At 34.2% G+C, this 287262-nt stretch overlaps 24 protein-coding genes and 1 long non-coding RNA gene across 57 annotated transcripts in view; 10 read left to right on the forward strand and 15 right to left on the reverse strand.

The window, feature by feature from the left end:
* Positions 1 to 5476: 5476 nt before the first annotated feature.
* On the reverse strand, positions 5477 to 8808 carry LOC147764291 (uncharacterized). Its single transcript, XM_087001570.1, has 2 exons — positions 7428 to 8808; positions 5477 to 6913 (listed from the first exon to the last, which is right to left on the reverse strand). The coding sequence occupies exons 1-2, from the start codon at positions 7927 to 7929 to the stop codon at positions 6906 to 6908; spliced, it is 510 nt and encodes a 169-aa protein (XP_086857696.1). The 5' UTR covers positions 7930 to 8808; the 3' UTR covers positions 5477 to 6905.
* A 9530-nt stretch (positions 8809 to 18338) lies between these two features.
* Positions 18339 to 21292, reverse strand: LOC106157070 (matrilin-1-like). Its single transcript, XM_013532572.2, has 4 exons — positions 20770 to 21292; positions 20445 to 20478; positions 19517 to 20146; positions 18339 to 19210 (listed from the first exon to the last, which is right to left on the reverse strand). The coding sequence occupies exons 1-4, from the start codon at positions 20800 to 20802 to the stop codon at positions 18627 to 18629; spliced, it is 1281 nt and encodes a 426-aa protein (XP_013388026.2). The 5' UTR covers positions 20803 to 21292; the 3' UTR covers positions 18339 to 18626.
* A 1371-nt stretch (positions 21293 to 22663) lies between these two features.
* LOC106179099 (myoferlin) lies at positions 22664 to 70695 on the reverse strand. 19 transcript variants are annotated; one of them, XM_087002850.1, is made up of 58 exons: positions 70510 to 70695; positions 67773 to 67828; positions 66646 to 66737; positions 65830 to 65932; positions 61869 to 61944; positions 61091 to 61287; positions 59649 to 59843; positions 59455 to 59505; positions 59019 to 59165; positions 58726 to 58769; positions 58414 to 58496; positions 58107 to 58210; positions 57859 to 57927; positions 56827 to 56870; positions 55342 to 55418; positions 54310 to 54333; positions 52996 to 53096; positions 51990 to 52004; positions 50520 to 50633; positions 49874 to 49973; positions 49430 to 49632; positions 49017 to 49123; positions 48360 to 48555; positions 47869 to 48021; positions 47464 to 47607; positions 47238 to 47327; positions 46826 to 46905; positions 46182 to 46299; positions 45696 to 45798; positions 45294 to 45424; positions 44743 to 44907; positions 44252 to 44321; positions 41195 to 41272; positions 40751 to 40932; positions 40241 to 40390; positions 39793 to 39837; positions 37958 to 38059; positions 37584 to 37745; positions 36929 to 37127; positions 36243 to 36359; positions 35115 to 35192; positions 33804 to 33871; positions 32357 to 32416; positions 31404 to 31514; positions 31073 to 31201; positions 30403 to 30558; positions 29702 to 29793; positions 29210 to 29380; positions 28733 to 28878; positions 28184 to 28323; positions 27699 to 27787; positions 27300 to 27443; positions 26845 to 26935; positions 26450 to 26549; positions 25921 to 26090; positions 25403 to 25512; positions 24507 to 24654; positions 22664 to 24213 (listed from the first exon to the last, which is right to left on the reverse strand). In XM_087002850.1, exons 1-58 carry the CDS (start codon positions 70598 to 70600, stop codon positions 24175 to 24177), a joined length of 6420 nt encoding a protein of 2139 aa, XP_086858976.1. In that variant the 5' UTR covers positions 70601 to 70695; the 3' UTR covers positions 22664 to 24174. The 19 variants fall into 19 exon arrangements, with proteins under 19 accessions (XP_086858976.1, XP_086858971.1, XP_086858972.1 ...); XM_087002845.1 differs by lacking the exon at positions 32357 to 32416 and adding an exon at positions 33193 to 33285; XM_087002846.1 differs by lacking the exons at positions 32357 to 32416; positions 54310 to 54333 and adding exons at positions 33193 to 33285; positions 55158 to 55175.
* A 398-nt stretch (positions 70696 to 71093) lies between these two features.
* On the forward strand, positions 71094 to 73656 carry LOC106157295 (transmembrane emp24 domain-containing protein eca). Its single transcript, XM_013532908.3, has 5 exons — positions 71094 to 71510; positions 71900 to 72015; positions 72205 to 72309; positions 72609 to 72755; positions 73049 to 73656. The coding sequence occupies exons 1-5, from the start codon at positions 71372 to 71374 to the stop codon at positions 73196 to 73198; spliced, it is 657 nt and encodes a 218-aa protein (XP_013388362.1). The 5' UTR covers positions 71094 to 71371; the 3' UTR covers positions 73199 to 73656.
* LOC106179091 (uncharacterized) lies at positions 73353 to 83817 on the reverse strand. The gene is made up of 22 exons (XM_013562601.3): positions 83567 to 83817; positions 82903 to 83078; positions 82479 to 82563; positions 81887 to 82039; positions 81603 to 81692; positions 81310 to 81384; positions 80927 to 81010; positions 80412 to 80628; positions 79964 to 80112; positions 79578 to 79676; positions 79195 to 79336; positions 78552 to 78619; positions 78145 to 78254; positions 77815 to 77904; positions 77463 to 77565; positions 77112 to 77258; positions 76792 to 76854; positions 76247 to 76422; positions 75696 to 75764; positions 75315 to 75465; positions 74844 to 74934; positions 73353 to 74445 (listed from the first exon to the last, which is right to left on the reverse strand). Exons 1-22 carry the CDS (start codon positions 83726 to 83728, stop codon positions 74342 to 74344), a joined length of 2604 nt encoding a protein of 867 aa, XP_013418055.2. The 5' UTR covers positions 83729 to 83817; the 3' UTR covers positions 73353 to 74341.
* A 278-nt stretch (positions 83818 to 84095) lies between these two features.
* Positions 84096 to 100975, forward strand: LOC106157035 (uncharacterized). 2 transcript variants are annotated; one of them, XM_087002865.1, is made up of 30 exons: positions 84096 to 84305; positions 84617 to 85405; positions 86083 to 86341; positions 86726 to 86911; positions 87278 to 87543; positions 87851 to 87994; positions 88150 to 88360; positions 88800 to 88936; positions 89616 to 89684; positions 90004 to 90147; positions 90417 to 90487; positions 90737 to 90814; positions 91171 to 91414; positions 91683 to 91763; positions 92088 to 92198; positions 92479 to 92613; positions 92908 to 93077; positions 93681 to 93840; positions 94066 to 94138; positions 94350 to 94654; positions 94860 to 94957; positions 95296 to 95497; positions 95653 to 95796; positions 96245 to 96346; positions 96724 to 96903; positions 97421 to 97590; positions 97921 to 98008; positions 98261 to 98421; positions 98795 to 98838; positions 99561 to 100975. In XM_087002865.1, exons 2-29 carry the CDS (start codon positions 84635 to 84637, stop codon positions 98796 to 98798), a joined length of 4764 nt encoding a protein of 1587 aa, XP_086858991.1. In that variant the 5' UTR covers positions 84096 to 84305; positions 84617 to 84634; the 3' UTR covers positions 98799 to 98838; positions 99561 to 100975. The 2 variants fall into 2 exon arrangements, with proteins under 2 accessions (XP_086858991.1, XP_086858990.1); XM_087002864.1 differs by lacking the exon at positions 98795 to 98838 and adding an exon at positions 98999 to 99091 and having other exon boundaries at positions 84097 to 84305.
* Positions 100976 to 114065, reverse strand: LOC106179093 (recQ-like DNA helicase BLM). Of its 2 annotated transcripts, none has more exons than XM_087002867.1 (26): positions 113917 to 114065; positions 113441 to 113562; positions 112855 to 113182; positions 112353 to 112522; positions 111879 to 112023; positions 111456 to 111545; positions 111113 to 111195; positions 110873 to 110915; positions 110563 to 110684; positions 109661 to 110205; positions 109207 to 109401; positions 108814 to 108932; positions 108357 to 108470; positions 107850 to 107948; positions 107309 to 107457; positions 106845 to 106982; positions 106383 to 106509; positions 105768 to 105963; positions 105022 to 105206; positions 104576 to 104702; positions 103732 to 103949; positions 103111 to 103231; positions 102613 to 102801; positions 102279 to 102334; positions 102017 to 102108; positions 100976 to 101560 (listed from the first exon to the last, which is right to left on the reverse strand). In XM_087002867.1, the coding sequence occupies exons 2-26, from the start codon at positions 113539 to 113541 to the stop codon at positions 101404 to 101406; spliced, it is 3909 nt and encodes a 1302-aa protein (XP_086858993.1). In that variant the 5' UTR covers positions 113542 to 113562; positions 113917 to 114065; the 3' UTR covers positions 100976 to 101403. The 2 variants fall into 2 exon arrangements, with proteins under 2 accessions (XP_086858993.1, XP_086858992.1); XM_087002866.1 differs by having other exon boundaries at positions 111113 to 111201.
* A 260-nt stretch (positions 114066 to 114325) lies between these two features.
* On the forward strand, positions 114326 to 117666 carry LOC106157285 (large ribosomal subunit protein eL36). Its single transcript, XM_013532897.2, has 4 exons — positions 114326 to 114415; positions 114889 to 114985; positions 115393 to 115527; positions 117491 to 117666. Exons 2-4 carry the CDS (start codon positions 114893 to 114895, stop codon positions 117572 to 117574), a joined length of 312 nt encoding a protein of 103 aa, XP_013388351.1. The 5' UTR covers positions 114326 to 114415; positions 114889 to 114892; the 3' UTR covers positions 117575 to 117666.
* LOC106157262 (6-pyruvoyl tetrahydrobiopterin synthase) lies at positions 117504 to 123142 on the reverse strand. Of its 2 annotated transcripts, none has more exons than XM_087011257.1 (7): positions 122609 to 123142; positions 122013 to 122169; positions 121486 to 121577; positions 121185 to 121207; positions 120393 to 120449; positions 119942 to 120012; positions 117504 to 119756 (listed from the first exon to the last, which is right to left on the reverse strand). In XM_087011257.1, the coding sequence occupies exons 2-7, from the start codon at positions 122123 to 122125 to the stop codon at positions 119624 to 119626; spliced, it is 489 nt and encodes a 162-aa protein (XP_086867383.1). In that variant the 5' UTR covers positions 122126 to 122169; positions 122609 to 123142; the 3' UTR covers positions 117504 to 119623. The 2 variants fall into 2 exon arrangements, with proteins under 2 accessions (XP_086867383.1, XP_013388313.1); XM_013532859.3 differs by having other exon boundaries at positions 121498 to 121577; positions 122609 to 123061.
* Positions 123143 to 123158: 16 nt separating this feature from the next.
* Positions 123159 to 132702, forward strand: LOC106152832 (protein misato homolog 1). Its single transcript, XM_013526570.2, has 15 exons — positions 123159 to 123275; positions 127172 to 127261; positions 127736 to 127781; positions 128021 to 128090; positions 128367 to 128442; positions 128665 to 128734; positions 128951 to 129107; positions 129399 to 129516; positions 129738 to 129872; positions 130200 to 130352; positions 130589 to 130720; positions 131085 to 131266; positions 131512 to 131610; positions 131746 to 131861; positions 132184 to 132702. The coding sequence occupies exons 1-15, from the start codon at positions 123195 to 123197 to the stop codon at positions 132393 to 132395; spliced, it is 1737 nt and encodes a 578-aa protein (XP_013382024.2). The 5' UTR covers positions 123159 to 123194; the 3' UTR covers positions 132396 to 132702.
* A 147-nt stretch (positions 132703 to 132849) lies between these two features.
* Positions 132850 to 137528, reverse strand: LOC106152833 (soluble lamin-associated protein of 75 kDa). Its single transcript, XM_087011250.1, has 7 exons — positions 137503 to 137528; positions 137207 to 137361; positions 136371 to 136482; positions 135124 to 135206; positions 134484 to 134655; positions 134015 to 134194; positions 132850 to 133635 (listed from the first exon to the last, which is right to left on the reverse strand). Exons 2-7 carry the CDS (start codon positions 137354 to 137356, stop codon positions 133469 to 133471), a joined length of 864 nt encoding a protein of 287 aa, XP_086867376.1. The 5' UTR covers positions 137357 to 137361; positions 137503 to 137528; the 3' UTR covers positions 132850 to 133468.
* Positions 137529 to 137794: 266 nt separating this feature from the next.
* Positions 137795 to 156246, forward strand: LOC106152807 (GON-4-like protein). The gene is made up of 28 exons (XM_013526546.2): positions 137795 to 137962; positions 138414 to 139254; positions 139508 to 139593; positions 139804 to 139922; positions 140336 to 140464; positions 140655 to 140768; positions 140982 to 141185; positions 141422 to 141535; positions 141710 to 141793; positions 142112 to 142277; positions 142698 to 142820; positions 143123 to 143252; positions 143553 to 143697; positions 143962 to 144048; positions 144338 to 144497; positions 144715 to 144865; positions 145220 to 145370; positions 145729 to 145845; positions 146206 to 148523; positions 148865 to 148979; positions 149357 to 149494; positions 152237 to 152389; positions 152737 to 152918; positions 153298 to 153505; positions 153763 to 154425; positions 154737 to 155134; positions 155439 to 155541; positions 155770 to 156246. Exons 2-28 carry the CDS (start codon positions 138422 to 138424, stop codon positions 155866 to 155868), a joined length of 7290 nt encoding a protein of 2429 aa, XP_013382000.2. The 5' UTR covers positions 137795 to 137962; positions 138414 to 138421; the 3' UTR covers positions 155869 to 156246.
* On the reverse strand, positions 149923 to 151065 carry LOC147764292 (putative G protein-coupled receptor B0563.6). The gene has a single exon (XM_087000555.1). The coding sequence runs from the start codon at positions 151000 to 151002 to the stop codon at positions 149953 to 149955; it is 1050 nt and encodes a 349-aa protein (XP_086856681.1). The 5' UTR covers positions 151003 to 151065; the 3' UTR covers positions 149923 to 149952.
* Positions 156247 to 156809: 563 nt separating the features above from the next.
* On the reverse strand, positions 156810 to 160196 carry LOC106152838 (RING finger protein 145). The gene is made up of 2 exons (XM_013526575.2): positions 159934 to 160196; positions 156810 to 159340 (listed from the first exon to the last, which is right to left on the reverse strand). Exons 1-2 carry the CDS (start codon positions 160115 to 160117, stop codon positions 157611 to 157613), a joined length of 1914 nt encoding a protein of 637 aa, XP_013382029.2. The 5' UTR covers positions 160118 to 160196; the 3' UTR covers positions 156810 to 157610.
* A 295-nt stretch (positions 160197 to 160491) lies between these two features.
* On the forward strand, positions 160492 to 163168 carry LOC106152801 (protein TRC8 homolog). Its single transcript, XM_013526542.2, has 2 exons — positions 160492 to 160776; positions 161072 to 163168. The coding sequence occupies exons 1-2, from the start codon at positions 160620 to 160622 to the stop codon at positions 162757 to 162759; spliced, it is 1845 nt and encodes a 614-aa protein (XP_013381996.2). The 5' UTR covers positions 160492 to 160619; the 3' UTR covers positions 162760 to 163168.
* A 1009-nt stretch (positions 163169 to 164177) lies between these two features.
* LOC106160891 (ubiquitin carboxyl-terminal hydrolase 14-like) lies at positions 164178 to 171666 on the forward strand. Its single transcript, XM_086999137.1, has 18 exons — positions 164178 to 164368; positions 165103 to 165248; positions 165356 to 165388; positions 165609 to 165710; positions 165943 to 166046; positions 166358 to 166419; positions 166677 to 166807; positions 167073 to 167147; positions 167519 to 167589; positions 167748 to 167830; positions 168619 to 168650; positions 168856 to 168921; positions 169093 to 169185; positions 169602 to 169727; positions 170054 to 170135; positions 170364 to 170474; positions 170805 to 170879; positions 171099 to 171666. Exons 1-18 carry the CDS (start codon positions 164353 to 164355, stop codon positions 171215 to 171217), a joined length of 1527 nt encoding a protein of 508 aa, XP_086855263.1. The 5' UTR covers positions 164178 to 164352; the 3' UTR covers positions 171218 to 171666.
* Positions 171667 to 175540: 3874 nt separating this feature from the next.
* Positions 175541 to 186848, reverse strand: LOC106152799 (nucleolar protein 10). Its single transcript, XM_013526534.2, has 19 exons — positions 186678 to 186848; positions 185399 to 185444; positions 184263 to 184361; positions 183767 to 183882; positions 183188 to 183324; positions 182751 to 182816; positions 182418 to 182478; positions 181917 to 182002; positions 181545 to 181623; positions 180142 to 180291; positions 179760 to 179879; positions 179324 to 179402; positions 178979 to 179106; positions 178653 to 178751; positions 178426 to 178512; positions 177998 to 178183; positions 177336 to 177553; positions 176839 to 176941; positions 175541 to 176690 (listed from the first exon to the last, which is right to left on the reverse strand). Exons 1-19 carry the CDS (start codon positions 186741 to 186743, stop codon positions 176553 to 176555), a joined length of 2064 nt encoding a protein of 687 aa, XP_013381988.2. The 5' UTR covers positions 186744 to 186848; the 3' UTR covers positions 175541 to 176552.
* A 417-nt stretch (positions 186849 to 187265) lies between these two features.
* On the reverse strand, positions 187266 to 196199 carry LOC106152803 (uncharacterized). 7 transcript variants are annotated; one of them, XR_015331945.1, is made up of 7 exons: positions 195920 to 196199; positions 195582 to 195769; positions 194554 to 194626; positions 191295 to 193801; positions 190658 to 190730; positions 189555 to 189617; positions 187266 to 189187 (listed from the first exon to the last, which is right to left on the reverse strand). It is a non-coding gene; the product is annotated as an uncharacterized LOC106152803 (long non-coding RNA). The 7 variants fall into 7 exon arrangements; XR_015331944.1 differs by having other exon boundaries at positions 189555 to 190730; positions 193729 to 193801; XR_015331942.1 differs by having other exon boundaries at positions 189555 to 190730.
* A 3597-nt stretch (positions 196200 to 199796) lies between these two features.
* Positions 199797 to 220209, forward strand: LOC106152839 (uncharacterized). The gene is made up of 20 exons (XM_087002026.1): positions 199797 to 199946; positions 203640 to 203703; positions 203879 to 204959; positions 205210 to 205866; positions 206144 to 206800; positions 207072 to 207728; positions 207994 to 208650; positions 208913 to 209569; positions 209838 to 210494; positions 210766 to 211422; positions 211676 to 212332; positions 212601 to 213257; positions 213521 to 214177; positions 214441 to 215097; positions 215379 to 215597; positions 215841 to 216059; positions 216300 to 216986; positions 217217 to 217298; positions 217735 to 217838; positions 218003 to 220209. The coding sequence occupies exons 2-20, from the start codon at positions 203684 to 203686 to the stop codon at positions 218201 to 218203; spliced, it is 9840 nt and encodes a 3279-aa protein (XP_086858152.1). The 5' UTR covers positions 199797 to 199946; positions 203640 to 203683; the 3' UTR covers positions 218204 to 220209.
* An 890-nt stretch (positions 220210 to 221099) lies between these two features.
* Positions 221100 to 224645, reverse strand: LOC106160900 (U1 small nuclear ribonucleoprotein C-like). Of its 2 annotated transcripts, none has more exons than XM_013537671.2 (6): positions 224527 to 224645; positions 224087 to 224129; positions 223576 to 223684; positions 223331 to 223348; positions 222234 to 222380; positions 221100 to 221641 (listed from the first exon to the last, which is right to left on the reverse strand). In XM_013537671.2, the coding sequence occupies exons 1-6, from the start codon at positions 224532 to 224534 to the stop codon at positions 221547 to 221549; spliced, it is 420 nt and encodes a 139-aa protein (XP_013393125.1). In that variant the 5' UTR covers positions 224535 to 224645; the 3' UTR covers positions 221100 to 221546. The 2 variants fall into 2 exon arrangements, with proteins under 2 accessions (XP_013393125.1, XP_013393124.1); XM_013537670.2 differs by having other exon boundaries at positions 223238 to 223348.
* Positions 224646 to 224713: 68 nt separating this feature from the next.
* Positions 224714 to 259562, forward strand: LOC106152809 (nuclear pore complex protein Nup160). Of its 3 annotated transcripts, none has more exons than XM_013526548.2 (36): positions 224714 to 224862; positions 225750 to 225861; positions 226485 to 226692; positions 227307 to 227505; positions 228533 to 228611; positions 228947 to 229061; positions 229383 to 229461; positions 229678 to 229760; positions 229964 to 230038; positions 230360 to 230457; positions 230843 to 231005; positions 231277 to 231372; positions 243994 to 244098; positions 244412 to 244477; positions 245203 to 245311; positions 245744 to 245909; positions 246152 to 246294; positions 246778 to 246938; positions 247695 to 247828; positions 248361 to 248434; positions 248717 to 248873; positions 249311 to 249466; positions 250126 to 250258; positions 250494 to 250589; positions 250877 to 250971; positions 251210 to 251306; positions 251526 to 251631; positions 251991 to 252157; positions 252453 to 252513; positions 252806 to 252916; positions 253431 to 253557; positions 253867 to 253980; positions 257567 to 257708; positions 258036 to 258161; positions 258789 to 258893; positions 259116 to 259562. In XM_013526548.2, exons 1-36 carry the CDS (start codon positions 224778 to 224780, stop codon positions 259233 to 259235), a joined length of 4263 nt encoding a protein of 1420 aa, XP_013382002.2. In that variant the 5' UTR covers positions 224714 to 224777; the 3' UTR covers positions 259236 to 259562. The 3 variants fall into 3 exon arrangements, with proteins under 3 accessions (XP_013382002.2, XP_086858164.1, XP_086858176.1); XM_087002038.1 differs by having other exon boundaries at positions 230846 to 231005; XM_087002050.1 differs by lacking the exons at positions 224714 to 224862; positions 225750 to 225861 and adding an exon at positions 226048 to 226133.
* Positions 233844 to 235789, reverse strand: LOC106160893 (UDP-glucuronosyltransferase 2C1-like). Its single transcript, XM_013537664.3, has one exon. It carries the CDS (start codon positions 235699 to 235701, stop codon positions 234091 to 234093), a length of 1611 nt encoding a protein of 536 aa, XP_013393118.2. The 5' UTR covers positions 235702 to 235789; the 3' UTR covers positions 233844 to 234090.
* LOC106152836 (UDP-glucuronosyltransferase 2B14-like) lies at positions 237098 to 239179 on the reverse strand. 2 transcript variants are annotated; one of them, XM_013526574.2, is made up of 2 exons: positions 239085 to 239179; positions 237098 to 238910 (listed from the first exon to the last, which is right to left on the reverse strand). In XM_013526574.2, the coding sequence occupies exon 2, from the start codon at positions 238839 to 238841 to the stop codon at positions 237204 to 237206; it is 1638 nt and encodes a 545-aa protein (XP_013382028.2). In that variant the 5' UTR covers positions 238842 to 238910; positions 239085 to 239179; the 3' UTR covers positions 237098 to 237203. The 2 variants fall into 2 exon arrangements, with proteins under 2 accessions (XP_013382028.2, XP_086858200.1); XM_087002074.1 differs by having other exon boundaries at positions 239109 to 239166.
* Positions 259563 to 259706: 144 nt separating the features above from the next.
* Positions 259707 to 263950, reverse strand: LOC106152810 (uncharacterized). The gene is made up of 7 exons (XM_013526550.2): positions 263305 to 263950; positions 262370 to 262951; positions 261886 to 262097; positions 261331 to 261647; positions 260887 to 261149; positions 260150 to 260291; positions 259707 to 259911 (listed from the first exon to the last, which is right to left on the reverse strand). The coding sequence occupies exons 1-7, from the start codon at positions 263850 to 263852 to the stop codon at positions 259882 to 259884; spliced, it is 2094 nt and encodes a 697-aa protein (XP_013382004.2). The 5' UTR covers positions 263853 to 263950; the 3' UTR covers positions 259707 to 259881.
* Positions 263951 to 264910: 960 nt separating this feature from the next.
* LOC106152811 (uncharacterized) overlaps positions 264911 to 287262 on the forward strand; it is a 32879-nt gene continuing 10527 nt past the window's right edge. Inside the window, exons 1-18 of one of the 2 annotated variants that reach the window (XM_013526551.2) lie at positions 264911 to 265632; positions 268770 to 268871; positions 275626 to 275724; positions 278187 to 278300; positions 279371 to 279475; positions 280435 to 280533; positions 280876 to 280977; positions 281356 to 281556; positions 281953 to 282051; positions 282485 to 282586; positions 282904 to 283104; positions 283453 to 283581; positions 283900 to 284028; positions 284480 to 284596; positions 285200 to 285298; positions 285675 to 285875; positions 286165 to 286263; positions 286496 to 286597. In XM_013526551.2, the coding sequence (XP_013382005.2) occupies positions 265393 to 265632; positions 268770 to 268871; positions 275626 to 275724; positions 278187 to 278300; positions 279371 to 279475; positions 280435 to 280533; positions 280876 to 280977; positions 281356 to 281556; positions 281953 to 282051; positions 282485 to 282586; positions 282904 to 283104; positions 283453 to 283581; positions 283900 to 284028; positions 284480 to 284596; positions 285200 to 285298; positions 285675 to 285875; positions 286165 to 286263; positions 286496 to 286597 (2340 nt within the window). In that variant the 5' untranslated portion in view covers positions 264911 to 265392. Of the gene's footprint in view, positions 265633 to 268090; positions 268335 to 268769; positions 268872 to 275625; positions 275725 to 278186; positions 278301 to 279370; positions 279476 to 280434; positions 280534 to 280875; positions 280978 to 281355; positions 281557 to 281952; positions 282052 to 282484; positions 282587 to 282903; positions 283105 to 283452; positions 283582 to 283899; positions 284029 to 284479; positions 284597 to 285199; positions 285299 to 285674; positions 285876 to 286164; positions 286264 to 286495; positions 286598 to 287262 lie in introns of those variants that run through there. The other variant, XM_087000208.1, reaches the window with a different exon arrangement.

Here is a 287262-nt window from a genome sequence, read left to right on the forward strand (position 1 = left end):
CTTAATACACCCGGGACAAAATTAGGCCTAATCTTTTTCGAAAGTTCGTAAACTTTTAGGCCAAAATTGTACGTCAATATTAGGAGTCACCTAATAAAGTGATGCGCTGTTCCTTATTTCTAATAAGAACGATATACGCAGTACCTACTGTTTTAGATTCCTAATTACTCCATTTTATTATGTGCTGAAGAAAATATAAATCTGAGACCAACTTTCTGTCTGATGTTTTTTTTTTTAAATGAAACCAGGTTCATGAGCTATACGCACAAACCGCGCACGCACACAAACATGACCTTGATGTGCATATATACTAGGCCTTCTTCTAAAGAGAAATTATTTATGAAATTCACCTTTGGTTTAAAACGGCTGGATAAACAGCGTACCTTTACATATGTTACAAGCCAGCATATTTGTAATAAATGTTGTAGTACATGTATGTGCAGCCATGCTTTCCGACAAATCAAACTGTTATTTGTGTAATAAAGGCAAAGCATAACAACCAAGTTGAAATTTTAATCAGATAATCGACCAGGTACAACGTGTCATTTGACCTTTCTTTTAAGGTCAAATAAATGGGATGAATTTTTCACGATGTGCAGTGTGTTATATTTGTAGGAACATAATGATTCATAAATCTCTTATCAGAAACCTTGGTTACGCTTCATTAACCTTGCACGGGGCCACTAGGCGATGCACGTTGTGAATTTTAAACCACTGCTAATCTCTTAGACGAGATGATTAATTAAGCATTTATGATTGAGAGTAAGTCCATTTGCTAAGGTAACGGACACGTATTTGGAAAACAAATGTTTTTGTTAGTTTTATGCGCGGATGCACATCCTTCATGCGGGCTACTCGTCCCTGAGCATGAAAATGACAAGCTTGCGTTTATTCGCGAGTCATCGATTCTCATTAACATGCTCTTATTAAAAGGCGAAACGAAAGTTTACTTCGTTTTTATATACATCAGGCTGTTCAACTTTATTAGTCATCACGATCATCATGTAAAAGCCGCAGCGGGTCTTGATTATGGTTTATTATAATGTTATGTTTCCTTCAGAGGGAAACCGCTAACAATGTGTATCCACACCGAGTTGGAGACTGTAACTTTGACATATAGTTGTTGCCTTTTTTGTCAACTACTTATTATAAATCTATGTGAGTAGATAACTTCAATTTAAAAAAAATGAAAGATAACATGTGCAGAAAATGTGTTTCTTTTATATATTACACTGATCATTTAATTGCACATTTTAAAACATCTAAATACATGTTCTGTCGCACTTCTAGGCACTGCCGTAAAGGGAATTGATTTTAATTAACCATATATAAAACTGCGACAATTGTCTAAAGGGAATGAATATACACCATACATCTTTGCATACTTGTGTGTATAATGATTATATGTAGTGCATGTACAACATCGGCGTGCTTGCACATTGTCAAACCCCCTCAACTCCGTCATTTCAATGTCCTTGTATATGGTAAATATTGACTGAATTATTCTGTCAAAACGGATAATCTTATTGTTTTAAATAAGAAAGTCGGTTAAATCTTAGCTTTAGGTGAGATATATGCAGTAGGTATGCTATTACACATGATCCAAAAGGCAACCGTGGATTAGGCCACAAAATAGGCTGTTTCAATGTTCATAATGCAGGCCCGTAGCTAGCAATTTCAAAAGGGGGGTTCTTTTTCTGAAATTGTGGACCTTTTCCCATAAAAACTTCATGAACCTAGATCAAATTTTGCCCAGAGTGGACCTTTTCCCAGCAAAAGGGGTGGTTCTTTCGAACCACCCGAACCCCCCCTGGCTACGGGCCTGATAATGTATTTTTCATGATTTATTCTCATAATAAGTAGAATATAGCGACATTATGTCGTTTTTCCATAAAATATGAACGATTTTATATTAGGTGATTTGTGGCAGACGGAAATGAGATTATGTTCTATTTTATAATTTTCTTAAGTTACATGTAAGTATAATCTCTCTCTGCCTCTCCCTCTTTCTCTCTCTCTCTCTCTCTTACGCCTATATCCCTTTATTCCCAAATGACAAATCAAACTAAAACCTCTCTCGATTGAAATTAGAACAAGTTATGATTAGAACCGGAATGGCGTTTTTCAACGTATAATTGATAATCTAACTAACAAGGGAAATAGGGATCAATCATTTTCTGGAGCAACCGTCGGCTCTCGCGTTGATTATAAAAGTGATTGTCACAATTTACAAGAACCGTTGGTTACCCAGGAGAAGGACCACTTTTAACTGGTGAAAAAAAAAAACTAATTAAATCTCCTCTTATATTTATTCATCTGAAGTTATGGAAGCCTACTTCCAAAGACACTTTCGATGTACGGTACGATCTCTTGAGATTTCCTTTTGGTCTGCACTTCACGGTGTTATTCGGCAAGGGAGCTTTATAAACGCCTTTAATTATCTTTAGCCACTGAGGTTGCACTTCTTCTCCTTTGGGCATAGTGAAGTGCTCCTTCCACTCTCTTGACTTTCCCTTACCAGTTTTTTTTTTTTTTTTTTTTTTTTTTTTTTTTTTTTTTTTTTTTTTTGCGCCAAGTTGAACATGGTTTTTGTTTTACCGCAAATGGACAATCTTCGCTCGCGTCTGGAATATATTGGACCGTAAGCCGTCTTTCCCCAACGCCCTCTTCAGGTTTCTCGTGAGCGCACTAATTATGGGTGGAATTTTGTTTGAAAGTCCACTCCTACTTTGTATCACTCACCAGATAGTGTTTGGGTCCCATGCGTGGTGGCTCCAGGACACTTAAGATTGCATCTGACGGTTGTAGTTCAATTACTACAGAAACTTGACTAGGCTATCATTAAAGGCCGCACGAGAAGACCTATTTCATTATCTAACATAATAAGTCAGATCTACTTCATACAACTGTAGACGATACGACTCCACTTCTTGTATTAAAATCATTGTAGATATACAAGGGAGAAGCATGAAGCAATAAACTTCAGATAGCTGTATATTTCCATTGTGCGGCTACAATGTTATGTATTATTTGTCACATTTCTGGGAATATTTTTGTGCTTGATCAAGTCGATTGGCTTTTCATGAAAAGGGGATATAAATGTAAGAGGACCCTCCCATTTGAAAATGATTGTCATTGTTAAGAGTAACGCTGCCATGTTTCTTTATCATGGCGAATTCAGAGCCGTTTCCATCAGCTTCATTGCGCTTATCATTGCGTTAATACTTTCATTGCGACAGTTGTGAATTAACTTGAAATTATTGAAAAATAACTTCCTACTCCACTCAGCTAAACCCCGCACAGCTTTTGTTTCCGTTGTTATATATAGTTAAATAAATAAATAAATAAATAAATAGATAAATAAAATAGATAAACCCCAAACAACACGATTATGCTTATTTAACATCCAATTGCTACTTTCTCAAAAGATACAGAAGCTCAAATTAAAGTTGAAATAAACTCAAATTCAGTTAAAAAAACAATCATATACTGATCCAGAAATAAAGGAAACAGGACGTCATCGTCCTTTTCATATCTTTTCGGGCAATAGGAATACTTGTGTATTTCTCTCTCTGAATTTATTCAGCTCGACCTACTGAGTTGACTGGGTGCCACTGCAATGGACTGCAATGCATCCCGGGGCGCTGAAGTCGGTTTCTAGTTTCCCGTTTCATTTTTCAAAAACAAACCTGGCAACTAGAAATTAGTTTTGTTTTTTAAATGAAATATGAAATATATCAGTACAGTCCAAACATTTTTTTCTCTTCAGTTTGGTTTAAATACTAGTACGTCGATTGTGATGGTTCATCTATTCATTTTCCATCTATTCAATTCTATTCTAATAATTGGTTTACTCATTTTATCGTTACATTATTACATTATGGTAGACCGGTGTAGTATGTAAAGGTCAATTTACATGGTTTTTAGATCCATGACTATTACTTTATTTGTATAAATACCAGTTAAAATTGCATTATTATGGCCATTTCTGTGGTGATGACGATTAAGCACGCACAAGCGTGTGCATACACACACACACACACACACACACACACACACTAAAACAATCCGTTAAGCTACCGATTGCAGCAGAGAAGATAATTTCTGTTCTCCCTCCAGATGGCGGTATAGAACGGTTTAGTTTGCCAAACCTGGCAAAAACTGCTCAGATTGCAGCATGCAGTATACCAGTGACCTACATAACGACAGTTACCAGTAGTTAGGAGTTTCACTTGTAAGTAAGGCCTGATTGCCATATAACTTGATCAAAGAGAAGCAGATGAAATGGAATATTCTATTTAAACTATTAGCAAATTCAATGCTGTATCTACATGTATACCACTGCAAAGGACATTAACGCAAACTGGCCTCGATCTGTAAATTAGTCTCTAACCTGAAAATTAATTACATGCGCCTTACTTATTAAATTCCGCTTTTTAAAAATGCAAATTATGCTCAATTGTATATGAATCTGCCTGAATTTGGACTGGTGACCTTGTTATATTATATGATAAATTTCCCATATTAAAATGTTTTTTTGTTTTTGTTTTTTTTTTTGTATCTACTTACAAGTGAAACTCCAAACTGCTGGTAACCGTTTTATTACCTGTATGAATTTGTGCTGCTTTTTACAATTAATGCATTATGCCATATTGGGATTAGTGGACTTAGAATATGCCTGGATTAGGACTGGGCCTGTGCCATATATTTAGGGTGTTCTCTATAAGCCTAAAAGTGTCAGTTATTTAAGCATTTTATTTATTTATATTACAGATTTGAACCTAACTTACAGTTATACCTACGTAAACAAACTAGCCACTGAATAAAGCTTATGAGTACAGATATCCTCCTTTATATCACTTGGCGTCACTTGTCACATGGAGAATCGGATTTTTAATACGTGACCTCGATGCTCTGTCCGAAAATAACCGCATTCATTGACATACTTACCTGTACACTCTATCTTTTAACTTGCACATTTTAAGGCAGTCATAGGAACGTTTATGAACTCTCTCTTCGTTCAGTAGTTTAGATGACCGTGTGGTAAAGTGAAATAGGCTCAAGTCAGAAGACCCTGTTCGCAAGTCGGCCAGGCAATTTTTTTTCTTTTATTTTCTGTTTTGCCATGACTATTTTTCTTACCCCCCTTTTTACTACAAATATAGTCCCCAAACAACCTGATCATGCTTATTTAACATCCAATTCTACTTTCTCAAAATATACAGAAGCTCAAATGAAACTTAAAATAAATGACTAAGACCTTCGTCCTGTATTGATATGGCCGATTGGTAAGGTGTGCAGATATCAAGTCAATGGACTCTGGTTCACAAGTCTCCTAGAGCACCTTTTTTTTCTTTTTCTTTCCTGTTTTGTTATGATTATCTTTTTTACCCCCCTCCCCCCCCCCCCGCCTATTTTACGACAAAAAGATAAAATCCACGAAATAATCCGATAACACTTGATTTACATCCAATTACTACTTTCAAAAATATACAGAACTTAAAATGAAGGTTGACATAAATTCAAATTTAGTTTAGAAACAACTGTTACGAAGTTACTTGCTTCGTAACTATTGATGAAAGGAGTCAGTTCTCGGAATATAGTTTATTTTATTTCTGAAGTGCAGCTTGCAAGATTTTTAAGTGCTAATTTCAACCCTGCGGTCACTGCTCTCACGAGTTGCTGATCCTCTGTTTTAGCACTTTTTGGAATTTAACTCACTTTTCAATAAATTTCACATATATTTTACTATAATAAATAGCATGCCGTGTGCAAGTAGATAAGTACCGTGTGCATTTTACCATATATGGTCAGAATTACTTTACTGATTGAACAGTGCTGATTGCATGGATAAATACGTGAAATCATCATACCTAAATGCTGGATTACATGAGATTGGTTATACAGATCATTTACGACATGCAGCTAATATATTTACCTTATTATGTATAATGCGATGCAGCAGGCAGGTCATCGTTTTTGCTTAGGTATCAATGTCCAAATTTCCATAACTAATTTTCACGCCTCAAAAATGAAACATGACTTCGCAAGTTAAAAGCAAAGACGGTCATCCGGTGCACGACACAGTACATAGGGTCAGATAGTACACGGTATATCGAAGAGGGGTTTTCTAATTCAAAATTTTCATTTTAAACGTTATGTTAACCCGTGACATATGACCTTTTAGCGACGAAAGATTTGCCTCCTGGCAAAGTTAATCAGCATAATAAGACTTCCTGAACTAGAGTCCTCAATACAGTAGCAGTAGCGTTAAGAATAATAAAGGTTACGATAAAAACGAGAATATAAGCATAAAATATGTGTTTAATTTCTATAGTATATAGTATCAAGTAAGATTTAAAAAATGATGCACTAAAAATTAAGTGAAAAAATATGTATGTACAATTCGATCATAGTTAAAGAAAACAACCAATGAATTAAGCCTGCTTCATTAATATTTTACCGTGGCTAACACTGTAATAAACTCTGAGTACAATTTTGCGCAGGAACGTAAAGAAAAGTTGTAATATAAAATAGATCTATATAATTGTGGTCTATGAATATGCAAGAGTTCAAATACTATAGCTTGTCCATTGCAGTAAAGAGTCAAGTTCTGAATGTACATAGTACATAATTACACTGAGTACATTAAAATATGCATGAACACGTCCAGTGTGGCATAGTTCATTCTGGAAGTAGGACTACTAATAGTCGCTTACATCATGGATATTGCCGGATAAAAGTAAGTGTTTAGTCTATTAGGATGGAGTTGGAGCTGGATCCCGAGGGATGTAGTCTGTTGGGTGTGCGACGTAGTCGGCTGGTGGTGCAGGTGGTCAGCGCATCCTGGATGTGTATGCATAGGCACGTGCGAACTCTAACTGACCGGAAAGTTGATTGAAACATCAGGGTTCTGTAATGTTAAGAAACGGGAATGGAAATCAAGATTGGTATTGTGATTGTCTAGGAAATCTATACCAAGGATGACTGGTCGAGGGAGGGTACGTAATACATGAAATAGATGTTTATAAATATGCGATCCCATTGATTTGAAAATTGACTTCTATTGTGCCCAAAACTTTAAGCGGTACATCACGAACTCCAATGACATTTTGAATGGCGATGGGTGGGCTAAGTTGGGATTCAGAATAACCTAAGGAACGCAAGGTTGGTCTAGATATAGGTCCTACATGATATTGAAGCACCAGTGTCAATGAGGGTATCAAATTTCTTGTTCTGAACTACAATAAAAATAGAATTTTGGATGAGTGGTTTTGAAAGTACCCCTACGGACTGATTGTGTTTTCGTGGGTGTAACCGTCATTGCCATCTGCTTGAACGGCAAACACGGGCAATGTGACCTATTTTACCACAATTGCGACATGCAGCCTGACGAAAAGGACAAAATTGACGAAAGTGTACATTACCACAGCCATTGGACTGTTGTCCTCCTCTGCTGTTCATCTGTTGCTGTCCAAACGTGGGTCTCTGTGGTGGGGGTCGGGCTGCTAAACTTGCATGATTGAGGTTCCTGTCGTCTGTTTTATGCACAGTTGGTGATTGACACAAATGGCCTTGCCACTGGAATCTGCCTGACGGTTGATTGCCTTGGGGGTGATGAAATCGAAGCTGGCGTTCAGTGACTGGTAGGACAGGAGCTTGGGCAGGGACAGGGTTTTCAGATAGTGTTGTCATCTTGGTAATTGTGGATTTTATTTCATCTAATTGGGTGCTCAGGGCGTTCAGTGTCACCGTGGCTGATGAGGGCTGAACTGCTGTCTCAGCTTGGCAGGCATGCTGGACGAGGTGCTCAAATGTCTGTGGAGCATGTTGAGCTACAAACGTCCTGATTTCAGGTAAAAGCCAATGTAGGACTGCCTGAATGGTTTGCTCAGTAGGGAGCTGGACTTTCGTGGCCTCGCGTCTCATTTTAGCAATGTAGTCTTGACCTGGCTGGTCTGGTTTTTGAGTCTTATGAAATAATTTCGAGACCGTAACCCATCTGGCGTTCTCCGTAGGTTTAACCGCTCCTTTTAAGAAGTTTTAAAAAAACTTGTTTTAAGGAGTCAATGGTACCTTTTTGTTGATCTGACAGCGTGTCAAACCAATCCAGGGCCGCATTTTTCAGCAACAGAGGAAAGGAAGCAAGTTTCTGTGCCTCATTCATGTTGCGATAGGTGGTGTGATTTTCAAAATGCGACAGCCACCTGTCTGGGTCTTCTTGAGAGGTTCCATTGAACTTATCTGGCAAAAGGTGTAGTTCTGTTGGCATGGCGACGGCAGGGGCAGCGGTAGGGGTTGTTGAGCGGGTGGAGGTGTCTTCTGAGTCACTTTCAGAAGCAGTTCATAGAATATGATGTGCAGACAAATCTTCGGAACTCACGCTGTGATTGGATTGTTGATCGTCGTCTAGTGAAGGGGACGGTGGAGAGGATGGCGTTCCTGGTGGTGAAATGTGCTGCTCGGTACCTGTCTGAGTCGATGTAGGAGCAGGAGGATCTGACTGCGTAGACTGTGATGAGGAAACAGGCTGTTGTTCACCTTTTTTTCTGTCGGGTATTTGATACAGGTGCCGTCCAGTAGTCCTGCGGTCTTCTTACCGACATCTGTTGTTATCTTTGGCAGCGAGAGGTCTGGGTGTCTTATCAGGTCCTGCACCAATTTGTTACGAAGTTATTTACTTCGTAACTATTGATGAAAGGAGTCAGTTCTCGGAATATATTTTATTTCTGAACTGCAGCTTACAAGATTTCTAAGTGCTAATTTCAACCCTGAGGTCACTGCTCTCACGAGTTGCTGATCCCCTGATTTAGCACTTGAGCGTTTTGGAATTTAACTAACTTTTCAATAAATTTCACATTTATTTATACTATAATAAATAGCGTACCGTGTGCAAGTAGATAAGTACCGTGTGCATTTTACCATATATGGTCAGAATTACTTTACTTATTAACCAGTGCTGATTGCATGGACAATAATGTTATCATCATAACTAAATGCTGAATTACATGAGATTGGTTATACAGATCATTTACGACATGCAGCTAATATCTTTACCTTATTATGTATAATGTGATGCAGGAGGCAGGTCGTCGTTTTTGCTTAGGTATCAATGTCCAAATTTCCATAACTAATTGTCACGCCTCAAAAATGAAACATGACTTCGCAAGTTAAATGCAAAGACGGTCATGCGGTGCACGACACAGTGCATAGGGTCAGATAGTACTCGATATATCAAAGAGGGTTTTTTTATTTTAAAATTTTCATTTCAAACGTTTGTTACCCCGTGACACAGAAGTACCTTTACAACCCTGAATTAAAGGAAATATCACCCCCAACAGGACTATCGTCCTTTTCGTCTCATTTCGGGTAACGGGTATAGGCCTACTTGTGCTTTTTCTTCTCTGAATTTGTTCTGGACTGGGTACCACTGCAATGCACTGCACTGCAAGTCGAAGTTAGTGTCTTTTCAAAAACGAACCTGGCACCCTGAAACTAGTGTCGTTTTTTTAAAAACGATTCTGACGCTTAGAAACCAAAATCGTTTTTGCGGTGGGAGACAAGACTGGACGGAGGAAGAGGAGTCAGGTGATTAGCGTCTACTGCAACCCAGTCTGCTTGCGTTATAATTGTACCTATGGTAATAAAAGATATATTATATATAATGATATATATATAATAGAATAAATGAATAAACTAAAATAAAAAAGCATATTCGGAGTTTTGTTTCTGAAGTTTTCATAATGAAATATATATATATATCCGTATGGTGCATGTATGTTTTTTTTCTCTTCGGTTCGGTTAAAATACTAGTACTTGGTCGATTTTAATAGTTTATCTATTCACTTTCCATATATTCAATTCTATTCTTATAATGGGTTTTTTAATATATCATTATATTTTACATTATGGTAGACTGGTGCAGTATGTTAAGTCGTTTTACGTGTTTTTTTTATTCATATGATTAACAAATCGGAAAAGACAGTTGACTGTGAGCATCGATGATGCCCGTACAGTTTGTAGATAACATGTACTGTTGGTGTTATTTTTTATAAAAGACTGTTATTTTATTTGTAATTATGCCAGTTCAAATTGCATTATTATCACCATCTCTGTGGTGATGAAGATGAAGCACGCACAAGCGCGTGCACACACACATTCGCGCGCGCACACACACACACACACACACACACACACACACACACACACTGAAGCAACCTGCTAAGCTACCGATTGCAGCAGAGAAGATAATTTCTGTTTCCCTCCAGATGGCGCCAAAGAACGGTTTGGTTTGTCAAACCTGGCAAAAACTGCTCAGATTGCAACATGACGTAGACCATGTAAGGATGACCAGTGACCTACATAATGCCATTTTACTTTGGGGTGTGTAAGGTTCTAAAGCTTAATTTAATTAATTTAATCCAGTGTATTGTGAAATAAGCAGGAAACAAAACCTTGACGTGCATTATTATTTTAGTGAATCGTTAATTTAATTTTGTCTGTCATATTATGGTAATTGATAAATACCCAGGAGAAAGGGGTGGTTCTTCCTGCCTCCTACCCCCATGGATCATTTGAAACATGAACCCTTGGAAGAGATGTCACTTTGTCTTCAGTTCTGAGTGACCAGGGTGTGGATGCAGGGCGGTCAGGATACAAGTATATGGATATTTCATTTTAAACCGATTCGTCGAAACGTTCTAAGACAATGGTTTTAGGTATTTGTCGATAACTTATCTTTGATGCATTTTTTTAAAAAATGGATTTGACGCTAGCATGTTGAACATTGAGTTTTGATATCCACCGATATTTTCCTCACGTGATATTTTGTATCCTCCATGTCTCCTTTATTTCGTCACGTAGCTCATGAAAGTGAAAATTGCGGTTGTGCTTCATGTTAACCGCACAGATTTTTTAAACTACACCGGTAGATATGATGTGGCAGAAAAGTTTTACATGCGAAAAAGCCAAGATGAGGAAAACTCTGTGGGTGTTGAAATTTAGTGAGTGGTTTTTCATAAAATTGTGTCATAATTATACTACAGCAAAAAAAGTCACAGTTGAAAATTAAAGAACAGGATTAAAATTAAGTGATATAATTCCATTTTTAATTTTGGCATGTTTTCACAAATGATACCATAAGATGTAGTATTTCGATCCATTGAAGTATGTGACCTAGTTAATAGTTACACTGCGTTCTGCGTGACTGATTATGCAAGCAGCCATTTTCAAGGCATAAGGGGCGATTTGTTAACGCCAATTTGCAAGTAATGCTTGAACGTAATTTTGATATTTCTTATTTATGGCTAATGTCAATATCACGCTTTGTAATCAAAACGCTCTGTCCAAAGCAATTTGCCATGATTTTGTCCCTCCAAATTTTAAAGCCTTTTGTTTAAAAAATAAAAAATGTAACACTGCGAAGTCACTAGTAACAAATTTCGTTTTATTTCGCCAAAGAACAAAACCGCCACTTATGCCTTTGAACATGTTTAAGCATGATTGCAAGTCTGAGTTTTCCTCCGCGACGTTTGTAAAACTATTTGCGGTATTCTCCAGCAAGGCAGCAAGTTGTGACTTGACGTTTATTTCAATGCAAATATAATGCTCAAAAATACGGAAAACTTGTTTTTCCAGTCCGGGAAAACTGACAAATGAAGCTCAATTTGACCTTTTCACCAGTTCTGCTCACATAGTTTTGCACATTTGATGATTTATGTTACTTGTTCACGTCCTTTGAAATGCATTGAAGAGAAATAAATCGTACTGAAGCAGTCTTAAGTTATTGATCTTCCAAATAACATACAATCAATTTTATCCATTTCTAAAATGGTATAATGCTTAATTGACATTCTATCAAAAGAAAGTCTTTTTTTTTCTAAATTTCACTTGTCACTCGGAACTTAACATTTACAATACTTTCACTTCTTTCGAACTCCTGGAATTAAATTCTTAATTTTGAAGGCATGCGATGCGGCTTAGACCTTTAACAAATCAAAAATAATCTGGAAATTTCAGCAACGTTTCCTTTAGATTTACTTTATCCAAAAACCGTTTGAAAACTTCGATCTGAAAACCCCATTTGGGGTTACACATTTCTATAATTCTATAACCACGTGTGGAATTCACAATTATCTCCATAGCGAGGGTGACTCAAAATTTAGCTACTTAAAACTCGTACCTGTATAATCTTTTGAAGTTTGAAAACTTGCTGTCTTGTTGAGTGAAAAGTGTCTTTTTATGGATCATAATTTATCATTTTGTTTGAGTAATGGCGTATATAAGTTCACACATTTAAGACTCAATTTGCGAAAATTACATGTAGTAGCAAACTGATTTGGCTAATTCAAGTCTACCTGTTAAACAGTGCATAAAAAAGAATATAGATATATTAAACGATTTTTTAATCTGAATTTGCTCATCTCTATTGTAATCTTAATATCACTGATTTTTCTAAAGTTAAGGTGAATAGTATGTGCAATATTCTTTGTATTTTTTTTTTTTTCAAATTATGATTTGCATTTGTGGCATTAATTTGTTGATCAGATCGCACTTTCGCATAAAGATGAAGGGAACAGTCATGTGATTCAAAGTTTATCATTTTCAAAACTGCTGCTTTTTAACAATTCAATCTCGGCAGCATCCTCAGTGTAGCGAGCAGCAGACGCAAAAATGCTGTTTATATTATTTATGTTCAGACATTTAAAACCATTTGCTACAAAAGTTTGGACTCAAAAATATAAATGCAAGGTGGCATAAGTAATACCATGATTTGCCCCTCCATTTTGCCTAGGTTTGATAATTACACATGTTGCAATTGCTAAAATGCTTTTTTTTTTCAATCAACAGTATATGTTGGGGATTGTTTTTTCACATTCCCCATTGAAGTGTACATCTTGTAGTGTATATGAACGTATTGCTTGCTGTTAAATGTAGAAATTTATTTCACAAATGGCTTGTGACAATTTTTTGCAAAACGTAAGTAAAAATGTGTATTTTTCTTCCAAGCATTATCTGTCGTATTAAATGTAGAAAAGTCATATCCTGAGAAAACTCCAAAGCACCTTATGGTCAAATTGAAACAAAAACAATGGCAGGTACATGGTATTTTGAAAGGGTGTCACATTTTGGAATTCTTTGCAATTTGGAGTATTTTTGTGACTTTTAAAATTCAAAGCACCTTCAACTTTCGATTTTTCCTGCGGTGGTGTGAGGTGAGACAGCTACTAGAACTGCCTTTGTTTTTGTTAAAGGGGAAATTGAAAAAATCTGATTGTTATTTATATCTGAAATAATTTTTAGTAATATAACAAGATGTAACATTAGCCAAGTGGTTCATTAGATAGTTTATTTATCAAATCAAACTTGAGCGATTCTTAATGCAGATATCAATATTTTTGTTTTGCATATCTAAATGTTCAAAACTTAATGTGATTAAAATATTTTTTAAAATTCTTAACATGTAGATGTTTGTAAAAATGAGAATACATCAATGGAAGTTTATTTTGCTCCGAATAAAATACTTTACAATTATATGTAAAATGGCTTGGCGTTTTCATTGGCTCGGAGGAACTCTAAGGGTGGGGGTTCGATTCGGGTACTTGGAACGTATTAAATTCTTTTCCAGAAGGGCTTTTAAAAATTTCCCTTGCTTACTATAAAAGGAAAGTCTACCAGGGGTGGGTGGGCGGGAACACTTGGGAGAGTGGATAGCACGCGAGACTCGGTCCCAGCAAGACTTGGGTTCGAAACCTGGCGCTTCTAGGTCCCAGCAAATTACCTTTTACAAAAAAATTCCAAATGAGTGATTTAAAATGCGACAAGAGGGTCCTGCAACAATTGCGAATCAAGATGACTGAGTGGCTCAGTGGATAAGACAGCAGAATAGTGAGCAGAAGATCAAGGGTTCGAATTCTAGAAAAGGCTGAAACATTTTTGCAAGTTTTGAACGAAGTTTATTATTGTCAAAATGAAATATTCAAAGCATTAAAATTTTTACAAAAATAATGAAAATAACATTTTGCTCTCTGAATTAATATAAATTAAAATTTAACTAACAGAAAAAAGACGGTATATATCTGTAAAAAAAGTCAAAAAGATTTTATGCATTTTGAACATTATTACTTAAATACAAAATCATTTAATTTATGAAAATTGAAAGGCTTTGGCAAGAACTATTAAAAGCCAAATAGATTTTGAACAAATTATACTTGCCAACTTTTTGTCAAAGTTGACATTAGTGCGTTGTCCTCATGGAATTCCATTAGAAATACATTTCCGTCCAAATTCTGAGGTTGTAACAATGCAAATAATCTGTTTAAGTGTCATACGTGCACTAACACACACGCGCATGTAAACACACCTTGTCCTATGTCGTCTTGTTGATGTTTCTTAATGTTTGTAAGATTCCTGGTTGTTTTGCCAATCGATACTTTTTTTAATTTTTGTTTTCTTTGCACTAAATCCAAAAATAAATATCATACATGGCGTGACTGTAGAATGAAAATTTACATTTTCAAAGCATGGGAATCAGGAACGACAAATAGACAAGGAAGGTTTACAAGACTATCCAAGTCTTAGACAAATTCAGAATAACATACAAACAAAACTGAAAAGGTAAGGCATAAATCAGTAAACTTGAAGTGACTTTTCACATTCACTTAAATAAACTCTGGTTCTCGGTGATCAGTGATGATACTAAGCACAAATAACACAACATGCAGGACTGATATCTAACCAAGCCTGTCTTTCTCAATCACCCCTTGCTCCTGAAAAAATTAAAATTTATAAGAATACAGGACAACTTTAATTAGAGCGCCCCTCTGCACATTTTGGTCATGTTTTCACTTAAAATTCAAATGTTTTTCACTTAAAATTTCAAAATTCAAACCAAACGAAGTATTAAGGTTTACATACACTTTGGTAGAATATTGAATTTGCCATTTAAAGGAACAAAATACTTTGAAATAACATTTTTAGTTGATAATTCGGTAAAATTCCTAAATATATAACTGGCCAAACTGTTCGTGTAACCGATAAAATGATAAATAGTATAACCTAATCTTAAAAAAAAAATAGATTTTGTTTTAGAATTATTAATGTTCACTATCTTTTTGAGCAAAATTGACAAAATTTGCCAGTCTAAAAATTCGTCGAGTCCTTTCAGAATACTCATTACCTCCCGAAAATTGGGATTTGCGACAGCTCAAGTGATTTTGAAAAAATGGAATGCAAAAGGCTATGATTAATGTCAGTTTTAGAAACATTTTAATGGACAAACGATATCTAAATGAGGTCCATTTCCCGTTTTTACTTTTCGACACTTCTATGTTAAACGACATATGAATGATCCCTATCCTGGGAAATTTTTGTAGCCAACTATAGGAACAGTTTTCTTACGGTAGACGCAACAAATATCTTCTACTACTGTAATATTAAATTAATTTTTATTACGGATGGCAATCTTTGCCCCACCCCATTGTATAACGCCCAGCACTGAAAACACCGAGAACCAGAGGAAGGTTATTCAAAGCCACAGTGTCATATTCATAATTGTTAAAAGATCATTACAGTACATGTGGACAAATCTGTAGTAACGTGGGCACATTTTGCCCGTTTCTCAATGTTGGGATTTCTAAGACATACGTTTTATTAACAGTGTCTTTTGTAAATTTTCATCTCTTCCTTTTTCGACTGAACACACGATGAATGTAATTTAAAATTTAATATATGCATTTTACGCTATGCGGTTGCAATGTCTTTCCTTCCCAGAAGCCCAAATCATTTTAAATAAATAAGATTACGTTTTCAAGTTTACAGTGAGGTGTCAAGTTGCAGATTTGCCCACAAATTTTCAGCGACAAAAAGAAAACATTTCTCTTCTTGGAAATTAATATATGATAATTTTAAGACAACCACTTTATCATTTTTATACAGACATTATTCTCTAAAATGAGAACTTCAAATAAAACGTTTCAGGTTCAAAAAGGGGCGGGTATCAACCCCGACCCAAAAGTATACATAATGACCATATCACCAAGATCAGATAGAACACTGTACTACGACATAATTACATACAATTACCAAAACAAGCAAACCAGCATCATGCAGGACGGACGCTTAGTATGGATTTAATTTCTATGAGAAGTTTCATAAACGAAAAAGCTCATTTTATTTAACTTTTAATTTGATATACGTTTTGGAGCAGAATGTTACAACCAAAAGCAAACATAACATTCCGTACTAAATGTCGTCCCTGCAAATTAACGAGCAGACAAACGTTGGCATTGGAGGGAATCTTGGCATGGGTGTGGGGCTGTATGTGTCGAACACGAAACGTGTCTCTGAGTAGGACGCTTCTGGTATCTTCGTAAACGGCACTTAGAGTCACTGGAATAAAAGGAATAAATTCACATTCATGAAACAATGTCTTAAGATCTGATAAAGCAGCACATGTTCATTACAGCGATTCGTGTTAGTGTTCTTTGCGTTATACTTAACAAATAGCAATTAAGCTTTAAAATTATACAAACATATATTCATATTGAACCGTATTGAACATAGACAGCTGATGGCCTCAGAAACAAAAGGGTACCCAAGAGGGAAAGCAAAGAGAAAGTATCCTTCACGTCAGTTAGATGTCCCCGTGGTCATTATGCATAGAGTGCACCACTTCGGGAGAATAATATCGTCAATGCAAAACTAAGAAATGCTACAATACATTTCCATCATCTGTACGGGACTTACGAAATACTGCTGCCGGGTTCAGTGTCATCTTTTCGGCCTACATGTGGCAGTAACAGTAATATAGCATGGGACATCCTTCTTCTCCATTTTCTTCTAACCCAAGTCCCACCTGAACACCTCTCACAAAAACGCTCACCTGATTTACATTAAAATGAAGAGGTCACCTACCTTCCGTACGGACGCCTCGGTTTGAATTATCGTCTTGTTTTATGAGAAGGCACAATTAGTCTTCATGTCCAAAAGAGGATTAGGGGTTGATAAAGTCATAATGACACACACGCACACACCGCACACACACACACACATAACAACAACAACAAAAAAAATTAATAAAAATAAAGCGCATTTTCAAAGTCAACATACTTGACATTGCGTGGCTGGGTATATAATTCAGCTTTTACAGGTCGAAAGAACGAACTGGGGCAGGATGATAGAAAAAAAAACAGGATTTTCATTCAATCTTTAGGTAATTTTCCATAAGTAAACTATACAGAATTAATATTTTAACTGTTTATGTATAAATAAAACACACATATTAAAGCTGAGCAAAATATTTAAAGGAATTTGTCTATATTTGAAGTATATTAAGTTTCTCTTGCTTTTAAAATTCTAAAGGAAAATGTTTGGCGCGTTGCTTCATTAAATCACTTTTAGTAACCGTTAATTGCATATAATTAACTAAACGAAATTCATAAAGAAAATCTACAACATGTCGTGTGAAAAAAAACCTAGGATATTTTGGGGTAGACAACGATTGGGGGTCGTCTCGGTCTCAGCACACGGCAAAAGAGACCGTAATATTCAGCACAGCTTCCGCAGTAAAGGTTACCTGGTCTCGGTAGACGCAAATCGCCAGTCGCCTCTCCCTCCGTCCACTCCTGTTTCCATCCGCAAAAACTATTCTCGGTTTTTTTTTCGAAAAACGACACTGGTTTCTGGTTGCCAGAATCGTTTTTAAAAACAGTCAATATATTACTTCTGTGAGGGAACCAGAGATGAAGAACCCGGCTTGGGGATGCGGATGGTGGGGAAAAAAGCCAATGCATATTTTAGTCTCTCATCATTTCAGTTCTGCTGTGTAGAAACGGAAATCATTATTTGGGAAACGGATAATCGCATACAAACTTTTTAAAGAAAATATTTACTGGATCTGGGAGGCCCATCGAGAAATCTAAAAAAAAAGAGATCTTAAAAAAAGGTAAGAAATATGACGGCGACACGAAAGCGTATCGAAAGCTGTGCGATGAATACCATTGGCGACCGATACGAGCGCAGTTAATTTTTATTTATTATTCACAGTTTTCTCACCATTATCTAGTTCATGTGTTTAAGAAATCTTCCGTTATTATTCTGTGATAAGCCTTCTTAGTGACTTTGACATAATTCAAAATGACTTATTCACAAGGACTCTGCCGTTCTCTTGGTGTTATTTTCAGCTAATGGACATTGTTTTTCTTTGTTTGGATTTCTCTGAAGCAAAAATATCTGAATATTCTTTTTATCTAACAAAAACAATATATCTATTTTGTTTGCCAATTATTACTTTAATGGAATCTTGCATCATTGAGGAGATATAAAAAGCATTATTGTTCTTAAAAATTTTATTAAAGAGAATGTTTTCACTAAATACTACTATAATAAGCACTACCAAATTGCGTTTAAACAATTAAAAAAATTCAATTTATAAAAATAACGAACTTGCAAAAGATAATACAATTAGTTTATTTGGATTATCAAATCTAGAAGTATTTACAGGTTTTAAATATAACCAACTGAACCAACATGACAAGTTAAGAGACTTGTCGTATAGGTAGGCAAGTCAGTTCACCACCTTGGCAAATAATGCTAATGTTCCAATTTAAAGTTTCAAAAATCACAAACTATGAACATATTAAATTCAACACCTTCTCCCTAATTTCTGACAGGCTTTCGTGTCTCTTCACGTGAAATGTATGCTCCCCTGACGGCCTGCTGGATACTTCCCTTAGGTCCGCGATCCTTACGTCTTCCCCTATGCCGATACCGATAATTTTCATGCCAGCTCGCCTAGATTTCATAGCTTCACGTGATGATGGCCCAATGTCATTAATTTTGCGATCAGTTATTAAGACGGCAACTTTCTTTGCGTTAAACCGCCTGCTCCCATCCACACGCGCAGCGCTCATCCTAGCTGTTCTCATCAAATGACTGACAGCCAAAGGGGAACCAACATTCAGAGAATTTAGCAAACTGTCTTTATCGTTATAGCTGTCAAGGCCGAAATCTAATACCGGTAAACATGGCTGTTGTAGGAGAGATACTTGAATGGCCTGCTCCGAGATGTCCAACTGTCTCACAATGTTTTGCATGAAGTGGTATGAATATCGCGCTCTTGCTGGTCCAGAGTTGGAAGCGTCGTGGATGAAGGTGACATCTACTGGGAAACCATTTCCACAGCCACCACCAGAGCGTGGAAGGTTAGGAGCTACAAATAAAAAAAGAAAGAAATACGAGTTCATTATTATAATCAAAACAGTTGCGCATATCTGTTCAAATGGACAGGTTAACAGGCGGATAGTTTTTCAAGCAAATACAAATTTTGCTTAAAGTTAGAACTCATTATTTACACAAACAACTTTGGAAAATTTTGGGAGTGGAAAAGAAGCTTGAAAATACGTGTAAATGAAAAAACATTGTATTTTATAACCCATTCAAATTCCATGCATAAACAAAAACAAAAAAGAAAAAAAAAAACAATATATATAATAAAACAAAGCAATAAAATACACACCTTGGCAAGTCTTTCTTTTAACTGTATCTGTGATGCTGTCAAGATCATTAACACTCCCCAGCTGGATTGAATTTTCTCCATAGAAACTACCAGAGAGCTCCAAAGTTGACTGAGACGAACGAATTCCAATAGGCAAGACATTGATACCAGCTGCCGTAGCTCTTCTAATTGCTAGGGGGACAGATTGATTCGCCAATGAATCATAGTCGGAAACGACCACTGCAACTCTGGTGGCCTCGTAGCGTTCATCAGTTGAGAAGAAAACCTCTTTCATGTAGTCGATACCACCGGCAATATCCGCCCTGAGCTTTGTCCTCACAGTTTGCGTATAACGCAAGGACGAAATACTATCCAGAATTTGTTTTGTGGTGGTGTTGAGGGGAATCACTGCATGCGGGGACGTTTCGTATGCCAGGACACCGACTCGAACACTGCGGCGACCCAGAGGAAATCTCTCAGTCAGTCTGTATGTGAAATCGACGAGTTTGTTCCACCGGTGACCTTGAAAGGCACGGGACGAGTCCAAAAGGAACACCACATCCAGCGGTTTGTAACACTGGAACCCTGTGGAAGTTGAGACGTGGAGCCAGTCGATTCCGATATCTCCCCTTCTTGGGTTGGAGTAGGGCACTGGAGAGGAAGAGGATAGCGTAAAACGTGTGGTTCACCAAATGTTGGAAGTGATAAGTTTCGGTAAAAAGTGGGATGGTGAATTATTTGCGGTAAATCGTGCAAGATATGGGGTCTTTGCGTAAATAAATAAATAAATAAACAAATACATAAATACAACCTCAGTGATGAATAAACTGTTAAAATGGACAATAATTACAATGTTTTATGTCACGGGAAATCTTTAAAAAAGTTGAATGAAACTGTAAAGAATAATTCCAGAAACAATTCTAAAGTTTAGAATTACTTAAGCACTTACCTGCACTGAATGCTGTTTTGATTGTTACAACCATCTGGAAAGAGAAGAAAAAAATGCATTTACATTACTGCAGGCTACAAAATTACAAATAAGAAAAAGTAGCCAATAATTAAGAAACATTAATTAATACAATTTAAAAATATTCCTTGGAATTAGGTCCTTACTTCGCTTTTAACATAGGATAGGAATTCCCAATATATTCATTGTATTCATTATTAAATTACTACTCATTATTTGAAATAACAAATTCTAATAATAACTCGAAATTTGCAGTGGAATATGAAAAATAATGTTTTACTAATATACCGTTGTTGAACAAACTTACCATGAACATTTTTAGGAAAAATCCACCCTCCATCTTCCTGCGTAGAAAGTTGTCGCTCTTCTCCGTATACCTGGGGTCGTTGTGTAATCTGTACTTTTCACCTGAGTATAGATCTCTTGAGATCTCACTTCTTCCGCTCAGATTTCGAACAATTATATAACCCTACCCTAATCCTGAACAGCAACTCTCTTGCAGAAATATTTGTCGAATATACAATCCTGTTTGAATTGAAACAGACACTCAATGTCAGGTGAAATGCACTGTAATTATATAGTCAGTTATGCTAAGAAATATTGGCAGGTGCCTCAACAGCCCTGTAAATTCTTTCTTACAAACGGGAGGTCTGAAATTCCTCAGTTTACCTCCTAGAGCAGATCTTTCGATGTCAAAAATGTCAGATTAGCCCGAGCTTGGAGATATTGTAGTTATAAAACAGAAAACCAAAATGAGCTGATCTTCACTGTTCGAAGTTTATTATCCTAATGAGTTCAAACACTGGAACCTTTCACATTTATAGGAGCGTTCGTTCTGATTCAGTTCCTGCAAATGGCAACGAATATGACCGGAAGAAAACGAACCATTACTCATCTCTCTGAGACAGAAAGAAGCGTGACTGTGTCCATTTCGGGAAGAACCGTCGGAGACTGAAATGAACAAGGGAAGACTGAAATGAACAAGATGTATTGTGTCATCACGTTGGCACGATGTCTGAAACGCTTTATGATATTGTGGTTTACATCTTCTGTCTATTTTCAAACATCTAACGCTGGTGGTCGTCCTGTTTAAAATTTAAGGAGCCGGCCTGGTTTAAGTGCCATTTCTCAGTCTTGTGATTAATTTTAGACGGACATCTTTCCTAATAGAATGTCCACCTAAAAGGCTCATTTGTGCCAGTGAGCTTACACACACACACGCAAGCAAAATAAAATGTGTTGAAAGAGAAACAATTTAACTAAAAATGCCACGTTTTTTTTATTTCTCCTTTAATTTATTTTTCAATGGTCCGATCTTTAATGATTCCAATAGTACAAAATCCTTTTTCGTCGTTACATAACAGCCTTTTAAACCTCATTATTATTATTATTATTATTTGAAATTGAAGCAAGGGTGAACTGTAAAAAATGTAGCGCATCAAAATATCGGGATTGCTGCAATGTGTCCATTATAACACCAACCGTGGGGTGCATTCCTCGCGATGCTTGCCATCAACTGTGAAAACAATTACAACAAAAATGTTTCTCGTCAGCCACAAATTAAACACGCATGAAATAAAGACCAGAAGAATGCCTATGACGTTTGTAAATGATGATAAACACGTCGCCGCAAAAAAGGCACTCAGTCATGCTTTTTAGTTTTGAAGTGAAACTGAAACGTTAAAATATTCCAGTAGGCAAAGCCGCACGATTCGACCTAGGCAGTCGTGGTTAACCTAATTTGGATTTTTGTTTATCTATAAACTGAAGATGTTTAGGCGGTCTCGGGTTTTTAAACGATGTACTCTTGCTGTCAAATCTAAGTGAAACATTTATCAAATTCCTACAGACGCTCAACACACAGTCACCCGAGAAGACATTTTTAGAAATATCATAACTCATAGTAAAATCATAACCAAATCAATTGTCATCATGACACACGCAGTTTAAATGTTTATTAATCGTTTTCCGGGTTCAAAAACCTTTCTCTCGTAGATCATGTCCACCTCGTTTGAACTGGTCAGCGAGCATACAGGTATATCTACAAGCACATCTCGTTTGTTATGTAACGAAAGCCAAAACCATTTCCGATTTATCTACTTGGATAAGGACTCAAAACAAGGATAAGCTAATATATAATCACGCATTTGTTCGACTTCTGTATGCTATTTGAAGAAACGCAAGACAGAGACTAGAAAATGTGCGAGTAGAACTGCGCGTTTTATTGTTACCCAGTGTCTAGAAAAAAATTACAATTCCTTACAAAGGTATTCATGCAGTTAATTTCTGTTTCTAATACTATTGTTCCTCCGGGTAAACCTATATATTTTCCCACACATTGAAATTTTACTCTCTGTGATTCAGAAGTGGTCACGGCAGAGAGAGAGACGGAAAGTAACTGTCAACTTTCTTCACCGATCTCATCAGTCACGGGATGAGGGGTGACTGCGTACAGCTCTGTCCAGTAGCACTCATCCATGCACGGATTCAATATTGGGAAAAATTCCACTATTAATCACACCTATTAAAATTTTTTGAACTGAAATATCATACTGATTGCGCATAGTTCTCTCCATGCAAGAACGTTACTCATAATAACTGGGTTTTTTTCATATGAAAAAAGTAATGTTTATAACCATAAAGAAAATAATAATCATTTACATTTAATGAAATATCATAATAACATACCTTGTAGTTGTGCTGAATGATTAAATATGGAGACTTCAGTAAGACGTTTTTGTGCCTGCCATACACGTCAAATCACACGCTGACTTCTATTGCTTTGACAACGATAATAACAAATTGTTTTGTTCTTCAATTTTGGACCTTGTTCTGGTAAATGTGTGTAAACAATTATGTAGAAATAAATCATTAATACTAACACCATAATACAACAAAAACAAGTGAAAGACAAATATGAGTACAGTGTATAATTAGTCAAGATCTTCATTGCAAAACGCACAGAAAGAGACAGTTATATTGCACTGTATTGCCAAATACGGTTATTACCAGCATTTTTGCACAAGGCAATTGCGATTTTCAAATAAACAATACTTCTTGAATGATTTTCTTCAATACTCATTGTCAATTTGGCTCATTGAAATATATCATACAATGAATATATTATAATTTATATACCCTGTTATCAAATCAAAAAACATGCAGTTGAAATAGGCCCACTAAGTTCAACATCTTTCATATGATGTTCTGACACACAGCTGTATTTTTGTTTTTGAAAAGATCTGTTAGCAAAAATTATAATTATTCCAAAACATAAATAAAAAAAGTTAAAGAGAATCTAAAACTTTAAATTTGTTCTTTAACAATAATACTCTTTTCTACCAATGAATTGCAACAAAACCTATATCCCCAAATAACAAATATTCCATTAATTACTTAAAATTGTATTTTGCAGTAATATAACATTACTTTTACATTCTACATCCATTTTGAGCAAAATCCATGGTTACAATTATAAATTTTTTTTACTAATAATATTTGTGTCTCTAAGAGTAAGGCACACGACCATCTTCTTCATAGTCTCTACTTCACTGTCCTTCATCATGACTTTTTTTAATTTGAAAAACAATTCTAATACCATATCCAAGGTAACAATATATAAACATATAATATGGTAATTGGCATAATATAATAAATGATTGACATTCTCTAATAGTTCATACAGAGATTGGAATTATTCTCTCTCTCTAAGTTAGGCATTCACCCCAAAGATCTTTTCTACAGATACACCCTGGAAGAGAAAAAAAGTGTATTTTACATAAATAAAATGATGAAAATATGGATATATTTTCTTTAAGAATTAGTCATAAAATCAAACCTTACATTCATCTCCTTAAATTAATTGAAAGTCTCTTATAAAAATATGTATAAAACCTATGAGTATCTATTTACTTACTTAAACAGTATCACCATACAGAAGACTTATTCTAAAAGTGAAATCTCTCCTTCACAACCACAACCTTAATTTCAACACTTGGTCTTAATAACTTGACCGTTTCATATATAATGGGCTAAGTAACTTACTGGGATTGAATAGATGAACAGAATAACGAGCACAAGTAACAAGATCAGCAACAGTCCGCCAATGATGTACCACTTGTAGTTCCTCCACACAATGTAGCGCAGTGTCTTCCATGGTGAGGCAAACCACAAGAATGAGGTCTCTGGGCGGCTGAAACGAAATAATATTTTAATTGAGTAAAATATCTAATGAAAGGTCAAAACCTCATGCCTCAAAGTTAAAATGCATGATTAGTCTCTTCAGAATCAATTTACTTTTTTTGTTAATCAAAAATTTTTAATGAATACAGATGCACTTTCAGTCCATCTCAAATAGTTAGAAATTTGGTTAACATGTAATGGTTTATGTCAATGTGTTAGATCACATAGTTAAAGAGCCTATGCCTGACAAAAACATACAACAGATAGCCTCATACTCATTGATTTGAATGGTGCATGCACTGACACACTCGCTTTATGTTATCACAGCTTGATAATGGCCTTAAATTGAAAATGTACTTAAAGACTGACAGGACCACACAGTCATATATCAACATGAGGTTCTTAAAAAATGGATAAATTTCACCATGTTCTAGGTTATGCATGCTGAAAGAGGGTCAAAATTTTACCTGCAGCAGCTGTGTGCATAGTTATACCAACTTAATACTCTAAAGATTAGTCACCCACTCGTACTTCACACGAATAACAATTTTGAATCTTTTAATTAAATAATTCAGGTCTGTAGCCAATGGGAATTGGCGGGTTCAAACAAACGCTCATTTTTTTAAAAAGATCTGCCCTGGGTAAATTTTACACAATTTACACAAAGGTCCACTTTTTTCAGAAAAAGACCCCCCCCTTTTGAAATAGCTGGCCATGATACTTAAATGTTTAGTCCTAAAATAGATTCTAAAACTTACTTTGGTGGATCCAAATGAGGATTCATATTGGGCTCATCTTGTCCCTTCCCAGCAGGCTTCAAGTCGGCTTCTTCTTCTGTGACAATTTCCACCTCCATCTCTACCTTGCCCTGAAGAGAACAACATGTCAAGAGCTGGATTAATTTGGTACGTCAGAATGTGTATTTTTGTGATCCACAATTTTTTTAAATTGGAAATGTGCCTGGGTTTAAAATAAATCTCTAAATGTTCACTACAGAAGTGCCTATAATACTGTTGCCAACTCTCCACATTTACAGTACATGTATACTACACATTTTTTACTTTTAGTTGTTTTATGAGTATCCTGCTATGAATAAATTGTAACACAAGAAACTTATGTTGATAAAGAGCAATCGTTTTTTTAAAGACTATAAGTATTTTCCTTGAAGGGGTTACAACATCTCTCATAGGTAGAAATAAAACACATTTAGTGTTAGACAGGATTCACTTTTTATCATCATTACATAAGACATAATCAAAAACCAGTGAAAACGTACAGTAAGCTCCCTCTTCCCGTCTGGTGTGGTGTCATAACAAGGCCAGTACCCATAGGCCCTCTTTGCCTCAAACAGTGACATGGTGGGGGCACTAATCAACTGATCCAAAGAACAGGAACCAGACCTCTTGGTGGGTTTGGGCATTCGGTTCAGATCTAGCTCCAAGGTGCCTGAGGACAAAAATTTAAATTATGATTTCACTTGAGTATCAGACACATTACAAGTGTTTGTGCTGACCATAAACCTATGCTAATATAAATTAGAAGAAATTTAAGTACTGAAGTGACTGGACTATCCAAAGAAAAAAGTGTTTTTCCCCCCAAGGTGTTAAAAAAAATACAATACATTAAAATTTAACTAAGCAATAACATTCAGAACAGCAAATGTTTAATAACTGACCACCACCTAGACAACACTATGTGTAATGTGATACTTTCAATTCATTACAAGTGTTGTAATGTCATGCAAATAAATAGAACTGTTATCTTTATATACAAGTGTGAGTTGGTGACAGGAGATGTAGGCCTACCCAGGAAATCATCTGCAGAAAATTTGTCATTATCCCAAATCTGGATCATCAGCTTTGGGGGCACATGCTTCTCAGTCTTGTCCAGACTCCAAAAGTGTTCCTACAAGAAACATAGCATGAAAAGAATATTTTTTCATAAATTCTGAAATATATCCCTTTGATTTAATCATGTTCAATATATCAATGATTAATAAGAACATTACCTTTCATAGTATATTAAATGGATGAAAATTGGTTTCTGTAGAAAAGTTCCTTGCACTACCAACATACTTTTTCATAATCCTGCTACTTAAGAAAAATACTATATCTATCTGTACACACATACCTACTTAAGGTCACTCACACTCAGGCACACATATACATGAATATACATACAGATATGCATATACACATACCTTCTGCCTGAGCACCATGGCCTGTTCAGCAGGTAGGTATTCCAGTGGAAATATAAACCTCCAGTTGAAGTTCCCTTCACCATCCAGTGATCTGAAACACATTGGCTTAAATTAGAAATCACATCTTCCTAGGTACAACTAACACATTTATCACATCTGCACACATTCTACTACGTGTGCCTTGCTCTAAATTTTGATTTTTCATTTCAGAGCTAAATCAATTCTATGAGCGGGGAATTTCATTGGCCCAGGGTATTTCCAAACTAAAGTACATATTAATCATAAAACTGTTGCGCAAATGAATTTGACATAAGTGAAATAAGACAAGTGCATAAAGCAGGTTGAGAGAGAGAGAGAGAGAGAGAGAGAGAGAGAGAGAGAGAGAGAGAGAGAGAGAGAGAGAGAGAGAGAGAGAGAGAGAGAGAGAGAGATTTTTAAAAATGACACCGTGTTACCTATAATGCACATCTGTCCTCTGTTTCTCATCCTCCCCTGCCAGCCATCCCTTGACATAGATATCACTCATCTGCTCCCCTGTGATGGACTCTTCATCCAGCTTCACGTCCTTGGTGTTCCAGATGATAACACGGAGGACAAACCTGAAAATAGTATGGAAATATGACAATCTACTAAAAAACTTTAGATAATAAATAATCTTATAACAATAATCACAGGGGAACACACCAGGGGGTGGGGGAGGGATTAAAAATACCCCATTCCCCAATGAAGTATGCCTCTAACCAGACATAATATTAGCGAATAAGTATTAGATTATTTTGAAAGCTACTAAGAAAAGACTTATGGCAATTCTTATGGCAGTCCAGTATAGAAAGACCCATTTTCTTCTGACTTACTTCTTAGGTTTCCTGGGCACAATGTCCACAGGAGGTCCTGGGGGACCTATGCTCTTAGGGAAGATGTCCACCCACATTTGGAGCTTGCCCTAAGCAATATTTTTTGTTTCAAACTTTATGTAATATTTTCAAATTAATATTTTCCTTACTTTAACCAAAGGCCTATTTTACATTTTCATTCTGCAACAGTTAGTACTCTCAATAATTACAGCTTTAAAAAATGTCATTGTAATATCATTGGCCACCATCTACAGTGGTAAAACAAGATCAAGTGACATGATTGAAACAGACTTTACACCAAGCCAGTTTATTCTTGATTTTTTTGCACCAAAAGGTGCTAAGTCACTTTTCTCTATCAATAAAATGTCTTTCAAGAAAATCTTCTCCCATAGAATAATGTTATCAATTACTTCTGTTCATAAATGAAAAGTTCAATTGACAATGAAGAGGATATCATGCATAAAATCATACAAAGGTATTCTAACCTGTTCAATACCAGGCTGTAGTGGGTTGTACAGTGGTCGTGACTCCACATGCTCTGGCACCAAATTAAATGTGTTGAGGACATGGAGAGCAAGCCTCTGCTCCTTTGGTCCATAGTGTTCATTGAATGTGCGTCCCCCTTCTGTAAAACAAAGGTTGTGAAATACTCTTTATAAGTCACTTATCTATACACTGATTACACAGATACATTCACAAACCATTAATGAAATAATTCAGTTAAGAAGTATTATAAATCAATCATAATTACTATTCAATAGATATTACATTGTCATTTTCACAAACAATCCAGCACAAGTAAGGTCCAGAAAAATAATAATAAAGTTCTATAGCTTTTTCTTTTCAAAAATACATGCTAAAATACTCCAAGCATGCTGAAATCAGATGAATTCTTTTATGCATGAATATTTCAAAACATAAAACGAGTACATTTGAAAGAAACATTTCTTTGTTAATATCTTCTTGCTTGTTTTATCAGGGAGTTCCTGGTTAAGAATCATATTAAATACATTAATAACCTACATTTAACTTACCAAAATCTATGAGGTTGAACAGCTTACTCCCAATCCTGACTGAGTCATCTGTGACATAGACTGGTTCTGCCAGATTGTTGCGCTTGCAGTGTTCATCCAGAATATCCTGAGGTTTCTTAGTATCTCTCCACTGAGTGGCCCCGGATCTGGATAATAATAATAATAATAATAATAATAATAATAATAATAATAATAATAATAATAATAATATAGTTCATTAAACTTTAAAATCTTTAAACAATATTATTATCATTACCACATAATATGAACTATGTACTGTATTATTTAGGATAAAAACACTATGACAAGCAATCCCATGCAGACATAAAACACTCTTGTAAAATCTTTCACTCCATGTTAGAAAAATCTTATGAAAATTTAAACTTATGAAAACTTAAAACCTTCTCAGTTATGAGAAAAAAACTATTTTTAATAATCTTTTCTTCACATAATGCTAATACATAATGTTCTACTTACATGCAGTAAGATTTAGGCAGGCCACATAATGCTCTGTGCTTGGTGAGCATCCTGTTCTCAAGATCTATCAGGGTTTCTCCAATCAAGTCATCTGAGCTCAGCAAGTCATAGTCCTTGACCCTGATTCTCAGGTCTTTCTCCATGGGGAGTGTGGCCTCCAGTTCAAACATTCTGTGAATGTGACAAGTTTAGATTGTTTTAGTTTTGTAAATGTAATATTTCTTTAGCAGTGTTTTTGAATCCAGACATTATTTGCTGATAGAGTAAAACACCAGTCAACCTTGACTGATATATTTATATTATAAATCAAAATCAAAAAGGAAAATTTTATATCTATAATTATTATTATAATTAAAATAATACCTGTTTTAATACTAATAAAAAAAAACACCTCAAAATGTTGCAAAATTAAAGAAATGTGTAATTTTTTTTTTTTTGAGTAAAACAAATGTTATATTTTTCATATGAAATACATGCAAATGTAATACTTACTTTCCAAATACAGGGTTGATAGAATTTGGGACATAATCATCCCTATTGCTTACAGAGTTCTTGCCAAGGCGTATGCTGACATAGGGGTCAGCCTGAAATAAAATCATGTGATGTCAATTATAAAAAAATCTTTTCCTGTAAGCAATAGTGCTCGCACAATTAACAAAATACATCTAAAATATTGGGAGGATATCATATTAAACATCACATGATGATAGTAAAAGACAGTCGCAAAAAATACCTAAACTATGATTGAGAACTGATATCTTTTTTAATATATTCAGTGTCTGCAAAAGCAAAAAGTCTTGGCTAATTTGTTAGGTTTTGGATATTTGTGGTACTTTTTACAATCTTTAAAAAAATATTCTTCAGAGAGCTTCCAGTATTTGAAATTCATGTCATTTTTTAAAAATTCAATTAAGATTAAATTGGCACAGTCATATGTATTTATTTTAATGTATTTGGTACTTATTTTAGAATCACAACAATTTCATTTCTAGAACTATCATATCCAACTTTCAGGAGCAAAAATAATTGTTACTTAAATAATAATAATAATAATAATAATAATAATAATAACTAGAAAAGCACTCAGAGAGTGCAAACCTCTGCCAAGAACCTAAAAGAAATTAAAGACGAATGACCTTGTAGGAGATAATAATATCATCATCATCACAATCATTATAATTATTATTACATACCAGTCCACTGGGATCATTAGGCTGTAAGTCCAGTGCTTTGATCACATAGATCCTGACAACACAAGGTTCTGGGTTACTGGGTGGGAGCCAGTTCAGGAGCTTATTTGGTACAGGGGCATTGTAGTCCCCTGGGAGTGGGTACACCCTGAATGTGGCCTGGAAGGGAAAGTGATATAGTCTATATAGGGATGCCAAATCTACATATCTATCAACACATATTCCTGTGTGGTTTTTCCCTTGTTTCAAAATGTTGTTCTTTGCTTATAATGTTTTAACAAATCGACGGATTTTGGTCAATGGAATGTTGGCTACACTGATTTTACAAGATTGAGTTCCCAATATTTCTTCTTTTTACTTATCAAATTTAAAAACAGAAACAAAAGTAGTGACATGGTGCTTCACATATATGTAACAGGTATGATCAGGAAAGTTTTTGACCGATAAAAACACTATTGGGCACTTCTAATGTTAAAATTGTTTGAAAAAGAATCAAAAAGCCGTAAAACCTCAGATCCACTTCTTGGCAGCTTCAAAATATATTCATTCAAGATTTCTAATCAACTGATGAATTAATAAAAAGTCCACCAACCAATCAAACAAACAAACAAACAACTGCTCAATAAACAAATCAAACAATGAGTATTCAAGTAAATAGGATGTCGATTCTGACCTTCAGCTCCCCAACATCATCCAGCTCTTCATCTTCATCATCATTACTTCCTTTTGTGATAGTGAAGGTTTCACAGAAGTCTTTGAACTCATTGTATCCACTGGTCTTTTCCAGCTCACCAGGACACACCTGGATATACAACAGGAAAGTTTGATGAAATATTTTTCCTTTCCTTTTTTTTTTAACGGTCTCATTAAGATATTATAATTATACCAATGGCAGATATGAAAATATAAATTCAGGATGGGAACATTTCTTACTTTTTTCATCATCATCATCATCAATTTTATCATTGTTGTTGTCTTTTTTCAATTATTATTATTATTATTACCTCCAGTAAATCATATCCTTTCTCCACATAGGCCCTGCACTTGTCCATGTCCCCTATGGAGGCATAGTACTTGGACCACCAGTCTATTTCTTCTAGAATACTCTCAGTTGGCTATGAAACAAAATAGCAAAAATTTCAAACTACATAAATATAATGGTAGAGTTGGATCAACTATGGCTAAACTGAGAATGAAAATGAATTATTTTTGAGAACAGATCGTTGTTGATTCATGCCATTATCAGTGCATGCTATACAGATTTTAAAGAATTAAATTTGGTGCAAATTACATGTAAGTTAATTTTTTTTCATGAAAATAAAAGGTTAAGAAATGTAAACAAGGTTAAAGGATTTTTGAACTTTTTAATGATCCATCAACACTGGATATAATTCATTTTTGAGTGTATTTCTTAGTGTTCCAAGATTTATTCTCCAAATGTGAAAATACAGAAACAACTTCCAAGCAGTGCCAGTGAGCGCACACGTGTATGCAGAAAAAGTTTACATGAGATACAAAAATTCAGAAGGAATAAATCTCCAAAAGCTGGTATTTTATGGAATATTTATACTAAAGGCTTTAGTACACGCATCAAAGTATACTGATATGTGGAGTTAGTACAAAACAAGCAGCATAGTATAACAAACTCCACTGTGTCAACTTGAAATCTTCAGAATTGTGCTTAATTATATTACGAATATACATCAATAGCCAAACAGGATGGTTGAGGCAGTCTATTTAGATGGCTATAAAAAGCAAGACATATTAGTTTAAGTGAAAGACAGGTCTGGAGCATTCACTGTTAGTTTTTTCATTCACCTTCAATCAAATCAGCACATAACTATACTGCACTACACTATACATGTACATACCTATACATGTTCTATACGTACAGGTTATATATGCAGTATATGTGAACTAGTCTATGAGGTGCTACAATTGCACACAAGATTTTTACCACATTAGCTTCCTCACTGTCCAAGGCTAGGCTACCCCAGTTTATTAGGTTAAGACCGAACTGTTCATAGAGAATCAAATTACAAGATAAAAATCATTGTTTGCTAGCTAAATGTCATAAAAAAATGAGCTATGCAAATATTCTGAAAAACAAACTTTTAATTATCTAGCTAGAACTTGTACAACATACATGCTTCACGCAGTCAATGTCTTTCATGCCACTATGCCTTTTATCATACTGGTCTCTGCATGCTATAATGCAATCAATTTTCAACAATTGTTGTTTGGTTTTTGATATGTACTAGAATGCATGCAGCTACCATGCACACATGCTCACTCTCAAATGCAAGCATATAAGCACGCATTCATGCAGTACACACACACACGCATATGCACATGCACACACATACGAAATTTTAGGAAAGTATCATAAAGCAGGTGACAACATATATAAAATATATAAGAAAACCATATGACTATCTGGACTTATATAAAAGTTTATCATCACACACAGAAAATTCTCCTGAAACAAAGATCTCCTGATCTTTGGCAGACCATCAAATATCATTTAATGAATATATTTTACATATTATATTTTTATTCGGAAACCAAATCAAACTTGAAAAGATAAACCAGGTGATCTCTTGTATATTTATCTGTTCCTATTCTGTGTGATGAAAAACTTTTAATAATCCCAAGCACACAAGGAGTATGTATGCAGATATACTGGTATATTTTGACTTGGAAGAAATATACCAAGGCTTCCTACTACAATAAAGACCCTACAAACCCCACAGGATAGGTGGCAAAGATGACAACAACTTATACTTAACAAACCTCTTCCTGACTTTTGAAGATATTAAGACTAAAATCAGGTAATTTGGGAATTTTCAAGTCGGCTAGTTTTGGCATCTTTTTACTCTGTTTGCCCTGATAACAGTGTGAGAACAGAAAATAATTTTTATTTTTAAAATAATTTACAATTCTGTAAAATAAAATGATCCAGATTAGCTCGAGGTGCATTAACAATGGAAAACGCCTAACCAGGACTGAACCAGTTTAAGTGACATCATAATCCAGTTAGCAGTCCAACAGTAAGCCATCTGACCTAATGGTTCCACAGAAAACTGGTGAGTTGGAGACAGATCCATTTATTTGTAAGTGCAGGGTTTGATAACAAAAAATTAATAAATATGCAATATATATGTAATGGGTGAAAATGATTGACACAGGACTGATTTATAAATGAGATCTTAAAAAACTGATTTTGAAAAAAATAGGACTCAAACATAATATCATGTGCACAAAAATGTACTCACAAAACAAAAGTACAAAATAATAAAATAATAAAAATACTGGAAAAGAGATAATTTCAGAATTAATTACTACAATCCGGTGTTTTTTTCCTACAAAATAAATACATATTCAAACTCCAGTGGAAAACATACCTTAGTTACTTTAGCTACTTCTCCAGTTTCCTCCTGAGGCATTTCTATCACCACTGCGTCTGTCTTGGCTAAAAACATACGGCATTAAATATATAAGCCAACAATTGTAACAGGGAATTAAATGAAAATTTGTTGTAAAATAATATTAGTTCCAGAATAACATATTATTAGCATTGTAACGGTATCTCAAGCAGCAGTTATAACTTATTTCTTTCATAATTAATGTTTAATTGCCTTGAAAATGGCAATCAATCTATACCATGCTATTTGATATATGCAGTTACTTAAACGACACATTTAAATGTTACTGTATGGAGGATTTCATAAACTGTAAAAACAGAAACAATATTTAAATGTATCATAAAACTTATAAATTGAAATTACCAACACCAAAATATTTATAAAAACATGGGGTTTCCAATTCCAATTTTATACAGCATTTGTTTAAAGTTATAACATAAACAAATCCGTGAAAAAAATAACAATGGGAATTAAGGATGTATATAAGTACAGGTATCATATGGACATTTTATTACTTAGGTTATAGGAGCAAGTTATATTAAGCCAAATTTTGGGATTATGGATAGAAGTCAGAACACTAAATTTCTAAAATTTCACTAAAAACCAAACATGTTTCAAATGCTATATACTAAAAACTTATCAACAAACTTGCTTGGTGCATCAACTCATTTCCATGCTCTACTCAAAAGTGCAGTTCAAGTGAAAAGATGCATAACAGTGAGATGTACAAAAAATAAAAAAATTCAAGATATTAAGCGACAAAAGCTGTATGTAGATACAAAAATTTAAGTAACCTGATACAAATCATACAAATCATACTTTGATTAGTTTTCACTGATCCAAGACCAAATAACGTCTCTAAAACATGCTACCACGCTATCAGTTTTAGCTATCGTAAGTACTACACATCAAAATAAAACCTTAAAATTCTTTCTACATTTCCCCCCCCAAAAAAAACTAACCACCAGATATTTCAGAAACATCAAACTATGTGCCACTATTGGCCACACCCATTAATACAGTGTCTACTGTCAATTTAACCTACTGTATATACTTAATATAGACCCATGCCTATAACTGTATCTGTATGCCCATGCCATTAAAATAACATTAGGTTCATGCCAAGAACCCACCTTGGGGGAATGGGGGCAAAAAAAGAAGGAAGTGTCTCTTTTGTGTGTGAGAGGAAGTGTCAGTGGACACCTGTGATTCCTCATGCCTACATTCCTCATGCCAGCATGCCCACATGCCAATGTTCTTTCTGCATGCCAGCATGGCATGCTAACCCACCTGACTGAGGGCTACTGGCCATAAGCATGTCAGTTTCCTGTTCAGATTTCCCAGTACTACTAGTTTCAAGGTCAAGGTCTGGTGAGCAAAGGCAGAAATATATATATATATGGTGTATGGATAAAAAAAAGTTTGTGGAAAAAGTCTAAGATAAAGCAGTATTTGTTTGTGCCTGTAATAGACTGTAGCTTGGGCATAAATACTGAATATGCACAGCAAGGTATGGTATGAGCCTAGGATAAACTGCATTGAAAACAACATTTTCATTCTCTTAATATGAGTTGTTTCATTGTTTATCAGGCAAACTTTAAAATAAAGACCTGAAATTAAAAGGAATTCAGTGTCAAAAATCACAGGAGATTCATACACGATCTCACAATATCTGCAATCTGAGGGGGAGGTAAATATTGGGGGTTTAAGGGTAAAAGATTAAGTATAAAGTGCAACTTGAAAATATTAAAAAATAAAAATAAAGAACAAAAGGGTTCAGAAGTTAGTTTCTTCATTGCTGGGTGTTGCATGGGTAGCTTGGGGACATGCAGTTTACACATGCCATGCATTGAGAAAGAGCAACTGAGTGGTAGTCAAGAAAATGATATGTTTTAAGATAAAACATTCTGATTCTATGTAGCAAAAAAAAAAAGGGGGGGGGGTCAATTCTATCTAAACCCATCTAATTTTTACCTAAATTAGAAAAAAAAACACAAAGTTATTAATTTCAAGATTTCTTCATGTAGTAACAGGCACTTATGCTTCTAAAAGACATCTACAGAATTTTTTTTTAAATCTGGGAAGGGCAACCTGAGAACATTTAACATCACCACAATGACATTTATAAGAGCAGTTAGACAGGTCTACTTTCCACAGTAAGGTATAAGGACATACAGGGGTATTGAAAAAATAAGAACTGATCCTGGGAAGACAGAAGAATCAGTCAGATGGGGATTTTTCAAAGAAATTTATTGAAAATCATATCATCCCTAAAATCTGTCCTTTGAAACCACCACAGGGGATAACATTCACAAAGCAAAAGCCAACCTGGGTTAATATAGGATTAGATGTATAAGTATAATAGTCAAACAACATTAAAACTCCCAAAGGTCCAAAAATTTTTTTTTTCTCAGCTACCTTTGACCAAGTGATCAGTCTCAGTACTGGTGCTAGGAGATCCTATGCCCGTTAATCCTCGGAATTTACCCGACAGTTCCGCCATACGAGACTGGGCCAAATCCAACGTACCCATAACTTTTCAAGTGACAAAAGAATAGAAAATATCTTATGAGTGAGAAGTCATATTTTGAGTGACTTTTTTAAAAAACTTTGTGGGTATTTGCAAATTTGTTAAGTTATTTGTGCACGGACTTATTCAAAAATTTTTTTCTTGATTACAGAATTCATGCATGCACTATTAGTTTTGAGGGCAGCATGGCAAGGCATTCACTCTTTATTAGTAAACTCACTGATTAATGAACACTGGGGAAAACTGACATCACCGATGTCCAAACAACATGTATTACATTATATATATTATATAATCAGAATTAACATCATAAAAATAACTGAAAAACTGAGTAACTTTTTAATTAGCACAGTGCCCTTTCTTATCAAAACGCCCTTTTAACTGGTACATATAAATCAGAATTATAAATAAAGTATGAACATATTTTCAGAAGTTTTTAACTCCAAGGACTTATAAATAACAGGAAGTATGATGACCAAAATATTCTAAAAGTAACATTACATGGTTACTGGCAGTTTCAAGTGGGAACCCATTATATGTCCCATTATCTACGTCTACTTCTCCCTAGTCTTACCTCTGCTGGTACTGGGTGTAGGTGTTCCAGGCCCATTCCCCATTGTTTCCAACAAACTCTGAGACTCGGTGGGGTCGCAGCGGTACTCCTTCAGGGACGAGATGGAATATCTGCCCACCACGGGTCTACGACCAAACTCACGGTGATCTCGTACCTTGATGTTCATAGGAGGCATGTAAAGCTCATCCTTAGGTAACATCTGAAACCAAGAGATATGTTTTAAAGCATTTCTTTTACATTACCTGGCAGATAAAAAAACAGCTTAGTTGGATTATCCTAAGAATCTCATGTTCTTTTTATCCATATCTCGATCTATCACTGCTGATTATACAATCCCTTGAATTAAAACACACTTTTAAGGGTTTGCATCAATATATATATATTTCTATTCAGAAAAGGCAATGGTCAAAGTATTTATTTCTAATCATTTATATGGATGTATGATCTAAGAATGTCACAATAAATATCGTTATGATAATATAGTAACAGCTTAAATCCCCAATTAAATTTATAATAGCAGTTTTACTCTAAAATTCAAAATACTATTTAAATACTCCCAAAACTTTAACTGTTTTCAAACTCTAGAACTTTTATTATACTTCACTGTTAAAAATGAGGTCATAAATTATACAATTCATATTCCTGTCCACCTTACCACATCAAAAAACAAGAGAGGCTCAGCAAAATTTGGGTTCTTCTTGGCGCTTCTCATCACTTTGGTGGTCTGAAGATGTTCACCACATTCAAACTCAATAGCTGGTGAATTGATACTGGACAACTGGTACTTCTTCAGATTTCTAACACCCCAGCATAGAACCTACAATATAGAATATAGTTAACATTTTACAGGTATCTTGCCAGCAGTTTCAGTGTTTTTTCCTGAAAAAGTGTGTGTGTATGTGTGTGTATGTGTGTGCGTGCGTGTGCATCTTCCTTCTTTTTTTTCTTCTTTTTTCTTCAGGGGGGGGGGGGGGTACCTGACCACAAATATTATTCTTCGGTGCCTATAATTTGTGGAATTTTCCATACCTCAATTGCTGTCCTCTGCATTACTGGCCTGATGCCACTGGGGACAATAAAGTTTTCTCCTTTCTTGGGTGGGTAGAATGGCAAGTCTTTTCTGTCCGTCATCTAGAAAAAAAAAAGGAGAAAAATAAGAACATATAATTTCTAGTTCACACAATTAACTTGATGTATATCAATTTTATCTTGTAATTTTCAGGTTCAATTTTCATTTTCATCCTCAAGGACAGATGTTAAGTTTACTTGCATGAGGTAGCTTTTGAATAAACCAAGTGAATAGATCTAAGCAGTTTATACACATGTAATTAGTGGTAATCTGTATGAGTATCCATTAAATCAGCACATGCAAGCTAGATTACTTTTCTCATACAAATACCAGCCCTCCAATGACGGATAACTGGTGTAACCTAGATTTTGTTAAGTGAGGATGGAAGGGAAACAAGTCTTGCTTCCCAATGGCAAATCTGATGTAAAATCATTATACTCTGAGAAATGACAAGGAAGGGGTGGAAGGGGCACCCTCATATTTGGTTACTTCAAGTCATGATGTGAAAAAACAAGGCCATATAATACAGCATTAGATCAGATTGAGATGAGCAGTTTTCACTTTATGATGTCATACTGTTTTTTTGCATCTCTGTTCTAAGTAATAAACCACCCCTGCTTCTTCTTCCTCTTACAATAGTTTTCCAGAGATATGGTAACTGCTTGTGTAGAATATATCAAGAATTACCTAATTCATGTCCATTTGAAAAAGAAATATGTTGAGACTTGGTACAAAGTCAGGTAAAAGTGCTTAAATATCACAAATATAAATCATCAAAATCACTGTAATTAGTAAATTCCAAATAAAACACACAAAGCATTTTCCAGAAGAAAAAAACTAATCATAAAACTTAGTACAGAGATCAAAATGAACCCTAATACACAATACCCTTTTCATTTAACCCATGCTTTGTTAGTTAACAATTAAAATCTGAAAATAAAAGTGAATCTTCTCTGTGTGCACAACCATCACAATTACCTAAGTTGCCATTGTGAGTATTAAGAACTATAAAATTTAATCTTAAAGAAAAACAATTGGGCAGAGGGCATCAGGCAGTGGCAAAACTTTCTGAAGTATGTCTATACTTCATACCTTGGCATTGCACTAGTAGAAGCATTTTTTGTATACATGTGTTTTTGTTGTAACTTTTAAATATCATGTACTGCAACTTATATTCTGATGATATACTAAGACCAAGTACTGTTGCAATAAATTTCATGATCAACATAATTGTACAACTGCATGCTATTTTGGCAATGTGGGAGTTTTGTTTCAAAACATATGAGTATTTTCAACAGTAATGGCCCTGACGGATAATTCTGATGACAGAAAATGCAAAATGTGTCAAAACTTAAGAACATATTCAATAATGGTAGGAAGCTGATGCAACTAATGCATGTATGCAGTAGGAGAGTGGAAACTTTCCACTCAGTGTAAACAGGATTGCTAATATCTATGCAGTATATCATGTAAACATTATTACCTTGGGGGCTGATTCATGTTTGATGTTTTCAAGCCACTATCTGAAGCAACATTTATGCCTGGTTCAATTCCTATACTTTTTAAGGTAAACTTCATGTATTATGTGTTTCAAAATTTGAATATATTTTTGTCTCCAGAAAAATTTTTTTAGATAGGTCAGATCTCAATTGTAGCTCAAAATAGCATATTGCTTTTGGGGTGGGGGTAGAGGTGGGCATTGGGGGGTCAAGAGGGGAGGGGATAAGCAGGCCAAGGGAGATGCCCTATTAACTACAAATAGTCCATGCTCAATGCCGCATGCAGCATTACAAACCGTTGGTTCACCGATGCTTTGCTCAACAATACTTTCCTCTGGTATCTGGGGGGATACAAAATAAAATGGCACAAAGTTTTTAATGTCCTGAGCATTTCATAACCTGAAAATATGTAGCCTTCTCCTATATCAAAATTGAATGATTTAATTATTTCCTTGGGTATTTTCCTGACATTCCTATTTCCTTCGTACAAGAGCACAGTAAGGAAAATGATCATCCTTCGTACAAGAGCACAGTAAGGAAAATGATCAGGGAATAAAGGGGGGAGCAATATAAGCTATAATACAAATGGTAATAGAAAGTTTAAGGTATATTCATAATTAAATCATTAAAATGAAAATGATGAAATATTGCTGTAGTTTTCCTTTATTAGAGGTGGGTATTTGTAAGCATGGTTGTGTTAAGCACTGACAATTGTCCCAAAGAGATCAATAATACAGAACTTACAGCAAACAGTTCAAATGCTGCCAGTAGTTCTCCTCCACTCTTGTTTCCTCTGTTGATGGGGACCCAGTTCAGTCTGGTGGGCTTGTACTGAGAAGGATCCAGGAAGACGACCGGGACACTTATTGCACGTCCCAGGTAGTCTGGGTTGCCCTGGTGATACAACATAAACATGTAGTATATACAAATTTTGGTAAACAAGTACCGGGTAAATTATTTCTTGTTTTTTTTTTTGGTTCAACCTTTCATCAATTGGCCTTGGAACAAAATGACTTTTCAGTGTGAGCCCCAGAAGTTGGGATGACATGGCTTATAAAAAGTTAAAATATCATGCCTCAAAGGTTAAAAAAACATCTTTAGTTTCTTTAAAAAAGGCTAACTTTTGAACCAATGAAAACTGTTATCAATACACAATGTATTTGAAAAGTTTAAGTTTTATCTCAATGAACAAACTTCTTTGATGAAAAAAATGTTAATACAATTTTTGTGAGTTTTTCTTAGCCATATACATACCACCACATCGTGATCAAAGAACTCAATGATGATCTCTGGTGGCTGGCGCTCTATGAGGAGAGGATCACCATGAATTTCTATTTCCTCAAACAGCAGGGTCTGATCCCAGGTTGGGCACAGTGTTTTCTTCAATTTCTCTGTTGTCTGACTTTGTGTGTGGAAAGAGACTACGGCATAGGGGTCTGGAAATACACAAAGAGCATCATCAGAAATACATATTTGTACAAATATCTAAAATGTCCCCAGTAAGATTTTTATAAAACACTTGGAAGCTCAGAGTACCTTACATAATACGTCCAATATGTGATATTCTTGGGGACAATTCCTTCTACAACTGTGTAAAGCAAATCCTTTTGAATAAAAGTTAAAAGGTTTAACTTGTTGATATTCTGGATGACTTCACTGATTTGGAAGACATATTTTGTCTTACTATTTATTCCTTACCTGAGACACCGGAGTCGTCTGCTGCAAGCAAATCCCGGGCTTGATACAAATAGGCTCGTAACTGATACTTCTGAACAGCTGGAAGAACAAGGCAGCAAAGCTGTCAAATGTACAGACAAAAAGCAGGAAATAACTATGCACAAAATAGGCTACTGTCAATTCTGATGCAAAAGTACATTATGTTAAACTGTAAATTCAACATCAAATTTTAATTATGCTCAACAGATAATACCAATGAAAGTAAAATGTGTAACAAGCATAAGGCTTCAGGCCCATGAGAGTTCAAGTTCACACTTTGAAAATGTATAACTTCCAGAAAAAGAAGCCAATTAGACTGCTTTTCCAACTCAGGCTGCATGCCGATTTTCGAACTTGACCTCCGTTTTAGTAAGATCAATTACTCCTGAGAGTTTCATGACAACAGGCCTATCGGTTTTCCTTGAAATGTGTTTACAGTGTTGCATATATGTTGAAAAGTGAAAGAAAAAAACATAACTTCTACAATAATGGCCCGATCATCCTGATTTTCGAACTTGACCTGCGTTTTATGAATATTCATCAGCTCTTTAAATATAAAGCCCAAAAGTAAAACTGCCTTCCACTTATCGTGTTTACAATGAAAGTGCAAGGTGCCAGCAACGGCGATGACAGCGACGACAGACGCAGGTGATGGCAATATGTACAGACACATCTGTACATATTTACTGTACTGTTTGAGAACAGTAAGTGACATGGTTTTTCTTAAATGGTCATCATGGGAGCAGTGCCCAAAATAGTTTTTTTTCAAATTTTGATGCAATATTACATAATGTTTAACAGCATAATCAATTTTTAAGAATAAAATATTAGTATCATGGATATTCAGAAAATGTGACTAGCAAAGATCTTCAGGCCCATGGAACTTCAAAGCCACAACTTGAAAATGCCAAAATGTAAACAAGACAGCACTGTTCTGAAATGGGTTTATTTCCATTTTTAACAATTTTTAACATAAAACAAAATTAACAGTTTACTGCCATTTTTATATGATCAACTAAGAAAATTGATGAGATGGGAAAAATATCAATAGAATAGTGTTAAATGTCCAATTTCTTCCATTCTGAGATTCTGAACATAGTGAATGATTCAATCTGACAAACTGCAATGATATGAGTTTATTTCCATTTTTGAAACTTTATTACACAATACACAATAACAAGTTTAACATCATTTTTACAAAATCAACTAACAATGTTGTAAAGATGCAGGAAATGTCAAAAAAAACACTTTTACTTATCTTATTAATTAAATAATGAAACTGTTAACATGCCTAAGAATTGAATGTAAGGAAATGTAAAAAACAGCATAACTTCTAAAATAATGGCCCGATTATGCTGATTTTTGAACTTAACCTGTGTTTTAGCAGGATTGACCACTCCTGTGAGTTTAATGACAATTGGCCGATCTGCTTTTCTTATATTGTGTTTACAGTGTTGCATATATGCTGAAAAAAGAAAAAAAAGCATAACTACTAAATTAGTGGCCCGATCATGCCGATTTTCGAACTTGACCTGCGTTTTAGTAAGATCAATTTTTCCTGTGAGTTTCATGACAACAGGCCTATTGGTTTTTGTTGAAATGTGTTTACAGTGTTGCATATATGCTGAAAAGTGAAAAAACAGCATAACTTCTACAATAATGGCCCGATCATGCTGATTTTCGAACTTGACCTGCATTTTATGAATATTCATCAGCTCTGTAAATATAAAGCCAAAAAGTAAAACTGCCTTCCACTTATCGTGTTTACAATGAAAGTGCAAGGCAACGACGGCGACGGCGACGACAGACGCAGGTGATGGCAATATGTACAGACACATCTATATATATTTACTGTACTGTTTGAGAACAGTAAGTGACATGATTTCCCTTAAATGGTCATCATAGGAGCAGTGCCCAAAATAGGTTTTTTTCAAATTTTGATGCAATATTACATAATGTTTAACAGCATGATGACCATCAATTTTTAATAATAAAATATTAGTATCATGGATATTCAGAAAATGTGACTAGCAAAGGTCTTCAGGCCCATGGAACTTCAAAGTCACAACTTGAAAATGCCAAAATGTAAACAAGACAGCACTGTTCTGAAATGTTTTTTTTTCCATTTTTAACAATTTTTAACATAAAACAAAATTAACAGTTTTCTGCCATTTTTATATTATCAACTAAGAAAATTGATGAGATGGGAAAAATATCAACAGAGCAGTGTTAAATGTCCAATTTCTTCCATTCTGAGATTCTGAACATAGTGAATGATTGAATCTGACAAACTGCAATGATATGAGTTTATTTCCATTTTTGAAACTTAATTACACAATACACGATAATAAGTTTACCATCATTTTTACAAAATCAACTGACAATATTGTAAAGATGCAGGAAATGTCAAACAAACACTTTTACGTATCTTATTAGTTTAATAATGAGACTGTTAACATGCCTAAGAATTGAATCTGAGGAATGTGAAAAATATGCTGAAAAGTGAAAAAACAGCATAACTTCTACAAGAATGGCCCGATCATGCTGATTTTCGAACTTGACCTGCGTTTTATGAATATTCATCAGCTCTGTAAATATAAAGCCAAAAAGTAAAACTGCCCTCCACTTATCGTGTTTACAAGGAAAGTGCACGGCGCCGGCATCGCCATCGCCATCGGCATCGCCATCGGCGACGACAGACGCAGGTGATGGCAATATGTACAGACACATCTGTGTCTGTACATAATAAAAAGAAAAATTCACAAAACTTAGGAATTTAATAACTCTACATTAATTGCCTACAATTCATGAAGTCTTACTTTAAACCACTGCCTCTAGTATGTAAAAGTATTGACTTCATAATAAAATATTTTTGTTAATGCTTCAATCTACGCCAAAGAAAAACAACAGAAGACTATTTTTATATTACTAATATGAAAATACATACTACAGAAAAACATTTTAACCCAAATTAATTGACATAAAAATATTTATGACTTAATGATATTCAAACCCAACATATCTGATCACTGTACTCACTCTTGAAAGTCAAGTACATCCTTGGCACAGCTAATGCTGTTGAATATTTCTCTTTGTCCTTGTCATCATCCTGAAAATCAATATACATGCAGTTCGTGTTTATTCAATTACCAGGCCCGTAGCCAGGGGGGGTTCGGGGGGGTTCGAAAGAACCCCCCTTTTTGCTGGAAAAAGGTCCACTCTGGGTAAAATTTGACCTAGGTACATGGGGATTATATGGTAAAAGGTCCACTTTTTCAGAAAAAGAACCCCCCCTTTGAAATTGCTGGCTACGGGCCTGATTACACATATAAGTTTTGTATTTAACATAATTTTGAGGCTAAATGTCATTATTTCTACCTTGAGACATAATTTAAATAATTATAACTAATATGCACTCTTGGACTTCAGGGCTGCAGTAGTGAAATAAACTTGACTTCAACAAATCTACCTGGTTCTGAAGACTTTTAAAACATTAAATGGTTAATATACTGAAAGAGAAAACTCCTTACATCTTGAATGGCAAAGAAACAACTTGCTCCCTTGGTCTCTGCCACCATCTTCCTGTGCCATCTCCTCCTCCTGACCATGTCCATCTTTCTCTCCTTCAGGTGGAACTTCATGCCAAACAATGGTGCATACTCCCAGCCTTCCAGCACCTCCTTTTGCTGCTTTTCCTGGAATAAAGCATTAAATTTTAGAGATTAAATCTTTGCTTAAACTCAGATAAAAGTATGACTACAAATAAATAAATCATGGAACTTATACTAGGTTTCTTCAGTATGTTTTTGATATACCAAGCTATGGAATAATAATCAAACTGAAATAAAACATGGTAATTACAAACCAATGCACATAAACGAATATCCATTTACCAAGACTTTCAAAAGGTTCAATATTTATATATAATATGAATCCTTTGGTATGAAATTGAGATATATCACCATGGAAGTTGATATCATTTATTTACAGCTCTTATTTTAAAAGTAGGTGATTATACTCTGAAAGTTTCTTAATTCTTCATATTAAAAATGGAATCCAGTGAGCAATATTTTTCCAATACCTTTTCTGCCAGTTTTTTCATATCTGCCACCAGAGTTCTTTGTCTCACCCATCTCTTTCTCCTACACAGGTGAAATGTCTTCTCCACAGGTCCATAGCTGCCCAGTGTTGCCTCCACACAATACTCCCAACCTAATAAACAGAATAGGTTGCTTAATATGAACACATTTACAGCTTAATACGCATTAAATTGACATTTGATCAAAGAAACAAAGTATTTTTTCATTTTCAGGTGGGGTTCATATCTTGCTTTTGCCAACATATGATTTTGGGTTTTTCACTTTTCCAAAGAATTTTTGAACTTTTGGTGCATTGGTGCTGTGTATTTCATAAATACTTGTCACGGTAACTCCCCCGCCTTTCCAACTAAATGATGAGAAGGTTCAAAATAATCCAATCTTACCCTCTTCATCCACAGCTCTATTGAGGTCAGCCTGCCAAGCATCATCCCACTTCCAACCCTCAGGTAGAGGAAACTCCTCCAGGGAGGACAGTGGATCCCCTTTCTGAAATAATTAATACATGAAATATAATTATAAAACTACTCTGGGGTGTGTTGCCATAACATAAATCCTCCTAAATAAATAAATAAATAAATAAATAAATAAATAAATAAATAAATAAATAAATAAATATATAATGCTCAAAGCATAAGGATACTGTGGGATAAGTTGTGCCCTTGCTAGCCTGACTAATAGCACCTAACTACAATAAGCTAAGTAATTAACATTATATTTCACATCATATCATTCTTAACAAGGTTTCCAACTAGACAGCCATGAAACTTAAAGATGAAGGGGCTTCACACAAAACACTTATTTCAATCTACACACACTACTTGTATTAAGACAGGCTTTAAAGAAGGGTCACTAGAGTGGCCTGTACTGACCAGATCAGCCCAGGGTCTCTGTGAAGAGGGTCCCCAGGCTCCCCCAGGGTATCTGGCCTGCTGTTCATACACATCTTCCAGGAAAGTAGTGTGCCCAGCATCACGGTCAAACTGGAGACTAGAGAAGAGAAAAACAGAATCTAATCAGTTAAAATGTATTATGTATTTCTCAATGACATATTTGCTTAATTTAACGAAAAATGATTGATAGCAGGCTTGGAAGTCACTGTGGAAACAGTTAGGTGTGTATCACAAATTAAAGTATTTAAATGGTATCAAAGATGCAGGCATGCACAGTAATTAAAAATGTTCACTTTTTTCAAGGCAATAAAATAATCTTCTCATAAATAAGTTTAATCAATTTCTTACTTTACAACTATGACTGAAATTAAAATCCTAAGCACTATGCTATACTACCATTTATCTGAGAATGCTCAGCCACTGAAGTTCACAGGTGTAAGGATTCTAAAGGTACTCAGATGATCAATTTTGTGGATATAATTTAACTCATCAGAGCCTAGTTCTTCTTTAGCAGATTTCTAGAATTTTGGTTGAACATTTTGAGTAATGGACTAATTCTAGGTAGGAAGGATATAAAGCCATAATATTTCTTTTTTTTAGGAAAAAAAAAGTCGGGGACTAACCTCAGCTCTGGACTGATTTTCCAGTCTCCCTCCCAGCGCCAACCAGGGGGTGGCACAAACTTCTCCTTCTTCAGTTTTAACTGTGAACATATAAATTGCCAACAATTATTGCACTGAGTAATATCTGATGGTAATTACAGGGTGATTAAAATCATTTAAAAAACATCTGACATTTAATTAAGATAATCAACTTTTTAAAAGACTGTAAATATGCTGGTCAAAATCAAAGTTCTTATAACATATAGATATTGAGCATCACGTAACCAAAATCACACACACACAAAAAAAAAAATGAATAACAAAAGAAATTAATTTTTTAATATATATAACATGTATTAATATGCATTTTTGGAAACCCAAGATTTTTCCCCATATCCAAAGGTATATATGTGATATTTCTGTTATATCCTACCTTTCCTGTGTTGTCAGACCAGGCTGGTCTTCTCAATGCAGGGCCTTTGTTGGTCCATCCTACTATGGGCATGTCTACTTGATTTTCATACTAGAATTGTTAAATTTTTAGATTTTAGCTGATGTCTTAAGGTACATGTATCAAAAGAAGTTTTTCATTGGTATCATTATATGCAAATATGATGTATAAAAAAAAAAGATCTATTCTAAATGAAGCACAAACTCACAGTCTCTGCAAACACCGCCAGTTCTCCTGCTGTTTGCATTTTATGCCATTCCATTTCATCTTTCTCCAAACCAAGCCATATTTTAGCTCTGATCACGCCAGGGAGGTCTGTCTTGGTGGTCTTTGTTGTCTTTTCCGATGGCCACTAAAATATGTTGTACATCAATTAAAAAAAGCAAAAGGGGGGGGGGGGAGGTTTGGTAAATGTCCTATGTGAAAAAAATTTGTCAGCTGGATACTAAATATATGATAATACAACAACAGTGCCAAATTGTCTCATGTTGTACTGTAAACTTTCAAAATCTTATTTTATTATTAATTTTTTTGAAAATTAAGGAATATTTTATACAACTCAACACAAGTGAACATTTTAAAAAACCTATATGTGACATGGTGAATGCCTCACCCTCAAGAAAAGAGTGGATATTTGTCCACAGTCTTTCCCCATTGTGTTTTCATCTGCTGAGAAGAGGACATCGTTGGCAGGTATCCTGTAGAAAGCAATCCTTTTCTCCCCAGAGATCATCCAAAACACCACATCTGGCATACTGTTCTGTGGCTGGAAATAAACCACATGAAACATTTAAATCTATGTTCTGAATTTTTGTTTCTTCTCTTTTGGCTTAATTTACATACTTCTTTTACAAACACCTGCAAATCAGGTAATTCGACTGAGTACCAGGAGCGTTAACCTTTTGAAATCTGTATAGAAGTCAGCTTAACTTAAACATGCACAACATGATAAAATACCAGCAAAAAATTATCACCATAATTTATATATATATATATACCCAATTCAATGGAGTACTGACAAAGACAAGCCTGGGCATGGGCAGTTGCAACAAAGAAGAGAAAGCAAAACAAATAATTATAAAAAAATAAAATTAGATTGCCTACCTCCACTGCAATATTCTTCAGACAAGAAGCAAGTCCTTCAACCTCTTGGAGGGCCTCTGTCACATCAGTGGCATTCTCCCTTAATTTCAAGGCCTCAGCCTTGACAAAGTCCAGTTCGGCCAGGCGGTGTTCCTGGAGATGGACGTCCAGTTCATTTGGTATATGTCTGCCTGGCTCTGGCTGGGGCAAGGGTTGACTGTATACAGGAATATAAGTGTTAAAATTGTGGAAATCATGATCTTATAAGAAAAACACTTACTTATACTTGACAATAAAAATAAAATCAGATTTAAAACATCTTAAAGGACCACCTGCAGGATTTTTGTTGTCTTACATTTCTTACTTATCTTTATTTTGAATGATCTATCTATGTTTCAAAAGTTATATTCTGATAAAAAAATCTCCTAAATAACTGCACTCTGATATACAGCAGCAATGCACGAAATTCATATAATTGTCCACATTGCATAATTCAAATAAAGCAAAAATAATCACAAATTTCACTGGAGATTTAAGAGTTTCAAACCAGTTTGAATGAAAAATTAAAAAAAATGGTAATTTTAATACTAAAGTGTGTATGCCTTCATGTTCTTCCAAATACTTGCACGGGAATGGAAGTTCTAAGTTATGATATGAAAGTATTCAGAAATGTCTAACCTGCAGTCTGCAATAAGCTGGTCCAGCAGGGCTATCAGCAGCTCAGCTCTCTCTTCCAGAGAGGAGTTGGACTTGATGGATAACTCTACCCTTTTCACATGAGATTGCTGAAAATTTCACAAAAATTAAAGGCTCATGTATTTCCCTATCAACTTGTATTTAACAGGATTTAGACATGGCATACTGCTCAAATAATTCTGAATACAGTGTGTCTTTGGAGATCAATATAAAACGATATCTGATTCCAAAAACACTGATAAACCTGGGATGAAACAAAAAATTCTTAGATTTCATTAGTATTCATACAGTATTTCATTAATCAGTATAACTTCCAAATCAAATTGCAAAAATTTACTTCATAATAAAATAAAGCTTTTTCCTACATATTAAATCTCTGAGCTCTAAATACTCACCAGCCTTATCAATATTCTATTGAGCATGTTGAGGGCCTCCAGTCTCCAGCTTATGTCTTCCCAGTGGGAATCCACCACCACACAAGGCTTAGTGTCCCCCCAGGGGAGGTAGTAGTAGCTGTTGCCATCAAATATAGGATTGGTAGGCTGGGTGGTGGAGGCGCAGGGGGTGACACTCTCATCTAGCTTGTTTCCATAATTACCTAATTATAACAAATGCTAAATCTTATTTCATCACCAAGAAAATGCATCTGATTATTTTTATTATTAATAATTATAATTATGCATGATCTAAGAGTATGAAGGCAGCAAAGTCATACCTATCATGGGCAACATACTAAAATTACCAGAATTAGTTGATAATTTAATTAACTTGCTTTCTAAACATATGTTTTAGCAAGAAAAACACTGGATTCCAAGAAATTATTTAAAAACAACACTTACCAATGCTGACTTCAAACTCCACAGGGGCATCTGTGGCATTAATCATGGTTGCACTCAGGAAAGCCACATGCAATTTAAACTTGCGTCGCCTCATGTATTTCTGGATCAAAAAATCAAAACGATCCAAATTTGAACAAAAATGTTCATTAGCTTGGTACCTGGATCATATATGATAATTAACAAAAACAAGCATAAGCTTACGGTATGAAAGTGTGTCAGCTTATGTTTGATAATTATCATATACGATTCCAAATTTGATATTAAAAACATTCGAAACATCATAATAGGCAAAGGTTAATATTAAAAGCTGGTACACCCAAGTTCCAACTCGTCATTTTCTATTCAAACAATACAACCTTACTGCCAGAAAATTTCAAGTTAAAACTTTGGAAGTCTGGGTGCATTGAGGTGAATATCACATAAAAAGTAACTCAGTACAATTTTGTTTATAGATTGCCAAAACCACAAGGAAATACATTCAAAAGTTTTGAGAAAAGAGCAATAACTTTTACATTAGGTTTTTATTTTCCCTTGTGTAGTGCTGATAAAAAGTAAATTTTTTCTCTGTATGTATCTTTTTTCCCAAACCAATTTTAGATTTAATTTATAAGGATTTCAGTCAACTCTGATGGAGGAGCAAACATACCTGTACACGGAGCATGTCATCATTCGGCAAGTCCTCCACAGGAACCTCTGGCAATTCTCCAACTGTCGTCTTCATTTCTATCAAGAGGCGGCCTCTGTAGGCACATCCTTCACCCTGCAAATCACAGGTAACATATCACATATCGCCCATCTTTCAAGACTAATGTATCACCATTGGTGTGATATACAGGGTGAGATCCAGAATCACTGTGATCTGTTCCCTTTCATGACATTATTCATTTCGCAAAAAATGTCAACCACTAGAGACTATAAAAGAGTAGTTATATTCTAATTAATTGCATATCAGATGATTAATGAAGTGTTTTACTCAGTAAATAATAGATGTGTTAAAGGATTATTCAGTAAGAGAAAATAGTGGAAATCGTTAAGTCAAAGTTCTACATGTAAATTAAGTTGAAAAGTTGAATTTAACTTAGAAAATAGTTTGAAGGTGATCAGTGTAACTGATGTATTCTTAAGTATAGTTACAAGTGTTAGTAGAAAGCAAAATTATCAAATTCAACAAAAATTTTAATCAAAACATCCTTTTTCAAAGTAATATCAATAACATTAAAAACATTCACCACATTAAACCATTTGCATTAACTTTAAACACTGTATTTTGTGTCCCAAATGTGTCAAATTGTTCAATCACATCCCAAAAATGATATCAGATGAGATAGATACCTATTTCACAAAAAGTTACAGGTGCACAGGTTTCACATTTTACACATTAAATACATATTTCTGATTCATTAGAAGGTGGCACTCCTAGTGGATGTTTTTGGAACTAGAGCCCTTGTACAGCCCTTATGAAGACTGATCTACAGTAATAACACATTTTACATATATGTGATATGCATACCATATCTGTCACAGGATTTCTTGGGTATCTATCCCTCATATCATTTTTATCAATTGAAATATAAAACATTTGTATATGCCCCATTCTTCACCAATTTTCTGATTATCAATTTAACATTATTTCAACATTCTTCAATGATAATTTGCCCATGCTACGCTAGCCATTGTTAAATGTGAGATGAAAGGCCAACTACTGTTATTTAAAACACAAACTTTAATACCAGTACAATGTAAACAACAACAATAACATAGAAACAATATATACACAAACAATTAAAACAAAAGGAAAATAAAGCTCAATCAAATATAAAAATTTTCAAGAGGGGTGGTCAATTGTTCAATAACATTTGGAAAATGCTGCTTGTGCAATTTCTGCTGCCAGTCCTGAATATTAGAAAGCCACAGATTGATAAAATACCATCTTTTTAGATCCCACAAATAATCACTAAAATGTTATTCAATTAAGTACACAATTAATCCCAAGACCAAAGCCAGAAGCTTTCTCTCTGTAATAAAGCTTGTTGCGAGGGGCAGGTGGAGAGAGGGGGGTGCATGTAATAATACCAAGTGCACATATAATGTTGAAACCACTAGCAAGGTACCTCACCTGTCTGCCTTTTCCCTATTTAAATAGCAAGATAAAATTCGAAAGCCTTAGCATAAAAGGGGTACAACAACATAGTTAAAACTCACAGCAGTGAAGGGAAGGATAAAGCAATTGTATGTAAGTTGACTACAAATAATAAAGAAAAAGTAAAAATACTAGATCTACTGCCAAAATCTAGCTTATATAAAAACTAACTCATAGAAAAATCAATTGACATATTCAAATACTTATATACAACATAAACTCGTAAACTTAAACATACGAGTACATGTCAGGATAATCGTAGAAAGAATCTTTTCTTTCTCTCTCTTAATCATAATAATCATCTTAATATATGAATTTGCACCACTGTATTACTGTAGACAGCATATTTCTGGGTAAGGTGGGCATTAAAACCACAATTAAAATAAAGTGTTTTGAAAAGATCATCAAAGCTTCTGCAACATAGGAGGAAATACTTTAACAGTAAAGGTGGGCAGTGGATAAGAAGACAGCTGCTTTGTTTAATAAATGCAAATATTTTAACTTTAAAAAAACTTTTTTTTTTTTGAAAAATGTGCTCACAACAATTTGGATTTTTGAAAAGCAAAAAGGTATTCAAAACATCTGATTCTAGATTCTAATAGTGTTTAAGGCAGCTGCTGAAAACCTCAAGTCTAAGCATGTTGGTCTAAGCCACTCTCACTGCATGGATACATATCACTAAATAAATGCTTACTTCAAAACGCTGAAAAAATAGTCAAATGTATATTTACATTTATTCTGAAGAGGTGATGGACAAATAAGATGTGAAGGATCTATTTCATCAGAGGTTTTATTACAATGCAGGTGCAAACTGAGAAAGGGGGGAGTACATAAAATGGCTGACATTTTCCAGCTTTATACACAAGTGTATTATGTCACATGACAAGGATAACGATGATAAAAATTGTTCAATACTAAATAAAATAGTATATAAAATGAAAAACAACAGTGAGTGCGGATAAAAAAGATATCATGCACCTACCTTTCCTTCATTGAGGTGTTCGTACTCATCAGGCATTTCAGAGAACTCTCTTGGGGAACCATACAAGTTGATAAAACATGGCCCAAATGTTGGGAGAAAACCTGTGACAAAGATATGTACAAGTTATATTATTATTTCAAAACTGATTTAAATCCATACAATAACAAAATTATATCATATTAGGTTGAACTTTTTTCCTGAATGTGGTGCAAATTTTGAAAATTCTTCATTCAGGCTCATTTTGCTTGATTCCTGCTGATTCCGAATAAGTGTGACAGGGGCTTAACTGTTAACAATATTCATGAAGTGAACTTAAATAATGACTGTTTCAGAACAATTAAATTGAGGAAATCGGTCAAAGTTTTAACTCCAAATTACTAACTTAAAAGCTATCATTTGTATAAAATGAATGCATTTCACATGGATGCTGAGATTATCTGACCATTTGAGTTAAGATATTTCTTATAGTAAAGTTGAAATTGACATAGTTTAACATATTTGGCTCAGGTTAGGAAGGACTAGGGTTTCTCAGATTTTCAAAACATCTATACACCATAATCTTTTAGGATCTTTTGGTGATCCATACACACTAACAAAGCAAGGGCAATGGTAAGAGGACAACATATGACAGAGATGTGTACATATATTATTTCAAAATGTATTAAATCCATACAAAATCAATTTTCTACAATTATATTTCTTTAGAAATGATTTACTTTTATAAAACCATTCCAAAGTTACAAGGTAAATTTTTTTTTATTATCATCTTATGTAAGAATTAAGGTCTAGGTATTTCACTAGCTGATATATAATCAATTTGCTACAATTAAATTTTTTTAGAAATGATTTACTTTTATAAAACCATTCCAAAGTTATACGGTAAATTTCTTTATAGTCATCTTATGTAGGAATTAAGGTCTAGGTATTTCACTGGCTGATATATAATCAATTTGCTACAATTAAATTTCTTTAGAAATGATTTACTTTTATAAAACCATTCCAAAGTTATAAGATAAATTTCTTTATTATCATCTTATGTCAGAATTAAGGTCTAGGTATTTCACTAGCTGATATATAATCAATTTGCTACAATTTAATTTCTTAAAAAATGACTTACTTTTATAAAACCATTCCAAAGTTATAAGGTAAATTTCTTTATTATCCTCTTATGTAGGAATTAAGGTCTAGGTATTTCACTAGCTGATATATATTTTTTACAACTTCAAGATAATGGGGATGATGCCTGCCAAGTCTAGCTGAACCTGGCCCTTATAAAGAGCAAGAATGTGTAATTGGCAAAAATAAAAAACTCACCAACACTGGGTTCCTCTGAAGTTTCTGGCAATATCAGACAAAATAAATGAATTCAATCCAAAATAGAGAGCAAAACAACAATGGAACGTCAACTTTTTTGATGAGTGGAGATTCCTTTCTTTTCAGTTTCTTATTTCAAAGATTTGAGTTGGAAAGGGGAGGTTTGTAATTAAAACTAACCTATATAGCTGGCACCCACCTCTAACCCAACCAGACAGGACATATTATTTGACACCAAAAAGAACAATTTTAAATTCAACCACACCAACAATCACTCAATATTTGTCGAATAAGGAAAAGGCTATTTTTAAAAAATGGTTGAAATATGTTGTTTTTGCAAAAATTTATTTTTAAAACCCAAGCAAACATGGAGAAGTGAGAAAATTGATTGTACTAAAGCTATGCTATACTACTAATCATATAATCACTAAATATCCATATTTATATCTATCTCTCTCTATATATATATAAAATAAAGTGTTCTGGCTAAGAGAATGAGAAATACTATGTACTTCAACATCTATTTTACAAATACTCAACAGATATATGCTAAAGCAACCCCAGCTACAGATAAGTAGTACATTTTTCAAGTGCATATCTCTGGTATGTACTAATAATACACATATATATACTCCAATACTCAAGTCCCTGCTGTCAGAAATCAGCACTTCTCTGGTGGCAATTCTTATTCTAGGAAATGCAATCCAAGTTTCAACTGGGTCTCAGATTGCAGTTTCTACCATGAATGTATAGAAAGGACGCAGAAGAAAACAACTAATTCACCAGACATAAGACAAAGTAACAATGCTGACAAATTAAAGCACATCTAGCACCCAAGAAAAAATTACCCTCAAACGCCTTGTCTTCTGCGCAATGCAAAATAGAACAAAAATTCAATACAAATAGCTAAACTTTTAACTTTCAACGCAAGAAAGAGCACCAAATTATGTCAAATGTTGAAAGTCTTCTGCTTTTAATCAAATGCTAATCTAATATCAATAATAATAATGTGGCAAAATCAGGGTTACTTACCACTTTCTCCAGGGGAAGAAATGAGTGATAAGGGAAGAAAAAAGGCCCCTATGGCATCATCTTCTGACACTCTGTCCCTGATGAAAAGAAATCAATTTGTGCAATTAAATACAAATACCAAATCTCTATAAAAAAGCATTAATTAAAAATAATTAGAAAACAGACTATTTTTTGCTTTTACTATTATGTATAGCACTGGCTCATTTAATTTTGTTAAAATTCAACTCATAGGGACACTAGCCTTACAATGAAGATCTTAAATTTGGACATGACTACTTGTCAATTAATATTCAAGGATTAAATATTGAACTGGGCAGCAATAAGTCTATGGAGAATAATATCTCAACATTCTACAAGCTGCAGGGGTACATCAATAAGTACAAAAAAAGCAAATAAACCATTAAACATAGCCAAAAGTGCATGAACTGAATGTGATTAATCCTTACAATAAAGTGTTACATCAAAAGCATTTTTTATGGCATCAGAGGTTGATGTCACTATTCCAGTTTAAATATACTACCAGTTTTATCAAAAATAGTACCAGTTTTAACAAAAGCATTATAATTGTATTAATTCATCATAAATGCTGACATAACCAAACCCTGCATATTCTATATATCATTAATAATATTAAAATAAATTATATCATTTTGTGTGAATCATATTAATTAAGCAAACACGTGAGTCAATGTTAACAGTTGACAAAAAAAAAGTCCAATTTCACAGTAGAGTTTACTATAATTATAAATTGCTCTCTCATTGGGATAACAATGGTTGAACAAATACTGAAATGAATTAACATGTTCAATAAAAAACAACAAAAGAGTTTCGCAATTTTTGGAACAGACAACAATAAAAACAACTAAACCAAGACTGACGATACATATTTCAAATCATAAAACACATATCGAAAATGAAACACAAAACTGGTGTGCAAAATATATAATCTAGTCAGTAATACATGAATAAACAACAATACATTATGTTGGGTATTATTTGGATAAGTTACAATGTAAATCTCATGTTATGTATACTACCTTTTTCTTGCTACACAAAACTGGTGTTACGCTGTGTGTATAAATTGCAAAATTTAATGAGGAAAATGTCTGCCTGCACACAGTATTTTACATAGTAAATAAAACTGAACTGAATTACACCAAGTCTTTATTATTATCAAGTGGTGTCTACCCTGCATTATTTCACAAATAACTTGCTTTGAATAAAGCCAAAAAATCAACTGCTTTAAATACAGCTGTGCAAACACCTTGATTTCAATAAAGACTTCTGACAATTCAGCACTCAATTTTCTCTACCAGGATAATTCTATTTTGATTCAGTCTAATTACAATTCATCATATGGGTATGTGTAAATATGGAAAACTACGGCCATCAAGGATTTACCAAAACACATTAGTGTCAATGAAACTGAAACCATTAATATACAATCTGTCTTTATGAAGTTAATTGTGTTCATTCTCTACTTACCAATCCATCACCTGTAGTTTAACTCTCTCACACATGGATGGGAACTGTAAATAAAAACATACAACTAAATAGACACCAAGGGGGATAATGAGAACTTGCCCATTTCAAAAACAAATAAAATTATATAAATAACTTAATAAATTAATGGTTAACTGAAATTTTGGCACTAAGAACTGATGTACAGTAGTTTGTTAAGGAAAGTATTTGCTCATAAAGAAGTGAGAAGATTATTCCAGCCGTCCAAAGGTCTGAACATGTTATTCCGTCTTAAACAAAGCAAGACGACAAAGCAGTAATGAGGGTCATGTGATCTGCGAAGTCGCAAACACGAATCGGGGGCTTGACCCAAACACACCTTTTCTAGAAGGATCGAGTCAAAATGTAGACTTGTAACAAGCAGAGATAAGGTATGAATAGGCAGTGAGAATGCAGTAAAACTTAATAATTTTAATTATTAAAATAGGAACTGACTGATTGTGCACATTTCAACCTTTTTGATGATACACGTAGACTCACATAAGACTACGGTACAAAATGGCCATGTCACAGCTAACACAATAGGCCTAAGCCACACTATATACTCCACGAATGAAAATGATATGTAATCAAAGTACCTATCGTATAGACAATGGATAACATCGCCAAATGCTTTACTCCAGCCAATACACAATCTGTCTTTATGAAGTCAATTGTGTTCATGTAAATACAGACATACAACTAAATAGATACCAGGGGGATAATGAGAACTTGCTCATTTCAAAAACAAATAAAATTATATAAATAAGTTAATAAATCAATAAATAAAATGTACACAGTCCCAAAAAGAAATAATTTAATATTCCAATATAAAATAAAAATGATTTAAACTGACAATTGTTTATGTGTTCGACTATAACATACTGCACTGTTCATAAACAAGCATGATGATGAACAACCCATGTATTAACTCATTTGATAGCACTTAATATATGTTAGACTGCATCACAGTCAATTACTTTAGTAACAAGGGTCCAAGTATTTTTAAAAACATACCATCAGTCCAAGTCTTAGCTCTTGGTTATACTCTGGATTAGCATTGTTGTACAAGGTCTTGGAGGATACCTAAAATATAGAATATATATTTAAATTCCATTTCTGAATCAAATAATTTACATCACTTCCCAACAGAGTTAATATTTCTACCGTATCACAGTGTTTGAAATGATTGGACATTTTTATATAATTTGAAATGCTTTTAAACACATGATTTCTGAAAATAATTTCAGTGATAAAAATCTTGCCTCTTTTCCAGCAAAAGAAAAGATGACATAAGGGTCAACAAGTTCTTTTTGTTCTTCTCCAATTCTGAGTAATTTCTTCACTCCTTGCATCAGATCTGAATCCACTGTAAGAAAAGAAAAAATTAAAATAAAATTATTATAATAATGCTTACTTTATAAGCCGTTTGCAAACAACTAAAAAAATATAAAGCTCTAACTGCAACTTATTTGTTCAAAATTATATGGGGTGTTTGGACAGTCTCTGACAGCCAAAAAATAATCAGGGAGTACAAATAGAAAAGCTTCCATGATAGAAAGGCCTACTCACTCCTGGGTATATCTTCTCCTCTGTACAGTCTCAATGTGAAGGTTCCTGGCCGCAGCTTCACTCCTGCAGGTCGCAACAAGTTTCTAAAATAAATAATAATAATAACATGAAAATTAAAGCGCAATTTGCCAACTGGTACAATATGTGCCAAGACTTCCAAATGATTATGACATGGACATGAAACATTCAAATATATCTGAAAGTGGAATCCTTGTCTGAAAAAAGGCAGGGGTAAAAAAAAAGCAGAAAATTGCAATCATATCAGACAATTACATACAACAAGAAACAGGATAAGATAACATGGTTACTTACGCTTCAATGTCTTCCTCTTCATCCTTTCCAGAGGTCTTGAAATCCTTGAATAAAAATATCAAATAAATAAACATTTCATTCTTCATTTTCCACGCAGCTTGGCCATCTTTAATTTTACAAAATAAAGATTTTAAAGCTTGAAAGTCTAGAAACTATTCATTTGGTATCCAAACAATGAGTGAAGATCACTTTTAATCAATATGATTCATGCATGTACACACGCACACACACACACACACACACACTCAACAGGCATGCATGTGCACGCATGCAGACACAACTTGTCAACTTACAGGAGCAGAGTCCCCTGGGCCTAGGACCACGATGGACATCTTGAGGTAACCTTTAGATCCTCCCATAGGATCCTCTGGGTCTGTCAACAATAGCCATTTGTTCAACATGGCATGTTTTGGAGACTCGTACACCATACCAATATCAAACTACAATACAGAATAAGTGATGATAATGAAGTTAGTTGTTTGTTAAGAGACTATCATCATTACACAAGAGGGTATGAAGTGAAAAACTCACTTTGCCACAAAATATAAGGCTTGAGGATTTTGAGAAATTTATTTATTTTTAACAAATCTTACATTAATTTCATAGTAAAACTTAAATGGTCAAAGCCATTGATATCTGTGCTATTAGTAAAACATCAAAGCAACAATTTTATTAATTAATTCAGTGATGATGCAATGATTATGACACCTTTATTTTTGTGCAACCTACCTTGAAAGACCCAAGCAAGGCATCTGATCTCAGCTTTCTTGAATTAAATACCTGAAAGAAAAAATCAATATAACTTAACATCAACTCAAAAATTTTCAATCATGCCCTTGAAAGTACAACTCATAACTCCCCTTATTGTCTTAAGCTTTTATATGTATTCTTGGTGGAAAAATAAAACTTTTAAAAGAATTCACCTTGAATTCAACCAGCTCATCAAACAGCTCTGCAGGTGAGGCATGAAAGTTGCAAAAGAAGACCTCATTCCAGTAGGGGGAGTTAGTGGACTTCTTCACATGGGTCTGTTTTAGCTGGTTGTAGACACTGACTTGTGCCACGGGGTGAATGTTAGAGCCTTGTAACTGTCTGGCCTCTGTCACTCTGATCCTCACCTAAGGTGACATAAAAAAGGAAAGAAGAATTTCATACCTCACTGATCATCATAAAATCTTAGTTACACCATAGTTGTGGATTCTTATCAATCATTCAGATTACCATTTTGATTACCTGGTTTAAGTATAACTATAAGATCTCTGAGTTTGGGAAAATATATATAAAATATATATTGTGTTTGTCACTGATATCTTTATTGAATTTTGTACTTCTCAGGATGGAGATTTAAAAGAGATGTATGGCATTGCTAATCAAACCTGAGAAATTGACACTTAAATTTTAGTGTGACTTTGGAAATGGAAACTGTTTTGAATAGTACATGTAACTAAAAAAGTATCTGAGATGGACTTTAAGAGATTACCATGAAAAGACTGTGGTTGCTGTAGGTTTGAAAGAAGCAAAAAGTTTGAAGAAAAAACTTGTGCTAACTCAGAAAACATTTCCAATTATCTTTACCAGTCAGATGTAAAGTTGTAGGTTTATGATATTATTTATTTGCATCTTCAGTTCTAATTTTATGCTCTTAATATCTGAATGGTTTTTAGTAAGTGGCACTAAGATGCATGTGTAGTGTGGTTTGTTTTAAAGAAATAAATTAGCATTACTTCTATTAATGTAAGTATAATGAGCACAATGAGTCAGACAGGATCTATTCTGAAATGAAAACTGGTAACATCGTATCAATATATGAAACAGAAATCAAGAGTTGAATTCACAGGTTGTGATTCAACAATGTGGTCCTGATAACAGGAAGGGTGGGAGTCACTGCTGATGATAACTGATGAGATAGGACCTCCCAGGTATACCAAACAGTGAAACATTTCAATACAGTAACTATAATCTTCCAAAGCCCCATTCCAATTCATTCAGTGAAAATATCAATGTGGTTTATTAAAAACTGCACTTTAAGTTATTAGAAATAAAATTGATCAACAATTTTTTCTCTGGATTATATCACTGAGAGAGGTAGTTGTCACAGGTGCTTCACACAGTTACCAGTGGTTGTCAGACCACAGAAGTGGTTGAAAGCCAACATTAACTTTCACTGAACTTATACTGTATTTGTTGGAATGGCAGAAGAAAAACTGTCAGTGTTACGATCGAGAGAAAGTAAAAGTCACAATATTTCAAACGACCTGGATAGATAAACTTACATTAGATCTTATATTATTCACCTCATTATCTGTCCATCTGTATAAGATCATAAACTCTTATTATAATCTTTAAATTATTCAAGACCAGTTACCTGGAAATCTTGAGGTTTGTTGGATAACTTCCCTCTATACCTCTTCCTTTTTCTTTTCCTTTTCTTCCCCCCACCAGGTGCACCAGGTACCCCGCCACCACCATCAGCAGCATCACCACCATCAGCAGCATCACCTTCATCTCCTTCCATATCCTCATCCTCTTCTCCATCCTCAACTATACCTCCACCAACTTCATCTGAAAATGTAAGTTTTATACATTTTACAGTTAAATAAGGACAATGTTTTTAATAATTTGCAAAGTCAAATATCTACCCAAATACTTTGAATTACATAAAACAAAAACAAAAACTGACAAGAAAAACAAAACAAGATATAATTTTGTTTTTCTTGCCAGTTTTTGTTTTGTGTAAAGCAAAGTATTCGGGTACATGACTTTGCTTTACACAAAACAAAAACTGGCAAGAAAAACAAAATTATATCTTGGGCCCAAGTATGTAAAAGTATAAATTATTTGGAGCCTGGTAGAGAGCCAATAAAGTAAAAAAAAAAAAAAAAAATACATAAATAAAACTGCAGTATCACCTTAGTCACAATTCACAGACATTACACACTGGTTACATATTTTGCTGCATGACAGCAGACAATCAGTTTTTATAGTTATACCTGACTAGCATCAGATTTTTTTTTCTATTTTCAACATGTAACCCAGTTTGCAATTGCCTAATGTAATGATGGACCAAAAATTCAAAACAATAAATGTTATTGTTAACATGGACTATATATCAAAACAAATAATGCTTTATTTGTAGCACATACCTGGAGCAGCATCTGCTGTTGCAGCAGTTTGTTTTTGTATAGGTGGACTGTAGACAATTTTCAGCTTAATGGAGGCCTGAAACAAAATATATGGGATGTCTAGTAGTGGTGGTACTTGATCAACTCTCACTGTGTGCAATACACTATGAATGGTCTGATAATTATTCCAATAAAATTAAGAAAAGTTGTTTAGAGTAGCCTTTAAGTTTCTTTGGCCCTTTTCACCTCAAGCAGGGAATTAAATGGGATGAGAAGTTGACAACTTAATGGCCTAGCTATTATGTAAGAAATGCACCTAAAATAAACAACATACTGAAAAAATCAACATAAAAAATTAATATGACTGTGCCAAGCAACTCTTTTAACTGTATAATTAGAGAATTTCTCTACAAATATTAAACACATGTATGAAGTCAAAGATCTTCCCATGATAACAGTTGTCAGAGTATATCTAGCAGTAAATAAATCACAGGAACCATATAAACTTGACCAGGGGCTAGCAGTCAAGTTTCCACTACACCTTAGAATGCAGACCTAATGCAAACCAGATTCACAGCAGTTTAAATCTAGACAGAAAATAAACAAGTTGTTTTGTCTTTTCTCATGCATGGGTTCCGACTTTAAAAAAATGGGGAAAAAAAGAAAGTGCCACTGCAGTGTCACTGGTCACCATTTAATGAGCAAGAGCATGCAAATACCAGTAGATAAAAAAATTTGCTTAATATTAATGTGCCTAAACTGACCACTTCAGTTATGTGGTCAAATACCTATGGCAACTGTTTTAGAATGACAGATGTATAAAGTGATATGCCAACTTGAGTGTGGGGTTAGACCAACCAAAATATGTGGTCATTGTTTACACATTTAATTTGGCAAAGTTCTAAAATTCATAATGTACTGAATGAATAATGGTGTTCAGAATGAAGACATCTCAGATGTCACAAAAAGCTCCTGGTCTTGACAGTCTAAAGATTCCCTTCTTACACCCATAAAACACAGATACTAGGTATGGTGTTTTATGTTTTTCTATCATTAATAACATGTGTCTAGAATTTTAAAGGTCGGTATATGAGCTCTTTATTACAGACTGAAATAGGAAAGTACAACATAGGAAACTAATTGTAATGGATGTTTTTAATTACTGCAACAAGTAAAGTATTATACAGTTTTAAAAATTGCAATCAGTTTGTTTTCATATAGTAATAAGAACTGCATATTTATCAAAGAAAAAAAAAAAACTCAAGCCCTTTAATCAGCTTGTTAAGTGTTTGAAAATGTCAAAAACCCTGAGGCTGAAGAAATTAAAATGGTTACAGACATTTTGCCACTGTGCCTTAGGAATTGTTGATTTGGTTTAATTGTTTGAGTTGTTTTAAGTTAATACCTATTTAATTTTAACTAATTTTGGCGAAAACATCCAGCATTGATTTACCCAGGAAGAATTGCGTCAAACAATATAGTGTCCGAGACACGAAAATACATTGAAAAAACTTAAACATGTGTGAGATGAACTACTAATAAATATAGGTCTCATATTGCTCATGGCTGGCACATTTGTAAACATTTAGTATTTAGAAAGAAACCAATCAAAATAGTAATGGTGTCTCATGCAGAAATATTAATTTCTACATTTTGTAATTTTGTAATTTTTCTGTTTAAAAGCAAAACTATGCTGTCTATGCAATACAAATTGAATATATATATATAAACCAGAACTTAACACAACTGCAGGATAACTGATAATGAAAGGTTCAAATATATTGTACTGTCAAGTAAGGGTTAATCTTCCCATGCTCTGGAATCCAGAATGTTCTTTTTTTTCTGAAACTATTCTAACTATCTCCAAGGGCATAAAAACACCACATCTGTTCTTGATTGTACTGTACTACAATTTTACATTGCAAGTCATACACACAATAATGCAGCTCTCCACTTTTGATAAGCTTTGTCATTAATTTCCTCTCTTTTTACCAATTGGATACTTATATCCCATAAAAATGGTAATAACATTCCAATATGTCTGCAAAAAAGGGTAGTTTGGGTGTTTTTTTTATTGTTTGTGCTTTCAGGAATAGATATATTTACAGCATCAAGACCACTGTAGAAAATATAACTGACATGTTCAGAATTTCAACAAGGGGTGGAGAAAGGTGTTTAAATACCTAAATTTTCTCAACATGTCTATATGCAAAAAAAAAAAAAAAAAAAAAAATCCTATGAATTTTAAAGCAAACTTAAGAGGCACTTGGCTCCCGTATATCCCAACTGCTACCAAAAATCAGCCTAGATAGAAATAATACCATACTAAAAAGACAACGGTCTTCTCAGCAGAAATTCCAACTAATGTATTTTGTAAATAAGCATGCTATCGATGTTCCAATCGTGAATTATATAGCACAGACAATAGGAAGGACAGGTATGCCATGGATGGACTGATAAACATATTGTCTGCATGCAGAAAATACATTAACACATACATATATCAGAAACTTAGAGACACTAGGTTAAGAAGAGGGTTATTTCATAGGAAAGTTACACTAGCAGCCACTTTATATTATAGTCTGATCACATTATACAATGTACATCATCCCTGTAGGAAGGGTTGGGGGGGGGGGGGGTTAGAAAGAACTGCACTTTCTCTTGAAAAGGGCCTGTTCTAAAACAAAACTTGATCAAGCTTCAACTCCATTTTTCAAGTTGGGTCAACTAAGCGGTTTAAAAAGTTCCACTATTTTTGACATAAAAATCACCATTTAAAATGATTGTATACTGGTTTGAGCAGCATGTTTAATGTATATCAGGATTTTATAGATTGGAATATTATCATCTAGATTAGATTATTATCAAATAGTCAAATGCATATCACTATATTGTAACTGGTTTGACATATCTTGTTTTCAAAGACAAAACCATTCTTGTAAAAACTACACTAAGTACCACAACATTTTGTGTTGTTAAATATATTGCCCGCTGTAAATCATTGATGCCATGAAGTAATCTTTTATTTCAATCAATGTTGGTGGCTAACTTGCAAAATTATTGAAGCATCAATGCAAAACCAGCATACAATAGAACAAATACCTCAAAATAAAGTACATTAAAACTTGTACTTAGGGTACACTATGACAAAAACAATAAGGTGATTAATATGATGGTCCTTATGAACAAAAATTACAATTATATAATATTTAAGGCTTAGTTATGTTACTACATTTGCAGTTAAATTCTAACTCAGATCAAGGTAAAGCATATATATATATATATATATCAAGGGATAAGTAAAACTCTCCATTAACTCATTGTAATGCCTTTTGTATATAGATTTTGTCTACACTGGCATAAAAAAATGCTGAAGATAAAAAAGTCATCTATTTTAGGAAGATGCTATATTTGATTTCAGTGAACAATCTGACCTAAAATATTTTATGTATTTATTTTGCGTGTACTTTTGCAGTTTTGCCATCCATTTGAAAGGTGTACTACTCAGAACTAGAAGGAGTAAGTGGTAAAAATAAAATCTAAACAATTTACAAAAAGTATTAGTCAATGCCATTCAGAACTCAGATTAATAGCTACCAACAAACAAACACCTTATGTTTCTGACATTTGTGCCAAAGCCAATTACAAGGTTCCCCAATTATTTCTACATTTCCTGACATCATATCTTCTCAATTAAATGGACAAATTTTAAATACCAGTACATGTTACTCATTAAGCAGAGAAATACACTTCCAGATTCAAAAGGCCTGCAAGCACAGAACTATAATTTTACCATCACATAACAGATGACAGTGGCACATATATCAATATAGTAATGCCCAGACACATATTTAGATTCCAAACATTTTTCTCCAGTCTGGACAATAGTGGGTTATGCCATAAGTACCATCCAGTCTAAACATGCAGTGTGTTATTAGATGGAGAAAAATAGCATGACTATCATATAGAACTGGGCACTTACTGCCAAGGTTCTCTTGTTAGCATCTTGCAAAGGTAGGTCAAGCTCAACTGCGTGACTGCCTGTCTGAACATCTTTCAAGGGTACTGTTACTGCACCCAGGAGCCTGAAACAAAGTGAACAAGCACATGATAAATCTTACTTCTAAGAGCTAACAGTATTAGAGATATTTTTTTGCTATCTTCCAAATGATCCTTGTTGATCCATTTTCCACTTTTAACTGTCTCCCGACAGAAAAAAATTTAGATAGTCATCAGTGTAAACTTGAAAAATTCTGACCGTCTTCCAGAAGATCCAGAAAACAGCTTCCATCCCCCCCCCCCTGAATAATTACAGCATACACTCCCATGTTGGCTGAGGATTGTACTAGTATAAGATAAAAACTCCTCTTAGGCACAGACATTCAGGTCTTTGGTAAATTTATTGAGTCAACTAATAAGGCATCTTTAAAAAATCTATCTGAAAAGACTTGGAACATGGGAAACACACCTGCACAACCACCTGAGTCAGAGTGTATACCACAGACCTGGTTTATAAGACTGCACCTGGTGCTCCTTTCTTTGTTTAATTTTTTAAATGTTATTTCACACTTACATATATACACATGAATACCAACAAAAACATGCCCACACAAATATGCCCTGTCAAGACTGTGCTATTTACCAGCACTCTAGATTGTAATTGTAATTTTTTACCAATGTGAGCATAATTAATCTCTCTCACACACACACACACACACACACACACACACACACACACACACACACACACACACACACACACACACACACACACACACACACACACACTATAACATACCTGTTTCTTCCAATCTTCTCCCAGTCTTTGACCTGTACCTCCAGCTGGTCTCCTGGTGATAGGGCATTGCCTTGGAGGTCAAACACCAGGCTCTACAATAGAGAATAGAATATGAAGCTCATTTTAATGTAAAATCAAATTCATTTTAAAAGCTTCACTATTAACCCCCCCCCCCCCCCCCCACACACACACACAGAGTGGATTTAATTTTAATATAAAATCAAATTCAAGTTGTATGCAAAGCATCACTGGGCACCCCCCTCTCTTTTTATTTGCCTCTTAATTTTAATCTATTAATAACATGTTAAATAATTTATGCATGTGTATTGAGAAGCATTTACCTGTTGATTAGTTACTTAAACTGTTGGCATTTATTATCTGTCTATGAGAAACCCAACACTAAAAGCTTTTATTTCCAAAAAACGAAAAAAAAAAATGAAATTGGATTTAAAGATTTTAAGATTTTGAACAAGATTAGAATGGAAGGAGGATTGCACTATAACAATTAGCTGAAAAAAGTTCAGTTTCTCAAGTATACGGGTATGTGAGCAGAGAAAATTGACCTAACATGTTACCCGGATATGTTTTATAATATATCAATTTCCTCTTTTTGCCATAAGCTTGATATGTTCATTCATTCATGACTAATAATATGTGTAATGAGCTGTTATTATTTAATATCCGGCATCTGCATGCACAGCTGTCTGGTCACAATTATCGATCAGTTATAATGTAACCATGCCAATATATATGTAAAAAGCATTATAGTTTTATACTTTCAAGGTAAATTCTGTCTCATTCTATTATGTGGTGTTAGTTTAAACAAACATAAATTAACAGATACAAAACTGTCACATGGTCCAAAATGCCCAAAACAAATAAATCAATGTGCCTTCATAACATATAAATATTCATAACATTATTGTTCTCCGAAGTTCATATTTAAGGTCATTTAAGTGCAAGCCAAATATAATTTAACTATCATTTCCATCTGGGACATTTTGAAAAAGGATATGAACTAGCAAATTTTTCATTATCATTCCAAACTGCCAGTATTTGTCATCCTTATTAATGGCCCAACTTTAAAAAAATTATCAAACAGAATAATTAATATATATAATACTCACTTGGTTCCATACAGGGTTATCTTCATCTTTGATTACTTCAGTTTTCTTTTTGATACCTATTAAGGATAAGTAATACAGTATACAAAAAAAAAAAAAAAAAAAAAGAATTTTTAGAGGTTTTGATAGAGGTGGCAGCCACTGGGCATCTAAAACACATTTGAATAAAAAAACATTTCTGGCTGAATAACACAAAAAGAAACATTCAAATCCTTTATGCCATTAAATCACACATGGTACTCTATGCATAGTTTTTAACACTATACAATGTAACTGATATCAGTGAAGATTCATCAAATGAAGAAGTCTTCTCAAAATTGTAATTGTATTTTTTTTTTTGGCTTAATTGAAACTTGCTTAAGTGACAATTAACAGATACTATAAACTTGTCAATACGGGTTTTCCCAGCGAACTGTCCAGTTGTCATTTGGACAACTGGAAGCATCACCGGACAGCCTACTAGTACATTTTCAAAGACAGATGGACAGCTTATGGATTTTTTGGAAATTTGATGGCTTTAGGCATACTTAGATTCCCTGAAATTATGTAGGAAATTACAAGTGGTAATTTTGGATGGCCTGTACCCCCAATCATGGGAAAAGCCCGCTTGTCAATTAGGCCTGAATAAAAAGGCCAAAAACCCTACCATTTGTTTCTCTTATAATTTAAACATATTATATATGCTAGCAAAGGGCAAAGTAAATGGTTGCGTACAGATTAAAAATAACCAAACATACAGGCCTGACACCCACATGCTAAAGATAACACAATCCATGTCACCATGAGGGAATGTCCCTCTGAATGGAGACAACAAAATGTGATCTGATAAGCCAGAAATTTCGGTCACTTCCTATCAGCTTATCACCAGAATACCCTATGTACAATAATAGGTGGAGCATAAAATTACCAGCATAACATCTCATAATAAAATAAAAACACAAAAGAAGACAACTGGCAAACAAGTTTGTGTCAACATGACAGGAAATGTACTAGTTTACAACAAACAATTTTATAATGAGATCATGAGGGAAAAAATGAGTGTTCTTCATATGACCAAATCTATTTTGATTTCACTCTCACTGTCTGCTTACGTTTTCTGAGGTCCAATATCATGTAATATAGGAGACAATTCAATCTTTATACACTTAATTATCATTCAATAAAATCATTGGAAACTGTATTCAGTGTCAATAAGTGTATAATATATGATAACAGCAGGCAAATTATGCTATAAACCCTTTGGATTGAAAACTATGAAGACTTGTTGAAAATTAAATTATTGAACTTTCTAGACTAGTTAGAACTTTCCTCTTCTTTCGCTTCTCTAGTTGTGGTTAACTTAATGCAAAATGTGGCTTTACATAGAAAAGACTTGACAATGTTTAACCAGCTGATACATTATCAGGAAATGACAATCCTCCCAATAGATTAAGCAACAAAACTACTAACACATATACTGACACATTAAATATAAAACACTATAAATGATGTATATAGAACTCTCTAAGATAACATTTTTAAAAATGAGCCATTTTACTGTATTTTCACCCAATCAATGACAGAGTGGTAAAAACATCACAAAAACTTTTATCATTTAAGATCTTCAAAAAGTTTACATTTTAAAAAGAACTATTAGGATACTACTTGTATCCCTGCTGACATACTTAATTTCACACGTAAATCAAAAGTTATCCAGTAAAAAGACTTGACCCTTATCACTATAACAGGATCTTTATAGAGATAAAAAAATACAATTCTGCCTTGGTAAATACTGATAAGACACATGGCTCTGTTCAACAGACTCCTCAGATTGTTTGCTTTACAGAATGTGCAGCAATAATATGGATGTTGAACAAAACATGAGCCAAAGTATTTTTGTTAAATGCCCTTAGAATTAGTAAGCAAAGAGGATGTTAAGATTTTACAGTCAACTCATGCTGACACATAAGGTTGACATTAAAAAAAAAATAAAATAAAATAAAATAAAAAATAAATAAATAAATAAAGTACTTATGCAAAATAAAAAAAATAAATAAATAATTGCACAAAGAATTTAAATACAGCAAAGGAGCCAGATACAGTGCATCATGTATAATGTATAGTGTTTAAGTATAAAAAACTCCTGACCTTAATTTTAGATAATTTTTTTCGAAATTCATGGGAAATATTCCTTATATCCCACCCTTTTTGAGTAAGAATGAATCAAATTAACTTGCGCACTATGAACTGGGTACATGTCAGGTAATATAACTATCATCAATATCTGATATACAGTATATATACTGGTATGGAAAAAGTAGTTGTGGGTGGAATGGGGTCGGACTGGGGGGGGGGCAAATGGGTGTGTGCCCCATCCACATGCAATTAAAACAAAAATATAGGAAATTAATATGTTAACATGCTGAACAAGAGGAATGGTGTCATTTTATCTCATTTAAATTTATCTCACTCCCTCACCCTTCTACCGCCCCACCCCTCGCCAACAAAATTCCTAATCCGTACGTGTGATGTGTCTAACAAACATTTTAATAGTATTTGAAAAAAGAATACCACATTCAACATAAATTTTAAGTTTTAATCTAGGCAAAAAATAAGTGAGGGAAAGCGTCCCCCGTTGACAACATAAACTTTTCATATAACACAACTTCAGGAGACCTGCCCCCGCACCGGCGAGCTTTCCAAAGTACGAGAGTACATTCTTTCCTAACTTTCATTAACTTTGCAACAAGAAAGAACTTACCTTGAAATTCTATATTGACATATGGATCACTCTTTCCAAAAGTCTCTTTTGGCACATTTGATGCACTTATTACGTTAACCTCGAGCGACATTTTGCTGAATGCTTCGCTCAAAAGTTAACACCCATCCCACTCTCACTGCTCACTCTTCTCACACTGTTTATCCAGCTGGCAGCTCTAAACACGCGCAGAAAGACATAATTACGAAGAGCTGTTATTATTACACTTTAATGCCAGGTATTTGTAAAACAAACTGACTTATTATAGTTTATTAGTTAAAAATATTCTTTTTACTTTGGATGAATATCAGAAATCTATATATTCTGTCCTTATGCTGAGTTTTCTTTTTTGGAAGTTTTAACGGTGCCCCATGCGTTTGACATGCTGCTAAGGAGACTCGAAAGGGAACGGGAATAATAAATACTCACGCAGAAAAATAATATAATTTGAAATCAAAAGTTTAGCTGTGACTTCTCTAAGCAAAAATTATATAATAAATTACTAATAAATATTGAATAACAGAGAAAATGGTCGAATTGCAGATTAAATGCTTGCAATTTAATTGCTTAACAGTAACAAACGTCCCTTCGAGACCCTTTCGTGTCGCCGTCCATGTTGGATACGGATTTACGTGGCATTCTGCTGCAGGAGAAGAGACAGTTGTTGGTGGTGTTAGGGACGGGTGCTAAGTTGCTTTTCTTAATCTTAGGATCAAAACACCATAAAGGAACATAAACAGACAGTTTGCGTTTCAGACAAGGGCTTACAACCATTATAGATAAGTCCAAGAAGTCTAACCGGCTAGTTTAGTGCAACGTCGACATACTCAGTACAGTCTTGCAGACGAAAGTTCGATACCACAAGATGATTTCAATAAGACATTTGTATAGTTTCTTTTTGCAACTGTTAATGTTGCAACTTGTTGTTGGACTTTATTTCCACATCGGAGAAACGGAGAAGAAATGTTTTATTGAAGAAATCCCAGATGAAACTATGGTTGTAGGTGAGTTTAAAGTCTAAACGTTGTAATCTTTTCATAATTTTAATTAAAATAGTAAACAGGCTGTTGCATTATGTTTAAAAGTTATGGACAAGACTTTTTGATATCATAAATGAAGTCGTAATTGCATCTGGTGATTTACAGATATTTGAATTTGCTGTAGTATAAATATCCCCCCTCTGTTAAAGCACTTGCCAAATTAACTAGGACCAGCCCAATAGGACCAGCCATATGGCTAGTGTGGAACACAGCTGATGTCCTTCATTAACACTTTTTTTAATTGAAATTATCTTTGAAGTGGAATTTTTGTTTAGTAGAATTTTAATACGTTTGATGTAAGAAAGCATATCACATATGTTTTGCTTGTATATATGTTACATCCATTTTCCCAGGCAATTACAAAGTAGAAATCTTTGATAGAAGTCAAAATGCCTTCCTTCCAACTGGAGGTGGTTTAGGCATGCATGTTGAGGTGAAAGACCCAGATGAAAAGGTTATTCTGTCCAGGGTAAGATTCAGTTGTTTTTTTTTGTTTTTAAATTTTCAAAATATTTTTAAACAATGGGTATTTTAAACTAATTATCATTTTGAAAGTAAGCATGAAGTTTAACTGTACAATTACATAAAGATTTTGGGTAATTTAGGTATAAATAACTTGTAAACCAGCTTTAAATACACATTTCCCCCGTCATTTTAGACATATGCTTCCGATGGCCGCTACACATTCACATCTCACACAGCAGGAGAACACACCATTTGTCTGCATTCTAATTCATCTGCCTGGTTTGGAGGTGGCCAGCTGGTAAGAATTTGAATTGCAAACTTATTAGTAGTAATTGATATGCTTTTGGCAATTTTGCTGACGATTTTGGTATATCAAATATTCTTTAAGAGTGAATGCAGTTGAGTAATCTTTTTCAAAAGCCTCTTGGTGATGTCATAATTAGAAGTTCAGATTGTGGAGTAAGAATTGAGAAAGCAAAGTTGATGGTTAAAAGTTATACTCAAGTAATGATGAAATAAGATCTAGTTTGGAATCTGATGGATATGACGAAGTAAGCTCTAGTTCGTAATCTGATGGATACTCCTTTCAAATTTCAGAGAGTTCACTTAGACATTCAAGTAGGAGAGCATGCTAACGACTACCCTCAGATAGCTACCAAGGACAAACTTACTGAACTTCAGCTCCGTGTAAGACAGTTGCTGGACCAGGTAGAACAGATTACAAAGGAGCAGAATTATCAAAGGGTATGTAGGAGTCAGTTCGGGAGGGCAGAATACTACATTTAATGCTAGATTTTAAGAATTAACTATTGATTGACACTGCTGTTATTGTTTAATGTATTGTTTAATCAGAGTTGGAGGATTTTTTACAAAGACAATTGTGATTGATGATTGGGTATTATCCTCAAGAGTCTTTAGCTCCATTAAATTGGTGCTGCAACACAAATTTCAAAATATTTATCACATTTTATATGTAAGTTGCTGGACCAGGACCATTTTAAACATAACTGTATTTCTTAAATATTTTTTTTTTTCAGTATCGTGAAGAACGCTTCAGACAGACCAGTGAAAGCACAAATCAGAGAGTTCTTTGGTGGTCAATTGCTCAAACCTTGGTATTGCTTGTAACTGGATTTTGGCAAATGAGACATCTAAAAGGATTTTTTGAGGCTAAGAAGTTGGTGTAAATGTGTATATTATAAATTTCCAGGTATTAAAAAAGTTAGACATAGTGTCAGAGGAAAAAATTAAAAACAAGAAAAAAAGGAACAGGAATTGTATTACTATGCACATAAACTGTTCTCATGAATTTCATGTACAAATTGTGAGCCAAGTGAGTACTTCTTTTTTTCCACAAATGTAACTATAACAATTTGGAGAATTAAAATAACAGCCCTTTGTATTATTAGCATAATTTTTTTTTTATTTCAAATAAAGTCCATATATCAAAACATACAAAAAGTGGAATGTTTTTTTTTATGGGAGTGGTTGTGACTTATCAGAGATAATAATTAAAAAAAAAGTTTTTATAAATATTTCATGCTTCCTGTACTATTACAATGATGTAAATATTCTTCAAAATTTGTACATCCAAATACCTAATGTAATCCTGTCTCTCAGCAATAAAACTTTTAATTAATTGTCAGATTGTCTCATGGTGTTTTCTTTGAAAACGCACAAATTTGATTTAAAAGATTCTGGAGTATTCGTATAAAAGCACTTTAAAATATCCTCACATGTACATGTAGTATAACATGTACATAAAGTATATCACAGTTATTTTGCTCTATGTGTAAATAACTCCACAACAAAAAAAAGAAAGGACGGAGAACATTTAACATCATAGTTTACGATGAACAAGGTATCACGAGGTGGCACAATGGTCTAATTGCTATAAATGATAAATGGTAATACTGTACTACAGACTGCTCAACAGAAACAGTTTCAAAAATCCATTATCATGGTAATGGATTCGTGGTAACAACAATGCTATCCCTTCATGCCTTTATAATACATTCCAACTGTGGTAGCTTTGGAAGCCATTAAGTGGAGATAATTGGGGAGTTGTTAAACAGAGGGGTTTGAGGCTCCATTCACATGACAAGTCTATTTTCTAAAAATCTATTTTCTATTCCCGGTATCTTGTGATCACAGTCTGTGCCCTGAATACCCCGCGGCGTAATTACTGGCAGCGCAAGCCAGTTACTTCCAAAGCTGTAATTAATTTTCGGCTGCGCTCGGAGTGATCACAAGATACCACGAATAGAAAATAGATTTTTAGAAAATAGATTTTTCATGTGAACAGAGTCTTAGTCTATGTGTCTGCCTGCCTATCTGGTTTCATCTTCTATGCCTAGTTGAGTTTTAGCTTTCTTTGCTCCTAACCGCAGTTCCTTAGCTAGAGCAGACTTTTGTTTTTCGCTTGCTCCAGCATCTGAAAGATAAGGCATTCATATCAGCAGCTGTCTTTTAGAGCAAGTACTTAGGTTAATAATAAATATTTATTAATATATTAATACATACTTAATAATAAATAACTTATACATCATAAATAAATTTCTGTCCAAACCTCTTGAAATAAACATGTTAGATAAAAGTATGCAAAGATATGAATACAATTAGCTACCAAATAAACATTTTAATTGTGAGTTAGAATTGAAACCACACCAATTAACCATCCAGGCATTTAAATAAATGTTGATATAGTGCTGGGTTTGTGGCATGATGGCTGTCTGAATGTCCAAGCTGATTTATGAGGTCAATTAGGTTTTTATTTCTAAATATTAATTTCAGTTAAGTCAGTTATAATAGCTATTTGTTGTTTATCCTTACCTGACATGGCCATCTCCACGAGATCATTGATCTCATCCCTAGACAAATTACTAGCTGCAGCTATCTGGTGAAGTAACTGCTTTCTCTGCTCCTGTAACAGTAAAATATGTTGTTTGTAAGCAAAGAAAATGTTTTAGCCAAAATACTTATGGGATGTGCCATTCCTTTTATCTGAATGCCACCTTATTTTATGAGTGAAATAAAATTTGTGTATAATGTACAGTTGTTCAGGATAACAACAAATAAGGAAAAATAAGTGAAAATGAAAGATCGGCCCTCTAGAGTAGAGTAGAGTATATCTGATAAAACCTACAACTTCATCACTTGCAGTTTTCTGTATTACTTTTAAATGTTTAATTTGGTTGTACTAAATATTAAAGTCCTTATATAATGAACAGCACAATGTTTAAAGATGATGTATTATGATATTCTGTTGGTACACATTCAATGTCTCCAAATGTGTTGTTTTACCTCTAGTTGATTTTTAAGTTCCTGTTCCAATTCTTCATTAATTTGCTGCTGCTGTTTCTCTAGGTCTTGCTGGAGTTCTTGTTCAAGTTTGGCCTTGGCTTGTTTGTGTTTCTGATCTATCATCATCTGTGTTAATATTGCAGTTGCTTTTCTGCAATAAAAACAAAACAATCATATATCATTTGTTGTTTTCATGGCAAAGGATTTTAAAGGTACAAAACCTGATATATTCAGATTTTTGTTTGAAGTTGAGAACTGATTATATCTTTGGGAGTATTTGTTGGAGAAGATACATCAATGCCAAAAAATCTGTAATAAAAACTGATTTGGACATATTGAGTACATATCCTACTTATTATAAATACATATGACACATCTTACCCTGCTCCTCTCTTTTGAATCTCTGTCAACTCTTTCTGAACCTCTTTGTCTACTTCTTCTTCTACTTCCCTGTAAAAAGAAAAGAACAGATAAATGCATATTACTCACCACCATTGCTGTCATAAAAAGCACTCAATTTATTGAAAAAAAGTTATCTGCAGGTTTTAAACATGAGATTTATGATATAAAAACTGGTACTAGATGACAGATTCAATTTGCTATCTGTGATCAGAGACTTTCCATAGCTTGTCATTCATTTTCATACATTTGCTGCCTTGGTTCATTAAGAGTGTGGTAGTTTGCCAAACAGAAAATCTAGTTAATCTAGTTGCCGTGTGGCAACATAAACAAATAGTGATGCACAATAAAAAGCACATAAAACCTTTTTTTTTTTGACTTTATTTTTTTCATAAAATTTCACTATTATGTACATATTGCCATTTTTTGTGCTACATTCACTTACAATAAACATGCTACTTTTCTTTGTCAAAAGTACTGCTGTTTGATTGTATAAAGTAATTGTATTTGTCTGATTTTGCAGTAGCACTTACGTCTCTCTCTTCAGTCTTTTGGCCTCCAGTCTTTCTCGAAGCTTCTGCTCCATTCTTTTCTTATCAGCAGACACTTGCTCTTGCAGCTGTTGGACATTCTTATAGTGAGACTGGAGAATGGTATCCACCCCATCTGAAGCTTTTCCTCCTGTGGCAATTTTCTTGGCAAGTTGTTCCTGATAACATAAAAAAAATGACATCATGTCAAAATTTACCTCATGTAAACATTCAAGTTTAATGTTCCATAAGTACAAACATATGATTAATAAGTGTTAGTTGATTTTGTTCTTTTTTGAAAAATTTATGGAAAGCTTTCTTGGAGGTTCATTTCTATGCCTGTCTGCCAGCATTACAGTTTATTACTTAAATATTTGCATCAAAATGTTTCTTAAGATCTTCTTTTTGAAAGGAAAAACTAAGACATACAATGAACACAGTCTGTGCAAGTAAATTCTTGAACTCATTGTATATCTGGCCTATAGCAACAATGTCTTTAAATGTTCAAGTGAATTTTGGGAAAAGAAATAGAGCCCATTCTTCATTACCTCCAGCTCTTGAATAGTCTGATCCTGCTTTTCAATTATGGCTTTTCTTCTAGCCTGTCCGACCTACAAGTGGAAAATATCATTCAATTACGTAACTGATTTTTGAGCACTGAAAAGGATAGTTATTATATATATAAACTAACCCATTCTTATCGTAAATCAGTGCTGAATTAACTATAACAGGTGATTTTATAATTAGTTCTCTCTTCATCAAGAAACAGTGTGAACAAGCATCATCTGACTGTCAATCAGATTAGATGACCAACTTATGTTTCCAGTCACCATGAACAAATCTATAAGTACCAATTCCAATAAAATACCTGTAGTCTTCCTATAGTTTTACTAAGATGATCTGCTTGAAGTTTCAAAGCAGCCTCTAACTCCTGATCTCTCTGTTTCTTTAAATCATCCAATGCTTTTTGTTCTTCTTCTTTAATCCTCTGTTCCTCTGCAGCTATTTGTTTATCCTATAATGAACATAAAATATTTATTTTTACCTCCATTCTGAGTAGTAAGAATTTCATTAGTGAGATCAATGACAAAACACAGTATATAGGTGAACTGATATTTGGCCAAAAAAAACAGTGCTACCTAAATATACGTATACATTAAAAAATACATTTTCTATCCAAATTTATACAATGTTAAGGAGATACAACTGTTATACATACCAACTCATCTTGTATCTTCTGCTTCTCATCTGCACGCATATTTTGTTTTTTCTCCTTCATTTCTGCCAGTTTAGCCTTTCTTTGACTCATTTTCTGCTCCAATCTATGAGAAAAATTCCAAAGTGTATTAGATCATACCTACAATTAAGCCTTGTCAATGGGAATTACAGCAATGTTAATACAGAACTAATTTGCCTTGATGAGAAAATTAAGACCAAACTGATAACAAATTTTCAATTTTAAGTTTCATTTACAGCTATTCGAGGTGAAAGGATGCATCTTATTTTGATTTCTCATATATATATCTTACATTTCAAATAAATGCAGATGAAATTCACTGTGTAAAACTCACTGTTTCTGTTGTCTTAGTCGACTAAGTTGCTGCTGACTACTAAGTGTCTGGACATTCTTTTTGTGTTCTTTCATTATTCTATCCTTTTCCCTGAAAGAAAAATTGTGTGAATTAGATAATCATGCTTTTCTCAAACCCGATATTTTTTTTACCATTTGTTAAAAATCACCTTAAGAATTTGATGTCTTACACATCATTCAGTTGTCACTGAAGTTTCTAAATAATAGTACAAACTTCAGAGAAATTAATCATGAATCTCTCTGAATGAAAAAAAAAATATACCACTCGGGTCAATTTCACATTTTCTTCAGCATACAAATCAAATCTTACTCTTCGCTGAGATCCATCTGTGTTTCCAAAACTTGGTTAATCATCTTTTCTTGGTGCTCTTCCAGAGCCTGCTGCTCTGCTGCTGCTTTCTGCTGGTTTTCCTCTGCTTTCTGAAAAAGTAAAGAAATGACAGAATGAGTCTCATTAAGAACTTCTAATTTGGTATTTGAATCGCAGTGACAGTGGTTTTCAGGTGTTTAGCTATTAATGACATGTTAAATAATTGATTTTTGTCTATATTTTTGAAGACAATAGTGCTGATTGATTATATTGATTGATTGATTTTATGAGATAAATCAAATATGATGAAAAATTATATTTTTCCTTTAGAAAAATAATCTTGCATTGTCTCTTAAGCATTTTGCACCTATGTTTTTTATTGATGTTATTAAGAAACTGAAACTTACCTGCTTTCTCTGTGCCAGCTTTTCTTGGAGTTTTGCATTTGCTTTATTCTTTTCTTCAGCTCTCTCTCCTTTTTATAAAATATGAAAAAATATACCATTTAGTAACAAAATATTAACATGAATATTGCAGTAGTATTTACAATGACAGTTTATGATGTTTTGGTGCTGACTGTATCAACCAGTTGATAAAAATGTACATGGTTAAATGAACCCTTTGCTATTTAAAAATCCAATAAATTCTAAAGTTAACTGAACTTTTACATTGTTTTTAATGATACATATTGCTACCTATTTATGTTGCTGTTCTAGCTGCCATATTATTGTAGATAGCATTATTTCATTGTCAAATTGTTGTATGACATACTGTTGCTGACTGTATCAACCAGTTGATAAAAATGTACATGGTTAAATGAACCCTTTGCTATTTAAAAATCCAATAAATTCTAAAGTTAACTGAACTTTTACATTGTTTTTAATGATACATATTGCTACCTATTTATGTTGCTGTTCTAGCTGCCATATTATTGTAGATAGCATTATTTCATTGTCAAACATTGTATGACATACTATGTAAAAAACTTTTTAGTTTATTTTTAGTTTATTTCTAATGCGAGTGTATCTCATTATAACAACTGAAACTTACTGTTCATGTGTTCCATCTGCTGCTGGTGAAGTCTAAGAACTTTCTTCACATCTGCTTCTGACAATTCTGCTTTTGTTTCTAAACGTTCCATGAAATTTTCTTTTTCCTTTTCCAATTTCTCATTTATTCTTTCCTGTAAGTTCTGAAAAAAAGCACACAAGTATATTCTGCTGTGATAAGTACAAGTAGAACACTGCTGTGTTCTGTGTTCATCATGATATCTTTTTATAATACAAATGAACAGACTATATCTAATCCCAAAATAAACTTTCAGATATCAACTTAGTGTCTGTGCGTGTATGTGCGTATTTTGTGCATATACAACACTTAAATGGCACTAAATATGTATTCACAACCAATAATGGGTTTAATAGTAACCATACCACTTCTTCCGTTTCCATCTCTTCTACCTCCTGTTTGTCCAACTCTTCTGCTAACATTTCTCTATCCATATGCTGCTTCTCAACCATTTCGGCATAGGCCTGAAGTAGAAAATTATATAAATACATATATATTATCTGCTATGGTTGTTAAATGCTATTATCTATTTTTGCATATTTTAATCATTCTAATTTAAAAATAAATTATTCGGTTTTCTAAACAAAGAAGTTTCTACATTTTCTCCTTTTGACACATTTTCTACTATGTTAAAACTGTGTCAACCTGCTAAAATTCTGGTTTTCTTCAAATTTTATTTGCCTCGAAAAATGAAAATTGTTCCTACATTAAAATGTTTTGATGTGCAAATAATATATAGGAAAATACTCACATTTATAAATGGAACTGCCTTATGTGAATTTCCAGCTTTCTTCAAGAACTCTTCTTTTTCCTGTGCCTGCTGTTTGTGTAATTCATTCATTTTCTCTTCTCTCAGTTTTCTTAACCTTTCAGCAAGCTTCTGTTCATTTTGTACAACCTCTGTAACCAGAAAATGTTTGAGTATAAATTTTACTTAATTCAATGTGAATTAAATTTAACTAGAAAAAAGAACCAAAGATTCTCTCTGAATGCTGGCGTGCACATAATTCCTGATTCAGTTGATGATGACCAGTTGGTGCTAATATCAAACTAAGATCATAATCATTGTGTTTTGTTTGGGGAAAAAGAGCTTCTCCCCTACCTTTATTTTTTTCACATCTCAAACTACCAATGAAAAAAATTACTAACACACATCTTCATATCTTTCAAAATAATGTAATGACCAAAATATGTAATACCTGTTTGATATTCTGTTTGAGCTTTCTCTAAATTTTCCAGGTATTCTTTCATAAGCTCATCTTTCTGCCTTTCAATCAATTGACCATTTTCAACCATATTGGTCAAAGTGGCATCAAATGATTCTACTTGAGTTTTAATGTCATCAGTCTTTTCTGCTTTTTTCTCTAAAAGTCTTGCTGCATTTTCTCTTCTCCTTGCCATTCTGTCTTCAAGGTACTGTAAATTTATCAAACATTTTTAAAACAAATGCCAAAAATTACACATAAACTTTATTTTGAGATGTCTTTTAGAAGCCAATGATAATAAATAAATAAATAAATAAGGAGCATATTAAAAACAAAGCAAGACAAAAACAAACAAACAAAAAACATACAGCAATAACCATATAGTCCTGATTCTCTCCGTTCTGTTTTACTGAAATTATTTGCACATTAACTAGTTAACTGAAAATATGACTGCATGGTTGTATCATTTACATATAGTTTTGTATTTAACACCAGAAATGGTAACTCACTAGTGCTTGTCTGGCTTGTTCCTCCTTGAATTTCTCTTCAGCTCTTGTGACATCCTCAGTAAGTTTTGTTAAAATGGCCTCTACCTAAACTCCAAAAGATATTTGTTTAATAAACACTCCTAAAAAACATTCAAAATTAACATCACTAAACATTTTAACAACTATCTCCTAATACAAAATATTCAATAACTTTTAAAATTAAACAGGAAATACAGTGAACTTACATTTTTATTACATGAAGTATGATATACATTTATCTTGTATATTTTGTGCCAGGTGAATCTGGTTAAAATGTACAGATCTGATAAGCAATACAGTGATTAACAAAATTATTATATTTCTGAAACAAATATTTGGTATATTAAATTTTAAAAATGGCTTACATCATCTTCCTTCAGTTCAGGGAGTTTTCTCAATTCTTCTCTCACTTTCTCCTCTTCTTTGTTGATGTATGAAAGCTAAGAGAAATCAATACTATTTAATTAAAACAAATATCTTATATTATATTTGAAGTGCCATTTAACACATCAACTTTACAAAAAAAAAAACAAAAAAACAAAAAAAAAAAAAAAACAAGATACAAATTTATTTGAAAATACTACATAGTGTGTGGCATAAGCTGTACAAAAATATTAACAATTTAAAGAATGTTTAAGTTTTCTGAATAAATGTTTACCATCTTTTGTAGCATCTTGGGGTGAAGAGCATCTATTTGCTGATTCAGTTCTTCTGGTTTGTCTGCCAGTTTGGGATCTGCTCTCAATTTCTGGAATATAATATCATTTAAATTAAAAAATATATGCAATGTTAAAGCTGTATATCTGAATCATTTTCCAGATAATCAGAAGACAATGTTAAATTAACAATCTACGCTGTTGATATTATAAATATTTAAAAACATGATAAAAAACCCTTGGAATTTTCTGTACATTCCACCACAAACTGTCTTGCAAGGCTTACCTTTTCCTCCTCTTTTACTTCCTGCAGACTGATTTCCATTGCCTGCATTAAATCAGTTTGCACCATCAGAATCAAAGTCGGAACAGTTTCTGCAGCCACCCTTCCAGCTGTGACCAGCTGATTCAGAAGAATTTGCAGCAGGTACGCAAAACTCTGAAACGAAAATTAACAACAAAATTAACAGAGAGAAAGAGATTTATTGTAGCCAACAGTTCATCTTACAAATTATAATGTGTAAAATGTGAAAGGATTAATATCAATCAAACAAATAATTTTTCATCAACAAGAAGTCATAAAATTGAGTAACTGGACATTTTTCTTATCAGTTTTCAAGGTCATGCAAGGTTGTAATAATTTATCACAACATTATTATTTTCCATATAAGTAAGATCAGTTTTCATACGCACCACCCCTTTTTGTGAAATTGATAGTGATAAGGCACAATTATCAAATATGGTAAATTTGGTTCATAGGCTAAAATGGACATTTTTCTCTTAACAACTTTTGTCAATTCATCATGTATTTGGTGAGAGACCCATTTTATGGTTTGAGAACAAGTATGCCAACAAGACCCCCATAAAATGATACTTACATTTGCCCTCTGCTGGATCATCTCATTTTCCATACTTAAGATAGCTGCCAGGTCTTGTTCACCAAGTTTCACTTCTGCTGCTTCACTATATATCAATAAATCATGCATTACAAAGCCATCAAATTTACTGAATTTTTTATGTGTTCAGGAAAAAGTTTGATTTTGAAATTCTGTTTAAATTGACATACAGTACAACAAACTACCAGTGAGTATGCCGGAAGACAAACTAAGTCATAAAAGGTTACATATTCTTTTGATATATATATTTAAATTTACTTTTCAGTAATAAAACCTACATGTATGAAGAATAAGAACATTTACAATTGTTAACAACATAAAGTACATTAAACACTTTCACTTAAACTTTCCACAGCGTGAGAACAATTTTTAAAATTTGAAAATGTTTTGAAATCACAACAAATACCTATTGGATTGGACCAAGGCTTCAGTCATTCCTTTATCACTAGCTTGTGCGTAGGGGTCAACAACTTCATACGTAACCACTTCAATAACTTCTTCTTCATCATCTTCTTCTTGTGGAGCTGCTGAGAATGTGTTATCATACTGCAATAACATCTGTCTTTCCTTTGCATCTTGTTGCTGAAAGATATGAATGATGACGGCTGACATGCTGTGTTTATATTTGATGACATGTAATGACATTATTCCTAGCAGGGAGATATTACAGCCAGATCTCAAGTAGTACTTGTCACAATACAAAATAGCTGGTGTGATGTGGTGGGCACCTGTGCAGTAACATGTAATTCTTGAGCTTACATTTTAATCTTATTTATTCATTTTTTTCATTTACTAGTATTAATCTTTGTACTATATAGATTACAATTTTTTTTTTGCATTTTTTTATAAAATTAAGCTGAAAGCACACAAGTGCAGCTGTTTGTTTGCCTTTAAAATTTTTTTAAAAAAATTCAGCATGCATGCTTTAAGTTAACTGCTTTAAGAGTAAAAATGCAAAAGGAAGGGACTTGACTGATCTGTTTTCCCCCAGTATTACATTGGTATCAGTATTTTTCTACCGCACAAAACCCCAGCATGATGAAGAAGTTCACAAAAACAATAAAGCCTACCTTCTTTTTGCTCCAGCTTTTAATACACACTTTGGCACAAGCGCCAGCAATAGCCGCGCCAACTATAAAACCCAACAAGAAAGCTAAGCCTATCCAAAGGTTATCCGCCTCCCAAGTGTCCTGCTCCTGGTCTATCGTGATGGACACACAGGTGCCCGACATTTTAACTTCTGTTTTCAACGACACCTCGGACTAAGTCTCATTATTTGTGGTAATATAAGAATATGTTCCACAGCACTGAATCGAGGTTGGTAAACTAGGTTGCGGATTTAATAATCTGAAATCAAATAATAAGTAACTGAGCAGTTTTGATACCTTAAATTGATTTTTATTTCTATAAGTACATGCTAAATTATAAATCTGGCAGATATTGGGTTGTCACGTAATTTTTTAATAGTTAAAATAATACCAACTTGAAAGACCTGTCAAAACCTTACTCGTTACTGCTGAGCAGTGTATCCGTCGCCATGGTGTGACGTCTCGCGATCACCAAATAACGTGAATGGAACACTGTGGAGAGGCAAGGCATTGGAGAACTTGAAACGGCTACGCACAAGTGCTCGGAAGTATGGTTTCCACAACTGGCGATCAACATAGCCCATTGTTATTATTGTGCAATCTCACACATTTTTGACCTTTTGAGCACTTTTATGGAAGCAAAAGAAACTAATATACATTTATAGATATTACGCAAATATATTGCTTGGCGTACGCAAGGGACTGGTGAAAGTGAAAATTGGTAAGTACGTCTTCTCTGCAAGCAATTACTACATGTAAGTACATGTACCTCATGTGAAGTGAAACTTAAAGTTACATGTGTACACTGTAGCCATCCCTAGCCATCAAATGTCTTGTTTCTATTTTTTTTTATACTGACCTTTACTGAGAGTTATTCAATGCTTGATACAATACAATCGTTAAAATAATAAATTTGTAGACTAGAATTTAGAAATAAATTATTATTGATTTGACATTCAAGCTGACTAAATTAACATTGTAGATGATGGGGATTGCAAAAATCCATCCTATAATATGCATTTATAATTTCAGAAAATTGCTATTAGTGACATGTCGGGGTTGAGGACAAGTTTAATCACTTTCACTCTGGGTGCCTTGGTAGTTGTATCCACAGTCACTAGCATTGCACATGCCCTGCCTTCATCTCAGTCATCAAGCAATGTTTCTACTGACTGTATTAGCCTGTCTCAGGTTCAAATATCAACAGACTATGTGGAGAGGCCTGGACAAGGTCCAGCAGCTTACACTGGTGACAATGTGACAGTCACCTTTAATGTGTCATTCGGTGCCCTGGATGCCAGTGTTTTTGACTTGGAGGTTGTTTCCCTGAAGATACCGCATTTCACTTATTCCAATAACTGTGCTTCTGATATCAATAACATTACAACCTGCAATGTCACGTTTCAAAGCTATGTTAAAGTGCTGAATACAGAAGTACAAGTTGTAGATGGTGTAGACTTTCTCCAGGCTAACTCAACCACCATTACAACTACACCAAAAGCTGTTGATTTTTCATGGGGATCAAACTTTGCCGATTATGGGAATTTCTCCAATACTACTCTACAGTTTACTGTAGTACTGAGAGTAAATGAGTCTGCGACACCAGCAACATCATATAACTTCACTGCTACAGTTAATACAACATGTGATGCCTTGGATTATGGAGTGGTGTCGTCTTCCAAATCTCTGTTCATTGGGAAGGTGGATGTCCTCATCAATGTGTTCTCCAATCCACAGAAAGTGCAAGCTGGGGATACAGCACACTTTTGGATTTACATTAGGCCAGCAGAGTCTGTGCTTGGAAATTTAACTGTCAATCAGGTATGGATTAAGAACTCCAATTTAATAAAATGCATAAATTTATATTTTTGTCAGTTGGTTAAGGAGAATGCATCCAAAGTTGTGTTGCAACAGCTAGTGTCTTGATTTAAATTTTGAATTAACACTGCTTATATGTTCTTTTAAGAAAATCAAGATCAACATTTATACAGCATAATATTTTATCACTATCATGTTAAACTCATCATGGGATGAAAAATTCTCAATGAATTGTTATTAAATTAGCAAATGACAGATATTTAATTACCAGACACTTATTCACTGTGTATTAAACATGTTATCATTTTTTCAGTGGATTTTGATTTAAAGAAAAAGAATAAAATCTTGGTCTTGATACGTTTATCCATTAAATCTTTTGTCTTGATCTAATTGTTAAGTTAACACTGTGTCTCCATATTTATTATGTAATGATCTGTACTTGTTGATAACTAGAGCAGTATTATGTAATCATTATTGATAAGTATACCTGTGCTGCTAGTCTTTGTGAAAACACCAACGGGATACTGGAAAAATATCAATACTTGGACATTAAGATAATACTGGTTCACTCTCTTCTACTCTCTCTGAGTGGTATAAAAACACTAACCTGGCCACATATTACATGTACGTCATGAACAATTATATCTAATAAAATTATTCAATACATTTTTTTATTTTAGATTAAAGTTAACTTGGGTCAACATACCAATTTCGTTGCTGCATCCCTGGCGGCTCCAACAATGACAAATCTCTCCATATCAGAGAATGTCTTAACCACTACTGGATTTTCCATTGGTGTCCTGGGACATGGTCCGAGCCTGGATGCCAATGTTGATGTCAATGTGACTGTCAAAGATACTATTCCTCTTGGTGGTGTTGCTTTTGGTGGCGCTGTTACAGTCTGTGCCACTTTGAGTTTCACAGGAGCTAAAGCTGATGGTATGTGAAAACTGTATGTGTTTTGTTACAACAGATTGCATACCCTCCCAAACCTGATATAGATATGAAAATAGAAAAACTTTTGTAGGCTAGTTTAAAAGTTGTAACTTTGGTGACTGTCCAAATTGTACCTAAAAAGGTAAAAAAAGCTCAACATGGTCTTAAGTGAAAATTAAAAATAAAAAAATCTAGGTTGTGATAGAGTGCATATGTTCTAAATTAAGCTTGGTTGATTTTTATGATGTAATATTATTATCAGTCAGATATCATGTTGAGTTTTAGAGCATTGGTGAGACCTTTCCTCTTCACAATATATAATATATGTCACTTTTCAAAAATCAAAATATCATTGAAAGGTTATAATATTTATCCATTTATATCTAGGGTCCATAATACCATCCTCTGGGCCATCAGTACTGTGTGATACAGTGCCCAGTGCTGACCTGACTCTACAGACTGGCAGTAGCACACTGGGACTGGGAAGTACCACTAATATTGGCCAAGTAGTGGAAGCTACAGCTAGAGTCACAGTGCCAAAAGGAGTTTTGGAAAATGTGAAATTTGAGCTAGGTAATGAATTGACAGTATGGAAGATGAAAACAAAATAAAAAACAAACAAACAAACAAACAAACAAACAAAAAATTTTGCAGACTTCTTTGTCATCATAGTAAAATTATAGATTGATGATTTTGAATAAATTGAAAGATTTTGTTTCAGAAAGTGATACACCTCTGCCTCACCAAACCAGCTTTCTCCAAAGTCACAGCACATTTTGTCTCTTCAGTCATTTATTTGTACACATGTTTAGTGCATTTTATATGATTTACTCATATAAATCATCTGAAAATGTAGAATAAATTGAAATGTTATTCTGTACTATACAGACTAATATTATGCAAGTTAATTAACATGTTATAATATGTCTGTTTTTTCAGCAATAACATCTGACAGCGGCAGTTGCGTCCCTGTCAAGTTTGTCAAAGGCACACTGACACACCCAGCTGGCGTCACAGTATCAGGACCCACAGATATTACCGAGAGTGGTTTCACGGTCACGGGACTGTCTTGCAGCAGAAAGAGGAGAAATGCAGAGCTGTTATCTCGTGTGAAAAGAGCTCCTGTCACTGTCACTGGACAATTTTTTCTTGGAAATATAGCCAACCCTGCATCCAGAGGGAGTAATGCTGTCTTACTGGGCAAAGTAAGTGTTGATTTTATATTCTTTATCCTATTATACTGTCCAGGATAACAGATGATTCTTTACTTAATAATAATAATAATAATAATAATAATAATAATAATAATAATAATAATAATAATAGTGATCATGATGATGATGATGATGACAATAATAATAATAATAATAATAATAATAAGAAGAAGAAGAAGAAGAAGAAGAAGAAGAAGAGAAGAGTGAGATTAGATTTTCCTGGTTTGCTTTTCTTCTTAAACTAAAATTAGATGAATCAAAACATATACTTTGAAAATCCTATATTTCTCCTCTCCAGATCCACTACTGGGTTCCTACCAATGCACCAACAGCCAACTTGGCAGTGACTGGATCAGTGGAGATTAATGGATATTCCATGATGCTTGGCAGCGATTCCACACAGATTACCCAACCAGTACTTCTCATTAATAAGACAGCACAGGTGAAGTATAAATAGTCGAAAAAAAAATTTAAAAGTTAGTGTGCTTTGCATTTGATTAATAAAACAGCACAGGGTAAGGAATAAAATAGTTGGAAAAAATAAATTTAGACACAACAATACATCTTGGTTAATATATATCATTTGTCTGTCTCCAGATGTACAATGCCACTGCCAATCCTGACCATATTCTTATCAACGTCACAGTGATGCATGCGCCTTCCTCTACTGGTCCTGCTTATAATGTCAAACTTGTGGAAGATGCCAGGAAATTGAGAGTGTTCTTTTCCGCCATGACCCCTCCAACCTCTCAGCTGACCTCTATCCAGAATGACCAGATAATGACCTGGACTAAGTCTGTACTGAATGGTAATTAAATAAATGACCTCTTTTGTTAAGTAATATAAAACTTTATGTGCTTATACTCCAGCCATTCACAATATTTATATATCCTTCATCCCAAGGAGAATGAGATTCATGAAAGATATATATATATATGTGTGTGTGTTGATTAGTATTTGACAATTCAAATTTGCTTTTATTTATGCCAAACACAAATTGATTTACAATTTTAATTCAACTGATTACCACAAAACCAAAAAGGTAATACCAATGATTGATTGATTGATGAGATTACTAAACTACAGATGGCCATCAGTTATGCAATAAAAGAATTTGGTTGGGCTGCAAAAATAAAAGTTGGACTGACAGGTGAATGTTATTTTATGATGAGTCCATTATCGTATCTATGTATTTTAAGGAACATCGCTATTATTGTTGTCATTTCTAATTGCAATATCTTTTATAGTTGGAGATGTGATGTTCATGAGTTATGAAGCATATCCTAGCAACAATGGAGATGACTTGGTCAAACTGGGCGACACGTACTTTCCAGCAACTCTGACGTATGATAGCTATGACCCAACAAGTTACACTGGACTAACAGTGAGTTATGATAGTGATATATTAATGCTTGGAGTATTTTTTTATTAACTACTTTTTAAAGTGGACTTTATTTAATTGAGTCTTTCAGTATAGAGAGAAAAGATAGAAAGCTGACAAAAATTTCTTATTCTTTGTGAGGTCTACTTGACAAGAAAATTATAGGGCTGTTAGTACAATTTAAAAAAATGCTAAAAATTATATGTGGGCTGAGGAAAGTCACCAGACCTTTCACATTAAATGTTTTGTCTTAGTATCCCATCTGTTGTGTTCTGTTTTGAGAGGTTTTTAATTACTGCTTTTGAAATGAAATAGCCCAGATATTATGTTTTAAAATAACCGAAAACGGCCTTTTCACACTTACCACGGCCAATTTTAATTAAAATTTTTATTAAAATAAACAAGCTAGTTTTAGCACACTAATGCCTTTCTCACTGTCCACCATATTGCAATTGTGATAAAGAGCTTAATATGCTCCAGGTAGAATTTCCACCCAAACAGTAACTAACTTGTAAAAGCTGGTCAAGTCCCCCATAGCATTATTATATTGTAACTCTCTCAAAATGGAATGCTACAGAATACTATATGAAGTGAGAGAAATTGCTCGATGTGAACATAAAGGTGTAAAGTCTGTGTTCTGAAACTGGATGATCAGCTCTAAGTATCAGTCCTTCTTTTTCAGGTATCCCCACAGAGCAGTACATTGACAACCAATGCTTGTGCCACAAGACTGGTAAATGAAATCAAAAATGTAAGTTTAAAGAATTAATTAATTTTCATTAGTCTCTAAAAAATAACGAAAAATAAAATTGACTTACGCAAATGCATTGGTGTTCATTGGAGTAAGGGATATATAAAAAAGCCTCATGATTTATTTACTTTGTCACTCTTTAGCACACACATCAGAGTAATAGTTATTCAGAAGTAAAAGAAATAATTACTATTTCAGCTGAATCAGAGTCTCTCAATATTCTTGGCTTTTAGATCATTTTTATTGTATTTGTCTGTACTCTTGGGTTGCTCTGTAGTTGATATTACATTTATTAAATATTTTTTTTCTTTTATTTCAGTTGCTGTATCAGCATGGTTTGACAGCCCTGTCATTTTTCCTGGCCTTGCTGCTGGGGGCAGCCATTGTGTTCTTGATAGTTGTGGTGTATGTTAAAGTAGCAAAGAACGGCATTGGGAATGAAGTTGCCCCATCCACAGACAATGTGAGTGAACTTTCAGGGCATTGTAATAAAATGGCCATTACTTGTATTTGAATATTAATTAAAGGTGTGATGAATGCTGGGAGAATATATGACAGGCAGAAGTCAGTACAGTTATAAGACTTGTATGGTTCATTATCAGTTGATATTTTGAGACTTTTCTTTCCATTTTGTAAATGGTAAGAGATGCAGTATTTGACAAATCTTTTTTATTGCCATTTTGTGTATTTTACGTTCTTTTAAGATAAATAATGAAATTCTTTTGATTACAGCTGCGGCATGGCCTGATAACAAATGCAAACCAAGCCATGAAGAAAGGCTATAAGAATATCAAGGATCAAAGGTTGGCATTGGCAATTTTTCAAATAGTCACCATTTATTTTAATAATTCTGCAGTAACATACATTTTTCTGATTAATACATAAGTTTTTAGAGAGTTTTTTTTTTTTTTTACAAATTTTGCTCAGTATTTAGACAGTCAGTCAACAATGTCAGCATTATTATTAATTTCATAATACAAAATCATTCATTCACAGGAATATTTTGATATATGTAAATTGTTTTGTAATTTTTTAATTTCTATTTATTTCAGCACTGTTGATGAAGAAGAAAGTTTGGTTGTTATTCACTGTATGGGAGATCCATTGCAGAAGAACAGAGCTCTAGACAGGTGGGGACTTCTAGAACTGAATCAAATATGATAATATATCTGAAACTGTCGAGCATTAAGACTTCTGTCCCATGCACCTAGATTGAGGCCTATCCATTAAATACTACAGCCAATGGATCAGTGTTTCTTTCCATGGGCAGGTGAACTGCTTTGAGCTCCAATGGGGGCTGCCCTGGCACTGTGCTTAAAATAATAATAATAATGATAATACATTTAAAGCCCTGCACACATACCTGTAGGACCACATTGGAAATAAGTGTGAGAAATTTCATGTGTCATCATCGGATTTTTTTATTTAAAATGTGAATATTTTGAAAGAGAAATATATCTGGAATTGTTTTCTTTTTATTCTTCAGCATTGACATTGCATCTACCATCACAACTGATACAGAAATTGAGAAGCAGCGTTACAATGCTTCACAGCAAGCTTTAACCATGCTTATTGAGAGTTTGAGAAAAAATGGTGACATCAGTCGCCAAAAGGAAGAAGCTGCCCTGAAGGAGTTTATGAGGAAAGTCAAAGAAATGGAAGCTAGCATGGAGAATCAGTACAAAGTTGCCATGGAGGAGGTGTTTAGAATGATTAGTATAAAGAATAAGGTAAATTCCCAAGCTTATCTTCACAGAATTGTGGATTCACTTATTTTGTACTTTATTTGTTAAAATTTGACCAGGCGATTTAATTTTCAGAAGTTTTATTAAAATTGGGAGGGGAGGGGAATAAAATTATTTTTACAGATGGACTGTTCTTGTTGAAAAATATATCATAGTATAATTTTTTGCTTCCAATGATTATACTACTGTGGTGTGCTGTTATATATATTCCAGTCATACGCATGTTTTACGTTTCATTTTAATTATTTCATAGGAACAAATAACAATCATTTTGAAGAAACAAAAAGAAGAAAAGGATAAATTGGAGAGACAGATGAATACTGCCTCCGAAGAGGTAATTATTAAATTCAGTAGAGGAACACACCAGTATTTCACTGTCTTAGTGTTCTAGATTTAATATTAAAACACGACAATGACTGATGAAAATGAATATTTCTTTGTGATCTTTTGGCATTTGGAATGTGATACAAAGTAAAATGCACCACCCAGTTTTGCTTTCATTTTTTCACAATAAATTATTGAACCAAAAAAAAAAGAAAAAGAAAGAGTTCAGGCATTGAAACAGGGCAAGCAGAACAAGAAATATGTTAGATTTTTAAAATTTGTCACTTATGTCACTCCACATCATTTTAAAATAATCATATTTATACAATTTAAGGAGAAAGCAGAAGTGTTTGAAATACTGAGAAAAGAGCATGATATTCAGCAGCAAGATGCAGTCCATTTACTCAAACTTGAACAGGATGAGGAGTCGGAGAAACTAAGGAAGGTATGTAAAAGTTATCAAACCACACAGTTTGAGGCATTCTGTGTTTTCCAAAACTGAACCCAATTTGGACACATATATTTGAAATATTATTTAAACTGTAATGGGATCAGTGAGTAATTGAAAGTCAACACTTATTGCCCAGGAAAAAATTGATATGACAGAGTAGTGAACAAAATGTTCCTCTTACATTTATTTAAAAGAACTTGTTATTTATCGGATAAAAGCAGTGTATCTTATGTTCACTTCAATAGGTTTTTAATAGTGTGTGTTCTTTTTTCAGGAATTTTCTATTAAAAAGAGAGCTGCAGTTAAAGATATACAAAGGCAATGTCTGTCACAGATTGTTGAACAAGGAGAACTGAACCAACAGCAAGCTGACTGGATAATAAATGAGCATCAGAAAAACCAGGAGAAGGTACAAAGTTGCTTCTGTCTATAAAAATGTAGAAATTCTGTTGTCAGAAGCTTGGGACATAAACTGATAATTCCTTATTTATTGATTTAAATTTTGCCTGCTCATTGTCAGTAGTGGTAAAGAATTATTTTATTCATTATATTATTCTATATAATCTATTCAAATCAACATATTAGGGTTTTAATGTTAATTTTAAGGTGGATGCCACCTGTGATAATTAGGTATCCAGACAAATACAAATGTTGACTTTTGATCAAGGCATTAGCTTCACTTAATTTTTTGTCAAATTTCAAGGTTGATAAGATCTATGATGATGAGGTATCCAGACAGAGAGCCGCACTGGAGGAGAAGTTGACCAGACGAAGGATGCTGGCCAGTATGGCGGATGGCGAGGAGGATGAGTATAGCGAGGTGCTGAACACGTTGGCAGAGCAGGAATTGCAAGTGGTGCAAAAGTTGGAAAAGTAAGTTGTGTACTTTTTTTAATTGGGCAACTTCAAATTGGCAACTTCAAAATATCAGCTTGTCTATGTTCCTTTCAGTATAGGCATGCTGATGATAGGGAGACAAGTTTGGAGTGTCCCATGAATCTCAGGGCGCCTCAAGTGCATGTCTAATAAAATTGAAATGCTATAGCGTGGATGATTGTTATGTCAAATTTTTACGTTTTTATTTTAATTGTGAAATGGTAAAAATGATAAAAACTGTGAAAAAACTAGAGAACAAAAAAATGTTTCACTTGTTAAGTTAAATTTTATTGTAGGTGAATGCAGATTAGCAAATAAAGTTTCATAAATGATTTTCCAGGCATTAATGAACTCTTGGGTTAATTTTAAAATTGCCTCTATAATTTAAACCTTAGCTAGCTTATTTGGCTGGTAGAAATATCTTTGATCTCATTTTTTTCATTCTGACCAAGAACCTTGACATCAAAATTTAATGTTTAACAGATAAGAGTGAATTTCTTGTAAAAAGACTTAAAATGTCTTTGACCAATGAGTCAATTGTTTAAGCAATTATTATACAAAAGGCTATTTGACTTAATGAAAATTTACTTTATCTTTTAGACAAGAAATAATGGATGAAGATGATGCAGAACGATACAGAGAGGAAATTGCAAGGGAGATGCTAGCAGCCAAGAACAGATATGACACTGAACGTGCCAGACAGGAAGCTGAGTTAAAGAAGAGATTGAGAGAAGCTAAGAAACAAAAGTTGGCTGAGAAGGTATAATAATGACTAAGATTTATCAAAGATTTTATCTGTTACGAGAGTTTTTCATATTTTTAAAATTTCATGTTGGTTGTCACTTGATTTATATAGTCTAAATGCTGTTTTTATCACTGCCAAGGTAAAAAACTGAATTTGAGTAATATTTGATGTGCATCAATACTTTTGCTGAGAACATGCAATCATTTCTACCATTACAAAAGGAAAATGATTTATTTTCAGGCAAAATTCCAACAACAAGAATTGGTTGAGTTACAAAAGAAACAAAAAGAAGAACAGGCACAGGACAATGTTGGTAAGGTGTCTGCATATTGAAAGATTGATGGAAGATGCCTCTAATAATCATAAACTTTAGTGCAATAATATAATAACTAGTAAGACACAAAAATATTTTCCATTTTGATAAATGATTTATTCTGTAAAGGAGTAGCTCAAACTAGTTCACTGTTGAAGTGTGTCTGTCCAACCATTTTATCTTCTAATTGAATGTATTTTTCAATTTTTAGATCCTATAGCTCTAATAGAAAAACAAGCAATAATGACTTCAAAACACAGGGCTGAGATGACAGAGCTAGAAAATCAAATTGACCTAGAACAGACAAGAGAACTTCTGACATTACGTGAAAAAGTCACAGACGAGACAAAAGAACAATTAGAAACCAACCGCCAAGCATTTTTGGATAAGTTGAAGAATAACGGCTTCATGGAGGATGACCAAATCAAACAGATACTTAAACAGCACAATTTACAATTGAATAAGCTTGAGCTGGCACAACAGACTGATAGAGAGAAGCAGCAAGAAAACTTACAGGTATGTAATGAACAAAAAATAGGCAATATCATTTAGTACTTTATACACTGTATACCTGTGTAATTTTGTGTCTGTGAGAAATTTAAAGAGAAGAATTCTGTATGTTTATTTGCTTAATGTCTTATTTCATTGTTACAGTATTCAGTGTCTGATTGTGATATTGTGATCATTAACATATATATTTTACTATTCAAATTTATTGCAGAGAAAGTTAAAAGAAAAGAAAAAAGAGTTGCAACAAAGAAGAGAAGCAGAAAAGCTGGAGCAAGAACAAATCAGAGAATATGAAAAGAATCTGACAAAGTAAGTTAATAGGTTAAATTACATTCTCATATTAAAATTATAAGTTTGCTGAAAATAATGACAGCCCATCCTTTGTTTATATTCTTCTTTTTTTGATAATTAAAATCAGTTTTTAAATTAATGGTTAGCACAGAAGGGCAAGAAACTTACTAAAAAGATATTGAAGGATATCAGCATTACAACTGTACTTTCTCTTGATTTGAGAGAGATAACATTTAGATTGTATATGACATTGTGTGATTATTTGACAGAAAACAACAACAAAAATTGTTTTTAAGACATTTGTCACTGCTTTTTCATAAACATATAAGTTAGAGGTTCATTGCTTTTAATTACAGGAAAATGCTTGATAACCAAGTTGCAGTATCTGATGAAGAGAGAGATAGGATTATGAAGGAACATGAGAAACAAATGGTGAAGCTGGAAAATTCACTGACTCTCAATAAACTGCACCAGAAGAGAATGTTGGAGAAAAAGTTGACTGAAAAAAGAGCAAAGCATATGGAAACACTTGAGAAGAAGCAGTTAAAAGAAACAAAGGTAGAGAGTTTAACATTTTAAAATACAGAATCCTACTTTTTAAAAAAAGTTGCATACTCATTTTATTACATTTATCCATTTTATTTCAGTCAATTTTCTAGAATTATTCAAGAATTCTTCACAGATATCTGATAATTAATTTTTGTTTCTTATAGAGAGTGGAAAAGAAACTGAAGACTGCTGATGAGGAGGAAGAGGAACAACACCAAGCAGCCATTGCTCTGATGAGAAAACACGCTGAACAGAAACTGGCTGTTCTTCAGGGAGACAAATTAAAACTGGAAGAAGAAATGGAGCAGGTAAAAATATTTGGCTTCCAAATGAGGTGCTATGAAATTCTTACTAGTCACTGTAAACACATACAAACCATGCTAATACTTTAATGTGAACAATTTAATGAAGAAAATTCTAGTTCTTGGTTACTTTTTCCAGGGAAATCTGATATCTCTTTCTCAGGACCCAATAACATCTGTTATAATTTTTTTTCAATTTGATTGAAGAACTTTGTGTTAAAGCAATAATATTCAATTAAAAGAAGTTTTTAAAATGTTTAAGGGGTCTGTTTATGACTCTTTTAAATTGTGTTGGAGAATATCACATGAAATCCTTAAAACTGCAAGATCCATGGGTTACAACACTTGCATTTCAGTCCTTGTTTGAGTCCCATGTATTTGTTCATTATTGACTCAAACAGGGAGCCTTGGAAAAGAGATGTGTATGACTCACAGAAAGTTGTGTTTGTTCTAGATACGCGAAGATATGATCAAGGAGCGTGCTGCTGCTCTAAAAGCTCAAGAGGACCAGCTGGGAGCCATGGTAGCAGAAATGCAGCTGAAGAAGGCAGAAGAGGTAAATTTATGTGCAACTGAGAACAGAATAAACTGTCTCAGCAAAAATCTGCAAAGGAAAATTAAAAGTATAGATTAAATTTGAAACAGGCCATGTTATGTTTTTTTTCAAAACCTACCCATTTTCTGTAATTTTAGTGATTGCCTGATTTTTTATGATGTGGGACCTTTAAACATGCAGAAAAAAGTTTTTTTTTTCAATCAGACACTTATTTTCAGCTTTTAAACTAAATAGGATGAATGTAGGATGAATTTTCCAATAAGACTGCACAAAATTTTTATACAGAACTTAGTAAGCAATAGAAAATTAATAAATTTGGATTTTCCTTTCAATGTGTATATGAATTTTAAAAGAATCTTTTTTTTTTTTATTTTCAGCTATCTAAAATTGATCAACAACAGAAGGCTATTTTCAACTTAAAATCCAGTTTAATGGAGGAGCTAAACACCCAGGGAGTAATGTCTGACCCTGACACTCAGCGTGTGCTGGAGAAACACCAGGAACAGCAGGAACAATTGAATAAAAAGCTGGAGCAACAAAAAGAAAGGCAACAGAGGGTATGTTTTGAATATGCAATTGTAACAAAGATAACCAGACATTTTCTGCATGTCCAAAGGTCCCACTTCATAAAAAAAATCAGGCAATCACAGGCTGAATTCTGTTATTTACATATGAAGTGTCACTTTAAAGTAAATCTGCATTCTGGTACTGTTTTTTTTTTTTTTTTTTTTTTTTTTTTTTTTTTTTTTTTTTTCTGCTTTTCAGTTTATTTCATAATTTGTTTATATTGATGTATTTGGTTAAAATTGTACTGGAAGTGTGTTTGTTTTATTAATGATCAGTAAATTTTAATGATAGTCAACAAATGTTTTCAGTGTCATTTCTTTATAAATTATTTAGCTAATATTGTTTTAAAAACATATATATATATATATATATATATATATATATATATATATATATATATTCATGTTTAACAATTATTGATTTGATAAATGGATGTTAATGGGTTCCTTTACTAAATAAACAAATTCTTGGGTCTGTTTTTTTTATATATATTATTCATCCTTCCAGCTGCTCCAAGAGAAATTAAGTGAAAAAATGATGCAGAGAGAGAAGACAATGATGATGGAGCATGAGGACCAACTCAAATCTCTCCTCCAAACTACTTCCAACAAAACCGCAGCCAGGTTCAAGGCCGTGTCGCTGAAGATAAAACAGGCAGCCGAGCTAGAGGCTATGAAGTTAGTATTCAGTGTGCACTAGTTGAACTACTAGTTTTTCTCTTTATCTTTCTTGCATATTTTTTTGCCACATTTTAATACATTTATGAACAAAAGAATTACAGATTTATCCACATCTGGTAATTTTTTTTTAAAGTAATTGCCTTTTATCAAAATATTTAGTCACAATTAACTGTTTATTTGTTTCTTGTCTTGAGTTTTTAAAATACCAGCATAATTTGAATAGCTATAAAAAGATGGTAGACTTTTTCTATAAAAATTTGATATGCATAATTTTCATGCTTGTTTTTGAACAAATAATGATCTCTGAAATTTAATATTATAATTCAGAAATGACGCAGTCACAGAAATGAACCAGAAGATTGAGAGCATGAAAAGAGAATTCAATATGAAGCACATGCAGGCCGTTCAACAGAAGGTAGGCATTTAGTTCCTACATTTTCTTCAACTTGATGATATATTTATATTTAAAATTTCATGTTTTTATTTTAATAATTTATTGCTTGGTTATTGTAGTAAATTGCCACAGAGTTGAATGCTTGATATCAAAATTTTGAGTTTTTATAAGTTTTTGTTGTTGGTTCATATGTTTCAGACTTTAAAGAAACAAAATAATTTCCTACATTATTTAAACAACCCCAAAATTATGCACATTTGGATTTTCTTCCAGGAACTTGAATTTATAAGTGGTCTTGTGAAGGTTGGTCAATTCAATGAGAAGGAGGTTGCTGACATGATCAACTGGCTCTTCCCAATGAAGGACACTGAGGAAAAGAATAAGCTTCTCCAGATGGTGTATCAAGGGGATGATGCCAGCAAGAAAAATGAAAGGTACGATAATATACAGGGCACTTAGGATATGAGTGAAAAAATATTTTAGGAAACAAAAATTGCTCCTTCAATGCAGGAGACAAATGTAATGACAACATTTTTATTGAAGTCACACTTGTGTTTTTTTTTAGTTTTCTCAATCTATTGCTTAGCTTATTTTGATAAAATGTGTTAATGAGGAGTTTATTTTCAGTTATTGACCTGACAGATAAACTATTAAAATGAATTCTCAACATAAAGAAGAATCAAAATCACCAATGTTTATTGAAATTTGAAGAAAAAAATAAGTCCTAAAGCATTAATTATATAATTTATTTATTACAAGTATTTATAGAGGGCACGATAATGCTAATTTACTACTACTGCACTCCAGGTAGAAGATGGGCAGTATTAAACTAGATTAAACCATCAATTAAGGTAAACATAACTGTTTGGTTGGCTGGGTCTTTATATGTATTGTGGAGTTCTGGTGCTCTGTGTGGATACGTACTTGAACTGGGCCTCACAATACCTTTTTCTGTGTCTTTAACTACGTCCAGTCTTATAACCCACCCCACTTCTCTATGTCTGTCTGTAGGCCTAAAACTGGACTTGGAGAGCGAGCACGTTTGGCAACACTAGCGCATGTCACACCAGAAGCTTCCAGAAAAACTAAGTCAGCCAAGAAAAGGTAAAATTTTGTTGTTTGGCTTTGCTTGTATTAACTTGCTGATATTCCTATTTCACTTGTGTTGTAGCATCTGATACAAAATTTGTTTGAAATGTTTTAAATAAAGCAGATATGAAATCACTGAATGATTAATTTATGGAGGATGCTTTTCTTTTTGCCATAATACTTTTTGGGTACAGATTTTTGTAGTCTCAATATTAAATTTGTGAATATTTCAAGTTACATGTTTTCATCTCTTCATTTGTAGATTTTGAAATCTCTACTTTTACAGGAAACAGTTATTTAGATTTAAATAGCAGTATAGTTTTTGGTTTTTGACAAAACAGCAGTTCTGTCACTAAATATGTGATAATACACACTCCATGTCTTAAGCCTTTGTGAAATTACCTTTCAAACAGCAGCTAGGAATGCTAGTGTCGTGAGCCATCTTGCTTTCATTGTAACTGGTTTCATTCATTATTTTTACCAGTGCCAAGAAAAGACAACCCAGTGCCAGTGCAAGAAGAAATTCTGGATTAGATGAAGAGGGGGGTTTGCCACCAGTGTCGGCCAAAGGTAGAAGGAAAGGCTCAGCACAAAGACGATAACAAGCAATCTCAATGCTGAAACATTCCATTTGATGTAGATATATAGTGGACTATCACCAAATATTGTTAATACCATTTTATTTATAATTTTTTTGTTATAGCTTGTGGAGAAAGATGTTGAAGTTGGTTTACTTAGTACAGATATGTAAAATATGTCTGTAGAGAGCTTAACACTGTTAGAATGTGTAGAAGTTTTAATTAATTCAATACCAAGTAATATGAATGATCAAAGCTGCATGCATATGTGCAGATTTATCTCATATTTATACACCATTATTAGAGATGATTATTGTATAGTTTTACATTTGTGTAATATATTAGTATTAGAGATGATTATTGTATAGTTTTACATTTGTGTAATATATTAGTATGTATATATATTAAGGTATTTTTATTATAAATATTTTTACAAAGTATTGTGGATTTTTACAGTTGCTATTGTATATATTTTACACTATTACTTTGGTCAAGTTCAAACAAATTTACATCATGTCTGTGCCTACATTTTTTTTTTTTGTTTGGATATAAGATTGTGCATAGTACCCATCCAATAAGTGATTTTAAGATAACATTCCATTTTTATACTGATGTTTAATTTATAGCTAGTTGTACATATTGACCTGCTATGTATTGTGTACACAATAAATGTCAGGTGATGGCTATTTTGTGAAGACATTCCAGGATTTTACAGTCAGTAAAGATTTTTTTTTTAGATCTTGCCATGTATTCAGTATACATGAAAGGAGTGATACATTTTTTTTTTACAAAAAGAATATTTTTTCTTGCAGTGTAATTTTCAATGCTTTTTTTTTATAGATCATAACTACTCAGATAAATTTTATATCTTTCCCTTTAACATTTTGTAATTATACGTGATGTTATACATCTATAATATGTAACAGCGAGTCAGATTAAACTGACGATATTCTGTACATGTAAGTGAGCATGTATACCAATGGGTAATACTACATTTCTGTGATATTTTTTATTTCCTCCATTTCAATTTACTTATGTATTTATGATGAACTGATATTGATGTTCTGGATTTCAGAGTTATTGTGTAAATTCTACTCCAGCATATGCGAGAGATATTTAAACAGTATCTTATAGACTAGTAAATACTCTGAAACGGGGGGCAGATGTAGATTAATTCCTTTTCAAATAATTAACAGCACAATGTCTAATTGTGATACTGATCTCTATAGCATTGAAATAATTTAGCAATACATTGATACTCTGATATTCAGGTTTTTTTATTGGTTTATGTAATGGGTAAAATAAAGTAAAATAAACAGTGGCAGTTGTAGTATTTTTCTTTATTCATTTCTAAAATTCTAAGAGAAAATAAAGTGACTAAAAACATAACATACAATATAAATAACAGACAGAAATATTGTGACAAAATTTGGTAAATAAAAATCAAATAAAGCAGACAGATATCTTTAAAATAATAGGTGTGAGTAAGAATCTGCTTACCACTTGTAGCAATCCTTTCAAATATGCAAAATAAAAATAAAATTACCCTTTGCATCGGATCCTCAGTATCCTCAACCATTTTGTAACTACACTTTTGTACCAACTTTTTCCTTATATTCTTTACATGCCCACTATAAAACTAAAAGTTTATTCACTTCTGAAAATTATTTTCAAACGCAGACCCTGCTCTTCATTTGTTTTGATATAATGGCGAAAAAAGTTCTGAGTCACAATTATAAGTCATAAAAGTCAATAAAAGTTATCAGTGCTTTTCCACTGACCTGGAGTTGGGTCAGGCATCATCCCAAGTTTTCTTCCTGTGCCAGCTTTCTTTGCCTTGTTCTGCCCTGCTCTGTTTCCCCCTCCAGATTTACTCTTATTATAGGAGAACTGATTAAATGAACCCCTGAAGAAAAAACATTGACATTAAATTTCAACCTGGTCATGGTAGTGCAAATAATTGTGGATGATTGACTCTGCAGTACGCACAACATGTTTGCAACTGCTTACTAGGTTTTATGCTCTCTATGAAGCTGCGACAATGTCCAGAGATGAGGCATAAATTCTGAAGCCAGCTAATCTCATTTATTGAGTATATCAGGCTGTAAAGCCAGTCTCTTTCTTTTAGAAATTCAAGAGAGTTAATAATAATAATATAGTCTAAATACCCATCCTTCCCTTATTCCTTTTACTAGTTATTAAATCCATTATTATCTTAGATTTCAACTGTGTATGTTGAACATGTAATGAAAAATATTAAAACTGTGTCAAAAGCTGATGATTCCTTCTGAAGACTGGAGGAAATTGAAACTCTTGTACATTTGTCAGCAGTGCTTACAAAAGCCCTTTTACAATATCTTACCCTGTATTGGTTTTTGTTGACTTATTTGCTGCTTTGAATCTCTTGGACTTGGCATTGAAATTTCGTTTACCCTTTCTTTTAGTGCCTCTTGCCTGAAAAAGGCAAAAAACAGCCTGAATTTGTCAAATGAAAGTTTGTCAATATTTCTTATCTCAAACCTTACAATATTCTTTCTAGATGCAATATAAAATTTCATACCCAGCACATAAAAAAAAATTACTATTTAAACTACACAGGGGTTTTAAACGTTCTGTCTACAAACCTGTCTGCCAGTACTAGAACTTTCAGGTTCCTCCTCAAATTCTGTGATGACCAAGCCTGTAATAAGAAGCAAATCTGAATACAAATCCAGAGGGGGGGGGGGGGGGGGAATAATAAGTAATTCATTTCAAATTTGTATATCAATTATATTTGGCTGGTAAGTTTCACTATGGTTGTCCGAATGCAATTCTAACCTTCTTTTCCATAAATGCTACAGAGATCTATGTTAAAAGATCCTGATCAGGACCATTTATTTCAAGAAACATATCCAGAACACTTTTGTTGATACTGTGCTGAAACAAAACCTTTATTATTATTTATAGATGTCTGCTTACTGTCTCTCTGCTGCCTGTACTTGCTAGTAACAGCCAGGAACTTCTCTCCATTATATTTCTGGTAGATCTGTGCTGGGAATCCTTCCACACTCTGCATCTCTAGGGGAGTGGCTGGGGTCAGCTCGGCCATCTTCTGTAAGGCCATACTGGACACAAAAGAAGTGTAGCTGCCTATATTATGGGACTTGGCTAGAAATCAAAATAGGAGAATAAAATCTCTGTCATCTTTTTAAAAAAAAATTCTTCGTTCTGGATCCACAAAAGATGCCCAGTGATCCAATATAAATTGGATATTGATTTAATTATACCTACAATAAATTTACCTAGGTAAAGAGAATGAAAAAAAAATTTTTTTTAAATTTATCTCAATCCATGTGCTTATGTGCCCAACACAAAACATTCCCTTGTAGGTTTATTATCTGAATCATAAGTGACATAACTAATCTAAATACTGTTTATTTCTCAAAAAACAAATACATTTATTTATAACAATTTTACCTATATCCCTGGCCAAACAAACCAGCTCCTTATAGCACTCAGTGGTCAGTGCAGACTGTTGGTCATCCACCTCAACGTCAGTGTTGACTTTAGTTTTTCCTTGCTGGATTTCTAGTTCAACCTTAGGTATACAATAATCTTGGAGTTATATGTTCTGATATGGTGAAATACAAAAGAATAACACACTAGGAAGTCATTTGTTACAAAAAATTATATCAGTTAACATGCTGATATTATGCATATAAAATGAATTTGGTCAATTATTTCCCAATATTGGCATACAAATCTTAATCATGTTAAAAATCAAATGCAAATAGATATACAAAATACAATGATAACATTAAATCTTAAATTCTGGCATCACTCTGACATATTCTTATTCTTGGTAAACCAAATTCTTCAACATTTGACAATAAATCTCCAGCAGCGTAATGCTTCTTGGAAAACAAATCTGAGATTGCACTGAAAATAATCCTGGACTTACTTGGGCATATGATTACAATAAGAACTTTTTTTAAAAACTTTATTTAAAGAGGGTAAACATGTTAAGCGAAAGCTTATCTTCCACATGGCCCTCTGTTACCAGTTATTCAACAGAACTCTGATGGCACAACGCCGTACCTTGATTTTCCCCATGATGAGCTCACTGGCTCTAGCTCCCAACTTCAGATAGGCCACAGTATGGTCCATGTTGGTGATCATGAGATCCTCTTTCAATATGCCCTCTATCACCAGCTTTCTGAAGAGCCTCTCTGCATCCAGGCGGGAGTACTTGGAGCCGCGGCCATGTAACTTCAACCTGTGGTGACCTTCTTTCTCCACTTTGGCATTCTTTGACCCTAAAAGCAGTGATTGCCGATGTATTAGGTAAAATGTTTATTCAGAGATGTATCTCTTTTTTGCAGACATGAAATGGAAATTGGCATTTAATGCCTTACAAGTAGTGCACAGTAAACTTTTTAATTAACATTTTATTATATAATTAGCATAGACTATAATCTTATATCCAGGAATCTGATAGAATTCAATATTGACCTCTGATCTCATCACCAAATATTATATTAAGGGATGAGTTAACAGATAACTGGTGATTTTTTTTAAACAATCAGACATAATATCAATCATATGACAACAATGTTGGATGACAGTGATGTTGCAACTCTTTATGCCATCTTGGAAGAGATTGACATTTTGTATTTAACTAAGTGCTTTTCGTAATATTTTGCAAAACTTAAAAATAACATTGATTGAGGTACAAACAACATACTGATCTTGTCCACAGTCAATGAGTGTATAATATCATGATAAAGAGACAATATACTTCAGTCAAGTCCTAAGTTTGCTGCCTTTTGAGGTTGTAATAAAAACCAAATTAATTATTTGTAAAAAAAATTATGGGAAATATTTCAGCAAGCCTTAATTTAAATTACAGGAACACTAGATGCCATTCATTTTTTCCACACACCTCTAAATATCTCAATAAAGTGAAGCAGTGTAAAGTTGTTGAATCTTCCACCTTTCCCAGTAACTTCTTTCACACCCTGAACTATAGCCTTGGCATCTTCTGTGACATCTTCCTTCACAAACAGCTCCTGTGGTGACACATCACAGTTGAATTTCAATAATAAAATTTTTATTGGCTGCCACACAATGAAAGTGTTAGTTTAAAACTGTCAAAAGTGTACAGCAACAGTGAAACAAAAACCTATGTTTATGGGTATAATATAATGCTGAAATAATCTAGTTTTAGTAATAAAAACCAAGTAAAACTTCCAAAATATCATTTTTCAATAAAAACCACACGAAGAGCAAACAATATCAAAAATATACCTAAAAAGTGAAAGTAGATATTTCATTTCTGATTCAGAAAATTCGTCACCAAAATTCACAAAATGACACAAATTTTCTTACCCTAGATGCACAGTTGTCACACATAGCCCCTGGCATGGCAGTGCACTGACTTCTGTCAAAGTTCTCCCCAAAGTAATTGAGCTGGAGCGTCCTTCTACACTCTGCTACATTCTCACAGTAGTGGACCATCTTGTATAGGTTATCTAAGTGAACTTTCTTGGTTTCATAGCCTCCCTCACTATTCACTAGAAAAATATAGACAGGTGTTACACAGAAGTCACATCTTTGAGTAACACACACCAATGTACGCATTCACCCACATACACACAAGTGACAGATTTATCTAGTAACTTTTCACAATGAATTAACTATGTTCCACTGAAAATACCAATTGATAAATAAATTTTATACTAATTCTGATCTTTGTTACTATGTACATTTACATTATATTACTTTATCAATTACATGTTGATAGGAGCTTTCAATTTCAACATTGGCATCACTGATACATTCAATAAAATAACAAAGTTTTGAAACTCTTGTTATAAATCTAACTGCCTATTACAGCTTTGATTTTGATACTGCTTGATCTAAAAGTCAATTGATCTAAAGGTCATGCAGACAACTTATAAGTATTATGCTTTATGTTCAGATCTAATAGAGTATGCAGTGAAAATGACCCCAGGTTGCAAATTATTTTCTAGAGAAAAAAATTTCAACTTAGGGACCTACTTTGCTGTGCCACTGGTAAAAAATACACACTCACGATAAATAAATGCACATACTCAACTTTTCACCCTACTTACTCTCAATCATTCTCCTCATTCTGTTGACATCTTGGTAGGAGTAGAACAGGATACACGTGGACAGTTTGCCATCTCTTCCTGCTCTGCCAGACTCCTGGTAGTAACCTTCTACTGACTTAGGTAAAGAGTAGTGGAACACAAACCTCACATCTGGTTTGTCAATACCCATACCAAAGGCAATGGTGGCACAGACAACCTGTGGATGTCAAGAAAATAACTCAGGGCTGGAAATTTGAATTCTGAAGTCTTAAACTTTAAACTAAAAAAAAAGTCTGTTCATTTCTCTTAAACACTGGAAATTTTGTTTACTTTCTATGTACATAACATCCATTAGACATACAGTAATATTATTTTCCTCATTCATTTGTATGCTGACACAAAAGATGAAATTGGTCAATTATTTCGCTACCTTGTCGTACAACTCATAATCATATTAAAAATCTAATGCAAATAGATATATAAAAGACAATGATAACATGAAATCTTGAACTCTGGCATCACACCCTAGAATATTCCCAATTTCTGATAAATAAAATTCTTCAACATTTGGCAATAAATCTCCAGCAAGAACAAAAACCAATAAAAGTGTCATCTGTGGAGCTGAGGTCCCAGTACCTTGTAGCTGTCTGTGATCCAGTTCTCCTGGACTAGTGTTCTCTCTGAGTCTGTCAGACCAGCATGATAGGGTTGAGATGTGATACCTGCCTTCTGGAGCTCACTAGATACTGTCTCACACTCCTTCCTACAGGAGAGAATAACAAATAGAATATGAGTAAGTGGTATATATGTGGTTATCAAGATTTTCAGAAATTTTGTTTAAACAAGAAAATTATGAATACTTAGTATCTTTTCTTCAACCCATTATAATAATCATACTCTCAATCCTGTACATTATATTAAAAAAAAAATCAACATCTTCTCATGGTCAACATCATATTATGAAAAGTATCAGATTAAAAAAAATGTTTATTGAAGTAAAAGCTTAACAAAATAGTATAATGATTTTACAATTTAATAACTCACAGTTACACTGACACAAAGTGAATTTGAAAAAAAAACTTGATAACTATTACTGACCGTGATAAACAATAGATAATGCCAGACTGTTTTGAAAATTTTGTCTTGATTAGGTTGATCATTTCATTCATCAATGACTTCCCCTTCTTAGGCTGTACAGAGTATTTGAGGTTTGTCCTGTTAAAACTTTGGGTGAACCTGAGGAGCAGATTTCAGAAGATAAATATATATATATGTATAAATGGACAATAAACAAACAAATTGACATTTTATCTTCATGTTAGAATACTGTCAATTATATCAATCTTGCATATATCACAAAAACATTCCAGATTCTCTAGATACCATTTAAAAACTACTGAAATATGAACTAAATTTATTCCTGACCAATTCTCATCAGTTTAACTGTAAGATTTTGAATTACCAATGTGAATTCATAAATTGGAAGTAAAATAAGTATTCCTTTTATCTATAACTTTCCTGAAAAAAAGAAAAAAAAGGTAAGGCTCCAACATATCTCATACCACTTGGGTGCCTTCATATTCAGCTGGTAGAGAATATCTTTCCTGACCCTAGGGGTGGCTGTAGCAGTTAATGCCAGCATGGGGACACCAGGGTATTTCTGCCTCAGCAGCTTCAGCTTTTTATAGTCTGGCCTGAAGTCATGACCCCACTGAAGGGAAGAGGATGAATTATAAAGGATATGAAAGATCATTATAAAAATGATACCTGCTGTATCCTCAATATGCACTTTGAACATAGAGGATGAAGCAGAGAGTAAAGACTTAGCCAGGGACCATATGTAAGACCGTTTCAGTTGCAGGCTCTCCAGGATGAAACAAATCCATAAATGCCAGGAACACCGGCTGACCTCCTTTACCGGCTTTATCAGGTTTTTTCTTACATTTACCATTAAAAGATGGTAGATGCACTCGTCACACATACTTTTCTTTCAATTCAACAAGGTATCCTGAAGAGAATCAGACCTCAAAACAATTTAGAAAAATAACTGAAACTGAATATTTTTTATTTTAAAGAAAAATGCATTTTACTGAGACAACATACCTGACTGACACAGTGAGCCTCATCAATGACAAAGCGACTCAGCATTTTCCTCCTGTATAAGTTTTCAAATACAGACAGCAGCTTCTCACTCTGACTTATCTAGAAAATGCATATGAATCATGAAGACTGACATTTGCCATCTAGAAACTCTAACATTCGCCAATTTAACCAAATGCTAAAAATGGCTTAACTTGGCTAAACAAAAAGGGCTTGATTTGACTCATTTTAGTCAAATTAAAACCATTTGGATAACAAATTTACAAAAAAACAGTGATTTGGCTAAGCGAAAAAAATTGCTAGCGCTACCCCAGAAACTGTAAGACATCGACAAGTTATAATACACCTGGACTTAAAGGTTGTCTTTATAGACTTCTTGTTACCTCAAACACCACTTAAAGTAATGTGACTGACCAACATAGATCTATAAAAACTCATTTCTATTACAAGGCATCTATATCAAAATAAAATTGAATCAATAACAAGTTTAAAGACAAAGAAAAAAATTACTTTTTCAGGAGTAACATAGAGGAGTTTCAGGCCGGGGTCTCTGAGGTACAGCTGGTGATAGATGTTCTCAGACTGGGCTAGAGTTACATCACTAGATAGGTGAGCTGCTGGCACCTAAAATCAAAAGACAGCAAAAATCAACAGATGGAAAATGCTGCTAACTATTTACCTGTGAATATATCTCAGAGAAATACTTAAAAATCTTACTGATCAAACTAATAATTTTGATAAAATATTAGACAGAAATATTGATTTTCCTAATATCGTATTTTAAAGAAAATCAAGGCTCTAGAGGTCATGATTCATGTGCATAAATTAAATCTTTTATGCTCTTAAATGTTGGTGACCAATAACACTGTAGATCAAATAAAACGAGATAAAATAATAATTACAATGACATGGGGGCAAAAAAATAACTAAACACTAATTGTTCAGTCTTTTATGTTCAAAAACTCACATCTAACGAGCACAATTTCTGTACTTGGTCCTGTATGAGTGACCTGAGAGGTGAGATGACTACAGTGACACCTGGTGTCAGTAAGGCAGGAAGCTGGTAGCATAAACTCTTTCCTCCACCTAAATATTATTAAAAAGGCAATGCTTTAAAAAAATTCAATGTTCAATATTCTCACAATATTTTACATATTCCCTTTTTTTCAATGCTCAATTTTTAAACATGCTTAACACACAAAAAAAATGGAACTTTTTTGTAAAATAAGACCAAGGTGTGTGATGTCATATTCTGGCGTGATATTATTTTGAGATTCTAATATTCTACTTTACTAAATATTGTTTCAAAGATCAAGTAATCATTATGATCAAAATATGCACTGAAGCAGGGCATTTATACCTGTTGGCATGAGAATGAAACAGTCTTTTCCTAACAAGGTAGCATTGATAGCTTGTAGCTGATTATGCCGGAAATTCCTCAAACCAAATACTTGTGTGAAAACTTTCAGCAGCTCTCTACTGTGGGGAAAATTGTGGCCATCAAATTCTTTGTTAGCTTGCTGGTTGGTTGTGAGTTGATAAGATTGCTGTGTTCCTATAAAAATCATTATTAAGAAATATATTGATAATACTTATGGCATTTTAGATGAAAATAAAGAAAAGTATTTAACCTGTATTAATGACGCCTTCTATCTGATTAAGGTGTAAAAATGAGGCATTCTTTCCTTTTACTGACAACTGAGTAGTGAAGAGTGTATAGAGAAATCCAACAGCTTACATGGAATCTTCATGAAACATACATTCTTTAATATAAGGAAATTATAACATTTCTATATATAAAATCATTTCATTACCTGATATTGCACCACTGTGGCTAGCACATGCAACTGGAGTACTTTTAGAAGCATCCATATGAGATATAGACATATTGCTAGTTGATGGGACATGTGGACTGAAAATAGCACCACCATAATTGACTGAATTGACCAAGTTCTCCCTTTGATGATTTGTCCCCTGTGTTGAGCCAATAGTGAATGAACTGGTGAAATCACCCTTTGCTGAGGAGTTCTGAACAGACTGGAAACTAGTTGTAGCACCAATGCTGGATCTCTTTTCAGTCATTTTCACAAAACTGGAGTCCTCCTCGAAGAAACTCTCTCCACCAGGGGGTGCTGGTGAGGAGTTCTGTTTATTTGCACTGTATTGGTTATTATTGCTGTTATTGTGTGATACTATTGGAGACTGTGTTACAGGAGATCCTGCTGAGTGTAGAGAATGAGTTGTCCCACTTGTACACAGTCTGCTGTGAAAACCTGGGGTAGTAACGGGAGTGGAGCAGGCCGCCTGAACACTAGGAAGGACACTACTTGTTGTACCGCTTCTTTTCTTAAGGAGAATTCTATATGAGAAAAGAAAGAAAGAAAGAAATAATCTGTGAATGTTTCACTTTGAATTGTAGAGGGATCTATCAAATGAATGTTTATAAAATTGTGAAAAACACCATAAGAACAAATCATCTAAAATACAAATATCAACCAAACACATTACAAAGCCACAACTCAATTTCTTATAATTATAAAGAACAATTACATGTTCAACCATTAAAATACATTTCTACTATGACTTTTATAATTTTCTCTCACACACACACACACACACACACACACACACACACACACACACACACACACACACACACACACACACACACACACACACACAATAACAAAAAAAAAAAAAAAAAAATTACCAATACCTTTTTGCTAGCAAACGTTGCAATTTTGGAAAATCCATTCCTGGAAGACTTCGTAGACTACTTTTGGGTAATAAACTTATCATTTGACATATTTCATCCATGACATTCATCAGCTCTGAGCACTGGAATAAAAGGCAAAAAGTAACAATTAAAGCAACAACAAAGGCTTGTGTTAACTTTCGATTGAAAATTAAAAAAAACAGATCCAAAAGGGCATAATTTATGCATGCAGATAATCAGAAAAAAAGCCAAAGAGGTATGCATAAATGGAATTATTAATCATTTAAAAATAATAATAATGTAAACACACCTCATATCCACCATTTTCAGCTTTAGGTTCTTCTGAGATTTTTCTGAAACAAAAAATTGAATACCCTGCTTGAAAGCTGAGAAAAAAATAGTAAAAAATTTTTTTTTAAAAATCCTATAAGACATGCAACTAATGCAAAAAACAATTATTAATCCAACAGAATCAAAATGAAAGATAATACCTATGAAAAGAGGATTCTAAATCATCCCTAGTATTACTGAACATTAACATAAAACATACCTAGTTGGATTTTCAATTCTGGCTGCAAAGTTTTCCGCACTCTTTGTCACATCTGGTTTATCTTGATTTACGTCTTCCCAATCCTGCAACTAATATTAGATAAAATTTTCTATGTGTTAACCATACACTGAAAATGTACTGTCAATTAATAAGAATCAGTCCAAATAACATAAATAAAATATTGATTAAATCTCTAGGCTAATACTACATTTTAAGCAACTACATTTTATTCATCTAGTTTGACTCTGATTAATTATAAAACATTTGACACCATTTCCAATTCATAATTTATTTGACTAAAACAATAAATGTGGCTTCAACCATGTTTTAAATTAAAACCTACATCTGGTTCAAATAAAATATCACATTCATCACTAAAATACTGGTCTGGTATCTGGTCATAGTCATCTAAATACTCTGTTCCATTATGCATCTGAAAATTAAAAGTATGGCAATTATTCATGAAATTTGAAGAACATGAATTAATAATTTTCCCACATAAAAAGTTTTTTGTAAATACTTCATTTTAAAGTTTTGAAAAGTTGTTGAATTTGTGTCAGAAAGTACATTTTTTCTGAACATGATAAATCTTTAAAAAAAAGTAAAATATTAGAAAAAGTGAGATTTGAAAATTAAGTAATCATCATACATAGAAAAAAATTCCTTGAGGACAAGTTAACTTATTTCAAACTGATGCCTTATTATCAAATCTAGCAAATAACAAGAACTGACTCATGGAAGTTTTGGACACCAACATTTGAATTACCTCATTTACAGATGTTCTTTCACTGTTCTGTGTAGTAATTGTTTCAGTATTATGGACAGACACACTAGGTCTTTCATCAGGACTTATCCAAGATCCTGGACTGGCTTCAAAGGCATCTTCGTCCTCATCATCAAGGCATATAGGTCTGGTATGGAAACGAAACTGACTATACAAGTACAGTGCTACATTTAACCCCTTAATATTGCATGCAATTAGATTGTTTTGTTTGTCATCCTCATATACATTTTAAATTTTGAGATCTGCATCCATATATATGAATTAATTGGTCAATGGATATCAACAAATAAAATGAAAATCAAATCAGTGAGCCTACGTTCAATGCAGTTTGTTATCTATCCAAAATCCATCTGGATAGAACTGGTAAACAATCATCACAAAATTAATATAATTTCATTCTTCAGACATTTTGCACAAATAAATTTAAAAGAGTAGATGTTTCATTTCAGTTCATACCCTGGACTTAATGGCATTGGGACCACCGAAGCCACTGGTCTGATTTTTTCTTGACCAACTGAACTTTGGGTTGGCCTCTTAATTGCATCTGGAACTGACGGCTCATTCTCACTTTTTGATTTTGCAAACTGCAAAATGGAAGTCTGTCCTTGTTTGGCAGATGATGCATTCTGAAACAAAAGTTATGTAAAAATAAATTAAATTATGCAAAGATTAAAAATTACAGGTTTTCAGGGAAACAAATCATAATTAATTATTAATTAATTAAGTACTTGTAACTTTTTGAACATTTTAATCAACACTATAGCTATACTAGTAATCATCTATGAAAACCTTTTATTTTTGGTAATGATAAGTTTATAAATTAAAAACACTGGACATTCCAATCAACACTACTGCTATTATAATAATCATTTATGAAAACCTCTTATTTTTAGTAACTGATGAGTATATAATTTTAAAAATCTCAATGATCTGTACAATTATAATTTTGGTTACAAACCTGTTTTCCCAATTTGAAAGGCTTATCTGTTCTGAAAGGATTAGATACTGTGGCATTGCTCAACTTGGATGATGCTGGACCATTAAAGGTGTTATTACCCTGTGTCCATGCTTGGTGTCCTGCTTTGTTTCCAGATTGAATGTCGCGTTTTACAGGGAATGACTGATAGCTATTAGAACCATTAACATAGTCAGAGGAAGTGTCATACAAACTTCCATGCACATTTTTGTTAGTGCCAAGGGTCCCTGGATTTAACTGGGGCTCATTACTTTGTGAACTGAGGTCTGTCAGTACTGGCGGCTTCTTCTTCTTGAAAATAAACTTGGAGCTGGTGAAAAATTCAAAATGGGATTCTATCATATGACATGTTACAAAATTGTTTAAGCTAAAAAGAAAAATATTAATACCTAGAAAAGAGCAAGAATATATTACATAACTTTTCCAATAATGTCAAAATAACCCCAATCTATTTAGTGTAAAAAATATTTTGATAAAATTTTATGAATTGTAAGTGTAAGCAATAAAAGCCTATCATATCCTTGATAAATGAAATAGAAAATAATGGAATTACAAACAGTTTTATTACCTTTTATGAACCGTCTTGTTGGTATTTGTACTTAAGGATGTTGCTGAGACAGTCCCAAATTTCTTCAACTGCTCTGTAAGATTATTTTGTGGGATCTCCATCACCAACCATGCTCCAGATTCCTGAAGAGGGAAACTTTAATTTAAAGGGCATACCTCACTCCAAAATGTTTACAATGCTCCTAAATTATATATGTTATGTACGTAAAAGTCTGCACAACTTTTGGTCTATTATTTATCTATCAGTCGATGTGCACGCTGAGCATCAAACTACTTTTTCCCTGGTGGTGATAAGGCTTAAATGTGTATGGAATGAAGTTGGCGAAAGCTAGCAATACAAATGTCATCTAATGTACATGTAGGACCACACTCAGACGGGTAAGAAAGGGATGAGTTCAATTATTTAAACTTAAGCAAAAACTACGATTATTGAACACGCAATCATCAACGTAAAAACGTGTCCTTAGCTGTATTTACCTTCTCTATTTAATAACAATCCACCCAAAAATCGCAATATCAACTTAATGTCTATTTGATTCATCCGCTTGGCGCCTCTATGCAAATTCGATAGCGTGAGAAAATTCAAAATATTATAAAAACTATAACATAAATTAAAATATTAGCATTTGTTTCTATTTATCTTTTTAAATCCCCCTTTCTGTTTAAATAAGTCTGTATGCGAAACAATCAATTTGATATATTGAAATCTTAAGTAGAAATATTTTAGGAGGAATACACTTGCGGCAGTTTCGTATTATCGTAATAAGATAATATTATCGTTAACTGCAATAGCACCACGAAAAATTGAAATATGTAACAAAAGGTTTTATACATTCAACGGAAAGTTTTAAATAACAAAATATTCTGATAACTAAACACTAAAATTTTTGAAAACACTTGAGTTATAATATATGCTTATTGTCGCAAATTGAGTACCGACTTACGATCTCTTCACGCCATATTTGCTTGAGATCGGGTAGGGGATTTTAAACGTTTTTATAAATCCTCAATCATCGCCTTACAGGAAACACATTTTCAATTTTTGAAAAGACAGACGAAAACAATTAACATTTGCCCCTTTTGTCAAATTAGTCATTGGCTTCTGAATTATCAATGCACAGAGTAAAAAGTTGTAAAACACATACTGCGTCTATAGGATAAGCATACCCATTTTCATTAACGTTTCTACAGCATTTGGTGCCTCATATATCAGTGTAGATGTCATACATGAATGTTGCTACATTTCAAGTAGTAAAACACCCATCAAAAAGATAACGGCGACAGTAATATTTAAGGCTCTTAATACCACAACTTGGCATCAGTTCTAGAGGTTCCTTTGTAAATGTTCGTGCAGTTTTTTTGAGAGGTGTGATAGATCCCTTTTTAACATATGATTGTAATGAATATAGAAGATTGCTTTATTTTTCTTTGTGCATTTTTCTTTTACAGCAAAATGGCAATTCGATATGAAATGGCAGTGGGCCTTAATAAAGGCCACAAAGTCACCAAAAATGTCATGAAACCCAGACCTTCAAGGAGAATTGGGGTAAGTAATGGTGTTGTGTAAACTTATATCTTAGGTATATTCATTTTGATGGATTTTGAAATGCACATCTGAACCCAGACCAAAACCAAAATTGAGTTAAATAGTGAGATGCATAATCATTGCATGAAACCTTACAATACTGTAGCAGTTACAGTAGCACTGACCTACATGTGGCTAGGGGCGTGTGGCTAGTATATCAAGATTCTTCATGTCACTGCATCAAACATACAAACTTGCCGTTATATTTGTACCATGTGATACATTTGCTGAGGTAATCGGCCTCTAGCACCCCAAGCATATTTTGTATTCACTGTTGTGCTTGAATCTAAATGATACGATTAAAATGGATGTGAACATTATTTCTATTGCTAACCTGGCCCCGTTTCTAAATATCAATTTTATTGCAGGTTCTGAACAAGCACATCAAGTTCATCAGAGACATTGTGCGCGAGGTGTCGGGATTTGCTCCATATGAAAGAAGGTGCATGGAATTGTTGAAGGTGTCCAAGGATAAGAGAGCTCTAAAGCTGGCAAAGAAGAGGGTAAGTAGTGATGTTTAAGGGGGAACAGTGCAATGATCTAGTTGCTAAGTTGAATGAGGGGTAATTAGTACTTTTTTCCTACCTTTGTACTTTTTATGTACAGACACAGATGTGTCTGTACATATAGCCATCATCTGCGTCTGTCGTCGCCGTCGTCGCCGTCGTGCACTTTTACCGATAACACGATAAGTGGAAAACCATTTTACCTTTTGACTTGAAACTTGCAGAACTGATGAATATTCATAATACGCAGGTCAAGTTCGAAAATCAGCATGATCGGGTCACTTTTAGGGAATTTATGCAGTTTTTTCACTTTTTTCAGCATATATGCAGCACCGATAACACGATAAGTGGAAAACCATTTTACCTTTTGACTTGAAACTTACGGAACTGATGAATATTCATAATACACAGGTCAAGTTCGAAAATCAGCATGATTGGGCTATTTTTAGGGAATTTATGCTGTTTTTTCACTATTTTCAATATAAATGCAACACTGATAACACAATATAAGAAAAACGGATTGGCCAATTGTAATTATACTCACAGGAGTGGTCAATCTTACTAAAACGCAGGTTGAGTTCGAAAATCAGCATAATCGGGCCATTATTTTAGAAGTAATACTGTTTTTTTCACATTTCCTCAGATTCAATTCTTAAGCATGTTAACAGTCTCATTATTTAACTAATAAGATGCCTAAAAGTGTTTGTTTGATATTTCCTGCATCTTTACAACATTGTTAGTTGATTATGTAAAAAACATGGTAAACTTGTTATCATGTATTGTGTAATAAAGTGTCAAAAATGGAAATAAACTCATATCATTGCAGTTTGTCAGATTCAATCATCCACTATGTTTAGAATCTCAGAATGGAGGAAATTGGACATTTAACACTGTTCTATTGATACTTTTCCCATCTCATCAATTTTTTTAGTTGGTCATATAAAAATGGCAGTAAAATGTTTATTTTGTTTTATGTTAAAAAAGTGTTAAAAATGGAAATAAACCCATTTCAGAACAGTGCTGTCTTGTTTACATTTTGGCATTTTCAAGGCGTGACTTTGAAGTTCCATGGGCCTGAAGACCTTTGCTAGTCACATTTTCTGAATATCTGTGATACAAATATTTTATAATTAAAAATTGATGGTCATTAAGCTGTTAAACATTATGTAATATTGCATCAAAATTTGAAGAAACCCCTATTTTGGGCACTGCTTCCATGATGACCATTTAAGGAAAATCATGTCACTTACTGTTCTCAAACTTACAGGAAAGAAACATGGGACTAAAATAAGCTTCAGTAGGCAATGCAGTCTGTTTTTTTTTTTTTTTTTTTTTTTTTGGCAGTTAAACAGTTTTTTGTGAAAATTTAATTTTTCACATATTGGCATTTTCAAGGTGTGACTTTAAAGTTCCATGATCTTGAAGACTTTTGCTTGTCACATTTTCTGAATGTCCATGTTACTAATATTTTATTAATAACATTTGATTGTCATTATGCTGTTAAACATTATTTAATGTTGTATCAAAATTTGAAGAAACCCCTATTTTGGGCACTGCTCTTATGATGACCATTTAAGGGAAATCATGTCACTTACTGTTCTCAAACTTATAGGAAAGAAACATGGCACTAAAATACAGCTTCAATAGGCAACGCAGTCTGTTTGGTAAATTTTTCTGGCAATTTAACAGTTTTTTGTGAAAATTTAATTTTTCACTTATTTGCATCTTTATTTTCTGTTCTTTGTCTGTACATTTGACAGCTTTGCTGCCTTGTTCTAAATGGGTAGTGGCATATTGTTAACTCAAATATTTTAATTTTGTATTATTTTGATGTCCATTTCTGTGATTCAGTAGAAAAGCTTCAATAAAGTCCAATTGTGAAATTTCTTTTAAATATTTTGAAAAGATTTATGCTCAGTATGATTACTGTGTAACTTAGTTTTACATTTTCTATTTTTAGCTGGGCTCTCACAAACGTGCAAAGAGGAAGAGAGAAGAAATGCAAAAGATTATCCAGGCACAGAGAAAGGCTGCTCACAAGTAGACCAACAAATCATGAACTGTCATATTCTGGGTCTTTTCTGTACACTTTTGAATTAAACTGGATTAAAATAACTGGATGTACATACGGAAAAAGTCTTGTTTTTCTATTTTTAAGTATCCGGAATCAAAAAGATTTCTCAAATACATGCAGTCCTACTGAAAAGTAATGGTGTTGACGTAACAAACCACTTTACTTCCAAGATAAGGCGAAGGTTGCTTAAGTAGAGCATTTCTTTTTTTTGTCCAACTATATAACCAAAAGTTCAGCACGTTGTGAACACATATTGTCGTGGTGAAGCAAGCATAAATGCATGCGAAAAAAATATGCAGTGGTTGTAGAAAAATGAGCTCAAGTTATACATTCCAAAATATAATTGTAGATGCTCACATATTGTGCTTATCCCTCTGCACATAACTCACAAAGCACACCCAATTTTCAGACATCTTTAATCCATAAACAGAAAATGTTTTGATTACCAGTCAGTCATTATTATAGAGCCCAACTCCTCCACGCATAAATTAATATCAAAATTAAACTGTCTAGTTGGGCACATCAAAAAAGAAATAGAAATTCTTCACAACTGTGGCAGTTTGTCACTTGCACTCTTCATAATTACCAAATTGTACATAGTCAATTATTAATACAATACACCACAGCATAACATAAGATTAATAAGTACTTGAGAGCAAAAATATAAGACATCAACACTGTTACTGTAGCAGTGATTGTACTTAAGCATAAATCATAGAATGACACAAGAAGCTTTAAAATTTTTAAGTTGCAGAAAAAAACGTATACAACCCACAAACTTTGAAAGACCAGAAAAGTTAGCAAATCTGCTACAAACAACATGAAAATTTTTATACTGGCTAAGGTCTTATCATCATTCATAGAAGTGCTCCAGATGTGCTCTGTTCTGCTGAAGACGAATTCTTTGGGCAAAGTTGTCAATGGCCTTGATGCAATCTTTTTGTATAGGTCCAATTTCCAGAGTGATTGCTGTTCTGGGATGGTGCGGGGGTTTGTGTACACCCATTCCTTCAAACACCCCCACAAATAAAAATCTGGGGGGTTAAGGTGGAGAGAATGAGGAGACCACTTAAGTGACAATAATTTTTGCCACTAGAATTAGTGACATTGTTTGTACCAGTTATTTTGCTAACTTCTCTAGCTTTCATTAAAATATATGGGTTGTATATAATTTTTTTAAAACAAAATAAATGGTGTTCACATTCTTGGGTTACACCCAGTATATATACAATTATCTATAAAATACACAAAATAAAACAGTTATTGCAATTGAATGCTGTTAAGGGGATTGATATTTTTTTCACCACAAATGATGTCAACATAGCTTAAAATCTGTCAGCAGCACATGTGACAATCATGTTAATGAATTTGCTTTAAAAAATTCTAAATGAAAACAAAGTGTTTCATTAGTTATTGACAGACAGTATAAAATAATAGAGCTTTTTCATTAATATGAAAGCAAATAAAATACATAAAAAATGCTTTTAAAACAAAAAACTTTCTAGTCATAAAATATTTCACCAAAGAACCACATATGGTCCAGTTTCCTAAAACAGAAACTAAACTAAGAACAGCATAAAAACTTTCTAACATCTCCCGCACAATAGTTTCCTTTTGCCATTTTCAGCATAGGCATTTGGATAGTTGGGGCAGGTTTCCAGTTTCCACAGAACACGGATTGATATCTGAATTAAACTTTGCATCAAAAGGACCAAATTAAAAAATGTTTTAAAGATGAATTTGTGAAAATAATGCAAACTTTAAAGTGCTGTCTTCCATTGATAGTTCTATGAAATTTGACTGCATCACTGAGATATACACAAAAAAATTGTACAAATCCTTAACTTGTGCTCACATATATAGGTACTAGTATGAATACTTACATAATACACCTCATATATGCAAAAGAAAATTACAATTACATATATGTATTTACTATAACTATTACCATTTGTAATTTTATAAAAAATCTCTTTTATACAACAAACATTACATTAAAATGCAGGGGAGGAAATGCTGTTAACAATGATCTCCTCTATACACGACAATATTTTTCTCTGTTTCATGGATTTTGATTTCATGGAGTAGTCCAGGAGATGGCAATAACAAACTAAGTTGATCCCAAATGTACACTGCCAAATTTTCAGTGGTGCTAAAAAAATAATACAAAATTATAACACATCATTTAATAGGAGTGCATTTTTCAATTAATTAAAATATCAAATTCATACATAAAACATAAACTAGCAAATGTTCTTAAAAGTGCCTAATTGTGAATTTGTAATCTTTAAGGCTTATTCTGGAAATTGGTAAATAAATAGAAAAAGTCCAACCTACCTTACCACATCCTTAAAGAAAGGGACATCTTTATCAAGATTCTTATGGTCTAGATTATTCATAATGGCAAGCTGTAAAAAAAAAAACAAAAAACAACAAAACAATAAAATAATATATGACAGCACATTCTAGATGAATAAGAAAATCTGCTCTTGTTCTGAAAATTATGTCAAGTTACATGGCCATACTCAGCACAGTAGCCTGGGTATTGGTTTGATTCTTACTGTGTCTGTAATCAAAAGTACGTCCAACCCTCATGACATGCCTTCAAGATTAAAAAAAGATGCAGTCACCCGGGACAACCAAGGGAATACTTCAAATAACAGAGAGCACCACTGCGTTCATCTTTTTTTATTTAAACAACTGAGCACAACAATACAACATTCTTTCTTGGTATGAGTGGTATGAATGCTTTAAAGCTCAAGCTGTCAGGTCTGATGCTATAGCTTACCTGCATATACTTTTTTAAATCTGTTAAATTCATAACCATGCCAGTGACAGGGTCTACCTGAAAAAAATTGCTTATATAAAGTTATTCAATGCAATCTTTTTGATATTTTACATTGAATTCCTAAAATCAAATAGCACATTCTAAAAGATTTCTGATAATGATTTCATATCATGCTACTATCAAAACAAAATTGTTCTAAAAAGTTGAACATTTTCCCAATCTTAAATTTGCATGCCCTTGAGGGGTTGCATAAGGTTATACTGCAATGCCGTGTAACTAGCCTGAACCCATTTATTTTATTCACAGAAGGACAATAAAATTGCTTGAGCAACGTATAGTCTATCACTTGGGTGCATGACTAGAATTATAGTGGTAGTCATATTTCATGTGCCTGAATGCCCTGGCAGAATTTTTTTCATTTTCCTTATTCAACCTCAAATCCTATTTACATGTTGCAAGGTAATTGTTTCCACAAATTTGATCAACCCTGAAATTGTGTTCCCACAGTTTTTCTCACATATGTTGTTGATATAAATATACTGAGTAACCTTGTGCTTAATATTGATAACAACAGTCACTGCATGCTTTTTGATAAAGAAAAAATGTTGTATGCATCAGATGGATCATTTAGTATTTTTTTGTGAAATATTACAGGGTAAAATCCATTTGTTTGATATATATATATATATATATATATATATATATCAAACAAATGGAATTTCCCCTGTAAGCCTGTAATATTTTACAAGAAATATATATATATAATGCCATGAGGACATATTTTCAACTTACCGGTCCATACACAGTGACTTCAACTGGAATGAAAAATATGTAAACTTGGACTCTAAATGTACAATTAAGAAGCTTCCACGTTTGTGTGATGTATATGGATAACAAAATGAATTATGAAATGAGACGTATTTTTTGACAAGGAAATAATGAAGAAATTGTAAAATTCAAGTAATTTTTCAAGAAAAATAAACAATCATGGAAAAAGTTAGAACTACTTGGAGTGGAGGTAGCATAAAATGTATTTGATTTTACCTTAATTCTTTACCTTTTTAATTATGACCTTGCCCATTAGGGTTTTTACCTTTGTAATTACCTTTGTAATTATGACCATGCCCATTAGGGTTATTGCATTTGCCAAAGATACTCTGGTTGCTTTCATCACTCAGCTGGTTACTGCAATATCAGTACAGATACATAGACAAATCTCATATATATATATACAAAATTCATACATTTCAAACACATATGTAATTGTTTAACAATTTGCACCTTAAATAAATAAAGCCTGGATTTGTTTTTAGCAATTAAACTTGCATGCAGTTCATATTTTGCATAATCATTTAAAATTCAAACTGGCCCAGGTGAGATTCAAAATATATGGCATTTGGCCAAAGCAGACTGCTACAAAACCTTAACTGTGACATTCATAATATTATATAAAATGTATGCATTTATCTTTCATTTGTTCTATTAATTAAATACATTTTGTACATTTTAAAAATACATGGTATTCAGGAGACATCAAGTTATCTAAATATATTAATATCAAATCATATCAGATTTTTAAAAAATAATTAAGAGCAAAATATTATACCAAGTTAACATTACCTGTGTAATCTGTGACAAGCACTGAATGTTTCACATTTTGTAACATAAACTTTGGGCTGCAATTGTTTTCCAGACACTGAACTTTCAGCTTTTTGTTTATCTAATTGATTCATTCTTGATAATTAACCAATTTTTCCAGTTATCCTTTACTGATGGGCTTCAAAATTAATAAATATAATAATAAAACATTTTATAATCATTGTGTATTATTAATGTCTTTCAAGGCAAGCACTCATTTATTTTAAGCATAACATAATACTGCACAAGATTTTAATAATATTATGATTATCAGGCACAAAGAAATCTACTGGTACATATTACAGGTATTCCAAAACTTAATTAATTAATTAATTAAGGTATGTGTATTTAATACTTTAATTGACACAAGACTACTATAGTATAGTTTATATATATATATATATATATAGTTACAACTGAAATAGTTGACTTTCACATATATTTGTACCTCAATTAAATGCACATAAAATTTCATGCAAAAAATGTCAACATCACACAATGAAATGTAATAGTCATAAAATGAAGTATAACAAGTTATACATTTTTTCTCGTTTTAACAATGGAAAATCAATACTTACTCAAAATTCACCCTGCATGCCTTCTAGTTCGTGAACTAAGAAGAAATTAACTGTAAAAAAAACCTCGGCTCGGCTATTTAATAGCGGCTGGGATGTTTCACTGCATCACTGAACAAGCCCTCATCATTCATTGCGTGATAAACACTAACAGTACACAATGTCCCTTACCGCAGACACAATCTAAACTCGTTTGAATCTATACTGCATCATCAGACACGTCCATAAATTATGCTAATAACCAGCCTTTGAGAACGAAATCCTTGATTAAAAAAGTGAACAAGCATGATGATCAAAATTAGTGAAGCAAAAAAAAATTAATAGCAAGTTTTGCTTTTAGGGGGCTAATCCGTCTGACAGTGACAGTGACAGTGGTGAGTCGAAAGTGAATGTCGAGCACTTTTGCAAATTTCTCTTGATACTGATTTAAATTTGTTTCGTATCGCTCCACAAAAAATAATTTCTCCTCGTGCAACCTAAACATTTAACGTTAACGTATTAGTTGTCTCAACGCAACCGACCCACAAACAAAGGGCATCATTGCAGCACGTCTTGTAAACAGCTCCCTCTATAGAGTTGGTGTGTAGAAATGGCTGGGACGAGGGAAATTATAACGTTACAGTTTGGGCATTACTCAAATTTTGTTGGGACACACGTATGGAATATACAGGTAGATATCAGTCTCTTCCTTCAAATTATTCTTATCTTAACAATACTGACTTGGAATCAATGGAAAGGGTTCAACCTTTGATAAATGGAGAGAGAGAGAGAGAGAGAGAGAGAGAGAGAGAGACAGAGAGAGAAATGATAATAACATTTACGATGTTGATATTATTTTATTGTACCATTAGTTATTATCATATGTAAACCTGGATTTTTTTCTTGCGAAGTGCCCATTTTTCTAGAACAAAAATACATTGCTATACACCCTTGATCATGTTTTGTGGTTTTTAATTTCTCTTGGATTTCTTAATTAACATGTACAGTAAAATGAGTTTCTTGTAAAAACATAAAAGTAATAATAAAGTATATGATGAGAAGCATTTTTTTGACATATTCTTCCATATACTAACTTAAGGTTTACTTTTGTTTATAACTCACAGAAATATCTACACCATAGATATTGATATTGCACTACATGTCACCTGTATGATATAATAAAGTTCATGTATAAAATCAATTTTAATATCCAATAAATACATTATATGCTGCATATATGAAATATGTCATTTCTGCTGTCATACAAATAGTTTGAAATATAATGGAGTCAAGCAGGCCGTTTATACAATTTTTTTGTTGAAAATGCTCAAGGTCCACACTGACAATAATCTTTTTCTTATTCTGAAGTCTCTCCTCAATGCTCTGTGTGGCTTCGATGTTTTTAGATTTTTCATCTTGGTTAGAAAAAGAATTGTCCCTGTCATTCTGTAAACTTTGTACTGCATCCAAGATGACCCTAGCCCCGCGTTCAGACAGTTTTACAGGACTGTGGTCCCACAACAAAAAATGCATCAATGTCTTGAGGAATGAAAATTTCTTGAATCCAATTTTGAGGAAGCAAATTGATGGATTCTTGCGTAGAAGATCTGCAAGCTGAGCTGCATCCTGATCGTCAAAGGAGTGGTTGTTAACCATACAAAGTGTCTGCAAATTTCTACTTTCCAGGGAAGGAGTAATTAGCTGAAGAACCAATTTTCCCCGAAGATCCACATTCTTTATGAAGATTGTTTTGAACCTGCCTAAATCTATCTGTTCATTACTTACTCCAAACATAAGCCTAGTTATTAAGCTGCATCTTCTGTTCTTGAGGAAGTAATCAAGTTTAGAATCCAGGCAGCCTATTCCAGTGATAATGAGTCCCTTTTGGTCATCTGTGACTAGCGGTTGAAACTTCAGCATATTGAAGATAATAATGCATATCAAACAAACCCCAAGTTGTATGGTATAGAGAAATGAAAAATGAAATTCCATGCTGTGGAAAACTGCTATCCATATTTCCAAGATTGCCCAATAGAAGAGTGTTTTTACAGGCTGTATAAGAGATCGGTAAAATAATAGAACGTAGAAATGAAACTGTGATGGGAAGGGAAGGATTGAACATAAGAGTATGGAAGGCCACAAAGTGGCACACCCTGGATTGGTCAAAGGAGTTCCTATTTTGATTGCCAGATGACTACTAATGGTGTAGAGCAATGCCCATGCCATAATAATAGGACTATGGTAGAGTATCTCCAAGACATGTTTAAATGTCAATGTTTTTATGTTTCTTCGGATGTTTTCTTCATAAATCTGTTTCTTTCTCCACATGATAACATCATTTTGCTCATATTTTTTGAGAACTTTGAGTAATTTTTCAATCTCGGCCTTAGTAACGAAAGCGTCAGGAAGCCCTGAAATGTGAAAATAGGTCTCCACCTCAGGTATGCTGTAGTGTGATATCTGTAGCCAGCTGTACTTGTTGTGCAAGTGAACAAACTTCTCAAGGTTGTTCTCCTGAAACCAGACACTTATCATCAGCGATTCCTTAGCCTGGTAGGAGGCATCCACAAGTTTTTCTTTTAAGTCCAAGTCCCAGTTGCTGACACTGGATTGGCTTGGAAGTTTCAACATTGCCAGTGCTTCAAGAGATCTTATTTGAAGGCGGTGAAGCGTTGGTATCAAGATATTCATCTCTTTTGTTTTCATCCATTGTAGAAGATAGGTTTCTTGGTCACTGCTGATTTTCACATGAAAGAAGAACAATGTGAAGACAAGAAAGTTTATCTTCAGCATATGTTTTGAGAATTGTCTACAAGACATATTTGTAATCTTGTTTAGAAATGCCAGTATACAGCTGATACAGTCAGGTCTTGGTTGCTCTTTGTCTGTATCCATGGGTTGAGTAGAAAAGTTTGTACTTTTATATACACTGTAGTTACATTTATGGCTTGATTGGTAGGTTCTCTCAAATGGTGGTACCTTACAGCAATGCTCAAAGCTATTCTGCATATGTTCTGATCACTGTGTCTGCCTGGGTTGTCACTGTTACTTCCGATGTCGCTGTCTGAAACAACTGGTTCCTATAACTACTGTTGCTAAGAACTACATATATTTACGAAAGATTTAAATATTGTTGACGATTTAAATGTTTGATGTACTGGCATTGTATTATCTTCATTCTCATTTATCTATATTATTGTGATTAACGTTATTATGCTGTAAATTGTACCGTACCTATGACAAAAATGTCATGGTAAATAAACTACTACTACTACTACAACTACTGCTACTGCTGTCATCATTGCCACCTGAAACATCAGTTCCTATAAACGCCAGACTGTACTTTTGTTTACTTCAAATTTGCTGAGTGGCTTTAAATGTTGAAAAGGGGGGTTGGTTTAGAAAATTAGCCTGATCAGATAATTTTTGTGAAAGTTAAGGATTCTTTTTGGAGGGGTCATGTATTTTGGCTACGTTCACCGAAAGTGCCAAACTGTATTTTTGATTTTCTTCAAATTTACTGAGTAGCTTTGTATGTTAAAATGTTGTTGTAGAATTTCGATAAATGAGTATATGCAATCATAAAAACTCCATTGCAAAGTTCTGCACATTACTTTTAGCCAGCAGTGATATTCAAATCTCCTGGAGCAATTTGAGCAAAGTGGCAGGAGTTATATTAGTTATTTTATGGGAGTATTTGCCCTCCACATCCTGCTTACTGGTGGGTCGTTCCATGTAAACTCATCCAGCAAGGGTAACCTCTGTCAAGAAACTTATTAATTTTCACATATTTTGTAGATCTTGTAGAGAATAGAAAAAAACATAAAATTTTTATTAAAATCTCGGTTGGTTTAAGAGTTATGACACTCCAAAGATACACCCAGATAAGGGATTGCTGTGACTTAAATGACATCTAGATCACAAATGCACATTAATAAAAGTACACAGTATCCCACTGCTTTGTCACTTTATGTTTTAATGGTGAGGAATCCAATATCATATTGAAAAGGATGTGGCATATTCAAAATGTGTTAAATTTATACTTTGAAAAACTGGTGTCATTTTTCAAAACGAAGGACACCCTACCTGTTTACAAACTTGTAATATTCTATTAGTAATTTTTTTTTTTGATGTATCACCCATGATATATGTTTCTGTTTTATGTCATTTAAAAGAGGAAACCTTGAACTATGCTAGTGAAAGCATGAAAGCAACTTGTATATTTTGGGAACAAAAATAATGTGTGTGCCTTTTCAGTTTGTGATATTTATAAACTTTTTTATTTTGACATCTGTTTTTCTCTGTTTTTTTGACAGTATATAGAAGTATCTTCTCTTGCATGGTTTATTCCAGGCACTGATGAGACTTTTCAGACTTTTGTTTGAATTCCAACTTTTTCAGGGTCATTTGGGTCCTTGTTGTGAATCGTGTACCCTGGACCCCCGGCCAATTTTCCTACTTTTTCAGTGAGGACTGGTCTCATTCCTGATAATAGGTTAGATTTTAAACCACTTTAGCCTTAGATTTCAGCATTCAACCTATTTAATTTATTAAAAAGTCCCATATTAAAAAAATCTTATATTTTAGGAAAATTCATTTGTGTATGATCCTAAAGCTGCAAAAGGACCCAAAGAGCTAAATCATGATGTCTTATTCAGAGAAGGTCTTACCTTGCAAGTAAGTACATGGTAAAGGATTTCCAGTAAATTCTAAATCCCTTGGTCAATTTTAGCTTTGACTATAACACAGTATGTAGTTTTTTTTAAAATGAATTCTCTTAGTATGTTTTTGAACATGGTCATTGTTTTTCATGTAATTCAGTAACACCCCAAATTGCCTTAAACATAAAAATCCTGATTACTGATTAATAAAAAATTCTAGATAGAAACTGCTATGCTATCTTAGTTTTAGATTTAAGTTTGAAAAGTGAATGATACATGTGCCATAGCAAAATTTTGGACATAATCAAAGAGATTTACAAATTATTTTAGATATGCTCAGTCTTGGAGAAACATTCGGATTATAAATTGTTTTCTTCCAGCCAATTTATGTTTCCTCCATGCCAGAGTGAAATAACTGAAGGAAGTATCTATCTATCTATCTATGTATATATATATATATATATATATAAACTTTTCTTTCTTTTTTCAGGGAGAGGTGACATATACTCCAAGGTTGGTGGCTTTTGATCTTAAAGGTTAGTGCAAGTACTAAGTAGTGTTCAGTTATCTTACTTAAACATTTCTCAAGTTATTTTTGTGAATTAATAAAGGATTAGATTTGGTTTACCCTTACTTTTTTCAAATCAGTACTTACCCATTATTTTGAGTAAACAAGCCTGGCATTTTTGTTTAAAAAGTCGAAAAGTGATTTTTATTTACACGATCTTCAATAGATAATATGCTTCTTAAGATAAATTTTGTTTTTTTTTTACAGGCAGTTTAAATACTCTGAAGCAGGAAGGCACCCTGTATGATCTGCAGTGTGCAGAAGATAAACTTCAGTGGTATGGTAAAGTTGGTTTCTGATTTTTTGTCCAATTTTATATTGTTTGTAACTACAGTTGTATTTCTTGATATTAGAAAGGGGAGTTTTGTAAAATATTACTTATTATATCAGCTAAAAAACTTTCATTCAGGTTTTTTGTGTACCATTAATGCTGGACAGCTCATTTCGTCTTAAAATTTGTAAAGTAAAGCTACAAAACATATTAAGTATTTTTATGCTTATTTCATTAAAATACAAATGCGGGATTAATGGTGTCTCATTTTATTTGCTCTAGGCCTAGTGATGTAACACTGCACCAAGTGGGTGTGCCACAGAAGAATGCCTTTTTACGCGATTTGGACAGACAGCAGGTGATAGTCAACTTAGAACCATATTTAGGCTGAGAACTTTAGTCAGTTTTAATCTACTAACCCCTTTTAGTACAGTTTTAATTACTAACCCTTTTAGTACATGATCAAGAGAAAATGGAACTCAATTGTATCAAAATTTTGACCATAACTTTGACCCATTTTATTGCTAAAAAAAGTTTTGCTGTCTGTATGATATAGACCACATTTGAATTTTTCTTTCAGGAAGAATACCTTAGGGGAAAATCAGAGGAAAGTAGTCAAGGTGATGAAGAAAAGACTTTAGAGGAAATGGGTAATGGATTTGTATTATTTATAATACACATGATATGATATGATACAAGGATTTGATACTTAATAGTTATGGATATAATCTTCTTATTTATTTATTAGTTGAGAACTATGTGTAACGGAAGCCTAATTCATTTTTCTTCAGTGTAAAAGAGATTTGACTAGTAAATTATACACTATTTGACTGTAGTTCTGATTTCTGATTCTGATTTCCATTTAGATACTGGTGAGGGCACCAGCTCAGAGGATTCTCCACAGGTATTTGGTCCAGCCAAACTTTATAATCTGGATGACAGTGTGAAAGTGTGGTCAGATTTCTTAAAACCTCATCTCCACCCAAGAAGTGTGACAATACTTCGGGATTATGAACATGAAAGGTGCTGACATATATGATTGTATTAGTGATTACAATGCCTTAAATATTCTTTTGATATGGCCAGAGGGCAATTTTAAGAAGAATAACAACCAGTTTTCAGAAGGGTCCTGTTCAAACATTTTAAATAAAATATTTGAAGTTTTAAGCTGGTCACTAGAGGATCAGATTTATCCTTCAAGGATTATTATTATGTCTGAAGCACATTTAAGTTTCTGTGGTTGGTAAGATAACAGAGAGACAACCCATAGGTTTTCTGGTACCTTTAACCTAAAGTTTAACCCTTCTATTCTAGTGAATGCAATCCATTTAATGTGTATGGGCAGGGTAAGCAGGTCTTAACCAACAAAAGGTTTCGTGATGAAATTGAAGATAGGATACACTTTTTTACTGAGGAATGTGATCATCTACAGGTAAATTGGTTTCAAATACAACTTATCACATCTTGGATCACGTTTAATTTTGTTTAAATGTTGAAGATTGTAAAATAATATAAAGTATTATATAATAATAATAATATTTCTGCTGTTTTAAGAAAACGTGAAATGTCTTGCCTTCAAATTTAAATAAAAACAGAAAATGTACATTTCAAAGTGCAATACCTTCAAACTGACAAATTGAAAAATTCCTATAGGGTTTCAATATTTTGGCTGATACATACAATGGATTTGGTGGATTTACTTCAAGCATCCTTGAAGAGCTAGCAGACGACTACTCAAATAAAGGTATCCTATCTTTTGGGCTGATGCCAGCAGTTTTGCAGAATTCTGTAAGTATACAGTATTATGCTGGTGCTATTTCTTATGCAGCATTGTTCTCTGTAAATATATTATTGTAAGAGGTGAAGCGCAATATAATGTTTTAAAGAAAACAGAATTATTATCTTAAAACAGAATTATGCTTTAGAGTTAACAACACTAATACTATGGTTAAAAAGAATTATTGTGACCACTGGAGCCTTTTGTTTAACGGTGTCATTCTCTGTAACTGACATAGGTTGATAAGCAGTAGATTTAAATGCTTTGGGTACAATTGTGTTGTCAATTGCAATTGAAAATTTACCATGTTTTAATGAAGACATTTTTTCTTCTTTTAGAGTGCCACAGAGGAGTCTTATCAGCTAATAAACTCTGCTCTTTCATGGGAACAACTAGCTCATCATAGCTCTTTGTTTGTTCCCCTTTCCCTCAATAAAACTCCATTTGATACAAACATTGCAGTGCAGCAGTTTGATCATTTAAATTATAATGTAAGGACAAATACATGATAATCATGGTTGAGTGACTTGTTAAGATTTTATATATTATGTACCAAAGATATTTTGATAGTAAAAGTCTGAAGTAATGTTGTAGGTAAAAAAAAGAAAAAATACAAATGGGAATGAAATATTGTAAGAAATATCTGTAGTGGCTTATATACAAAAATATTTTTTTAATTTGGTTCAATAGTTATGTCTTCAGATAATGTGTTTTTGTCTTTTTACAGAGTTCCCTTCATTACCACACTAGTGCCATCCTTGGTGCCTGCTTGGATACGTTAACATTACCCTTCAGACTAGATACAGGTCCTGTGGCAATGACTGATGTCACAGATATACTCAGTTTTCAAGGAAGAAAAGTAAGCCAGGAGCACTTCAAATGTTGATGAACTCACCTTAAATATGAAACTTCATATTTTTTTCATGAAAATGTTATTAGCAGCTAATAGCTACATCTTGTGTGTGTGTTTGAACATGCATGTATGCCTGATGTATAGGGATTGAGATTCAGGTGTTGAAGAAAATTACCAAGATAAGCATTTGATCCTATAACAGTTTCTTCAAATATGGAAGGCAGGGAACAATTATTTACCGTAAGGTCACTGGTGAGATTGAGTTGTCTAGTAAAACTCTCTTGTGAATAGGTAATCGTCATTATTTGCAATTTATGCTTGACTTATTATTTAAAATGTCAATTTTATTAAAAAACTATGTTCCTTCCAGGTTGCTTCATTAGGTGTGTCATTACCATTTCTGTTATTAGAAAATGGTTCCTTAGCCAACACTCTCATGGCAGCTGGCGATATGTCACCATGGAAACCAGTGACGCCGTATTCAGACAACACAACTTTACCTTTTGCTCAGACAATTGTTGGAAGAGGAGTTTTACCAGATAAAGTTCAGGGGTAAAGGACAAATTGGTGTACATGAAGGCAAAAGCATGACAACCTATTTTAGAAAACAGATTGTATGTAGGTTAAGTTTTACCAGTTAAAGGAAAAAAAGCTCAGTTTACGTATTTAAAACAAAAACATGGCAGCCTGTTATAAAATCCATTTGATATATATTACATTTTATTTTAGGTAAACTCTTCTTGATGTATCTTTGAAAACAAACAAAATGTTAAATACAATTGACATCTTTTTTTCAGAACCATTGACCCAAATGCACCAAAACTTCTCAAAGACTGTTCAACAGCTGACGAAGTTCTCGGGCTGTATCTAGCAGAAATGTTTCCTAACTGTATCAGGTAAACTAACACAATATTTCAATTTGGAAAACTAGTAAGTCTTATTAAGTAAGATATACTTGGTATTTAACTAGAAGTTTATATAATGTACGTATATGCTGCAAATTTTTAAACATTTCCTGTATTTACTTTCAGTAGTGTGAAGGTACTTCAGTCACCATGCCAAGTCACTGCTCCATACCCACATATGTTCAGTAGAAATATCAGTTCAGATGGATATGTTTCACAAAAGAATAGATCTGACAGCATGGGTAGGTATATGCTAGAATATTATCCGCCTTTTGATACATGATTAGTACTTGATAAAAAAAGTTTACTTTATTGGTTTACAAAGTAAGTGATAACCAGAATTTTCCGTCTTTCCTGTAGAGCAGAAGCAAATATGCTTTAATTTTGCTGAGTAAAAGTCTTGATGATATTATTTTATTATTTGGAATTAGCTAGTTCTTTACTATAAGTTGGAGACAAACAGTCATTTTAGAGAATCTGATTAAGGATCAAAGACCAAATTACCAATAAATTTCAGATAAAGTGGATTAAAATGTTCATTATTACTTTTATTTATTTGGAAAGGTGTTAACAGCGTACCAGTAATGACGTCACTTCAGTCTACGCCAACATCTGCCAAGTGCGTGCAGGCTCTTCTCAAGGAAACCAAAAAACTCAATATTTCCAAATATAACAAATTTCTGGAAGCGGGACTTGAACAAGATGATTATAAAGAGTGTTTAAATTCTTTAGAGACTCTGCAAGAAAATTATGTAGTTGATATGAGCTTCAGCTAGCCAATGTCAGGCAACTAGAGAGCATTGATGTCAACAGCTGGATTTCTAAATTATTAAAATAATGTCAGTGAATGGCTAGAAATTATTAGAGCTTGATTGTTAAAATATAGATTACAGCGTCTCCATTCTTGTGTTTAGTTTGTGAATTTTTGTCACATTAAATCTGACAAAAATTCTGAAGTAACCGTGTCAACAGTCACTTGTGTGCGACGTGATATGTGCCAAGTCTTTTAACCTTTATTATATATTTATGCACCATATCTTTCATAACATTTGTCAGTGTGTGAAATAAAAACATCAATTTTCAGATTGTTTCTTGGTCATTGTTTACAAAACATAAATCTTATATCATTTTCAAGGATTTAAATTTATTTATTTTTGGTAGACCACTTAACCAAGAGGGGGAACCCCTAAAATTTTAATTCAAAATAAATGATGAAAACAACAAGGTGAATAGATTTATTTATAATTTATATTTATAGGAAGAAAAAGAACAAGTTATGGTCAATGTGCAAATTCAAGCATATGCAACTGTTTCAGTATACAATAAAAATCTTCTGCATCTTGTTTGTATAAAAAATTTTGCCACTCAAAATTCTGATGCAATGAATAATATTCATCCATCAACCAAAAAGATTTTATTTTGCTTCAAATTGTCCATGGACAGAATGTTAAAAGGCACAAATACTTCATAAAAAGACACTATTAATACTGTTTGACAATTTGTGCAGGAACAGTCGATACATAATATGGTTTCACACTACTGAACAACAAATTATTCCAATCATAACATATTTCTCAAAAACTTAAAACTGAAGAAAAAATTTTAAAATAATTTTTGTTTTACACTTTTCAATGCAAAATATTTCAAGTATGCACATGAACTTGATACTGAAACTTCTTGTGCAAGGACTATTATTGTATTTACAACCTTGTCAGTTCTGCTTTTATAAAACCTGTTCATTTTTTCTTCAACAAACTGATTGTTAAAAAAACAATATTTCAAGAAAAAAAGCCTAAATGTTAGGCAAATGAGTATCATTAGGTTGAGCATGTGTAAAACCAACATGCATTTACAGCTGAGCTTTAGCACTTATGCTAAGAGATTCCAATTGTCTTTTTCTTTCAATATTTCTGAGTTTGAACCAAATGTTCTGCTGATAACCCTCTCCTCCCGTGTGGGTCACTTCCCACATGTGATCTCTGTGCTCTGGGTGCAACATCAGGAACTTCTTCTGAACTGAAAAGAAACAAGTTCAAGGTTAAGTCTACCAAACTGACATGCAATCCTGGGTAAAGTACCCCGGGTTTGGACTGGGTTCCCACAGATTTAGATCAATCTATCTGGATCAACCTAACTCCTTGGGGGTTCACGCTAAATTGCTGTCAGGTTCCGAGAGCTGAGCGCGCACAAAAGTTAATTACCCCCTATCAGCTTTTAGTAGGCCGGACAGACATTTAAGCCGGTCAGGCTGACAACAATCTAGCGAGACTCCCCGCGGGGATAGATCGATCTAAAAATCTATGGGAATGCACTCTTGGTGCTTTCTTTTTCAAACAATTTTAGTAAACATAAAATTGGTCTTCTTGGACACGTCAAAATTTTCAAATTTACTTACCACTTAACATTGCAGATGACACTGGGTAACTGAAGCCCACATCCATGTCAGGGAAAACTTTGACAATATCTTCCATAATCTTCATGCCGTACCCCTGTCTCCTATATTTCTTCTGTACATATATTGTATCAATTACAGGGAGAGCATAAGTGTCTGATGTATGATCATGCACAGACATTCCTGAATAAAAGCAAAATTTTATATTGTATTATCTTTACCGTAACAGTTCAGCATTTGCATATTTCACTGCCAATATACAACTCAAATAAACTATTTTGCCATTTCTTCAATTTTCTCAAGTGAACCTTTGGAGACTAATTTTAGACTAATTTTATACTGTTTTATAAAATAAATTAAAAATTACAATATTCCTAAATTATCCAAAAATTCCATTAAAAGTTGACAGGAAAAAACAGTTTGCACTTGAATCCAATACTCCGATAAAAATGGACTAAAACTTTGTACTCACCCTTTGTTTTCATTGTGTAGAACCCCACAGCATTTCCCCTGTTCCAGACGAGCCTGGCCTCATCGTGGGGAGATATTGACAAGAAAGGTATATCACCTGGCTCACTGTCCCAGTATTTGTACATTATCCTGTTTAGCACCCAAAGTACAAATCTGTCACCAAATGTTGTGACCTGCATGACAGGGTGAAACATGTCCAAAGGTAAGGTTGGTTTTTTTTTTTTAATTTTAGTCTGCTATCCTTAATAAACAAAATCAGCTGGTTTTACAGTTTATGCCTAGTCTATATAATATGGATAAGTTTAATTTTGAAATGATCGCAACGAATCCGAGGAGCAATCAACCCAAATTGGTGCTCTGAATTGTAATACACAATAACCAACACTACCATTGCCAGACCTTTTCAGCACTTTATCCTAATTATACAGCGAGTTCTTATATAGTGAGAAGTTTATCCAGTGCTCAGTGGAAAATGAACCCACAACTACTACAGCAACAAGCACTCTACTAGTTGAGCCCGTCTGGCCAACATACAACTTACTTTTCAATTGTTTTGTTACTGAAAAAACATCAAGACTAGCACTTTTGAAAATACAATAGTATGTCTAACCTTCTTCTGGAATGAACATGCGTACACCTACCTGGTGAAATCCATCCCTGTTGTCATAGCTCTTCAAAGCATGTTGAAGGCCAAACCATTGGGACTGTATACGAAATGCAGTTACTGAAAAAGAAACATAATTGTAAAATCAATCTCTGTTGTTGTTGAAGTTGGACTTCTATAATAAGTGGAAAAATGACATAATGACACATTGTGCCCAAAATGAATTATCCCACAGGCACTTGGATCAAGCCTACTTAGACAAAACTAAAACTGTGGTTGCTATCTGAACAATTTTTACAATTTTAAATTTATAAGCTCAGCTTTATTTTTCTGGCATTGCCTAGAGACCACCTCTTAAGCAAACGTTTGATAAAAACAGCAATAAAACCAAGATTACAGTAAGCTTGTGTCATAAATTATCTGGTGTGAAGCAGTTTAGACTGCTTTATCTGAAAAGAATGTGCTTCCAATATACATGTACAGGCCTCAACATAAATTTTTTAACCAGGTTGCCCCAGGGCAACTTGCCGCATTTTTTTACTTGCCCTTTCTCTGCCTCAACTTGCCCATTATTAACGAAAAATTTTGAACCACTTGATATGCAAATTTTTATCATTACATTTTACTGATGTATAAAAAAAATCAATTGTGTTAATTTTGTCATCTTTGAGTTATTTATTTTTTACTAAATCCAGGAACAAGTGGATTGGCAATCCTGACAGTGGTACCTGACACAATTAGTCTGACAGGTTAATTTTCAAATTCGGGCCTCCTTGACTTCTGTGACCATTATAGTGCACTTGGCGCATCTGAAGCAATTGTGCAACGCTTTGTTTGTTGACAAAAAGCAAGCGTTGCAGTTTATGAGTGCGTCATAACATTATTGTGCAAAAGGAAAAAAAACGTGAAATGTTTCAATATTTTAACATCAGATGTAACATTGCACTGCCGATAGGAAAAAAATCACTTGTCCATCGGGCAACTGGACGTAAAATTTACTTGCCCGACTGCAGATTTTAATTGCCCCGGGCAATCGGACAACCGTTTGTGTTGAGCCCTGATGTATATCTCTAGCCCTTTTTTATCACCAGTTGACTAATGAAGATAAAACTGCATTAAGATTATCAAAAGGCTAACACCTTATAGCGAAGCCTTATAGTAACTGCACTGTAAACAATACTTCTTGTGATAGTGTGTTTATTTCAAATAACAAACACACGCAGCTTGCTTTAACATGAGAGAAAGCACTCAGTAGTTTCCAATATGTTTCTTAGTTATACACACTTTTGCTGCAGTTTTCACAAAACAGACTCAGTACTTTCTGGCAAGGGCTGTCATGGTCTGTGAACTCGCCATATATGCCCATCTGCAATGTGTTGTTTCTGCATACTGATACCTAAAACATATGAAAATAAATCATGTGTGCATATCTAAAGCACTAGGTACAAGTATAAGAATATAGAAACCAGGATAAATCCAAGAAGTAACTGCTGAGTAATTCTAATCACTTAATTTATTAATGATCAGACCAATTCCAATATAACAGCCGCACCTAACAAGGAATGTCTTTTAACATTTGTGTTTACATATGTTAGTGTGCTGGCTATACACCACTGATGTGACAACAGTACAGAGCTGTACCATCACCTGACCCAGTATACATATAATTGAATAAACATGAAATGTAAATGACATGTACAAAACAAGAAAACAGTCGCTGATAGGTAGTCCCATCATTTCTTTCTCATTATCTCTTGAAAATTTTACTGTGACAGCCTTAAATTAAGAATCACTCATATTTAATTAAACTCTAGCTGTAACATGACTAATAAAATGTATTAAGATTTTAGTATAATCTTATGCCCAGCAAAACAATTTAAAAGCAACAATTCAATTAATTCTAGTTTTTATTAATGCCTGATTTATCTTGAAATCTACTCTCCTGGCAAAATGAAAAAAATTCAGAAATATTGATGCAAACCTAAAGTTTACAGCAACGATTCTGTATGAGTTTGCAAGAAAATTTTAAATTGCTGCTAATTTGCCAGAAGGAATCGCAAACTGCGGCAAATGTGCAACAAGCCTGATATTTTGCGAAGGGTTACACCATGCATGCGTACCTTTTTGGCACATCCCTGGCAAATAACAACATCGGTTTTCTTCCCTCTTTCGATTTCCACCAAATAATTGTCAAGGTCTGAGGTGTTGTTATCCGCTTCTACCTGCAGTGCATCAACTGGATATTGCAGGCATGTCGTCTGGCGTTCCATTGGAGCTAAACAAATTGATTTGAAAACGTAAACAGTGTTCAATCTGAGGCTGAAAACGTGACTGCACATAACTTAAGTTGAAAATCAATAAGATTACATTACTTTTAACATTATCAATTTGCATAAATGCAGATCATTCAATTCACTTTCTTCTCCAAGCGTCCCCACAGAAAGAACCTACCTTCTCGTGTGCTTCGAAACAATATACATAGTGGTTCCAACCTGTTTTATCCAGTCTGCAGAAACAACAAAAAGAGGTCATTTGAGGTCAAACAGAACCTTGAGCTAAAATTACCATCGTTGCGCCTATATACTCCTTTGTTTTATTACAGATACCATGTAAACATAATTTGGACACCTTTTGGCGGTTTTAAAACTAATTAATGCTTCGTTTTTGCACATCTCATAATAAAAGTACATCTGAACCCAGTGATCTGAACCCACCTAGAACCGGATGTTGACATCAAATATTGTATTGTGGGTAGTTTAAAATGGCGCTAGAATTTGTAGGTCAATCTCGACGATGACATTGATGCCGCTACAATGTGCTTTGAAACCTCGGAACAGTAAACAGAAAGCTCGATATAATGTGCAATAAGTTTTAATGTATGTATATGTAATATTGTACGAATTTGTTTTGGATAACTTGAATAATATGATGCAGATTCAGTCAGTTCTAATTCTATCTGTCTCTCTTGGTGTCTCTCAATCTCAGTTTCACACTCAGTCTCACACTTAGGCCTTGATAAAGACACATAAAATGTTACTTGAGTAATATAACTGAATCCCACTTTTCTAGAACACGATCATGTTTGATACTGGAAGTATTCCAAAAGATATATCTAATCAATGTTTGTGGTTCAAAACATTGAAGTTAACATACAGTTGTATTTGTGTCATAATATGACACTCCTTTGGTTTAAGCGTACATTGTGTAAGTCTGCATATCCAAAAATTTACGTCCTTGGCATTTCACAGTTTATGATTCAACTTATTTGATTTGTTCATGTGAATCACTAACATAAACCAAATTAAACCTTGATTTCTACTATTTCAGCCAGTAAAATGAGTTCCAAAACGCCATCGAAAAGAAAAGGCACCCCTCGCAAGTTGTCACTAACACCGCCTCTGAAGAGGTTTTTGTCAGAGGATGATGGTAGCAACACCAGCCCAAGTCATGCGGTGAATGTTACAGCCGCCCAGCCAGCGCAGAAAGTGAACGATTCTGCTGATGAGCCTTATGATAACACCAACAAAGTGGCCGAACATTCAGATGCTAACACCTCAGAAAATGAAACTGAAAATAGGTCTAATGATGTAAAGACTAAAGAATGTACAGGAGAAGGCGCAACTGAATTATCACCAAGTCAGCAAAAGAATACCATTCAGAAAAATATGGAACAAGAAGAAAAGGATAAAAATGATGCCTCAAATGAAGCATTTTGCAGTCAGACCCCCATAGTTTTACCTGATGTTTCCAAAAGTACACCAGAAAAGGCAAGTGAGGCGTCTGAACATTCACATGATTCTGCATTACTCAAAACCATACAGGAAACAACGCCTACTAAAAAGAAGCGCGTCCAACTGGTTAAAGGAAGATCTGGAAAGAAAAGTAGTCCTTTGAAGATCAAATTGACGTCTTCGCCGCGTAGATCGACCAGAAAGTCTCCATTTTTTACTCGTAAAGGTGATGAGGGAAAAAGAAAAGGAACCCCTGGAAAGTCCTCACACACTGAGGCTAGTGAAAGACTTGAACAGCTGAGGGAAGAATTGACATTGTTAAATGAGGAAAGTAAAGGGATCACTACGCATATATTCCAAGGTTCTAGTTCAAGTGAAAAAAAGGGGAGATTGTCAGGTTCAGCTTCACCCCAAAAGGAGGTCACCCCTAGAAAAAGGTTAAGTCAGCAATCTGTTTTAGCTTTTAAATATGTTGAATTCTGATTATTTTCATTATATGAAAAAACTTATGAAAAGCATGTGAACTATTTGGAATCGTATTAAGCTGATGGAGTCCATTGACAAGTGCTTTTAATTATTTTTGCATGTAATTTAGTCCTGTTATTCCTGACATTTTTGCCCATGTGGAAAAGTATATATTTCACACTTTTTAGGGGTAAATCATACACTGTAAAACTTTGTTTATTTTAGGACACCAAGAAAAGTTGGGAGCCCCGTTATGAAAAAGAGGAAAAAGGAAAAAGATGATGATTTAGAGATGGAGAAGCTTATTTTGGGTAGGTTGATGGGTCAACAGGGCTTTCCCCAGAGAGCCATCCAACTTCTTCAGAAGACTACCAATATTTTTGATTTAAGGTTAAAAAGTTTTGATTTGTCAGGATGGGTGGACAGTGTATAAAATATTCTTGAAAAATATGTTTATCAGAAATTTGGTTATACTTTATTCACTGTGTGAATGTCATTGATATGTTTTTCTTAAATTCAAGGATCACCAGACCCAGAAAAGCTACGCATCATAGAATCTGACAGTGAGATGGATCTGTGTCTTGAAGAGAAAGCCAAGAAGAATAATCTCACTGCTAAGAATGTGAAAAACATATTGCATGTAAGTACTGAGAATACAAGTAACAGATTTATTTTTAGAAGTTGAAGACAAACCGAGATTTCGTCTTTATACCCTTATAATAAGTTATATTCCTCCCATTTACAAACTTGTGAAATAGTTAGTTATATAAGCATAAAAGACAAAGGGAAAATGGACTATATATTAAAACTATATGAAATACATTAGCAAAGATAATTGTTGGTAAGTTGAAATTACAGCCTGCTTTGCATTTTAAGTTTTTGATTTGGCTACATTATTATGATATTTAAAGGATGCCATACATCAGATCTGGATGATACAGTTGCAAGTGTTGAGACTTCAAGTAATATAACAATTTCTACATTTTGAGTCTTCTGAATTTGTTTTGTTTGCATTAGTTATAAAATGTGATATTGTATAAATTAACATTCTAGCATGTCCTAACCAATGAACACGTGGTGGCCATGATGAAGAACACTCTGTCCATGGAAGACCCCAGTGAGGCACCTTATGTTCCAAAAATGACCAGAGCTAAGGTCAAGGAGGTCATGCAGAAAGGAAATGTAAGTTTGGAATATCAGAAATGTTATAGAAATTATCTTGTTTTTATCTGTTTAAATTTGTGATGTTTTTCTTTTATACAATTTTCTTTACAGCCTTACCCATAAAAGTTATACAAAATTGGCGAATAATTGGTGAATTTTGTCTAGAAATTATGCCATCCCTTGATATTAGTATTTTATTGTTTTCCAGGTTCCTTTACCACTGCCTTTGTCACCAATCAAAAAGCCACAGAAAGTCAAGAACTTTCTTCAGCTGAGCTTTGAAGATGATGAAGAGGATGATGAATATGTCCCAGAAAATGAGGTACAAAACCTGACATTTTATTCATGTATTTATTTTGAAATTTAAACCTGAATTTCTTTAGAAAGTATAACAACTGAAACAATTAAAAATTTGAACGATGAATATTACATTTTACATATCACTTCTGCTGAAGTATTAATCATAAACCATTGATTTGAAATGAATATATATCATTTCAACACCTAGATCAAATATGATTGTTTTATATTTCAGTCATTTCAAGACAGTGATGAAGACAGCGAGAGTGTGGCCTCCTCTCAGACCAGTGATCTTGGTTCTCCAACTCCAAGGCCTCGAACTCCTTCTACACCCAAGCAGCAGAGAGTGCAGTTAAAACCACTGGGAGAAAGCACCCCAAAAGCCAAGTCCTTGGTGACGAAAGAGCAGGAGCCATCTTTGCCTACAGAAACAGAAAAGGTGTGTTTTTGTGCTAAAGATTTGATAAGGATCATTTGAAGCAAAAAAAAGGGCAGTGTATCTGTATAGTGAGAGAGGGATGTTGGTGTTCTTGTAGATTTCTTTTCTCAAGTTTAGTATATAATTTGGTAATTTGCAATTTAAATAATGGTGTTGATGATGCTTTTATATATAAAGTGCAATTGGTTGGGTGATATTTGGGGTTTGCTAATAGATAAATGTTCAATATAATGCAGCCTGTTAGCTCCCCTAAACCTGCAGCTGAACCAGCCCAACCAGAAAGCAGCAGCACAACTTTGACAGCTGATGCACAAAAGACAAGCACTATTACTGAACCAAAATTTTATACAGTAAGAATTTGGAAACTCTTAAGTCTTTATTTGTTTTCTTCTTTACCTCTTATCCTGCTTATTAATGTTTTAAAAATCCACATAAAATTGTAGTGTTGACTTCAAAATAGTAGCTTATATCTCATTATATTGCTAATTCTGCTTTTACCTGATGATAGTTTATGTTTATTCTAGGAGACTATGGGTCCTCCCCTTGAATTGCCCCCAAAGTCTAAACTTAGTAAAGGAGAAAAAACACAAGCGGAAAAATCTGAGGAAGTATGTATTGAATTTCTTTGGTATAAGCCACATTATTTAAATGTTAACACATTAAATTTTTTATGAAACAATATTGATAAAACATTCTTGTCCTAGAATGAAGGAAAAGTGAAGAAAGTATATGCTGTGGTAATAAAAATTGTCCACTTTCCTCTAATATTTGAGTCTTTATTAAGTTAAGTTCCTATATTGTTATATATTGTTCCTATGTTGTATATCCTATATTCCTATAGTTAATTTTATATTCTGTTTTGGCATAAAACATAATTGGTAATACTAATTCATTATATCTAAGGAGAATATTTTTTTTCACTTCAGGATACCATTGCTCTTCGAACCAGATCCAAGCTTCCTTTAAAGGACACCCCCCTGGATGTGATAGAGTCTTCCTTTGTGGCCCCAGACATCACTCCTGATATGTATGACTTTGAACATGATGACCAGGAATGGACAGGGTTCTTGACTGGGCTGCTCAAGGATGATGGTATGGCTTTGTCATATGCTTGCTGTTTCCTTTTTTATTAATTTTTTATGGAGCATAAGAACACATTTATTATAGTAATCAGAGAAGGAATTATATATTTGATAGATGTAAACTCAGTTATGAGGTTATTGGGAAAGGTATTTGATGTGCTCTGTAATTTAGATGTTTATATCTGTAAGACACAAAAGTATCAGCTGAATTTTTTCCTACCCCCTTTTTTCCAATTATGAACACAAAATAAAAACTTTTATTCTTTTGGAAGTCATAATATAGGACATAAAATAAAAGTGCCATTTTGATTATTTGACAAATTCTGAAAAGCATTTTGGTAGGTAGGAAAAGTCCCCCATTCATTTCATTGCATGTTTTTTTTATTACTTTTTATCCCTGCCAATGTGAAACTTATACTTTTCATTTCAGACCCCAGTTTGTTTGATGCAGTAGAAGATGAAAGCATGGATGACCCAGAATATAACTTTCTGGCTGATGAAGAAGAAGTGGATGAGGAGGATTACAGAAATGATCAATCTGTCCGGGTGTCAAGTAAGGCATTTCATTAAATTAGATATTATTTTATTCAACTTGGAAATGTTTTCTCTCAAAATTTGTATGTAAAACAAGAATCCATTACTAGTGACATCTGCACAAAAGAGGAACTGTGAAAGTCTTTAATTGTTTGCCTTATTTAAAAGAGGATACAGTTTGTCTAAAAAGGTGATACTTCAACACTTAATGCAAGTATAGACAATGCTTTAAAAATCGCCAGATGTTTATGAGTGTCTTAAATTTGTCTTTCATTGGACAGTCTTAGATAATATCAATGAGCTTTCCCTTACTGTCTTCAGAAAAAGAACTGAATGAATTAATGGATGAAGTATTTGAGGCCTATGGTGGCTGGGAGGGGCTGGAGCAAGATGATGACAAGATTGAAGAGGAGATGTGGACTCAAGGATTATTACAAGGAACTAGCTGCAAGTAAGGCCAAAAAATATATAAAAAGGGGAAAAAATAGACATTTTTGTGATTAATACAGTGAAATTATTAAACAACTTATTTTCTTAATTTAGTATATGTAATAATTATTAGCTTTAGTTGTATTTCTCTATATGTATGTATTGTACATTATCAACACAGAAATGTTGTATTTAGCTACAATAAATTATCTGATAAATAAATTGAAATGCCAAGTTGAAATATAACACAATTTTTAACACGAAGAAATTTTTATTACACAGTGAAAATGAGCATAATGAAATATACTTGATGTTTCTTCAGAGTTGACAACAGGCTTGTTTCCAAGATGGTGCAAGATGGAGAAGTGGTTAAGAAAAAAGACAGTAAAAAGAAAGTAAAAGAAGCTGATAAAATCCCTCAAGTAACTCCAGAGGAGAGGGCACAGTTGGATCTACAAATGAGAAAGGTAAAATGTATTTTTTAATCAAAATTTAAAATTTGTATTCTACTTGTAGATAAACGTATGAAAAATAAAAAAAGTTGAATAAACTTGGCTCATGTTTTTTAAAGACAAATATATCTTAATGATTAATGAATTGAATACAGCATAAATTAACAAAATGAAATTAAAGAATAAAAAAGGTATAGCAGAAATGTCTTGCAAGTTTGACTACTGTCTCTTCACACATTTTTCACTGATATTCACTGTATTCACAAACATTTCTTACAGCATGTGCAGTTGTTAACCCAGATGTTTGTGCTCTCCAAACCAATACCAGATTATTCAGAGGTGGCCTCAGCAAGTAGAAAACTCTTGGTGAGTTCATTCCTACCACTTGTAACATAATGCTTTATGTTTTAAGGCTTTTGAATTAGATTTGCTTTATCGAGTCTGTATTTGGGTTATTCCTGAAGGAATACTGGAGAGGGGTGAAAAAGTTCTTCTTAAAGAGGTTTGTCTTGCAGTGCCTCGAAAAAATTGCGTATGGATACGAGGATACAAGGTTGGAAATCTTGAATTTCTTATTATGAATAGTAAAAAAGGAATTTGTTATTGCAACATCACTTAATAAATTTCACTGGGTTGATATGATATGTCATTCCAGGAGGAAGTAGATCTGTTCAGACAGAAGTCCCAGGCAGGTGCCTTGTCAGCATTCAATGCCCTCAACTTGCCAGATGCTCTGACAGTGGTGAAGAAAGAAGACGAACAGGTCTTCCCGTGTGTGACTGTCACAAATCTGAAAAAGAAAAGAGGCAAAAGGGGTAAGGGCGCAGTTTAGAAATGCATCAAGTGAATGTTTATTTCTCCCTTGCGACTTATCTCAGTTGATGATGTACTCTACCTTGTTCAAGCAAGCAATTTTTTTTAATAAGCAGTTTGCAAAAAAGAATTATTGTATTATTTAGTTTATGATTAAAAAGAAAAAATATATATTATGTGTTTTCATATTATAATTGTATTATTAATCGTATATTTTAGTGTTCGACCCACCAGAACTAAATAGCCACCAGATGTCAGTGTTTGTCAACAATACTGTCTTCATGTACCCTTGGTTGGTTCCACAAAGTGGGCTCTTCCCAAGTACAGTGATGTTCCCGCAGAAAGTGTTCTTCACAGAAGCAGAAGACAAGTAAGTGATGTTGATATTTGAACCATGATTTATAAAGGAATTGCATTTTCTATTTTTCTGACATAATTGTAACAGGTCTATCTCGTCACAGAAATAAACGTCTGGACCTGACATTACTTAGAGATGTGTGTATGGGTGTTTGTGTTTGTAGAATTCAACATCAAGACCCCTCAAGACTCAAGTCCTTATAAAAAAACTGCTCCCTTGACTTCACTGCCATTTATTTCAGCACTTTTTATCATACATTATTTAGGAGGTTGATATATTTAAGGTTAAACTAGTTAAGGGTCAGCATATTTTAAGTTGTGCAAATTTATATCATGTTTTTCTCTATGAAATGATTTTTCATTTCAGTCTTTTGGCTCTTGGCGAATACCAATTCAGTGCATTCATGAAGAGATCAGAATTGATTAGATATTTTCTCTTGCCAACCAAATCGGCAACACAGATTCGGATAAGGACAAAGAACATGTGTGCTACAAAAAAGGGGGATAACTTGATCAAGGTAAATATTTGTTTTATTGTTCAAAGCTAAAGTTAATCCCAAGTGTAAATATTATAGTCTGATGTTTCTTGTGTATATTTTCTTTCTCTTCTTTCTGTCTGTCTCACTCTGTTTTCATTGCTTTTGCTACATTTATGGCACATATCCATAATGAAATTTGTGAGACAGATGTAATCACTGAACCTGTAAATTTGAAATCCATACTGGGCTTGTTATAAAAGTAATTAAAAAAAAAACAGTGAATTGAGTATAAGATAACTGATCAAAATGAATACATTACATGAAAGCAGCAGGAGAAATATAATGATGCTTATGCCTTATAATGACTATCAAACTGTTCAAACTCATTTATTTTCAGAGAGTAAAATCAGGAAAGTTTGAACCCCAAATGCCAATTTTTTATGAAACATTGGATCTGACAAAGATAAAACCAATCATTGAACTGGACTGCACTCAACAGCCATGTTGGATAGAGGTATTCTTAGACTGGGTTCCCACAGATTTAGATTGATCCATCTAGATCGACATAACTCCCTGGGGGTTCATGCTAAATTGCTGTCAGCCGAGCGCGCACGAAAGTTAATTACCCCCTCACAGCTTTCAGTAGGCGGGACACATTTAAGCCGGCTAAGCTGACTGCATTCTAGTGAGACTCTCCACGGGGATAGGTCGATCTAAAATCTGTGGGAATGCCGTCTTAAACTTATGCTGGACCTGTCTATTCATTCTGAAGTACATGAAATTATACTAATGTATTGTTTTCATTTGGAGCATTTTTAAATATTAGAATATGGCAACTAATGGTTGTTAATTGGTGAAAACGTCTGTCTTTCAGAAGTACCATAAAATATTTTCAAAGGAAGGATCCAAGAAAAAGAGAAAGACAAAATTGAAAAAGCATAATAAGGAAAAAGACAAAGGAACACAAGGTGAAAATAAGAATGGTCAAGGAGAAAATGAAATACATGACACAAAAGATATCGGTACAGATTCCGAATGTTCCACATGTTGTTCCTCATGTGGTTCTTCATGTGACTGTACTTCTGGATCAGAAGACGAGGAAATGAACAAAATTTCAAAAGATACCACAATTAGCCCATCGTGCGGTGGAAACCCCAATGACAAGGGTGAGACCACCCAAAAACCAAATTTTCAAAAGGAGACGGAGACAGCTGAGGAGGACCCGGCTTTAAGAGACCACTCTGATGTGGGCTACAGCAAACACAAAGGTATCCAAATCCATTATGGGACCAGCGGGAGAAGCACTCCCACCTCAGGCACCACCACCATTTCTATACAGGCTGATCAGGCAAACAGAAATAGCCCCACACAGTTTGTGTCCATCCAAAAATTTCAAAGTTCAGCTGAAACATCATCTTGTCAGGCTAATCCTACAACTTCAGTGCCTGCTTCTTCAGGAGGGGCTGGCAGTGGAAAAGGACCTAAAGTGGACCCAAGAAAACCTCACCTAAAGCCGATTGCTCCAGCACTTACAGGTGGACCAATCATCATAGTTGCAGGTCCTCAGCAGATGGGAGCCATTATCAGTACAGATAAAACCTCTGGTGCTGTCATTCTCAATCAGCAGAGTCCTCAACAACAGCGAAGTACCAGTCCAGTGCTTATAATGACCAGTCCACAGGTGGTCAGCCAGCAGGTGGCCACCGTGAATGAAAGTAGGAGTGTGACTGTCCAGTCAGTGTCCAGTGTACCGACATCTGGTGGTAATGTCATTGCAAATAGCAGCATTGTTACTGTTCTTCCTTGCTCTGAATCACGGACTTTGAATTCTGGAGTGAATGGAAGTGGAGTCCCTAATGTTACTGTTAATGCAACTGCTGCAACTCAACAAAATTCCCCAGTTGTTGGTAAAATTGGTGCTGAAGTGTCTAGCCAAGAGAATGCCAAAAGTAAAGCTATAACTCTTAATGAGAACAGCCATGCTTCTAGTGATATAGGGGTTACGATAAGCATGCCAACAGGAGACACATTGCCAGAACCTGCTGATGAAGAAAAAGGCAGTAATGACAATGATATTGCTACTGCTGCAGCTCTTCTACATGTCTCCAAGTTTGTGAGTGAAACAGGCACAGAGGTGTGTAGTCAAGAGAATGAGATAACTAAAACTACAAGTCTTAATGAGGACAGTCGTGCCTCCAGTGATATAGGGGTTACTATAAGCATGCCAAACCTAACAGGAGAGGGGTTGTCAGAATCTGCTGTTGTCCAGAAAGGCAGTAATGACATTGACAATGACAATAACAATGCAACTGCAACATCGGAGGCTTTGGAAATGGCTGGATTGAACAACATGTCACCGGTGAAGCCAAAGGACTTGGACAATGATTCAAATTCGCCTACTAAATCAGCTGTTCAAATCATGGCCAGTGTTGCAGGTTTTATGATCACACCCCCGAAAAGAGTGCTGAACTTAAATGAAGATGCTCTTCATTCTCCACCACAAATAGGGAATTTCTCAAAACTTTCAACTCAGAAAGCTGTGAAAATGCCTCAGTTGGTCTCTCCAAGATGCAGAACTATTGCACCAAAGACTCCAGAGAAAACGCCAACAAAAACCGTTTCGCCTTTTCTGAAAAAAATCCAGAAAAGTCCCAGAAGACAACTGCTGCAGCAACAAGCTAGGGCAATTCTTCCAAAAGGATTTATTTTCACAGCCCCCTCCGTATCTCCATCTAAAAAAGCTGCCCACGCTATAACTGAGAAAATCAAAAGAGGTGGTTTGTCAAGAAACATGCCCACAATCCTAAGGCGGAGTAGTCGTTTGAGACAACTTCTGCCAAAGGATCCAGCCAAGGAAAGTTTTGACACTCAGGTTGTCCCTGAGGGCGACATCCCAGATGAAGATGAAGACCAAGATGACGATCTTGCCGATGCTGATGCTGAAGCTGCCAGTGAATATGACACCATGGAATCTGAGTATGTATCTGATGAAAATCAACAGGACAAGGAAAACCAGGAAGATGCGAGTAAGATTAAACCTCAGACTAAGAAGAAATTGACCAAAAAGAGGACGACCCAGAGGAAAACTAATCGAGTGATTGGTCCACCGAGTGATGGAAGTGATGATGAGGATGAAAGCCCAGATGAAGATGATCATCTGGCACAACTAATGGCGGCTAGTTCTACTATTGGGTAAGAAAGATTTTTTGCTAACAAATCTTTTGTATCTCATAGTTTGTGACTTTTATTTAAAGCTATCTTTTTGAGGGTTTATAACCCTTGTAAACAGGTGAAGAGCAAACATCTTTCTTTTTTATGACATTTTTTTTTACTTAATTGTTGAAGAATAAAACAAAATTTGATTAGTTTTTGGTTTTTTTTTAATTTAGATTTTTATGATAATGAATCTCGGTCCTGTAAGAAGAAAGATGTTCAGTCACAGCAAAAAATGAAAAAGCTGCAAGACATTAATTAAAATCAAGATTGGTTTTCACTGTCATAAAAAGAAGATAAACAACATCTAATTATTTTAGATTCAATCCTCAAAAGAGATCTTCCCTACAAATGAGCAAGAAAAGTAAGGCAAAGAAGAGAAAGGAGGCAACACTAGCTATGTTAATGCCAAATCTTATTGAAGCCGATACCTTGGTAATATTCATAAAAAGTTGCTTCATTGAAATACTTTTTAAAAAATATTGACTGTGGTTTAGAGTAAAACTGAAATAAGGACAAGATCTCATAAAGATGCATGTTAAGATAATTCTTTATTTTAATCTATTAAATAATGATTACAAGATTTCACATTTAATAATTCTCTGTAAATATATTTCAATATATGAGAAAAAGTCACCTTTCAGTATTGAGATGAAAAAGTTAAACTTTCAGTGGGAGCTTTCAATGTTTCAAAATTAAAATTGTATGGCTCAGTTTTCAAAGGGAGGTCAGATTTTAAGGTCAGGCTACTATGACAGCTTCATCTTGTGCATAGAATAGTCTTATAATTGATTTACTCTTTAATCTTACAGAAAGATGAAAAGGACACAGCCTTTGCCCAAGCCTACTTAACTAAAGTGAAGGAAACTTTGAAGAATGACCTCGACACCTATGAAAAGTTTCTTAGAACTTTGTATGAGTTTGAGAAGAGTCAAAGTTCACCAGTGCAAGTAATTAATATCTTTCACTCTTTTTCTTTGTAATTTAATTCAGTATTCAGATAAGTTTAACAAGTGTGATTTAACACCTGCAGGGTTAATTAAGAACAAAAAAAACATTTTCATTCATAAATTGTTAAAGCACTCAGTTTTTCAGTTCCAAAAAGCTATGTAGTTCATTAGCACAGTTGGAAGTTCCTAATAATACGAAGCTGTCTGTATCTGCTAAATGTCATATGTATGGAACACATTATGCGGTTATCTTTCAGCCGGCTCTGAAATATTTAACATCTTTAAATATGAATGGAATCCCTACTGATATACAGTGCCTGATTGAGTTCTGGTCGAAGATTTATTCGTTGACATCCTGAGAGTCCTCGTCTAATTTCCAAGATTATAGTTAAGATGGACCAGATGTAGAAAGTTTAGTTCTAGAAATTATGTATTCAGTCAGATGTCTAAGATACATTTCAGAGAGTTGTTGTCTGATCTCGCGCGGATGTCACAAACACTTTCATTGGCTTTTTACTGGCAAAGTTGTTTTGCTGCAGCTTACGTGTCTTTGAAATGAATAGAGTTTTCAGCTCGGACCTGAACCTGTTCCCACAGATGCAGTACAGAAAAAAATTAATGCTGTGATTAGTGTATGTTAAGAAACTTGCAACTGTGGACAGCAGTGAATAGAGTCCCATATCTCTGGATGTTCTTTGAAATGTTGAATATCTCACAATGATCAGCATGACGTGAGGCAGTGAGAGAATCAGAAATGAGATGGAGACTGTCAGGAGCAGGATCATTACTTTTCTGTTCTGCTGGTAATACTTTGGAAAGAGAAGTTGAGCTCTAGTTATGTTGAATTTCTTACTCCTGGCTTTAGCTTTACTTAATTCTCTCAACAAAAGACTGTTTAGTATAAGCAATAAAGTGCTTGGAAAGAATGAGTACAAAACTCCATCAATCCAAGGCCAGATGAATTGTCCGAAGTTCTCAAAGTCAGTTGAAATGGTGCAGAAACCACGAGTATTTAAAGAAGCTGTCCAGAAAAAGTGTATGTTTGCCAGGACCAATAGTGTTGCAAGTCCTGTTATCAGCCTTAGGGCATTTCTTGTTGATTTCCACTGAAAGGGGTCATGAATAGCAGCAAATCTTTCTGCAGTCATGATAACTATCATCCAAACAGCAAAATAATATCCCCAGAAGTGAAGAAAGGTAATCCCTTTGCAAAAATAGTCATTTTGGTTCAGGACGTCAAATCCAGTGAGGTGAAATACCCAGCGTCTTGTAGCACCAATGAGAAGGACCAGGTTATCTGCCAAGGCCAACACTCTAGTATGATAGCTGATCACTCTGTTTCTTCTTTGGATTTTTTTCTGTCCCATCACCACAAAGTTTGTTGTATTTCCGAGGAGTCCAGTTATGATTAAAACAGGCAACATATACTGGTTTAGAACTGTGGAGATTTGATAATATGTTGTATCATGTAACTGTTCCCAGAAGGCTGAATTAGAGTAATTTTCCATCTTCAATGAAGTGTACTACTTTTTCTTAAGAAGAAAATTGATGAAGTTCAGTTCTTCAATACAATCACAGTTTACGTCAGTCTTTATCTTAGATCTGTAGCATCTGTTTTAAAGTGATCCTTTCTTAGAAAAAAAATCCCGATTTTCTCTTCCATGGTGTTGAATTTTAGTGCAATCCTCTCTTATCAATTCTTGCTAAGCTTTCGGCAGATCTACCTCATTTTTCAGCACAGATGTAGAAATGTATTATTTATATTGTTTGGCGCCTTGTAGAATAATTGTTTTTTGTTGCTAAAAGGCTCAATCCCATCCAGCTGTGTTTTGTTGTTTTATCAAATGATAAGGTGTTTTTTGTACACTATTGTAGTTTGATCTGCTAGCTTGTTTACTCCCTAGTAACAGTGTTTGTGGTTCAAATGATTCAATTTGTGGCCTTAACAGAAAAAATGGCTCTGGTCAACCTTTCCATCCTTTCTGACAGTTGTATTTGACAACTCAACATTTGTATTCTGTCCATTGTTTTTTTCTTTGATTTAAGATTTTCTAGAAGTCCTACATGTAAAATTGTCTTAAAAGTTACAGTATTTCATTTAGTATACATTCCTTGATGTACTTACTCAGTTGAAATTAATTTTTTTGAGAAATTAAATACTTTAGCAAGAATGAAGCACCTTTTGACATATGATATTCAAACACAGGTCACAGGCATTTGCTGAATTGATTAAAATATAGGGCATAGAGTATTGGATTAATTTAAAAATACCTTGTACTTTGGGTAGAGACCTTGAAAGCTAAGTTCATTTGAAAAAAAAATGTTTTACATAATGTCTGTACTGAAGTAAAGGATGATTGATAATATTTTTAATATTTAACCAATGAAACATTTTTTTTTAGTATAGGGGATTAATATATTTATATTTTACAAATCACAAACCAAACAGATTTTTTCCTTTTTCGGCTGTTATTTTAAAAATCAGAATAGTTTTGTAAGCTAGATTGGTGTTGCCTCTTCGCGGATATTGATGTTGTGTCCTGTCAATGAAGCTATGTAGCTCCTGAAATGATGGTGTGGCCATTTTAAAATTGTTTTTAATGTGTTTAAACATATTTTAAAAGAACACTTGCTTCAAAATCAAACATCTTATGTCAACGTCATAAATTATATGATAAATCTCTTATCTGCATTGTAGTGAAGCTTTGATAATTCCAGTCATATTATTGTTTCCCATTCCAGCTGTATAACAGTATCAGAATATTGCTAGGGAACTTCCCAGACCTGGTGAATGACTTCTCAGGTTTTCTTCTCCCAGAGCAGGCAGTGGAGTGTGGCTGCTTCATGGCCAACAAGGAGTTTGAGAAAGTCAGGATTTTTTTGAGGAAATTGGAGGTAAAGAAATATTGTATTGTTATAAATTTTTTTTTATACTTGAAAGTGCATTTGCTCTGATTTCAAAAGTTGATAATGTTTTTGTTTTTTTTTTTTTTTTTGAAAATGGAATATTAGGTGTCTACATTGGTTGCAATAGACTTGCTTAATCATGGTGTGTAATTAGCATTGGTTTAATAAGGAAATTGTTGCTGATTCAGGTGTTTAACGTAGAATTTTTAAATGTCAAATGCTGGACAGGTGTTAAACATAGAAAGTGCTGTTAATTTAATTGTTCGTAATCTATTATTCTTATTATTTTTTTGTGCCAATTGAATTGCAATTATATCTATCTAATCTATATTTAGGTTTGTTTTGGGAGGGATTCAAGTCACTATCAAAAGATCCTGAAGGTATTTTCTCGTTGGCAAAACAAAGGCAAAGGAAATGTTGAAGAGCTGAAGACCACTGTGAAACCATTGCTCAAAGGACAGGCACATTTACTGGAAGAATTTTCTACATTTTTTATGGATGCAAGGCCACCAGAAAGGTAAAATTGGTATTGAAAATGTATATGTGTTCATGTATAATCACTTCTACAAACATATTACACTAGAATCTTTCCTATATCCACACAGAACTTAATAAAAAATAAGTAAGGGGTCAGATATTATATTGCACATATATACAAACATCTTTATTTGCCAAAAGACAGAAACACACGGCATGCTTATGATGATGAAATTTTACAACAGGTCAATGTCTACACTTTAACTAAAAGTGTACCTGTATTTGCTCATTTTCATCAGAATACATGACATGCTTTTTCCAAAACCTTGAAACAGTCCAGAAAAGCATGACCATATCAGCTCTTGTTGCCAAAGTTGACAGCAGATATATGATCAGTAAAATTCTCTTTCTTATTCCAGTCAAATGAATTGTTTTGAAGAGGTGAACCTAAGTGACAGTGGGGATGAAAGCAAGATGGCTGCCCTCGACGGTTTTGAAATAGTGGAACTTCCTGAAGAAGACACAGACTGTGGCACAAAACGATGTCGATGCAACTGCCATCAAAATACTCAAGATGAAAAACTAAAGAAAAAGAAGAAGCATTGTGCCTCTTGCTGCCCTCTTAAGGTGAAGTTTATTGATCAAAGTGGCATACTATTTGAATGTCATTTTTTTCTACAAAAGTTATATCTTAAAAAAATATGAATTTGAGGAAATACTTTTTTTCCAAAAACTGCTCCGTTGAACACTAAAATAAGCATTCTTTAGACTTTCTGGAGACATACTGAACATTATTATCTTTTATGTCCAGAGTGGGTCATTTTGCCCCAATTATACCTTGCTGTGAGAAAAACAACATTTTAGAACAAATTTATATTTTTCAGATTGTCGATGGAAGAATTTATCTTCAGATGGGTTCAAAGAATCTGAGACCAGCACAGGTGATATTCCACCATCCCCCCAAAGCAGCCTCCTCACCACCTTCTTTCTCACCACCGCACACAAACCCCTCCCAGCATTCACCAAAAACTGCTGCCAGGCAACAAAACGCAAACGAAAAGAGTAACAGTGCAAAAGAGGATGTCTCCAATTCAAATCAGCCAGCCAGCAGAAATGGAAATGCACCCAGTGCTGCATTTCCAAACATTGACATGAATTTACAGGAACAATCAATTGAGTCAGGAAGGATGCAAAATTCCACTGATCAAAAATTGAATGAAGAACTGCATGCTATGGACTCACCTGTTTCAGAAGTGATGCAAAGTACTCAGATATCTGAACTGTCTAGTGATAGTGATCTCCTCAAGGCTGCTTTACGCCAATCTGGTATAGAACCTAATTCAAACTCAATGGACGGACAGACACAGTTAACAGTGACCCCCTCTCGATTGGGTCCTATTATGAGCAGTGACATTATGTTACCATCATCAGCAGCATCAGCATTTTCCAGAGTGACATCATCTTCATCCTCACAGTCGTCCTCTGATGTCCAAGCAAAGTCAGGCTCACCATTGGGTTTAACATCTAAGACTCAAAGAAAAGTCGAAGTAAGTTTATTTCAGTAATATTCAAGTATTAGAATTGAGGAGTGTCAGCCGACTGCATGTCATACATATTCATGTAATTTGTTTTATTTGTGGCTTATTTTAAAGGACAAAAACAGTGAAATATTTTGCACTGTTGTTTTGTCCTTTTATTATTTGCCATTATTGTAAGTTTCATTTTGATAGAATGCTTATGAATGCTTATCAACCTTTAATCTCATTTGTTGTTCATTGATTTTCTCTTTAAAATTTAAAATAAATTGAATTAGATTTAAAACACAGCCCTAAATTTTTTGTTTATGATGTGCTTTCAGATGAAAATACAAAGACCTAGAAAAAGAGCCAAGCTGGTGACATTGTCCACCACAGTTCCATCTCATGTACCAGAGCACTCAGCATTCTCAGTTGCCAGCCAGGCATCAAACCCAGACTCCAGCCAAACAACCACTCTGGAAACCACTGTCCAGGCAGAACTGCCAGTTGTATTAGAGACACTGAACATGCCTGAGAAATTAAGTGCACCCGAGGTATCCAGTGCTTCTTCTGAGAAACCCAGTGTACCTGAAAACCCAAATGCCTCAGAGAAGACGAGTGGAGCAGATTCTAGAAGGATAGTAATGAAGATTAATTTGACTCAGAACAGTGCAGTTACCACGGTCTTGCCGCACAGTGATGATTCTGAAAGCTCTAAAGATTCTTTTATTTGGTCTAGGTAAAGAGTTGTTCATTTATTTCATTGTGTCCCATTGTACTTTGGTACTTAAAATTACACACGACCAAATCTTTGATCTAAGATTATATTTAAACTTAAGTCCAGGACTTGGTATTTGTTAGAAGTTCAAGTCCTATCTGTTTGGCTAATTTCAAGTATACAAGTCTACATAGTATATTTGCTTATATAATGCATTGGGGAATAAAATATTATTTGCCCATTGCATAATATCAGTTGGCCCAGGCTTTCTAGATGGACTTTTTTCATCAAAATTATTCTGCATTGTTGAATTTTTTAATTTCAGAGAGGATGACAAAATAATCTTAGAGACATGTAAAACGGAAGAACCTACAGATGAAACTTTCATCAAAATAGCAAGTCAGCTTTCTAGCAGGACAGCAAAACAGGTGAACTATGTAATTCGTTAAGAGCTGTTGGTTAAATCACTGTTAGTCTTGCACATCTCTGATAAAATTTCTAGAGCAAAATAGTCCATATTTTCATTAAAGTAAGTTATTTCGAACAGAAGTTTAGTGGCAATATACACCACAATTTTTTATATATGTAAATATACTCCCAAATTCAAAAATGTTGCAGATTGATCTTAGATATATATATATATTTTTTTATTTCAGGTTCGGAACCGTTTTTACACTTTGATGGATATTTTCTCTGATGATGGTACTTGTGATGGCGATGACATAAGTACAGACTCCAATGATGTGTCTCTATAGTAATATGTGGAAGACATCGACTTGTGAAGTTCAACATTAAGAGCATTATTTCAAGACAATGGTGTTCTTATGTATTTGTGAAAATGGATTATATTACCAAGTTGCCAGAAAGGTTTTCTTTTGTTTACTTTAACACTGGGGAATTGCACAGTGTGTGAAGTATGCTTCAGCAGAATTACTTTTATTGCAGTTTGAAATAGAACTGCAGTGATTGAAATTGTCAAGGTACTACATTATCAAAATGTTTTTGTAGTATGCATACATCAGTTATTGGGATCATGTGAGATCTGAAGGATTTTTCTTTGTTGACATAATTATTTAAAATTTGATGGTTTATCGACCATTGTAAATTTTTTCAATAAAGTATTTGAAAGTTCTGTCATAGTTTTCATTTAAAACATGTACTTGTTTTTAGACCACTGTAATAGTTCTGTTGGGTCGAGAGATAAAAAAAAATCTTTAAAATACAAATTAAGCAAGTAGTCATGTCAAAATGTTGCCTTGAAACCAAACTAATTGCCACCAAATAGTTTCAAATAGCATGGCATAGACAAATAAGTTTCAGTACATTATTTCCTGAAAAATTACATTTGACAAGAAATTTTAAGACTTTAAAGCCTTCTTCCTCGCTGCATTTGCACAGACATTTTCTGGTTACATACTTTTTGTGATTTACTGACTGGAGAGAAAATGAGTGGATCGAATTTATGACAAATTTTAAGATTTTGAAGCCTTTTACCCCTGCAGACCTAGAGATAAATTTTATGTTTTGGGCACATGAATTTTGTGATGTGAAACTGGTACTAATAATTCACATTCACCTTACAGAAAATTTACTCTCCCTTCTCATGTATCTTGAATTTCACCCCTTGATTCTTCCAATCTGAAATTTCGAAAAAAAAAAAAAAATTCTATGTATATAACACACAAAGACAGAATGATTATACTTAACAAAAATATTTATTCGAAAGAGCACATCTGGAAAAGTACACCATAAAATGAAAATGCTAGTATTTTTCAAAATTTAAAGAAACCCTGAAATTTTCTAAACAATAAGTGCTATTTTTTGTTTGGGAAAGAAATTACTGAGAAGTATTGGTTATGGTGAATGAAGTAAGTCCTTACAGAATCACAAACATATGTCAACAAAATCTGGGATAAAATAATACTTCTTTTGAGCGAATTCTAAGTTTATCCTAACATATCTTTTCATTTCTCTTCTCTTCACCAATTTCAAATCACATGTAAAAATATGTTGGCAGCACTCCTAGTGGGACTCAACTAATCACAGCAACATTTTCTGTTAAGAATGCTAAAAAAAATGTAAAATACAGTTTGCTTCGATAAATAAAAGCACCAGGTATAAAAATAATCAGTTCAATGACCTCTCTCATCCATTTTCACAACTTTAAAAAATCCATCTTTAGTATCCCTTAACTTTGGTGCATATAAATGTCAAAGGATATGTCAAAACAGAAACTGAATCTAGAATATTACATATTTCCTTTCTATAAATTGTACCAACAACCAATTATGCAAATTATAAAAAATTTAAAGGGGGAGCCAAGATTCTTGCATTTACATCCAAGACCCTAAAATTCATTAAAAAAAAATTTTTTTAAGAACTATTTGTACAAATTCTGGCTCTCAGTTGGTGTCCTTTCTGAACCTGACTGTGAACACACTGCTACAATCTTCCTGCCCATTGTAATTTGATTCCACAGAAGCTTTCTTGTTCTGGATCAATCAATAAAATCCTGATCTGGAGCTTCCTCATTTGCAGGAATGTCATCTCGAGCTTCCTCATTTCTGGGAACATCATCTCCCACATCATCCTGTATATTAGCTTCATTGGGCAATTCTTCATCTTGTTCTGCTTCAGTGGCAGTACCTTCGCCTGGCATAGTTATTGTGGTGTGACACATGGGGCACCTATTTTGAACATAAAACCACTTGCGGAGGCACAGAGCATGGAAATAATGCTGACAAGGAGTAATACGCGCCGTTTTCAGTTCTTGGTAGCAGATGGCGCACACGTCATTATGGGCTGCTAACTGTTCCTCTGTTGCTTCTGGGAGAGATAAAATTTTTGTCACAGCTTCCTTACGGAGTAAAAAGCTCCTCCAACCTTCTTGTGCTCTTTGCCATATATTGAAATAAAAGTGAATAATAAGAATGGAACTGTTGATCCAGCTCCACTGACCAAATATAGATTCTTTTGTGCCATAAAACACTACAAATACAGCAACTAAAAATTCCAACACTCTTATAGTTGCTCGGGCATAGTAAACGTAATCGTCTAGCTTTTCCCATGGTTCAGTAAGCAAAGCATCATAGAAAAATAATGAATACACAACAAGGGAGCCTATAACCTGGACAGAGGTCAGCAAACAACTGGACACTATCACTAATAGCCAGAGGTCAACATCAAACACTGAACAGATAATGTACGTCATAAACAATGGAAAGATCCACAAAAAAGTGCAGAGAAGTACCGCTTTAACATGTTTAACTAAACTCTTATTATGTGACGCGCTTAAGCCTAGTAAAATGGGGTCTGTTATTTCATACATGGACTGCAACAGAGAGGAGACCAATATGAACAATACAATACTCATCAAAAATGCTCTTTCTTCCGACTTCAGTTCAGTGATGCCAGTCTGCATGGCAAGCAGAAACATTGTAAATCCTTCTGTCCATCCACCGTGTAACATCAGATCGTCCGTGAATCCATTCCAGCCTTGCAAATACAGCTTGGTGGCAGCCAGAGTAGCATATGATGCATATGAAACCGTGACGCAGAGGCCAAACACACTGACTGCAGTGCCACAACAGTCTCCAATGCTGGCCAAAAATATGAGAAGCCATCCGTCCAGCCATCCGTCCTCAAATAATGGGTTGTCAAGAGTATTTGCATTGATGTATAATCGAAAGAAGAACATTGATACCCAGAATAACAAGAACTGCACTTGCATTGATAATTTTCTCCATAATATCAATATATAGCTTAACCAGCCATATACAGCCAGTCCAACACTGGCCTCATGCAAACCCTGATTGATCACGTCAAATATCTGGCTCAGGTGGCTGATAAACAATATGATGACTAAAATTACTGAATATGTGCATCCAAATTCCCAAGTGCTCAGAAGAGTATAAGGATTGACATAACACAGTCTAGCTATAATGGGAACCGTATACACTAAAAGAGTAAATCTGGTCCAGTGTTTTAAATGCAGCAAATATGTGATTACTGATATGATCAAGCATTGTAGACTGAGGTGTATCCCCAGTCTCATTAAGTTGATTTCATTTCTGCCACCACTCTTCTCAAAGTCTTCTATTTCTGTCATTATATACACCTTGCAAAGGCCAGCACAAATGATGACCAGAATTGCACTCATCACATACATGTAGAAGTCCACCAGTTTCTCTATAGGCAGGAATGCAATTGCAAGGGCAAGACATGGCACTGGAAATGAACAAAATACAAAATAAGATAAATATTGTTTAAGAGCTGTTTGTCTAATATGTGGATAACTAGACATTTATTCATAAACACCAATACATATTGAGAAATGAAAGAACACGGGCATTAAGCTTTATTATTTTTTTGTTATTATTCTTGAAAATTTGTCATCATCATTTTAACCATATTGCTAGATGCTGAGAATTTCATTCTTAACATTTAGATAAACACCTGAGGTCTTTTGCTCTCCGTCTTTTCATCCATATGGAATGAATTGACATGGTTAATTTCACACATATTTTGTACTAATGTACCAAAGGTAAACAGTGTCCAAAATATTTTCGTCCACGTCATCTATTTCCGTGTAAACTATGCCTGTATTTGTCAGTTTTTTTTTTTTTATTATACATGTAGACATGTAGCAAATAAGTTTCTTAGAAGAAAAATGATGCAACCGACATAAATTATATAAAAATTTGATACAGGTTAGAGTGAGGGTTTGTAAACAGACATTCCACCTGCCACATTTAAAGCCTTTCGTCGAAGCTGTAGCAAAAGACGAACGTAGCAAACCTTGTGGCAAAAAAATTACTCACGCGTAAGATCTAACATCGCTGCGCCAGGCGCCAATTCACCTTCACCAGCTGCTTCGTCAGCACCCAGCTGCTTCTGAATATTTGCACTAAACTCATCTCTGCTCCAGATTTCATAAATGTATAAAGCTGGAACCCTTAAAATGACATTCACACATGTCAACAAGAACTCCGACTCTATCGGCATCTTCTTCCACACACACCAAGCTAGTTGTAGATGTCAGGATGTGCGCCTTGCAACACTGCTTTTTGACGGATGAGTTCGCGTGCAAAATTAGCGCAGGCGTTTGGGGCAGACGTTGGCTGTATCTTAAATATGATAAATAAAATAAGAAGTTATTTGCAATAATGCAGGGTACTTTATGTTATTCTTTTACGCATCGGGGATATAACAAAATAATGAATGAAGCGTAGTTATTCTGCAAGAACGTTTTTTCTGTTGACGTCTCTTGGCGAGCTTCTCGTTTTCAATGCTTACGTTGAATATCTACGTAAAAAAATAAACACCAAAGCGAGGCAATTATTGGGAGAGTAAAAGTTAATCGTTGACTTGCGCAGACTGAATACGGAAGCTGAACCACAACAAGTTGTAAAAGTAGGGTCAGAATGGGAGGGCAACCGAAAAAAGTGTAGTTTAGTCTGTTTTCTGTTATTGATAGAAATATTAAAGTGCACCACACCAGAAAACAATGGCGCGAATACTGGAGGTGTTTTTACGAATCCCTCCTCTGTTTACGTTAGATGTGATTTTGAACCATAGCGTTTTGAGTGTGATCGTTATGTATTTGTTACCGGCTGATGTTCATTGGTATCATGTTGCTTTTCTTTTTCTTGCAATAGTCGCAGGTAAGAGCTGGGCGTCTTTTAAAACTTAATACGTAGACACTGTTTCTTTTAACTTAAAATATATGTATTTGATAAGTATGACTGTGATAAATCGCATCTAAATCTAATGTTATTTTCTTTAGACTAAGCATCTGTATTAATATATATACTTTACTTACAAATTGAAATGTTCTGAATGCATTGTTGTAAATATGATAATGGACTTTTTATCATTTCTAGAATAGTCATACAAAACTGTACAGATTGAGTGAAGTAATATTTCTCATATAGCTACTGTGTCACTTTTTACTTTCAGTTTTCATTGGGGCGGCAATGCTGTTTTTTATGAGCAAACAACATCTTTTGAACACGTATACGTACATTGGATCACTGGCTGTAATTTATAGTTCACTTGCATGGAACAGGAATTATATAAACACTGAAATCACACGTGACTTTCGCAATGAACAATTGCATCACGTTATCCTTGGAAACTGGAGGACATTGCTAGGAAATATAATGTTACAAATAGCAGCTGCATATGTTTGGAACAGGCAGCGAATGATCCCACGGCATGTTAAACGAGAAATTGCTGTTCTTCTTCCTTGGTACAACAGAATTATATATTTTATCCTTATTTCCCCCACTGTGGCAAGACTTGTCATATTTCCAAGGGTAATTCTGCTGTGGATCCCAGGTGTATCAGCTATGATATTGATACTTGAAATAGCTTTCCTTTTAACTCTGCATGTACGCTCTATTGTACGTGTTGTATATGTCAGTTTTAAAAATGCTCAGAACACAATTAAAGATGTTGGACTGCAAATTTTCTTAGAAAACCATTGGATTCGTCTTCAAGTTCCCTTAGTGCTGAGAGTCTTTTGGCTGTGCATGCTGCTGCAAGAGTTTATGACAAAACTTATTTTACTAGAGAACAAAGATTCCACTTCTGCATTTGCTATAGACAGTTTAAATGAACTTGTTCAAGATGTTACAATCAGAGGTTGTGCAACCATTGTGGCAGTGCTAGGGATGACTAGCTGTGTCTCTTATATTACACATTACATTGGAATATTTATGGCCTATCTCATTCAGTCAGACAATGAAGAGGACCGCAGCATGGGAACTGTCTCTGCCATTCTGTTTTTCATTCTGGCGTTACAAACTGGACTCACCAGCTTATCACCGGAAAAGAAAATTCAGCGACTTTATCGGAATTTCTGTTTGCTGGGCACAGCCATTTTGCATTTTATTCACAGTATGGTGAATCCACTCATGATGTCGTTGAGTGCACAGAGAAACATGGCTGTACATAGGCATGTACGGGTATTAGCAATGTGTGCCTTTCTGGTCATAATCCCTTCCTGCTTTCTGTTTTACCTGTGGAGTGTTCATAGTATTAGCACATGGATGTTGGCAGTAACAGCATTCTGTGTAGAGGTTGTGATTAAAGTGGTCATAACATTGATGGTTTATTCATTATTTATGTTTGATGCCTACCAGGATACTTTCTGGGAACAGTTGGATGACTATGTATATTATATTAAGTCTGCCGGCAGCACAATTGAATTTTTATTTGGAATTTTTTTATTTTGCAATGGTGCCTGGATTATGGCATTTGAGTCTGGTGGTACAATCCGTGCAATTATGATGTGCATTCATGCATATTTCAATATCTGGGTACAGGCCAAAGAGGGTTGGAGCACCTTTATGAAAAGAAGGACTGCGGTTAATAAAATTAACTCCTTACCTGAGGCAACTAGAGAGCAGTTAGAAAATTTCAACGATGTATGTGCAATTTGCTATCAGGAGCTGAACAATGCAAAAATTACCAGGTGTAATCATTATTTCCATAGTTTATGTCTCAGAAAGTGGTTGTATGTTCAAGAAAAATGTCCATTGTGCCATAATGTAATATATAATACTGAGCAAAGGACAACAGGGACTCAGACTGAAGAGAACAGACCTGATGGGCAGGAAGGCCAGGATGCGGTTCCTCAGTGAATGCTCTCTGAACTTCACCTTTTGAACCTTTTTTTTTTTCGTGACTGAAAGGTATTTTTGTCCATTTGATAGTGACTAATTTTTGTGTGATAATTCTCAGAAACAGCAAGAAAAAAGACTGGCGGGTAATTTTAAAAAGCACTGTGAACTTGCTGCATTTAAACTCCAGTATTGCATACTGAGAGGAAATTAAATGGGCTTAGACATTTTTTTTTTTTGAAGAGTAGTGTATGTAACAGTGACATATAGCATCACATTGGATTTACAATGAATTCTAGTAAGCCAAAAATTACTATTTTTCAAAGGAATGGATTTATATTTCACTGTAATGCAATGAAATTGTAACGTCTGAGATGAGGCAAATGTAACCCTATTTATGAGTTGTGATATGGATTTTATGATATAAAAATATTTAGACTGAAATTAAAATATTTACACCATTAAGAATTTTTGTTATATGTGTTTTGATTATTGAAAAACTACAACCATTGTTTCAGATGTTTATAAAGTTGACATTGTTAGCATGTTAATAAAAAATAACTGCAAACATTGTTATGTTGATAAAAAACAGGTCTTATAATAGTTCAATGTTGCTAAAGGAACTTATAACACTTTTTAATACATGTAGGCTGCAGCACAGGATTTAAAAAATGTTTTGATAATATTTTTGCTTGTTTGGCACCAATATGATAATTTTTTCAAATGTATCATTTTATCCTTCCCTCAAAATGAAATCTATTAGAAAAACAAAATTATGTACAGTTAAACAGTGTGTGGCATTTGTTTTTCAAATAACTAATGCTCACTTGTGCCTCGAAGCAATTTTCTGACTTCTGTAAGGCATGCTTGGCTGTTGCTTTGATAAATAATCATAAAACACTATAACAAAAGAAAATAAAATATATCAAAATCAGGTCAACTATTTGACATCCTGAACCTAACAAGATGACAGCTGTTAAATGCTGTTTCAAGCATTGCTTCAAAAGCTTATTAATTTGTAGAAAAGTATAGATTTGAAATCATTTGTTTTTCATACATGCAATCATACTCAGTATATGTTGGTCATTGCAAATGAGGCCAAGCAAAATGTTTGTAAACAAATACTAGTTTATACTACAGCTAAGTTTTTTTTTTTTTTTGTGTGTGTGTGTGTTATTTTTCAAAAATTAATTATTTTTATTTTTCAAATGGAAAAATGCCTTGGTCATTGGTTTGGCTAGAAGAAAAATGACACCAGGCAATACTTAATGCTAATTGTTTGACCCCCCCCCCCCCCCACACACACACACACACACACACACACAGACACACACACACATAGACACTGAAAAGAAAAAATGCTGCCCAGCCCTAAAATTTAGCCGCTTTGCCTGTTAGACATCATGTATCTTTCATGCCGCTGGCTTCCAACTTATCAATTTTCCCTGGCCTTATCTTGACTTTCTGAGGCTAACTTCCTGTGCCAACTGTGGCACGGGACCAGCTGAGGTTCGCCGGCAGTGCACTTCGTTGGGATGTAGACACTAATCACTTCCTGTACCGAAGATTTTGAAACTCATTGTGGACAGCCTAGCGTGATTTCTTCGATTTAAAATGCCGACATTCAAAGGTAATACAGTCTCAACTATATTTATTATTAACAGAGATCGATAATAAAAATTCAGTCTGTCTCTTAAATGTAACTGATTACTCTTAAACTATAAAACGGATAGTCCTTAGTTTGTCTGGTCCATTGTGGCATGAGATTTTGGAAGAATAATCAATGCAAGGACCGTCAAGGATCCACTAATCAGAATAAATTATCAATCTAGAGCTGTCGAAAAGATTTCTTAGATCTACAAATAACAGCTCAGACAATTTATAAAGATACTGATTTTTATTTCGACAATTAAATTAATTTTAGCGGTCAGTATTTTACATTTAATTTACATCAAAGTTTATACAGACTTTACAGTTGTAATCAATTTATACAGGCTCAGCTCATATGACACTATAGAATTAAAAGTGATTGATATTAGAAATCAATCTGCCATTGAAATTTTGCTGATGTGAAGCCCTTAAAGTCTAATGTTTCATTTATTCATAGCCATGGCCGATTTGTTTGGAAATAATGTACTCAGCTACTGGCATGCTAACATATACATACGTATATAAGAGAATTGAAAAATAACACTTATTATCATAATTGATGTGCATATTGCCTGTATTTGTAGAATGTATTAGAGAGAAAAACAACTCTTTTACCCCTATTATGTGAAATGTGTGTCATTTCCCTCAACCCAAACATAATGCTATCACAAAATAATCAGGTGTGCTTTTATAGTTCACAAAATACATTTTCAGTGAATGTGAAATGGGGCAAGGAGAAGTTCACAGATGTTGAGTGTAATACAGATGAGCCCCCTCTTTTGTTCAAAAGTCAGTTGTTTGCTCTCTCTGGAGTTCAGCCTGACAGACAGAAGGTTATGATGAAAGGAGCTGTATTAAAGGTGAGTTTTTAAAAATCTTATATAGATTCAAATTAAACATATTTGCTTTGCTTAAACAAGCTGCTAATGACAGCCATCTGATTAACACTTGTATTTATCTATTGCAGGATGAAGAATGGGGGAACATGAAGCTGAAAGATGTAAGTAACTGATAGTAATTTCAGAATAGAAGCACTAGCAAAATATCATTTGGTAATCTGAGTTTAAACATCCATATTAGTCTGTCATGATCTTTAAGGCATAAGCTGACTGGATTGAGGTATATGAATAAAAACTGAATAATTAAAAAAAAAAAATAACAGTGATTGCACTAACCTGGAAGATTTAATTGATAAATATAAATGGTTTTTCTTTTCCCAGGGTGCTACATTGCTGATGATGGGCACTGCTGATGCACTGCAGGAACCAGTAGAGAAGACTGTGTTTATGGAGGACATGAATGAAGAACAGCTTGCTACAGCTGTAAGTGGAATGCATTTGTCTTATACAAACACATATAGTTTGCTTTTATTTGGTGTGATATAAACTCAAGAAATGCATACATAAATATAGGGAAGCATGCTTGGAATTTGGAAGTGTTGCTTTCTGTAGTATTTTTTTAAACGGATTTTTAATTTGAGGAAGATCTGCTTCATATTCTTCTCTCTCCCTCTCTCTCTCTCATCTGGAAGTCAAACATTTTCCTTGATTTCAGATGGAGCTACCAGCAGGGTTGAACAACCTGGGAAATACCTGTTATATGAATGCCACAGTGCAGTGTCTGAAGGCAGTGCCAGAGCTGAGAGAAGCTATTAACAAGTAATGACCAACTTGCAGACTTTATTATTTGTTTTTAAACACTAATGGTTTGTCCAGTTAATATGACACATTAAACCCACACCACAAACACACACTTTCAAACGAATGATAGTTTTTTAATTGATGTAAAATTAACACATCTGCCAACCTTTCTCTCAAAATTAATGTGATGATAAATCCATAAATAGCATGAAGGGCATAATGTACAACACAATGCTGATGATGGACAAGGAGCATCTCTTAATCCTTTTTGATGAGGATTTTATTTAATTTATTTTGTTTTGTCCCATATGCTTCTTTTGCAATTTCAGAGTTGTTGGTCATCCCAATGTTGGAGCTGGTGTATTTAACCCATCATATGCTGTTACAACAGGTTAGAAAGAATCTGTTAAATTTATTTGAAATATATGCTGGCTTGTTGGATGGGCATGATTACTGATTGAATTGAATATGCAGGCATAATATACAACTTCTACTTATATTTTCCAACATGGCAAACTCGACTGACTGAAAGCACTGAAAATTATTAAAATTAAACAAAAGCTTTGAAAATTTGATAAAAGCCTTAGCCCTAAAGAGGTTAAAATTTATACTTAAATATCACTTTCATATATGATATGTGTGTTTTAGCTCTGAGGGATCTGTATGCCTCCATGGACAAGTCTAATACAGTTCCTCCCCTTATACTGCTGAGCATACTGCAGATGGTGTTCCCCCAGTTTGCTGAGAAAGAAAGCGAACATGGAAATTGGGCTCAGCAGGTACAAATTTTTAAACAATTCTTTCAGATTTTCCTTATATTGAAGTTTTATCAACAAAATATACCTGAAGATGTCATAATTTGATTTTTTAAAAATGTATGATATCAATATATTTTTTAAAGTTAAAACATGGAACAATTGAAGTAATGCTCTGTTTAAAAAAGCACTGGCATGGTGTACTTATTTATTTATTTATTTATTTATCTTTTGTGTGCGTGTGTAATAAAACAGTAATGAAATATGGTACATTTTTATTTTCAAACAGGATGCCAATGAATGTTGGACACTGATAGTGAGATGTCTCCAGCAAAAACTGACAGCCCTGGAAGACTCTACACCAGTAAGTACTCTCATTAGAAAGCATTTTCAGTAGAAATTTTACTCCTCTGCAAATTTTATCAGCATTGTAATGCTGAATGGTATAGTTAATTTCTCTCAAATATATTTCTAATTAGTATACAATGTATATAGGTATTTATGTATATAGGTTTTTTGATGTGCAATATATGATAGATAGCCTTTCCAGTTAACAGTATTTCTTCTGTTGCACATAAATGTTTAGCTACACATTGCCTCTAATCTGTTCATACAGGTACTCAAGTATGCCTAAGTGAGTCATATTGCATCTCTGACTAATAAAGATGTTAAAAATAATTAGTAGATGAAATATATATATATCAATAGGATAACACAAGTTGCCATGTGTTTTAGGTTGATGGTTCCACCCCAGCACCCACCAGGGGGTTCATTGACCAGTTTATGGGAGTGGAGATGACTTCAACGTATCCTTTCTGATTGCATTACCCCAGAAAAACATTCTTTTTATTGAGGGACATTACTGATTAACCCATTATCAAATTTGTTTGTTCTGTATTTGACTATTGTGTAAGTTAGTTAGGGTGTATAATTTGATGTTTATGTCAACCTTAATTTTTACCAGAATGAAATGTGTTGAGGCTCCAGAAGAGCCACCAACTATAATGAAAGAGAATCTACTGCAACTGAGTTGCTTTATAGAAAAAGGTAAGGTTTGTTTGGGGTGGTTGATGAGGAAATCAAGTGATAGACACCCTGAGCTTCAGAGCTGACTTGACACTAACCTTTTCACTGTAGCCTATCTCCATCGTGTCAAGTAACCTCTGACCAGATTCGAGTGCTCCCGCCGCCCGCCAATCAAATTTAAAGCCCGCACTCAATGACTCATTGAACGATCTAGCCAATGAACGCGAACGAGTCAAAGCGCGCTTTGTTCAAATCCGGACCAATCAAAGATAAGGCTGAATATCAGGGACTTGCCGTAACCTGTGGGCAGCACGCAAAATACATCATCCCTCAGTAGATAATGATGCAGGGCATCATACTGCTCTGGTTTCAATTCCGATATACTCCATGCTTTCTTTGTGTACGGTTATGCACTCGGAACCACTCGGAACTACTCGGATGTCTCCGCACTCGACAATAACTATGTTGTTAGTATGGAGCTTGCGGAATCAGCCGAGGATTGCCGATTGACGATCAACCAATCAGCGTTTTCACCAAACTTTGGTGAAAAATTTTGAAACATGGATTCGATTGGCTTATATAAAATAGGTCAAACTATTTTCGTCAGAGGTTACTTGACACGATGGAGATAGGCTACAGTGAAAAGGTTAGTGTCAAGTCAGCTCTGAAGCTCAGGGTGGTGATAGAAAGATGAGATGTAAAACTTTTCATAATGGAATACAGTAAATGATTTTCATGCACTTGTTTTTATTTTGGTTGTTATAATTTAAATGGATTGTAAATTTAATACTTTTCCATTTTCATTTCAGATGTTAAATATTTGCAAACTGGTTTGAAATCAGTAAGTAGAAGATAAATGTTTTGCACGAATGAAAATTTTAAAGTTATATAAATGTTCTTATATTTGTGCCTCATTAGAATGTGGAATACAATATATAGTAATATAAAGCTGTGTATATTTGAACAGTGTCCTTGTCTATACATTGTATTTGTAAATATTATCATATTTTTTCTTTTCTTACCTTAGTTTTTCATTCTTTTTACAGAGACTTGAAGAACATATAACAAAAAATTCCCCCACACTAGGTAGAGATGCACAGTATGAAAAAACAGTAAGTACACTTTTTTGCAATGATGTATTTCATTTTCAAAACCGTAATGGCAAGAACTTTAACATTAATTTTCATTAAATTGAATTATACATTTATAACATAGCTTATTAATCTGATTTCACCTGACATTTTAACAAAGGTTATAGATATCAAACCTTTCTTCATTTCCAGAGTAAAATTAGTCGTCTACCAGCTTATTTAACAATCCAGTTTGTTAGATTCTTTTACAAGGAAAAGGAGGCTGTCAATGCTAAAATTTTGAAAGTAAGTGCCCATTGTTTCTACTTCTATTGACGTCCACTTCATATTCATTCTGCTTTCATCTTCATATATGCCTCATCCAAGTTGGAGCATATATAGTAGGAGTGAATTAGATCAGTCACAGAATTAAGTAAATCTTGTGAAATGGGGATCATTACTTTTGGGCTAAGATTCGACAGATAAGGAAATATTTCTCAAGCAGTGGGTTAATAATTTTGTTCATCATCATCATCATCATCTTCGGTTTTTCCAGGTCTTCAGTCCTGAATAAACAGGGTTAGACTTTTTCAAACATATGTCCCTCTTCCATTCTTGTCTGTTACTTGGATCTGTATCTTCAGCTTGTATCTGTCTCTTGTCTGTGCTCACTGTGTTTAAAATACATGATAAAATTCAAAGAAATCTTACACCTTTTACAGGATGTGAAATTCACAGAAATTTTGGACCTTTTTGACCTGTGTACTGAAGAACTGCAGCAAAAGCTGGTCCCAATGAGGACAAAGTTTAAGGAAGAGGAAGATAAAAATGTGGAGAGAGCAAATTTGGTAAGGCTATTTTCTCCTAACAATTTCCTTTATCCAAAAAAAAAAAGTACAAACAGTTACATGTTATTCAGCAATTATCCTTATGTTTTGCATATTGCATTACCCTGTTACAACAGATTCCTTTTTTCAAAAGTTATTCCAGTTCTCAAAACTTGATCAGAAAATCTTATTACATACTCATCTTGAAATTGAAAATTATTATCTTTCAAGAGCTCTATTTGTCTTCTTGTTTATTTTTGGAGATATCAATTATTAAGGAGAAATGCACACTGTTGAAACTGAAATATCGTTCTCTCACTCAGAATGTGAATCTCATTGTCTTTCAGTCCAAAGGCAAGAAAGGAGTCAAAAATGCTCCTGCTGTCCCTGAAAAGAAAACTAGAAAGGAGCCATTTTCATTTCCGGATGGTCAGTATACGCCTTCATAGTGTCCTGCACCTGATACTAATGCTCTCATTTAAACTCAAAAATATATGAAGCGATTACAGTACATATATCATGTGTCAAATCATAAATTGAAATTAATTTGATATTTGGGTACATATTGTAATGTGTTTCATAAACAGGCTGCTTAAGATAAAAATCTTTTTGCTTTCTGATATAAGTAATTTTATTTATTTATTTACTTATTTTTAGATACTGGTTCCAACAACAGTGGTTACTACAAGCTGAGGGCAGTGTTAACCCACCGTGGCAGGTCAAGTTCCAGTGGACATTATGTATCCTGGGTCAGGAGAAAAGACACCGGTCAGTTTAGGTCTACAGTAGACTCTGCATAAGTAGTTGCCCTATAGTCTACTATAGCCCCAGTTATCATTAATCTGAACAAATCTTTTGGAAAGTATAATTGAAGATCAGGCACACATAGCTACTTCACACAGTGATGAGGGAGCAGCATTTTTTCCTTCAGTCTTTCTAATTTAATACTACAGTACCTTGTTACCCTTATATCACTACAAGCAGTTACTTGGCTTTTCCATTCCAAAGAGTGGGACAAAGTACCATAGTTCATGAGGAATGATTTGTTTTTGTATTACATATAAGTATTATTATTATTACTTCATCTTATATTTTCAGATGAATGGCTCATGTTTGATGATGACAAAGTCAGTGTGGTAGAATCTGAAGACATCTTGAGACTCTCTGGAGGAGGTATTTAATGCTATCATATCTTGTTTGTGACAGTCTTATATCTTACGGTTAATTAAATGGCTTGGTAGTTTTCAAGTATATTTAAAGTATATCTCCTTTAAAATTTAAGAAATCCCTTATATATACAAATTTATGGATATGTGGTCTAGGTTATTCATACCAATTAAAGAAGAATAAAAAATTCGAATTTTAAATAATTCACTTTCTGGTCATTTTTAGGTGACTGGCATTGTGCGTACTTCCTTGTATATGGTCCCAGGGTGTTGGAAATTGAGGAGGAAGAGGTTGAGGAGGGGGCAGGTGAAGGACAGGCAAAACCAATGGAAACCAGCAGCTAAACTGGATAGTGATCTGACAAAAATGATTTAAGACCTCTAACAGTTACAGCCAAAATAGTAAATTGGTTTAATGTTTTGTTCATGTGATTTTTCTATGCATTGTGTTGCATACAGTCTTGCTGCTGGTTTTACCTAAACCACTAAAACGTCAGTCTGCAAGTCGCACCTTGAAATATGTGCTGAATGTAGCTTTTAAATATTTGACTTGGAACCGAGATTTAAAGTGCCAGTATGACAGTGATGAAGTTATCTTGTTAAAATTGGACCTTTATCTGACAAGACCATTTTCGACATTACATTTCGGGCATTAGATTGAATATCAAATTGCTTGAACACTGGATTCCTGAAAAAGGCTAAGTTTGACATTTGTGCCACTAATTTGATGACAAAGAGAATGCTGTTGACAAATTCACAAAATTAAAATTTGTAAATAAATATATTTATTTGGCCATATGTGTCAGTTTTTTTTTTTTTCACGTATTGTTAATCTTTTCATGTACAAAATGCCTTATGACAATATGGTTATTTGACACCATAAGTATTTTTACCAAATCTTGTACAGGGACAGATTTGACTGCAGCTTAAAAAATGAAGGTTGACAAATCTGATTAAACCTAGAATTACCTTAAAGAACATAAAATAAGACTTTTCACTCTGCTCTGTTGTTTGCATTGGGTCTAAGTGCTTGAAATGATTATTTTGCTACTTTCATTTTGTTCAAGAATGTAGGTTGCAGCTTGATCCCTTATCAATTCCTGATACATGTTAAAACTCGGTACAACTTTAATTTTGATGGATAGAGGTTTTCAGATAAATAAATAGATGAATGAAAATAACTGTTGCTTAAACATCAATATCTGTAAGGATTATCACTTATAAAAGCTCCCATATAATTTAGTGAGATAAAAAATTATTAGCAGACATTTAGGTGTCACTACAGTCTGGCACCATATAATAAACATCAGACCGCAATAAAACTAGATATTCTTGTTTTACCATAAAGTGATCCATAGCTCACATTAATATACATATCATACTGATAAATCTATGATGATATTCCTCAAACAGTTGCAGAAAAAAAGAGCAAAACTGACAGGCCACTGTTACAGGGCAGAAGATCATTTCACATCTGATGTACTCTGAACATAGACTAAATGCTGATTCTGAAAAAAGACATAAACTAACTTTTATTACCTCGATCATCTATACATAGGTTTGACAGTGTGTTAAGATAGATATATGACAATTTATTTTAGGGTGGTCCTATAAAGCAAATGGGCCATGATGATGAAAAAAGGCACTAAAATTGGCAAAAAAATTGACATTTTAGCTCAATAGTCCATTTTTAATTGACAATTCAGATGCAATTTAAACACAAACCGAAAATCGGCAAATAAACAGACATTACTTTAAATAAAATCCATAAGTTTGCACACTAAGGGATAAATAATAATTCAGCATGATGGATTCTGGGAGATTGAGCGTTTGCACTGGAAGCATCACGTGTTTGCGAACTTCAGAAGCGTCTAGTCGACCCTCTTCTTGTGACATGCTAGATATTGCTCTTACTTCTACAGATTTTATGTTGGGAATATACAGAATCACTTATCAGAATGGCAAAAAATCACTTCAGATATGATTGTTCTGAACATAGTAAAAATCTATAAAATTGAATTTGATTCCTTGCCTGTACAAAATTTTGAACCCAATGAATGCAAGTTTATGATACTGAAAAAGAGATAGGGGAAAATTTTGACAGAGGGCCTGGTCTGGCAGTGGAGAAATGATACGTTTGTTAGCTCTGAGCGCCTAATATGGCAGCTGGGGTGTATCCTCCCCAGGGAGGTGAGAGCGACTATAGGGTGCTCCAAGGCCAAAAATGACCAGGGTTCTCTGACTTATATATATAATTTCAACCTTCAGGGCCTGGTTTCATTAAGGCTGGATAGGCTATCCTATGGATAACACTATCCAAGGTATAAATCTCTTATCCTCTGGATATTTATCCTCTGTATAAATTTGTGTTTCATAAATGCTGGATAAACAGCATGATAGTTATCCAGTAGATAAGAATTTTATCCAATACCATATTTGGAAAAAGACATTCCCATAATGCAATTGGTTGCTATAAACATTGTAAAAGCCATGATAGTTGCTAACAACAGAAGTGATCTATACCATATTTGGGAAATATATTACCCACAATACCCTTGTTCTGTCGTCTGCTTCTCTGTCTTGCAAGATGGTGTCGGCTTTGGCAAGCAAAAGACAAAGAAAAGCTAATTGGAGCCATGCAGAGACATCTCTGTTGATTGAACTGTGTGAAAAAACCACACAGTAATAAGAAACAAACACACTTCCACCTTGGACAACAAGGCCAAGGTGTAAGTGTGGAAAACCATAGCAAAAGAGGTGTCATCAGTTGCTGTATCAATGAGAAGTGCAACAGAGTGCCGAGAGAAATGGAGACATCTCGTCTCTTCAGTGAAAAGGACACACAGTAACCTAAGAAAGGCAAGAAAGCAGACTGGAGGGGGTCCACCACCCCAGGAGCTCAGCCCATCTAAATCAAAGATTGTAAATATATATGCTGGCACTCCAGCGTTTGATGGTTTGCCAGGAGGCATAGAGACAAGTGGTAAGATTCATTTTATTTTACTAACAAAAAATATTAACTAAATAACAGAAAATATTGTGAAGTATACTAAATACATACACATAATATTTTCCACCTTGTAAAATCTCTTGCTCTAATGTGTTAAGCTCCATAAAATAAACCGACCGGATAGCCTCGGACTTGGGTTCAAAACCCGTCCGGGGACATACCAGTCCTTTATAAACGGTGCCTGCTGTCTCCCAGCTTGGCACTCAGCACTAAGGGGTTGAAGAAGGGACCTGGTCTGGGAGTGCAGAAATGATATATATCTGAGCGCTTATATGGCAGCCGAGCTGTATCCTCTCCTGGGAGGTGAGAGCGTCTACAGAATGCACCAGTGCATAAACACCAAGAAATATGTCACTACCCAACACAAATATTAAAACACTTGGGATTAATTTTAGACTTTGTAAACATGACAGTAGCATTCAATCAAGAAAAAATTGACAAAATTCAAATTCAAAAGCCCCTATTAAAGGGTTTGACTCATTGTTAGACTGAAGAATGACCTCCATAAACTGGACAAAACGCAGATCTCGGACTTCCTAGATGATGCCATTGCCTTTACTGCAGACGAATTGCATGAGCTTGACTTGTGACAGCAAGTCTTACTAAAACCAGGACTTAAATTAAGCCTCAATTTAAGTCTCTGGCAAGTGAAATGCAGCCTGTCACTAATCTACCCTTTGGAGAAGATTTGGAAAAGACTGTTGAGGAACTGAAGAAGTCCCATAAAGTGTCAGCCACAGTAACTGTCAATACAAGTAACAACAAGAAAAGAAATATTAAGCATGATGAGATCAAGCGCCCACCCTTTATCCACCCTTGGTTATCCACATGGACCTTTATGTCTTAGAATGATGCTTCCAGTGCGCACACGCAATCTTGCTTGATCTCATCATGCTTAATATGATAAGGTAGAATCCCAATCAAATTTCACCTTACCGAGGTAAGTCTTGTTTAATTTTTAAATCCTACATGCATTTCATGCAGCTTCCAGCAGGTTAAAAAAAGTTGTTATACAGTCCACAGATACAGATGTAGTGATTATAGCTACCCTTGCATTAGGCTCAATGCATTTGATGAGCATGGTTCAAAATGGGTGTTTAAGACAAGACTCCAATATACAGAGTTCCAATATACAGCATGTCTTAAGATCTGGGACCCGTGTTCTGATCACCCTGGCTTCAATGTACTGACGGAGGGTGATACCTCCAGCAGTGGTTGCAGTATAGGCAAGAAAAAAGGCATGGAAAGAACCCTGAACAACAGATGGCAAGAAGGAGAAGGAATCCTACAGCCACTCTTAGTGACCATAAAACCAGCGCCCAATGGACTTCGGGCACTGATTGCTTGTAAATGCAGTAAATCCTGTTGCATGTTAGTTAACCTGTATCCTTGCAGGGGGAAAAAGTTACCATGTACTCAATCATGCCTCTGTGAGCGGGGAGGAATGTGAAAACGTGTATGTGAACAGTGGATGCATCACAGGCAGTGAAGAAGATGAAAATGATATTTTGAAAATGTTGTAATGATCATATTTTGCAAGGTGTCATTGAATATTTATTAAGAACATGAATATATGATTGCATAAATATTATGATTTAAATAAAATGTAAATGGGTCAAATTTGTTTTTGTACAATTTTGAAGTATCGCATTACAGCATTTATTAAAGTTATGCACGTGTGGACTTTTGTGAAAAACATTTGTTAATGGATAAGGGAAATTTCATTGTTCTAAGAACAATGTTTATAGAAATGTCATTGTCCAAATACTGCCAAATAAGCAAATCTGGCACAGTAGTAAAGAAAAGTAGACTGCTTCAATTATGATTATAAAATGATTATTTGTCCCTTAGCTTGCCAGCTTAGGGATTTTACTGAAAGTGACAATGTCTGTTTATTCATGAATTTTCAGGGTTCAAATCAATTTTGAATTTATGTCATTGTCAATTAAATATGGACTACTAGCTACAATGTCCATTTGTTGCACCTTTTGCCGACTTAAGCACCACTTTCATTGTCACAGCCAATTGGTTTTATAGGACAACCACCCTAAAATAAACCTTCATATATCTGTCTACCATAATACAGTGACAAACCGAGTATAGATTGCCGAGGAAATTAAAAAAAAAATTCAGGCCTGTAGCGTCTAGCCTAATAAGACTACTTCAAAAACCCAGAAGAAGATCGAACAAAAAAAAAATTATTATGTAGACTGTGTGGCAAAAAACACAATCATGAGGAAATTTAAGAACTTCCAAACCCCATGAATGATCAAGAGCTCTAGAGCATTACTGTGGCCCCGTATACACGACATGGTGATGATAATGAGGATGTTAGGGAAGCACCTGATCCATCACTTTCATGCTCTTCAAAAGCTGACCAATTCATGCCCCTGATGCTCTTGACAATTGAAGCAGTCCAGGGCCTTTGAAATATAGGTCTGGCCAAAGTATTCTTCCTAACAATGTACAGATTTAGGTGACTCAGACATACAGCATAGCTCCTTACCCTTGTCCAACTTCAGGACCAGCTTTAGTGCTCAAGTTATGGATCTTATAACTGTATTAAAGGAAATCTCTCATTCAAAATGTGCATCAAAATTCCTTTCTACAGTTTCTTTTGATAGTTTGATAGTTCTGTTCCAAGAGTCTGATGTAATGCTTATCATGCCATCAAGATACTTTCTTCCCCATCCAGAACTTTGATTTGGGCTTCTGTTTGCCGGCAATGTCCCCTGCAGATCTTCTTAGTTTTCTTCTCTCTGCATGGTGTTCTATTGCCTCGCGCCTTTTATGCTTTTCTTTTTCATTCTAAAATTATAAGATGGACATTATTCTTTATTTTCACTCACGTAAGTAAAAAGGTATTTTAATTCTTTTACCTATGTTTTACCTATGCATGATGATAAATTCAAGATTTACAATCATTGCAGATTATTCTTTGATGATACACAATTACCTTCTTGAGGGAGAACACCATTTCTCTGGCCCCTAGAGAGGATCCAACATGGCGAACAATACCACTTGAATCTTCATCTGCTACACGCTCTGCCAAAGATTTTCTGTAATGAAAGAGTACACAAAAACATCTGAATTATTCACATGATCCTTTCATAGACACTTACACAGCAAACACTTCAAGGTTATCAAGTCTATAGTAAAATATTCCAATCTTGGTTTGTAATGAATAAAATCATTTGAATTATTTCTTCTTCAGACGTCTGAATAAAAAAATGATAAATTTTTATTTGCAAAATACATCTTTTGTTTCAAGGGGAAGATAAGAAAGTTTTCATGTTTTTCTGCAGAAAACAGTGCAAATACGATTATACTGGAAATGCACTGTTAAGGTAAACTCTTACATTTATTGAAATTATGTAATCAACAGATTTCAAATAAGATGCAGCAGCAGGTACATCAACTCCAGATTATCACCTAATTTTTCAATGAACTTACTTGCTCAATGTCTTCTTTTTTCTTTTGAAACTGTGAAATTCTTCTCCTTCTTTGATTTCATAGAATTTTGGTTTGAGCTCTCTTTCTTCTCGCTCTCTCTTTTTCTTTGCCCTTGCTTCTTCTGAGAGCTGTTTGTGTTGTTTTTTTAACTCCTTGGTCCAGGTGTGTTCATCGTCTGAACTGCTGTCCTCACTGCTTGGTCTGCCCTCCAACTCATTCTAAAGAAAAACAGACTGTAGTAATCTTTTCTTTTCTTTCTTTCTTTCTTATTATCTATCTATCTGTCTGTCTACCTACCTATCTATCTATTTATTTACTGGTTATATTGGTAAGAAAATGTACTGCACGCATACTCCCTAGATGTAAAGATGAGTAATGATTTATATAAATACGTACAGTCAGGTCATGTATCCATAGGGTGAAAATAAGTTATTTCAATCATGTTGTGCTAATAATTTATTGTCTCAGTCTTCTAAAAAACTACAATGCATAGAACCTTCAACAGGCTTTAGATTTTCAATTATTTAACATAATAGGTGCTAAATGACAAATAAGGCATGTTTTCATATATTAGTAAATTTAAAGAGGGAACTACAACAGAAAAATGTTTGAGCAAAGATGCAATAAAAATCAACCGGCATATAAATGCTAGCCAAACTTACATTTATTTCTTCAAATTGCTGGGCAAGTCTCTCTTGTTTCTCTTGTCTTTTCCTTCTATCCTTTTCTAGCTTGGAGACCACAGGATTGAGCAGACGATATTCTTCACTCTCTGGATCCACTTGGAAATCGGGATTGCTGAACATGGCGGCAAAACGTGAATCTCCAAGTAAGTTGAAAGTCTCTTTCTGCAAACACATAAACACATAACTCCATTATTTGAGGTAAATATTCATAAAATTTCACTAATTCAGTGAATAATGTACACAATAAGAGATTTCATCTTTATACTACTGCTTATATGAAAATACACTGCATATTACAAATCTACAAAATTTTATCCAAAATAAACAAGTTTTTAAATGATTTACGTTGTGGTACTTCTCCTTTATTCACCGTTTAAAAATGGGACTTATTTAATAATTACTACCTTGTCCTTCTTTTTCCCAGATTTTTGCTGCTCTTCTTGCTCTTCCATCAACCTCTCAGCTAGATTTTTGTTGACTTTAGGTAATTTCTGGAAACAAAACAACAACAACAAACTTTGAAATAAATACACTCAATACACTAATAGGATTGAATTTCCGTATTCACTTTTTACTACTGCACTATAGAGAAATAGATACACATTTAAATATACTCAAAAACCCTACATACCTTGACTCTCACTCTGTTAGCTCTTGCTTCTTCAATCTTTTCCTTGATCTTATTCTTTCTATATTCAGAATAAGCAAACGGCTCCACTATAGATTTTGCCTATCAAAAGACAAGAGTCTAAGAGTTAAAAAAAAAACAAAGGATAAAACATGACAGCACTTTGTTACATCGAGACAATCTTCTCATCAACTCTATCATACTATTACTTACTAAAGAAACCAATTCATGAGTGAAAAATAGTAAAGATTCACTTTTTTCTTCCAAGAGGATACTGGCAAATAGTTACATTAAATATTCAAGCAAACTATTTGTTAGGGAAATGTTACCTTGTGATATAACCTGATATCTATGAAGAAACCATGCATGTAGGCCCTCAGTAAATTAGACCCAATCAAATGAGAGAGTCCCAGCTCATCAAGCTCTTGTCTAGTTAGGAATTTGTAGTCATCGTACACTGCAACAGTTATAATTCAACACATGATCTTCACAATATTTCAATTAAATTATGTATTTGTTATAAGACAATTTTCATTTCCTGTCACTGATTTGGAGCTAATGACGCTGGATGAATATTTCAATGGAAGTAAACATTTTTGTTTTTAAATGTCAGCTAAAATGATCTTTCTGGCAGTACTTTGTCACATACTACATAAATACAGGCCTTTAATTACCTTGAGGAGCGTCCGTTTCTTCTAACTCTTCCGTAAGATTGTCTAGGAAAGAGCACCACTTAGGTGCAGGGCCCAGTGACTGTATAAGTGATAATAATTGTATGCATTATTTTAATCATTTAAAGATCCAGTCAGAATTTATTCTCACACCAAAACTGCTCACTTCATCAGCATTCAAGACAAATTTTCCAGTCAAAATTTATTCTCACACCAGAACTGCCTGCTTCATCAGCATTCAAGACAAGATTTTTTGAGAAACATGTATGACAACAAATTTCTAGACCCGATACTTTTCAAAATTGCCATGAAACTTCCTGTTTATCTTTAAGTATGAGCAAATATGTTTGCAAAACTTCTGAATGTGACAAAAATATCACAAATATTTACATAATCCAAAGTACAAATCTATTCACAATATCATATATAGTTTACTTACAGGTATGTAGTATGTGAGCACTTTAGGAGCCTCGTTGGCCATAAACAACAGCCCAGAGTCTGGGAAAACACACAGGTCATTCAGTTTCACACCAGGCTCAATGGAAGTAAAAGGTTTGCCCTGAAATTGCAAAATTAAATTATTACATTTGATACCTTACCTTAAGAAAATAAATAAAGTCTTTTGCAGCACTTAAACCAATATAATAAATTATTCTAATTCAGAAAGTCATGTAAGTCTGAAAGGCATGTCAGTCTCACTGAATCATGAATAGTTTCAATCCAAAATATTTCATTAGAAATGGCAAATGACATTGAGTCCAGTTATCTTAAATGAGTGTTTCAACAACTGTGAATTGTTATGAAAATCTTGATTAACTTACAGTGTCTCTGTGCCAGAGTTTGAGAATTTTGCTGTCTATGGAGAGTACTACATCCAGGCCTTCGTGGAAAGCAATAGATTTAATAGGCAGGCCGTACTGGTGGTCCTTTACCAACAGGGGCTTGTCTGATCTTATATCATACAACAGGATCTGCAAAATACAATGGTAAACATGGATGAATGGTGGTCTGTTTTTATTTGATGTTGTCATGACTGACAGCAGAGAATGAAATTTGAACTCACAGACATGGGCAACACATGGTGATTGAAAAATACTAGCAAGAAAAGGTTCATGTTGTTAATGACAAGAAAAAATGTATCTCTATTACATTAATGTATCTTTATAGTATCAATGATGTTTAAAGCACTACTCATTGGTGGGTTCTAATTTTGAAAAGATACTCCAAATAGTCTAGTGCAATAAGAATCCACATAACTAAAGTGAGAGCAACAATGTTTCCTAAACCCACTCCATAAACAAAATATAACACCAAGACAAAATTAGCTTCAAAAAGTAAATGACATTAAACAAAATTATTTTAAATCTGACACACAAAACATAATCTGAACATCAAAAATGACATCAATTTTTGTAAACTGACCCTGATCTCAAGTGGACAGAACATGTGCAGTTAATTTATTCAAAGTCTTGTGCCAAGCTTTTTTATCTAAGGCAGTTGAAAAGGGCAAATCTGGCCACTGAGGATCTAATAGTTATATATCAATCAATAATTAGATCAGTCCTAGAATATGCATGCCCTGTGTGGGGGCCTGGTCTTACAGCTGAACAATGTGAATGCTTAGAATCTGTTCAAAGGAGAGCTCTTAGAATTATTTACCCATTTTATACTTACAAGGATGCCCTACAGGCTAGTAATCTCACCTCTCTGAGGGAGAGAAGAGTCGTTTTACTTAAGAACTTTTTTACAAAAATCAAGAATTTTAATAAGCTACACCATCTGTTTAAACAAAAGAACCCAAGAAATCTCAGGGTCAGCAACAAATTTTTAATACCAAAAGTAAAAACGGAGCGTTTTAAATCATCTTTTATAATACACAGTCTTTTAAATTTTATGTAAATTACTGCTTCAAACTGTCTTATAAGTCTTTGGTCCTTTTAGTTTAGTTTATAATTCTTAGTTAATTTTAAAATACCTTATGATTTTATTATTTAAGACGCATTGTAAAACTTCAACCTATTAGGTTGCGATTTTAGTAAATAAATTATTATTTTTATTATTAAAAAAAAAAAAAAACTCATATTTCTTAGGCAACTTTTCTGCAATATTTTTACAATTACCATCCATCACTTGTCTCTTTATTGACTTTGTAAAACCTTAAACCAAGTTACAACACAAAGATCATCTAATCAATATGAAAATTCATAAGAAATATTATGCTCACATGTCCAGCAGATGTGCCCACTGCAAGAGTCAATGCATCTCTATACTTCAGGGAAGTTATTTCTGGAACACCCTCTAATCTGAAAAACACTTAACCATCTTAAATTTTTGTTTAAAAAGAACAGGCCAAAATAAAATAACACATCAAAGATTTATTTGTAATAAACAATCTCACATTCAGGATTAACAGGAAATTACACCTCAAAAATAACATTCAAACTAATATAATCCAATTTAGCCTCCACAAATAAGAGAAGCTCACAATGTGAAAAAAGCAGCCATGCTTTGAGAGTAAATATCGTTTTAATTTTTTATTGTAATTTTATCACATTTAAACATAACATTTCAATTATGCTGCAGTGTTTGCACCTACTCAAGCTCCTGAACTATGCTTCCAATGGCACAATCTAGCTGACCAACTTGATTTCTGGTCCTTGGGTCCCAACACTCAACTTTGCCCTTTTAATCAAAAATAATGTCAGATTGGGTTCCACTAAAATTATTATCTTTTTAATGTGTTCCAAAGCTTGACTAAAAATTAAACCATTCTTATTTTAACTATTACTAAAAACTTATAACAGAGTTAAAATTATTTCAGTAGTTACTGTAAAACGTTAACATTTTAATTAAATTTAAAGAAAAACATAAAACAATGTACAAAATATAATAATAATAATAATAATAATAATAATAATAATAATAATAATAATAATAATAATAATAATATTTAATAACAGGGACAGCACAAATACTTTAAGTGCTCATTAAAGATAGAAAGTCCCTAAGAAAACATTCTAATGACTAAATTTAAAATGTTAAACATGTTAATAAACAAAATATAATAAAGATAGTATAATAATGAAAGTATACATACTTCTGTTGTCCCACAAGTGAACAAACCATGAAGAGGATTGATATCACAGCAATTCAGTTCCCTGTAGAACATTGAAAATACATGTGCAACTTTCAATAACTTCAATCAGAAACATAATGACCAAAAGTGTGTGACTTTGGCTTCAAACATAAAATGAGTTGTACAAAAAAACAGAGGGATTAAAAAAAAAAGAAATAAAAATCAGGGCATGCTGTGCAATATTTGCCATGAATGACCAGATCTCCATTAAGCAGTGCATATAACTAATTTATATGTAATTGGCTATTATAATATGTAACTTTGACATGAAAGTTTTGACCACAGGTCACTCACACAGCATTTGTCTTCAAGGGCGACATGAATCTCCCCAGCTCCAGATTTAGTCTGACAATTTCTGGACTGAAAGAAGATGTCAATAATTATGCACCTGTATAATCCACCAACTTTGCAAGAAACAACATACTACACTGGCTATTTTAAATGAAAACATGCAAATTTTGTAGTTAAAATGCTTTAAAAATACTAAGATAATATTAAGTTCTTGAAACCACTTGTGTTTCGTGTACTGAGGAAGAAAACTCTTAAAGATCAAGAGGTTCATCTGTAGGTTCATTAATGGAGAAAATGCAAAAATTCACAGAGCATTCGGGATAAAACAAAAAAAAAACAGATTAAGTAAACAGGGCACAAAAAATACACCAGCAAGAAGAAAGGGCAAAAAATGAGACTATTTTCTAATTAAATAATTATTTCAATAACAACATACTGACCTAGCACCAACAAAGAACAAATCACAGGATGGATAATGATAGTGAAAGTCCCTGCCAAACTTAGGTATCCTTGTCCTGAAGTATCTCCCCATCTGACTGTGAAACTCCACATATCTGTCATCTTGAAGGAACACAACCTAGAAAGCAAGGTAATGTGTAAGTTAAACCAACTTTGTTCAAGTACTCATCCACTATATCTGAAGTAAATTTCACAATAAACTTCAGCTTGAGTGTGGCAGTGATTTACCTCTGTAAACTGATCTTTCTTGATGTGTCTCTAAAAGGCAACAACCACAAAGAACCAATGTGTGTTGTTATATAATAATTAACTGTGTCAGTACCCAGCCTTGACAACTAGGGTCTACACAGGACAGGGGAGTTTTAATGTGATACATAATTATCATAAGTGTTTATGTCTGTTCAGCTGGTCTCAAAGTAGCTTTTAAGAAACAGGATAAAATGAAACTCAGCTTTCTAGCATACATACAGATTTCCAAAATCATGTTGAATATGATCAATGGCCAAAAAATTCAAATGACTATTTTCAATCATAACATAGGGGCTACTGTTCCTACACACCTTGGAGTAGTCCTCAGATAGAATGCGGAACTTAATCACTTCAGCATCCAGGCACCTCTCAAACTTCATGGACATCTGTGCCATATCATAGCACCTAATTCTTGGCTTGTACACGCCTAAAACAACATGGTAATCAATTGATAAATGTTGATTTATGCATTATAATGTGGGATAGTATACCTGGAGATATCAAACCATATCTTCTACAATCTAAATGTCTAGTTTTTTCAGGAAATGGTAGCTTATTTAGAAATCGGTGACAATGAAAAATTAATAATTTACTCTAAACACTTAAAAAGTATTCTGCACAACAATCTAGATGCCAATAAAATGCTTGTAAATCAATCAAAATGCAAACATCAAGGTTAAGTTTTAGATTTACATTGAAAAAGTTAACTTTAACTGCAAAGGTAAAATATTATTTAACTGTTCTAAAATTTGTGAGCAGATGCAATGTTCCTTTTTTTTCTAGTCTTGTAATGAAATATGCTTTTACCTGCTGCAAATATATACTGTTTATCTGGAGTAACTGCAACATTGGTGCTCACTGTTGGCATCTCAAAGTCCTGTATCAAATTTATTCTCCTCCTTAAATCTAAATAATAATAATAATAATAATAATAATAATAATAATAATAATAATAATTACAAACAATATAATAAGTCATGGTATAAATATTATGGTAAATAACCTTTTGCAAGTTGTGTCATAATTTGTACTGCATTAACTAAATGAAACAAACAGCATGTCTAAAACTCACAAAATATACTTAGTTATGGCAGTAAACAGAAAAAAATGCTGAATATGCAATTGTATTCAATGCACCATAAAATTCTGAACAGGGTATCAACAGAAACAAAGATACTCTTTTTCCAAAATATTTTGATGTGGCAACAAGGCGAGATATAACTTCACAAAGACCAGAATTAATACTGTTACATGGAACAAATAATAAGAAAAATACTATTGTATGTCATAAGCTTTTCCTAAATTCCTGGTCTACAATCTTCCAACAGATGTAATAGCTGTGTTTTCAGGCAAAAAAAAATATTTGCAGTTTAAAGATTATATCAGCCGTTATGGTAGCTATCAGTAAAACCTTTACAGTATTGTGTAGCCACAGAAAAGGACTACAAAACTGCCTCATTTATTTTTCAATAACTGAAAGCTTTTATTCATTTGTTTTCTGGCTACTTGGGGTCATAACTTTCAAACAAACAGTGTGATGAAAAAATTTATAGAGGAGGGTTCAGATCGAGCCAGTGTACAAGCTGGAATGATCCAACTCGGTAGGAGATTCTCGGGCCTAAGCAATCACTGTAATAGGCCTTTATGTCTGACATGCCTCTTCTACCTGCTAACAGATAATTAGGACTAGCACACATGAAAGCCAACTACCTCCTAGCAACTACAGCAGGGTTGTCAGACAGTTTAGCCGATTACCCTAAATGCTATTTTGTGAGAATCCCCTGCAGAATTCGATTGATCCAGGTGGTACGATGTTTGAATCTGAACACAGTATAAGCACCATTGTGTTCTCCATGTACTCTTTGGCCCACATAATAGATCTGCAATACAAAACCACTATTCTTCTCATAAGCAAGGCATCCCCAATATATTTTCATACATACCTATGTCATTCTTCTGTAGTGACCTTTTCTTTCTGTCTGATAACCACTACAAAGATGAAAAAGGTACTGTTTAGGTTAACATTTATTAGAATTGCAAAAATTGCCCAAGATGTTGTTTTAGGGCTCATAACTAATGAAAGTATTTTCTAATGAAAGTATTATTCTACTTAGATTGATCCAATGCCATCGGAACTCTCGCTGAATGCAATTAGATAAAAAGATTAATACACCCCCTGTCACTTATAAGGTAGAATACAGAAAAGCTGGTGATTATGCCAGTATGTGGAAACAAGCAGAGTAGCACAAAATTCATGTCTTAGCACTCCTACTCACAACTTTAAAATCAGAGCTGTGTTATAACATGAAAGTAAAAGGTCTCGGGTGGGGGGCTCTCAAATTTTTATCTTACCTCTCATCACCTCAACTCACACTCTTCTGTAAAGGCAACCAGTATTTCCATCAACAGAGCTAGGAGTAAGTAAATACTCATGCATCTGCTTGTTTATCAGTTCGATTGTCGTGAAATCTTTTACCCAGGGAGAATGTTTATGATGAAAAGACATCTTCTTGTGAGAAATTTGTTAGAAATTGTTTCACCACCTGGAAATCTTTGTATATAATCATGTTGCTTGTGGAACTTACATTGAACTTGATTCAGCACAATAGGGTGATTTTTGGAGGGAAAAACATTGGGTCATTATTTGACCTACATTCAGAAGTCTTTTTGGCTTAGTTTTCCGGGTACTTAATTTCACAATGGCCTAACTAGTAAATAAGCAGTTGGATACTACTCTCAGCTCTATTGATAGGAAAACTGGTAGAATTTACAGGAGTGTGCCAGTTAATACTGAGCCCGAGGAGATAAGAGGTGAGATAATAATTTGAGAGCTCCCACCCCAAGGCTGGTTTGGCAACTGACCCTCATTACGCACCTTTTAAGGTCTTTGCTTTCATGCCTTATCACAGCTTAGATATCAAAATTGGAAAGTTAACGCATAAATTTCGTGCTACAAGTGGACATGTACAGTAGTAATCTCTCAATCTCAGACCCAATGAATATTTGCGAATGATATGCGTCAAAGTGCGACAGAGGACACACAATTACCCAAGGCTTTGGATATTTATAGCACGGAGAGTTTGTATCAAGGGGTGTTATGAGGTCTTATAGCTGCCGTTAGAAACTATCATGTAAGGCCGAAAACTGAGGCAAATAAATTGGCTTATAAACAACGTTAATGGCTAGACCACTCACGGTTTTCGGCTTCTTCCAAGAACTTACCTCTGGTAGCGATTTTCCAGCACTGAGGTTGTATATTTTAACATTATTGGGATTAGAAACCTGCATTTTGTACTAGTAAGCATATGTAAAACAGCATCTATTTCCACGTGCCTCCCTGATACATCTTTTTCGCGTGAAACGACAATGGGGACTAACTGCGCACCGATACACAAGTGCAAGATGTGCTGGGTGTCCCCCCCCCCCCCAAAAAAAAAAAAAATGCTGACAACAATCATAAGGAGAAAAAGAAAGAACTTCAACTTCAAAAAAACTTTTCTGAATACATGCACAAGGCAACATATTACATTGTTACTTGTTGATCAGTTCGCATGTCCAATATGTCTTTATTTTCTTTTTTTTTCTTCAAAATACTGACACAAGTGTGATTTACAGGGGATGTATCGGTTCAGTGCGCATTATGCAAAAATTTACTAGATGAATATCGGTGCGGGGACATATCGGCATGACCCCTATCAAACTTCACTATGATCTCGTGCACATGTCTGTGAAAGAAATTATATATATGGAAATTTTAAGTGCCATTTACAGTATTAAAATTAATTAACACGGAAAATAAGGCATTGCCTGTCTTGTGCACCATTAATTATTATTGGAATATTGTAACCCGTGTTACCAAATAAAAACCTATTGAAATTCAACATTTGATTAAATTATTTCTCATCCGTAATAATTCTGGGTAAGCAAGTCCATCGAAACTCACGCATAAACAATCTATGATGAACACAATTTAACTTGTATATTCAAAAGTATATAGCCATTCAATTACAACCAATTCTTAATAAGTAATCATCACAAGATTTGAATGTGACAAAGATGGATAATATGTTTATTGGCTCTATAATCAATTCCCATATAAAATAAGTCTTTATAAATAATAAATTTGGTTTCAATTATTACTTTGTGCATAAATGAGAAAAATGAATTATGAACAATACATCAATAATTTTAAAAAAATCTTTACAAATTATTCATCTTAATTTAAATAAACTGCAAAAACAACAACAAGACATAATACAAGAACAACACAACTTTTTATTATTTTTGATGTTTTAGGACGTTCACCGATCATTTAAATGTTGTATAGACTTTGGTCCAGACATCTATTTATTGTATCGAGTTATATGTACATGTAGTTCATCATTTGGAATAGTTTTGTGTTAAAGTTTTGTAACTTTTATGTCAGTTATATTTATAGTGTCAGAATTTATAGTGTCATATCATGTATTGCTTTTTGCTTTTTCTTAGTTTTGTGTTAACATTTTAATTGATTTTGTCATTTAGTTTTGTAGCTTTTTATAATGTCAGTTATATTGAGGATTTATAGTGTCAAATCATGTATTTTTTTAGTTTTATTGTGTTAAAATTTCGATTTGTTTTGGCATTTAGTTTTGTAGCTTTTAATAATGTCAGTTATAATGAGAATTTATGTCAATTCACATAGTACCTTTTGCTTTTTTTAGTTTGTGTTAACATTATTTGATTTTGTCATAGTTTTGTAGCTTTTTATAATGTCAGTTATATTGATAATTTAGAGTGTCAAATCATACAGTACCTTTGGCTTTTTTTAGTTTGTGTTAAAATTTTATTTGGTTTTGGCATTTTGTAGCTTTTTATGTCAGCTGTTTTGTCCTTTTTCTTTTTATCATGTTAAAATTTTTTGTTTTGGCATTTAGTTTTGTAGCTTTTTATAATGCCAGTTAAATTGAGAATTTATAGTGTCAAATCATACAGTACCTTTTGCTTTTTTTAGTTTGTGTTAAAATTTTATTTGGTTTTGGCATTGTGTAACTTTTTATAATGTCAGCTGTATTGAGAATTTATAGTGTCAAATTATGAAGTACTTTGTTCTTTTTTTTTTTAAATTTTATCGTGTTTATATGTTATTTGGTTTTGGCATTTAGTCTTGTAGCACTTATATTGAGAATTCAAATCATGTAGTTCTTTTTTAGACAATGTTTGTTGGGTTTTTTTCTTTTCAGACATCTAATTTAAGTTTAAATTTAAATTAAATTTGAACTTAAAGATTACTATACTTAATATGATATACTACAATAACCATTGACTACATATAAAATATAAAATGACCAATTAACCTAGCAGCAGAGAATGACTAAAATACATAAATGCATGTCCTAAAAATGTCCAGGCTGCTAAAAGAATTAGAGCAGTTTCTTTTTTAAAAACATCTCAAAAGTGTCTTTATAGCTTTTCTTATACAAGTATATATACAGTCTTTGGTAATCCTAGGTTATTATGTTCTTTTCTGCCATCAAAAAGCTTGAACTAATTCAATGGTAGTTGACTACCTAGGATGTAGTCTACCATCCAGCTAAACATAAACCACACTCTACATGCTGATGCACTCATCAAAGAAGAATAATTGCAATTGCTACAGAGTCCACCAGGCGCTAAAAGCCCCATTTTTTATGCAATCAAGACCAGCATTTTCACTAACAGCGATGCCTATAGTCCGGTATTGTGCCAGGAACCTGAGGAAGATAAAATTAAAGTTTTGTCACTACATATGCATTGTGTTTTTATACAACTTTCTTTTCCTATTATATGCAACCAGGCAACTCTGTCTTATCTCATCAAATGTCATAATTAGTTATCTTAAATCAAAGTACAGACTGGCATATTAAGAATGAGAATTCAAATCAATTACTTTTCAAATCAAAATGGATCAAATAAATTGTGACAGTACTTAAATCAAGGACAACCAAACAAATCAATTCCTAAATTCAGATTGAAATTACTGCAATCAAAGTGGACCAAAGTATACATCAGTGTATACTTAACAAATCAATTTTCTTCAATTCAAAGAACATTACTATCTATAATAAACAAATCAATTACCTGAATTCAAAGTGATATTGCACAAATCAATCAAATCAATCATTTGAATTGAAAGTGATGGTACTGAAAACAAAGCGGACCAAACAAATTAATTTTTGGAATAGAAAGTAAGCAAATAAGTTACTCTAGTTCAAATTGACATTACTTAAATCCAAGTCGACAAAGATGATCATTTACAGGAATTCAAATTAACATTACCGATATCAAACTTTACTAAGCTAATCAGTTACTTGAATTCAAAGTGATATATATTACTGAAATCAAAGTGGACCAAATGAATCAATTACAAGAATTTTAAGTGACATTACTTAAATCAAAGTGGACCAAATGAATCAATAACAAGCATTCAAAGTGACATTACTGATAACAAACTATACTAAGCAAACCAGTTACTCAAGTTCAAATTGACATTACTTAAATCAAAGTGGACATTACTTAAAGTCAACAAAGATGATTAATTACAGGAATTCAGAGTGGACATTACTAATATCAAACAATACTAAGCAAATCAGTTACTTGACATCAAATTGACATTACTTAAAGTGAACACAACTAAAAGTCAAAGATTATCAATTACACAAATTCACTACTAAGCAAATCAATTACAAGAATTCAAAGTGCCATTACTTAAATCACAGTGGACAAAATGAATCAATTATAAGAATTCAGAATGACATTACTTAAATCAAAGTGGACCAAATGAATCAAGTACAGGAATTCAAAGTGACATTACTGATATCAAACTATACTAAGCAAATCAGTTACTCGATTTCAAATTGACATTAGTTAAGTCAAAGTGGATCAAATGAATCAATTACAGGAATTCAAATTGACATTATTTAAATCAAAGTGGACATTACTTAAAATCAACAAAGATGATCAATAACAGGAATTCAAAGTGACATTACTTAAATCAAAATGGACATTACTTTAAATCAACAAAGATGAACAATAACAGGAATTCAAAGTGACATTACTTAAATCAAAGTGGACCAAATGAATCAATTACAGGAATTCAAAGTGACATTACTAATGTAAAACTATACGAAGCAAATCAGTTACTTGACTTTACTTGTATCAATTATGATAAACAAAACAATTACCTGAATTCAAGGTGAAATTGCTCAAATCAAAGTGGACCAAGCAGATCAATTGCATAAAATGAAAGTGACGGTACTGAAATTGAAGTGAAACAAACAATTAATGGAATTCACATGTCAGTGACAGTAGTTAAATCAAGCTATACTTAAGCAAATCAGTTACTTTAATCCAAAGTGAAATTACTCATATCAAACTATACTAAGCAAATCAATTACAAGAATTCAAATTGACATTACTTAAATCAAAGGGGCCCAAACGAATCAATTACAAGAATTCAAAGTGACATTACTTAAATGACAGTGGACCAAACAAATCAATCACACGAATTCAAAGTGACATTACTTAAATCAAAGTGGACCAAACAAATCAATCACAAGAATTCAAAGTGACATTACTAATATCACACTACTAAGCAAATCAATTACATGAATTCAAAATGACATTACTGATTTCAAACTATACTAAGCAAATCAGTTACTCGAGTTCAAATTGACATAACTTAAATGAAAGTGGACATTACTTAAAGTCCACAACAAATCAATTACAGGAATTCAAAGTGACATTACTAATATCGAACTATACTAAGCAAATCAGTTACTTGACTTTACTTGTATCAATTATGATAAACAAACCAATTACCTGAATTCAAGGTGAAATTGCTCAAATCAAAGTGGACCAAGCAGATCAATTGCATAAAATGAAAGTGACGGTACTGAAATTGAAGTGAAACAAACAATTAATGGAATTCACAGTGACATTAGTTAAATCAAACTATACTAAGCAAATCAGTTACTCGAGTTCAAATTGACATTACTTAAATCAAAGTGGACATTACTTAAATCAAAGTCAACAAAGCTGATCAATTATAGGAATGCAAAGTGACATTACTGATATCAAACTATACTTTGGACCTTGGACCTAAATAGAGTTTGGACCAAGCAGATTAACTGCATGAAATGAAAGTGACGGCACTGAAATTGAAGTGAAACAAACAATGGAATTCACAGTGACATTAGTTAAATCAAACTATACTAAGCAAATCAGTTACTTGACATCAAATTGACATTACTTAAAGTGAACACAACTAAAAGTCAACAAAGATGATCAATTACACAAATTCAAAATTGCATTACTGATATCAAACTATACTAAGCAAATCAATTACAAGAATTCAAAGTGACATTACTTAAATCAAAGTGGCCCAAACAAATCAATTACAAGAATTCAAAGTGACATGACTTAAATCAAAGTGGACCAAACGAATCAATTACAAGAATTCAAAGTGACATTACTTAAATCAAAGTGGACATTACTTAAAATAAACAAAGATGATCAATAACAGGAATTTAAAGAGACATTACTTAAATCAAAATGGACCAAATGAATCAGTTACTGGAGTTCAAATTGACATTAATTAAATCAAATTGGACCAAGTTAATCAATTACAGGAATTCAAAGTGACATTACTCATAGCAAACTATACTAAGCAAATCAGTTAATAGAGTTCGAATTGACATTACTTAAATCAAAGTGGACATTACTTCAATCAAAGTGTATCAAACAAATCAATTCCAGGAATTCAAAGTGACATTACTAATATCAAACTATACTAAGCAAATCAGTTACTCGAGATCAAATTGACATTACTTAAATAAAAGTGGACCAAATGAATCAATGACAGGAATTCAAATTGGACATTACTAATATCAAACTATACTAAGCAAATCAGTTACTCGAGTTCAAACTGACATTACTTAAATAAAAGTGGACCAAATGAATCAGTTACTGGAGTTCAAATTGACATTACTTAAATCAAAGTGGACCAAATGAATCAGTTACTGGAGTTCAAATTGACATTAATTAAATCAAAATGGACCAAATGAATCAATTACAAGAATTCAAAGTGACATTACTTAAATCAAAGTGGACATTACTTAAAATCAGCAAAGATGATCAATAACAGGAATTCAAAGTGAAATTACTGATATCAAACTATACAAAGCAAATCATTTACTTGAATTCAAAGTTACATTGCTGATATCAAACTATACTAAACAAATCAGTTACTCGAGTTCAAATAGACATTACTTAAAATCAACAAAGATGACTAATTACACAAATTCAATGTGACATTACTGATATCAAACTATAATAAGCAAATCAATTACAAACATTCAAAGTGACATTACTTAAAATCAACAAAGATGACCAATTACACAAATTCAATGTGACATTACTGATATGAAACTATACTAAGCAAATCAATTACAAGAATTCAAAGTGACATTACTTAAATCAAAGTGGACCAAATGAATCAATTACAAGAATTCAAAGTGACATTACTTAAAGAAAGTGGACCAAACGAATCAATTACAGGAATTCAAAGTGACATTACTTAAATCAAAGTGGACATTACTTAAAATCAACAAAGATGATCAATAACAGGAATTTAAAGAGACATTACTTAAATCAAAATGGACCAAATGAATCAGTTACTGGAGTTCAAATTGACATTACTTAAATCAAAATGGACCAAATGAATCAATTACAAGAATTCAAAGTGACATTACTTAAATCAAAGTGGACCAAATAAATCAATTACAGGAATTCAAATTGACATTATTTAAATCAAAGTGGACATTACTTAAAATCAACAAAGATTATCAATAACAGGAATTTAAAGAGACATTACTGAAATCAAACTATACTAAGCAAATCAGTTACTTGAAATGAAATTGACATTACTTAAAGTCAACAAAGATGATCAATAACAGGAATTTAAAGAGACATTACTTAAATCAAAGTGGACCAAACAGATCAATCACAGGAATTCAAAGTGACATTACTGAAATCAAACTATACTAAGCAAATCAGTTACTTGAAATGAAATTGACATTACTTAAAGTCAACAAAGATGATCAATAACAGGAATTTAAAGAGACATTACTTAAATCAAAGTGGACCAAACAGATCAATCACAGGAATTCAAAGTGACATTACTGATATCAAACTATACTAAGCAAATCAGTTACTTGACTTTACATGTATCAATTATGATAAACAAACCAATTACCTGAATTCAAGGTGAAATTGCTCAAATCAAAGTGGACCAAGCAGATCAATTGCATGAAATGAAAGTGACGGTACTGAAATTGAAGTGAAACAAACAATTAATGGAATTCAGTGACAGTAGTTAAATCAAACTATACTTAAGCAAATCAGTTACTTTAATCCAAAGTGAAATTACTCATATCAAACTATACTAAGCAAATCAGTTACTTGAAATGAAATTGACATTACTTAAAGTCAACAAAGATGATCAATTACAGGAATTCAGAGTGACATTACTAATATTAAACTATACTAAGCAAATCAGTTACTCAAGTTCAAATTGACATTACTTAAATCAAAGTGGACCAAATGAATCAATTACAAGAATTCAAAGCGACATTACTTAAATCAAAGTGGACCAAATGAATCAATTACAGGAATTTAAAGTGACATTACTGACATCAAACTATACTAAGCAAATCAGTTACTCGAGTTCAAAAAGACATTACTTAAATCAAAGTGGATCAAATGAATCAATTACAAGAATTCAAAGTGGACATTACTGATATCAAACTATACTAAGCAAATCAATTACAAGAATTCAAAGTGACATTACTTAAATCAAAGTGGACCAAACGAATCAATTACAGGAATTCAAAGTGACATTACTTAAATCAAAGTGGACCAAATGAATCAATTACAGGAATTCAAAGAGACATTACTTAAATCAAAGTGGACCAAATGAATCAATTACAAGAATTCAAAGTGACATTACTTAAATCTATATCTATAGTAAGCAAATCAGTTACTTGACTTTACTTGTATCAATTATGATTAACAAAATTACCTGAATTCAAGGTGAAATTGCTCAAATCAAAGTGGACCAAGCAGAGCAACTGCATGAAATGAAAGTAACGGTACTGAAATTGAAGTGAAACAAACAATTAATGGAATTCACAGTGACAGTAGTTAAATCAAGCTATACTTAAGGAAATCAGTTACTTTAATCCAAAGTGAAATTACTGTATCAAACTATACTAAGCAAATCAGTTACTTGACATGAAATTGACATTAGTTAAAGTCAACAAAGATGATCAATTACACAAATTCAAAATTGCATTACTGATATCAAACTATACTAAGCAAATCAATTACAAGAATTCAAACTGACATTACTTAAATCAAAGTGGACATTACTTAAAGTCAACAAAGATGATCAATTACAGGAATTCAGAGTGAACATTACTAATATCAAACTATACTAAGCAAATCAGTTACTTAAGTTCAAATTGACATTACTCAAATCAAAGTGGACCAAACGAATCAATTAAAGGAATTCAAAGTGACATTACTAATATCAAAATATACTAATATATAATATAATATAATAATATACTAAGCAAATCAGTTATTTGAATTCAAAGTGACATTACTTAAATCAAACTTTACTAAGGAAATCATTAACTTGGAATTTAAATTTAAATTGATTTAACCTTAATCAAAGTGAACAAAACTAATCAACTACTTGAATTCAAAGTGACACTCAGTATAAAATAATATTACTTAATTGAAAATTGAAAGAAAAAATCAATTATTTAAATTCAAAGTGGCATTTAAACCAAATTATAAAAAGCAAATCAGCAACATCATTTGAAGTCAATGTTGAAGTGACAAAGTGGATGAAACAAATCAATTACTTTAAAACAACATAACTTGTATCAAATTGGGTGTAACCAAAGTGAGCCATAGAAATCAATTACTTGAAAACAACAATGCTTTAGTCAATGAGGAACAAAATTTCAATTACTCAAATTCAAAGTAACATGAAAACCAAACCACATCATTTAAAATTTAAGTCCAAGTGACATTGCTTACCTGTGTACATCAAAGTGGACCAAACAAATCAAGTTCTTCGCTTGAGAGTATTTTACAACACAATACATTCAAACCTTTGCAAATCCACAACTGCTGAACGCCCTCACTACGTTTCACGCGGAAATTTAAATGGCGGGAAATTCAAAGTGTCGACCACGCTTGGTTGTTTCATTGATTGGCAAATGAATCTGAAAACCACACGAAACAACATTTTCTTATTGCCCAGAATTCTTCATAATGCCCTAAAACTGGAGCTGATTTAAGCATTTTCAAACTAATCCAGTAGATGCATGACCCCGTCAAGGCAATTCAAGAAGTGCGACAACGTCCTTACTTACACGTACGTAGTTTTCAAGTTCCAACAAACAGCTCCAGTATCTCTCTTCTTCGCCACCAGGTCAGGAATGAACAAAAGAGTGGCGCGAATACTGATTTTATACTACGCAGTGCCCTCTAGGTCATGTGACCAAAATGTGACATGTTGTAGATGACCAGACAAAGACCACACTGACTTCTTATTGTCATGTACGTGACGTCAATAGAGAAGTACGAGCTGTAGCACTAATCGCATCTTGGCAAAAAGCCAAACGTAGTTAGTAACTACTGCTTCCCAGTCTACTCTCCCTCCACTCTGCTAATGAAAGAGTAGTCAGTCAAACCATGGGCTGCAGAAAACATATACTTCCATGGTTTTAATTGGGAAAGGGGGAAATATGTCGGGGACATTTAAAAATCACCTGCATGTGTTGGTAACCTCACGTTATGTCTTTTTAGGCCGTAATTTTTTTTATAATACGTTGTGTAAAATCTAAAGAGGTAAAGTAGGCTTGCTAATTAATTTGATTAAGAAGTTAGTTCAAGAATTCTTTGTTGTCTTTGCTTGATATTAAAGAGTGGAATTCCCCACAAATAGTCAATAGTATTAACGCGATATCCAACCAAAAAGTTTACAGCAGTACGTGTCCGTATTTCAAGCATGTTTGACATTTTAAAGTTTTTACCAAATTTGCGTGGTTCCCGACATGTCATTACGATCCAGAAGCTTGTAACTTTTTATCCCTATGAATCTTTATTTACTGATAAAACACCCCTTCACATACAAGGTGCAATCGTCAGATTATGGACCATACATCTAACTACATTGAATAAATAAATAGATAGATAGATAAATATTATTACATAGAAAATAATTTTATAATCAAACCGTATGTGAGGTTTGATCCCGCTCGGGTATGTCACCTTGATTGGTTAGAAATTAATTTTAGAAAAATCGCTATATGATTCAAAACCGGAGGATTAAAAAAAAACACATAAAACGACCCTAGAGGGCCACGCAAGTCCACCACAAAATCAAAATCGGTGGGAAATCTATAAAAAAAAATGTGTCTGACCGTCGGAGTATACGAGGCAGCTCGTAAAAATTATACCCGCAACATAGTTCTACTGAACTTAGAAAAAACTATTTCAGTCTAAGATCTACAATAACTTAGATTAACAGAAGAAGTGGCGACAGTCCCATCCAAAAATCTCCTTTAAAAATAGACTAGACATACATGTACTACAGTATACTAGAAAAGTCCAAAAATATCATACGAAAAATTACAAGCCATCCATCGGAAGTGGCCATGGCGATAAAACTGTAAATTGGGAAACTAAGGGATTTCAAGGGTCTGGCGAAGAGAACCTTTAGGTCCTGTGCTAAAAAATGTGTCTGACCGTCGGAGAAAACATTCAGAAATAGGAATTAAGTGGTTTCGGACTACTAAAAAAACTTTCGTCATGCCACCACCCGAAAAACAACAGGGGCGGATCCAGGATTATTTGAAGTGGGATCCACGGATGCCAAGCCGTCCTCATCCCCCCCCCCCCCCCCCCCCCCCACCACCACCACCACCACCACCACCACCACCCGGCGTGGGGTTCGGGGCACGCTGATGGGCCCCGAAAATTTTGGTATTTTAGAGGGCGAACGGTGCCATTTGGTACGGTTTAGAAATTCTAATTGCAAGAGAGGACCATTGGTTTGATTTTTTTCAAAAATCGAAGGGGGGGGGGAGGGTAGTCAGGAGCCCCCTGACCACCCCTAAATCCGCCACTGTAACAACACATACTAAAATCCACAACCACGAATATCTAAAGGAAGAAATAATGAAAATAATAATAAAGTCAAATTTTGGGAAGAATTGCAGAGAGGCAAAAACAACAAACTCATAAAATATGGTAAAATTAAACCTACTTATGAGGCTTGTCAGGAACCATAGTATAGAAAAAAGTGTAATTAGTAATTTTAAAACTTTCATACATGTTGTTGTATTAACTCAATCAGAGGAAGCCATTGTTTGATAAAATTCAGACATGGGAAGCCAAGTTGTAGCCAAGTTGTTCAGTTAATGCTTCACACCTTGCAATTCAAATTTTAATGTTCTTTGTTCCAAAACCAGTAATCTGCTAGACCTGGATTACAGGGTGTTATTAGGAGTGCCCACCAGGAAGAGGGTGGACTTGTGTATGAAGTAACCAATCAGTTTTTAAGTTATGTGATGGACAGTTTAACTGATAAAGTTTGGTATAAAAAATCTGTAAACTTAAATCTAGGGGAAAGAGATTGGAGATGTAGAGAGTAGTATAGCCTAGTATGTAGTACGTGAGATTGGAGAGAGAGAAGGAGAGAGAAGTCATACTTGTATCATGTAACTGTTAGTGAAGCAAAATATATTCTGTTGAAGTTACAACATGAAGTCGTTTCATTCTTTTCCGTGTGCGAAATTTAAGACAAGGAACCTGGGAATCTCTGTAGCAGTATTACAGATAGCGTTATCCAAAGATGTGAGCCCATTGAGCACAAACCCTGGGGTTTTAATATTAAAAGGGTATTTTATGTAATGTGGGGCCCCGGGATGGTCTAAAGGGGGGTTCCCCACAGGCTGAACTTTATCTAAAAGTCAGTGTTCTTTTAGCTAAAAAAGGTCTTGGCAAAAATGAGGATCAGTGATCATGAATTAGAAACTCCAGAGACGCCAATTGACGAAAGGAAATGCCCCCACTGCGACTCAATAGAGGATGCATGAAGCACACTTTTTTCTAGAATGCAGTTAACACAGAGCCAAACGGGAAATACTCTTTGCCTCCGTACCAGAGGTAAATTTGCAGGGTCCAACAGACAATAAACTATTTTACTTAATCCACTTTGCCATATATAAATTCGTAAACAGTAGGGCTAATTCAAAAGCGTGTATCCCCGCGTAGATTATAGTAGGCCTATAGTTTGCCACCTATTATTACTGTATATTATATTTTGTAGTAGTTAGAGAGCCTGTAAATGTGGGGCCGTAGCAATAGTCCGAAGGTTCAATAGTCCGAAGGTTCATTGGTCCGAATATTTACTATAGAACCTTCGGATCAATGAACCCTTGATTAAAAAATCGATGAAAATGTTACCACTTTTCGGACCAATGAACCTTCGGACCAATGAACCTTCGGACTATCGAGACGCCCCCGTAAATGTAAACCATTTCTTGTGCTCAATAAATTATTATTTATATTTATTATTAATAAAGATCACAGCTAATTGGCATACCTCAAAATACATTACTTCTCGCTTATTAATGGAATCTTCAATAATACTTTAAAATATAAAATATACCTTATAATTTAATATAATAAATTCTTATGCGAGGCCTTTTTATTAATTAAGTGATATTTCATAGAATTTAGAGCTAAAAAAACGCCATAAACCGTCCTGTTGACCTTGTTCTCATAACAAGGACCTTAGATTGTCAAGGAACTGTTTTGTTCCTGTGCTCAGCCGAGCGTGGTGAGCACGTGATAAGCTCGCGTGATCACGAGGATCGGAGGATATACTTTCGCGCCAAAATCCTGCGTGTTAAGACAAAGAAGTAGAGAACTTCTATGGTTAAGATAAGAATTTCAGTCAAACCATGAATGTTATTTTTGTGATAAAATTACTTATGACGAATGACAACACGGAAGTTTTTACGCAATGATCTACTTTACATTTAAAAAAATAGACCCCTAGCTTAACATGTTAATTTAAGTTCGTGCAATGTTTCTTCTCGGTTGTTCACTTAAGTTAAGTATCAGTGTTGACCATACCATACCATACCATATTCAAACATATATTTTGCAGTGTATGCAGTGAAATATTCTGTCTGTATCGGACCTTCTTTTTCTTTCTGTATGCGGATCGATCATGATCGAGGCAAAGTGGTTGGTAAATAAATATGACTGCAAATTCATGTGCAAAGATTGTCAGGAAGCTTTAATACTAGTGCTGATTTTGTTTGACAACAATCGTTTACAACAGCTGACAATACACTGCTCAATTAAGAGGATTCCCCAAGAGGAGTGAGTATACGCCAGTTTTGCTAGTGCTATATCTTTGTTAGTAGATTCTTGGACCTAAATAGAGAAGGACAAGTAACGCGGAGAAAGATCAAAGGATAATCGGCTTAGCGCGAGCTCTTCGCGAAACGATGTGCTTTCGGATCACGTGACCTCCCGTACAGGTAGCGAGCATATCGCCGCTGTTGATGACTTTTTGTGTCATTTGGACAGGTAGCTGGTGATAACGCGAGGAAAACGTTCGGGTGGATGAGTCAAGACACTTATAGAGATAAAATGTAAGTACAATTTCTTTTGCTATTTTGGATGCTAGATGAGAATAAGGTATGTTTGTTCATGGGGGAATTCAAATGCCCAATATGGTGAAGGCAATCGTGTTTGTTGCCGTAAAATGAGTGTTTAAAATTGTACAACTGCGGTGTCGAATACTTGTCTTTAGCTATAATCCGATAGAAAAATATTTCTAGTCTCGAAATTTTACCTCTATGTAAAGAATTAGCCATAGATGCGGCAATAATTTAACCTCAAATCGTGTTTTGAATTGAAATGACGCAATTCCTCTCCGATTTATTCGACTCGCCGACATCGTTTTAGGTCTGGTATTTTTTACGTACGGTTTAGATAAAGGTAGCATCAACACCGCTGTGTACTATATGTATAGGTATATGTTACTTGCTTAAGTGAGCCCGAATTATGGAATGATAATTAATATTTTTAACTCTTAATATGGGCTCTCGTTGCAACATGGCACCACACATGCAATTGTGACACACAAAAACGCACCTGTGATCCTTTTAATATCCTTTTATCAAAGTTGACATTAACACTGCTCTGAAGTATATATATATTTACACATTACCGGCTACAGTCAGCTCCGGTCTGAGAATGATAATTATTATTTTTATAACTCTCAATATGGGCTATCATTGCAATATGGCACAACACATGCAATTATGACACACAAAAACGCACCTGTGTTCCTTTTAATATCCTTTTATCAAAGTTGACATTAACACTGCTCTAAAGTATATATATATTTACACATTACCGGCTACAGTCAGCTCTGGTCTGAAAATGATAATTATTATTTTTTTGACTCTCAATATGGGCTATCATTGCAATATGGCACCACCCATGCAATTGTTACACACAAAAAACGCACCTGTGGGCCTTTTAATATCCTTTTATCAAAGTTGACATTAACTCTACTCTGAAGTATATATGTATATTCACATGACCGGCTAAAGTCTGCTCCAGTTTGAGAATAATAATTATTAGTTTTTCATTTTTAAATTGGATTCCCTAAACAGAATAAAGACGATTGACAAACACCCTCATTGGTCTTATAGTGAAAGTGTATATGTGGACATGTACACATGCAAAGTTCATGATTACATTTACTCGGGTAATGGTCATAAAAGTAGATCTTGATCACATTTGTGATAAGAGTCTCACCTCTGTAATTGCCTTGCTACATTGTATTATCTTGTTATCAGGTGCTTGAAATCTTTGAAATAATCCTGAGACATGCCTTTGGATAGCACCTAGCTGGCTTTATCAAATCATCAAAGGGCCAGACGGCTTAGTTACCTGGCTGATAATGATCTAGAAAGTCCATGCCCAACAAGGGAAGTAAATTTAACTAGAGGGAAAATCTACCTGACAGGTAGAATCTTGAGATGCATTTGATAAGGCTTACCTGTGGCTCAAATGTCCAAGTAGAAGTAAAAAAGGCAATTGTCATTTATAGTAGTTTGTGATAAAAACTTTCTTATTCTCTTCCAGATTCTCTCCACAAGATGCCGGAAAGTTAAAATTGGACAATGCACCATTGCCCAAGAGGAGACGCACTAATTAAACATTTGGACAGTAATTCACATAGGTCAATGAGAAATTAGTTTATACCTTTTATAAATAAGTTAATACTACTTGGATACAAATAGGAAAGAACTCCAACATGACTTTCACAAAAAGAGACAAGACAAGAAAACTGCACATTAGTCTACATGTATTGTATATTCATCATCACTAGCTTTGTAACAAGCATTTTAAAATTTTAATGTTTACTTTTATAAGAATAAATATTGGAATGTACTCAAGTTGTTTTATATTTCCTATCTTATAATGAAAAAAAATCAAATGTAAAAAACATGGATTACATGTTTAGACAGTTTTTTCTTGCTTGATTGAAATTGCATATTCAATTACCTCAGAATACACTAACTACAGGTTTAAAAAATCTGATCCTGATAAAATTCATACTCACATTTGACATTGACCCTCTTGCAGTGATATGCGTCTTATTTGTTAGAATACACTAACTACAGGTTTAAAAAATCCTGATAAAATTCATACTCACATTTGACATTGACCCTCTTGCAGTGATATGCGTCTTATTTGTCAAATCTTTTATTATTTAAAGTTGTGTAAAAAAAAAAGGAAGTGAAAAGAAATAAAAAGAAGATTTTTTATATCAAATATATGCATTTTTTATTACCATAAGATCAGTATTGGTGAAATTAATCTCATAATGTAAACGGGTAACTTTTAATGAAAAATAAAGGGAAATATAAATGAAAGATAGTTGCTGAATGAAAAAAACAAATATTATAAATACTTATAATAAGTTCTTGAATTACGACTGCTTTTCAGTTACTGAAAACAGAAAGCCATATTTTGGTACCTGGTGTATTATTTTCTACCAAACTAATACGACAAATCTGACTCTTAAATAACTAATTAAAATTAATGTAAACCTAGATGAAATTTCTAATTAAGATCTTAATTGCTAAGTGAAAAAACCCAATTGTTATAAATGCACAAGATCATACTGTCTGTTTGTTGAAAATCTAGGTAATAATTCAAGCTGTAATTCTACTGTTCCTTTTGAGAGACTTTCTCAATCCTTTTTCTTTCGTAGATGCAGACACAGATTCTTGGTACTTTTCTTTAAGCTGTCTGCGAAATGAGTGGCCCCTAATGGTAATATATAATTTCACAAACATGCTAAAAAGGTCCATTTTTAATTTGTCTGATTCACCAGCAGTCAGTTCTTGTGTAAATTTGATTGATCTTCCGGGGTGTCACAGCTACTGGTACATGTAGGAATGAGATTTCCGGTCGTTGGGTGCATATTCCTGTCCTGTCAGAGACTACCTTACGGACAGGGAAAGGCAGCAGGTATTGAAGACAAACTTCACACCCTGTTTTTATGAGGTAACGGGGAAAAATGCCGAAAACCCCTCAATAAATTTCCACGTGTTGGCGGAAACCTGTGTGCTCGCAACTGCAAGATGGCGGCAATGCTGTATCATAGCAACCATGAGGGACTGCGAGAAATTGCGTTATCAATGCAGAGAAACAATAGAAATGCACTGAAGCACAGCGCGCGCTACCTTGATAATAAGCTGTTCAGACGCCCGTGGAGCTATCAAAACAGATTATGTGAGACAATAGGCGAATGTTTACCCGAACGCACATAGCTTCAAAGGAAGATGCCGCGTTTCTTGTCCTTCTCTATTTAGGTCCAAGGTAGATTTTGCTAAAAGAATTATGTGCATACATAAATATGCATTAAAGGCCTTTAACCACATTAATGGACCGTGTATAGCCCGTCTTATCTCTCTTTTTCTTTATCCAGAGCAGACATTTGGACCACAAGGTCATACAACTTATAACATATTTTATATTTGTCAGGAGAAGTACTAATACTTGAAGTGAATGCCTTAAAGAAAGCCAGGATGGCCGAGAAGCAGGAAAAGTAAGTTATTGACACTGTGATGCATGTCAGATTAAATAATGATGGAAGGCTTTCTGTGAAATCATGCTGTAGTTGGGAAGTTATAATTTGATAATTTGGTGCTTTGTCTAAATCTACTTTAGATTTTCATTGGTGCACATGTTAATTTTTATCATAAAAAATCACTAACTTGCAGAACTTCTCAAAGTGAGACATCATCTGAAGTCCTCAAGTATCCAGTTGCTCAGATACCCAAAAGTGGTACCAAAGAAGTGTCTTTTTCTGCTTGTGGAGTGGCAGGGATACAGGATAGATCACCTCATGAAGTACAGGATTCAGATAACTACCCAGTTGAAAAACACACTTCACGTGAAGAAACCGCTACACCTTGCCTCTCTAAAAAAATGGTATCAGTTGGGTCCAATCCTTCACAAATCCGACAAGAGTCATGTGTAGAGCAGCAGTTTTTTGATGACCGGACAACTGGACAGCCAAGGGATAGAGTGGACTTTGATGGCAAGTTCTTGAGTCTCAACAAGACATCTCCAAATGGGGGTACAGATGATAGCCAGGCTCTTTGTCTTAAGTCTAAAAGAAGGGCAATGGGCAGTGTTCACCAAATGGACACACTAAATGTCCAAAAAGATTCCAGATGCATCCAACCAAGTGAAAACAGCGGGGAAAAGAGTTCAGAAAGTGAAATTCTTTCAGTTCAAGAAATTACCAACTTGGAAAAGAACATTTCTGTATCTTCAGCCAGTGGACTCGTGATTTCAGTTCAAACTAATCCCAGAAAAAAAGTTTTGTCAGGGGTCATACCAGATGATTCCATTTCCATTGTAGAGGAAAGCAAAAATAACATTGAATCTACAAAAGACAGAAGTGACCAAGCTTTGGATGATGACCATGTTTCTGACAATGACCCAGAATTTCCCAGGCATGGATCAGAATGGAAGGGGAATGAAGGTCAATTCATAAATAAAACAGAAGTAATTCATAATAATGTGTCAAACAAGCAAAATAAAACCACTCTATTTTTGGAGAAAGGTACCCAGACAGAAGCCACCAGAGAGGCAAGCAGAAATAAAGAGACACAAACAATAAAGGAGGCAGCTGTTAATGATTTGGGTGAGAGGAGAGAAGCAACCTATGTAGAGTCTACCCATCAACTGCATTCTATTCCATCACCCATTTGTGAAGTACAAGATGGAGCTGCTGGCAGAAATTTAGCTGATGGTGAGAAAGGAATAGCCAGTGGAAAATCCAAAACCCAGGAGGTATACCTTTTAAACATCTCATATTGTTATTAAAAGGCAAACATCTAAGAATCAAGATATTTTGATATTTTGTAGTTGAAAAAAATTAAAGTAGTCTTGTAGCAATAGAGTGTATTGATTTGTAAAGTAAGGTTGTAGAATAGAATCTAATAAGATAAATAACTTCTAAATAGTAATTTCAAGATTGAATATGAAGTATATAAATTGCACTTCTCTTATCATCATCATCATCATCATCATCATTATCCAGGAATTGGAAAAATGCCTGGACATTTCTCAAGCAGAGTTCCAGAAAGGGACAAACCAAGGCTTAGAGTCAGCAACGAGCAGAACAGCAGCATTCAAGACAAAAGCATCCAAAACTCCAGCCCCAGTGAAGAATCAACTGAAAAGTCAAGGCGGTTTGAAGAGTGTTTGCAAACCAAGTGGGAAAAGAGGTCATTCAGAAGCAGCAAAAACAGCAGAAAAGCCAGGATATTCATGGAAGGCCAGTTTAAACAGAACAAAACCACGTGGAGACAAGAAAAGTGAGGAGGCAAGACAGCATCAGAGGGAGGCAGCACGCAGCAAGATGGCTTACAATGATTCTTTGCAGAGAAAAGGGTCTGTTACAAGAAACAAGGAAAAAGTAATGACAAGAGACGAGCATGGCGACTTCCCACCAAAAGGCTTAACAGAAATGCAGAAGAAGGATGCTATAGAACCTGAAGTAAGGTCCACATCCTCTCAGCCAGACTTATGTCATGAAGGAAATGAGACCCATGATGTTACTGAAAAATATGTAGATTCTACCCATCAACTGCAGTCTACTCCAACACCCATTTGTGAAGTGCAAGATGAAGCTGTTGGCAGAAATTTAGCTGATGGTGAGAAAGAAATGCCGAGTGGAAAAGAGAAAGCCCAGAAGGTATACCTTTTAAACATGTGTCATATTATTGTTAGAAGGCAAACATCTAAGAATCAAGATATTTTGATATTTTTGTAGTTGAAAAAGAAATTTTAAAACTTGTAGCAAAAACGTGTATTGATTTGTAAAAAAAGGTAGATTATAATCTAATATGATGTATAACTTCCCTTAAATAGTAATTTCAAGACTGCATATAAAGTATGTTCATTGCACTTCTCTTATTATTATTATTATTATTATTATTATTATTATTATTATTATTATTATTATTACCCAGAACTTGGAAAAATGCCAGGACATTTCTCAATCAGAGTTCCAGAAAGGGACAAACCAAGGCTTAGAGTCAGCAACGAGCAGAACAGCAGCATTCAAGACAAAAGCATCCAAAACTCCTGCCCCAGTGAAGAATCAACTGAAAAGTCAAGGCGGTTTGAAGAGTGTTTGCAAACCAAGTGGGAAAAGAGGTCATTCAGAAGCAGCAAAAACAGCAGAAAAGCCAGGATATTCATGCAAGGCCAGTTTAAACAGAACAAAACCATGTGGAGACAAGAAAAGTGAGGAGGCAAGACAGCATCAGAGGGAGGCAGCACACAGCAAGATAGCTTACAATGATTCTTTGCAGAGAAAAGGGTCTGTTACAATAAACAAGGAAAAAGTAACGACAAGAGACGAGCATGGCGACTTCCCACCAAAAGGCTTAACAGAAATGCAGAAGAAGGATGCTATAGAACCTGAAGTTAGGTCCACATCCTCTCAGCCAGACTTATGTCATGAAGGAAATGAGACCCATGATGTTACTGAAAAATATGTAGATTCTACCCATCAACTGTATTCTACTCCATCACCCATTTGTGAAGCGCAAGATGAAGCTGTTGGCAGACATTTAGCTGATGGTGAGAAAGAAATGCCAAATGGAAAAGAGAAAGCCCAGAAGGTATACCTTTTAAGCATGTGTCATATTGTTGTTAGAAGGCAAACATCTCAGAATCAAGATATTTTGATATTTTTGTAGTTGAAAAAGAAATTAAAAGTCTTGTAGCAATAAAGTGTATTGATTTATAAAGAAAGGTAGATTATAATCTAATACGATGTAAAACTTCCCCTAAATAGTAATTTCAAGATTGCATATGAAGTATATTCATGGCACTTCTCTTATCATTATTATTATTATTATTATTATTATTATTATTATTATTATTACCCAGGACTTGGAAAAATGCCAGGACATTTCTCAAACAGAGTTCCAGAAAGGGACAAACCAAGGCTTAGAGTCAGCAATGAGCAGAACAGCAGCCTTCAAGACAAAAGCATCCAAAACTCCTGCCCCAGTGAAGAATCAACTGAAAAGTCAAGGCGGTTTGAAGAGTGTTTGCAAACCAAGTGGGAAAAGAGGTCATTCAGAAGCAGCAAAAACAGCAGAAAAGCCAGGATATTCATGCAAGGCCAGTTTAAACAGAACAAAACCACGTGGAGACAAGAAAAGTGAGGAGGCAAGACAGCATCAGAGGGAGGCAGCACACAGCAAGATAGCTTACAATGATTCTTTGCAGAGAAAAGGGTCTGTTACAATAAACAAGGAAAAAGTAACGACAAGAGACGAGCATGGCGACTTCCCACCAAAAGGCTTAACAGAAATGCAGAAGAAGGATGCTATAGAACCTGAAGTTAGGTCCACATCCTCTCAGCCAGACTTATGTCATGAAGGAAATGAGACCCATGATGTTACTGAAAAATATGTAGATTCTACCCATCAACTGTATTCTACTCCATCACCCATTTGTGAAGCGCAAGATGAAGCTGTTGGCAGAAATTTAGCTGATGGTGAGAAAGAAATGCCAAATGGAAAAGAGAAAGCCCAGAAGGTATACCTTTTAAGCATGTGTCATATTGTTGTTAGAAGGCAAACATCTCAGAATCAAGATATTTTGATATTTTTGTAGTTGAAAAAGAAATTAAAAGTCTTGTAGCAATAAAGTGTATTGATTTATAAAGAAAGGTAGATTATAATCTAATACGATGTAAAACTTCCCCTAAATAGTAATTTCAAGATTGCATATGAAGTATATTCATGGCACTTCTCTTATCATTATTATTATTATTATTATTATTATTATTATTATTACCCAGGACTTGGAAAAATGCCAGGACATTTCTCAAACAGAGTTCCAGAAAGGGACAAACCAAGGCTTAGAGTCAGCAACGAGCAGAACAGCAGCCTTCAAGACAAAAGCATCCAAAACTCCTGCCCCAGTGAAGAATCAACTGAAAAGTCAAGGCGGTTTGAAGAGTGTTTGCAAACCAAGTGGGAAAAGAGGTCATTCAGAAGCAGCAAAAACAGCAGAAAAGCCAGGATATTCATGCAAGGCCAGTTTAAACAGAACAAAACCATGTGGAGACAAGAAAAGTGAGGAGGCAAGACAGCATCAGAGGGAGGCAGCACACAGCAAGATAGCTTACAATGATTCTTTGCAGAGAAAAGGGTCTGTTACAATAAACAAGGAAAAAGTAACGACAAGAGACGAGCATGGCGACTTCCCACCAAAAGGCTTAACAGAAATGCAGAAGAAGGATGCTATAGAACCTGAAGTTAGGTCCACATCCTCTCAGCCAGACTTATGTCATGAAGGAAATGAGACCCATGATGTTACTGAAAAATATGTAGATTCTACCCATCAACTGTATTCTACTCCATCACCCATTTGTGAAGCGCAAGATGAAGCTGTTGGCAGACATTTAGCTGATGGTGAGAAAGAAATGCCAAATGGAAAAGAGAAAGCCCAGAAGGTATACCTTTTAAGCATGTGTCATATTGTTGTTAGAAGGCAAACATCTCAGAATCAAGATATTTTGATATTTTTGTAGTTGAAAAAGAAATTAAAAGTCTTGTAGCAATAAAGTGTATTGATTTATAAAGAAAGGTAGATTATAATCTAATACGATGTAAAACTTCCCCTAAATAGTAATTTCAAGATTGCATATGAAGTATATTCATGGCACTTCTCTTATCATTATTATTATTATTATTATTATTATTATTATTACCCAGGACTTGGAAAAATGCCAGGACATTTCTCAAACAGAGTTCCAGAAAGGGACAAACCAAGGCTTAGAGTCAGCAACGAGCAGAACAGCAGCCTTCAAGACAAAAGCATCCAAAACTCCTGCCCCAGTGAAGAATCAACTGAAAAGTCAAGGCGGTTTGAAGAGTGTTTGCAAACCAAGTGGGAAAAGAGGTCATTCAGAAGCAGCAAAAACAGCAGAAAAGCCAGGATATTCATGCAAGGCCAGTTTAAACAGAACAAAACCACGTGGAGACAAGAAAAGTGAGGAGGCAAGACAGCATCAGAGGGAGGCAGCACGCAGCAAGATAGCTTACAATGATTCTTTGCAGAGAAAAGGGTCTGTTACAAGAAACAAGGAAAAAGTAATGACAAGAGACGAGCATGGCGACTTCCCACCAAAAGGCTTAACAGAAATGCAGAAGAAGGATGCTATAGAACCTGAAGTTAGGTCCACATCCTCTCAGCCAGACTTATGTCATGAAGGAAATGAGACCCATGATGTTACTGAAAAATATGTAGATTTTACCCATCAACTGTATTCTACTCCATCACCCATTTGTGAAGCGCAAGATGAAGCTGTTGGCAGACATTTAGCTGATGGTGAGAAGGAAATGCCAAATGGAAAAGAGAAAGCCCAGAAGGTATACCTTTTAAGCATGTGTCATATTGTTGTTAGAAGGCAAACATCTCAGAATCAAGATATTTTGATATTTTTGTAGTTGAAAAAGAAATTAAAAGTCTTGTAGCAATAAAGTGTATTGATTTATAAAGAAAGGTAGATTATAATCTAATACGATGTAAAACTTCCCCTAAATAGTAATTTCAAGATTGCATATGAAGTATATTCATGGCACTTCTCTTATCATTATTATTATTATTATTATTATTATTATTATTATTATTACCCAGGACTTGGAAAAATGCCAGGACATTTCTCAAACAGAGTTCCAGAAAGGGACAAACCAAGGCTTAGAGTCAGCAACGAGCAGAACAGCAGCCTTCAAGACAAAAGCATCCAAAACTCCTGCCCCAGTGAAGAATCAACTGAAAAGTCAAGGCGGTTTGAAGAGTGTTTGCAAACCAAGTGGGAAAAGAGGTCATTCAGAAGCAGCAAAAACAGCAGAAAAGCCAGGATATTCATGCAAGGCCAGTTTAAACAGAACAAAACCATGTGGAGACAAGAAAAGTGAGGAGGCAAGACAGCATCAGAGGGAGGCAGCACACAGCAAGATAGCTTACAATGATTCTTTGCAGAGAAAAGGGTCTGTTACAATAAACAAGGAAAAAGTAACGACAAGAGACGAGCATGGCGACTTCCCACCAAAAGGCTTAACAGAAATGCAGAAGAAGGATGCTATAGAACCTGAAGTTAGGTCCACATCCTCTCAGCCAGACTTATGTCATGAAGGAAATGAGACCCATGATGTTACTGAAAAATATGTAGATTCTACCCATCAACTGTATTCTACTCCATCACCCATTTGTGAAGCGCAAGATGAAGCTGTTGGCAGACATTTAGCTGATGGTGAGAAAGAAATGCCAAATGGAAAAGAGAAAGCCCAGAAGGTATACCTTTTAAGCATGTGTCATATTGTTGTTAGAAGGCAAACATCTCAGAATCAAGATATTTTGATATTTTTGTAGTTGAAAAAGAAATTAAAAGTCTTGTAGCAATAAAGTGTATTGATTTATAAAGAAAGGTAGATTATAATCTAATACGATGTAAAACTTCCCCTAAATAGTAATTTCAAGATTGCATATGAAGTATATTCATGGCACTTCTCTTATCATTATTATTATTATTATTATTATTATTATTATTATTATTATTACCCAGGACTTGGAAAAATGCCAGGACATTTCTCAAACAGAGTTCCTGAAAGGGACAAACCAAGGCTTAGAGTCAGCAACGAGCAGAACAGCAGCCTTCAAGACAAAAGCATCCAAAACTCCTGCCCCAGTGAAGAATCAACTGAAAAGTCAAGGCGGTTTGAAGAGTGTTTGCAAACCAAGTGGGAAAAGAGGTCATTCAGAAGCAGCAAAAACAGCAGAAAAGCCAGGATATTCATGCAAGGCCAGTTTAAACAGAACAAAACCACGTGGAGACAAGAAAAGTGAGGAGGCAAGACAGCATCAGAGGGAGGCAGCACGCAGCAAGATAGCTTACAATGATTCTTTGCAGAGAAAAGGGTCTGTTACAAGAAACAAGGAAAAAGTAATGACAAGAGACGAGCATGGCGACTTCCCACCAAAAGGCTTAACAGAAATGCAGAAGAAGGATGCTATAGAACCTGAAGTAAGGTCCACATCCTCTCAGCCAGACTTATGTCATGAAGGAAATGAGACCCATGATGTTACTGAAAAATATGTAGATTCTACCCATCAACTGCAGTCTACTCCATCACCCATTTGTGAAGTGCAAGATGAAGCTGTTGGCAGAAATTTAGCTGATGGTGAGAAAGAAATGCCGAGTGGAAAAGAGAAAGCCCAGAAGGTATACCTTTTAAACATGTGTCATATTATTGTTAGAAGGCAAACATCTAAGAATCAAGATATTTTGATATTTTTGTAGTTGAAAAAGAAATTAAAAGTCTTGTAGCAATAAAGTGTATTGATTTATAAAGAAAGGTAGATTATAATCTAATACGATGTAAAACTTCCCCTAAATAGTAATTTCAAGATTGCATATGAAGTATATTCATGGCACTTCTCTTATCATTATTATTATTATTATTATTATTACCCAGGACTTGGAAAAATGCCAGGACATTTCTCAAACAGAGTTCCAGAAAGGGACAAACCAAGGCTTAGAGTCAGCAATGAGCAGAACAGCAGCCTTCAAGACAAAAGCATCCAAAACTCCTGCCCCAGTGAAGAATCAACTGAAAAGTCAAGGCGGTTTGAAGAGTGTTTGCAAACCAAGTGGGAAAATAGGTCATTCAGAAGCAGCAAAAACAGCAGAAAAGCCAGGATATTCATGCAAGGCCAGTTTAAACAGAACAAAACCACGTGGAGACAAGAAAAGTGAGGAGGCAAGACAGCATCAGAGGGAGGCAGCACACAGCAAGATAGCTTACAATGATTCTTTGCAGAGAAAAGGGTCTGTTACAATAAACAAGGAAAAAGTAACGACAAGAGACGAGCATGGCGACTTCCCACCAAAAGGCTTAACAGAAATGCAGAAGAAGGATGCTATAGAACCTGAAGTTAGGTCCACATCCTCTCAGCCAGACTTATGTCATGAAGGAAATGAGACCCATGATGTTACTGAAAAATATGTAGATTCTACCCATCAACTGTATTCTACTCCATCACCCATTTGTGAAGCGCAAGATGAAGCTGTTGGCAGAAATTTAGCTGATGGTGAGAAAGAAATGCCAAATGGAAAAGAGAAAGCCCAGAAGGTATACCTTTTAAGCATGTGTCATATTGTTGTTAGAAGGCAAACATCTCAGAATCAAGATATTTTGATATTTTTGTAGTTGAAAAAGAAATTAAAAGTCTTGTAGCAATAAAGTGTATTGATTTATAAAGAAAGGTAGATTATAATCTAATACGATGTAAAACTTCCCCTAAATAGTAATTTCAAGATTGCATATGAAGTATATTCATGGCACTTCTCTTATCATTATTATTATTATTATTATTATTATTATTATTATTATTACCCAGGACTTGGAAAAATGCCAGGACATTTCTCAAACAGAGTTCCAGAAAGGGACAAACCAAGGCTTAGAGTCAGCAACGAGCAGAACAGCAACCTTCAAGACAAAAGCATCCAAAACTCCTGCCCCAGTGAAGAATCAACTGAAAAGTCAAGGCGGTTTGAAGAGTGTTTGCAAACCAAGTGGGAAAAGAGGTCATTCAGAAGCAGCAAAAACAGCAGAAAAGCCAGGATATTCATGCAAGGCCAGTTTAAACAGAACAAAACCACGTGGAGACAAGAAAAGTGAGGAGGCAAGACAGCATCAGAGGGAGGCAGCACACAGCAAGATAGCCTACAATGATTCTTTGCAGAGAAAAGGGTCTGTTACAAGAAACAAGGAAAAAGTAATGACAAGAGACGAGCATGGCGACTTCCCACCAAAAGGCTTAACAGAAATGCAGAAGAAGGATGCTATAGAACCTGAAGTAAGGTCCACATCCTCTCAGCCAGACTTATGTCATGAAGGAAATGAGACCCATGATGTTACTGAAAAATATGTAGATTCTACCCATCAACTGCAGTCTACTCCATCACCCATTTGTGAAGTGCAAGATGAAGCTGTTGGCAGAAATTTAGCTGATGGTGAGAAAGAAATGCCGAGTGGAAAAGAGAAAGCCCAGAAGGTATACCTTTTAAACATGTGTCATATTATTGTTAGAAGGCAAACATCTAAGAATCAAGATATTTTGATATTTTTGTAGTTGAAAAAGAAATTTAAAAACTTGTAGCATAAAGTGTATTGATTTGTAAAAAAAGGTAGATTATAATCTAATGTGATGTATAACTTCCCTTAAATAGTAATTTCAAGACTGCATATAAAGTATGTTCATTGCACTTCTCTTATTATTATTATTATTATTATTATTATTTTACTATTATTACCCAGGACTTGGAAAAATGCCAGGACATTTCTCAAGCAGAGTTCCAGAAAGGGACAAACCAAGGCTTAGAGTCAGCAACGAGCAGAACAGCAGCATTCAAGACAAAAGCATCCAAAACTCCTGCCCCAGTGAAGAATCAACTGAAAAGCCAAAACGGTTTGAAGAGTGTTTGCAAACCAAGTGGGAAAAGAGGTCATTCAGAAGCAGCAAAAACAGCAGAAAAGCCAGGATATTCATGCAAGGCCAGTTTAAACAGAACAAAACCACGTGGAGACAAGAAAAGTGAGGAGGCAAGACAGCATCAGAGGGAGGCAGCACACAGCAAGATAGCCTACAATGATTCTTTGCAGAGAAAAGGGTCTGTTACAAGAAACAAGGAAAAAGTAATGACAAGAGACGAGCATGGCGACTTCCCACCAAAAGGCTTAACAGAAATGCAGAAGAAGGATGCTATAGAACCTGAAGTAAGGTCCACATCCTCTCAGCCAGACTTATGTCATGAAGGAAATGAGACCCATGATGTTACTGAAAAATATGTAGATTCTACCCATCAACTGCAGTCTACTCCATCACCCATTTGTGAAGTGCAAGATGAAGCTGTTGGCAGAAATTTAGCTGATGGTGAGAAAGAAATGCCGAGTGGAAAAGAGAAAGCCCAGAAGGTATACCTTTTAAACATGTGTCATATTATTGTTAGAAGGCAAACATCTAAGAATCAAGATATTTTGATATTTTTGTAGTTGAAAAAGAAATTTAAAAACTTGTAGCATAAAGTGTATTGATTTGTAAAAAAAGGTAGATTATAATCTAATGTGATGTATAACTTCCCTTAAATAGTAATTTCAAGACTGCATATAAAGTATGTTCATTGCACTTCTCTTATTATTATTATTATTATTATTATTATTTTACTATTATTACCCAGGACTTGGAAAAATGCCAGGACATTTCTCAAGCAGAGTTCCAGAAAGGGACAAACCAAGGCTTAGAGTCAGCAACGAGCAGAACAGCAGCATTCAAGACAAAAGCATCCAAAACTCCTGCCCCAGTGAAGAATCAACTGAAAAGCCAAAACGGTTTGAAGAGTGTTTGCAAACCAAGTGGGAAAAGAGGTCATTCAGAAGCAGCAAAAACAGCAGAAAAGCCAGGATATTCATGCAAGGCCAGTTTAAACAGAACAAAACCACGTGGAGACAAGAAAAGTGAGGAGGCAAGACAGCATCAGAGGGAGGCAGCACACAGCAAGATAGCCTACAATGATTCTTTGCAGAGAAAAGGGTCTGTTACAAGAAACAAGGAAAAAGTAATGACAAGAGACGAGCATGGCGACTTCCCACCAAAAGGCTTAACAGAAATGCAGAAGAAGGATGCTATAGAACCTGAAGTAAGGTCCACATCCTCTCAGCCAGACTTATGTCATGAAGGAAATGAGACCCATGATGTTACTGAAAAATATGTAGATTCTACCCATCAACTGCAGTCTACTCCATCACCCATTTGTGAAGTGCAAGATGAAGCTGTTGGCAGAAATTTAGCTGATGGTGAGAAAGAAATGCCGAGTGGAAAAGAGAAAGCCCAGAAGGTATACCTTTTAAACATGTGTCATATTATTGTTAGAAGGCAAACATCTAAGAATCAAGATATTTTGATATTTTTGTAGTTGAAAAAGAAATTTAAAAACTTGTAGCATAAAGTGTATTGATTTGTAAAAAAAGGTAGATTATAATCTAATGTGATGTATAACTTCCCTTAAATAGTAATTTCAAGATTGCATATAAGTATATTCATTGCACTTCTCTTATTATTATTATTATTATTATTATTATTATTATTATTATTATTATTATTATTATTATTACCCAGGACTTGGAAAAATGCCAGGAGCTTTCTCAAGCAGAGTTCCAGAAAGGGACAAACCAAGGCTTAGAGTCAGCAACGAGCAGAACAGCAGCATTCAAGACAAAAGCATCCAAAACTCCTGCCCCAGTGAAGAATCAACTGGAAAGCCAAGATGAAGCTGTTGGCAGAAATTTAGCTGATGGTGAGAAAGAAATGCTGAGTGGAAAAGAGAAAGCCCAGAAGGTATACCTTTTAAACATGTGTCATATTGTTGTTAGAAGGCAAACATCTAAGAATCAGGATATTTTGATATTTTTGTAGCTGAAAAAGAAATTAAAAGTCTTGTAGCAATAAAGTGTATTGATTTGTAAAGAAAGGTAGAATATAATCTAATAAGATGTATAACTTCTCTTAAATAGTAATTTCAAGATTGCATATAAGTATATTCATTGCACTTCTCTTATTATTATTATTATTATTATCCAGGAATTGGAAAAATGCCAGGACATTTCTCAAGCAGAGTTCCAGAAAGGGACAAACCAAGGCTTAGAGTCAGCAACGAGCAGAACAGCAGCCTTCAAGACAAAAGCATCCAAAACTCCTGCCCCAGTGAAGAATCAACTAAAAAGCCAAGATGAGGCTGTTGGCAGAAATTTAGCTGATGGTGAGAAAGAAATGCTGAGTGGAAAAGAGAAAGCCCAGAAGGTATACCTTTTAAACATGTGTCATATTGTTGTTAGAAGGCAAACATCTAAGAATCAGGATATTTTGATATTTTTGTAGTTGAAAAAAAAATTAAAAGTCTTGTAGCAATAAAGTGTATTGATTTGTAAAGAAAGGTAGAATATAATCTAATAAGATGTATAACTTTTCTTAAGTAGTAATTTCAAGTATATTCATTGCACTTTTCTTATCATCATCATCATCATCATTATTATTATCCAGGAATTGGAAAAATGCCAGGACATTTCCCAAGCAGAGTTCCAGAAAGCGATAAACCATGGCTTAGAGCCAGCAAGGAGCAGAACAGCAGCCTTCAAGACAAAAGCATCCAAAACTCCTGCCTCACAAACCTTGCAAGATGCTGTGGCTACAGGAGGAAACTGTGAAGAGAACTTGGCTTCTCAGCACCATTGCAGATCCAAATATCATGATATGAAAAGAAATTTTGATATCATAGATAATGGATTCAAGAAACCAAACTCTCTCACAGTCTTTGCCATTCCATGGAGCTCCAGTGGTTCTCATTTCATTCCAAACATCCCACCACAACCACCATTTGCAGAAATGGACAATTCCTTTCTACCAGAAGAACACTCTAGCTCAGACGTTTCAGATTCTGATAATGAGTTAAATCTAGAGGAGCTTCAACAACTCCTGTATGGTGACACATGCAGAGTAGCACAACCTGTTGAGGGAGTGGGGTCAGATTTTGATGCAGACACCCAAGGTAAAAGTACAAGGTCTGGAGGAGGTGAGATGAATCTTAACCTGCCACTATGGACCAGTTCAAGATTAAACCAGGCCACCAGAGGGAAGCATGGTACGAAGAATGTAGAATGTAGAACGACTGGCAGAAATCGAGCTGATGGTGGGATAGAAGTAAGAAATGGGAAAACCAAAGGTCAAAAGGTACGCGTGTTCTTAATGTATGTCACTTTGTTGTAAAAGGTGAACCATTAAAGAATTGAGATGTTTTATATTTTGGGGATTAAGAAAATTTCAATAGTCTTGTAGAAACAGAATGTATTGGCTTGCAAGTTTAAGAAGGTAATTAACCTACTAAGATATATTTGTCTCCAATCAGCTATTTAAAAATTGCATTTGAGGCATGTGAAATATGCTGTTATTATTTTTTTCAGGATTCTGAAAACTGGATGAAACTTTGCCAAGCAAAGATGAGTTACAAACAAAGGAAAGTTCGAGAAAGAGATTATGAACCCAGTAAGCCAGAGTTGTAATACTAACATGTTTTAAAAATATTTGTTAAAAGCAAGAATCAGTAGCTTTCTTGGATTGATAATTGAAACCAGTTACTGAGTTGAGCTTGATAAAATGTCACTAAGTGCTCATCCATTTATGTAATCATCATCGTAAGCCTTTTCCAGACCTCCAGCCCTCAGGGAGTACAAGGTGAAAAACTAAAATGATGGCCTTTGACAGTAATTTGGATCATTTTTAATTTTTTTTTTCAAAATCACACAGTGCAATAACACCCCCCGCCCCCCCCCCCCCCCCCTTGAGGCACATGGTTTGCAGACTTGTGAAAATGATAAAAATGGATGATCTCTAAACAAAAAATGAAACTGAAATAATGATAATGATAATCCAAGCCCTGTTGTTTTGCCTTTGTTAAGTTAATGCTTTTTTTTTTTTTCAGAGGTTCAAGTTATTGTCAAAAACGGAGCTGGCCAAGTAATGGCTTCTGTGCTTTGTGGACGATTCCGAACTTATGAGGAATTAGCATTGCAGATAGAAAACAAGGTACTGTTGTGTCTAGTGAAGCTGAATCATAGAAAAGAATTAATGTGAAATGTTTACAATAATTATGTTCAATCAATAGGAATGACTTAGGTGCTTATAAATGGATATTCAAGTTTTTTTTAAACACACGTCTGCATATGAATGCACTGTTATCAATATTTCAGGTTTTCAGTGAAAATTCTGCCTACGTGTACCCTGATTTTACCTTGGCCTTGTATCATGAGAATGAAATCCACCTTGTGGGCCATGATGAGTGCATTGGCAACAGAGCTGACAGTATTGGTGGCCCTCTTGTCCTCTATGTAGTACCAACTCTGGACATCCCAGAACAGTGGATGTGGCGCTTGAGCTTTTCAGGGGAATAAAGATCGAACGATTCCTGTGGTGAAGAACAGTGGACATGGCGCTTGAGCTGTACATAGAATTATCCTTTTCAAGGAAATAAAGATAGAACGATTCCTGTGGTGAGCATATTTAGGCAGTGGATAGTTGCTGACAGTAACTTATTTCTACATATACATTGATTGATTTAGACAGCATGTTTAAATTTTGAACAAAAGAACAATTACAAGAACACATGGAAATTTATAATCATTTTATTTAATGAAATTTTCATTTAGAATAGAATATCATTCAATGTAGCTCATTTTGAATTGCCTATAGAAGAATTTAAAATTTGAAAACAAATTAAATTATATGGATATTGAAAAACCATTTAAAAATTAAAAATGGATAGTTGGTGACAGTAATTAATTTCTACAAATACGTTGACTGGTCAAGTAGATACATGAAAAATTGCTATAATTTAAAGTTAAAAGAAAGGAACAATTACAAGAACAAATGGAAATTGATTTTTAATCATTTGATTTTATGACAGCTTCACTTAAAATAGAATATCATTCAATGTAGCTCACTTGAAATTGCTAGTATGTACTGAACATACTAAATGGTAGAAAGCTTTCACTCACTATCGTTCACTTACGCTCACTTACACAAGTAACCTTTCACTCTCACGATCGATCCCAGATTCGTATGTCTAAAACTTCACGTAAGTGTGTGCGCCAGAAACCAAGTCAACCACAAGGATAAATCAACGTAACGCTGCTTTATTAAACAACCGACCTCGATTTGTAACAAGAACGATCTTTTATACCCGTTTTCTTTATCATGATGATCTAAGGTGGATTTTCTGCTGCAGGACGAGTGTCCAATCAGCGCCCCTAAGTTAATGAAGTCTTATTTACGTAATTAGGTCATCGGGAGCGTCTCTTGATCCACGTGCGCTCCCGACAAGTAGCCATTTTAAAGTTTGAAAAAAATTAATTATATGAGGGTCAACGTTGAAAATTTTTTTTAAATGGCAACAAAAATGAAATAGATCTTACTTAATTTATTACAGACTCTTACTTAATTTATTACACTGTTATATTACAAATAGTATTTATTTATGAAAATGAGGACTATAAGAAAGTTATGTATTATCTAGGCCATAATTTTTGCTGATATTTTTAACCAGTCCACCATTCCCCAGCCTTCTTTCAAAAATTGAAGGTCTTTTTATGTGAAGTATTTTCTGTCATTGTGATAAATGTTTGTCAACAAATACTTAACTATTCAATTTTAACTTTGTTATTGTATAATGTACATTTCTTATACATGTGACTTTCTTTCAAATTTTTAAAATTATTCAGATGTAATATTTTTAATATTCAGATAAATTTGATCAACAGTATATGGTTGATGTGGTATTTTTGGTAAATTTTAAAAACAATAACTGTTACCCATACAATTATATGATGTTTTAAGGGTGTTCTGTATTGTTGCACTTGTTATGTGCTGAAATGTCTAGTTTTAACTAGACTAGACTAGACTAGTCTTAAAAGATGGATGGCTAAATGAAGAAAGACTTGTGATGTACGATTTTTTTTATATAGATGCAAGAGTTATGCTTACGCCTTGCCTGCCTACAACATGTGTGAAGTTGTAATTAAACTTGGCTTTGGTAGTAATTGCATTAGAGTAGACAATTTAAATGTCAAAGATATCTCATCAATTGAGTCTGCTTTTGAGTTGAAACATTTCAATTGTTTGGTGTTGGTATTGCAACTTATTTGTATCTGTGTTGTACATAATTGATTGCAGTGAAACTGGAATTTAATTGGTGTCGATTTTTTTTCACCAGCTAACCTCTGTCCAGCACATATTAGCATCCTTGCAGATTTTCACACGCGAAATATCACTTAATTAGTGCCCAATTTTGTTAAGTTTCACATATTAAAATTGACACATTTATCTCAATTTTCTTAGGGCAGTTTACATATTAGCAATGCTTAGTGATGTCAGCATACAAAATATAGGAAGTAAATCATTCTGTGTCAGATCTTTTATTTTCAAGTGATGTAATAGAACAATTGATGGATAGTCGATATTAACCATGGTTACCAAGTGATCATGGAAATTGTAGAACAGTTTCATTAGCTATGTTATTGTAATAGACTAGTGAAGATTCTTTTGTCTATAGCTACATTTGTCTGATCTTACCATTCAATATTTCATCTGCTTGCAGTCAGACTTCACCACTCCCTGATGATGGTAAGATCAGACAAATATATGTGGCTATAGACAAAAGAATCATCACAAGGCTATGATCATGGAAATGCTTTGAAAATAATCCTGGATTACCAATTTTTGCTAATTTTAAACACCCTGGATCAAAACTTATTCCTACATCTCTCTTTATAAATTTAGAAATGGAAAATAAAGCTTCAGTTCAAATTAAACTTTGTCTTTCTTTGTGCAAATTTTGCAGCCGTCAAGCAAGTTGCATCCTATCTGTGTATCATTTTCTTAATAAAGGTAAACTAGCTGACCACCAATTTGGTATACATGTACTAATGTGGAAATGTCCATACACTAGAAAATAGGGAAGTTTGGTGAACAAAATTTGATGGCAATGGTTTACACACTGCATGGAGAGTCAACCCCACAAGTTATTTGTTCTTAATGGGAATTTGCCAGGCCAAATCATATATATTTTTATTACTCAACATTATTTGTTATATCATAATTTACACATTTCTTTCACTACAAGGACCTTTCAATAAAAGCGGACGTCACTGGCTTAATTTTGAACAACATACTTGTGTTTGTCCTTTACTTTCGATTTCGTAAACGCAGAGACAAAGCCATATGCCGGACGCCCTTCCTTTCTTTTTACTCTTAGCAACGTATAGTACTTGGATGCAAAAAAAAGTCCTTAAATATCAGTGTTTCAGTATTTTATTACAATTATCTCATAGCTGAAATCAATATCTCACCCTCGATTTGTCTGTTAAAAACATTCAGAGGCATCTTTAAATAAATCCTAACTGACATTTAAAAGCATTGTTACTGTTCTAAAGCTCTCTCTGGTAGTCAGGGCTAGCACAAACATGCATATTCCTCAATTAACCTGAATGTTCTTTGACTGATAAAGACAATCAAGGCCCATTTTTACAATTCAGCTGAAGTTGGAGGTAAATCCACTCCACACTCTGGATCAAGACTAAAATCTTTGTCACAATGCTCCCGACAAATGTTAACCCAATCCTTGGCACCCAAAGAAAGACTTCTCAGTGAAATGTTCCATCTTTCTCCTGCCAATTATTTCCCTAACTGAGAGGGCAATTTAAAGCAATATTCTTCCTAAACATCCGAATAGGTTTGATGTTATTTCCTGGGTGGTCCCATCATTCTCATGGGTGGTCCTGGGGGTCCCATTTGTCCCATCATCATCATAGGTGGGCCCATTGGGGGACGCATCCCTGGAAAGGTATGGCACAGTGTTTTAGTACTTAACCAAGCTCAATTCAGGAATGTCTTAGGTCAGAAATGTTGATTTAGCATTGATTTAGTGGACAATTATTTATATAGAGTATCTTATATAATACTGTGCTAAATTTTAAATAATTTTACTCATTGCCGACAAAAATTAGTATGGAATAAATCAAAGATTCGCCAAGTCCAATTTATATTACTCACTGAAAACACAAAATCTGAATACGAACTCAAAAAACTTTTTAATATATTATTACACAGAACATTGCTCTTCAGTTTGTTAAATTTAAAAGACCACTTATTTCTTAATTGTAAACAAAGCAAACTTGTTTCCATTGAACCACCACTAAAGATAAAGAAAGACAATTTGTTTCAAGATATCAGAAAACAAAATAATAAAGAAATATCAAGATATAATAATAACCAATATGTAAAAATAATTAAACACAATATATATGTAAATATCCCATGTACAAATGCATATAATATTAAAGAAACAATATTAAAGAGTAATAATAACCAATATGTAAGAGTTACAATTAAACAGTATGTAAATATCCAGTGTACGCCAGTACATACCCATCATAGGCATCATAGGTCCACCAGGCCCCATCATTGGCATAGGCCCACCAGGCCCCATAGGCCCTTGAGGTGGACCTGGCATGGGAGGCCCACCAGGGGGGCCTGCAGGAGGCCCTGTAGGGGGCCCACTAGGTGTTTTTGCACCTGTTAAAACAGTTGCATTTGATTACCAATGCAGGTTTTAAACTGCATATAGCTTTATCTGCTTATGTACAGCTGTATGCATCTGTGTTAGTCGGGATAATTTATCTTATAGAATACATGTTTCTCCAAACACAAGTGCCATATTCCACACAATAGTAGTCCATTTCTATTAAATGTTTTTGGGGTGAAGGGGGGAGCGACCACTTAAAGCAGGCGTTTATTTTTTTTCTTTGCATCCCAAAACTTTCAAAACAAATTCACTGTATTGATTTAATAAGATGTTATATGCAATGTACAATGACCCAAGGTACAACATGACATGTGACAAAGAGGTGTTCCATCTAAGCAGGAGCTTCTATTTATGTTTTAAGGGTGTAAAGGGGCCTTTTTTAAAGCAGGAACCACTATTATGTGAAATGCAGTATATCAAATTGCATTTAACTAGTTTTTCTATCTTAAAATCTCTTTAATTAATATTGCATTAATTCAGATTTCATTCGCACATGAAAATTTAAATTTATGATTTTTTAATTAGGATAAGACGAAAATTACCATACATCAATTAAGCTGATTTAAATTATCACAAAGAATTGAAATATGATCCATTAGGTAAATCAATACCATGGGGTGCTATGATACCAGCTGAAAAGAAGAAAAGCTTGTCAAAAGGTGGCCTTAGTTTAAACCCTTAACCCACAATCACTATCACATTAGAATAGGGAGAAATCAAGTTTCAATCATTCCAAACTTGATTAAGCAATGGGTGATATCTGATGACAGGAGGGGGGGGTCTAATTTTTTTAATAAACAGCACCCCCCTGGGGCAACATTTTGCATGCTGTGTGCTAGGGACTTACTTTGTTGTAAATTAGATGGAGGTGGTATCATAGCACCCCCAGGGCCCGGCAGTCCAGGACCACCTGGGCCAAATGGATTACTGGCAATTTTACCCTGTTTGAATGCAGCAGCTGAAAAGAAAAAAAGACAAAATATTATTTATTGTTTTTCATTTTATTGGGCATTATACACATACTCAAATAAAAAGACTTGGAATGTTAAACAGAATGAGTATTAATTTTTTTTCTTTCCTGATAGTCACTTTATTCTAACATTTAGCAAATAAAGGATTGAAACTTATGGAAAGTGCTTCATTTCCCCATTTAAATAAAGTAAGACTTCTTTTGCCCTGACTTACTTGTGTCGTCCACCAGCTTTTGAACTTGTTCTTCTAACCATTTTTGATAATATAATCTGACATTTTCTTTGTGCTTTCTGCCGCTGCAATGTGTTTTTCTTACAGAAGGCTTGAATGAAAAGGATGTGAAAATATCCATTAAAAGTATTAGCAAATCTACAGGCATGGATGCTGCACTGCAGTGAAAACATTCTCACTAGCAATGACGATTAAGATTTGTTCAATTTTTAACTGCTTAACTTTACCAGCTTAATCATTCTCAGCAAATATCTTGAAATTTGTTTCAAGTTCAGAAATGAAGCTCATAGAGTGAGTTAGCAGTAGTATCACAGTAGGGTAGACAGAATAATTATATTGTTTATTACCCGAATTCAATTTAATTAATATCCATTCATATTGTACATAATCACCATTTCTGTAGTATACTGTCTTACAATTTAGTTCTAATTTTTTAGATTTTCGTTAATTTTACACAGTGAAGTGTTTTGGGGTCCTATTTGTTTATACTTACAGAATCATGTGTGAGGTAGGTATCACAGTAGTCACAATAATATCTGAAATATATGATAACAATAATAAACACATCTGGCATAAGACATCACCATTTCCAAATATTTCCATTTTGAACAGTAAAATCTTGAAAACAACTTCCTTTTAACTTTTGTATAATTGCTCTAGCTTTTTTGGACTCTGCCTGGTAGGTATCTTTCAAATAAATAGTGGAGTCAAACGAAACTGTAGATTCACGCTGATATGGGAAGTAGACAATGTCGATGTAAGACTCACTGGTCGCTCTATAAAATCTCCAAATAAGAAAACAGTTACACTAGAGATAACGTAAAAACTAAATATCCACACAACTTAGCACATGAAAATAAAGTTATAGGGCCATTTTCAGCCTTTAGTTTTTGAAAAGGCTTGAAAATGCGCCCACATTAAACCTGTACTTACTTCGGCATCTTGTGTTATTTACAATCACGCTTTCATTTACGACGCACAGACAGACAGAAAATGCCGGCTACTTAATTTAAAATCTCGAATGCTTTTCCGGAAAGCTTTTAAAGCAACGCATTGATATAATTTGTCCATCATTTAATTTGAAATTATTTTTCATTTCACGACTATTGTATTACACTGTTATTATTCTTATTAATATTGCAAGGGCAAGAATTCCATCAACAGGTTTGGAGATTAAAGCGAAGATGGCGGAAAACTGCATGAGTTTTCGCGAAGTTGTTCAAAAGAAAGGCTTTCCAATCAGGTGGAAGGAAATAACAGTGAATACAGGTATTTTGTGTTTACCATTAAATCGAGGTTTAATTGCATCTGACACTTAGGTGCTGCTTATTGTGAAATTGCAAACACAGTTGAAGTCATTCATTCGGTTCGCCAACTTTGGTTTGAAAAGAAACCAATTTCATTTTGTTAGAATCACAAACATCACTTTAGATAGACATAAATATAAGCACAGTTCCTACAAGTTGCTATGTTAACATGCACAAAGTTAGTTGGCACACCCTACCACCAATGAATTTAGTATATTTACTCCCCCCCCCCCCCCCCCCCCCCACACACACACACACATTAAATAAAAAAAGATAAAATAATTAATCCCCCACCCCCATCAACTGTATGGATGATGATTGTGAGGCTCAGTGAGTAGGTAGGGACTGGATAATGTGATAAAGCTATTTTCATCAAGGAAGTGATGGTTCCAACAAATTCCCAACTAAAATTAAAGATGTGTTCCCTGCCTGTTTATTTTGGGAAAGGTTGCCGTTGGCCTGTACACACTAATATCTAATTGCACTGATGCAGGTGACATTAGACAGCAGCCTTAAACTCTTAGCATTGAAAATGATTTTCTTTGCACTTTCATAGTTTATCCAAACCTCAAGTTTATTAGTCTTACTAGCATTTATACATATGGAAATGACCTTTAATATTTGTTTGTGCCTGTGTTACTTGACACGTAAAAATACCGAAAGATATTCAAATATTATTTGATTGAAATTAAGTACAAATTTGTTTCATCCATTAAATCCTACACAGAAGTAAATAATGCAGTGTTGGTAATTTCATCATTACAGTTTATTCTATAACTATTATAAATAATCTGTGTGGTGTTTTGATTTTACTTACTAGTATACAGTTATCTCATATGTTTATAACAGGTGGATCTGGCAGCACAATCCAGGACTTGAAGGTTCCAGAGTCTGCAGGAGGATATGTGTACAGAGATGGCAACAGGCTGCAGTCATATGCAAGGAACAGATTCATATACTGGTAATGCCAGTCAATTATTGTCATCTCATTTTACATGCATTTTGATGTCGATTGATTTGAATATATTTAATCTGCCTGTAGGTGCAATAAGTGCACCGGCAATACTAGAAGCACAACTAGCACAATCTCAGTCTCTCCACATATGATTTGCATAAGTGAGAAGTAGTCCACATGACCTTCTAGCCTCTTCTGTGCTGAATTTGGCAGACATTTTGAAAGTAAGAGACAGGCAGGACCTAAGTAAGAGACCTTAAGGGAGTCGATGTTTCAAGGTTGGTTGTTTGAAAGAAAGAAAAAGAACACAGTATAACCAGTCAACATTCTCTTTGTGTTGCCTGTATGTCAGTACTGCCTTTCAGCAAAGTTTTAAAAAAACTATCAATGTAATACGTAGGGTAATATGAATATGATAGTGCCGCCTTTTTCAGTATAGTTTTCAATATTTTTTGCTTTAAGTTAGGTCTTTTGGCATTTGCTAACAAGATGAATATTTCTTTTCAATTTTATTGTGTGTTCACCTTGACACATACAGATTTATTTAAAAATTTGACATTGTTATTTAGATGCACCAAATGAAAAATATATCTTTGACTGTAAATCTCAACTGCTTCTTTTTTTTTCAGGAGGGTTCACAAAGACACCCTAGAGCTTGTAGAATTATCACTGGACAACGATCTCCATGGAAATGCCATCCGCCTCCACTTCCAGGATTCTGCCATATTGGGTGACATCAGCATTTTTGAGAGTCGAGGAGAGGTGGTCTTCCTTGTGGCCACAGTGTCCAGTGTCCACCGCCTGGTCTTTCCACACCCAAGTTCATTGCAGCATCAGGTAAAAGGACTAAATAATATTAAGCTGTTTTAGTCCCTACACCCCCCCTCCCCCCCCCCCCCCCCCCACACACACACACACACACACTCACACTCATCTTTGAGGGGGATATTGTATTCAGACGAAAAGTGGGTTTGCAATTATGTATGAATACTTCAATTGTTATACATTTGATAATTATTAAATCCATTTTATTCAACAGATTTTATCTTTAAAGATTGAACTTTATATGATATTATATTCATGTGCTATTTGAATTTTATATGATATATATATTCATGTACTATTTGTATTTACTTATGATTAAGCATATTAGAATTCTCATGGAGTATGATGGAGCTGAATATCTTTGTCTTCAGGTTGTGTTATATATTTTGCATCTGTGGGCAGAGGAATTCTGATTTTTGAAATTTTAAATGTGATATTGATAATATCAAAGTTTTTTTTGCTAATTTTAACAGGTACAGTAGACTTAACATATCTATCACCTTTTAATTTTAAGAAATCATTGTTAAGCAAAAACTTTCTTTAGCATTAGCTGCACAATGCTTCAGTAGTACCTTTGCATAACTGCAACAAATTTTGCTGACTGTATTGTTTTTCTTTATATTTAGATGTCCATCTTCACGGATGCCTCTGTAGTAAATCTTTGTGAGCCTTCAGACTGTCACTCCATAAGCCCAGTGAGTAATGTGGCTTACTCCTTACATGCTGCTGGAGCTTGGCTCACCACTGAAGGGGAGGCTTTATTTGCCCTGGCCACAAGCACAGGAAGCATTCTGTTTATCAAGCTACCACCAAAGGGAATTCAAGGTAAATTGATCAGAAGTTGAAGTGTTTCCTTAGGCTTAGATAAGAGACTTGTAAGTCAAAGAGGAAAAAGGTAAAAAGTGTAGAAATGTTTTGAATGCAATTGTGCATGACAGAATGATTATTTTTGTACTGTTTGTCTTATAATTGTTCAGATATTGAAAAAAAGATCAATATTTATTTGCAGGTGAAAATTTTGTAGAGTTTTTTGGGATTTTGAAATGCTATATAGATATATGTATAAACTATTGCAGTCACAGTAACCAATTCTCTCTGATATTTATCTGTTTTATGTATGCATTTTGTGTAATATATATGTACATATTTCAATGTTGCAGCACTTAATATTTTGACTGTTGTTTTCAGGGAATTTGAAATGCTTGTTTTATTTTGATTGTTTTTTATTAAGCATGAACAAAATTTATAAATGATGTGAACAAGAACTAATTGAAATGACTGGCATTAAATTTTAAGAATTATCAGTATACAAAAATGAATATTAAAAAGCCTTGAATTTATTACATTTCTTATTTTGTTCATTATTTATATGCTATTATAGAAACTGTTGTAGTTACAGTAACTTTTTCTCTGATATTAACCTGGCTAAGAGATATTTTAAGCTGAACATTTAATAATATAATTTTGTATTTTGTATAATATATGTATATATAACAATGTTGCAGCATTTAATATTTTGACTGTGTCATAGCAGGTTCTCCCATGGGGAGTTTTCAGCGAATTTGAAATGCTTGTTTAATTGTGATTATCTTTAATTGTGTATGAACAAAATTCATGAATGATGTGAACAAGAAATAATTGAAATAACTGGCATTAAATTCAAGAATTATCACTATGCAAAAATGAATATTAAAAAAGTCATGAATTAATTACATTTCTTATTATTATTTCTTATTTTATATATATATACAATATTTGTATTTTGTATAATATATATGCATATATAACCATGCTGCAGCATTTAATATTTGTCATACTTGTTAATATTTTCCTCCAAACTCCTGTATTGTAGGTATAGTGACACAGCATGAACTGAAACATGCCAGTATGATGCAGAGGCTATGGACAGGACTAGTACCAGCTATGATCAGGTAGGACATAAAACTCATCAAATTCTTGACTAAGCCCTATTTTTAAAGACTGTAATATCCAGATTGTTTATTACCTGATATATTTGGATGTTTCTTTGCATTTATGGATCTAGAGCATTGATCAAATTTGATAGTGTCTGCTGCCTAGGGAGAGGCACTTTTTTTGTAAGTAAACTGTTAGGCACCCATGAGAAACAGTCTTGGAATTTTTATAAGTATTATAAGTAATGTAAAACTTTGAAAATTTTTTTTTCTTTTATCTATGTATATATAATAAGTAAGCATATCAGATGATATACTTGCAGTTTGTTTAAATTTTTAATTATCTTGAGTAGGGGTGGTCCATCTGAAGCCGACATGGCAGAAAGTGTTTGTCTTCACTCTTTGGGTCAGGATGTGTTCATTTTTGCTATCTGTAGAGACCACAAACTCAGAATGTGGTCCTGTAAGGTATTATTTTAGCTTAAAAAACATTTATATTTTGATAATTTTTCTTGTCTTTTAATAAGATCTTTGATAGCATTTATACCAAACGCATTCTTTAAAACATAATTTATAAAGACTTCAAGTTCATAATATGATTTTGTTATTTGAAGAACTTTAGAAACATCTTTTTTACCATAAATGACTGTTCATGTATGGAAAGTTGTCTATGAATTCCTTCTGTCAGCTGTAGAATATCAGCAATGTTCTGAGCATCAAAACTTATTGCCAGTTGTAAGTTTGGGAACATGTACTTGCATGGTACAAGTTTGAATTCATATTTTCCAGAATCAAGAATGTGTGCTGGTCAGTGACATGCTAGACTTTATTCCAGATAAACTTGACCCTCTGAAAGGAACAATTGGAGGTAGGAATCCTATATAGAGAAGTATATGTTTGTCTATCTTTATGGAAAATGCTTTGATTTTTGTATGATTCAGATCAATATTTTAAAATGTATATCAGAAACTTATTGAGTAAAATTGTACTCTATTAGTCTATGTTAGTCAATCAAAAATTGATTTGGAAAAGCTTTGCAAATTATTGAAAAGTTCATATATTTGTTGTTGTTGTTGCTTTTCAGCTCGAGGCCATGTTATTAGAAAATCAGTGGAGGGCAACATGCTGCACCTAGGAGTTTTCTTGAACTTTTCTGACAGAAACCAGGTGACTTATAAAAAATTGTACTGCAGTGAATTTGAAACAAACAAATAAAACAATACTGTTTTGATATTTTTGTTTATTTATAATTATTGCATGACAGCTTAATGGTGATTTTGATTATAATGCAAAAAATTTTATTTTATTTTATTTATTTATTATTATTATTTATTTATTTATTTATTTATTTATTTTTTTTTTTTTTGCAGTTTTGCATATTTCAACCAGTATTAGCAGATGGTCGATACCAGCTGAACTTGATTACCACTGTCTTTGCCCCAAATGTAAGTAGAAAGTCAACCTAAGGTTATTAATCAGTCTATTTTTCCTCAGTGGAACCGTGCACATGAGTATATTAATATTTTTGTATGTCTGCACATTCATGCAAGTAGTTCACCAAGTTGCCAACTGAATTTAGTCTTTTGTGGCTTCATTGAATTATAAAGAATGAAAGGGTGATTTAGACTGACAAATTATTGTTTTAATCCTGAATGTTTCCTGTTCCATAGCTGTAAGATAACAGTTTAGTAGACATGAGATTTTACATTGAGTGAACAAGTTACTGGCATCTCAATTTTAACTGACTATCTTTGTGATCATCTTAGGAGGACCTTGTAGAGTTCAGTCTGACCAATACTCACCTGTGGTCACTGTGGACCACATCAGAGAGTGAAACAGTGGTCAGATATGCAGCTTTAGACAAGTAAGTATAGTGTTAGTACATCAGTCTTCAGTTTGTGGAAAATTAATAATTGTTTTCGGAGAGACTAACTATAACATTCATGTGCAGTTATCATAACGGCATTGTCATAAGAGATGGACCTTTATTCAATTAGATTATGCTTTGTGCAACCCTTTTGCAGTCGGACAAATCAGCAGTCCATCTTTCCTTCAAATATAAAATTGCCAAAATTGTTTATATTTTGCACTTTTTGTCATGAGGCAGTGTTTCACATAAAAAATAAACCTTTTAATGATTTTTTTCCTTAAATGTTAACCATTGATTTTATTTTTAAAATCAACTTAATCATAAATAAATGATGACATTTATTTATGAGTAATATACATCTATTTTGTTCTCTTCATAGCAGTGATAATTTCTCCTATGACCCATGGAACATGGTTCACCTGCAGCAGCCAGAATCTCCTGAGGTCATTGTGCCTCTGCACAGGGAACCCAGAGAGACATACATGGATTATATTTTCTATCCTGGGAGATTCACGGCTCAGACTATCAGCAAGGCACTTAATGTGAGTCTATTTTAAACAAAACACATCTGTTAATGGTCTATATTAATGACATATTAATTTGTACTATGGTCTGCTTGTGGTAGAATTTTCTTTATTCTTTTGAAAATCAACTTAGTTGTAAGGACATATTTGAAAGTTCATTCTTTTCTCCATTTTTGATTTTTAAATGATTAATAAAAATATCAGGTCCAAAAGAATGCAAAGATGCTTTTAGCATATTTGCTGTAAAATGTGATGAAATTTTTAAAGATAAAGGCTGAATGTTTTTCAGATATATCGCCGTTCCCTAGACAGTTTAATGGGGCATGGTCTCCACATCTCCAGCCAAGTGTTGAGAGAGGAGGTCACAGCAGCAGTGGAGAACGAGGTAGGTGGTTGTCTGGCTTAGTCAGGGATGTGACTTTTCTTGCTCTCTCAGTATTACCCTGGATATATATTTTCCAACTTTTTCACTAAATGACATTCACATCCCTGCTTAGTGAAAAAAAAAGTTGTAGTAATATGTTAATAATGGGAATTCTGAATGACCACAGGGTTCTTATTGGATAAGTGCTACAGAAACCATTTTGAACAGGCAATATTTTATTTGCTTGGTGAAATCACAACTTCAGATATTTAAATTGGACCTCTTGAAGCATTTACACAAACCATAATACAAGAAGTGTTAAAACCCATAGCAACACTAAGAGATATTAAATAAGTAAAATGAATGCTACATTAAAATCACAGGACTAATTTCAGCAAGATTGATCTCGGGTTTACATATCACCTGTATTGTTTAAGCTTAACTGATGAAGTAGAGAGTTGAAAAGCCTGACTTAAGAACTTGATAGTTAATACCAATTCTTAATTTAAATTACTAGTCACTGTTCCATAAGTTATAGTTGATAGTAAGGACAAATATGCAACCATAATTAGGAAATTCACTAGATGCAAATACAACAGCGTGCTATTTAGTTTTCATCTTGATGGGTTTAGTGCTAGTTTTCTTTTTGCAAAATATTCTACAGCAGCATCAACAACATAATATGCACGATGTCAGTAGGACAATAGACACAACAAGCAGAAAGGCAATGACATCCAGCAAGTAGTATTGATACCATGGCATCAGTACCGTAGGAGAACGCAAGTAGGAGCCGCCATGTTTAAGGACATGTTCTATCCAATTGGTAGTGAGCTGTTGAGGTGTCCATGGCTGGTCCCGATAAATTGCTGAAAGTTTTTTGGCTTTTTCAACGTAGGAAGAATTGTCAATCATAGTATTAATATTGAATACTAATTCTTCAGTGGTGAAATAGAGAATGTCCATAACTCTAGCTATTCCTCTTTGTTGTGCTCTATTGCTATTATAGTACTGGTCTCCGTTGAGAGGTAGTCCAATCACAGGTACGCCGTGATAAAAAGATTCGAAGGCTCCCCCAAGACCAAAATGGCTAATGAAAAGTTTGGTGTTAGGGTGAGCCAAGAGATCATTTTGTGGAAGCCATGGTAAAAGTTTGACATTTGGCGTGATGGAGTCAGGTTTTGGTCCTGTATGTTTCCATATGACTCCATATTTTACTTTGCCAAAAGCTTCAACCATTTTCTTTATGACATAATCTGGAAGATAACTTGCTATGGATCCAAAACTTACCACAATGACACCATTTTTATGATGTTTCATGAAAGATTGAAGATCTTTAGGCAGAGGTTTCCCAGGTTTTGCACTCATTCCTCCAGCAAATATGGTGTTTGGCAACGTCAGTTGTGGAAAGTCTAATGCAGGGTGCCTTCCAGTCACTATAAACAATTCCGAGTCAGCTAATATCTGATGAAAGTTTTTCTTCGGAATTCCCTTCAAAGAATCTGCATGAAAATCATATGGGATTGAGCAGGTTACCATATATATGTAATGCACATAGAGTAGAAAATTCATAGTCCTTTGCCAGAAGTTCATAGTATCTGAATAAGTAGATAAAAAATTGGGAACAATGGAAGGCAGAGATGGGGCTCCAGATTCAGTGGGTGGAAAAGCAACACCTGACACATATGGGATATTGTGTATAATGGGTAGTAGGTATGCTGTTGAAAAAGATATAAAAGCATTTTGTACAATTGCCATGTCAATCTTAAGATCTTTTAACTTTTTGTTAAAGTCAGCGTCTTTCAACATGTCTGCAGTGTAGTTTTTGGTGAACACATCACGGAAATTATTGATTAATTGTGCAATTTTATAAGAAGGAAAGGTTCTGTCCGTTGGTCTATCAAAGTATGAAAATATTCCATTTTTCTGGAATTCTGCCGTTTCAAACACCAAAAATTCATCTGACCTTGTTATGAACGATAGAACTTGAATCCTCTTGTCAAGAAACCCGCTGGGTAAACTTGGTATCATTGGCTGTGGCATGACGATGTAGACTTCATGACCTCTGTCTGCTAATCCAAGGAGAAGTGCCTGTGTGTCTATCATTTGGCTTTTAAACGGCATGCATATTCCCAAAAATCTTGCACTGTTGACTTGGTTGATCAACGTCATGCAGCTTAGTATGGTTAAGCACACTGTACATATGTAGTAATTTTCCATGTTGTGGTGCTGAGAAGATCTTTTCAAGCAAAGTTAACTTGTGTAGATAGTATATAATGGTGCTGATGTTTAAGCCTATAGATATCAGGGACTGGTTTGATTGGTCATGCCTGTTTTTTATGTCATTAAGTAGGACACTGATATCATAGTATAAGGTTTACATTTGACCTAGAGAGCAATACTTTGAATTTGAATACATATTTTTTCTTTCTTTTTTTATAGTTTAAATGTGCAATAAGTGGTTCAGGTGCATAATAATGTAAATAATTTCAAGGTATTTTTTAAATCAGTTTATTCATTTTTACCTTTTAAACACAAAGTTGAATAATAAAATCTAGAGAGTTTTTATACAACTAAACTTTAAAACCAGAAAGCACTGCATACTACTGACTCTCTTACTGTTATCACATTGTTATACTTTCAAGTAGAAATGCTCCTCAATATTTTTTGAAATCACAATTAAAAAGAAACTATTTAGCTGTTGTATTTACAACCTTATACACATGTAGTCAAGAAAACATGCTATTTGGTTTTAACTTTGTTGGGTTTAGTGTTAGTTTTCTTTCCACAACAAAGTCTACAACAGCATCTACAACATGATATACAAAGTGTCAATATGGCTGTAGACACAAGAAGCAGAAAGGCAATAACATCAAGCAAGTAGTATTGATACCATGGCATCAGTACCGTAGGAGAATGCAAGTAGGAGCCGCCATGTTTAAGGATATGTTCTATCCAATTGGTAGTGAGCTGTTGAGGTGTCCATGGCTGGTCTCGATATATTGCTGAAAGTTTTTTGGCTTTGTCAACGTAGGAAGAATTGTCAATCATAGCGTTAATATTGCCTACTAATTCTTCTGTGGTGAAATATAGAATGTCCATGACTTTAGCTATTCCTCTGTGCTGTGCTCTATTGCTATTATAGAACTGATCTCCATTGAGAGGTAGTCCAATCACAGGTACGCCGTGATAAAAAGATTCAAAGGCTCCTCCAAGACCAAAATGGCTGATGAAAAGTTTGGTGTTAGGGTGAGCCAAGAGATCATTTTGTGGAAGCCATGGTAAAAGTTTGACATTTGGCGTGATTGATTCGGGTTTTGGTCCTGTGTATTTCCATATAACCCCATATTTTACTTTGCCAAAAGCTTCAACCATTTTCTTTACGACATAATCTGGAAGGTAACTGGCAATGGATCCAAAACTTACTATAATGACACCATTTTTATGATGTTCCATGAAAGTCTGAAGATCTTTAGGCAGAGGTTTCCCAGGTTTTGCACTCATTCCTCCAACAAATATGGTGTTTGGCAACGTCAGTTGTGGAAAGTCTAATGCAGGGTGTTTTCCAGTAACTATAAACGATTCCGAGTCGGCTATTATCTGGTGATAACTTTTCTTTGGAATTCCTTCCAAAGAATCTACATGGAAATCATAAGGAATAGTATGTGATGAAATATGAATATATGGCAGGTAGAGTAAAAAATTCACAGTCCGTTGCCAGAAGTTCATATTATCTGAATAGGTTGATAAAGGATTTGGAAAAATGGAAGGCAGTTGCTGGGCCCCAGATTCTCTCAATGCCATACCAGAGCCTGTTATATATGGGATATTGTGTTTGATCGGAAGAAGGTATGCTGTCGGAAAAAATAAAAATGCATTCTGTATGATAGCCATGTCAATCTTCAGCTCTTTCAATTTCTTGTTGAGGTCAACATCTTTTAGCATGTCCGCTGTGAAGTCTGTGGTAAAATAATTTGTGTACTGATGAAATATTTGCATAGTTTTATAAGGAAAAGTTCTGTCCATTGGTCTATCAAAGTATGAAAATATTCCATTTTTCTGGAATTCTGCTGTTTCAAACACCATAAAGTCATCTGACCTTGTTTTGAACGATAGTACTTGAATCCTCTTGTCAAAAAACCCACTGGGTAAAGTTGGAATAGTTGGCTGTGGCATGACGATGTAGACTTCATGACCTCTGTCTGCTAATCCAAGGAGAAGTGCCTGCGTCTCTATTAATTGACTTTTGAAAGGCATGCACATTCCCAAAAATCTTGCACTGTTCACTTGGTTTATCACAGGGATACAGCATAGTATGGCTAAACACACTGCTGAAATGTAGGTCTTGGCCATTTTGTGGGCTTGATATGAAGACTGTTTAAAGCAGAGCTCACTTTTACCTGTATGTTATTCTGATGCTATATATATAATGCTGACCCAGTGTTTGTCTTCATTCAAGTGCTCATGTGTTGATTTGATTGGTCCCTCAGAGGTCAGAAGGTCATTATTTAGGACACTGGTCATGCTAAAGGGTTATCATGTTACTTGTGAAAACAAGGCTTTGAACAGTTTGGTGACACTTTATTCTACAGAAACATGCAAGCCACTCTGAAGGAATTCCGATCATTATTATTTTCTTTGTAAGAATGATTTTTCTTAAAATTGATATTATGCTGTATTTGTTCACTCTTGGATTTATTCTATTTCTTTTTTAATATTGTGAAAATAGTGATATTTCCTATCTGGTGCAGAAATTAATTGTTTGTTCTTCTTTTTAAGTCATCAAATTGTACTCTTTCAGTGTTGTTTACTTAGTAAACATCTTGATCTAGATCTGTGTTTTACTTTACAATGATGTCAGTATGTCCCTCCTTAATTTTAAGAGATCTTTATTTAATTTTCATTTTTTGTTTCATTATACATCAGTTTTTTAATAAAATGAGTTCTGTATTAACTATAACCATGTCTGAAGTGCAATCAGTCACAGTACTTCTGGTGATGCTATTCATTATATGTATTAAAATTCAGCTTCTGTTGGCACAGTGTGTGAAAGCAATGGTAAATCCTTGTTCATGGTTGCAGAGGGTTACGCTATATTGAAGTGTCTATATATAGATAATATTACTACCAGGTTTAGTCCAACAAAACTAGAGCAATTTTACAAAAGTCCAGAGGAAGTTATTGTCAAGATTTATTCCTGTTCAATGAAAATATTTGGAAATGATGTCTTATGCTAGTTGTGGGTATTATTGTCAGGGGCAGATCCAGGATTATTTGACCTTATGCGAAGCCAACCTCCCCATCCCCCCCTCCTCCTTGACATGGGATTCAGCCTAAAGATTTTTGGTATTTTAGAGGGCGAATGGTACCAATTTTTACAGTTTAAAATTCTGACTCAGCTAGTCAAAACTCTAATTTTAAGAGGGGACCATTGGTGTGATTTTTATTCAGAAATTGAAGGGGGGGTCAGGACCCCCCTGACACCCCCCAAATCTGCCACTGATTGTCATTATCACAAATAATGAGATTATTATAACTACTATGAAACTTACCTATATGACAATTGACGAAAAAAGGAGATGTTTCCATTCTCTTTTATTGAGCAAATTTGTACTTATATTCACAACATTTATCAGCAGATTACCATCAGTAAATTGATGGTTTATTTGTAAACCCTTTCAGAATATACCTATAAAAAAGCATATAATAAAGCAAACAAATCTCAACAACAACAAAAAAAGTGATAGGGTTCTTGTTTTTTTTTTCATGTAATAATACCATTTTCGAAACAAAAACAAGACTATTCAGCAGTATACAAAAATATCAGGTACTTCTGAATCATTTTTTACTCCATTTTAATTATTTTTCTTGTCAGGTGACAACGGCATGTACAGAGTCCTTCTTGCACAATATTTATAATAGTAATAAAATACAAAATTTGATATAACAAAGCACACAATGAAAGCCACCGCAAAAAGAAATCCTATGACATCCAACATGAAGTACTGATACCAAGGGAGATATTCGGCAACAGAGTGTAAGTGGGAGCTACCAAATTTTGTGACGTGTTCGATCCAGTAGGCTGCAGTCTGCTGGGGCGTTAAAGGAAAATCGCGAAAAATAGCAGATGCTGTTTTGATAGCTGCTCTGTAACTGTCATTGGACATCATTTCGTCAATGTTATCAATGAGCTCTTCAGGTGTAAAAGTTGCAATGTCCATTGTAAGACCAAAACCTTTGCTTTGGACTCTCTCAGCATTATGGATCTCGTCTCCGTACACTGGGAAGTTGATCATTGGAATTCCATGATACATACACTCATATTGACCTTCATTCCCTCCGTGCCCTATAAACAGTTTTGTATTCCAGTGACCGAGTAGATCATTCTGAGGGATCCATTCCTCCAGGCGAATATCATTGGGCACATCTCGTAATGGCAAATCGCCTTTGTATTTCCACACCACCCTGTAGGGTATCCCGCGAAAGGCCATGTAGAATTTCTTGTAGATTTCATTGGTCAGTTGGAAGGATATTGACCCAAAGGAGACTATGATGACCCCATAGGGGGCCTGGTTCATGAAGTTGTCCCAGTCGTCTGGGAGGGCTTTAGCGGGACGAGTGTCCATACCCCCCATGAAGACAACATTGGGCAAACTGGGTAGAGGGTCCTCCATGACAAAGTTATTACCTGTCAGTAGCCAAAGTTCCGATCCGCGCAGAAACTCCTTGAAAGTTCTCGGGTGTTTGTTGCGCACATGCTCCTCGCAAAATTTTTTGGGAATATCAGGCAACACGATAGCAGGCAAGATAGTCTGCAGGCAAAAGTTGAAAACTCTTTCGAAAAAATTCATTTTACTGGACCATTTGAAGCCCTGATTTGGCACATAGGATGGCATAATGCTCACTGGGACGCCTGCGTAGAGATGGAGCTGTGTAGTTGTCAGGGTGACATAGGGAATCCCATGCCTGTATGGAAATACATAAGCGCTAGGCCAGAAAGGATAACCATACATGAGCATGAGATCCAGTGTCAGAACGTCCTCCAGATGGCGATACAATTCCTCATCCTTCAGCATATCCTCAGTGTAGTTAAACAAGTGTTCTGTTAAGTTGGAAAAAGTGTTGACCATGTCGAAGATTCCAGTTTGTTTAACCCCGGGCGATTGAGACAAGACACTGAGCGTGTGCCCCCTCTGCCAGTCTGCTGCCTCGAAATACCCATGTGTTTCTCTAGATTTAAACTGCAGCAGATTGATTTCTGGATCATGAAGATCTTCTATTTCTACATTGTCTCCTACAATGATGTAGACCTCGTTGCCTCTGGCTTTCAGCTCTTTCAGCAAGTTTTGAGCCTTCACAAATTGTCCTTTTGCAGGGTAGATTATAGCCCCAATGGTGTGTCCGTCTGTGAACTGGGGCAGTATCAAAATAAGGGTCGCTATCACAGAGAGCATTTTCACTATTATGCGGTGGATTCTCACATGTATCTCCATGTAGGTAAATTATACCTGTAACATATTCACAACATTCACACCCCTAGCCTGCACCAAGGTCACCTTCCCCTGAAATAACACAGAATGATGTGGTGTTTTAAAGCAAAAGTGAATGTTAGATCCATCAGTATAGTGCAAAAACATCATTTTTCTACTAATGCCAGACATTTATGAGCTCATAAGACTAGTAAATGCACAAGACTGATTTGCAAATGAAAAGCTCCCATTTCATAGAAAGCTTACCTTCGGTTCATATAGTAAACCTACATTGCTGTAGAATGCAGACCTTGAACTGATGTGCATGTCAAGTAAAGCATGGCTGCTGTAATATGACCCAGTGACCTAAATAATTACGATGACCTTGACTGCACTTTACTATAGAAATATTTGTATCAGTGCAAACAACGTGAAGTGAAAACTAATACGTCTGTTTGTGTGTCATATGCGAGTTTATTTCAAAAGGGATTTGAGTGCAGATCAAGATTATTCTGGAAAACTACCTGTCTAAACACCTGAGAGAGCTAGCTGTGCATTTTTGCAGATTTCTTTTTCTTTTTTTATTGGCCAGCTGTGTCAAAATGCCTTTTTGCTGATATAGATAATACAGTTTACCTGACAAAATTATAAATACTTTCTTAGTACAGTTATATGTTTATAAAACTCATTTTTAAGATAATTAGGTATGTATTGTTTTACAAATTAACTATGGTGAATGAAAAGTATTTAAATTAATTGTTGTAGTAGGAAGCAGATATTAGAAAATCAAAAAATCATTGTGTATAACATTTTTTTCATTTTTGTTACTGTTTCTAATAACATACTTTGGTTGTTGTTGATTAAACAAAATTTATATTCATAAACTAGTAGTATGTGAAGAAGTTAAATGAAATATGGGCTTCAATATAAATACGTGACTTTAATTCTTATAAAAGCTGTGACATTCCCAAGCCTTGAGTGACAGTACATTTATGCAGTATTGATCGTTTTAGACAGATAAATTAGGTTTAATCATGATTTCATTTCTTAGACTCAGAATTATTGATTCCTTTTATATTTCCAAGGAGATCCAATAATGGTTCCTTCATGATTACCATTGAAGGAATTTAACAGATTTAGGAATTTAAAAAAAAATGCATAAACTACAAAATGTCCTTAAAGGTTAAGGGAAAGTATAACAAAATTTGTTTATTGTACCACCAGCGTTAGCGCTGGCGGTACACATGGTTTCGGTCTCGTCCGGATCGTTCCGCCGGACGGCTACCGTTACCGCTTCTCCTCCTAGACGGTAAGGCCCCCCATACCCATCTCATGGATTTAGGTCACCTATAATCTCAACTCGTTCCACGTAAAATTTGGGCTTTGTCGGTATTGGGGTCTGGGTGTGGCACTCATTGCAATGCACCCTTGTCCAAAAATGGCAAAATTAAATGCTAATTATCTACCCTACGGAAGGAGTTACGGGAAAAATTTCTACAGACGGCTTTCCAAAAGTCATATGTGTAGATTTCAAATATACCCTCGGATTTGACCTTTGACCTTTACTTCAAGGTCAAATGGGCCAAAATTTTCAAAAAAATGAAATTTTTTACGAAAAAAAAATTTTTTGCCCTGTTATTCAGACACCACACAGACTTAACCAATAATATTATTGGAAAGTGTTACCCTTCAGGTCATCTTTCATCTCCGTGGATTTGGGGTCAATCGGTGCATTTTCACAGGAGTAGCGGCCATAAGATACCGAAACTGAAAACTGTCTCTAATTCGGGAACCGTTAATGCTAGAGACCCATTCTTTTTTGCATTTTGTAGAGCATGTAAAGCCCAACACTGGAGGTGGTCTCGGTTTTTTTGTATTCCATACGGTTTTCGAGTTACGCTGTATCAAAAAGTACATATTGGTGGTGAAAGGAAAATGTACGGAAGCCCACTGGTGCCATATGTAGAAAAAAAAATTATCTCGAAATTTCGAGATACTATTTTGAAATTTGAACAAAAAAATTTACCACCAGCGTTAGCGCTGGCGGTACACATGGTTTCGGTCCCGTCCGGTCCGTTCGCCGGCTCCGCCGCCATGTTACCGTTACCGCTTCTCCTCCTAGACGGTAAGGGCCCCCGTACCCATCTCATGGATTTAGGTCACCTATAATCTCAACTCGTTCCACGTAAAATTTGGGCTTTGTCGGTATTGGGGTCTGGGTGTGGCACTCATTGCAATGCACCCTTGTCTAAAAATGGCAAAATTAAATGCTAATTATCTACCCTACAGAAGGAATTACGGGAAAAATTTCTATAGACGGCTTTCCAAAAGTCATATGTGTAGATTTCAAATATACCCTCGGATTTGACCTTTGACCTTTACTTCAAGGTCAAATGGGTCAAAATTTTCAAAAAAATGAAATTTTTTACGAAAAAAAAATTTTTTGCCCTGTTATTCAGACGCCACACAGACTTAACCAATAATATTATTGGAAAGTGTTACCCTTCAGGTCATCTTTCATCTCCGTGAATTTGGGGTCAATCGGTGCATTTTCACAGGAGTAGCGGCCATAAGATACCGAAACTGAAAACTGTCTCTAATTCGGGAACCGTTAATGCTAGAGACCCATTCTTTTTTGCATTTTGTAGAGCATGTAAAGCCCAACACTGGAGGTGGTCTCAGTTTTTTTGTATTCCATACGGTTTTCGAGTTACGCTGTATCAGAAAGTACATATTGGTGGGGAAAGGAAAATGTACGGAAGCCGACTGGTGCCATATGTAGAAAAAAAAATTATCTCGAAATTTCGAGATACTATTTTGAAATTTGAACAAAAAAAAAATTATCTCGAAATTTCGAGATAGCATTTTGATATTTGAGCAAAAAAATTTATCTCGAAATTTCGAGATAGTATTTTGAAATTTGAACAAAAAAAATGCTATCTCGAAATTTCGAGATAATTTTTTTTTTCAACATATGGCACCAGTCGGCTTCCGTAAAAATGTGCAGTACGGTAATGGATAATAAATTTTGAACTCCGGAAAAATAAAACATAATGCTTGGCAAAGCAGACAACTTGTGGTCAAAAATGACATTATTTTATCAAATTTAAACTTCTGCAACTTCAGAGAACCTCCCATTTCAAGAACTTTGACCAAAATGACCTTTTCTTTATTTTAATTAATTTTTTCTGTAGGAAATTTATGGCACATTATGGTAACTCCAAAATTATAACATTTAGTCCCTTATATCTCCAAAACTGGCAGAGATAGGTCCATAGTTACTATTGAAGTTGCATAGGAAGTCATATACTGGCAATCTTACTGTGACCTTGACATTGACCTTTGACCTACTTTTCACCATGAACTGAACTTTGCAAATTTTGCTTCCCTTTTATCTCCAAAACTGGCAGAGATAGGTCCATAGTTACTATTGAAGTTGAATAGGAAGTCATATACTGGCAATCTTACTGTGACCTTGAAATTGACCTTTGACCTACTTTTCACCTTGAACTGAACTTTGCAAAATTTGCTTCCCTTTTATCTCCAAAACTGGCAGAGATAGGTCCATAGTTACTATTGAACTTGCATAGGAAGTCATATACTGGCAATTTTACTGTGACCTTGAAATTGACCTTTGACCTTCTTTTCACCATGAACTGAACTTTGCAAATTTTGCTTCCCTTTTATCTCCAAAACTGGCAGAGATAGGTCCATAGCTACTATTGAACTTGAATAGGAAGTCATATACTGGCAATCTAAATGTGACCTTGAAATTGACCTTTGACCTACTTTTCACCATGAACTGAACTTTGCAAATTTTGCTTCCCTTTTATCTCCAAAACTGGCAGAGATAGGTCCATAGTTACTATTGAAGTTGAATAGGAAGTCATATACTGGCAATCTTACTGTGACCTTGAAATTGACCTTTGACCTACTTTTCACCATGAACTGAACTTTGCAAATTTTGCTTCCCTTTTATCTCCAAAACTGGCAGAGATAGGTCCATAGTTACTATTGAAGTTGGATAGGAAGTCATATACTGGCAATTTACTGTGACCTTGAAATTGACCTTTGACCTACCTTACAATGAACTTAACTTTGATTGCACCATTTTTAGTTATATATATTTTTTGCATATTTTGAAAATTCTTGTTGATTGCATTTTTACAGCTTGTCAAGCACAAGACTGGTGGCTGCACCCCTTATTTTGTGTATGTGGGGGTCTATACGAATGCGCTTGCTCCAGCTGGTGGTACAATATTCGGAGGCGGTATCGCCTCTCTGATCCTCTAGTTAGTCATAGATTTGTGAAATTGTCCTCGTAGGTCCTGTCGATCACTGGATTAGACATGGTTAATGAATCCAAATTAATAGATTGACTCAGCATATTTATAAATAATATGTGTCGCCTGTATCTCTGATAACAATAATAATAATAATAATGAAAATGATAATAATAGATATTAAACTTTGAACTCTAGAACAAGACATAAAACCTGGGTTAGATTGAAATGTGGCCTGTCATAGATCCTCTTTCCTAGTTTGCTTTAAAATACATGAATTTATGTCACAAAAGCTATACAGTACTACAGTACATTCCAATTTAATAATGATGTGTCACTATCTTTCTTGTTCCTATTACAGTGGACTTAAATTCCTAACAGGAGAAATCTCTGAAACTGTAATCTGGTGAAATTTATTGATGGGGTTGCAAGAGCCTGCCTTGATGCAAATAATGAAAAATTCAAACCAACCTTAGTCTGACGCCAGAGCTATTGATCAGTGACATATCTCTAATTCAGCACTCCTATTGATTTGATTTAGTGAGATATTATGTCTTTCAGAAGGTCAAATTGTTATCAAAGAGGAAAGCTTGTATTTCAGTATTGATTTCTCTTGAAAGTTCTGAATTTTAAGGTCTGTGGGACTTGTCTTGTCATTATGAGTTTAATTTAAAAAGGAATTTTACCAAATTTTTTACAATGATAATAATAATAACAAATTTCATTTAAAGAGGATAAAACATGTTAAATGTGTACACTTAGTACACATGGCCCTCAATTTATTTTTAATAAATTTCAGCATTTTATGTGCTATCCCTCATTAAGAATATATCAATGATTATTATTATATGATTAATGTATATTAATGTTTCCCTATTTTGATTTATCCACAGATTCAGAATAGTGCTGGCGACTATGAACTGTCAGAAGAAGAATATTCTAGACTTCAGCTTCAGCAGTGGTCAAGGTTTTACTCCTGTTGTCTCCAGTACCATGAGGTAATAATAATAATAATAATAATAATAATAATAATAATAATAATAATAATAATAATAATAATAATAACAACTTTATAAGAGTTTAAAGTATCATTAGTTTGAGTTTGAATTTTCTTTCAACTTAGTGCATTTGTTGTCAAACAGGTGCTGTCATTTAGAATGATGGTTGTTTAAGACTCCTTTATAATGCTGTATGATATACTATTTCTGATTGATCTAAGGGGGAAATAAAGCAGTCATTTTTTAGAAATTTTATTGTCATACAAAGTCCTTATTACTGTCAACATTTTTTTATTATTTCATTTGATTTCAGGTTGGCACCAAACCTATTGGGTTGTTTTGTGATGGAAGAACTGGAATCAGCTGTCTTATCAGGAAGGTATGGACTGAATTAATGCTTATTTATTGGGGAGTGATATCCCAATTCCAATGTATATTTTACTTATATATGCACTGGCTCAGATGCATGAAAATGTATTACTAAATAATTTAGGTATTTTTTCTAATCAATTTATTCATTTTTACCTTTTTAACACAAAATTGAATAATACAATCTAGAGAGTTTTTATACAACATTTAACTTCAAAACCAGAAAGCACTGCTACTCTCTTACTGTTATATTGTTATACATTCAAGTAGAAATGCTCCTCAATATTTCTGAAAGCACATTTAAAAATAAACTATTGAACTGATTGTTTGCACTTGTTAATGGTAATGTTTATGAATACAAGTGTAAATGTGGAGAGGATGATTTTATTTAATTCTATATATATAGATATATTGTAAATGTCTGAGTGTTGGTTTGTGAAAGAGGAGTGAGTAAGGCAAATGTTTATTTAGTTATTTATCAATTTGTATTTTTTGATATGTGCAATAAAAAAACTTACCACACACACACACATGCATACGTGAATTCAAATAAAAAGCAATTGTTGAAATAGCTCCACAATATTTTCTTTAAGTTAACCTATATTATATGTTGCTCTGATATATTGCTTCTGAAATTTTGATTTTGAAAATTTGATGAATTATTATTATTTTTATCATTATTATTATTATTATTATTATTATTATTATTATTATTATTATTATTATTATTTCCAGCATCAAGTGAGTTTATTGCGTCCATGTGATATATTGGAGCACCTGTACATGTCCCCACTGGACTCCTGTGTGCCAGAGACACTGCTGGAGACACAGCTTATAGCTGATGGTAAGGAAATAAAATTATGAATACATAGAGAACATAGTGGAAGACACTAGAGACTATCTGAAGAAATACCATTATGTACTGTTTATTAGAATGGTTGTTGATGATGATTTTAATTTGTGTTGAAAATTCTATCAAATCAAAAGTTTTTTTTTTTTTTGTGTACAACAATATAATACTATTTTAAAAGATATGAAAATTTATTGATGATGATGATGACACTGATGCTGACACAGCAGTATTGACATCATGGAAAAAAGTATGGTTGCTCTTTTTTTCCAGTCAGTTTTATCATTAGTTTGTGTACTTATCATTGTGTTAACATATGTGTGGCTTTTCAACTACATTTTTGGAACATCCACAAATTAAAAGTCAATGCTACATATAATATTTGAGAAATAAAAATGTACTCATAGACTGGGCTTTATGTTATAGACATCCAAACAGTGCAGGATGTCCTCGCCCTGTGCGACTGTATGAAGCTTTTAAATGGCAGTCTACCTGAAGAAGTATGCCTGGCTTTTGAACATGAGATATTTTATCTGGAAAACCCAGAGACAGTCGCTCAGCAGATGATTACAGCTCTCTTACCAGCCTCTGGGCAAGTATAATATAACTGAGTCAGAGCACACATCTCTTTGTAATTTTTCTTAGAAATTAGAATATCTTATTCTTGCCAATTTCAGACATGAAGTAAAATATGATTTTAAATTTCTCAGAAAATGAATCCATTGTAAAATATTGCAATCTTTAAATCTTAAATTATATATTTAATATATTTTTTATTTATTTATTTATTTATTTATTTATTTATTTATTTATTTATTTATTTATTTATTTCAGAAATCAAATAGTAGCACAAGACCTAGGAGAGATTGAAATGAGGGTTCAAAATATTGCTGACATAGCAAGGGCAGTGGCCAATCTCCTAGAACTGGCAGATTTGGCTAATGGTCAACCTGAGGGACTCATGATGGATGACATTGGTAAGGTGTTGTTAATTTGAAATATCCCACAGAATATGGATATGCTTAAGGTTGTGTTGCCATTGAATGTTATTCTGGTTTTGTTAATATTGGTTAAGTCCAAGCTGAACTTATGATAGGCACATGATAATAATGGTAGATATCATAAATTTTTTTAATTTAATAATGCTTTTCTTCAAAATGTTGCATGTGTCTGGATAATTGGTTTTCTTTGTCTTTTTCTTTTTTTCCCTTTTTCTAAGTGTTAAGTTAGATGTCCAATTCTAAATATTAATGTTCAATTCAAAACTTAAAAAAGTCTAAAGGGATTAAGTAACAACTCCATTTTTTTTTTTTTTTTTTTTTTTTTTTTTGTTAGAAGAAATGTTATTGTAAAAGGACGAGTTCAATAAAGTGCCCTTTCTTTGCCATCAGTTTGTTTTATCATGAAAAAAGATTTTGTCTTAGATTTTCATCTTTATGTATGCTTTGTGCACTTTCAAGTGTTGGATGCCACTCGTCAGTTGGTTTGCAGTCGACTGTGGTCCAGTAACACCGCTGTGGGCCTGCTGTCCACCAGTGTCCAGCAGACGGCAGAAACCAGGTTTTGGCTGGCAAGAGATCTGCTGCTCTTACAGACACTCATGCTTAGAGCTGGAGAGCAGGTAAATTATCAATAAATGCAACCATCATCGGCCAAATTTCAAATATCATACGTGAGTTTGTTCCATTATTTTATCTGCATGTCATATTATTTAAATTAGCTTAGATCAAGAAGACATAAGTTATATGGTTGCATTGAGCTGATAGTGTGCACTTGTTATTGGTAATGTTTATAAATACTAGTGTTGTGAATAGATAGTAAATGTGGGAAAGAATTATTTTCTTTCATTAATTTTTTTTTTTTCATCATTTTATTGTAAAGTGGTGAAAGAACTGGATAACCTAGTAGTCAAGATTCAAGCATCATTTGATCTTTCTTATTTTGTTATTGATATTACTTAATATTTTTTAATATTAATATTTTTTGTTTGTTTTTATTTATTTGCACACAACGTACCACACACAAGACATTTATTAGTTTTTTATCTTTTGCTATTAGGTTTTCAACATATCGTTGTTGACATATATTGTAAATGTACATATATATGTATATGTTGTTAATGTCTGAGTGTTGGTTTGTGAAAGAGGAGTGAGTGAGAGAAATGTTTATTTAGTTATTTATCAAGTTGTATTTTTTGAGATATGTAATAAAAAAATAAAACTTACCACACGCATGCACGCACACACACACACACAAATGCTTACTCTTATAGAAATTTTGTGATTTGAAATTTTTGTGAAATGTAAAGTGCTTAATTTTGTTTCTGTTTTTATAAAACTCTGCACACCTTCAATATTACATAAATGCTAATTTTTAGGCTGGCCTCACACTAGAAATAGCAGACCAGTTAAAGTCGGATCTCATTCCCAGAACAAGTGACATGGTCAGGGCTTACTTTGTGGTAAAGTGGTTGTCCACTACTGTAGCAACACAAGTCCAAACCAACACTATGTGAGTACAGTACTGACCAGTGGTTAAGAGACTGTATCAAAAAAGTGTTGAATTATCAAATATATAGGCCAAATATATATCAAATATATAGGTAGTTGAAGATCTTTCAGACCTCATGACTGAGAGAGAGCTTTAGAAGAGAATTTTGGCTAATAATTCAGATGTATGCACACTATGATGATGATGATAAGATTTATCAAATGAGTTTCAGTTTTAGCTTTAAATCAACACATTTATGAAAGGTATTAAATAACTATATGTTTTAATGAGACAGTTTATGAAATTATAGAAATTTTTGAGCATATCAAGAAAGGCAACTGAAGCTATTTCATCTGTTGTTTAAATTTATATAGTGTTGGATTTGTTGATGTTGAATCCAAAAAAAAAAAAAAAGATCAAATTCATGTTTATTGTGGATAATCCTATATTGATCATCTCATGCAGATAAATAGTTAAAAAAACATGATAAGTTAAGCCAATAATATAAAGTGTGTTCTTGCTTTAAAATAATGATAGCATTCTTTTGTTTTAGAGAATCAAACCTGAGGCAGCTAGATGTTCTGGACATCTCTGATGCAACTGGCAGGACACATTTACACAGGCACAGTAAGTTTTGAGGCCACGATTCTTTCTTTCACTTCTTAAGGTGTGATACCACACATATAACTCCCTACATTTACTGATCTGTTGAAAGTTAATGCCTTTGTTTGTTTGGTTATGAAACATTTTAACTTTAAAAAAGGAATAAATTGTAGAACATTTGTCAATGTCTTCAATCACATTCTTTAAGCTCTTTGTGTTTTTGAATGAAAATTTTCAGCTTTAAGTTAAAAAAAGTAAACTGTAGACTGATCATAAGACTAATAGCAGTACTCTGTTTCTCACCAGGTGTGCAGGACCAAACATTAGTGGAGCTATTTCTAGAAGGTACAGGAGGCTCACAGTCCAGAGTGTTGCTGGCCAATAACAACTTCTTGGATGAAGACCCTTGTCAGTTGTGGACAGTGGCCTTTCAGCCAATGGTCACTATGGTGGCACAGCTACTGTATCCTTGACCAGCATTGATGTGAAATAATTATCTCTACTGCAATTAGACTAATGGTTTCTTCTTAATTAACTGCATTTACTGATCTTTATTTTTATCATACAGTAAGCTGTTTGACTTGTTTCTCTCCTGTTACTCTTTTTATCTGCTTCCTTTGCACTTGACCAGGACAAATCCACATGTGTTTTGTCATCTGGAGTACATTTACTGTACTTTTCTGCAGCTCTCTTTTATTTGATGTGCTGTTGTTATTTTTAACACTAGTTGTAAACAGTGATATCCTGTCTCCTAATACAGTTGTAATATCTGTTCTTCCACTGTGTCTAATCTAAGAAAACATTATTAAGGGATTTTATATCAAAACTTATACTTGTGTGTTGTTTACTGCCATACGGTCTACCATGTAAATTGTTGTGATTCCTTAAGTCATATCTCAGCTGGCCTATCAGTGCTAACTTCCTGCTCCCAGAGTTCCTGATGGGACAATGTCAGTTCTCTCAACTCCAGGAATATGCCAGGTTGTTACAGTGCTGGTGTCCCTGGAATCCGTCCTCCAGGAAATTCCTCCTAGGACAGTGTTATCTGAACTGCAAGTAAGGGGACAGCATTTCTGTAGTCATATTGGGACTGTTTTCAAAATTCCCACAAAATTGGTTTATTAAATTTCCTTGAATAATAATGGTTGGTTTGTTTGTATGTTGTACTGTATTTGGATAAGGTTATTTAAAATCTGAAATGCAAACTTATTTTATGCCAGAGTAAATGCGTGTAACTAACTACAAGTGATGTACCTTGACAAGAATGAAAGATCTGGTGGAGTAATTGTGTAGATTAACTGCATTGTTGTGATACATTACTGTATTTCTGTATAAATTGGGATTGATGTGCTTTCATATGATATATTGTTATATGCATAACATGTGAAAAGTCATTGTTATGTATAAAATTTTTATGATTTATTTCAGTATTAAGATGTATGCATTTTTAAACAATTTTGAAAATTTCACAAGTGGAATATAAATTGGAAATAGTTTGTGAAAATTACATATAAACTTGTAAGGTGAATTTATGATTTATTTCAGTATTGAGATATAAGCATTTTCAAACAATTTTGAAAATTTCCAACTGAAAGTAGATATAGAAATTAGTTTGTGAAGGTTACATGTAAACTAGCATGTAAGGTGAATTGGAATACCATGCACATGCATTGGTGAAGGGCATTTTTTCACTTATTCTTTTTTTTTCTCTCTAGTGAACCTGCCAAGGCTTTAGACTGTTTCCAGGAGGCAGTTCATGGAGTTGGAAATGAAGATTTCTTACTGAATAAACTGGTGCAAGCAGATGAGATATCTGTCAGGAAACTGGAAATTGTGTATTATCTTAAGGTAAGCATGTATCACAATTACACTATTTTGAAAGTCAGTTATATTTCATAAGGAGAAAACGTGTCTTAAAAGTTTTCAGTAGATAAAAGGGTTGAGAAAGTCTCCTTTAGTGCATGCTATTATATTTTCATTATGTTTAAACACCTATATTTTTTAAATTCTTTAAATGTCACAGGTTAATGTATTTTCATAGATTATAAAGGTAAAAGTAATTTTTCCATGAAACTTTATTTAGGTGATCAAGCTCCTAGAACAGTTTTCTTTGCCAGACCACATCATTTCACTGGCCAATACTGCAATCAGTGTAGCAGATGAAGATGATCAAAATATTGTAAGTTTGCTGATACTGTGATTGTTTTAGTCTATTTCTTGTGAGCAGAGGCTGCTATTGTTTGCGCTATCACGAAAAAAGTGATTCGGTATGTACTGTTACATTATTATAACAGTTTATTCTCATAACTGTAACAAGTGTTTTAAAAAGTTACCCATTATTTGCACTATCATTAAACAATTGACTTGTCATATTAATTGCCTTTAATAAAAGCAGATACGGCAAGAATCTGTAAGGTGACAAGATCGTTTTTATTTTGTTATCATTAGTTTTTCTGACACTTTCAGCCAACATTATGGTCCAAGGTATTCAAACATCACCTGGAGCTGGGGCACAATGATGAGGCTTACTCAGCAATGATCTCAAATCCAGACCCTGTCAGGTAAGATGGTGGGTGTATTTTTGTGCACAAGAACAACATTTTCTGTGCAGTTAGCCGATATCCAGTCTGTCTGTAGTTCCAGCTGTAACTGAACTAAAGCCATGCACATATTTTCAGATTTCTTCCATCCAGAGTAGTATGAAATCCATTAAATAAAATGAGATACGTACAAACTCAAAATATAGGTTGATTAATAAAAATACAGTTATTGTATTTTCTTACTGCTGTGTCATTTCAGGAAGAAAGATTGTCTACGACAGTTTATTGTGGTTCTTTGTGAGCAGAAGCAACTTAAAGCCCTTGTTGACTTTCCTTATATAGATTTACATGATGAGGTAAATATTAAACAATTGTTTTAGTTTTTTCTCTGACTCGAAAAATTTAAAAGGTGGGACTCACAGAGGCATCAGTTGCTATTGAGACTTACCAGTTTTTAAGTTTGCTGGTTATTTTGATATATAAGGACAGTGTTCATTACTTTCCATGTGTGATAATTAAATTTTATTAAATATTTATTTATTTATTTCAAATGATTATTGTGTTTATCTTTGCAGGTGGTAAACATCATAGAGTCCAGAGCACGCTCTGTTGACCTGGCCACTCACAACTATTACGACTTGCTCTATGCATTCCATATCTTCAGAGGGAACTTCAGGAAAGGTGGGACTCTTAAATTATTTTTTACTTTCAAACTTTAAACAAGATTGTAGCATAAGGTTTAATTAAAATGTGAAATTAATAGCTAAATGCTTCTTCAAATACCATGAAGTCTGTATCTACAAGTCAATCTATGACAAGGTTTTGAGATCTGTTTTTAAAAAAGTAGTAAGTGTAAACTAAATTCCATGAAGTAAACTGTATTTTTTTGCCATAGTCTAAGTGATTCTAATGTTACTGTCAACTGAGATGTGCTAAAGGACCCCTTCAGCTTTCTGCACAAGTTTATGAAAAAAAATATGCTCTATTTCCATATTCAATTCCATGCTTATTTTGAACCCTCTTTATTTTCCCCCTTCCAGCGGCCAGTGTTATGTATGAGCATGGTATGCGTCTGGGTCAGGAGCTGCCAGGTGTGAAAGGTCTGCAGAAGAAGGCCAAGTGTTACCTGGCCTGCATCCACTCCCTGGGGCTGGTAGACCCCAAGTATGCCTGGATTGTCAAACCTGTGCCTCTCAGCAGAAGAATGGTATGTTGATGTAACTTTTCTCAAAAACTAGTGAAACTAGCACTCATTTTAAATGTTCATCAGTTGATGGAGATACAGCTTTTACTTTGGGCAAAGAAAATGAAATTTATGTAGTTTTTAACCAGTAAGATAATGATAATATTGTGTTATCAGTGAAAAATTAGTCACTTTCCTGTCAAACAATGCTGCTTTCTAAACTAAAACGTATAAAACAGGTCAGTATTATATGCAAAATTGAAGCATGGTACACTCAGTATTTGAAAAATTCTTAAATTGATCTTTTTATTGATTCTAGGATGAGGAATTGCCTGGTGTCTCACCAAAGAGAGACCTTGAAGGAGAGGAGAAAGAGAGAGGTAAAAATTGTGTGACAACAATTAACTTATAGCTATTACTTTAAAAGATTTTCAAATCTTTCTCATTCTAAATTATGTTCTTGAAATATTTGCAAATTGAACAAAAACAAGATGTTCACCATTCTAAATCATACATTTCCGAAATTTGAGGCCAGTTTCTGGATTTTTCAAGGGCCTGTAATTTTATGTAATTCTTTTAAATATACAGTTAGCCATACATTTCTGAAAGTCGAGGCCAGTTTCCAGATTTTTCAAGGACTTGTAATTTTATATAACTCTTTTAAATATCCAGTTAACCAAAAAATGGAGGTAATAGAGTTACCTGATATAGAAAAGGAGTACAGATTGGTACATGCTAGACTGAAGTTACTGCAGAAAGGAGATGACCCAGCATTAGCAGCAGGTAAAGGAAATATTTTGCATATAAAACTACCTGAATTTTGTTGAATTAGCAGTAGTTGAGTGGCAGCAAGTAAACAACAACAACAAAAGTTCAAGATACAAATTGTATATTATATTATATTATATTATAGGTATGTTTTTGAAGTAGCCACCTGCAGTAAGGCATTGTGCTAGAAAAGCTTTCATGTTTGATGAAGTTTATATATCTTATAATCTTACTCACAAACTACCACCTTACTAGTATATCGTTTTGCCACTACACAACAGTATTGTATCCTTAAATGTTTGTAACTTGAATGTAGGTAAAGTGGGGGTCAGTCTATTACACATAGGCTCTATTCAATAAAGTCTTTTTGTAAAATAATGCTATCCTGTGGTCTGTAAAATAGTAATTTTATCATGTTTATGATAAATAACATGTTATAGAGCTTTAAAAGTGTCCATTTTTCTTTTTCATGACTGACTTCTGTCCAAGTTATTTGTAGATATTTGTATAATATATCTTTGTATTGTAGGACCCTCTTTGTCTGCCTCAGAGACAGTTGGACTGCTTGTCAGTGCAGGCTTGTTTGATGACGCTGTCAATGTGTGCAAGCTGTTTAAGATGTCTCTAACTCAAGTGTTTGAAGGGCTGGCTTTAAGGTGAGACTGCTTCATATCATGCTTTTATATATTGTTGCTTTAATGATAAAAAGAATGTGGAAAAAATTTCATTTGATAATTCACTTTATATTTTTTGTTTGCTTCACAAATTTTATTGTAGTTTTCTTTTCAGTAATTTGCTGTGAATGTAAAAATTGTTCCTCATCTTTTTGTTATCATTTTGTAATTTTTTATATGCTTCATGCTTTTTCCTTGTGGTTTTGTTATGTTATGATAAGAAATGAATAAAGTTTAATGAATAAACAATTATAAATAACTGGGATGAAATACCTTTCACTGTTTAAACAGGTGTATCAATCTGTCACAACATAATTATCAAAAAGATATGGATTTTACCACTGAAACCTGGGGCTGGCTGGCTGCCAATGACACGGGCAATGTGAATTCTGGCAAAGAAACAAGGTAAAAGTTTGTTTTTGTCTGCCTCCCTGCTTAAGAATGTGCTATTTTATAATAGTTTATAATGTAGACTTTTAACATATCTTCATTTTGATACATTTAAAGTATTTCTGCTGTCTTATAATTCAAAAATTAAACGAAACTTACCTGTAAGTTGATGTTTGATTGTAATTCTATGAGACTATTATAGGTGAGGAGATGAAATGAGAATGCACAGTGGGCATGCGCGTTAGGTTTTGAAGAATTTTTGCGTGATTTCTTCAGAAGTTTAATATCAAACTTCATTTCCCTAGATGATAATCTGCATCAGTATTATCATAAGTTATGTAATTAGGGAGGGTGGGACAGGCATTTCTGAAAAACCACGGTCTCTAAAGGACTTCCTGATAACTTGCCTGCAATCAAGGTACTTTGATTGGATAGAGGATGAACTTTCTCTGAAAACTGCAGCAGCAAAGTTTCTTCCACCGGTGGTAAAATCGAAGGAGCTTTCACCAGCATTTGCATCAACATTGGCCACCATATTTGTGTTGCCGACAGTGGTACCATCATAACAGCTCTTGCTTTGTCTGTTTTTATTCTCTGCAGACACCTTGTCATAAGGCTGAAAGGAGGAAAAACATCAAAGTTCAAAATTTTTCCAAATTAAACTGAAAGCATCAATAAATGTGGCATCAGGATCTGGTGTCATAGAGCAAAATTGTTCTACTTTCTTGTTTATTCTTGTTGCAAATAAGTCAACTCTAGGTAGACCATAATGTTCACATATCTTGGTGAATATAACATTTTGTAATTCCCACTCAGTGTTATCCTTAAATCTCCGTGAAGGCTCATCTGCTTCATTCTGGATACCTGGTATACAGGGTTACTACTTAATATGGAATATTTTTTATCATTGTCATTTTTGAGTGCTGATTAAAATTTTTTTGGCTTGATTCATCAAAAAAGTATGTCATTGAGTGATAAAGATATCCAGTCTTCCATTTTAAGATATTTTGGCAATAATATCAAAGCTGACGTAAGATGTTATACAAAAGAAAAGAACACCCCCAGAAAACCATATCAACAGTTTGATGTCAGTATTAATTTTAATCTAAGATATTAAAGAAAACGGTAGCCTCCGGACAGTGATATGTTACACAGTCAAAGAACTCGTTATAGTAAATCATGAAAAGTTATCAATAGCGGGTATGACCTCCAGCAGCCGCTTGCAGTGCCCTCATCCTACATGGCCTGGCCTGTGACAAGTTTTTTTTTAGTTTGGATGGGGATATCATTCCACGCAGGGATATTTGCCTGTCCCAGTTCATCACTATTTACCGGCCGATGACCATAGCTATTAATTCTGTGAGTTACTTCAGCCCACAGATTTTCAATTGGGTTAATATATGGGGAGTTTGCAGGCCAGAGCAGTTGCTGAACCCATTGGTTTCGAAGAAAAACAGTGATTCTGCGAGCTCGATGTGGGGTTGCACAGTCGTCTTGGTACACAAAATTGTTCCTGAAGATGACTCTTAGCATTGTTTGCTATAGAATATCTCTGTAGGAACCCTGGTTGAGGTTGCACCGGCATGAAATGCTCCCCAACAGAGACATTACCACCCCCTGCTTGCACCCTACACAGTACAATATCATCGTTTTATGCCTCTCGTACACCCCTCACAGACACGGATTTGACCGTCAACCCTAAAAACATCACCGAAAACGACGTGATTCCAGTGTTTTGGCTGCAAACGCGCGTGGTCTCCAGCCCATTGCAGATGTCGCTGTATACGACCTGCTGTTAACATAGGTTTCCCTACTGGTCTTCGTGCAAAATAACCGGCTTGCAGTAATCTCTTGTTCGCGAGGGACCTTGAAACAGGCGTTTGAATGACATTCTGTGACTCTTTTCTGAGGACACTGGTTGTCTTTGTACAACCAGCACGGTGCACTCTAAGGAGAAGGCGATCCTGTCTTCTTGGTGTAATATGGTAAAAGTTACTGGTCAATTTAATAATTCACTGGCATAATAACTTTATCACTGACCAACTTAGCTACTTCACTATCACTTCACTCTCAATTTTGTTAAACTTACATTGAGAGAAACTATGTTGCATAGGCAGAGCATTTTCACTAAAATCAAAGTGGCAGTGTTTCACTGTCAAGAATATTTTTGTCATGCGTAATGGTTTCCCATTGAGAGGAGAAATATTTCAATCTACCTCCAACTTTATAATCTACTAAGGTACTTACCCTAATTATTTGGAGTCCTTGTACCAAACTCCCTTTTTTTTTGGATCACTGCCATCTGTTGTCTAACACCCTGAGAACTTTTCAGTATACCTGCCTTGCTGTTTTTCATCAGACTTAGCTTGCCAGTATGAAAAGTCTTGTTTTTACTGGGTCTTTGAATTTTATTCCCTATTATGACTGAGTATTCCAACTCTCTAGCTGTTTTAGAAACATCGTCTCCAAACAGTTCAGTGGCGAATGGTACAGCAGGATTACATAAATGACTGTACTCCTTCTTGATGACAGGTTTAATGCAACTCCTGATCATACATATCTGTTGATTACAGTGCCCAAAGAGAGCCAATGCATCTTTGCATAAATCCAATACACTATTAGCTTCCACTTGAATGTCATGCTCTGACTCCAAGCCTTGTTGAAAGCTAGAAAAATCAAGTTCGGCTGTCTTACTTGTTGCTTGAGCAATAAGTTTGGAGCCTTTCACCAGAGACATGCCTACTATCTGGAGCATTTTTTCCGTGTGCCTGATTTGCGGTGTGCATAACTGCCAAATCAACTTATTGCAATGGACTGAGGTAAGCGCATGACAATTCTCTGGTCTTGAAATGCTCTCAGTCATCTTCTCAAACCGAGTCTCCTCCAATCCCTGGCAAAACAAAACATTTATATTTGCTGCCAGTGTTTTCTCCAAGGGAGGGCCTACGGCGTCATCTCCTTTAAACTGCTTTAAATTTGCTTAGAGGATCAATCTCATTCTCAAGAGGTCGCTTGGCATTAGAACACCAACTGTCGTTGTCGAAGTTATAGTCAAAAGACGTGCTGTTCACAGTTTCCTCAATATCCGCTATCCTAGAGGATAACACGTCCAATTTGACATCGTTAGATGTCAGTTTTTCATTCAGACTTTGCAAGTATTCTAGAATCTTAGATTCTTGGTTAGTTGTGGTTTTCGCAGCAACACTAGTGGTCTTTACAACAGCACTGGTTGATTTCTTACTATTTCTAGCCACTTGTTTCTCTTTAGAGTCTTTTTCCGCTGTCTCATTTTTCTCCGACATGTTGGAAAAAACATGCATTGTCAAAAAAGACAAAATACACCAAAATGTATTGACAAAAAATGTCAAAATACACACACACACACACACACACACACACAAGAAATTTCTTGTTAACCACGCGGTTCCCGCCTCGTGCTACTGACGGGCATGCGCACTGTGCATTCTCATTTCATGACAAACCAATATAATTGTTCAATATAGAATCCCAGTCTGATCTGATTCTGTTATGAGAGCATTTTTTCTGAACTTAATGCATAAACAGTTTAGTGCTTCTTTTTCAATTGTTGTTTGTATTTCAGTGCTGCTGATCAAGCATGGAAACTTCTCCAGACATATTTAGCCAAGCATGAAGACGGCTCGTCCAGATATCACCGCTGTGTGGCCATCAAGCTCCTTGGCCATGGTTACAATCTACCAGACTGGATGCTGGTGTCCTATAAGGTGAGTGTCATCATTTTCTTACATGGGTTTTACACAATTTTCAAAATCTTTTCTTTCCAATAGTATTGACTTGTATGAAATTAATTTATTGATTAATCATTATATAAAAAATTGAATTAAAAAAAAATAAAGAAATAGTTTAATAATAAATAAAGAAGTGAAAAAATATCATTGACAACATTTATGAAAAAAATTAACTTTTTGATCTTTATGGAAAAATCAGGGACTAAATGCAACATAATAATTTTCACCATTTCTTCTGATTTAAACTTTATTATTTTTTTTATATTAAATTTTTAAAAAATTTTCATACTTGCAAATTTCTAGGTGGTGAATGCTCCAGAACTTATACGTTTATATATTGATTATGACTTACTTGAAGAGGCAACCTACTTGGCTATGGACTACATAGATGCAGTCATGGGTAAAGGAAAGGAATATTTTGGGTTAAAGGTATGTCACATTGAAGAAATCAAAAGTTGGGGAGTTATTTAAGTGACTGTTGCAGTGTTTTGTTTGTCTTGTGCTTTATACTTTGCGTTGTCTGGTCTTGGATTGAGTGGTGTCCTCTTATGGAGGTGGATGATTGGTGTCCAGTTGAATGGAATATGTCACCATATATAGGTATGGTTTGGACACGCCCGGTATTTTACAGTAAGGGAATATGTGGAGGCAAGATTGTTATTACGTACTTTTTAGTTATTTAACGTGTTTCATTGTAAATTCTTCATTATATTATTTGTATTAAGTTGAAATTTTGATATTTATGTTTATTCTTTTACTGTCATTTGTTTCACTTATAATTTGGGTTCACTGTCATCATCTAGTCTCTAGACATGCGTGTAAATAAATGTATTCCTCCATTGAATATTTGTGTTGTCGTTCACTAAAGTGTCCATCTCTCTATTTAGCCGTACCCTACCAACTGGGTTGTTTTAATGTAGCACCTAATTGGAGACTTTTCAAAGTTTTGTATTGAAAAGATAAGTACATATGATGTAAAGCTATACATTAAATGAGCATGTTTTGATTTGTTATAAATTTCACAACAAATTTTGTATAAAAAAGTTGCACTTTCAGACCTCCCTCAATGTGACTTCCCCCAGTGTCTGGTTGCCATATACAAGTATAGATCAGCTTCTTCATGCACTGAGAGAGGTACATACAGACAACACTTATCTTCAGGTGTGTATAGATATACGTAAATAATGATTTCATATTTACTCTTGATCAACCATTTAGGACAAAATTAAGGACTTCTTTATTTCTGGTAGTAACTTTATTTATTATCAAATTAATAAGTTACCACCAATTAAAACAGACACACTCTCTTTTTTTATTTACAGCTATTGAGTGATGAGATGAACCATTTTTTAACATGTTTTTATCTATTCTTCCACTTTACAGCTTTACCAAGAACTTTCAGAAAAGTTAGATATTTATCACCACAATGTGGAGAGAATTTCTAGAGACAGAATCGATGCTGCAACAAGGAGAGCCAGTATGAGATTGAGCAGCTTGCACTGATCTTTGATTCTGAAATCATTTCCTGGGTTCAGGAAATTTGAGTTCCTTATCTTCATTTTGAACGGATAAAAGACTTGATTGTCATTTTCTACATGTACATAAAACTGTATCAAGTTACCAAAAGTCACCAAAACAACTTCCAGGTATTTGTGTCTGTAGTACCATCTCATCTGTACTGCATTTATTTCCTTGAAATTTATGAAAATTAAAACAATATTGATAATAGTGTACAAATCATGTTTGTAAAAATGTCAATAGATATATTTTACCCACCACTTAGGTAGGGCTTTTTCAAATAAATAATTAAATAAATTTTTTGTAATCAAATGAACCTTCATTTTTTTTTATACAAAAGTATTATATTAAGTCAAGTGACTTCATTAAATAGGATTAAAATTAATGGTAAATTACATGCAGCTTACTCCAAGCCATTATACAAATGTTTCTCACATATTGCATGTAAAAGCCATTCAACAGGCAAAGAAATGGTAACCATGCTTTTAACAGATGATAAAACAATGATATTTGGTAATACTATAGTGACAAACATTCTCCCTGTTTATCAAGTCTGCATCAGTAAATAACTGAACACAGGCAAAACAGTGGACTGTCCTCAAACAAACTGCGGTGTAAAATGCCTCAATGCTCAATAAGGGCTATATTTCCTCAAGAAGTCCTGAAAATAAAAGTAAGGTCTGATCAATGTATGTACCAAGCAGAATTGGGGGCACTGGTGGAATATTGCTCCTCTTTAACAGTTATACTACATAAACAGTCACCAAGTCAGTTCCTTAGAAATTTGATTAAACCTAATTTTCATGTAAATTATTACATACAAGTTTTCAGTTATGAATCATATTTTAAGTAAAATTTTGATAGCAAACAAAATATATATATACTATATATAGTATTACCTTATCATACTCGGAGCCAATAACCTCCCTTAGGTGAATTATATACTGAGCTGCAAACTCAAACACTGTGGCTTTGTCAGTCTTGTCACTCAAACCAGGCACAAGTTGACGTAAAGCATGACAGGCTTCAGATATCCTTGCTCTGAAAAAGATGTTTGAATTTTTAACAAGAATCCATCTGACCTTTTAGGGCATAAGGTTTTAAATGGACCTTCAGAAAGTTGGAAATATTGCACAAATGGAAATTACTTTATAAAAAAGATGACTTCCCAACACCCCTAAGGCCATCACGACCCACCACATTTCAGTAACAACTTGAGATGTTAAGTATATGCTACTGCTTACACCCATGTATTTTGGAGGTGATAACCTACATATCCGTAAGCAATTTCCAGTCTATTTTTCATTATAGTCTAATTTTCTCACAATCAACACAAAGTGAAAAATTATTTCAAGACCATAAAAGGAAAAATAAAAGTTGTCCCAAAATAATGGAATAAATAGCAACTTAAAACCCCATTTTATCAACGTGCTTTGTTTGTGTGTGGCATCGCCTAGTGATAAAGTACATATCGAAGTTCCTGATAAAAAATCTGAGCCTGCAATAACTGGAGGGCTTTGACTTTTAAATTCCAGTCTTGTGAAAATATGTGGAATTTTTTTATCTCATTATGATGAAGAAATACAATTTAAAAAAATACAAAACAACATTAAAACATGACCTAATGATAAAATACCTTCTCTTTCTCTCTTTTGCATTGTGATCTCCTCTGCTGTCTCTTTCATTAGACCAAGTGTAAAACTCCTGATCCATTGGCCCTGGCAGAATGTTTTGATAACGAAGTTTGAAATCAGACGTGGGAGTGTTGGGTGGAACAACGGGGAAGTCTGGGGAGGCACCAATGTTGTTCCTTATGCTTCCATTCTTGTCAACCATGGTACTGTGCATGGGAGTAACTGAACTTGTACTTTGGGATTCACTTCCTAGGTCACTGTGCATCTAATTTGGAAATTGAGAATGAAACAATGAACTGATATATTATGTACTGATCAAGAGACTGGCCAATAACCGACTAAGACATACTCTTAATTTAAAATATTTTTGACAGTTTTAATTGATCATTTGGACAAAAACATTAATCTTAAGTAAAAAAAAAAATAAATATTCATAATATTTGTACCTGATCAGCAAATTTGAGTGCCTGACGCACATTCTGGTAGATATCAGACTTAGTTGGCTGAATCGGTTGAAGTGGCCTTGATGGTGGTGGCGGTGGTTGTGGCGGTGGTGGTGGCATAGATGAGGCTGAATACTGGAGACGATATGGCACATGAACATAGGAATATGGCCCAGCCATCATTTGTGGAACCTTCAGAGGTTTGGGCCCTTTGCTTGTTAACTCTACTGGGCGTGGGGTACCAACATATTTAGTACTGCTGGGTACTGGAGCATACATGCTTTGAACAGGAGATGGTTTAAGTACTGGTGGCTGGAAAGCTGAAAACCGTCAAATTGGCAAGTTATTTTTTAAAAAATCAATTAAAAGATTGCATTTATATAAGTGCTGGTGGCTAGAAAGCTGAAAACCATTATATTGGTGAGTTATTTTAAAAATCAATTAAAAGATTGCATTTATCCATTAATGAATTATTTGTAAAATTAGTTCCATTATATACGTATATATATTAATCTATAAAGTACTTCCTTCTTTTTTGTTTTAGTTCTCAATCTATACCTTTCAAATTTGTGTCTCCAGGAGTACCAGTAAGTGGCTGTGATTGGATACATGGCTTCAATCTACTTGTCATAGTGCTTGTTGTTGAGCTGTAGAAATTTGTAGCAGGCAAGCTATATTCCCCATTGACACTCTGGTTGCAAGAACTGGTATATGCAGGAAAACCAGTATGGTTGGACTGTATCAAGTGCCCAAGGTTGCTCAAGATATTCCTGTAAGTTGATTTTTTAAAAAAATTTACATGGTGTAGCAATTGTTAAAATACAAATAATGCACGTAAAAGTAAAATAAAATCTACATAATTCAAATTTTTGTAATGTTGTATTTTCAAAAGATCAAGTTTCAGTTGCATTCCAACTACTTCATAAATTTAGCAATAGAAATAGTGCTGAAAATCTGAACATCTAATTAGTTGATTTAAATCAAGTAAACTATTTACTCATTTATGTAAATATTCATTTTTCCCTTTTATGAGACCACTTACCAAGCTTCTTCTGCGGTAGATGCTGATGGCATTTCATTGTTGTTTTCATCAATAGCGGAAAGTGGAGTTGGTCTGAGAACATGCTGATGCAAATCGGATAACTGTTGTTGCTGTTGCTGTTGTATTGAATTATGAGTATTCATTTGGTTTGACATTGCATTTGTTGTCTCTGTAATTTGCTGCTCAGATATATCACTTTTCTGAGCAATGCTAGTCATAACATGTGTTGCCTCACATTTGCTTGCAGTTAGTTGTTCAGTAAATCCAAAATCGGGGTTAATGCCAGCCATTATATATGTTGCTCCAGCAGCTTTTTGGGATGAACCTGCATTTTCAGAGAATTCATTCTGAGGAGGATTTTCCACAAGAATTCCCGCAGCTAGGGACGCTCTTAGTGAAGCTTGAAACAGAGTAGGGACACTCATAGATGGTACATTTTCAGTTGCACGTGGAGAGTCTGATGATTTTCTGTGCTGGGTTGAATCAGCTCCCTCACTTCTGTTATCATCTGGATTTTCTGTTTCAGTTTTTGGAGTTTGAGGGCTTTCAGTGCTTTGTTGTTCATTAGAATGCTCATCCAAGCTGAAAAGAATCAATCTTTAGACATGATGGATAATTATTTTATAGAATTTAACTGCATTTCTTTATTGCTGCATCTTCCAAAATTGAGACCATACATCCTGGAATCAATCAAAGATAAATAAAATGAAATATGATTGATTAATTATAAATGCAGATAGACTGAGGCAGGTATACTATTTGGTGCATCCCCCCCCCCCCCCCCCTCTCCCCAACACACTCCAAGTAATTTTTTTTTACACTTTTATCTTTTAAAAGTCCAATAATTTTTTTCAAATATAGGTAAGATTAACCTTTCAATGGTCCCAAGTCAATTTTTAACATTTTTTAATCGAATTTTAACGAAATTGACCTACCCAAGACTGTCGTCTGCTTGTCTTGATTCGGGCGCGTCTTGCGCACTTTGTGTAAGATTTCCGGAATTCTGACTATTTTCATCCGTTTCACTTGTTAAGGAAGGTGATGACTGTCTTTTAGGAATATCTTCTGGCTGTTCAAAACCGAAATAAGAAAACCCTGATTCTCCGCTTTGGTCGGGATCCCACACAAAACCCATACTTTGCGAATGTGCAGGAGTGTTCTCCTTCTCTTCATTGAATTCAGAGGCATCTTCCGAACTGCACAAGCGTGCTTTTTTTGGTGATGGTTCGAGGTGACTAATATTTGAAAGGTTTTGATCTCGTCCACTTGTTTCTTTGTTTGCCTCATTAACATTTTCCATCAAATACCTTTTCTTGGGTGAAAAAACGTTCGCGGGCAATGCCTCCCGATCCCTTGCTCTGTCAATGTGCTGCAAGAGCGATGCCATGCTCCGCGAGTTCCAACCCGAAGAAATATTATCGCAGACATTTTCCAGTTCCCTTTTCAGTTCGGGAGTACTTATCGAACTTTGTTTTGTTGACATGTTGGAAACCTCATGAGCGCAAGACGGATACGTGTGCTCACGTTCAAATCAAATGCGCTGCACTACTAAACGCGCAGACGTGCAACGCTATCAAACGTCATCATTTCAGCTCGATATGTTTTCCCGGGTATGGCATCGTTTACATGTTGCTTAGAAACGGCGAAGCAGCACAACCAGTCGCAATGTTCGCGGTGCAGCTGTGACAAGCACAACTAAAGCAACCATGACATAAATATCATGTCACATATCAAATAATAAATATCTCGCAAAGCTTTTCTTATCTTTCTCAATTCAGACACAGCCCCCCCCCCAAAAAAAAAAAAAAGAAAAAAAGGCGCAGGCCCAGTCACTCAGAACCAAGTGATTAATTAGAAAGGGTTAAAAATCTCGAATCCAAGTGAAGGGATTGTTCGAGCAATGATTCGTGACTTTTTTCCAAGGACAATTCGATTTTGATTAGGGGAAAATTCCAGATAGAATAGCCTCAACGGCTGTATGTAATGTAAATGTGATTGAACATCCTTGCTCTTGATATTTTTGTCCGTCTTATGAATTTCTTTTTTTATTTTTATTTTATTTATTTATTTATTTATTTATTTATTTATTTATTTATTTATTTTTTGTCCTCCGTGTAAAGATAAAAAAGGTAGCGACATGCGATCGACAAGATTCTTTCCCTTTTGATATCCAATTAGAAATTATAGACAGCAGCAAGGAACCCCCTTACAAACCTCTGAGGAGTATCAGATGAAAAACTCTAGTTTTCTGGCGTAAATCAAAATCATCAAAACCACTAAATTAGTTTTGCGGTTTCCGCGGTTTTATTAAATTTGCCAATTGTAACATATTTCTCTTTAATTTCCAGATAATGACCAAACTATTTTGAAGTTTTGTCAATGATCCAAAAAGTGTTTTTAAAAAGTGGGATCAACAAAATAACACCAAACTTGTAGAAAAAACAATAAAGTCACAGAAAAAAAATTCTATGATCGTATACAGTTAGCAAGCTGACACCCCTTTCAGTCCCCATTTTGGTATCGCCCAACCACTTGCACTAAGCAAAACCGTTACCTTAGAAACAAAGCTCGTGGTCCCCAAGTCTGGCGAGTGTGATAAAGTGTGATTGAAGAATTCACATCATTTATATAATCTTTCCCGGTGGGTCACACTCCCGATTTATCAATCGCAAAGTCAATACGAGATACCAATTCGGTGACATAGCTTGAACTAACATTCGAACTGCTTGTTCAGTGCACTGCACAGTGAGCCGACCACCGCAACGTTAGAGGTATGGGGACTGATATGGTACTCACAGAGAAAACCGAAACGTAAACCACGCTCAGGAAAACGAACTTATTAACCGTACCCAACAACCTGTACTAAAGGATGTCGTAGTTTTCACCATGCTTCGACCTAATTCATTTGTAATTCCACCGAGGAATTCAAAGTCGTGCGACTACGACTTTACTGCGAATCCAAAGTTCTTGGCGAAGTTCCTCAGGTGAAATCGACAAGTTGAAATTAACAACGATCGACAATCATGTCAGCCAGTACCGTCTCGAGCAACGTGGTTGAAACCAGTGGCAAGAAAACTGGAAGTAGCACAAGTTCCAACACGGATTTGGGATATTCAGACACAATTTCCATCAGCTCCGGGTCCACCGCCACTACGGTGAACACCCGTGTGTATAACCTATGCCAGAAAGGGGATTGGAGCGTCCTCGAACAAGTTCTACGAACTCTAGAGAAGGGAAGTCCCGAAGCCGCTTGTTCAGATGAGGTATTTTATAAAAATTGATGCATTTTATGCAATTTTTTTCAAATTCAAGTATAAAAGTAGGCCTATCAAACACAATTTTATTTTCATGGAATATGAACAAATTCGATCATGAGCGTGGTATCTGCGTTGTTGAATCTGACAATCTGTGATTATTATTAAGATGTGAAGGTGAAATATTAGAAATTCCTTTATCTAAGCTGGCTTGCTGCTTGAGTGAATAAAGAAATCGACCCCCTCAAAACTCTTTAAAAGAAATTATTAATTTATTAATTTACAAATTAGTGCAGTAACCATGAAAAACAAACCATTTTTTTACTGTTGTGGCAAATAATTATATAGATGTCTGCAGTGGATCTGTCATCATTGTTTATTATATTCATATTTTAAAGCATTTAAGAAACATGTAATGAGGTGCTTAAAAGCTGGCAATTTCTTAATTATTACTAATGCAATTAACTTTGCCAATGCATCCATATGTCAACTTGTCACCATGACCAAAAAATATAAAGGGTCATTCTTTGGGAGATGGACTAACATTTTATTATTTTCCCTGTTTAACTTTTAGTCAGTCTTTTGAAAAAAATGTTAAATATTCAAGTTTTTTTTTTTTTTTTTTTTTTTGTAATTAAAGAAAAGGCCAATATGAAGCCAATTTAATACTGTTACCATAAATAGACATAGTTTGTTTCCAGGCTTCATACAGCATGTTGATTTTACTCCCAAAATCATTGTGTCAGAACATTTTCCCAGATTGAGTTACTAAATACATGTATTTTCCATTAAAGATATTCTGCAGAGGCACTCTGATAGCTCACACCTGTAATTAATGATACCTTGATTATCCTTTTGATAGAGGTGAAAGATGACGCACCAGAATTAATAGGAACAGTTGATCATGGATTTTTTTTATATTGGCATGATGATGTTTTCTGCATAGCTTTTGACAAATGGTTTGAGGCTTGGTTATTAACATCAGCATTTTTTACATAAATACATAACTTTTCTTGAACATTTTGTTTGAAAAGCTATGAGAAAGAAGCTTATGATGGTTTTAATAAAGAAACCGACAGTGCTAAAAATGTATGAATGAAAAACAAAAACCAACCACACTGTAGGGGGTACAAAATGTAGGCATTTTTTTTATTAGGTAAACAATGTTGTTAGTGTGTTTGTTTACATTTACAAACGAAAAAAATACTAGTTTTAATTATTTTCTTGGTTTCTATTCCTTTAACAATCAGATAGGAAGTAAATTCCCCTGAGAGGGTGTCAAAAAAAAGCCTCCAATACATAAAAGCCCCAAAAAGTCAACAAAGAATCTCATCAGTACTGCAGTTTGTTAAAGGAAATGGAAATTATTGCGTTTATAGTATGTTGCATTCGATGTGGAATTGCCTGCTTGTTTAATCCATTCCAGTTAATCCCTTCAGTCTTGATCAATCAGTAATCCAGTCTTGTTGCAACAGAAATCAATAAAACATGCCTGCACCATCGGCCTTTGGTCCCCATATTAATAGCCTTGTTTGAAGATTGAGGAAAATATTTGAATGGGATGCTTTTTTATTTGGTGTAAAATAATTAATCTTTACAGTGGCAGTGAAATTGGAAAAAACTGGGTTTGACAGCCTCTATCTCTGTATGTTGAATTTAGGTAAATGATATCCTTGTGAGTGCATTTTTTCTTTCACCATGGGGAAGTTATCCCATAGCGATGAAAGAAAGTGCGCAAACTGTTTTTGAGAGAAAGCCTGTGACATGTTATTAAAATCTTGCAATCTTGCTTAAAACTGGAAATATTCCAGTACCCCCAAAACTAGGGAAACAATACCCTAGACCAGGTCACTTGTTTACACAGTGGGGTCAGTTTACTGTTTTTTGACTATTCAGTCAGCTAGAGTATGAAACACTCTTTCAACTTAAGTCACATTCAGAGCTGTTCTAACTTGGACCAGATGGCCAGATGAAGCTGTCATACAAGATAATAAGAAAAAGACCTCCCCCCCCCCCCCCCCCCCCCCAATAATCCAAATAAAAATCTAAAGATTCATGCTACACAATCATTTCAAAAAGTAATGTCAAGTGACTAATTGTAATTTAAGTTAGTTATAAACGCTTTAGGTTCTTTAATATACACCTTTAAGTAGACTGCCCCAACTTGTTTTCACAACTAAAACACTGAAAGTGTAATTTGACTCTAAATAGAACCCCACACAGCACCATTTGTTCCTTGCATCCATGTGTTTGTTTCTTTAATGTAAATGAAGCTGATATCCAATTGTCCTGTCTTTTCCAGTTTTCTCAAAACCATTTTTGCACTGCAGACATCTCTCTTTTGATCACACAGTGTAAAACATCTGTAGGAGCAATCAGATTTTGTTTTCAATTTAGGACCCATCTGAAGGGGGAAAATTGCAACAATACACAGCCGAGGTTGCCCCTGGAATTTATAATCTTTTTTGTAAAGGGCAGCGTAGAAGCTGTTTTTCATTATCTTTAGAAACACTGCACTGACTTGCAGTGCTCTGTCTTGTTTCCATGTGAAACATCACGGAGCGTTTGTCTTCACAATGGCTGATGGAATTTCAGACGAAACATCCTCGGAGTTTGATCCGCTTTTTAAAAAAATCCACTCTGCTCTCTGGACACTGAGTGGAAGAGAGAGTTGTGGAAATTTGTTTTTAGCACAGACTTCTGCATCACAAGTGAGTATGGAGATGTAGTGAAAGACTTTTTCGTGGCACTCAGAGTATCCTTGATAGTTTTTATGCCGGATTTTTTTTTCTTTTGTCATAGCTGTCCTCAGCAGTTGCCACAACTTGTATTTGTGACTCGCTAATTGTTAAGAGCAATTTCAACAGCACTTCTTTTCTTCAGCTTCAAATTGTGTATTTTATGTTATTTGGATTAAGTTTGATTAAGAATCAATTCCTTTAGTTGCTTAGCACAGGTATTCTTTTGCACTAACTTGTTTTTGACCTTAAGGCAAATAAAAGATTAAACGCCAGATTTTTTCTGGTAATTTCATGGCTTCTTCTGCAGGCAATCTTGAACAGGAGATGGAAGCAACTGTGATATTGTTTGGTGACCTCACTGTAATGTGTTTTTGAATGGTCATTATTTTGTGCTTAAACTTTCAGGACACAGGCATCACCCCACTGATGGTAGCGGTCAAGGAGAACAAGCTGGTTATTGTGGAAAGGCTCATAGACCTGGGTGTCGGACTCAATGATAGAGCAAAGGTGGGTGTTTCTTTGATTAGTGCTTATTAACACTCAAACCACAACAAAAGCTCAAGCACATTTGATTTATGAAATGTCCTTTAAAAGTGTTTTGTTAATAATACCCCAAAAAGATGATTCCATAAATTTTGGAAAGTCATTTGGGCTCTTGTCAGAAAGTTTTTTTGTGTTGATAAAAATGATAAATCTATTTCACAGACACAAATGCATAGTCTGGGAGTACTCCATATGTTACACAACATACAATGTGATGCAGCATAAGATTTTGTAGTCTGCATGAGGACTGAAATTTTTTAAAGGGAGAGGGGGGTCTGTCTCCAAAGGCCCCAATTGGAAGTAATTACAAAGATTTGTATTGAAAGAATTTAGTTGTTTGAAATTATGGTTACTAGTATGATTGCTGAAGAAGCAGTCCTTAAGAACTTAAAAAATATTAAATCATAGAAGCAGATAGCTTGAACTTGGAGGGGGGGGGGAGGGAAGTGAGGGAGAGAGAGAGAGAATAAATCTTTCTTCCTTTAGTTGTTTGACAAAATATAAATGTTTTCATGACATTAGTTTGCAATTTTATCGCAATTTTAAGACTAACATTAAAGTTATAGTTCATTAATGAGTTTCAAGTAAAATTGATTTGGGTCTAACTTCAGAAGAGAGCAATTGATTACAATATTGTAATACAGATATCTTTATAAATGTAATATTTATTACTTTCACCAGTGTTCATTGCACAAAGAGTTGGGTCAGGGATTACTTGGAGGGAGGGGGGAGCTAAAGTTTTTAAAAAGAGGAAACTACTGAAAACATAAGGGTAAAGTTTGGAAAAAAAACTATTTCCAGTGCCTTCACTTCAAAATGATTATGATACTCATAAGTACTTTTTTCTCACAATTATTGAATAGCAGAAATCCTACGCAAAGCAATAGCAAGGCAATGAAATAGGAGGAGCAGGAAATACATGTAATCTTTACATAAATATTAAAGTTGAAAACCTATTCAACTTGAGTGGGTACGTGCAAGGCAACACTTTTATCTGAACGGGTCATAATATTAGGGTATTACCATAACACAGTGATTGTGTGTGCAGATTAAGGGAGATTCAAGTGCCAAACTGTTGCAAGGAGAAGCCCAAACAAAGCAAATTTGGATACATATTTGGCCATGTTCACATTATAGGGACATGGTCCTGTTTGTCAACAGTCCTATAAAAAATAAAGTGGGATATCAGACAGCTAGGACTTTTAATTGGTTAAATTGCATTTTCAAAGAATCTAAAAAATCGGTTAGACCATGTACGACTTGTTATATCAATTTATAATGGTAAAACCAATAATCTAAAACATACTGAGCTATCCAAAGCAAAAAAAAAATTTGGGGAACAAAGCCTTGGTACATTCTGTACGCAGTTTTGGTTGCAGTCAAGGCTGAAACACACAGCTTAAATCCATTCAACAGCTGCTTTATTTCAGATGTTCAGCTGAAAATTGATAGAACAAAGTTGTGTTGTGCAGACAGCAGTTTTATTGAAATTCAGACATTGAAATTCAAAAATTATAGAAATAAATATGGACGCTAAAACTTTTTCAATTAGGTTTTTCGGCCATATGGGAATTCAACACAAGAGAATGCTTACTAAGCTCTGTGACTGTGAAATTATTTTGAATCCAGGAAAATTCACCATTGTTCACTAGGTTACCAAGCAAAAGGTGTTTAATGAGGCTTTGTAACTATGTAGAATTTTCACCTTTATCATGATGTAATAATTATTTGATTGAAACCTCTGATAAATGTGATTAAAATGGCACACCTTCTCCAGACATTTCTTTTCTCATAAAGACAGAAGAAACAGTTAGGTAATTATAAGGTACCAGTTTTTTGACAAACCTAGTCAATTATTATGACGTTTTGAAAGGAAAAGGGCACAATATCAAATGAATGAAGTATTATATATAGTATTAACTCACTGAGAAGTTCATCAATGTGACCTTAGCAACCGCAGACTTCCAACTGGTGCACTGTTTTTATTATATGTGCAAAACCCATTTAAGAGAAACTTGAACTGAAAATGTCACAGACCAGACTCAACTTAAAGCCCTTTGGCACAGTGTTTACTCTGTTTGACAATTACCTCATAAATGATTGCTTTTAGAGAATAACATATGGATAAATCCTTTACATGAAAGAAAAATATTATTATTTAAAGTAAACTTTGTCCCTTAGTCGAACCCAAAATCTGCTAACATCTGTATTTTTCTTACATCTGTAATTCTCTTCTTTAGATTTATATGCTTAATGCCTCGTATTAGAATTGAAATATGGAGGAAGCTTGTCAGACTGCAAGCCAGAGCTTTGAAAAATGCATCTATTTCAATGACTAGTTGTTTAATGTTAGTAACGCAGTGATCCTTAATAAACTTTGTATTTAAATCGCATTTATTTTGACTTGATGACTTTATAATTCAGAGAGTAATACTAAGCAACCAATGTGTGTAGTTATTTACAAGTACCTGTAGCTGATAGATGCCCATATTGAAGGCAGGACCCCCGAATGCTTTCTGTTGGCGTTGCCTGAATAGGGTTTGTGTGGGGCTATGTCTTATCTTGGAAAGTTAGCAGATAAATAGCTGGGGACACAAAGTTCACCCAAGTCTGAGCATTAACACGTAAATGTTAAAGTAAAAACCACCGTTGATTAGGATTAGTGTATGTTGTTTTGAATGTAGGTGTTGAATTATTTGCAATGGAATTCATGAGGGTGGAGAAGTAAAGTTGTTTTAATCCCCCCCCCCCTTTTTTTTTAAGGGAAGGTGAATAAATAGAAATGAAAGTGGTTTTATTGGGATAGTAGGAAATTGCCAGTATTTTTTGTCTCATTTTTTGTTCATTATAGGTTTTTATAAATCATGAATGGCTTGAATAATTTTCTTTCACAGAATATAAAGGATACATTCATATGATTGTCCATGGGTAAAACATCAGTGGCCGTTCTTGTAAAGTAACACATTTGTTATAAAGAACCAAGAACCCTGTGGTTACGCGCTGCCTAGGCCACACAACATGAATGAAACATTTTGTATTGAAAGAATTGTACTACTGTGCATTATTCTTCAACTGAAGCACTAGACTCAGTCAGGATCATTTGCATTCCTTTTTTACTGAACTGTTTCTGTGCCTTTGAGTTTTTTTGCCTGTATAGCAGTATATCAGATTGTCAACAGTTGTGTTAAATTCCTTAAATTTTTGAGGTTTGCTTGCTGGAATTAGTTCAGTTATGTGTACTTTATTCGCTGTGGTCGATGGAAAACTTACTGTTACTATTAAGTATAAAGTTTGAGGGAGTTTTGATTCAGAAGTCCAACTTAATTTTAGGATTTTGTGAATTTTTGATAGTGCAGGGATGTGTGAGGTAAATTGTTTGGTTGAGCATATATACTAAAGAATGCAGTCTGAAAGTATAGATTAGCCTCCTCGACAATTTAGGCATTTATCATCCAACACCAAACCCTTTACACAACCAGTCTTTTCTAAAGTTACCAATTTAGGAGTAAAGTCAATCACTTGTGATGTTTGATACGAGGTCCAAGTATAGAACGGCCCTTTGTCCAGTTTTTAGCCGAATCGCCTTTCATGTTGACAAACACAACAGAATTAGAGCCACATTATCTACGAACTTGAGGTGGTCACTTAATACCATTCAAATCAATTGCCATGGAGCGAGTCCATAATTAAAGATTTTATCAAATATTGTATAGCACTCAGATGCATTAGAGGCAGGTATCAAAAGTTATGTTTGTACATAGAAATGGGTTTCGCAACAAGTTGAGTGGTAATTACCCAAAAAATTTTCAGGTGTGAAAGCAAGATTCCTAATCTCTTTCGGATATTCTATGTCAGGATTTCTGTCAGGTTGATATCACATTTGGTTCTTCATACTGGAATTAAGGTAGTTTTAAATGATTTTTATGTTTGTAAAGAGTAACTACTGATATTTACTGGAGTTGGACCTGGGCAGTAATGATTTAAGTCCTGAAAAGGAAAGATTATATTTGATGCTTTAGCTTAGAAAAAAATAAACATGTTGACTATACAAAAAGTAACTTTTCAGTTATTCGCATTTGTGGATATCAGTTTATTATTCCAGAAAACTTTGAAGGGGTTTCTTTTCACACAGGTATCACATTTCAAAATGTAAACCCGCGAATAAGAAAGTCCTATTTACTGAGAGCAACTAATCTGCTGATTTTCACTGGTTTGATAATCTGTAGGAAATTTTTTATCTGGTTCACAAGCAAAGTAAAGTATTAATCAATAAGGACACTAACTGTCTTCATACACTGCTGCCACTCATTGCTGCACCTCATAATCACTGTGTAATTGTCCAATAAATCATGTTTGGGATTAATTCCCAGAGAAATGATGTGGTATTAGAGCGGGGAGACCAGACCATCGCCTTAGTTACCTGTCTGTGCTGGTATTGATTACGCGTCTGCCGTCTATTTTGAGAATAAGAAAGTGAACACTTGTACATTTTGTGGCATTTAACTTGCTACATTTTGTCTGAAACACAAATTAAGTTCATAAATTTGTCTGTGGTTTTTATAGTAAGTTTTTTGCCGAATTTAGAGTGAAAAGCATTAAAAGCTTTTTAAATCGTCTGCATTATATGTGAAAACAAACCTGTATCTGTCATCATTTCAGTGCTGTATGTATTGGTAATATTCTATATATATACACTCAAAGAATGAAAAAGTTGATTATGATTAACCTGTATGTAACAAAAGCTCACAGAAGTTTTAAAATCAAATTGTGATCCCATTATTTCCTCCCTGTTTAACTCAATCGGATAACATTGCTTGCACTCATAAAGAAAAAAACCTAACTTACCATTCATAGATTTACAGGAATGATTCACAGGAATAAAACAGAAAAAAAAAAAAACAGTTTAAGTTTAATAACAAGCCTGATTGGGTTGTTTTTCATGATTTTTTTTTCACAAGCCCATTGCTGGTTACATTTTCTGAGTGTTCACAGTGACAGTAGTACCTGACTAAAAATTGCTGGTAATTGTGTAATATTGCACAAAAACATTTTGTGCACTTTCATTGTCAAATTACTTGGTCTTATTTTAATGTCACTGCTTCTGTCAGTTTTGTCATATTTTTTGTCTGTCCATGTGACAGCTTTTGCTGTCTTGTTATTTGTAACTCTGGCATCGATTAACGAGATATTGCAGTGAAGATTGGTTGCAATTACTAGATAACAGGATGTAAAAAAGAAAAATTAAAAATGAAATGGGTCTTGTGGATAAAAGTCCTCTGAGTGTTGTATTGATCTATACAGCAGGGAATAAATAAAGCTACTTTAACACATGTGTTCATGCAGTTAGAATTAATCTACCAGAAACCTGACAAGTAAATAAAATATTTACTTAACTGTCAATGTTAAATAGCCATTTGAGATGGCATAGAACTTCAGTTTTTGACAGGTTTTATAATAGGTACCTTCCATGTTAATCATAAAGATATATTACATTTTTCACTGTTTTCTTTTGAATGTATCTTTTTCAATATTTATCTTTTAAATACAGTTATAAACCTCCACATATTTACCTGTGCCAAGGAGGTAATGTTTTTACCTTTGGTGGATGTATGGTTGGTTTGCTAGTTATCAGCCTAACCCCTCAAAAATGTGTATTTTTTTCAACTCCCCCCCCCCTCTCCCCTCAGAAAAAAAAATTGTTGGGTTTTGTCTTGTTTAATTCCTGATACAGACATATGGGAGTGTGAATCTCATCTGTTAAAGATCATTTTTTCAGACTTTATTTTTAAAACCACTGATAGTTCCATAAGTATTTTGCTGGGTTTATTTTGTACAGAGAAGTTGGTTGGCATGGCCATCAGATTAGACTGTGTTATCTTCCAGTTAAAGTCCTCCACATTATGTTTACATACCCAGTGCAAATTGTGACAGCATGTGGAAGATTCACCAAGGGGGTAATGTAAATGCCACAGATTGTCAAGGTCACTTGCACAAGGCCACGTGGCTGGTCAGTTAGAGGCCTTTTTCCCAGTGTTAAGTTATGTGGAACAGTTTAAGTGTTTCCTATTACCCAAGTAGTATCCAGAAGTAGAATTTTCAGTCAGAATTATTTGACATTTTTTCATTATCATTTGATCAAAGTAAGTAGCAGTAGGCCCTGAAGAAATGTATAATCTGTCATGAACACATACCATAGCTGTAGCTAGGTGAGGCAAATAAGACACGTGCATCATCTGAATCTATAGATTAATATTACTAGCAAGGCTGGCCCAAAGGGAGTGGTTAGATTTGTATCCTCATGTTTCAACTTAGCTACAAGCCGCAGGATGCAGTTTACTGTTCTCATGGAAGTGATTGTCTGAAGCGATTCTTCAGATTTGTTTGAAAAGAACTGCAGGAAATACTTTAGACTGGAAGTGTAATTTTATAACAATATTCAAGCTACATGACGTCTTGTATATAAACACTTTTAGGAAGTATGGTAGAATGACTACCATACTTTAATTTTTTACAATGTTTTTTCTCTTAATCTTATTCTAAAATATTAATAAAAAGGTGTGAATGGGCATTATGTTTTATAATTTTCTTTAATAAAACTCTCTAGTTACACCCATTAATTGCAGATTAATCTTAATCTAGTTCGTGTATTTATTAATATTGAAAAAAAAAAGCCTTGCTTTGCTATTATCAGTTAATGTCTTTATTTAATTATTCCTAGGATGGGCGCACTGTCATGCATTTTGCTGCGTCATATGCCAGAGATGACATCATGAAGCTGCTCATTAATAAGAAGGCTGATGCCACTATACCAGGAGGGGTGAGTGGAAGATGAATTTTTTAGTTTTCTGCGTAAATAAATTAATAATCCATTTGTCGTATGCAGAGTGATTAAGATGTGAGAATAAACATGATTGTGATAAGATTATAAATTGATAGTAGATGTGAAGCCATTGAAATGTGATCATTGAAAAAAAAATACCTTTCACAATTATTATTTGAAATTGAGTGATAATTTTTCCAGAAAAAAATTGTAATTACTTGGAAATTGTCATAAGTTCTGAAGAGTTAGTTAGACTTATATATAGAAAACATGTTTTTGGTGTAAGTTAAGTCTGGAAAATAAAAAAAAACTTAAATTGTCTTTAAAAGTGAGAATTTAGAAATGTATAAGTGATTACTCAATTTCTTTTTTATTGCTACCATTATCAAAAATGTAAAACTCGAATTTGTCATTAAAGGAAATGGACTTCTGTTGCACAACTTGCGCAGCATCTCTATCATTATGCATACAAATGTTTCAGTCTCCTTACATTGCGCTGAAACACAAATCCTTGTCTCGAATTAATTCTGACAAATTGAAGTCAGACTGGGCCTTTGGTTGCTGTCTGGAGTTACAAAAAGGGAAGAGAAAAGTCATTCAACAGTTCGCCTATTGTTTAGAAAAAAAGGAATAATGATTGGGTGATTATCCCAGTGGGAGAGCTATGTAATCAGATGCAGAAACTTTTGCAAACAGTGCCACCTGGCTTTGAGGGGTTTTATGTAGCTTTTATGTCTTAATTGTATTGGGAGCTATGGGAGGGGTGGTATGTTGGAGAGTGGGGGGGGGGGGGGGGGGGGGGGGCGGAGACACCATACATTTTATTAAAGGATAAGAAGATTGGATGGTTATTAAAAGCACTTAAAATCAATTTAAATGTATTAATTCATTGTCATTGTCACTGTCTTTTCTTTATTAATGTTGCTGTATTTCTTCATTGTGTGTGTCTTCTTGCTTATGCGGTGTGTGTGTGTGTCTGTGTGTGTGTATGTGCGTGTGTGTATGTGTGTGTAGAGAGAGAGAGAGAGAAAGAGGGGGAGGGAAACCTCAATTCAAACATGAAAATGACGTCAACCTTGGTGTCTGGGGTATTCGCTATCTTTAGGTGTCAAACATTTTACTCACAGAGTTGGTGGTGTTTACAGTGGTGTGTGTGAGCATGAACATGTGTGTTGATCGAGAGTGGGTGGGGAAAGAAACTCGAATTGCTGTGACCTACGGAGCTTTGTTAGTATCATATTAACTTTTTTCTATTTTCATTTAAGTTTTATTTTATGGAATTTTCACCACGGTGAAAATAATTTACACCGCGGTGGAAAATAATTTTCACCGCGGTGGTAATTCCTGGCCATCTCGGTGATGAATAGGTAATGAGAACCTTACATTTGCCAGATGCCGTCACGGTGCATGCTATTGTTACATACACACAAGGTTGGTGGATCTGTTTGTGGGGCCACTGCCGTTAATTTAGGTTTCCCATCTATATTTACCACCTATATAATTAAAGTCCCGCTTGCAGTTTTATGCAAAGGGAATCCCATTGTTATTACTAAATACTTAACGTTATTTTTGGACAATGTATTTTTAAATATTAGTGTGATGTGTTTGCCCATAGATCTTATCTTAATAGATGTAATCTCGGTTTCTTCGGAGAGGTTTCTTTTTACCAATATTCCCAATAATACACAAGTTATAATAAAGGGAAAAGCGACGTACAACATTGCAGCATTTCGGTGATTTTTAATCTATTCGAATACTGCCCGTTTCCTTCACATTCCTGGGATGATTGGCACATAAACTGGTTAAACCGCGTGCATGTGCATGTGAGTGTCTTTATCAACTTACTTCCCAGACATCTGGTAAATTTTGGATTCGTACAACCTACATGTATGCATCACCCGGGCCGAGATGGCCAGGAATTATCACCGCGGTGTAAATTATTTTCCACCGCGGCGAAAATTTATTTCCACAGTGGTGTAAATTATTTTTCACTGAAATAATTTTCACCGCAGTGAAAATTCCATAAAATAAAACTTAAATGAAAATTTAAAAAAGTTAATATGATACTAACAAAGCTCCGTAGTGACATGTTCACAGTTTTACCCTACTGGTCTGTGTAATTTGGACATGATATGCCCATACAACTGTTCTGTACCTGTTGACTTTTAAAAACATTTGTTTCATTTCACAGTCTGTTTAATTTTATGTAATAACATATTGATTTGTTCAACTAAATGTGAACAATGTAAAATATGTAAATTATACTCGTGTAAGGTTTACAGCCTGTTGGCTTGAATGAGGGATGTGATATTACTTTTAGAAACCTAGTCAGGTAGCCAAGAAAATTGAGTCAAATATGCCCCCCACCCCCCACAAGGAAAAAAAGGCAATCACATCAAAGCTGTCTTCATCTTTTGTAAATACATTATTCCCTTATTTTTTTTTTTTTCATTATGCAGCCTAAGGAACAGCTCCCCCTTCACATGGCTTGTGCAAGATCTAGTGGGGCACTTGCAATAGTTCAGATGCTCCTGAAAGTCTCTGGAAAAGACTGCAGGCTTGTGGAAGACAAAGTAAGTTTTAAACACTCTTATCTTATTCAAAGACAATTTCATATTGATATTATCTGTATGGAGTTTCAATTTGTTTGATGATATGAATAAAATACAGGGGTGTATTGTGGAAGCAATTTTAAAAGTGGCCTAGAAAATTGTACCCGAATACACATAAAGGAGAAATTCATTCTATTTAAAACAACCAAAATATGTGCATTTATATACAAGTTAGGTGGACCGACTGCTGTTGCATTTGCTGCCTGCATTGCATGATAAGTTTTGTTTCTTGTACTAGACATGTCACGTCAACGACACATCAGTCCCTTGTATCTGAACATGCTTTACTTTAGTTCGGTTGGTCTCATGTCAGTCAGTCAGAATTCTTTCACAGTAATATGAATCTAAGACAAGTGCAGAGTTTGTCTCAGTGGTGGTTTATGTGAATGTCCCCTAAATCTGTCTTTTGTTTTTCATAGACATGAGTACAAATTTACTAGTAACTTTTTTTACTTTTTATGTTACACTAGAAGCCAGCTAGGTTATTGAAAAAGTGCAGGAGGCCTATTGTCTCGTGGTCTTGTGTTTCTCTGGTGATTTATTTCACTCAATAAATTAGTAGTAGTTAAGTGTCTCTTAGTAACATTGTCTCTCCTCATTTAAGTTGTCTAAATCATATATTTAAATTCCCAAGCCTTTGCTATTCACACTAATTTTAAGTGCATTAGGGTTGTCTCATCTCAAACAGTATAAAGTAAATGTACTTTGTCTTTTGTCTTTTCTTTACAAATCCAGTTATTAATATCCTGCACCGCAAAATCTATTAAAGTGTTTATTTATTATTTTTGTTTGTGTCATTGTGTGTGTGTTTGACTGTTGTGTCCTCAACCTTAACAAATGCCTCCTTCATTTTCACTTAAATAATTATATGAATATCTCTTGCCATGAAAATTATTTCAAATTTTTTTCAGGATGTTTGGTATCAGTATCTCGCACACAGAGTTTTACTATGATCGTTTCGTTTTTATTTACAAAAATTGTTATAAACATTCTCTGATTCAGAAATTATTTCAGAACTGTTTCCATTTCAGGATGGCTCAATTCCTATATTTCTATCTTCTGAAGTTGGTAATGTGGCAGTTTGCAAAGAATGCCTCACACAACAGACAGAGCAACAGATCAAATTCCAGAGAAGGGTGGGTCCCCCTGTTTTCTTTGACTTGTTTGAAGTTGGCCAGACATGACATATCTGGAGGCAGTCAGTGCACAAACAATTACAAATTTCCCATGGCACTGGGCTTTGTTTCACAAAGGGCTTGTTTAAAAAGTCTTGTGTGGCATTTTATGAAATGTGGTACTTTTTGTACTCTAGACATGCATTGGACATGTCATGTCACCCACATGGTACAAACCAGATGTCACAAGCATTATGATTAATGTTTTCAATTAGAACAATGGCAGTGATATTGTATTATATGTTTTGTTGACATCGTGAATTGTTTTAGCTTTTGTTCTGGACTATTTCAGATATTTCACTGTTACGTAGTTTGATGTTGAAATTATGGTATGGTTACAGAATTTCAATCATAGAATAGATTAAGTATTTAGAGCGATTGTTAATGGATATTGGTACATTTAAGGGGTGTAGGGTAACCCATGTTGCTAAATCTATGAAATCTTTGGTTTTGCACATATATTATCGTGTTTTTAGCACTTCAACTTATGCCAATAAGCAAGAATGGTTGAATTCACATACTACGGATAAGATAATGAAATTAAAGATTGCTTTTCACTTAAATCAAATTTTTAAAGAAAAAATTAAATAACTTAAAGGTTGTTAAATAAACAATAGTGTGGTCAGTGATAAAGCCCTCTTTACATTTCAATTTCTTATAATGCTGTTGTATGAATGTATTTGCGCCAAAATTAATAAGGGGATTGGGCCTCCCAAATTACTTGTCTATGAATTTCTCTTGTGCACAGAGTTGAAGCTAAATTTCTTTTAGCTAAAACTTACTTGAACATGTCCTGAATATTATGCTGTGACGCTTTCTGAAGTCTTGAAAGAGTAAACAATTTTCGTAATTGATACCAAATCTCTTTTTTTTTTAAAGATCTGCAATACATTATCACTGATTTTCCCCAATTTCCACAGGGTAATGGAGACAACTTGATGCATGTTGCTTGCAGAAGAAAGGACGTGGATCTGGCAAAACTATTTGTGGAGTACGGAGCCAACTTTGATGTGCAAAATGTAAGTTTTGAAAGTACAGATGGCATTCGAAAATTCTGGAAGAGTAACAAAAGTTATGATTAATATAAGTGTTTGCTGACATTTCATGATGTTGACATACAACAATAATATGTTTGCAGAATATAGCTAAAATCTTGACTGCTTGATTTTGATAATTTTGGATAATTTAATATGTTTTAAAATTCTAACCTGTTTTGATTTTAATATTTAGTCACAATTTATTAATTTACATAGAAAGGCTGGCAGAGAATTTCCTTAAATTGTCACATGTGGCTACTCAGTTATTATTGTTGTTGTTGTTAATATTACTGTTGTTATTATTATTATTATTATTTAATTTAGTATGAGGGCCATACCCCCTTACATATATCAGCCTGGGAAGGGGATGAAGCCATGATGAAGTACCTGTATCAAGCTAAAGCCAATCCAAACATAACAGATCAGGTATGCAGATCTATTTGAGATTGGCATCATGATCGGCCATGGCATGTCATTGTATGGAATTTTGTAAAATATGAATTTGGATTCAAACATTTAATGAGTGAAGTGGTATTTTCAAAATACTAAAATTGTAAATGGATATTTCTTTTTAAGATATTCTCTATAAAATCAAAATAGAATCAAATTTATATGCCAACAGTTTTATTATATTCCATTTGTCAGGCCAACAAAAAGCATCTGCTTGAATAAAAAAATATTAAAGTTAGACTTTTTATTTTTATTTCGATAAAAGGGTCAGTTTTCACATAAGGTGCTTGCTGAATGCTATTTCATTGGCCTATGAGTCAACAGAATGTGATGAGAATGGAAATTTCCTTTCAGATGGATCGTAGTCCCTTACACATAGCTGCAGAGCGTGGGAACACAAGTGTTGTGGAGCTGTTGGTGGATAAATTCAAGGCTAATGTCGCCGCTCGAACTAAAGATGGCAGCACCTTAATGCATATAGCATCAGAATGCGGGCATCCTGATACTGCACTTACATTTCTCAAGAAAGGAGTGCCATTGCATATGCCAAATAAAGTAAACAATTTAATTACTTTAACATGTAAAACACATCTGGAAATCTTACTCCTTTTTTTCTTTTCTTTTTTCTAATGACAACAGTCATCATTTTAACGATTTAAAAAAGATTGGAAATTAGGTATCTAAAATAAATTTTTGCCATTATCATTAAATCAGTGTGTAATATAATGATAATAATGATTGCGTTGATCAAAGAACATACTTGATAAATTACGTTTCTGTTTTACTGTAAAAATATTTAAAAAGCCCTTTTGTGGAAAAGAACTGGAGTCTTTATCCTTATTTTGTTTACTTCATTGATTATTTTTAAAACAAGAAGATGAATTAAGTTGAAATGTCTGTTGAAATGTTTATTCATGAAAATGAGAAAAAACTTTGGCACTGCTTTTTCAGGCAGGGGCTGTTTGTCTCCATGCTGCTGCCAAGAGAGGCCACACTGCTGTAGTGAGGTCACTCCTCCAGAAAGGTGCACAAGTAGACGCCAGGACCAAGGTGACTTTAATATATCATTTTACTACAAATAAAGAGAAATAAGAATAGAAAAATCTTCTTATAAAAGAGCTAAGCATAAGTAACAAGTAAACGCCAGGGCTAAGGTGACTTTGAAATATCATTTTACTACAATAAAGAAAAAAAAATAAAAATCATCAAAAAGAAGAGTTAAGCATTCCTTTGACAAAATGGTGTACCATTTCCAAATTGTCATTTTGACTATTGTTCATGAGGGTTCAGTTTTCTCCATATTTATGCATTAATTTTTTTCCAGATAATGAGAGAATCCTTCTATTTTCAAAACTTAATTTAAAATTACAGCCCACCTATCATCATTAGTTCAAAGTTTTTATGTTTAAAGATCAAAACATACCCAAAAGTATCTTATTTGTGTCCAACTGGCAATTTGAAAGGGAAGAATTTGTATTTTCAGGACAACTACACAGCCCTGCACATAGCTGTGGAGGCATGCAGACCACTTGTGGTACAGACACTATTGGGCTTTGGTGCTCAGGTGGAACTCAAGGGAGGACTGGTCAGTCTGTCTTTTTATTAACCATATATTGATAATTACTTCACTATGTTGAAAAGATTGTCGATTTATTTCAAGGAAAGAAATACCATTCATTGGATTATTAACATTGTAGTTCTTTTAGTTTCCTGGAACAGCAGTTTTCTTGTGGAAAGCAATAATGATCAGTATAATGGTGATATGTTGAATTTAAAAAAATGTTTGGTTATAAATATTGATCAAACAGACTGTTCTTTTTTTTCTATGAGAATGCAATTGTGCAGTGAATGTTTACTAGTGAAACAAATTTCTGTAAATTAAAGTTGATGTTGATATTTTAGGCCCAGGAGACCCCACTCCACATAGCAGCCAGAACCAGTGAAGGGGAAAAGTGTGCAGAAATGCTTATCAAAAGTGGAGCCAATGTTAATTCCATTCAGGAGAACGGGGAGACTGCAATGCACATAGCAGCCAGATATGGTCTCATCAAAATGGTTATTGCCCTCTTGGAAGAAGGTGGTGACCCCTGTTGGCAGTCAAAGGTAATGTGTTTATTTTTATAGTAAGGATAGAAGATAATACCTAAGTCAAACCACTGTTGTACTTCATAGATTTATCCAGCATTTGTGATATCCCAAACAAAAAATTGTTATCACAGTTTAAGTACCATCTGCAAATGTATATATATGTCATTTGTGATAGTTGAAATACAATTTTGAAACTCCAGAATTCATCAGTGTAGAATTAAGGAATGTCTTGTTGAACAGGGGTTATCTAATTATCTTTAGGTCTTGATTTATACACAAGGTTACTATTGTTTCAAAGTAGAGAAGGCAGTTTATACGTTATTTTAAATATTCTCAAGTTAATTTGTTCTATATTTTTGCCAGCTTGGGGAAACTCCTCTCCATGTGTCTGTGAGACACTGTCATTGGGATGTGGCAGACGAACTTCTGAGATTTGTGGCCACAGAGAAGTCCCATATAGATGCTGTGATGCTAGTCAACCAACAAAATACTGTAAGATATTTAGTTTTTAATTTAAATATTCTAATGACTTTTTATATTCTCTCAAATTTCCATGCTCTGATGTTTGACATTAACAAAATTCTATAAGGTTAATTTTTTAATTCAGATATTTTAATTACATTTTACTCTCAAATTTTCTTTGCTGTACATAAAGTAACACTTTTATCTGGATGGGAACTGGTATTGCTTGAGGCATATTATGCATTTATCATAAAATGTTTACATAAGCATGGTATTATTTAAGCAGATTTTCCAAGATTGTAAATTGAAATATTTTTTAAAGATATTGATATCAATTTTTTTTAACAGGAAGGGGAAACTTGTGTGCATTATGCAGCTGAAATTACCAAGAACATGTGCCATAGAGAGTTTGAAGATGTCGATGTGATCAAACTGATGCTGGAATACAATGGAGACACGAACACACAGACTAGAATGGTAAGATCCTGTAGAAATGTGAATGAAAAATCGTAGTATGCTCTTCTCATTATCGCACTAATGGAGTGCAGGCTGTAAATCAAGTATGTGAAAAAAGAATGATGATTGCGGTAACTGCAGATGCAAGTCAAGATATAAATGCTTTATTGATGAATTTAAACATGCGTATTTGGAACATATGGGTTTACAGACATTGTAAATTTTTCTAGGTCTATGGGCTATAGTTATAATAATAATAATAATAATAATAATAATAATAATAATAAAGGGTTAATTGTACATTTTGTAATAAACAAAATGTATGTGAGATCTAATTTTTTTGAATAAACATTTGAAGTGAAAAAGTCTAAAAACAGGGATCATTATCATTTAAAAAGAAACAAGTTCATGCTGCACTGAATTTGACTCTGCCATCTTGTTTCTGTTGTCACATTTTCATCCTTTTCTCCAGACACATGAGACCCCACTTCACTACTGCTCCAGGGCAGGAAACGAGGACATCCTGTTGGAAATGGTCAGACATTTAGGTCCCAACAGAGTCCAGTTGGCAGTCAACAAGCAAGCAAAGGTACTAGATGTAGTATAAGGACAGTTAGTACCATATCAGTAAAGACATTTGAAACTGTGAAATTTCAATAAAAATCCATTAAAATGTTGGTTATCATATTGAAATGTTATTCACCAATTTTTGCTTACATGAGATACACTGTATATTTTATATCATAGAAAGAAGTTTTTTTTTTGCTGTTGTGGGCAACAGGACGTGACTTGAAATTATACTGTCAATCATAATTTGCCACATGTTCATCCAAGTTTATCCCTTTATTAAATTGATAACAAACTTACCCATCAAATATGACACCACTGATTCAGTACGAAACTTAATTAACCACATGTAGCAGAAATGAATGAATTAATGTGTGAATGAGGCAGAGACAGTAATTAATTAAGATTAGGAATATCTTCAGTCTGCAGCTTTTCAAGGAATATTTACCACATATTGAGGGATGCCAGTGCTTCATACTTAATCTTTTTCTTAATCTTTTCCTGAAACCTAATAAAAGGTATCCCCAGTGCATCAAGCCAATTTATGTGATTTAGGGTCCGGGTAATATTTTCTCAGAAAAGTACTTCTCCGTTCATAAATCTGCAATTTACAATATTCTTTCAGAATGGCTGGTCCCCATTATTGGTTGCGTGTGAGCAGGGCCACCTGGACATTGTAAAGATCTTAATGCAGAACCATGCCAGAGTGGATGTGTTTGATGAGGTGAAAATTTGATTTAAAAATATGGAGAGATAAAAAAATAACTTAAGATATTATAAGATTATTGGGCACTTAATACAGCACAGGCTCTCTATTTTACATAAATTTCTAAATGTTTTATTTACAGTAGGTGTAACAACTCACTTTTTAAGTTAAAGCAGAGAAAACATGAAAGAGGCATATTATGGGAGTACTTATGTCAAATTGCCACTATACCATATCAAATGCCACCATATAGAGCAGAGTTACATTAATTTCCGAAAAAATGATATTTACACATATACTTTTTGATTACCTTTCTTTGCTTTTTGTACTGGAGGGAAAATAAGTAGATCAAATTTACAACCTTGTTTATTAAGACATTTTTGTTCTATGACAGCATGGTAAGGCGGCACTGCACCTGGCGGCAGAGAACGGCCATGATGAGGTAGCAGACGTGTTGCTGTGGCACAAGGCATTTGTCAATGCTAAGTCCAAACTTGGGGTCACCCCTCTCCACCTGGCGGCACAGAATGGCTGCAATAAACTTGTCAAACTGCTGATAGAAACTCACGGAGCTACCATTGATGCCTTGTCCCTGGTGAGTATGTCATTCTCTGACATAAGATGTTAGTGCAGCCTGCATGTATTTATTTTTGTAAATTTTTTTGTACATTCTTGAAATAAAAGATTGTTTTTCCTGATCATTTGTGAAAAAAAGAGTAAAGCTGTTATGTCAAGTCTTTTTAAGCAGAGACATTTGTAATACATTGTGTGAAAGGGGTTTAAATTTGCTGTCCCACTCATAGATTAAAAAAATTAAGTTGCATTTGGGTTGCCTGCCTCCAATGTCCACCTCAACTTTTGTTACGAAAATTATTAATTTTTAGGCGAAGAAGACTCCCTTGCATATGGCTGCACAGAATGGGCAGATGGAAGTTTGCAGTACTTTCCTGAAGATGAAAGCTGATGCAAATGCCACTGATGTGGTATGTTTAGTTATTTTGATTAAAGAAATAAAAATAAAGTCAAGTTCATTACTTTGAAATTTAATTATAGGTTTGCAAAAACACATGCTGATGTTTAAAAAAGGAAAATTTCTGAAAGGTAAAAATATTACTGCACGATTAACAAAGCTAGATTGAAGAACAAAAGCAACATTCTGTGGTTTTCAAAAACAAAAAACAACAAAAAAAATTATATCTCTTAATGCTTTTTCAGCATGGTCAAACTCCCCTCCATTTGGCTGCTGAAAACGACCACTCAGATGTTGTGAAACTCTTCCTAAAGCACAAGCCTGAGTTAGTCACTATGGCCAACACGGTGAGTGATACTATATTTGAACCAGCAGCAATAGTCGCAGCATAAGAATTGCCATTTGCTGTTCAGCAGTATGTCATATGTAAAATTGACATTAAGAATTTCCTGGTTATAAAAAAATACAATGGGATAATTATTTTTATGAAGTGGTTCATCAAAGAGATGTTTAATGTAAGGCATCAAGAAATAACTTGACATTTCTATGATAAGATCAGTTTTAAATGAATGTTTATTAATATCTTGGATTTTGGATATTGATGAAAAGTTTTGATTATCTCTTTGACAGGTTGTTAGGTAAATTTTTTATGTTTGACATTGTGAAGGTTTTTCTGCTAACAATGAATTATAGCATTTCGTTTGATAACTTTCAGAATTGATTTTTTCTGTGTTTCTAGGATATAAAAGCACTAAAATAACACATCAAAATGCTCTTTAACAGCCATTCAAGAGGGGGGATTAACTTGAAAGGTTATGCAATAATCATTCTGGTTTATTAAATTGACAAAAGGTGGACTTGTTTGCTATGTCTGTGATTTTATTACTTTTCACTCCACTGACTTTTAGGTTTTTATCTTACTTACCAAATGGTATTTTGCTATCATGTTACTTTCCACTTAGATTTGTAATATAGAAGACATTTGAACAGATTATATTACAGAAAACAGCTA

Source organism: Lingula anatina, chromosome 1, assembly GCF_051362555.1.
Source record: "Lingula anatina isolate TDL-2025a chromosome 1, LinAna3.0, whole genome shotgun sequence".
Taxonomy (NCBI): domain Eukaryota; kingdom Metazoa; phylum Brachiopoda; class Lingulata; order Lingulida; family Lingulidae; genus Lingula; species Lingula anatina.

Coding starts and splice junctions, on each gene's coding strand:
- LOC147764291 (XM_087001570.1), bottom strand. CDS start 7,929: ATGAGACGCGAGGCCACGAAAGTCCAGCTCCCTACTGAGCAAACCATT.
- LOC106160900 (XM_013537670.2), bottom strand. Junction 222,381..223,237: donor TCCATCTAATTTACAACAAA/GTAAGTCCCTAG, acceptor CTGTTTTAACAG/GTGCAAAAACACCTAGTGGG. Junction 221,642..222,233: donor ACCTATGATGCCTATGATGG/GTATGTACTGGC, acceptor ATACCTTTCCAG/GGATGCGTCCCCCAATGGGC.
- LOC106152801 (XM_013526542.2), top strand. CDS start 160,620: ATGGCGCGAATACTGGAGGTGTTTTTACGAATCCCTCCTCTGTTTACG. Junction 160,777..161,071: donor TTTTCTTGCAATAGTCGCAG/GTAAGAGCTGGG, acceptor TTTTACTTTCAG/TTTTCATTGGGGCGGCAATG.
- LOC106157262 (XM_087011257.1), bottom strand. CDS start 122,125: ATGAATCAATTAGATAAACAAAAAGCTGAAAGTTCAGTGTCTGGAAAA. Junction 121,578..122,012: donor GCTTGTCACAGATTACACAG/GTAATGTTAACT, acceptor CTGATATTGCAG/TAACCAGCTGAGTGATGAAA. Junction 120,450..121,184: donor AAGTCACTGTGTATGGACCG/GTAAGTTGAAAA, acceptor AATTTTTTTCAG/GTAGACCCTGTCACTGGCAT.
- LOC106179099 (XM_087002845.1), bottom strand. CDS start 70,600: ATGTCGCTCGAGGTTAACGTAATAAGTGCATCAAATGTGCCAAAAGAG. Junction 59,166..59,454: donor CCTTGCTTGGGTCTTTCAAG/GTAGGTTGCACA, acceptor TCTGTATTGTAG/TTTGATATTGGTATGGTGTA. Junction 31,202..31,403: donor AAGGATATGATTTACTGGAG/GTAATAATAATA, acceptor TTGTATATCCAG/GTGTGTCCTGGTGAGCTGGA.
- LOC106157070 (XM_013532572.2), bottom strand. CDS start 20,802: ATGGAGGGTGGATTTTTCCTAAAAATGTTCATG. Junction 20,479..20,769: donor TTTTCCTAAAAATGTTCATG/GTAAGTTTGTTC, acceptor TTCTCTTTCCAG/ATGGTTGTAACAATCAAAAC. Junction 19,211..19,516: donor TAAAAGAAAGACTTGCCAAG/GTGTGTATTTTA, acceptor TTTTATTTGTAG/CTCCTAACCTTCCACGCTCT.
- LOC106152838 (XM_013526575.2), bottom strand. CDS start 160,117: ATGCCGATAGAGTCGGAGTTCTTGTTGACATGTGTGAATGTCATTTTA. Junction 159,341..159,933: donor AGCGATGTTAGATCTTACGC/GTGAGTAATTTT, acceptor GTTCATTTCCAG/TGCCATGTCTTGCCCTTGCA.
- LOC106152810 (XM_013526550.2), bottom strand. CDS start 263,852: ATGTCAACAAAACAAAGTTCGATAAGTACTCCCGAACTGAAAAGGGAA. Junction 261,150..261,330: donor CACTCAAATTTGCTGATCAG/GTACAAATATTA, acceptor TTTCCAAATTAG/ATGCACAGTGACCTAGGAAG. Junction 260,292..260,886: donor GCAAAAGAGAGAAAGAGAAG/GTATTTTATCAT, acceptor CATCTTTTTCAG/AGCAAGGATATCTGAAGCCT.
- LOC106152839 (XM_087002026.1), top strand. CDS start 203,684: ATGGCCGAGAAGCAGGAAAA. Junction 206,801..207,071: donor GAAAAGAGAAAGCCCAGAAG/GTATACCTTTTA, acceptor ATTATTACCCAG/GACTTGGAAAAATGCCAGGA. Junction 213,258..213,520: donor GAAAAGAGAAAGCCCAGAAG/GTATACCTTTTA, acceptor ATTATTACCCAG/GACTTGGAAAAATGCCAGGA.
- LOC106152836 (XM_013526574.2), bottom strand. CDS start 238,841: ATGGAGATACATGTGAGAATCCACCGCATAATAGTGAAAATGCTCTCT.
- LOC106157035 (XM_087002864.1), top strand. CDS start 84,635: ATGTCGGGGTTGAGGACAAGTTTAATCACTTTCACTCTGGGTGCCTTG. Junction 86,342..86,725: donor CACAGGAGCTAAAGCTGATG/GTATGTGAAAAC, acceptor ATTTATATCTAG/GGTCCATAATACCATCCTCT. Junction 87,544..87,850: donor ATGCTGTCTTACTGGGCAAA/GTAAGTGTTGAT, acceptor TCTCCTCTCCAG/ATCCACTACTGGGTTCCTAC.
- LOC106179093 (XM_087002866.1), bottom strand. CDS start 113,541: ATGGAGATCCCACAAAATAATCTTACAGAGCAGTTGAAGAAATTTGGG. Junction 112,523..112,854: donor CTTTCAAATTGGGAAAACAG/GTTTGTAACCAA, acceptor CTTTTGTTTCAG/AATGCATCATCTGCCAAACA. Junction 105,207..105,767: donor AATGAGGAGAATGATTGAGA/GTAAGTAGGGTG, acceptor ATATTTTTCTAG/TGAATAGTGAGGGAGGCTAT.
- LOC106152799 (XM_013526534.2), bottom strand. CDS start 186,743: ATGCAGGTTTCTAATCCCAATAATGTTAAAATATACAACCTCAGTGCT. Junction 182,003..182,417: donor TCACTTGTGGGACAACAGAA/GTATGTATACTT, acceptor TTTGATTAAAAG/GGCAAAGTTGAGTGTTGGGA. Junction 177,554..177,997: donor AGCAATTTGAAGAAATAAAT/GTAAGTTTGGCT, acceptor GTTTTTCTTTAG/AATGAGTTGGAGGGCAGACC.
- LOC106152807 (XM_013526546.2), top strand. CDS start 138,422: ATGAGTTCCAAAACGCCATCGAAAAGAAAAGGCACCCCTCGCAAGTTG. Junction 144,498..144,714: donor AAAGAAAAGAGGCAAAAGGG/GTAAGGGCGCAG, acceptor CGTATATTTTAG/TGTTCGACCCACCAGAACTA. Junction 152,390..152,736: donor TTTTTTTGAGGAAATTGGAG/GTAAAGAAATAT, acceptor ATCTATATTTAG/GTTTGTTTTGGGAGGGATTC.
- LOC106179091 (XM_013562601.3), bottom strand. CDS start 83,728: ATGTCGGGCACCTGTGTGTCCATCACGATAGACCAGGAGCAGGACACT. Junction 80,113..80,411: donor TCAAACAGAATATCAAACAG/GTATTACATATT, acceptor TTCTGGTTACAG/AGGTTGTACAAAATGAACAG. Junction 75,466..75,695: donor ATTCAAAAGAGAGGAGCAGG/GTAAGATGTGTC, acceptor TTTTTATTGCAG/AAAAGCAACTGCAATATTAA.
- LOC106152832 (XM_013526570.2), top strand. CDS start 123,195: ATGGCTGGGACGAGGGAAATTATAACGTTACAGTTTGGGCATTACTCA. Junction 129,873..130,199: donor CAGCAGTTTTGCAGAATTCT/GTAAGTATACAG, acceptor TTCTTCTTTTAG/AGTGCCACAGAGGAGTCTTA. Junction 131,611..131,745: donor ATGTTTCCTAACTGTATCAG/GTAAACTAACAC, acceptor ATTTACTTTCAG/TAGTGTGAAGGTACTTCAGT.
- LOC147764292 (XM_087000555.1), bottom strand. CDS start 151,002: ATGGAAAATTACTCTAATTCAGCCTTCTGGGAACAGTTACATGATACA.
- LOC106152833 (XM_087011250.1), bottom strand. CDS start 137,356: ATGGAACGCCAGACGACATGCCTGCAATATCCAGTTGATGCACTGCAG. Junction 136,483..137,206: donor GCCAGGGATGTGCCAAAAAG/GTACGCATGCAT, acceptor CATATGTTTTAG/GTATCAGTATGCAGAAACAA. Junction 134,195..134,483: donor CTACACAATGAAAACAAAGG/GTGAGTACAAAG, acceptor GCTTTTATTCAG/GAATGTCTGTGCATGATCAT.
- LOC106152809 (XM_013526548.2), top strand. CDS start 224,778: ATGGCGGAAAACTGCATGAGTTTTCGCGAAGTTGTTCAAAAGAAAGGC. Junction 230,458..230,842: donor AGATATGCAGCTTTAGACAA/GTAAGTATAGTG, acceptor TTCTCTTCATAG/CAGTGATAATTTCTCCTATG. Junction 253,558..253,866: donor TTTGAAGGGCTGGCTTTAAG/GTGAGACTGCTT, acceptor CTGTTTAAACAG/GTGTATCAATCTGTCACAAC.
- LOC106157295 (XM_013532908.3), top strand. CDS start 71,372: ATGATTTCAATAAGACATTTGTATAGTTTCTTTTTGCAACTGTTAATG. Junction 71,511..71,899: donor AGATGAAACTATGGTTGTAG/GTGAGTTTAAAG, acceptor CCATTTTCCCAG/GCAATTACAAAGTAGAAATC. Junction 72,310..72,608: donor GGTTTGGAGGTGGCCAGCTG/GTAAGAATTTGA, acceptor TTCAAATTTCAG/AGAGTTCACTTAGACATTCA.
- LOC106157285 (XM_013532897.2), top strand. CDS start 114,893: ATGGCAATTCGATATGAAATGGCAGTGGGCCTTAATAAAGGCCACAAA. Junction 114,986..115,392: donor GACCTTCAAGGAGAATTGGG/GTAAGTAATGGT, acceptor ATTTTATTGCAG/GTTCTGAACAAGCACATCAA. Junction 115,528..117,490: donor TAAAGCTGGCAAAGAAGAGG/GTAAGTAGTGAT, acceptor TTCTATTTTTAG/CTGGGCTCTCACAAACGTGC.
- LOC106160893 (XM_013537664.3), bottom strand. CDS start 235,701: ATGGCCAAGACCTACATTTCAGCAGTGTGTTTAGCCATACTATGCTGT.
- LOC106160891 (XM_086999137.1), top strand. Junction 168,922..169,092: donor ATGCACAGTATGAAAAAACA/GTAAGTACACTT, acceptor CTTCATTTCCAG/AGTAAAATTAGTCGTCTACC. Junction 169,728..170,053: donor ATGTGGAGAGAGCAAATTTG/GTAAGGCTATTT, acceptor ATTGTCTTTCAG/TCCAAAGGCAAGAAAGGAGT.